At 44.1% G+C, this 288,358-nt stretch overlaps 1 protein-coding gene across 2 annotated transcripts; it reads left to right on the top strand.

Annotated features, from left to right (window-relative positions):
* The first annotated feature begins 119,187 nt into the window (after positions 1–119,187).
* LOC146789259 (tachykinin-like peptide) lies at positions 119,188–279,475 on the top strand. 2 transcript variants are annotated; one of them, XM_085630873.1, is made up of 6 exons: positions 119,188–119,279; positions 119,535–119,794; positions 197,822–197,921; positions 248,782–248,805; positions 265,146–265,199; positions 278,838–279,475. In XM_085630873.1, the coding sequence occupies exons 2-6, from the start codon at positions 119,684–119,686 to the stop codon at positions 278,885–278,887; spliced, it is 339 nt and encodes a 112-aa protein (XP_085486999.1). In that variant the 5' UTR covers positions 119,188–119,279; positions 119,535–119,683; the 3' UTR covers positions 278,888–279,475. The 2 variants fall into 2 exon arrangements, with proteins under 2 accessions (XP_085486999.1, XP_085487000.1); XM_085630874.1 differs by lacking the exon at positions 265,146–265,199.
* Positions 279,476–288,358: the final 8,883 nt, after the last annotated feature.

Genomic DNA, 288,358 nt, shown 5'->3' with positions numbered 1-288,358 from the left:
CAATGATGCGTGGTTCAGGTGGGCAGCACTGGTACCAATGTCTTTTGTATAATGAATTCTGCCTTAATAAGGCTATGTAGGGATGACTTGTGGTGCAGTGAGTTAGTGGCACCTGAAGCACTCAGCGTGTGTGCACCCTGTGATGATGCGTCGTCCGGGCGGGCTGCACTTGTAGCAATGTCTTTTGTCTAATGAATTCCACCTTAATAAGGCCTCGTGGCATTGACTTGTGGTGCACTGAGTTAGTGGTACCTCTGGCGCTCAGTGTGTGCGCAGCCTGCGATGATGCGTGGTCTGGGCGGGCCACACTGGGAGCAATGTGTCTTGCCTACTGGACTGCGTCATCTGCAATCGCCACTCCATCTGAACTGTGAGCGCTGCCATCCGCAGTGTTGATCGAAGGCAGTAGTCTGTACAGACATAAGTCTGTGGTGCTGTGCCGCTGTGTTCGCAGGGGGCCTGTGCTGAGGAGGCCGGCTGACATAGCGGCAGCCACGTGGCAGGGTGAGGGCCGCTGCTCTGGCTGATGCGTTGGCCTTCACATAAGTGAACCACGCCCAGAGCCCCGGCCTATTTATTCACACTTCTACGCTGGAGTGTCGTACGTTGGACATGACCGAGATCTTCCCCACTGCCTGAGGTAACATGGTTGCGTCCACTGTCCACAACACAACAAGCACCAGCAGTATATGTACATATGGAGAAGTTTGTGCTCTGCATAGTGAGGTCTGTCCAGCACATCACCGCTACACTTGGTATTGTGTGCCTTATTATTGGTGGGTGACTTGCGCCCTTCACACATGTTTGGTTGCTACATCTCCCAACATTCAGCTATTGTGTAGCTGAGGGGCCATGCCGTTTTTGGAAAGTCCGATGTCCTGTTGTGCGCTGCCTTGGTGGTAGTGGGGGGGTGGTCCGGGGGGAAGTTCTGAGGGTGGTGGCAGTGGGTTTTGTGGCCTTCTTGGGGGTCGGAGGTGCATGATCAGTAGCTCTATGACATGGGTTGGTCTTCAGATGTGATTCTGGGCTGGGCTCCTTTTCACACTGTAGGTAGTTGTCCTACTTTACACTAGTAAATGGCAGATGTTACATTCCTACTGCTAACACAGCTTATCGCCCGTTTTTGGATCGCACCGCAGATTTGGCTGCTCGTTGAAAATATCGGGAAGTGGTGTTTTTGTGTTATTTTTGCACAGGAACGCCTACTGTGCATATTATTAGCGTTAGTTGTTCCTGTCATTTGTGGCGATTTTTTTTTGCGGAAGATATTGCTGGAAAACTGGCGATGTCGTCTGTTTTCACCAGGTTGAGAATGGAATGATAATTTAATCTCTGAAAAAAACTATAGGTTTAAGGAACATTATAATTAGAAATTAGCATTTAAAAACCTTTGAATTCACAGAAAAATCCATAGGTTTCAGGGACATTATAGTTAGAAATTAGCATTTAAAAAACCTTAGAAATTCACTGAAAAAAACATAGGTTTCAGGGACGTTATAGGTAGAAATTAACATTTAAAAAACCTTAGAAATTCACTGAAAAAACAATAGGTTTCAGGGACGTTAAAGTTAGTTGGACATTTCACTCATACAAAACCAGAGAAATTCGAACGTTATAGTTAGTAGAGCTAACTAAAACTCGCACCCCCGCAATGCACTGCTGATGATGTCACATATTACATCACTCCTGACATGGTCAGTGACATTACTGATGACATCACTGATGACATCTCAAATGTCACTCATCAATACAGCACTATTATATGTACTCATACACCTACACAAACACTCATACACCGTCACTCATCCATAGAGTTATTGATACACCTAGCTAGACATGTAAAGAATCAATAACACTGCCATTTACTCACCTATACAGTTATACATTCACTATCTAACCTATTCATACTCATCAATATAGTCACTGAAATATGCCCTCATATACCTGTACAGATACTCACACACCACCACTCTCCCATAGAGTTACTCACACTAGTCAGTCTTGCAAAAAATCAATCACACTCCCATTTACTCACCTATGCAGTTATACACGCACCACCTCACTTATTCATACAGATATTAACACATACTTATTCTCTTATACAATCACTGACCCAAGCACACACTCATCCATACAGCCACTCTCACAATCACTCACTCTCACATATAGTAATTTATATAGTCCAACACTCACATATACTGCCTTTCACATATGTAGTTATTCACACATGCACTCTTGAACCCGTACATCCAGTGAATCACCCACTCACACATCTATGCACAGAGTCACACACCCCCACCCACCTACACAGACACTCAGGCACCCATACTCAGACATTCAATCAATAACCCATATAGACGCTCATATAGCTACTCACCAACTCATGCAGTCGCTTACACACCAACTGACAGACTGATACAGACATTCACACAGTTTAGTCACTAACCCATGCATTTAGTAAGACACGTTTAATTACTCACTTATACAGTCAGTCAAGCACCTACTAAGTCATCCATTCAGACACTCATACACCCACTCATTCTTCAATACACCTTGGCATATATATATATATAAAAAACATATTTATACTTTAAAGAAACACACAGTCACTGGATGATGTCATCAGTGATGTCATCAGTAATGTTATTTGAGATGTCATCAGTGATGTCATGAGTAATGTCCCTGACCATGTCATGAGTGATGTAATATATGACGTCATCAGCAGTGCATTGTGGGGGCGCGAACTAACTATAACGGCTGAATTTCTCTGGTTTTGTATGGGTGAAATGTCCAACTAACTATAACGTTCCTGCAACCTGTGGTTTTTTTCAGTGAATTTCTGAGGCTTTTTAAATGCTAATTTCTAACTATATCGTCCCTGAAGCCTCTGTTTTTTCAGTGAATACATATATATATATATATATATATATATATATATATATATATATATATATATATATATTACCTACTGGCGGTCGCCAGTAGGTAGTTATAGTTAGGACCACGTTTCCATAGGAAATCCGCAACATTCTATTTTGAATAACTTTGGCGCCGGTCGACGAATCCTCGCGAAGTTTTCAAAATAGGTGGGGCGCTACGCTCCGCTCCTACCCTGAAAGTCTCGGGGGGATTCGTCAAGCGGGGGCTGAGATAAAAGGGGGGTCCCAAAATGTGTTTTTCCCATGCTTTTTTCCATAGGACCTTTAGACAGGGCTACAGCCCGAACGGCTGAACAGAATTACTAGAAATTTGGCAGAGAGGTAGTCCTCAGGTCAAGGAAGTGCCTTTAGTAGGTTTGGTGTAAATCTGTTCAGTAGATTCTGAGAAAATAGCCTTTAAATCAATATATATATCTGAGCCAGCTTACGGTGCGCTTACGGTACGCTTACCGTACGCGTACGGTGGCGTGCGCGAGCGCGATTCTGATTGGCTCTTAGATCTTAGTAAACATTCGAATCGGCCGAAACCAGGAAGCGGCGGCCGCCATTTTCTCTCTCGCACTGAGAGTGATTTCTAAAATATAAAGCCCAAAAACATGTAAAGGGGCTGTTTAGACAGCTCCCACACACATAGCCATGTTGAGGGAGTCCCCAAAGATTCCCCAAGGCCAAAAACGGGATTTTTATTTTTTCGGTAATTTCGCCGATTACGCTTACCGTACGCGTACGGTAAAAATAAAAAAATAAAAAAGAAATTATCCACACTCTCTCCACCCCGTGTGCAATAGGTGCCCGCAGGGCACCAATTGTGCATGGCTAATTAGAGATGAGATAAACTAAAATATTTAAAAAAAAAATAATAAAAAAAAAAATTATCCACACTCTCTCCACCCCGTGTGCAAATGGTGCCGAAGGGCACCATTTGTGCATGGCTTATAAAATATACGAAAAATTAAAATATTACCTTTCAAAACGAAGTGCATCATATGTCCTCCATGTGCGCATGGTGCGCGAAGCGCATCGTGCGTACATGGCCCATCTAGCGTAACATGGGCACGCGGCGCGCGTAGCGCACCGCGTGCCCACCGTGCGTGCACGGCACTAACTGCGTAAAGTGGGCGCGCGGTGCGCGAAGCGCACCGCGTGCTCACTGTGCGCGCACGGTGCGCTTCGCGCACCGTGCGTGCACGGAACGAACTGCGTTAAGTGGGCGCGCACGCCACGAATGGCGTAAAGTAACTTAGCATTTAAAAAAACGTACAAATTCACTGAAAAAACCATAGGTTTCACACACGTTATAGTTAGGAATTAGCATTTAAAAAACCTTGCAAATTCACTGAAAAAACCATAGGTTTCACACATGTTATAGTTAGCGGAAATTTTACTGATAAAAAACCAATGAAATTCCCCCGTTATAGTTAGTGCAGGCAACTATAACTCACGCGACCGCAATCTTCTGCTGATGACATATGTGTCTTTATGAAAAAAAAATATTTGTAATATATGTATAGCTAAAAATGTATGGAAGAAGACATGGGCAAATAAGTGTCTAAATACAGTATTAGCATCAGCAGAAGATTGCGGTCGCGTGAGTTATAGTTGCCTGCACTAACTATAACGGGGGAATTTCATTGGTTTTTTATCAGTAAAATTTCCGCTAACTATAACATGTGTGAAACCTATGGTTTTTTCAGTGAATATATATATATATATATATATATATTTCATCAAAACTTGCCCTGTTGCAAGGACGAACTCAGCAGCAGAGTGGTCAAAAACACCATTTATTCATAAAACCGGCAGTAACACTCTGAAAATATCTCTCTCCTGACGCGTTTCGGGGCTGGCAAAAGCTCCTTAATCATAGGAAAAACCATCTGGAAATGGCGCTGAAAAGCTCAATTAGGCACCATTATTGCATGCTCATTTAAATATTCTCCAGTGGGCCTTTCGAGTGAGTCACGCTATCAAGTGTTACTGCCGGTTTTATGAATAAATGGTGTTTTTGACCACTCTGCTGCTGAGTTCGTCCTTGCAACAGGGCAAGTTTTGATGAAATATATATATATATATATATGCGCCAGGGTGTATTTTAAGGATGAGTGAGTGAATGAGTGTCTGAATGGATGATTTAGTAGGTGCGTGATTGACTGTATTGTGATTAGGTGTCTCTGTGAATGTATCGGTGAGTGACTAGGTTGTGAAAATGTTTGTATCAGTCTGCCAGTTGGTATTTAAGTGGTTGTATGCGTTGGTGAGTTGGTAGTTGAGTGGCTGTAAGGCTGACTGATTGGTTGTCTGAGTACCTGTATGAGTGTCTGTGTGAGTAGGTAAGGGTGTGTGTGAGTCATTGGCTGTATGGGTCAGTGAGTGCATCTGTGAGGAGTTGTATGGGTGACTGAGCATGTATATGGCTGTGTTGCTGAGTGAAGGGATGTGTCAGTGACATATAGGTGAGTAACTGCATATGTGAAAGGCAGTATAGGTGAGTGTTAGGAGTCTATGAGTGACTGTATATGTGACTAAGTGATTGCGAGAGTGGCCGTATGGGTGAGTGTGTGCTTGTGTCAGTGACTGCATAGGTGAGTGAGTATTTGTTAGTATCTGTTTGAATATGTGAGTGGATGTGTTTATAACTGTATGGGTGAGAAAGTGGCTGTGTAATTGACTCTATGGGTGAGGGACCATAGGGCATATTATCAAGCTAAAACGGCAATAATGGGCTTGATAATATGCTCTATGGAATTCCAATTGAAGCCCATGTTAGAGGTGAAGGACATCTAACATGGGCTTCAATTGGAATTCCATAGAGCATATTATCAAGCCCATTATCGCCGTTTTAGCGGCAGTTTTCTGCCGCTAAAGCGGCGATAATTTTATCGCCTGGCTTGAAAATATGCCCCTAGGTGTGTGAGTAGCTCTATGGGTGACTGACAGTGTGTGAGTGGGTGTATGGTTGGATATATTATTGGCTGTATTGGTCAGTGAGTTGGGTATGAGTGGCTGTATAGGTTAGTGTGTGCTTGTGTCACTGACTGTATAGGTGAATATGTGTTAGTGTCTGTATAAATTAGTGGGTGTGTGTATAACTTTATAAGTGAGTACGTGGCTGTGTGATTGACTTCATAGGTGAGTGAGTAGGTGTGAGTAGCTCTATTGGTCACTGACTGTGTGAGTGGCTGCATGGGTGTATGAGTGAATATATCAGTGGCTGTATTAGTGAGTGACTTGGTATATGTGTGGGTTACTGAGTGGCTGTGTGTGTAGTGCTATGAATCCTCAGGGGGAATAAGAGTCAGCTCCAGAGAGAACTGAGTCTCAAGAGCTGGAGCCTAATCAGGCTGAGATTTTGGGTCCATGGGACAATCTAGGAAAGATCTGTGTCAGGGGCAGAGGTCCTGTCCCACTCTAGAAAGCCTGTGACAGCAAACTGCTGCAAATGAAACAGGTATAGTCAGTGGTTCCCACAGGACCTATTGGGAGAAAAAATCATTGAAACTGAGGCCAAAGATCTCTAACCTGGTGCCACTGGGCGAGTGTTAGTGCCTCAGGCATTTAGGAAATCCATCCTCGCTTTTACCCATGACATCCACATAGCTGGACACCTTGGCCAGACCAAAAACGTAGGCTTGTCAACCACTTCTACTGGCCAGGGATGCACCAGAAGGTAAAGGAGTTCTGTAACTCCTGTGCCACCTGTCAAGCTAGAGGCAAGACAGGTGGCTACCCAAAGGCCTCCTTAATTCCACTTTCTGTGATTGGGGGATCCCTTTCAAAGGATAGGGGCTGACATTGTTGGTCCCCTTGACCCTCCTACAGCCTCAGGGAACATATATATTCTGGTGGTAGTGTATCATGCCACCAGGTATCCAGAAGCTATTTCCTTAAGGACTTCCACTGCTCCTGAAGTGGCTAGGGCCCTCAATTGGATTTTTACCACAGTGGGCTTCCCTAAGGGGGTAATATCAGACAGAGGTGCAAACATCATGTCTGGTTACCTGAAACACATGTGAAAGGAGTGTGGAGTGACCTACAGTTTCACTACTCTCTACAATCTGCAGTGTAATGACCTTGTTGAAAGATTTAATAAGGCCATGAAAGGTATGAATAGTGAACTCCCTGAAAAACTCAGAAGCAGATGGGATGTCTTACTTCAATGCCTGCTTTTTGCCTACCGAGAAGTGCCACAGAAGGGAGTGTGGTTCTCCCCATTTGAACCTCTATTTGGGAATCATGTTAGAGGACCATTGTACCTTATGTAGGAGGATTGGGAGAAACCTCTTGTTGAACCTAAACAGGACATAGTGGACTTTGTACTTGGCCTCCACTCCAGGATGCCTGAAAACATGGAGAAAGCAAATAAAAACCTTGAGGACAGCCAGGAGCTCCAGAGCAATGGTATGACCAAAAGGCTGCTATGGTTGATTTCCAACCAGGGGGCTCCTAGGGCTCTCCAAGATAAGTAGAGTGGGCCCTCCCCTATCCTAGAAAGAAAAGGGGCAGTCTATCTGGTGAGCCTTGGCTCTTGCAGGAACCCCAAGAGGGTCATCCATGTGAACCACCTCAAACCCTATCATGACAGGGCAGATATGACTATGCTCATGGTTACAGATGAGGATCAGGAAGAAGAGAGTGCACGTCTCCTGACCTCCTGTCCATCAATCCAAAAGTTGGGTTAGCAGAAGGAGTGGTCTTATCAGACACCCTAAGTGCCTAGCAGCGGACTGATTGCAGGCAATTCCTAAATCAGTTTGCTGAGCTCTTCTCTTTGATCCCTGGTCAGACTAGCTAGTGTACACATGATGTGAACACTGGTGAACGCCCACCTGCCAAAAATAAAAAGTATAGGCAGTCTAACCATGTGAAAAAGAGTATCAACACTGAAGTTAGTAAGATACTGGAATTGGGAGTCATAGAGCCATCTGAGAACCCCTGCACCAGCTCAGTTGTGTTAGTACCCAATCCTCAAACCAAGGGTGGCAAAAAAGAGATGGGGTTCTGTGTGGACTATTGGGGTCTCAATGCTGTGACCTAAACCAATGTACACATAATTCCTAGGGCAGATGAACTGATTGACCGTTGTGAGCAGTTGAATATCTGAGTACCTTTGATCTCTCATCAGGTTACTGGCAGATAGTTCTGTCTCCAGGAGTAAAAAACAAGATCTGTATTTTCAACCCTGATAGGCATTATCAGTTTACTCTGAAAAATGCACCTGCCACTTTTCAAAGGTTGGTGAACAAAGTCCTGGCTTGATTGGAATTCTATAGTTCAGCTTTTATAGATGGTATTGCTATCCATGTTGTGATACCTGCCCTTCTGAGAGGTACACTTAGGGTTTCTTTTAAATATAATGATGGCGGCCATTTAGGACGTGTTTTGCTGCTCCTCTGGCTCTGCTAAGACAATCACCTTGTAACCGCCTGCTCTGAAACCGCATCCTTGTCAGGGAGACTGAGCATCGGCCCCTGGAACATGACCGGAGCCTGGGGAGGTGCCTGACAACAAGTACCGGCGTTCTAGAGTGGCAGTGACCGGCGTCAGGTGAGGGGGCGCAGACGGCAAGCCAGGGACTCTAGATGAGAGATCCCCAGCGTCTTAGCGGAGGGCTCTCGGGGCGTCCACTCCCAGGCTCTGACTATCCCATCTGCAGCTCTCAGTGGTCCGGAGAGCCTGGAGGACCCTTGTGCTGAGGGCTGGGGGCGAGCGGCCCAAGGCGAGAGCGATGCTGTGGGAAGGCCTACCTCGACGGTGCAGCCGCTGAGGGGTGAAGGGCGAGTGCAGGCCCCAGCCAACCGCACTGCACGAGAAGACAGAGCCTGGGGCGCCTGGTCAGATTTCACCTGATTATAAAGCACTGACCTGTGAGTGTTGCAGACGACAGGCTCCACAGGAGGAGCGAGAAAAGCGCAGTTGTATACCCCGGAGCCACATGGTGTTACGGCCTTGGCGGGCTGATGAAGTGGAGGCCTGCAGATCCGGGGCTCAGGGTGGACACCAACCAGATCACCAGCTGGGGCCCTAGTGGGCGTTAGCGCCTGGTCTCGGCAGCCTCTTTGCGCACAGAAGCCTAAGCGGAGATAATCAGTGGAGCACAAAGACTGGAGGACCCTCAGCCGCTGACCTACCAGCCATGTGAGAGGGTGCTGTGGCACGCGTGAGCTGACGGAGGAGAGCGGGCGGCTGGGGGTGCCACAACTTCGCTGCAGGACTCCTCACGCCTATCAACAGGAGGCCTCGGGACACCAGAAGAAGGGCCTGGGGCCCGACAATTGCTGTTCCCACAACTCAGGAGCAGCAGGAGAAGTTGGGTGGCAACGACGAGTGTTCAGAGGAGACCAGCCAGAAGCGTCACTGTATAGAGGAGCACAGAGGCCGGCTGGTAAGGGCAGGTCTCGTTCTTAGGCCCCTGGGGGCAGTGTCTGGCACAGCTAACAGTAGATCCCTGTGGAGCGAGGATGTGAGCAGGGTGATTAAGATAAAGTGCATGGTATAGGTGAAGAGGCCCACTTAATGATCTGCCCGCGATACTAAAAATGAACACATGGCTTTGGCGCATTTATAGCGCACAGGGCCACCTGGCCAGCGCTGAATGCTTAAGCAAGCTGTGGATGGAGTGCCTCGGGTGCAGATGAGGATATGAAGTAGCCACTGTAGAAATGCCTGACCCCCTGCAAACCAACGCATTGCATAGCCCCATACCTGGTGGTATGGAGGTGCGGCTTGTTGGGAGGCCTGGGGGGGGGCATGGACCTGACTTACCTGGCACATGAGGCCCAAGGTCTGGGGCAAGTAATCGCAGCCGGTGGAAAGGTCCTGGCCCTGGTCAACGGATATCACTGCGAAGCCAGCGCTTAATTATTGACTGTGCGGAAGAATGTCACGCCTCATTGGGCATCCCGAGCAGCGAGGATGGCCAGTTCACGTCTGAAGAAGGAGTGCTCCATCAAAGAGATGCTCCTAAAGCAGCCCACCCAAGGGACAACTGACGGCACAAGCCAAGAGATGGAGGTGTCGCCGGGGAGTCATGAGGGGGTGGATGCTCCGGTCACGAATGCCTTCATGACGGAACTGTTTACATCACTAAGAGCCGATCTACAGGAACTCAAAGAGCAAACAGCAGCCGACTTCAAAGAAGTGAAATGCAACATGGAAGACATCGGGGAGCGAGTGGCGACTCTTGAGGAGCCCGAAACCAGACAAGATGAGGAAATTGAGATGATGCAGCAAGAGCTCCTACGCCTTAAAGAGCAACATATCGAACTGCAAGGTCAAGCGGGGGATCTGGAAAAATGCTCCTGTCGCAATAACGTATGCATCAGAGGAGCATCATCCGGCAGGGAAGGGGAGGACATCAGAGATTTTGTGATGGCCCTATGTAAACAGTTGTTGGGAGACGAACACACGGCTGAAATCCAGATTGATAGAGCTCATAGAGTAGGCCTACCTAGGGGCGGGAAGGCACCACCGCCAGACATTCTCATTTGTATCCATAATTTTCAATTGAAAGAACTGATTATAAAGAAAGGTAGAGCGGCACACCCTCTGCACTTCCGGGGAGTCTCCCCAACACTCTTCCAAGACCTATCGGCTGTCACCTTAGGTATATGCAGTGATTTTTGGCCGGTTACAACGCACTTGAAAGAACTGGGGATTGCCTACTCCTGGGGCCATCCTTTTTTAATTATCTTCAAGTACGAGGGCAAACTGCGGCAGATTCGCTCTCTCCAAGAGGCAAGACAAGTACTGGGAAGGGCAAGGTCAGAGTCCCCAGAGACAAAACGCAAACCCACCAAAGGTTCGAACCAAGCACATCAATGTTGGCAAACAGTGGGGAAAACCTAGTCACCACATAAACCAGACGCAGCAACTATTTTTAAAGAATGAGAAGCGGTCATCTCTCCCCTCTCCTATGTCCCTGATTAGTCAGCTCCCTGCTGAATGCGCTGCCAGACAGCATCATTGAGCGCAGCCTAGAGGTGGAGCCGGAGGCTGGGCTCTCTTTTCCTTGTGGTCTTGCCTAGGTCACGGACCCCTTGTTTATTGCTGACGACCTTTGGTCATTATGCACTATTGTTTTATGCCATCCGGTTTGATGGTCGAGTATTTGATTTTCCTTGTTCCGGGTTTTATTTTTCTTTGGGTATACTGCACTGGGGCTAAGACCACCAGCCTCAAGATGGGGTGCTTGAGCACACATGGTTCCGTACCGCTCAGGCCTCCCCAAGCTGATCGTGACTTACAGCCCTTTTCCCCAGTAGGTACAGGTATAGGGTAAAGATCTTAAGGTCATCTCCCTCAATGTTCGGGGGCTTAACCACCCCGTAACGCGCTCGGCTATTCTCTCATTGCTAGAAAATGCAGAGGGGGACCTTTGCATGCTACAAGAAACCCACTTACTTTCCAAAGATATGCCTCGCATGCACACATGCAGATTTCCACACCAATATTGGTCTGATAGTACCTTGAAAACCTGTGGGGTAGCTATACTGCTTAGTGCGAAATTTGAAGGTAAAGTCCTCTCCCCGCTCTATGAAGTGCAGGAGAGGGTTCTTGCTCTGAGGGTGCAATGGGACACTACTCTTCTCACTCTCCTCAACATTTACTCACCTAACGTGAACCAGGAATCCTTTCTCCTTAAGACTCTCACAGACGGGCTGGTATCCTCTAACGCAGCAATTTTGGTAGGAGGTGATTTTAACTTAGTGATGGATAGTGACTGGGATCCATGCTGCCAGCGGCAAGTACAGACAGGGGCGATTTCCCCTGTGGGAAAGGGATGGCTTGCAGAATGCGGGCTGCATGATATTTGGCGCCTTCATCATACAGACACACAATATTACACATACTATTCAGCTGCGCATAAGTCCTAGGCGTGCCTAGATCACTTCCTAGCATTGACAGTGCTCTTGCCTAACATATGGGAGACCTCGATAGAGCCTCACTCACTATCTAATCATGTGCTAATCAGTTACACTACATACGAGTGGAGTCACTCCCACTCCGACACGATAGCGCTTGCGAGAGGGGATATTACAATCACCGGCAACAGTGAAAGAGATTCGGGGGAAAATTGTGGAATATATCAAACATAATGATAGAGCCGATACACCGCTCGCTGCAATTTGTGAAGCCCTGAGATTGGTATACGGGGGGAGCTCATGGCCATATCCTCTGCCAAAAATAGAAAATGCAGGGAAACCAGACAGAGCATTACACAAGAGGTGAGGGAGTTGGAGGTGATCCATAAACGCACAGGAGCGCCAAGGTTATGGCGGGAGTTGGAAAGAAAGGGACTCCTACTAAAGCATCTTGACTTGGATAGGGCAGAGTATGCGCTACTGCGCTTACAACATAAGTTTTACTTAAGCAGCGATAAGTGTGGGAGGATGCTGGCTCAGCAGTTGAGGGCTCGGACTCTAGCAATACCCATGATAAAGACGCTATCGGGGAGGAGGTTTATGCAGACAGTCAGATAGCAGACACATTTAAACAATTTTATCAATCGCTGTACAATGAAGAGGATGCAGGGCAGCTAGCCACAGGTGAATACCTCGCAACGTGCAATATCACACCCCTTCCCAAGGAGCAGGCAGGTCAACTGGACAAGCCCATCCGACCGGAAGAATTCATAGTGGCCATAGCTTGGTTGAAGGTAAACAAGGCCCCGGGCCCTTACGGGTACCCAGCCTTGTTTTACAAGACCTTCTGTATAGAACTAGCCCCTCTACTTATGAGACTCTTTAACTCCTTCTTAGACAGTGACATGATCACTGACTCCATGATGGAGGCAGCGATCTCAGTGATCCTTAAGCCGCATAAAATTCCTGGTCAATGTGGGTCGTACCGCCCAATCTCCCTCCTTAACGTGGACGCAAAACTTTTTACGGGGGTGCTAGCTGCACATTTAGGCCCGATGATGGTGGGGCTGATAGACCCAGACCAGGCAGGGTTCAACCCCACTAGGCAAGGTGGAGATAATACAAAGCATCTCCTACATCTAATGGACAGAGTGCACCGGTCTGGGAGGGAAGCCCTATTCCTGTCAGTGGATGCAGAAAAAGCATTCGACAGGGTACAGTGGGACTACCTGTTCGATACTCTGTGTCACTTCGGTTTTGGAGAACGATTCATGACATGGATCCGCTGTATATACCAGACGCCTCGTACATTTTTTAGAGTCAATGGGACGTCCTCCACATCCTTTCGAATAGAGCAGGGCACAAGGCAGGGGTGTCCGCTCTCGCCCCTCCTATTTGCCCTATATATGGAGCCCCTGGCCCAGCGGATTAGCGACCATCCACTAATAAAAGGGTTGCGCTTTGGAGGGGACATCCATAAAATAAGCCTTTACACAGACGATGTGATTCTGTCGCTAGCGGAGCCACTCACCTCTCTGCCAGTTCTCCTGGAGGAGATGGACACTTTCGGGTCCTTGTCAGAGTTTAAATTCAATCTGAGCAAATCTCAAGTGCTCAACCTCACTATCCTACCACAGCAAGAGGAGTCCCTACAGGAGAGATTCCCCCTGCAATGGGCTTCACAGCCAATAACTTATCTAGGTATTTTACAAGCCCCAACGATCTTGAAGACGCTGGAGTTGAACTATTCCGCTCTGCTAGAGCAGACAACGAAAGCCCGAGCTGGATGGGAGCAGCTTAAATTAGCCTGGTTCGGTCGCATCGCAGCAGTAAAAATTACTGTGCTTCCGCGAATCCTATATATTTTCCAGCTGCTGCCGTTGGTTCCCCCACCAAAGGTACTACACTCCCTCCAATTGGCCAGTAATAAATTTGTTTGCGGGGGGAAGAAGACACGCCTACCCTTTGCTCAACTGTCAAAACCCAAGCAGGGGGGGGGTGCAGCCCTCCCTGTGATATAGAGATACCTACAGGCCTTCCATCTCTGATATATTGTGGAGTGGAATGGACCACTTTCTGAAAAGCACTGGACCTTCATGGACCAGGCGGTGGTCGGGGTTAACATCTGGAGAGAGGCCTGGCTGCCATGCAAATTGAGAGCATGGGGTCTCTACTCATCACCAGTCACAGCAACCACGATGAAGAAATGGGACGCAGTGGCGCTTAAAAGGGGTCTGGCGACTTTCCCATCCCCAATGTCCCCCATAGTCGACAATCCGGACTTCCCTCCGGGTTGTAAATCTGAGGTTTTTCAAAGATGGAGAGAAGCAGGGTGTAAACAGATTGGTTTGCTATTTGATACCCAGGGTATCCTTCCGTATGAGCAATTGAGACAAGACTATGATTTGCCCAAAGCTGATGAATTCCACTATCTCCAACTCCAACAATGGGTTACCTCCCCATCATACATAGCGCAGGCTTTCAGACGGCTTACTTTGTTTGAGAAATAGTTGGTAAGCAAAACGGTTGATAAACACCTTATCTCAGACCTGTACACTATGTTGGTCACTGGGCAGAGCAGAGAGAGGGAAGGACAAAAGGACAGCTCCGATGGGAGGAGGAACTGGGTAGGGCTTTAACAGCTAAGGAATGGGAGAACATACATTATCAAGCTCACCACACAGCTCACAGTATGACTGGCACCGAATCAGCTTTCAAAGTCACATCTTACTGGTATCTAACACCGGCACGTATTCATAGATGGGACAAGAATCACACGGAGGAGTGTTGGTGGGGTTGTGGTCTCACTGGTTCTCTAGCACACTTGCTGTGGTATTGCCAGTGCCTGGAACGCTTCTGGGAGGAAGTGTTAAATGACATTGACAAAGCCTTTGACACGGACATCCCGCAATTTTCGGCGTATACTTTACTGGGTCTCCCAAAAGCACTAACATTTCCTCTACGTTCATTGAGTGATAGCCAAATTGCGCTGGCGTTACTGGCAGCCCACTAGATGCTCTTGGCACAGTGGGGCACCGCAAATGTCCCAGACCACACTGCATGGCTACATATGCTCTGGGTAACCCTTGCCGTGAAACACCTCTCATTGATCCAGTTAAAATCTGGCAGGGCCAATCCCCCTTTAGCATGCCTGCGTTAAAGTTTTTTCCATGCCAACCTTGCACCCTTAATAGCTCATATGAAGCTTACGGTCTTCCCCTGAATTTTATAGATGTCTGATTTGGGAAAACCAAGGGGGATACCATTGAAAAGGTAAGTTAATTTGGGAAGTATAACCATTTTTATTAGAATATGGTTAAGGAGAGATTTTTCCATCTAGTGAATAGACGGTCTATTTCTCTTGCTACTCTTTGTAGATTAAGCTGCAGAATTGTATCGATCTCATCTACTATTATGATTCCCAGATATTTAAAATTAAGGCTAACTTTCCTGTCCAATCCTTAATATTCCAGCATATCACCTCAGTTTTCGAGGTATTGACTGAATGTCCAGATAGGAACCTAAACTCCTCTAATAGATGTCCCACCCTCGGGAAAGAAATAGCAGGATCAGCTGTATAAAGTAATAGAATCATCAGCATAGAGCGCAGCCTTATTGCTATTGGACTGAGATATAAAAGGGATTACGGAGACATCAGATCTCAACAGTTGGGTCAATGGCTCTATATATATATATATTCAGTGAAAAAACCATAGGTTTCACACACGTTATAGTTAGGAATTAGCATTTAAAAAACCTTAGAAATTCAGTGAAAAAACCATAGGTTTCACACATGTTATAGTTAGCTGGACATTTTACTCGTAAAAAACCAATGAAATTGCCCCGTTATAGTTAGTTCAGCTAACTATAACTCGCGCGCCCGCAATGCACTGCTGATGACGTCACATATTACATCACTCATGACATGGTCAGTGACATCACTCATGACATCACTGATGACATCTCAAATGACATCACTGATGACATCACTGATGACATCATCCAGTGAATGTGTGTTATTCTGAAAATTACATATGTTTTATATATGTATATCTCAAGGTCGATGGAAGAATAAATGGGTATATAAGTGTCTAAATGGATGATTTGTTTTTGAAAAATTGATTGTGTAACTGACTGATTAAGTGTATCTCTCACTTTGTGTATAAGTGGCTGCATGGGTTGGTGAGTAGCTACATGGGTGTCTATATAGGTTATTAGTTGTTTTTTTGAGTATCAGTCTGAGTGTCTGTATGGTACGGTGGGGGGTATTACGTAGTGCATAGATGCATGAATGAGTGACTCACTGTTTGTATGTGTTGAAGACAGCATGTGTGCAGGACTGTATGGGTGGATGAGTGTGTGTATGGGTGTGTTAGTGAGTGAATGACTGTCTCAATAGTGTCTTCAGGAGTAACTACATATGTTTTAAACTAGTATATGTGAGTATTGGTGTATATATGTGAGTATATATGAGAGGGAGAGATTGAAAGAGTTCCTGTATGAATAAGTATGTGTATCTATAAGTGATTGTTTAAAAGACTAAGTATGTGTTAGTTTCCGTAGAAGTAAGTATGGTGGTGTGTGTATTACTGTATATGCAAGTAAATGTATGTTTTATTCTTTATTAGCATGAGTGACTATGTGTGTGAGTAACTCTATGGATGAGTGGCATTGTGTAACAGGATGTATAGATGTATGAGTACATATGATGAGTGAGTACATGTATGAGTGACTGTATAGGACTGTTGGTGAATGAGTGGATGAGTATGTGGATCTTAGAATTACTGAAGAGGTTGTTGTAACTGGTATTGGTATGTCCATTGTTTTGAAATTTTTAGTCTCTATTTTTGAATGTGTGTATCAAAGCTTATATTAAGGTGAGAGGAGGTCTGCCACTCTATCACAAGGATGATGTCATCAGTGATGTCATCAGTGATGTCATTTGAGATGTCATCAGTGATGTCATGAGTGATGTCACTGACCATGTCATGAGTGATGTAATATGTGACGTCATCAGCAGTGCATTGCGGGCGCGCGAGTTATAGTTAGCTGAACTAACTATAACGGGGCAATTTCATTGGTTTTTTACGAGTAAAATGTCCAGCTAACTATAACATGTGTGAAACCTATGGTTTTTTCACTGAATTTCTAAGGTTTTTTAAATGCTAATTCCTAACTATAACGTGTGTGAAACCTATGGTTTTTTCACTGAATTTCTAAGGTTTTTTAAATGCTAATTCCTAACTATAACGTGTGTGAAACCTATGGTTTTTTCAGTGAATTTCTAAGGTTTTTTAAATGCTAATTCCTAACTAGAACGTGTGTGAAACCCATGTTTTTTTCAGTGAATTTGCAAGGTTTTTTAAATGCTATTTTTTGTTTTTTTTCTTCATTTTTTTCAAACATATTTTTAATTTAATTTTTTACCTTTTTTAAAGACTATGTTTTTTTTTTTATATTTATTAAATATTTATTTTATATAAATTTTTTAAAATAAACAAGTGACATTTATTTCCAGATTTTTTTTTTTTTTTTTTTTTTTTTTATAGTACGCGTACCGTAAGCTCACGGTAAGCGTACGGTTTACGCACCGTCCGTAATCTATCTACGCTGCTTGCGTATAGTTACGTACTTTGCGTAGCGCGCGTACTGCGCGTGGGACGCGTGCGCGCTTACGCAACACGCGCACGTTACGCGGAAGTGCCGGAAATGACTGTTATGCGCATGCGCGCAAGCGCGTGTCTTTTTTACGCGCACGCGTACTTTTTGCCGTAAGCGTACCGTAAGCGTACCGTAAGCGTACGGTAGGTCATGTGATCTTGAAACACAACTTTTGATTGGTTGAAACTACTTTCAGTTCTAGAACTCTCCTACACCACACCCATTCCCCTCATTTCTGCTTGTGATCCCTTGGGAGAAGGAGCTGGTTTGTCTTTGGGATACGATGGCAGAACAGCAGAGCTCTTCTGAGAGTGAGGCTAGCACCAGCAGCACTGTCTTGAGGCAGAGAGCGAGGAAAGTAAAACCTTCTTATGTTTGGGATTATTTTACTTTTCCAGAAGGCCAGCAAAAGGTGAATGCACCCTTAGTTACTTGCAAGCTGTGTCAGCGTGTACTTTCTAGAGGTAATCCTGACAGGAAGTATTCCTTTGGGAATCACACCATGATGAGGCACCTCAAGGATGTACACAAAAGGACACATGCTCAACTTTTTGGAGGTAACTCTTCAGAAAGACGAGCCAGTACATCCACAGCAGCTCAGCCTGGACCATCACCTGCAGAGCTTACTCCTTCTTCTGCAGCTCAGGTGAGCCCTTCATCTGTGGGGGGAGAATCTCCTTTTGCTGGCCCTCTGGAAATGAACCCTCGATTTCGGAAGGTTGATATTCATTGCACATTTTGTAAAGCTCTAATTTGTTATAGGGAGACCAGTGTTTCCCTAGTGAATAACAAAATAGATCAGCACATTTGTAGCTTTGAATGATTTTCCCATGGTTCCTTTCCTCTGTCCCTGCATGAACACAACGGTTCTTTTAAGAGCCAACCTTATCTTTCATCTTTTTTTTACATTTTTTTTAAAAAACTTTTTTTTTTTTTTTTTACCGTACGCGTACGGTAAGCGTGCCTTTTTTTTTATTTTTTTAAAAAAACACTAAAAATCATTTTTCACATTACAAGGTCCTTGAAAGACTACAATTATTACTATTGACTTACCATACTCACTGAAAAAAATATTTATTCATTTGTTTTTTTAAAAAATAGTTTTTAAAATGGTTGTAGTTTACGAAAATTTTCTATATCGATCTGAAAAAAAAGAAAAAAGTATTAATATCTTTAAACCATTTTATAATACAGTACACATATTTACATTTTTTACCAAAAAATATTTTTGCCTTATTTTTGCTGTTTTCAGAATATATTGCATTTCACTATAAATTGTGAAAGCAATTGCATTCATCATTTTACAGCGGGCAAAAAAAAATAACAATCTCAAAGATTGTATTAAAAAAGCCCAGAATCTCTTCTCACTTAAACTTATCATTACAGAAATGCATATTATTCTTAAAAAATATCATCTAAAAACAATACTTTTTTCTTTAAAATACCGTCTGATATTTTTGTTTCAGGAGTATAATCACAATATTATATCTCAAATAACTCCAAAATACATCTGATTTTATTTCCTTTAGGCCAAATTGTATTTTTTTTTTCCCTGGAATAAATTTCCAAGGGAAAACCATTAAAATTCTAAAGTTTAATCTGTCCAGATCTCACCGATTCTCTGTAACATTTTGGTTCACACAAATTTTTTGAATAATTTATTTAGTCCACAATAGAATTGCTTACTTTTCCACATGGCCAAATAGTAATTTTTTAAATCATTTTTGTAAAAATTTCCAATGGCAGTCCAATAGCATTCCAAAATTTAAAATGTGCAGAAGTTACCGTTTATCTCTAAATTATTGGTTTTTCAAAATTGCATGAAAAATTTAAAAAGTCCACATTACAATTGGTTATCTTTCCTTTAGGCCAAATGATAATTTTAAAAAATATTTTTTCTACAAAATTGCAATGGTAATCCAGTAAAATGGTAAAATTATTTTGTCCACATCTTGCCAAGTCTCTCTAAAATTTAGGTTTCAGAAAGATTAGATAGGAATTTGCTAAATCAAAAGGCAAACGTTGTTTGAAAATCAATTGGGAATCATTACACAGTGTCCAGCCTTTTTCACATTTAAGATAAACTGTGTAATGTCCAGAAGTAACAGTAGGTCCATCATGGAAAATTATTGCAACAGTTACAAAAGTTTTTCCTGAAATTGATAATTGCTGTCCTGTAAACTTCTTTATTAAAGTATCCAATTTTGAACCATCAGCTCTACATCGTTGCATCATTAAAATTACATACTGTCCGTATTCCCTTAAAATTAATGTTGAAAACATGTCAGAATTACACTCACCACATTTCATGCTATGATTAGCATCTTTAACTAATTTTGCAAAAGTGACTGTTTTACTCTCTGGCAATGTCAAATAAATAAACCTTTCATTATCAACAATAGAGCCACATATATTATAACAATTTTCACAACTATGTTCCCATTTATAAGAGAGACCAAAAAAAATGTCAATGGGAACTCCTTCTTCTTCCACTACCTGAAGAAAAAACAACAAGAATTCCTGTGCGTCTTGCTGTACATTTTGAGAAAACTGTGTTCGTCCTGAACATACATCTAAAAGTTTTCTAATGTCAGTAGCACTTTCTATTTGAGTTTTATCTTTACTCAGCTTTTGAAAAAGGAGACTGAGCTCTGAACAGAATCTTTTTCCCTGATTTACTATTATCTGCTCTTGCAAACTTTCCAGATAAAATACAACATTCAGCACTACATTAGCGTAGCAGTTGACACCAGAGCTATTTTCAAAATGACATCCTACAACCTGTTCTTCATTGTCCTTTTTCTTTTTGCTTGCAATTACATCACTCCTCTTTTTTTTCCTCTTCTCTACATCTTCATTACAGATATTCTCATTTCTCCTTTTACGAGAAACTACACGTTTCTCCAACACAGGATACTGACCTAAATGAGGAGCATAGGTTCTTCTTAATCTATTATACTCCTTTACACAGTTTGTATCAGCACTAACTTTTGAATCATCAAAGTCAATCATGAATAAACCTGATAATGTTTTGACTCGTGACAAAGCTACATATGCCATACCTTCTTTGAACACAGTTGAACCAATGTTCACAAATGCACAATCTACAGTCAATCCTTGAGACTTGTGGATAGTTACAGCATATGCTAGTGAAAACGGAAACTGCTTCCTACGTACATATAAGTCTTTCACAAGCATGAAACGAACTGAACAACGACAAATGTCTTTAACTTCCTCTATCTGATCAAATTTTATTTTTAAACATTCAATTCCATCTTTTTTCTGATAATTAATAAAACCCACAACTCTTCCCATCGCTCCATTCACTAAGCCTTTTTCAACATCCAAATTTCTCCTTAAAAACACTCTACAGTTCATGCAAACATATAGATTTTTTTCTAATCCTGCTGTTTTGGAGATATTCTTCTCTAGTGAGTCCAATTTATTTTTCAGTTTGCCTGTTACTGTGACAGTAATTCTTCCATCCTCAATTTTGTCCACTGCTTCCAATTTCATGATGTCTTCATTTTCCAATTTCAAAAGCTCCTCATTAAATATTGAGCATTCACGTAGAGTTGGCATTAAGCAGATGACACTTTTGTTTTCTGCAATATTCTTGTATATTTTCTCTGCAACTATTTCTTCCTTTGGAAATAAGTTATGTAGCAGCCGACTCTGTAATGCTTTTTTGCCAACTTCTGTGAGTAGTCCAATTCTGATATCTTTCAGAATACTTCCATATTCTTCATCGTTTGCTTGCCTCATATTAGTTGTAAGTTCCTTGTACTCAAAGAAGGACCAAATATTTGTATTTCCAATGCTTCCCAATGACTTCTTCGTGTCTTCATGTGTCACAGTATTAAACACTGGTTGTCCTTTAACTGGAGTAAGTTGCAAAAGATCCCCAAAAACTATGACGTGTTTTCCACCAAATAACACGTCATAGTCTGTCTTCAAAATTTGCTGCATTCTTAAATGCACAAAGGCAAGCATTAAGTTTGATACCATGCTCACCTCATCAATAATGAGAACTTGCATCTTCTTCAATACTCGTGAAACTTCCAAGGATGCTTCTCCAGTTAGCTTGTTGAATTGTATTTTGTTCTCATGCTCCACTGGTAACATTAGCAAACGATGTAAGGTGATTCCTTTTATGTTATATGCTGCTAACCCAGTTGGAGCAGTAACCACACAAGACAAAGTAGAATCCGTTTTTTGCTTTAGGTAGCTTCTGATGACTTTTATTAGGAAACTTTTTCCAGTTCCAGCTTGTCCGCTTACATACATCCTGATTGGATGAAATGATGTGCATGAGCACTCTTTTTTTTCATGTAGAAATCCGTGATCAATTTTGTTTTTGATCTCTTCATAAATTTGTTGCTGCTCTTGATTCAGTTGTCTTTCCAAATTTTCTAAGTCTATAAATTCTTCTTGAGCTTGATTCATAGCCGTTTCCACTTCATTCATGGCTATTGATGCTTCATTTTCAACGATTGGTTGTCCTAGGGGATCTTGACTGTGTGTTCCTGAACTTTGGCTGTCCTGAGAACTGTCTCTAGCTATTTCTGCTGCAATTGTAGTTTCCTGTTCAATTTCTTCATTTAACATTTGCAGATAAGTTGAGAATGTACTGCATTGTATGCTGTCTTTGCAAGCATTAAAAGAATCTTCATAGCTCTGGAATTCTCCCAGTAGTTCATCCTCTGTACGCCATGGTTTAAACAACTGTAAAAGAGCCAAGTAGTAAAATTCTTTCTTGTCGGTAGTGTCGCAACTCAGCTTCCGGTGATTTATCAAACTTCCTTTGGTTTGCTTCACCAAACATCCTTCTTCACCAACAACTTTATATTTTCCACTGTTGATGTCTTCTGCAGCTTTCCGTGAATAAATGTAGTTCTGTAGCACTTCATAGAGACACATGTTCTCCAGATGATGACTTCTCTTGGGATAATATGTGTCCAACATGTTTGTTTTCAATATGTCTGTACTTTCTGGGTCATTCTCGGCCAAATATTCAATTTCTCCAACAGATTTCAGTACCCGATTTCTCATTGCTGCAAGGCCTAAACTTGCCCAAATTATTCTTCTTGACTTCGAGTAGAGACTTGCAGAAGATAACCTATCTGAACATTCGTAGGATCCAATTTCTCGATGCGATAACATCTTCAAACTGAAACTGTACAGCTTCTTACTGACAGTCTTCTCGTGAGAAATCTCTTCCCACATTTCCTTCAATTCTGTTTTTTCTGATTTCGTAATGTAAGACGTTACATATCGAGCAACAGCAATGGAATTGTCAGCTACATACTGTATATCCATGTTAGCGTTCCACATGGATAAAATGACTGGGTTGTAGTCATTTATATTTTTTGATTCTTCTTTTCTTTTAAGGTTGTAGGTATTCTTAGGTGATTTTCTTGTGATAGTATGTCTCACAGCTGACATAAAACTGTTGACTCTTCCATTTGTAAGAACAGGTCTAGGAAATCCAAATCGACATTTAGTGTAGTATTTTTCTTTGCTCTTGTATTTCCGTCGACAGTATTTTCCACACCGATGACTTTGGAAACGTAGAACTTGCTCCTTTAACTTGTTCTCTTCTGTGTTTTTAGGTATAGCACATGTTGCATATTCTTCAATGTAAGATAACACTGCTTCATCAGTATCTGTTCCAAACTTTGGGGCATCCTTGATCCACAGCAGCATATGAATATGAGGAGCACCTCTTGCCTGGTACTCTTTTCTCCAAAAGAAATCCACTACTTCTCCAAGGGGTGGATTTTTTTTATTGCAGATGAAGGACATCATAGCCTCAAATCTATGATTGAAGTATCTGCAAACATTAACCGGATCCAATGAGCACAGTTCTCCTGCTGTCTTGTATTCGATGTTTTCAATGTTTGAATTGGCCTCTCGTAGAAAATCCAGTAAATCATCCCAAGCGTACTCGGCGCAGCTTAGGGTAAGGAACCATGTTGGTGTTCCTAAGTTGCGTAACATGCATTTTAGTTCACCATGGCGTCGGTACCAATATTCATTTGTCCCACGCTGACAAGCCATCAGATTGATCAGTTGTGTTTCCAAATGATCATCTCGGTGCTGCACTTTCTCCATAAAATCCTTAGCAGACACATTTTGTAAATGTACTCCACTTTTTAAAATGTGATTTACTGCATAAGACAGTGCAGACAAGTCGCTTTCAAATAAAAGATGGAACAAATAAGGGATACTTTGTCGAAATCTGGGATCTTCAGCATATAGTCTTGTAGTCCGATACTCAGAAGCTGGAATCTGTTCCGGACGTTCATCGTATCGTCCTCCTTTTCCTTTAGGAAACAGCTGGGGAAAACATCGAGCTTCCAAGCTCTCCTCCCATACACTCACAGGATTTCCTTTTGCTTTCTTCATCTGAAAGAGATCAATATTGTCTCCCATAACTTCTTTCGAATGGAGAGGATGTATGCTAAAATGTTCATAAATTTCTTCTTCCTTTGACTTGTCCACTTTTTCAATTTGTCCAGTTGGTGTTTCTGTGTCTCCTTGTAAATCTTCTTCTTCTTCTTCTTCTTCTATATAAATTGATTCATACCATTTGTTATTTTTTTTCAAATACAAATTTGCTCTTTGTACTTTCCGCACATCTACCAGCTCCTGCCAAATCTTCTTATTCTTTGTAGGGACACCATTAACCAGAATAATTAATGGTTCAGTTTCCAAAGTATCTGCATCAATAGTTTCCATATTTTTTTTCAAATCCAAGGGCAAATACACCACTCTACCTTTTAAACCTCTCAGTAAATCTGAAGGAGGTAATTTACCAGTTTTGGGCTCCATACGTACTATGGTCTGGAACGTGTGGTAAATAAAATAAATATTACCTGACTGAATTTCGTACGGAGTCTTAAAATAAAGTAAAATAGCTCAAAATAACAAGAGGCAGAATCCGTGGTATAAGAGGTTTTCTAATGGGCTTTATTCCATTCAAAATGGCCGACTCGAGTGGCGGCCTTCAGGTTCCGTCACCACGAGGGTTCAGGAAGTGAAGTACAATAATTTATTAACAGACATGTATTTTTATAATAAGTACATTACAATGAAACGAATGTAGAAGGCGTAACATTTGATAAGAAAAATGACGTGACAGTGACATAATCGAAACTAGGCGTAATAAGGAATAAAAGAAACATGATTGGTTAGAATTATCAGACATAGGTGGATCTATAAGATAATACTTGGCATAGATGCGCGCGCGGCAGCATGACGTGTAATTGACGTGCAACTAGGGGGTGAAGGGGACTTGACATTTAGCTCTACATGTGGAGACGAGAAGTCTGGGGTCAAGTCATCCTAATCCCAAATCATATCTAACATCCTATGTTTAAAGAACTATGTTATCCACAAGGAAGAGACTCTCGGACAGAATCTATTCTATACTGACTGTGTGCGTGTACAAGCGTCTAAGTGTCTATATGAGATGCGAGGGGCAGAAAACTTTCCATGGCAACAGGGCTATGAATCACTTGCAGGAGGACGGAAAGGCTGAGTCCTTTGCTTGTGAGCTAAAGGAAATGTTTACCTAAATCACTGGACAGGAATGCATCGGCTGAAGAGCAAAATAGATAATTCGAAGGTGAAATACAACTTCTTGGCAGACAGGCGAAAACTAGCCGAGGCAGGCACCGTTAGCTGCACAGGGAGTAGGACAAAGTTCATGGATACAGATGCGAGCTCAAGCTGAAGCTGTCAGAGACAGAGAGCAGGGAAAGGCTTTGAGGACAGAATCGGGCCTACTCGCCTGAACTGTAAAAATGGAGTAACTTAGCCATATAAAGTCGGTGGCCTTTCATACTTAGGAATCGAATATCCAGCCCATTGATGGCGGATCTGACAGAGAACATGTTGACGGTAGACACACATATGCTTGCGTCTTAGAAACTGGAACTGGAGGGAACATACATGTACTTGTAACATGCATATAGAACCGTTGGGGTCCAAGATAGGGGACATAACTGATCAGGAAAATCCACATTTCCACATTCCCTCCTTGTCCCCTTCTTGCCCTTCACGAGACATCAATCTTCATCATTCCATTGATTTGCTCATGGAGCATCATTTCTTCTTCTTTCTTCTTCCGGGATCTTGAGCCAAAACCTTGATGTGGAATACACGATGTGGCACACAGACCACAAATCGCTGGTCCACATTGCAGGCATAGACAACAACTGAAGAGCATAAGAAGGCCAATACCTAGGAAGGATAGAACTCTCCATCCCCAGGCTGATATCACACTCCAAAACCACCCGGACCACGTCCAAGTGCCTGAATTCTCGTGTATCTGGCTTACAATCTTATGAAGGCGTGTTATAGCTTTATATACAGATGGCGAATTTTCTGGTATGAATATGCAGCAGCTGGATCCGATGACCCTGCAAGCTCCGCCCCTATCGGCCAGGATGACGTCAAGGACAAGACGATTCTGGAGAACAACAATTCTCATCACTGATTGTTCCTCTGTCAGATTGCCTAGGGCGGCTATAGTCTCGTTTACTACAGCTTCAAGAGTCTTGGTGAGTCTGCGTATCAGCTTACTATTTGATATAGTACCTATATAGGGAAAGATACCTTTATTGAAATCTACATACTTGTCCCATGATGTCTCAGTATAATCGACAACTGGGAGATCTCTTTGCTCTCTATTGTGTACTAAATGAACATTTCGATAATAATCAGGGGGAGCTAGGAAAACAGGTGGCAAAAGGAATGCTATGTAACAGGTACCATCCCAATCTAGAGGCAGACGCATATATGCAGTCTGACCACATATGAAGTAGGAATGGCGAGAAGCTCTAAATGAAGATTTACCTTGATCACTATATTCTACTGTAGTAACGCATTGGCTATGGCCCATATGTATGGAACCAACTTTTCTTACACATAATTCACCCTTAACTGGAAATACTGACATAGTGGGCAGAATTAGTTCAACTTCGGATTTGACATTCAAAATCATAAGATTAGGTGTAAAATTACCTAATTTATACACTTCATTTTCTAGATCAGTTCCTGTTCTACTGAGGTGACCCTCCTTATTAGGGTGACAGACTTTGAATAAAACTAGATTCAGATTTCCCCATATCCAATGTTGTTGATAAACTGCTGTGTCTGGGTCTATGGAATTTAATAAACTAAACCATGCTCCACAGGAGCCATTGCGTGTGAACGGATGTGGAAAGAAAGGCAGAACTCCTTTGTTATTCTGATAGGGAGGAAGTCGGCCACACACCCAACAATTGGTCGCATTACTAGTCTGATGGGAATGATGTAACATACTAATGAATGTGTTATTGCGCAGCGCAAGTCTATAGGACAACTCATGTGGCGGTAGGTCACTAAAAGAATGTTCATCAGTTATATTGAGAACACGTTTAGAAACAGGATAATACATATGCAACAATATACTTGCAATAACTATTAAAAAACTCAAGGAAAACAAAATTAATAAAGTCACAATACAGTGGTTACGCAGTAATTTACAATAAGCATGTCATTTCATTATGATTCTGGACTCTACATCATTCAGACCTAAGGGATACATGTCGGGACAGATTCAACCGCTTCACCTTGGAGAGGACTTAAACAATCAAATCGTCCGACAGTTTAGATCTGGACCTGAGTTTCTGTTTATAGAGTTCGGTGCTACTGGCCTCAGCCAAAGGTAGCTTTGAGTCAATGGGGGAAGACACACGGGAAGTACTGTTTGTGTCAGGAGGAAGTCCATGAAATTTTTTTTTTATATGGGTGGAATGCACCCATCCTTTCCGTCCTTCGATCTTCACAGCTGTTCTGGTCGTCAGCAGGACCTGCTTAGGCAACTTCCACCTAGGATCCAATTGGCTTTTCCTATCAAAATTCCGAACCAGGACAAAGTCCCCGGGGACCACGTCATGGGGTTTCACCTCAGTGTTGTCAGGAAAAGCTGCGACCACCTGTGAACGAGAAGATTGTAGTGCAGACATCAAGGAAGCCAGGTAATCTGTCAGCATATTACAGTCAACATCAGTTATTTTACGGGGTATAGGCGTCCCCCACATATTCGGTGGTCTACCAAAGATCACCTCATACGGGGATAGCCCTGTTCGAGAGTGTGCTACCATTCTCATGTAGAATAGCGCAACTGGTAAGGCTACTATCCAGTCCACACCTTTTTCCTGACATATTTTAGACAATCTGATTTTTAAAAGTTGATTATGTCGTTCCACGAGACCTGCTGCCTCGGGGTGTCGGACACAGTGGAATTTCCACTGATATCCCAACAAAAGTGAGACATGTTTCATTAATTCGGATGAGAAAGGCTGGCCGTTGTCTGAATATACAACACGTGGTAAACCGTACCGTGGGAAGAATTCTCGAACTAGCTGCTTGGCAGTAGTCGGGGCAGTGTAATCTGATACGGGATACGCCTCTGTCCAACGGGAGAGAGCGCAGACAACTACGAGGACATATTTGAATCCTCGACAACGTTCCATCTGAATATAATCCATCTGGAGGACTTCAAAAGGATGGTCAGGAGGCTGAAATCCACCCTGCTCTACGGGAACACTCTTTCCTGGATTAAACTGACAACATATCATACAGGTACGAACTTTTTGTTTAGCTGCTGCTCGTAAATGTTTGTTGAACCAAATGTGCTGAATGCTGTCTAGCATAGCCTTCTCTCCTAAATGTGCTGGACTGTGAACTGTAGCTATAATGGCTTGAACCATGGAATCAGGGAGAAACCATACAGATTTCTCCTTCGTCATCCATCCTTGATCTGTCTGGATCCCTCCTAGTTCAGTCCACTTCTTTATTTCTTCTGCTGTGGCATGTGTCTGTATGTCAATTACGTCAAGTGCGGGATCCTTAATTGTCATACACTGTGTTGGTGTCTGAACTATTGGCTTTGTCATGTCTAATGTGCGATTCTGAGCAGTCTGTTTAGCTGTTCTGTCAGCTAAGTCATTGCCTTGAGAAATGGTATCAGTAACCTTCGTGTGTGCTTTACATTTCATAATTGATATAGCAGTGGGTAGATGTATTGCGTCTAACAAGGCATGAATGAGGGGTCCGTGCTGAATGTGGGCACCATGGGAAGTTAAATAACCTCTCTCTCGCCATAGTACGCCGAAGTCGTGTACAACTCCGAATGCATAACGTGAGTCAGTGTATACATTAACTTTCTTATTTGTGGCTTGAATACAGGCTTGTGTTAGAGCAATAAGTTCTGCTGCTTGGGCTGACAAAGTATCTATACAATTTGTCTCAATAACTTCAGTGTCTGTTGTGACTGCATACGCGGCCACTAAATCTCCTGTATTTGTTCTCATGCACGATCCGTCTACATACAACGTCAGGTCTGGATCTAACAATGGAACGTCTGTCAAGTCTTGTCTAGGTTTCGTCTTTATTTCAATGATTTCAACACAATCATGAGCTAGTGGGTCTGTTCCAATTACAGGTAATAGTGTAGCAGGATTCAATGTATTACACCGTCGGATCTCTATGTGTGGTTGAAACAATGTCAGTTCATAACCAGTAAGTCTTGCTATGGTCAAGTGTTGTGTTTGTGTTCGGTTCACAAGAACCTCTACTGCATGTGGTACTTGAACTGTCAATGGGTGTCCTAAAACTATGGCATCGCTTTGTCTGATTGCTAAAGCTGTCGCTGCCACTGATTTCAGGCATGCAGGCAAAGCCTGAGCTACGGGATCTAATGTACTGGAAAAATAAGCACATGGCTTGCGTGATCCTGCTTGATCCTGAGTGAGTACTGACAAGGCAGTACCTTCGCGTTCTGTAACAAAGAGTGTAAAATGTTTGCTATAACATGGTGTTGCTAAAACAGGTGCTTGACATAAGGCTTCTTTTAGGCTTTCAAAAGCTTGTGTATGTTCCTGAGTCCAAGGGAGAACAGTCGATGTGGCTGCCTCCTGTGTGGTTAACTGAATGAGTGGTTTTGCTAGAAATGCGTACTGAGGGATCCACTGTCTACAATATGAAGTGAGGCCTATGAAAGCCCGCACCTCCTTTTGTGTCTGGGGTATTGACATGTTAGCAATTAACTGGATGCGATCTGGTGTAAGCTGCCTTCCCTCCTTGGACAGCGAGTGACCAAGATAAATAACTCGCTGAACACAGAATTGCAGCTTAGAAGGGGACACCTTGTGCCCCTTGTCGGCTAGGAAATGTAAAACTGTCAGAGAAGCTTTTTCACATTCTGGCTCGCTTCTCGCGGTGATCAGCAGATCATCGACATATTGAAGCAGTGCAGTATTGACTGGCATGTGGATACTGTCAAGTTCTCGTTTCAGTGCTTGGCTGTAGATGCTGGGGCTTTCTGTAAATCCTTGAGGAGCGCGTGAGAATTTAAAGCTGCGCCCATTTAAACTGAATCCGAACAAGTATTGGCTTTCCGGATCTATTGGGACGCTGAAAAAGGCATTCTTGAGATCAATTACAGTAAAGAATGTTGCTTCGGAATCAATTGCTGTCAATAATGATGATATATCAGGGACCACAGGGAATTGTGGTACAATACACTTGTTTAGTTCACGCAAATCAATAACCAATCGGTACACTGGTGGGGCAGTAGGATCAGTTCGTTTAAGAATCGGAATTATCGGTGAATTACATACATTGGAGTCTGTTTCTACAACTACTCCCTGGGCAATTAGTTCATCAATGATTTTCAACAAAGCCACTACAGCATCATGCGGTAACTTGTATTGTCGCATTCGTGGTAGTACCACTCCTGCTTTCAATGTAACTCGATAGGGTGTAATGTTCATGCAGCCAACATCCGTAGGGCCTTGTGCCCATAGATGTACTGGTAAAATCTGTAGTCGGGGATCCATGTCTCTAGACACATAGTGACCTTTAAAATCACGCAAAAACAACCTTACTCCTTCCGGAGAACAACATATTATGGCTCCTAGTGCTTTCAGAGTTTTAATTCCTAACAAATTTTCTGGGCATGATTTAGTAAGCAATAAATCTGTAATTCGTGTCAAAGGTCCTATCGTAAGTGGTAGAGGCTGTGATACTTCATTAACAATAGGTTTTCCTGAAAAACCAAGGGAAACATTTTGAGAGCCTGAGAGGGGTGCCCCTGGAACTTCACTACGTTTTATGGTTGTTCGACTTGCCCCTGTATCGAGTAAGAATTTTCTATCTTGACCTAATAATTCACTATGTACATAAGGTCCTTCTTGATCTACCGGAATCTCGATAAGCGGTAAGTCAACTTCCCTCTCTAGGCTGGTTCATGCGTAACGCTGATACTCAGGGTATTCATACTGTGCAGTCTGATACATTTGTTGTGTTGTGGTTTGTGTGGCAGTAGCAGGCAACGGTGGTGCAGCTGGCACAAACTGTATGGGTTGCTGTGAGGCTGGCATAGACTGTTGCTGAACTGGCACGGACTGTCCATGCTGCATAGCTCCTTTTTCATTCTGATCTTGTCTAACTAATCGTGGTCTCTCTTTTGCAATACCTGTAGCTATATTTCGTTTCAGGACTTGACAATCATGTACATAATGGCCTAGTTGTTTACAGTAATTGCAGGTTCCCTTTACAGGAACTGCAGAATCACCAGAATGTGTCACACCCTTTTTGTGACCATCTGCTGGTACTGTCTGAGAAACTAGCATTTTCATTTTTGTATCCTTCATGCGTCTATGCTCGTGTTCTTGTTCATCCCTAATTCTATTGTGATGATACTGTAACATTTGTAGCATTTGCGACGGAGTGTTACTTTGCCAGGTACTCTCGAATTTCAATATTCTATTCTTCACTGGAGGCAATGCATTTTCCACTAATTTTGTCACAAATAAATGTGGATATGAGTCACTACTTGCTTTTATACCACTATTTATACCAAAACATTTTTCAAATCGAGCATAATAATCGCTTGTGTCTTCATCTTGCTTTTGTTTACAGGCTGTGATTGCACCCCAATCTTCCTTTTTTGTAGTTAATAAACGTGGCAGTACCTGTACTAGTAAACCTGGTAATAGTTTAACTTTATCCCCGAGCCCTGAACCTGCGGCTCGGCCCCTTTCTTCCTCTGCTAATGCTGTCCAGTCTATCTTTTGGTCTCCCACTTCCCACTCTTTTTCTTTCAGTTTTTCATATGTGCCAGCAGGCAGAAGCACCTTTAATATCGTCATAATATCAGGAAAGGTGTACTCTCCCATCAGTAACATGTCTTTAATTTCTCGGTGGAAACCCGCTGGGTCTTTGTCATGACTAGGTACTACTTTCTTCATTTCTAATAATTCCATTTTTGATATGGGTGTGTAAACAAATACACGGTGAAACTCATTATCTTCGCCTTTTATTGGGTGCACTTCCCGTAGGGGATTTTGTCTATCCATGTAGTACGGTGCTCTTTCTCTGGGGGGCAAGGAGAGAGAATCTGGACTTACAAAAAGGACGTACTGCTTACGTGACACTAATATCTCTTTAATTAGCTTGTTACTAGAACCTCTCCATCTGTACGTAAGTAGTTCCGTTAATATATCAGGTAAAGGACCAGGGTCAGCATGTTGGCTCTTATATAATATGAGGAGTTGCTGAATCATATAGATTCCAGCTAAACGTTGTTCATCTGTACTGAGGTTGAGAAACGTGTGTGCTACGGTCTCATCACCGTATTTTTCAGGACTAACAATCCAGTGAACGGCTGATCTGGCTAATTCTTGCTCATCCATGGAATCGAGGAGGTGATAACCTCTTCGTTCTCGTAGTATTTTATCTGCGGCTTGAAACGAATGTTCAGGAGATTTCAGATTTATTACAGGCGTCGGATACGTTCTGCTATTATTTGGACATACAGAGTGTATTGGATCAGAAAAACATCTAGTATTTTCACAAGATCTTCCTCTGCCTACATAGGCTATGGTCTCTGACTGTCTTGCAGAGTCCCCTGATTCGGACACTTCATCTTGCTCAAACTCGTCTGTTCCCAATCTCTCTTCATGAATACGCTCTATTTCTTTACGTATTTTTCGGCACATGGCTGTTATACAATTTTGCTTATCGTGTCTCCCTTCTGATATATTCTGACTCCATTTTGTAAGAGTAAGCATTGCATACGGGTCTACCCCCGGACGGTCTTGATTTCTGATTACACAGTTTATGAGGAAACGTAACAGTTCCCCCTGTATTTCTACTTTCTGGAATTTCATAGCTCTGTTAATACATTCTGGATCTCGTCCTGTTTGAACAAAATGATATATGTTATCTAGATGCGTAGTCATTCCTGGTAACCTTGCTAAATACTCTGCGGCTCGTCTGATACGTAATGATGCCAGGACCATTTCGTCCTCTTTACCAACCACGGGGTCATATCTACAATTTACAAGGAGTTCCTTAAGCGTACGTTCATTTACGAACTTAGGTGTACGTGAATGTGCTGACTCTTGAAAAACAAGTTTATTTATTCTAGGTGGTGTAAAAGTACTGCTAGCACCTCCCGTGGCCCCATCTGGGGCGTCGGGTGTGAAAGGATTCGTTGAACGTGACACGGCAACTATGGGTGTCGATACCCCTGTAGAGTCGACTGCGGAGACAGATGCGGAAACAGATGTGCTTGCCGAAGCTTGCGTCGGAACTTGCTGTTGCACGGGGACAGATACCTGATCCTGACGTTGAACCCCTCCGCCAGACGGTCTATGTGGTGTGGCGTTAGCATACTCGGGAGCTGCATCGTCTAGATATGAGGAAAGAAAAACATCTTCTGCGGTTCTGGGATGCCCCTTTGGATGTACCTTAATTGGAAATAATGGGGGTGGCAAGTCTTTTGGCACCTCCGTAACAGCCTTAGGTAGTCCTTCGGCTAGAAGGGGATACATACCATTCATAAGAGCATTTCTTTGTCTATTCACTTGTTCTGATTTCACTCGGATACCTTCCTCAATTAATAGATTTTCTTGAACTTTATTTGAACTTTCTTTACTCCTCTCTTCTTGTCTACGTGCTTTTTCTGTTCGTCTATGAGATTCTTTACGCCATAACTCGACAGCGTCTTTCTGTGACTGTCTGACCTTTCTTTTCCATAACTCTTCCTCCACTTTCATGATGCACTCTGCATCCCAGGTTCCCGCTGCGGGCCACCTTTGACTTTCTGGTAATCCCTTGGTATAATCTACCCATAGATCAAGAAACAATATGGCATCTATGCCATGTTTATGGTACATGAAATGTCCTGGAGTGTCTCTAGGAGGAATAGGAACTGCTTCTTCAAGCACCCCTTTTCTGGTGGTAATCTGTCTTAACTTCGAGAAGAGCGGCATATTAACAACTGATCTGATACTTACTCTTGAACTTACTTAATACGAGAAACACAATAATGAACAGTGAACAATGAACAGTCATTCATACCACAATATGCAAGACATTTTCTGAATACTTTAAACATTAAACATTAAACATTATAACAATGATCGACAATGATGACAGTCTGCTTAACTAATCACCACGCTGAATTCTTGACAATAACTGAATACTTCGGAATACTTGATATACTGCTAAACAGTACAGACCGGATTTGTGTACCCAAATCCGTCTTGACCGGCACAACCTATGTGCGCGTCAACACGCCTCCCCGGCGATGGTACTCACCGAGTAGCTCCTTGAAACGGAAGGCCTCAGAGAATGGACAGAACTCGATAACTGCGGACATCGGACCCTCTGGACGTCGGAATTTCGGAAAACCTGGTGGGCCTCTGTATACCTCGGATCTTGCTCTCTCAGCTAGGCTCTGGTCGGGATACTTCGCACTTCTCACCGCCTCGTCTGGGTTGATCGCAGCCTCAGTCGCCCCCGCTTGACCGGAGGGAGCTTACAGGAAATCCTGCTGGTACGCGTTTATGGTCCGTCCAGCTGTGGCAGGAGACCGGGCCTGCAACGCACCGCCGGCGCGTGAGATGAGAAAGTGTCCCTGTTCGGGCGCCATTATGTGGTAAATAAAATAAATATTACCTGACTGAATTTCGTACGGAGTCTTAAAATAAAGTAAAATAGCTCAAAATAACAAGAGGCAGAATCCGTGGTATAAGAGGTTTTCTAATGGGCTTTATTCCATTCAAAATGGCCGACTCGAGTGGCGGCCTTCAGGTTCCGTCACCACGAGGGTTCAGGAAGTGAAGTACAATAATTTATTAACAGACATGTATTTTTATAATAAGTACATTACAATGAAACGAATGTAGAAGGCGTAACATTTGATAAGAAAAATGACGTGACAGTGACATAATCGAAACTAGGCGTAATAAGGAATAAAAGAAACATGATTGGTTAGAATTATCAGACATAGGTGGATCTATAAGATAATACTTGGCATAGATGCGCGCGCGGCAGCATGACGTGTAATTGACGTGCAACTAGGGGGTGAAGGGGACTTGACATTTAGCTCTACATGTGGAGACGAGAAGTCTGGGGTCAAGTCATCCTAATCCCAAATCATATCTAACATCCTATGTTTAAAGAACTATGTTATCCACAAGGAAGAGACTCTCGGACAGAATCTATTCTATACTGACTGTGTGCGTGTACAAGCGTCTAAGTGTCTATATGAGATGCGAGGGGCAGAAAACTTTCCATGGCAACAGGGCTATGAATCACTTGCAGGAGGACGGAAAGGCTGAGTCCTTTGCTTGTGAGCTAAAGGAAATGTTTACCTAAATCACTGGACAGGAATGCATCGGCTGAAGAGCAAAATAGATAATTCGAAGGTGAAATACAACTTCTTGGCAGACAGGCGAAAACTAGCCGAGGCAGGCACCGTTAGCTGCACAGGGAGTAGGACAAAGTTCATGGATACAGATGCGAGCTCAAGCTGAAGCTGTCAGAGACAGAGAGCAGGGAAAGGCTTTGAGGACAGAATCGGGCCTACTCGCCTGAACTGTAAAAATGGAGTAACTTAGCCATATAAAGTCGGTGGCCTTTCATACTTAGGAATCGAATATCCAGCCCATTGATGGCGGATCTGACAGAGAACATGTTGACGGTAGACACACATATGCTTGCGTCTTAGAAACTGGAACTGGAGGGAACATACATGTACTTGTAACATGCATATAGAACCGTTGGGGTCCAAGATAGGGGACATAACTGATCAGGAAAATCCACATTTCCACAAACGGATGAACACATTGAATGAGTATAGACTCATATGTATTTAATTCAGAAAGTTCAGCAGGAATAGCATCCAATTCTAAATTATTATGTACAGCTCTGGTCGGCATTCTATTTTCCTCTAACTTGTTGTAGCAGTATTTGCAAATACGCTGATCTTCACCCAATTCAAAACAATTTTCAAGAAATATATATGTGGCAAAATCCATCCACTTATAATTATCTTCATTTTCACTCTTTCTGTAGAGATCAACATTCCTAGTTTGTTTTCTATAATGAGTTCTGCGGCAACAAATACAAGTAACATTTGGTCTTTCATTAGAGACTATTGCAAATTTTGTTATGTGATCATTAAATGTGTTACTTACAGAGGGTTCTACATTCTCTTCCACTTCTGCCTCATTTATTGTGTCCTTCTCTGCACTGTTTTGTTCAGGACCAAAGTAACAAAACTGAATTTCATCAACAACCTTCTCTACATCTGATACCGTTCCTCGGAACAGAGCCCTATTCAATTCATTTAACTTTATTGCTGGACTTTTGGCAAAATACAACCGTCTCACAAACTTTCTCATTTCAGTATGATGAACAGCCAGCATCCTAAAATGATGGAAAACACTATTGCACACTTTTCTAGATAGACAAGCAAGAGAATGACCCTGCAAACCAGTATTCTCTCTCACTCTGCATGGATCCAGACTTTGAAGCACCTTAATCTTTTGTTTTACACTTTTTTTACTATATTCTCTTAGAAACTCTCGAAATCTGTCAATAGATTCCTGACGCACAGTGCAAATACTACTACAATTCCAAGTGTACACTGGGGCTTTAGGACGTCTCCCCATTGCCTCATCTGCCATCACTTGTACCTCATCTCTTGGAACCATTATCTCCTTCTCCATTATGCAACCATTTTTTACTTCGTATGAACGACCTCTGGTGTCAACTGCATGCAGCAAACTATTACTTTGAAAATAGCTTTCTTCATTAAAAAAAGGTTCACTACTTGAACTATGCATCCACTTTCCTAAAAACACTTTACAAAAGTTTGTTCTGTTCACTACTCTTTTGCTTTTGCTTTGTGATTTCAGTACATTAACCATTTTATCTAATGTACGCATCCTATTCAAAATTAATATGAATAGTTTCCTTTTTAATTCTAATGCTTTTGCTGCAATGGCTTCAATTTCTTTTTTTCTCTTATAATATTTAGCCTTTTGCTTATATTTCTTTATATCCTTTATCAAATTGGACATAACTCTTCTCTGAAACATTTTTCTACGTATCTCTTTAAATGCTGTTTTTCTGTTTATGTTAAACTTTTCAATTGCAGAAGGTATATTTGCATTAACTAAATCCTCAATTTTTTGCTGTTCTGTAGGTTTTGTTACATTTTTCCGAGAACAGACATTTTGTACATTTTTGTTTGTTTTCAATATTTTGTTTAGGAATTGTCTTTTTTGCTTACCAGAAGATTTTTTCTTTTTCCCAACATCAGCATCTTCTACTAACTTTGGTCCTCCAGTTGTCCTCAAATATAGTTTTTTTTTTAGCGTTTTTTGAACTCGAGATTTTGTAGGCATCTTAAATTTTGTTCACTGTTCTTCAGCAATACCTGAAAAAAACTAAAAAAAAAATCCTTTATTGTATTTAAATATAGTACTACATTTCTTTTCACAATAGTCACAAAACGAAATTTCTTTGCCATTTTCAATGCACACAAACTGCTCTTTTTTTAAAATTTATTTAAATGCACATGTCCAAGCTTTTTTTTTTTTTCAGACCACCACCGTGTGTATTCTCTGTGACTGCCTACACTCCAGCAGGAGCAACCAGCCTTAGTGATGCTGAATGTATTTGCATTACAGACTTAAACCTGAAAACCCCACTCGCTTCTAATTACTGTGCATGACTATACATGGCAAGCACATGGGTGTGTGCTAAGCCTCTGCTTCTTCCCCCAAAAATTCGCACCTCTTTTCCTTCTACTGCAACTGTGAAATCACCAGAGCAAGACGCAATAAATTTCTGCCTATAATTCTTCTATGCACACAGAGTCATGTTTTCACATTAGTGCCAAAACGAAATTTCTTTGCCAATTTGAAAGCACACTTACTGCTCTTTTTTTTTCGGGCCAAGTAAAAATCTCTTTTTACACTTTGAAATCACTTTTAAAGACTGACACATTCTGAAACCTTTTTTTAAATTTATTTAAATGCACATGTCCAAGCTGTTTTTTTTTTCAGACCACCACCGTGTGTATTCTCTGTGACTGCCTACACTCCAGCAGGGGCAACCAGCCTTAGTGATGCTGAATGTATTTGCATTACAGACTTAAACCTGAAAACCCCACTCGCTTCTAATTACTGTGCATGACTATACATGGCAAGCACATGGGTGTGTGCTAAGCCTCTGCTTCTTCCCCCAAAAATTCGCTCCTCTTTTCCATCTACTGCAACTGTGAAATCACCAGAGCAAGACGCAATACATTTCTGCCTATAATTCTTCTATGCACACAGAGTCATGTTTTCACATAAGTGCCAAAACGAAATTTCTTTGCCAATTTGAAAGCACACTTACTGCTCTTTTTTTTTCGGGCCAAGTGAAAATCTCTTTTTACACTTTGAAATCACTTTTACAGACTGACACATTCTGAAACCTTTTTTTTAAATTTATTTAAATGCACATGTCCAAGCTGTTTTTTTTTCAGACCACCACCGTGTGTATTCTCTGTGACTGCCTACACTCCAGCAGGGGCAACCAGCCTTAGTGATGCTGAATGTATTTGCATTACAGACTTAAACCTGAAAACCCCACTCGCTTCTAATTACTGTGCATGACTATACATGGCAAGCACATGGGTGTGTGCTAAGCCTCTGCTTCTTCCCCCAAAAATTCGCTCCTCTTTTCCATCTACTGCAACTGTGAAATCACCAGAGCAAGACGCAATACATTTCTGCCTATAATTCTTCTATGCACACAGAGTCATGTTTTCACATAAGTGCCAAAACGAAATTTCTTTGCCAATTTGAAAGCACACTTACTGCTCTTTTTTTTTCGGGCCAAGTGAAAATCTCTTTTTACACTTTGAAATCACTTTTACAGACTGACACATTCTGAAACCTTTTTTTAAATTTATTTAAATGCACATGTCCAAGCTGTTTTTTTTTTCAGACCACCACCGTGTGTATTCTCTGTGACTGCCTACACTCCAGCAGGGGCAACCAGCCTTAGTGATGCTGAATGTATTTGCATTACAGACTTAAACCTGAAAACCCCACTCGCTTCTAATTACTGTGCATGACTATACATGGCAAGCACATGGGTGTGTGCTAAGCCTCTGCTTCTTCCCCCAAAAATTCGCTCCTCTTTTCCTTCTACTGCAACTGTGAAATCACCAGAGCAAGACGCAATAAATTTCTGCCTATAATTCTTCTATGCACACAGAGTCATGTTTTCACATTAGTGCCAAAACGAAATTTCTTTGCCAATTTGAAAGCACACTTACTGCTCTTTTTTTTTTGGGCCAAGTAAAAATCTCTTTTTACACTTTGAAATCACTTTTACAGACTGACACATTCTGAAACCTTTTTTTAAATTTATTTAAATGCACATGTCCAAGCTGTTTTTTTTTTCAGACCACCACCGTGTGTATTCTCTGTGACTGCCTACACTCCAGCAGGGGCAACCAGCCTTAGTGATGCTGAATGTATTTGCATTACAGACTTAAACCTGAAAACCCCACTCGCTTCTAATTACTGTGCATGACTATACATGGCAAGCACATGGGTGTGTGCTAAGCCTCTGCTTCTTCCCCCAAAAATTCGCTCCTCTTTTCCATCTACTGCAACTGTGAAATCACCAGAGCAAGACGCAATACATTTCTGCCTATAATTCTTCTATGCACACAGAGTCATGTTTTCACATAAGTGCCAAAACGAAATTTCTTTGCCAATTTGAAAGCACACTTACTGCTCTTTTTTTTTCGGGCCAAGTGAAAATCTCTTTTTACACTTTGAAATCACTTTTACAGACTGACACATTCTGAAACCTTTTTTTTAAATTTATTTAAATGCACATGTCCAAGCTGTTTTTTTTTCAGACCACCACCGTGTGTATTCTCTGTGACTGCCTACACTCCAGCAGGGGCAACCAGCCTTAGTGATGCTGAATGTATTTGCATTACAGACTTAAACCTGAAAACCCCACTCGCTTCTAATTACTGTGCATGACTATACATGGCAAGCACATGGGTGTGTGCTAAGCCTCTGCTTCTTCCCCCAAAAATTCGCTCCTCTTTTCCATCTACTGCAACTGTGAAATCACCAGAGCAAGACGCAATACATTTCTGCCTATAATTCTTCTATGCACACAGAGTCATGTTTTCACATAAGTGCCAAAACGAAATTTCTTTGCCAATTTGAAAGCACACTTACTGCTCTTTTTTTTTTGGGCCAAGTGAAAATCTCTTTTACAGACTGACACATTATGAATCCACCATGTGTAACTACAACAAAAACAATTCCCATTTCTATTATTCATTTCTTAAGTTACCACATACATCCCCTCTCAAACTGTAAACTCACCTTTAAATTTAGTTAGTTGTGGAAGAAATGTGTCACTCAAACAGCAGATTATCAGAGCCAGGATCTCTGTTCTGTACACCTCTCTTCTCTCAGCAGAACCAGATAATGGCAAACTTTCCCTCTATTTTTCCACACATATACATGTAAGTTTCAAATCTCAGTGCTTCCCCCTTTTTTTCAAATGTAATGACACATTTCTATTGGTTGAAAACCAACCCTTTTCCAAAAGTACCCTGCCCCCAACTTGACTTCTGCCTAGTACCCTTCCCCCAACTTGACTTCTGCCTGCTACCATAGCAACAGCTCATGGAACACTGCTGTGTGCAGTTAGGTCAGAAGTTCGACACACAATGTTTCAATTCCACAGAGCAAGAGTGCTTGACTTTTCAATCCTAACTGCAAATCCATAGTACTGTTCTTTGGTTACACATTTTTTTGTACCAATACAAAACATGCTTCTATTAATTTTCACATACAGCCTAGTTTTTATTCTAGAATGGTATGAAACAGCCAATCAGTTCTTTTTGTTTTGTAAAAAATATGTATGCCTCCATTTCCAAACTGTCTTTATTTTCATATTGCCATTCTACTGAAAGACACCTCCTGAGTGCATCCAGTTCTCCTTTGAAGATGTTCACAGTGTGGATTGTAGGGCACAGCTATGTCTTCTGGAGTGAAAAGTTTGCAGAGAAAACAGATATGGTGAGAGACCTTGCTTTGCCAAATGTAGACATTAAATGGATTGGTCAGAGAGGGTTAAAGTGGCACCAATTGATGCCATTGGTGAAATCCTTCATGCAAATCCAACACCCTGACCTCATAATAGTGCACTGTGGTGGCAATGACCTAGGCACTTTGACTGGGGTAGGTCTGGAAATGCTTATGAAGGACACCTTTGCACAACTGTTTACACTTTTCCCTAAAACTGCCTTTGTGTTTTCCAACATATGCCAAAGGCAAAAATGGAACTGGTCCAATCATTTCTGTCCACAGATTGACAAAGCAAGAAAGCACGTCAACAAATCTGTTTCTGCTTTCCTCCGTGACTATGGTATGGGTGCCATTTACCACAACAACTTGCGTTACGACATGCAAGACATTTATAGAGGAGATGGTGTGCACTTCAATGATGAAGGGAACAGAGTCTTCCTCTTGAACCTTAGACTCTGCATCGGTACTTACTTGTAAGTACCACTAAAAAAATGACTCCATAAACACAACAGCTCTTTTTAGAGCTCCCTAATTTCTAAACTCTTAAATCTGATTTTCATTTATTTATTTTTATTTTTTTTACCGTACGCTTACCGTGAGCTTACCGTACGCGTACCCCGTGATTTTTTTTAAAATCAATAAATGTTTTTTTTGTACTTTTCTGTCCTTCTTTGACCCCCTTACAATTGTTAGGGGGTCTGTAACTCTCCTCATTGCCCCCTTTCTTTGTTTTCACTCTTTTTTTTCAGAGTGAAATACACAAAATGGCGGCCGCCGCTTCCTGGTTTCGGCCGATTCGAATGTTTACTAAGATCTAAGAGCCAATCAGAATCGCGCTCGCGCACGCCACCGTACGCTTACCGTAAGCGTACGGTAAGCGTACCGTAAGCTGGCTCAGATATATATATTGATTTAAAGGCTATTTTCTCAGAATCTACTGAACAGATTTACACCAAACCTACAAAAGGCACTTCCTTGACCTAGGGACTACCTCTCTGCCAAATTTCTAGTAATTCTGTTCAGCCGTTCGGGCTGTAGGTCGTTCTAAAGGTCCTATGGAAAAATGCATGGGAAAAACGCGTTTTGGGACCCCCCTTTTATCTCAGCCCCCGCTTGACGGATCCCCCCGAGACTTTCAGGGTAGGAGCGGAGCGTAGCGCCCCACCTATTTTGAGAAATTCGCGAGGATTCGTCGACCGGCGCCAAAGTTATTCAAAATAGAATGTTGAGGTTTTCCTATGGAAACGTGGTCCTAACTATAACTACCTACTGGCGACCGCCAGTAGGTAATATATATATATATATATATATATATATCGAATATTAAGGTGAAAGGGGAAAACCCTGCCATGTCCCTCTTAATATACTATAACTGGGGGTCAGGACCCCATTTAATAGGATCCTAGCCGAAGCTCCCTCATAAATCATATATAAGAGGGTAGGACCAAAACCCATTGCTCTCATCGTCTCCCACAGGAACTCCCAGTGGAGTTTCTTTAGATAAATGCTGTTCACAGTGATTTGCAGTGCCAGGTGCTTCTCCGCACTGTGCAATCAGCGCGAACCACATCATGCACAGCACAAGCAGGTGCTGCTTCCTTTCTTCCGCTTGCGTAGATTTTTAATCAAATGGCAGCTTTCTCAACGTGAACAGATGGACGTGAGCATACGTGACCGCTCGTAATGAGAAATCTGACCGCCCGCGTTGAGAAATCTCGCCGGGAGGTTGATTTTCCATGCTAGCGCTTGCCAACTTGATGTTGACCATCGTGAAAGAGGAAAAATATCGCCGGAGGTGGATTTTCCTCACTCGCGCTCGCCAACTTGATGTTGATGAACGCGAGCGAGGGAAATAACTGCTCCACGGAGCAGAGTTTTTCAGAACTCTGCGATCTCTGCATATCTTCTACAGTGTGGGGGTGGCATTGCACACAGGGCTGTGTGCCATGTTGACTAATAGGAGTTCTATGCACCAAGACACCTAGCCTGCAATGGCAGAGTGCATGGTCTTGGTGAGGGGTCCCTTGGGTGGCACAATGAGTGCTGCAGGCCAAGAGGACCTCTTTAGTACCAATGCCCTTGATACCAGGGGTACCTTTTACTAGGGACTTACAGGGGTAAGTAAAGTTGTGCCAATTGGGGACAGTTTTTGGGAAAGAGATCTGGCACTAGGAACCTGGTTAAACAGGGACCCAGTGCACTTACGGTTTGAAATCACATCATGTATCAGGTAAAGATTTGGGGCTAACCATGTCAAAAGAGGCACTTCTCTACAGCGAGACGCTGTTGATTTAAAATCTGTGCAGTAGACGTCATGTTTTGGCCTGGCTAAGATAAAGGATTTAAATAGACCTAACATTGCCTCAATTGAACATTTTGTGAACTGGCAATGGTTCACAAATTACATAAAGGAAACATTAGACACCATGTTTCACAACTGCTCATACAATTCTTCAGGGACCAATTGGGGGGGAAGGTTATTGTGACCGTTAAATACTCACAGATGTCATGCACATTTCCTGGGTGACACCAAAGGGTTGAGGATCAGCAGGCATGAGCCACTTTATGCACAGACACAACACTTGGGGTAGTAAGAACTTACAGTTTTTGGAAGTTGTACCTTGATTGGCTAAACATCTCAACATTTTCCCAGGTTAAACAGCAAAACTTGTCCCTTCTTTCTGATGTAATGGAATTACAAGACTTTTTTACTAAGGTCCTCGAAAACCATGTAAAAAATGCTTCTTGTAAGCATTAGACAACGAAGTATGGAAAGTTTCCCAGCAGGAGGCTGCTGAGAGACTACGTAAGAGTGACAGGGCAAACTTAGAAAGGGCTCTAGTAGTAGTTGATAATGGTAGGACTACATTGTCCACTAGGATATACTCTCTGGGTAATATTATGTCATCTGTAATAGACATCATACAGAATGGCATGTCCTCTTTACAACATGGGCAGTCACAGCTTAGAGCAATTATGTTACTGAGCAGGACTCTTCAGACACTTTGTACCAGTTGCGTACCATGGCAACACCATAATGCCACTAGCTTGTTTTTACCTTACAATATAACAAAATAGCAAACTATTGTAGCAAGAAAGGACTTGACATACACTATGTTACACATAGAGAAGTTGGAGAAGTTACCATTCACTGTTGAACAACTACATTCTATGGATTAGACTTGCCGTTGCTTCTGAACACAATCTGCAAGTCCTCCTGAGATGCTTCTGCTCCTAGTGATCTAGATTTTGGCTCAGCTTTTTGAGGATCCTGCACTGTCTGCTACTTCTTTGGCATCTACTGAAGGAGATGGATGGGAGCATGCTTGCTCGATGGATCTGATCCAATGGGTGCGTCTGGGAACATTGTCTGCGGTTGCTGGGAACAGCAATGTTTCATCTACCTTTTGAGACACACTAACAATCCGGCAGTTTTGAGTTGTGAGACTTTTTTTTATTTGACTTTCTTTTAATGCAACATTGCTTTTAAATGTATTTTAATACAGCTTTTATATTTTAAATGATTTTTAAGTGGCTTTCACTTTGCTCTTTGCTATTATAGGAGCGTGATGCTTTTTTAGATTTTAGGAGGGTTTCTAAAGTTACTGACCTTTATATTTTAGCATTTGCCTAGCAATAGCTTTTATCGACTCATGTCCAAGGAGTCGGTGTCACATGGTCAGGATAGGCCCAGTAAGGAACACCACCATTTACATGCTCGTGTTTCTTAAGTTGCCTTCTCTTTTAGACACGATGACTTCCGACATATATTTGTGTGTGTGACAATGCAGGATAATATTCTCTGAATCAGTATTGCTTACCTTTCCACTTCGTAGGCACACTATCATGACACCTTGAACATTCAGTACAGGGGATAAAGTTCACTGTGCAAATGTCATGTTGTTATTGTCCGGTAGGTGACCAAGCTATCCGACTTGTATAAACAATGGTGGCCTGACAGGGGTTGCGACATGGCCATATGAGTGCTATTTATTATATATACAGAACCACTTCTTGTTGGGTTAGAGGAGCACTCATCTGACACTGCAAGGTCACTGCATACCGGGAGTCCACCTCAGCTGATTCCTGTTTACTAATACAAAGGATGTCCAGTTCTACACCAAGACGGAAAGCCTGATGACAGGTAATGGGGAGTTAGTCCATTCAGAAGGGATTTGGCAGATCACTCACCCTAGGCAAGACTAGGTTAGGAAGCGCTTGTTAGAGGTACACTATACTCAGTAATATATGCCTGCATATACTCACTTTTATAGAACAATGGTGGAATCGCTCATCCTTTTCGCTACTCTCATAATGCTACTTACATGATACCATTTAATTCTACTGATTATCACAGTGCACATATTTTCTACAAGAATCACGCTTCAATAAATATTGAAACGCCTTGTTGAGTATTTCATTGGGTATTCATGAGAGTCCAAACAAAAGGGTTCTAGATCTGTTACCATGATTTCATTGGGAGAACAGGGTTGTTATGTTCTGAGGTTGCACACACATTTGTTACCCTGTAAGTTTAGGGGTCCAGATGGTGCACAGGTAACTAGCAAGGATATAGGCCAACATATCCTGAGGGTATGCAAGGAATCAGTCTAGCACAATCCTAACATTTATGTTGTCCAACAAATGCAGAGTTTTACCGGAGAGGTACAAGCCGAATGACAATACAGTGGATGGCCCCATCAAAAGTAGTCACTACCTGGCCAGCTTATTGTGATGCATGGTACTAGATGAATGCAGATTTCATGGGACATCCGGTGCTTAGGATAAGGTTCTGATTTTACGAGTCAGCACTGCAGAGGGGCAGAAAACAGGCCTGGTGTTGTCCATGCAGAAAGCATACAGGACTGAGGGTTTTGAAGAGTAACCTAGTTGCTATTTAGAAAATGAGACCTGCGAATGAAGCATTTGCCTAAATTATTTTGATAAATGCAGTGTAAGTTAGTAATGTTACCCTGGAGATGTACAACTATATTTAGCTTCCTGGCGGTTAACAGGGTTACAGCTGATTTATTCTGCTTAGGATTGCGGTTCTCTATGGCCAGCCTTTTGATGGCGGTATTCACAGATGGTGCTACCACATTAGCCTGCAGCAATTGCCATTGGGGTGCAGTAGCAAACAATGTGGATGGCGCCGAGAAGGACCCCATCATTTCTAATATGGTATGTATTGTGTTTTGACAAACTCTAAATCCACCTATGTGAGACACCTCTCTGCGTGCAGTGCTCCCCATCAACCACAGGAACTTTAGGGCCTTCTCTGGGGCTAAAAAGTGCTGTATATGTGGAACTGCAATGTAGCACAATGCAGGGACATTGAATATGTCAGGTCTGGCAAAATAGTTATATAGGTGGCTACTCAGGCACAGTAGCGTAAAAAAAACTTGAGGGGGCCCGCCTGCAAAGTTCACAGAGGGGGCTCCTCACACTCCGGACCCAGTCAGGAGCATTAAGGCAAGGTGCCCCACCTGCCATGCACAGAGATGGACGGGGCCCACTGCAGCCCTGGGGCCACCTCAGAGCTATTGTTACACCACTGCTCGGGCATCCAGGAGTTAGTAGCCCTGAATATTCCATGCCCTTCTGAGAAAATTACAGCCCCTCCTCTCCAGGTAAACATTTTGTTAAACTCCCTCTTGCACCTCTCACCTGAGAGCCCTCTATCCCCTCTCATTCAAACTCTTCTTCCCAGCACAGAGGCGGTGCATGATTTTGAGTATCAAGGCCCTCTGTGCTGAAAGGCCTTAAATCACTTCTGCTTGTCATCACGGCCGGGTTCATTTGAATAATTTCTATGTTTTTTGTCATTACCGATGTCATGTGTTCTGTGCAGGGCCCAATGTAGTTTTCCCTGTGTTAGCCTAACTGTGCATGACACAGGCTGCATTAGCTTTCCACACATTACTATATAAACATGCTTGCTTTTGTGCCGCACTGTATTTTCACATAGAACCTGCAGTTGTTTTCTCATTCTGTTCTTTCCTGGGATCAAGTCTGAACAGCAGACATGGTCAAAGAAAAATGTGCCTTGTTATTTTGTTCTGTTCAGGCACTCACACCTAGACACAACACAGAAATGCAGCTGTGGTTTATGAACATGTAAACCTTGTCATATATGTATTCACAGCAATGTAACAGAGAGAGAGAGAGAGATTTTCTGAGAGAAAATCATGGCTGTATCTGAGATGTAGAAGGTCCATCTGTGTATGCTAAGGTACAGGGTCCACTACTAATCCCAAAGATATTTGTTGTATAATCAGTTTTCCTCCTTAGAAGGGGAGGTAGGCTAGGCTAATCTGTCTTAGAATATGACAGGGCTTTTCAAAATATACGGTTTATTGACTAGGTTGATGGTATTTTTCCTGATTGTGTGTACTGCATTCTTGAGCATGATAGTTCAAATAAACATTTAAATCTTCCTTTGTGTCTCTGTCATATCTTATTGTGGACAAGTACTTGTGTGTGAGCAAAAAAGTGTATCCTGTTACGGTGATCCCTGAGAGGGTCGAGAGTGTTGTGTTCTGGGGTGTCAATTCACTTGTCTCTCTGGATATGGGTAGGAGGGAAAGTGAGACACTATAGCTAGTTAGACTCTGGCTCATGGTACTGAGGTGGTGTGGTGACTCAGTCCCTATCTAATGGAGTTCTATGGTCCCAAGCATAGTTCTGTTCCTGAGCAGAAGCCCCGCAACATGGCTCCGCCAACACTTGGTCTGGTACTTATTTGTGGAAAGACTGAGTAGCGCTTGTGCTTGTCTCCAATACCCTTGCACCGTTCTACTGAGATGATGGTCGTGCTTGGGATTTCTCCTCTGCAGTTTTTAGGAATCACCTAGTTCTGTTTGTTTTTCAAGCTTGAAAGTTAAAAGGATTATACCCTCTTTTGTTCTGCCTTTTTTAATCCTTTGCTTATTGACTAAGGCCATTGCAATTCGTGGCTAATTGCTGCCTAGCAGTTACTTAGGCTTTTCTGTTTTCAGTTTCATTTTTGGTCAATTCTGGTGGGGTTTTTTACGTGATTTCAATGCCTTAAAAAAACAGTGGTTATCAGTGGATGCACATTTTTGAACCATTAAAAACAACAAAAAGTGTTTTTCTGGTGTTTATTGAAATTTTTACTTTTATTATTGCTAGCTTTCTGCACTGATAGTGCATGGTATATAGACAGTGTACGTACAGTGTATATGAGTTCCAAATATGTTATGTTATGTTAATGAGTACTTATAGAGCGCACAGCTACTCAGGAAGAGTGTCCCGGCTCTAAGGACCTCAAGACAGGACTGTTGCTTTAGCTGAGAAAAGGGAAGAATTGAGGTTGTTGTCAAAATAACCAGGTTTTCAGCTGTTTCCTAAAGGTGAGTAACTCAGACACCTGTCTGAGAGATATCTGTAGGAGGTTCCACACATTGGTAGCCTGAACTTGGAAGGAGCGGCCACTAGTGCGGGTACAAAAATAAATTAGGAGTATTTGTAAAAATAAATTTTTACAAATCAAACTTGTTGTAGTAGACCATACAATACTTCTTCAGTGAGTCTTTGGTCATGCATGCTCGCTCTTTCCTTCCAATGTAAATTTATATCTGTGTAAAGGCCCTCTCAACATTGGCACTTGAGATGGGTAACGCCAAAACAACCAGTACACAATTTGCTAACTCTGGCTACTGACATAGCTTCCAGTGACAATACTGGCGCACCTGAATATTACGATTCCCTTTGACAGGTTCAGCAACATATACGTGGAACTATGCACAATGTTTTCCATGCTGGTGCACTTAGAAACAGGTTGGCAAAAAAGAAAGGAAAAAACACTGTAGACTGCATTGACTGCTCCGTGACAAAGCTGCTAAAACACAACCCACATAGTGTCATTGTTCGCGACCGTCCTTGCTTACTGTTGAGAAAATAATGGGAAAGACAACACTTTCATAGTCTTCATGATTTTACCAAAGCTTGTTTTAGATAATAGCCAAATAAAAGTTCCACAACGGAATGTGACTTTATATGACGAATTGCAATTACTATATATATATATATATATATATATATATATATATATATTATCTACTGGCGGTCGCCAGTAGATAGTTATAGTTAGGACCGTGTTTCCATAGGAAATCTCAAAATTCTATTTTGAATAACTTTGGCGCCGGTTGACGAATCTTCGCGAAAGTTTCAAAACTAATGGGGCACTCTGCTCAGCTCCTACCCTGAAAGTCTTGGGGGGATTCGTCAAGCGGGGGCCGAGAAAAAAGGGGGGTCCCAAAACACGTTTTCCCCATGCATTTTCCCATACGACCTTTAGTCGAAGGTACAGCCCGAACGGCTGAACAGAAATACTTGAAATTTGGTAGAGAGGTAGTCCTCAGGTCAGGGATGTGCCTTTTGCATATATGGAGTCAATCTGTTCAGTAGTTTCAGAGAAAATTGCAGTAAAAAGCACATACATATCTATAGTCGCGCACCGTGCGTGCACCCTTACGCGCGCGAGCGTAATTCTGATTGGTTGTTACATGTCAGTCAACGTTCAAATCGGTCGAAATCAGGAAGTGTCGGCCGCCATTTTGTTTGTTTTCAGTGCGAGAGTGGAAAAGGAAGGTGGCGAACGTGAAAAGGAGGCAGGGTAGAGAGTTCCTGACCCCCTAGCCTTGGTAAGGGGGTCCCTGAAGGATCCCGAGGGCAGAAAAAAACATTTAATTGTTTTTTTTCTTAAATCGCGGGGGTGCGTGCACCGTGCGCGCACGGTGAAAAACCATTAAAAAAAAAATGTAATACGTAGTTTATTGAAAAATAAATATATAAAAATAATAATAATACATACATAACTTAGCATTTAAAAAACCATACAAATTCAGTGAAAAAACCATAGGTTTCACACTCGTTATAGTTAGGAATTAGCATTTAAAAAACCTTGCAAATTCACTTAAAAAACCATAGGTTTCACACATGTTATAGTTAGGTGGATATTTCACTCGTAAAAAAACAATGAAATTCCCCCGTTATAGTTAGTTGAGATAACTATAACTCGCGCGACCGCCACTCTATCACAAGGATGATGTCATCAGTGATGTCATGAGTGATGCCACTGACCATGTCATGAATGATGTAATATGTGACGTCATGAGCAAAGGATTGCGGGCGCGCGAGTAATAGTTATCTCAACTAACTATAACGGGGGAATTTCATTGGATTTTTACGAGTGAAATATCCACCTAACTATAACATGTGTGAAACCTATGTTTTTTTAAGTGAATATATTTATTTTATTTATTTATTTATTTAAACTTCTAGAGCGCACAGCTACCCGCAGTGGGTTTCCCGGCGCTTAGGGGCAGACTGGAGAAGAAGAGAAATGTCAAGCTGATTTTACTGGGCTACAAATTACTGCTGGAAGAGCCAAGTTTTAAGTCCCTTGCGGAAACAAAAAAGATTGGTTTCTGTATTTAGGGTCACAGGAAGAGCATTCCAAAATCTAGGACCTAAATAGGCAAAGGAGCGGCCCCCCATCTTTACTAGCCTAAATCTGGGAACAGAAAAATCACCATGTACTGAAGATCTTAGACTTCGACTGGGTTTATAGGCCTGAATAAGGCCCTGGAGGTATTTTGGGGCTGAGCCGTGTTTGATTTTAAAAATGTGACACAGGGCTTTGAATTTAATTCTGTTTGAAATTTTAAGCCAATGAAGGTCACGAAGTGCTGTGGAAGCAGAAGTTCTCCTAGGAACATTGCAGAGCAGACGGGCAGCAGCGTTCTGCACAACCTGAAGTTTTTTTATAGTTTTTAAGTCGGCTCCAAGGTATAGGACGTTGCCATAGTCCAGGCGGGAAACAACCAACGCCTGGACTACGGTTCTTTGTGTGTGGAGGGGCAACATCCACAAAATCTTCTGAAGCCATCTCAAGGTGGCAAAACAGATAGAGGCCACCTTTACAGCCTGCTGTCTCATTGTAAGTTTCTCATCAATGATAAACCCGAGATTGCGAACTGCAGTTACTGGTTGCTGGGTCGGTCCCATATCATTTGGCCAATGGTGGGGGCCACAGAGATTCTTGTTCTTACCTAGTATCACTACCTCGGTTTTGTCACCGTTGAGCTTCAAAAAATTACTCTTCATCCATTTAGAGACACGGATCAGACCTTCTTTCAGAGCAGAGGTGTTGTTACACTCTTTGTTGGAGAGAGAAAAAATGATCTGGGAGTCGTCGGCGTAGAAATACAGTGTGAGACCAGCTTCCTCCACAATAGTAGCTAGGGGTCTTACATAAATGTTGAATAATAAGGGGCTGAGTATCGACCCCTGGGGAACACCATACGCCGAGGGATAAATTGTAGAAGAAGCAGAAGAAGAAAACACCTGAAAAGTGCGATCTTTTAGAAAAGAGGCTATCCAGGCTAGAGCCGCACCCTCCACTCCCAGGGACCAGAGAGTCGCGAGAAGGATGGAATGAGACACAGTGTCGAACGCCGCACTAAGATCGAGAAGGATCAAGGCTGATGTTTCACCGCGATCGACACTGTGACGCAGACTCTCGGTGACTCCTAGGAGGGTGGTTTCAATTGAGTGATGCGCTCTAAAGCCTGATTGGGACGGATGTAAAAAGCCTGGGCTCTCCACAAAATGTGTCAATTGTGTATTTATATGCCTTTCCAAGATCTTTGATAGAATGGGGAGCAGTGAAATTGGTCTGAAGTTAGACAAGTTGGTGATATCCGCTCCAGCCTTTTTTAATAGGGGAATTATCATTGCATGCTTCCACTCCTGTGGAACATATGACTCAAGTAATGAAGAGTTAAGAAGTTACATTAGCACTTGACGTGGGCTAAGTTCAAGTAGTTTTAAGATCTTAGCGGGTATTGGATCCTGTGGGGAGCCAGATTTGATGCTCTTTAGGCAGTAGGAAAAAGAGGCATCATCAAAAGGTACCCAGTTTGCAAGTTTTGTCCTTAAGAGGAGTGAAATATCTGGAGTAGGAATAGGGTCAGGCAGAGGCGTATCATTAGATGTAGAAATACTTAATGAGTCATAGATGCGCTCTACTTTAGATATGAAAAAATTCGCAACAGAATTGCATTGAGCCTCATCCAGTACGGGAGGGGCTGGTACCGTATCTGCTCCAGTTAATTTCTTAATTATATATATGATTGAGACCGGTTGAGACCTGTGCAATGCCCCAGGCCTCCTTCCCCACCCCAAGCCATGTCCTTGTAATTATCCGGTCAACTCTGTGTGGATCCTTAAAGTGGAGCATGAATAACAATGCAGCTAACCTGCTGGGTCTGAACTACTGCTTTCCAAACGCAGAACCTTTAAACTGTTGTACAACACTTTCACTTTGTGAAATCGAGCCATTGATTTGTGGCGCTTATCTGGCAGTTGGGAGCAGAGGCTCAACTAGAGCCAAATTTCAAGAGGAGCTATGAAAAATTTCAGGGTGGAGGGCTAATTCTTCCAGCAATAGGCAGAGTGGAGATGAAGTTTGAAAAAACAACAAAGTCTCGTTAACACTTAAATGGTCTTTTAAAGACCTGTGAAGTGCTCAGGTGCTGCTGCGATAAGCTTCAAAAACTCTCTGTGTGTCAGCCCAGGAAGCTGGCTCAGCCCGGACTGACACACAGGGCGAGGGGGGGGGGCTGAAGCCCTTCGAGCCCGATGGGCGTTGCGCGCCTGGTTGGGAGGGGTCACCTTATTCCAAGTGTGGCATTAGTCAACAGCAGAGGCATGCTGGGATTTGAACTTTTATGTTCTCGGATCAAAGTATGGGTCTGCGAGTCCCAGTATGCAAATCGTTGATTAAAAAACTCAGGACACGTTGGCCGCTTAGCAATGTGGCACACAGTTAGATAAACACTCAAGACTGTTTGGAAGATGGTAGAGGTGAGGTGGTGTGATTAAGAGGCGGGACTGAAGGGGGGGGCGCACCTTTACTGCCTTCTTTCTGAGTTTCTGTGCACTGCTGAATTCAGAAAGGAAAGTTGAATGTGGCGCTGCTGGGCTGTTTCCGATAATACATGCAAGGCACAAGAAATAGATCTATTAAACAGCCATAATGTAGCATTTGGGGCAATAGCATAGCAAATAAAATAACTAATTTGCTCAGGATCACACACCCTGTGCAAGTTTGTATCGGGAATTTGATCTTTTGACTTGACAGCCAGCATCCAAGCTCTCATACAATGCGCCCATGCTAGGGAAACAAACAATGCAAATCCCACAGAGAGTGCCAGTGCCAGACAGCTGCGGAGTTTCTGTTGCCCAACAACACTTCCCAGAGTGACCCTTTCGTAACTGATGAAATCAACTGAATGTGGGGGTGCTTGCATAAAGTCTAAATGCAATTTGGAGTGGTTTTGTACTGCTTTAGCTCTCTCAACTGGCCACACACTGCAACATGTGAAAAATCAGTGTCACTTGGTTTAAACCGGGTCAGCTGATTTTCAGCCGGTAGTGTACTGTCGGGCACATTCAGGTTTAACCGATTTCCCCGACAGCCTACAGTTGCCCAACACTTACTTCAGCAAGCTGTCCGTAATTCTGGGACTCCTGTAGTATTTGTGATTGAGGTGGGCACAGGGTACCGCTTTTAAGTTTTTTCTTCCTCGGTCACCTTCCCAGCTGTTACGTGAATGATGTCCCTGGCATTGTTTGTATGGGCCCCTTGAGTATTGATGGGGCCACCTGGCCTGCTTTTGCAGGCTTTACACTGTACCTGAATTTAGCTGGTCTAAGTTTGGTGGAGACACATGCGTTATATATAATCAGGTTGTTCTTTTGTATAGACACTTTATACAATTTGTTTATAGTGCCTTTCTGGCTGGCCCTGCTAGAGCTGGTGTGCCTGCATAAACAGAACATACGGTAGGACTTGTTATTAGTCCGGTCATGGTACATTCGGTTGTGGGCAAATGCCCACTTAATGGTGAAGGCATTCACTTTTGGACTGCCCCGAAAATTGACCAACATAATGATGTGTTTCCCCTTAAAGGGCCACAAGAAAAGCAGAATAAAAAAAAGGTTTGCTGATGGTCTGGTTCCCCCTTTAGCTGACTGCAAAACCTGGGGACCGTGTTTGCCATAGTGTATACTCTCTCTTATGGCACTCGCTCGATGGGGGTTCTACCAAATGTCCTCAAACAAATACAGAATGAACATGAGGCAGGTCCTGCCCTCGATTTGGGGATGAAAATTGTTGGAAGTTTTCTGGTTGTCTCCAAAATGATTCTTTCTAATATTAAAAGTGAAGCAGCTTTTTTGGCTATATACCAGCGACTTGCCACCGTAGCTATTGCAGACTTTTAGCGCGTTTTGCATATTACAATTTCACAGGTGCATACGTCCTTAGGATGTCATGGTTTGGGGACCAGACCTTCTGTTTCAACCCTTGTAAACCCAGCTTCTGACAAACATGTTTGCCATGCCCGTGATTTTCCAAAGAAAACATGGGATACATCTAAAGAAGTAGAACAAAAAGAAAGACCTTGTGGTGGTACGCCGCCCCCGAATACTCTGAACAGCGTTAGGATTTTCATGACCACTCTAATATTAAAACTTCTGAATGATTTCAGGTTCCTGATTTCTGTTCTCCTCATTTGTTTCAGAACTCGTCTGATCATCAATATGACAGAGGAGGACGATTCGATTGTAGACAAGGAGAGTATGTGCAACCTAAATGGGACACACAACACTCTTTTAAAGTGAAGATCAAGAAGGAGGATCAACCACCTCCTTATACGCCCACTTTTGAGAAAAAGAAAGTTGCAGCCTTAACAGATAATACCCCAGATGGTGAGAACCCTTCTCTTGGACAGGAGTCGAGCGGTGACTCTCCTCATCAGCGTGGCAGAAGTCCCCATAGTCCACGAGAGACCGTGGACACCCTGACAGACTCTATCACTTGGATATTAAGATTAAAGGTGACGTTAAATGCACCATTAAGACTATCTTTTAGGACAATTTTACTTCTTTGTATGATATTCTATTGGTGGAGGTTAATTAGCCTCCTCCTTTTATTCTTGCTTTGATTAATAATATTGTTTGTCAAAAATTTAAAACCATGCTTGATATTGCCAATGGTTTTTTCAGTCAAATTGTGTTCATTCTCCATGAGATTGACCCTGATGCTTTGTCCTGTGTGCGATGACATCTACTTAGCAGATGATGGATTGAATCCTCATTTAGCTAGAGTGGTTCGCATCATTTCACGGTTTGCTGAACTTGCATAAAAGTTCAATTTTCATCATTTAATGATAAATAGCATTGTTGCCGACAAAATGTTGCACAAATCAAGCATAAAATGCTTTGGGTTAAGGTGGCACATATAATTCATACATTGGGCTGTCAACATGTGGGAGCACATGCTGTAGGGAGTTCTTTGACTGATGAGGCAGTCCAATCTGCAGTATTCACATCTAAAATATCACCTAAAACTCGTATGGATAATGACATTTTGGCTGCCATACATTCTTTTAAGGCAGGTACCACCTTACCTAAAGGTTTTCCTAAAAATTATTCTTATTTTCTGAATAACCAAAAAGTTCCCTTTGTGACATTTCCTGGGGTTGGTGATCACTGTATCCCCAACTTTGACCGCAGACAGTCTTTAATAGCTGCTGTGCATGATGGTGTAGCTTCAGCACATGCGGGAGTGGTTGCCACTATTTCCCTTTTACAACAACGTTATTAGTGGAAAGGTTTATACCACCAAACCAGAAAATATTTTTATATTTTGACTATCGTCAACAGATTAAAAGTTCCACTGTGTCTCGTCCACCACTGACGCATTTGTTTATGTTAAATCAGCCTTTTGGCTGTGTTTATCTCTAGATCATTGCAATTTCCAACACTGCATTCATGTTTATTTTGGTTGCAGTTGATTCTTGTTCCAGGTTCCTCTGGGTATGATCACAGTTCTCGGCGGACTCTCGAACTGTTATTAAAGATTTGCAAGTCTTTTTCAGTACTTATGTCTATTGCGCATTCCACTCTGACCAAGGTCTGGCTTTCGTCTCTCAAACGTACCATGATTCATTGAAGTCCATGGGTGTGCAAGTGCATTTTTCTTCTCCATATAGGCCAAGGGCAATTCTGTTGTGAAGAGAATGAACCGTGACTTAAAGCAATCCGTAACGGTTAGAGTATTAGGTACAGGGCGTGGTTGGCTGAATCATCTCTATGGGGTTCAACAAGCATTAAATAATCTCCCTAAAAGATCTCTGGGTAGGTGGACCCCGTATGAAATGCTCTTTGGCATCAAGATGTATGTTTCAGATCTTGATGGTCCAGATGCTGTGGCAGAAGCCGCAACCTTTGACGTAGATAACCACTGTGCTGTCTTGCAGGATCTACAAAAGTACCATGACACTCTGGCTTGCACATATTTACATCCAGCTCTATAATTGAGTGTTGATACTCAAATTCCAGTTTCTTGTTGGTTTCCCAAGGTTGGAGGCAGCGTTCATTAAAAATCGGCCCTCAAAATTAATTTGGACCAATGTACCATGCTCCTATTCCAGTCCTTGGTATCCAGAGTACACAAACTGGGATTTTGCCACCACTTTCAGGACATAAAGATAGTCTCTTTGTTTCATTTGAAAATGTCAAGCTACACTATATGGCCAATACTCCATAGTATGCCCAGGAGTGGTCCCTCATAAGACTTTCATTTGCAGCCAGTGAGCTCCACTATTGCTGCTTCTCCACAGATGCTGGGGGGTAGTCGAGACCTCCGTTGACTTGATACCTGTTTCTAATTTTCCATCTTCTTTAATGGATGTCGTTTATAATGATCTGCCTTTGGATACCCCTTCTGAGTTAGATTTTTCAAATCCTACTGCTGACTCGCAGTCTCCTCTTTTCTATTTGAGTTCCTACGTGTACAATATGGATCAAGACTGTTTCTAATCTGACATATCTTCTGTGTCTTCAGATCTACATTTACCTCCAGTGTGGATTTGTTTTTATTTCTTGGTTTAAACACACTTATCTAGTACCTCCTTGGATATACATTTGGATCATCTTTTATTTGGTTCTTTTAGTAATGTGGATTGGATTTGTGACTGTTCTTTTCTCTTCTAATTAACGGCCATTATCTTCCAGAATGTTCTGCAATGGAACTGGTTGACGGGGTGCTGGCTCCACATTCTTCTTCGCATAAAATGAAACTAGACTTATCCCTTTTTAACATTTCAGCCATTCCGGTGACTGATGGAATTGTTTGGGATAAAGTTTCTTTAGCTATATTTGGTCCTACAGAGACCCTGCAGATTCCATATGTGTTCAAAGTTTCTATGGGAGATGTAATAGTACCAGGGTTACAATCACATGATTGGAATTCTACCACTGTGAATTAAATGCTTTCTGAATTAGAATATTCCACTGTGTTTGAATCGGATGATTTATACCATAATTCCGCCAATTACACTGAGATATTCTGCTACCATCATTATGGACATGATTTTTTACAGAAGGCAGGTGGGCAGTGTCCCCATTATAAGTATACTCAGTAGGAACATCGTTTAACTCTGCCACAGGGATGTTCACAAACACAGACAGATAAATACACTTATTTTACAAGTTATGATATTTCAGGCCCAATGTCATACTATTTTAAATTGGCTCCAACCAGTCGAAAAAGGATATGCTTACTCAGACCATGCTGACCCTTAAGGGTTATGATTATTGAAAAGACAAAATTGACCTGAAATCAATTTGGGGTACAAAATCCTGGCAGGTCCAGGGCACAGAAACTTTATGTCGACCCTGTCTGATTCCCACACAAATTATCTTCCTAAACTAAATGGTCCAACAAACTACTTGTCTGGTAATCGTTAAAATTAAAGAACTGAATGCCCCGACAATTCCTTCAATTGCCTGCTTTGATATTTGGCAATCTTACACAAATTATACAGAAGGTCAGTTAAATAGTATGATACAAAATGATACATTTAATTAGTCATTTTTTTTATCCTGGTAGGTGGTTCTTTTGACCAGTAGACACGAGTGGTTGTCATGCTTGTTTTCTTAACTCCGCCCCTGGTTTTAAATCAAGTAGAACAGATCCACTGTACTCACAGTCAACCCTTTCTAACATTTTTACCATCTATTCTGGTGGGAAGGTTATGCCAGCAATGGTTGGAACATTCTACATTGTCTGCAGTGAAACAATATCTTTCTCTTCTGTCCGAAGACATGATTCTTTCAGATTTCTTTGTTAGGTCCCAAGTCCGCTCGTTCTAAAAGATTCCTATATGCAGCTCACCATGAAATATGGAAATTATCACAAATTGAAGCTGCTATGCGTTTGAGACAGATTGATCAAGATAATTTAGATAAAGTAATTGCTGTAGTAGACAATAGTATCAATACATTCTCATCCCGTATTTATAATTTGAACAGCATTGTGTCATCTGTCATTGTTTTTTTTTTTTTTTTTTTTTTTTTTTGAAACCGTTTATTGCATCCATAAAAAGGTTACAGGTATGGGCCTACAACCGCACGGCCGGCCGCTAAAGCATCACAAATATAGTACATACAGACAGTAAAGGTCTCTCAGCGGTGTACAGTAGAAACACAGGAGTAATCAACGGTGCAGGCCTCACGGCGTCCTGCCACAGAGTACGGTTTCATTTTAAGGACTAACAACATCAACAAAAAACCACAACCGCAAGGCAACCCGAGATTCAAGATGACAACACTTGCTCCATAGTGGGGGATCCAGACTGGCAGGAAAGATCTGAAGAGGGGGATGGGAGGAGATCAAGGACTGGGGGGCCGCGTGCCCGCGGCCGAGCAAGAGGGTCCAGCTAGGGAGACGGAGCAGGCGAGGCAGCCGGCAGCTGTGGTGGCTCACAAATGCCCCCACGGTAGGCGTTCCAGGGGCCCCAGATTTTCACCCACGCCCCAGGCTTACCCCTCGCCACATACACCACCCTTTCACGGAACATACACCAATCCATGTGCTCTTTCCAGGCCGACACCGCAGGGGGCCTCTGGGATCCCCACAATTGAGCAATATCACGTTTCGCTATCATGTATCCCAGAGTCACCCACCGCGTCTGCGGAACCGAGTAGTCATTCGGTTCCCATACATTCAACAAGCACCTCCTCGCTTCGGGCAGCAGCGCTACACGCGTGACCACACGCAGGACCTCATGCACACCACGCCAGAATCGCTCCACCTTCGGGCACTCCCACAGTATATGCATAAAAGTCGCCAACGCACCGCATCCACGCTTACACAGTCCGTCCATGGCAAAACCCATACGTAGAAGCCTCGGCCCCGTCACGTAGACCCGGTGAAGAATCTTGAGCTGGACGAAACGAAGGCGAGCCGGGATGGCCACCTCTTTCGGAGAGGCCACCGCGGACATCCAATCCTCGTCGTCCAGCTCCAGCCCGTCGGCCACCCAAGCCTCGCGTAGACTAGTTAACAGGCACGATCTATCATTAATCAGCTTCTTGTATATGAGGGAGATCGTGCTGTCCGGGACATGGCCATCCAGCACTCTGTCCTCCAGGGGGGAAGACTCCGGAATGGATGCAACATCCGGGAAGACGGAGCCCAGCGCATGGCGGACCTGCAGGTACCGAAAGTACTCACTGCCCTGCAGCTGGAACTCCGCCTGCAGCGTCTCAAAAGTTTTGAATCCCCCCCTCGTCCAAAGATCCCCCACTGTGCTGATTCCGATCGTGTCCCACTTCTCGAAGCCCTTCGATGTCCACAGGGAGCCCAGTCTCTCAGAGGCATACAGTGGAGACGCCCGGGTCAAACGGTCCTTCCACCCCATAGCTGCATTAGCCGCGTGCCAAACCCGCACCATTACACGCGTCGGTCCCGTCAGACGGGAGTCAGGCGCACCAGAGTACAGCGCTCGATTGTAATCGCCACCGGGCAGGAGCATCTTGTCCATCTCGAATGCCGGGTTCAGGGCGGGCCCGTAAAGGCCATGATTAATTGCAGCTAGCTGGGAGGCCCAGTAATACCGTTTAATGTCCGGGAGGGCGACCCCTCCATCGTACCACGGGAGCGTCAGTTTAGCCAGAGCAATACGCGGCCTCCCGTCCCAGAACAGGCGCCGCTGAAGGCCCTCCACCTCACGAAAGTAGCGTGCCGGGACCATATCCATAGTGTTCTGGAGGGCGTAGAGGAAGCGCGGCAAGGACATCATTTTAAACAAGGCCGCTCGACCGAGCGGCGAGAGCGGGAGACGCCGCCAGCGCACCACATCCTCCTTCAAACGCTGGAGAGGGGGCAGCAGATTCCGCTCATAGCGGGCCTCCGGGTCAAGAGTGATATATATACCCAAGTACCGGAAACCCTGGGAGGCAATCTGGATCGGGCAGTCCCGCGGCAGGACCGGAGCCTCCCCGGAAAGCACGTAGACGCAGGATTTCGCCCAGTTAATGACTAGGCCTGAGTTGCGACCGAAGGAGCGCAGAACATCAACTAGGACGATCAGGGACTTGCGCGGGGAGGCGAGATACAAAAGGATATCGTCCGCGTAGAGGGACACGCGGTCCTCGTGCTCGGGGGTCCAGCGGAGACCACGGATGGAAGGGTGCCACCGCAGCCACTCCGCCAGGGGCTCCAGGGCCAGGGCGAACAGAAGAGGCGACAGGGGACAACCCTGTCGCGTGCCCCGCCCCAGCGCGAACGGGGTCGACACACGCCCGTTCACCACCACCTGCGCCATCGGGCCCGAATATAGTAATTTGACCCAGCTGATGAAACCTGGGCCGAACCCAAACTTCGCGAGCATCGCCCAGAGATATGGCCATTCGAGCGTATCAAACGCCATGGTGGCGTCCAAGGACGCCAAGATGGCTGGCTCCCGCACAAATGGGACACGCGCGAGCACGCCGTGCAAGCGCCGTAGATTAAGAGCCGTATTGCGGTGTGGGATAAAGCCCGATTGGTCTTGATGGACCAAATCGCCCACCACGCCAACCAACCGGTTAGCCAACACCTTGGCGAGGATTTTGGGCTCCGCGTTCAAAAGCGAAATCGGCCGATAGGATGTGACCCGTTCACGGGGCTTCCCCTCCTTGTGGATTACCACAATTGTGGCCAGACGCTGGTCCGGCGGGAGGGAGCCCTGCGAGTGGGCCGCGAGGAACATCGCTCGCAGGTGGGGTGCCAGCACATCCGGGCGTAACTTATATAGCTCAATGGGAATGCCATTGGGGCCCATGGCCTTGCCGGATGAAATCGAGCGAATAGCCGAGGCAATTTCGTCCGAGGTGGGAGGGACGTCTAGCGAATCTCTATCTTCCGCCGTAAGGGAGGGGAGTGCAATATCCCGAAGCAGGGCACGGGAGTCCGCCTCCGAACAGGGAGAAGCAGGGGAGTAGACTCCGCGGAAATAATCCGCGAAACAGGAGACAATGGCTTCCGGCTCCGTGGCACACGCACCATCCACACTCTCAATCAAAGGCACCACTCGGCTCGCTCTCTCTCTCCTATCCAACCACGCAATCAATTTACCGGCCTTATCACCCACATCATACAAGCGCCCCTGCTGCTCTCTACCAAGGCCCCTGGCCGCCTCCGTGACGAGGGCCCGGTAGGCCGCCTGCTTTAACTGCAGAACATGTAACTTGGCGTCTGTTACCCCGTTCCCCAGGTCACCCTCCAATTCCGCAATCTCGGCCTCCAACCGGGTCACCTCCTCCCGCTCACGCCGCCGGGCACTGGCAATAAAGGAGAGGGCCTCCCCTCTAAGAACCACTTTGAAAGCCTCCCATAGGGAGATGGCAGATGGGACCGACCCCACATTCTCCTCAAAATAGCGCTGCAAGGATGTGACCAAGTCGGCACGAATGGTGGGGTCGCGCAGATACCAGGCGTTAATCGGGGCCACCCTGCCATCCCCCCTCGGGAAGACATCGAAATGCAACAACAATGGGGAGTGGTCTGAAATACCCCGTGCCAGATGGCGCACCTCTCCCACCCTCCCCGCATGGGCCGCTGGGACAAGGATGTAATCAAGCCGCGAAAGACTACCATGGGCCCCCGAGTGGAAGGTGTATTGTTGCAATACGGGATGCTTTAAGCGCCAACAATCCACCAGGCCCAGTGTGTCTAAAAGGCCAGGCAGCCACGCCTGTGCCCGGGGGAGGTCCCTAGGGGGATAGCGATCCATAGATCCAGAAACAACCGCATTAAAGTCCCCTCCAACCACCAATAGGCCACTCGGAAGTTCCAGAAGGAGGCGCCCCAGGTCCGCAAATGTAGTGGCCTGTAGCCCAGGCGGGACGTACACCGACACAAAACTGAACACTCTACCCTCCATACGTCCCGCCAGAGCAGTGTAACGTCCCCTCTCATCGTGGTGCACCTCATCAATCTCCAACGGGAGCGAGTTCCTAACCATAATACCCACCCCCCGCGAGCCTGAGGTGAAGCCAGAGTGGGCCGCCAAACGATATCCCCTCCGATTCATTGCATGAAAGGTGTTACCTATAAGGTGCGTCTCTTGCAGAAAGACAACATCTGGGGAAATACGTTTTAAATACTGCAGGACCACACCACGCTTAATCCTATCCCCCAGGCCGTTAACATTCCATGACAACACAGTCAAGTCCCTACCCCCCATCGTACGTCGAAACAATCGGTCGTCCCCCACCGAGCAGTCTAAAGACAACAAAACAGTCGCAGGATTGCCTTGCGGTACAAACAAACAACACACCCCCCCCACCCCCCGGTCCCAACAAAACTCCCCCCTCCCTGCACCCCTGCATGAGCCCAGACAGCCCCCCCAAAGTGCAGTGTGCCTGTCGCCCCATAGCTAAATACTAATTAGTCCCCCAGAGGAGGAGGGAAGCCCCCAGCAGACCCCACATGACCTCCATGGGAGGGGAACCTACAGAAGCAGTATGTGGTGAAGGAACAATGTCCCGAGTAAGGCAATACAGTCACCCCTCAATTCTGAACCAGCGGGCCCCCCTCGCCAGCTGCGCTCCCCCCACCCCCTCGGCCCCGATCCCCAGGCAAGGTGTCCAACCAGTCCCCAGCCGCCTCGGGCCGGTCGAAGAAGTGCGTGCGACCATCCACCTCCACCCGCAGCTTAGCCGGGAAGAGCATTGAGTACTTAAGATTTAGGTCCCTTAAACGACGTTTGATGCCAATAAAGCTCTGCCGCTGCTTCTGGACTGCCGGGGTAAAGTCTGGGTAGAAGTTTACGTCCATGTTGTCCAACCTGACCGGTCCCTGTTGCCTGGAGGTCTGGAGGATGGCATCTCGGTCCCGAAAATTAAAGATTCGGGCAATAAGGGGCCGCGGCGGGGCACCGGTCTTAGGGCGGCCCCCGGGGACCCGGTGGGCACGTTCCACCGCAAAAAACTTACTCAGCCCCCGGGGCTGGAGATGGGTCAGGATCAAGTCTTCCACGAAGAGATCCGCCGCCTCCGCCTCACGTCCCTCCGGCACACCAATAATGCGGATATTATTCCTCCGGGCGCGACCCTCGGAATCCTCCAGTCGCCGGTCCATCAGGGCGCTCGCCTGGCCAAGCCGGCGCACCTCCTTCTGGAGGGCCACCACGTCAGTCGTGAGGCTCGTTGTGGTGTGGGTCAGGGAATCGACTCGGTCGTTCGTCTTTGACAAGTCCGCCCTCACAAGGCCCACATCCACCAGGACCGAGTCAATTTTTTGCGACAAGGTATCAAAACGCTGGTCCACTGAGGCCTTCAGTTCAGCGATGGCGCCCATGACGTCCCGGAGGGTTAGATCCACTGGATGGGCAGGTGTCTCCGTCGGTCCCACCGGGGATGACCGCGTTGTCTCCGGAGAACCCCTTTGGAGCGTGTAGCGGTCCATACTATTGGCCTGGTGCGCCGTGCCACGGCGGGTCGTCTTCACCTTCGCCCGGTCGCCATCTTGTTTGGTGGCCATGCTGGCCCTTCCACCGTCGCGCCAAGATCTCCAAACGGGCCGTCACACCAGATCACGGGTGTCAAGGGGGCGACCACAGAGCCGCGGGTCGACCCACCGCCGGCGGGCCAGCTGGGTACCTGGACAAGGCCACACCACCGCACCCCGCTCCGCAGCCCGACCTCGCCAGAGAGCAAGGAGGGCGCAAAAGCGAAAGTGAAAGTGCGGGGTGCGCGAGTCGCCCAGCCCCGCTCGCCGCTGTTATTCACCTTGTCCCCGGATCGCGCCACTACTCCAATCCGGGGGGCCGGCGAGGAGAAGGCCGCAACCTTCAGTCGATGTTCCCACCGGTGTTCGGGGTCCGATTCGAGCCCAAAAAACGGGTAGTGCCTCAGCTCGGGTTCCCCGACACAGTCCCCTTAACAAGGACAGGATATTTCCAGGATTTATTCAGGAGGTCGCGGAGGTCCTCGGGAGCCTCGCACCTACGCGGCCATCTTGGTTGCGCGCTAGGCTCCTCCCCTCATCTGTCATTGTTATTGTACAGAATGATAAGTCGACATTGTATCATAGTCAGAGTCAGCTCACATCCATTATGCAATTTAGTTGGACTCTTCCAACACTCAAAAATGGATGCGTTCCTTGTCATTAACTGAACTGTACTGCTTTGTTTCTACCTTTCAATTTTACACACAAACAGCGATCAATGGCAGTGAAAGATGCAACAGATACCATGCTACATTTATAGAAATTTTAAAAAAATCCCAGTCACTGTAGCTGAAACGCCTTCAGCGATGTGATTAATACACAAGGTTATCTCATTGCCCAAATTTACATTTCAGTTTAAAGCTTGAATGAAACATTTTCCGATAGGTAGCTATGAACCCCATGGAAACAGCTACATCCATGAGTTATGGTCCCTGCTATTTACCCATTGCTGTGAATGTGCTGATAGAGAAGTTTTTCTTATGGGAGAGGAGTGTGACTCCACAGCCGGTCATTCACTTGTTTGTCACACTTTAAAATCTACTGCGCTTGTAATGCTTTGGCGTCTAATTTGGCTTGTTATTTAAAAGGAACTCCAGTTCCAGCACTGCTTCCCTTCCCTAGATTACTGTATTTTCAAATGGAAGCTATCTCATGCTTATCAATCAAGACTGTTGCGATGGGAGTCCCCTATATTGTGTCTGTTCCCAGTTAGTCACTTGTTGCAACAGAGGCCTATTTCCCCCTACAAATGCGACAGTAGATAGCTCATTTTAGCCTTCCATTCCAACTTTGCAAGCAGATCTCAACAAGCTAAACAGACTCATTATTGTTCCAACAAGAGGTGGCTCTTACATCTGCCGGCGAGACCTTTGTATTGCAGGTGACTAGAACTACTGTTGAAATACATTCCTTGTTGAATGCAAATATTACACTGCATTTCAGTGAATTGATACAGCAAATATTTAATGCCTCTGATACCGTGGGTGTAGCCCATTTTTTTTAACTTGTAGGCTCTGTCCTCGTCAGTTCTTTCCAAACTATCTTTGGATTAATTCCGGCTTTTATACACTCTATTTTCCCCAGCGTTTTCAGTGGGTTCCCGGTACATCTGTTTCTCACTTGTGGCATTCTCATCCTGTTGCTGCTGCTCTATAATGGATGTTCCTTTTTCAGCCACCCCGGACATAGCATCTCTCCAGCGCTACCGTGGGAGTATGCTTCAGCTCTTTGGCATGATTCCACGGCAGCCGTTGGATGTGGATTGGTGTTTAACCTTCCGCCATGCTTACTTCACCTGTGTGCAACCTGTATTCCACTGTATCTGGTGCCCCTTTTAATGGGCACTAGACATATGCCTGGCTCTACAGACACCCACTGCCCTAGATCTTGAACTGTTGATGAGTTCCTTAGTGGCACATTATCAGGACTGTTCCTCAGGTTTGCGCCCTCTACTGAATCCGAGTCTGGAGCAAATGGCCAACGGGAGCTCCTGTGCATCGGCACCGCGATTGCTAGGTCAGAGTTTCGTTGAAGGCAACACAGGTTGCCCCGTGACAGTATCTGCATCTGTGGGAGCTAAAGATCATGCCTTTTCTTTGTAACTTATGAACTGGACCGCAGACCTGTCTATCTAAATGGAGTCTGACCCAATTATGGAGTCCTTTGCTTCTACAATGGCTTATTACATACTGGATTCCTCCACCGCACGCTATTTGGATATTTTTTTCTCTTTTTCCAAATTGTCATTTGTTGGATCCTCAAAATTGTTGAATTCTTAGTGATGGCTTAGAGTATGTTTCTCTTCATTTTTCTGTTATCCTTTTGCGTGCTTCCTTCCTGACCAAGGGGAGGATGTCATGTGTTTTGTACAGGGCCCATTGTAGTTTTCCCAATGTTACCCTAACTTTGCACGCTTTTGTGCCACATTATATTTTCACCCAGAACCTGCAGTTGGTATCTCATTATGTTCTTTCCTGGGATTTCGTCTGAACAGCAGACATGGTCAAACAACAATGTCCCTTGTTATTTTGTTCTGGTCAGGCACAAGCAGCTAGACATAACAGAGAAAAACAGCTGTTGTTTATGAACAAGTAAACCTTGTCATATAGATATGCACAGCAATGTAACAGAAAGAGAGAGATTTTCTAAGAGAAGATCACAGCTGTATCTGAGATGTAGAATGTTCATCTGTGTATGCTAAGGTATGGGGTCCGCTACTAATCCCAGATATCTTTGCTGTATAATCAGTTTGCTTCGATAGAAGAAGAGGAGGGGTTAGGCTAATATGACAGCGCTTTTCATAATATACGGTTTACTGACTATGCTGATGGTATTTATGCTAGGCAGTTGTTTTCTGATTGTGGCACATATACTGCTTTCTAGAGCACAATAGTTTAAATAAACATTTAAAACTTCCTTCATGTCTCTGTCATGTCTGATTGTGGAAAGGTATGAGTGTATGAGTGAAAAGGTGGATCCTGTTACCGTGATCCCTGAAAGGGTTGAGAGGTTTGTGTTATGGGGTTTCAATTCACTTGTCTGTCTGGATATGGGTAGGAGGGCAAGTGAGACATTATAGCTAGTTGAACTCGGGCTCATGGTACTGATTTCAAACCGTGGACCTAGATAAAGCTCGCTCACAATCTTTTTCCCTGCCATGTGGAGTACCACAGGGGTCTTCCCTCAGTCCCACGCTTTTTAATGTCTATGTGACACCCTTGGCTGCACTAATCAGATCTTTTGGATTCCAGCTGACATCCTGCGCAGACGACATGCAAATAGTGATGTCACTACGACCTGGACAAGAGGCTGAGAAAGGGAAAAAGTTCCATGACTGCATGAAAGCGATCAGGTTGTGGATGACCATAAACTGTTTGAAGCTTAATTCAAGCAAAACTGAGGTCCTCTTTTTTGGAAGCAATGCCAAATTTTGAACACCAGATTGGTGGCCAGAAGAACTAGGGATGCTCCCGGAGCCAACTAGGAAAGTAAAAAACCTAGGAGTCTTAATTGACAACAAATTGACATTCGAAGACCAGGTAAATGAGGTTACCTCTACAAGTTTCCATCTTCTTAGAATGATAAGGAAAATTATGTCCTTCTTACCGACAGACAGCCACAAGGTAGTGATAACATCCTTGATCTTATCGCGTGTGGACTATTGCAATAGTCTATACCTAAACATCCATAAGAAACATCTGAAAAGGCTTCAACTTGTGCAAAAAGCAGCAGCAAGACTTTTGACTGGAACACCATATTTGTCTGAGTCAAAAAAGGAATAAAACAGCTGCATTGGCTCCCAGTCAAACAGAGGATTCAATTCAAATCCTTATGCACATTCTTAAAGGCCCTCCATGGAGGGCCTTGAAGACTCCAAAACACCTAAAACAGTGTTTTAAATGGTATGTTCCAAGGAGAGCACTCGGATTGGCCGGAGTAAGATATATGGTCGTACACCCTTTTAAAAAAGCCAACTTGGGGGTAGAAGTTTCACTACATGCGCCGCCAGGGCCTGGAATGAGCTTCCATTCCACCTTAGGAACACCACAGAGCTGATGACATTCAGGAAGGAACTTAATACCTGGCTCTTTATTTCTTAGGTCAACACACACCTTGTCAACCGGAAGGCAGCACTCAGCGCCAGGACACCTTCGGGTGAACTGTCGCGCTCAAGAACTACAATTAACATAACGCGGTATAGTGACTCAGTCCCTATCTACTGATGTCGTACGAGCCCTGCAAGCCAGCGTCAGCACAAGTCGTGCTCAGCCCGCAAAGGAGGCGAGACGTTAACGGTGGCAAGGCAAAGCCGAAATACGGACACACTTTAAGGTAACAAAAACCTTGAGATATTGCTAGCTATCATATTTATGAAGACAGTTGAATTCCAAATTTTAGAACTGGGAATCACCAGCTCTCACTACGACTAGGTCCTGAAGAATGCCCCACGACCCCCTCCTGGGGCACTAGATGGGCAGAAACATGTCGACCTTTTTTGATATGGACACATAATGTGCTTTGGTTACATTATTTAACCTATAGCACCACTTTTTCTTATTTTTAATAGTCTCCCCACACACCCAACAGATTAAATATTGTTCTTTGAGGGCAGTGTGGGAAAGACACTTTTAACGCCACTATCACTATTTTGCACCAATATTACTGATCACTACTAAGAAGTAGTGGTTCCCTCCAGGTGGAGGCGGCATTGAACACAAGACACCCAATGATAATGCTGACACGTATTCTGAAGGCGGAGAATCAAGATAAACCGCCCACACCACCTTAAAATACGTGATTGAGGGTTCTCATAATACCTATTCAGGTGTTAAAGGTTCAAACAAAGTTTTTAGAACCCCTACTTCTAGTTACAAGTGATCCATTCCCCTTTTTGATTCATGAGATAAGCTAAGGAAGAAGAATGGATGACTATTTCTTCTAGCTCCCTCTCTTGATTGGATGATATTCAAAACTTTTACATTTCTCCCGAAAGATGTCACTCATGCATTCCAAACTGATTGCTTGCCACAAACGTGCATGCCATTGTGTCATGGCCGGAGCCTCTTTCTTCTTCCAAGCAGCGGGTGTTGCCGTTTTAGCCAACCCTAGACAGTGCGACATAATGGCTTGGTCGGCTGTTGTTTGGTATTTCAAGCAAGGGTCTCGGAGGCCAAGGAGGATAAAATCAGGGGTGTCTGGAATAGAGTACCCCAGTATCTCCTTAATTTGGCCTAGGATTTCTGACCAGAAGGTCCGGATTGTTGGACAGTCTCACCATGTGTGGAGAAAGTCTCCCAAAAAGCCACACCCTCTCCAGCATAGATCTGATGTGTTAGGGAATATCTTGTTTAGTTTGGTAGGGTATAGGTCCCAGTCATAGAGTATCTTATAGTGGGCTTCACGCTGCTCTAGGGAGTAATTATGTCACATAATGTCTTTCCATAAGGCCTTCCATTGTGTGTCTGTAATATCATGTCCTAGTGAGCATTCCCAGAATTCGAGGTGACGTGGGTGCCTCAAGGGTAGTGTGTGCAACAGGAGAGAATAGAGGAAGGAAATGGCTCCTTTTACGGACCGGGCCACCTTCACGTAGTGTTCTAGTGTCGTAAGATCATGTGTCGCCCCCTCTCTAATCTCCATTTGCAGGACCCAGTGACGTAATTGGAGAAAGTGTAAATATTCTGCGTTTGGAAGGTGGAAATCTCTTTGGCAGTGTTCAAAAGTTAATATATCCCAATTGTGGAAAATGTCAGATAGTGTGAGGCATCCCCCAAACTTCCATGCGTCAAAGGGCCCCGGCTGTAGTGCTGGTGGGAAAGCTCAGTTGTGGTTTATGGGGGTAAATGGTGAGGAAAACACCGTCCATTCCATCTGTTGCAGCACATCATCCCAAGTTTAAAGGGTGGTTCTAGTTGGGATGCTTATGTAAGCATTAACGGGTCTGTCTGCCTTCGGTTTCCACAGTACATCCTATATCACTCTTCCTGTGATTGCCTGGTCCATATGTAGCCAATGTTTACCTGAGTCATGTTGGGACTATTTTACTATTCTCAAAGTTGTGCCACCCTATATTAGAGAGTCAGGTCAGGCAGTGCCAATCCCCATTCATCAGAGGGTTTTCGTAAGAGGTTGGAAGGGAGCCTCAGTCTTTTATTTTGCCAAATAAATTTCTTGAGGAGTGTGTGGACTCCCTTTAAATAATCTCTGTCCAAGTTGATGGGTAAACTCTGAAAGAGGTGCACAAACTTCGGGGGAACTACCATCTTAATGGCATGTATTCTGCCAATCCAGGACAAGTATAGTGATGCCCAATGTTTAAGAACAGCTTGCAGCTGGCGTAAGAGAGGAGGGTAGTTAGCTGCAAATAGCCCTGAGATTCTGGGGGTTGATATTGTATCTAGATATGTTAATTCTTTCTTGGCCCACTGGAATGGGGTTGTATCCACTAGGACGCCCATGTCTGCTTCCACTAAAGTCAATTTAAGGAGCAAGAATTTGGGTAGGTTAATGTGGAGCCCAGCCACTTCTCCAAAGCGTCTCAGCTCCTCCTGAAGTGTTGTCAGGGTTCATTGTGGATCGGAAAGTGTCAATAGGATGACATCAGTGAACAGAGAGATCTTGTGCTCGTTGGGTCCAAAATCAATACCCCTGATCATCGGGCTCTTTGCAGCTGGGGTTCAATGCTAAGCGCAAAGAGGATTGGGGATAATGGGCATCCCTGTCTCGTCCCCCTCCCCAGTAAGAATGGATCCGAGCTTACCCTGTTAACTAGAATTCTGGCGCTTGGGGCCGCAAAGTTAACCGTTATCATGTTTATAAATGTTTCACAGAAACCAAACCTCTGGAGGGCGTTAAAGAGGAAGGACCAATCGACACGATCAAACGCCTTATAGGTGCCTAAGCAGAGCAGCACTGCAGGGATCTGCTTTTTAGTCGTTTTTTCCATTAAGTGTATTACTCTGCGCACATTATCATGTGTTAGCCTGCCTTTGAAGAAGCCGGATTGGTCCGGGTGTATCAGTCTCGGCATCAGATTCTCTAAACGTGTGGCCAGAATTTCGAAGTACAGCTTGGCGTCTAGGTTGAGAAGTGCTATGGGGCGATAAGAACTGCGTTGCTGTGGATCCCTGGTTTGGCGATCACTGTGATGAGTGCCTCCCACATGGTGTGTGTCATCCGCAATGTGATTAAAAAGGCTGGTCAGTTGGGAGGGTTCATTCTGCGAGGAAAGTTTTGTAGAATTGGGTTGCCAGGCTTCTTGGCCCAGAGTTTTGTGCAGCTTTAGACCCCCGAGTGCCTGATGTACCTCCTCTTCTGTTATGGGTTCTCCCATTTGTTCGTTCTGAGTTGGGGTGACTTATGAAAGCTCTACAGCGCTAAAGTAATCTGATTGCGCCTGTGCGTTGGGTTGGTCAGCTGGATATAATGTGCTGTAGAAGGAGAAACCAATACTGGCGGGAATTAATTTCCCTGCCCCTACTGATCCTATACCTATTTTCAACTTATCTCATACCCCTATTGACAAACAGGCTCTTGATGTACTATCAGGAGGATTATCCTTCGTACCTAGCACTGGGCTGAATAAATTCGAGCTTCATCGGGATGTGCAGTCATTCTTCAGGAAGATCCGACTTAAAAAATTCTTTGAACACCACAGTCCTCCTCAAATCATTAATAGGTCTGGACTACATGCAGACTCTATTTTCACTCCCACACTTGATGAGGTAGGTCCTGAAGTTGGATCTTTGAAAGAATTGTCACGTCTAAAATTAACGACATGATTAAGTTTGTGCCCAAACCGACACTTAAGAACCTCTCAACTAATAAGGCGATTACCATTAAACCTTGTGACAAAGGTGGGGGCATAGTAGCTCTCAATAGCTCCGACTATAGAGAACAAATTGAAAACATGCTCAGTGTCCCTGAACACTACTTAAAGATTTGTTCTTATCCCAGTAAAAGAATCAAAGAAGATATTCTATGCATTACGCTGGGAGCCCTGGATAGAGGCTTTATCTGCCAATATGAATTTGACTATCTGAATCGACCATACTTTAGCATCCCTATGCTATATGGGGTACCTAAAACACACAAAAGTACCACACAACCACCCTTTAGACGTATAGTTTCCACCATAGGATCTATTACTTGTCCAAATATGTGGACAAGTTCCTTATGCCTGTGGCTAGTGGGCTCCGGGGATATATCAAAGACACTGGCCATCTTATCAATTTGATTGAAGGATTATCGTTCAACATCCACACAGACATCTTGGTCTCCATGGATGTGGAGGCATTATATACTCCGTCTGTGAACTTGGCTGGTGCTGCTGCCCATTGGAGGGATTCCTTGGATTTTCATCCCAGCTTTTTTGAAATCAACACCGCGCCTCGCGGCCCCCGCTTCGCGGGAGCCGCTCGAGGGACCGGGACTCTGCTGCTGTCACTTGGGGCATTGTTGGTGTGCTGACCCTGCAAGAACCGGCGTATTCAGGACTGCGAGGACCAGGGTGCTGTGCACGAAGCAGATCAGCCGCACCTGGTCCTCTTCCTGTCTCCTCCCCCAACACCGTTGCCCTCCATTATATGTACGTCTCCCTCCCTACACGCGCTAGCGGGACGCGCGCGGGTCTCAGCACGGGGCTAAGACCGGGCAAAGAGCGGGCCGTTTGAGGCCGTTCGAGGTCAGCGAGGTCAGGTCGGGGCTACTCTCTCTTCATATTTATTACAACAGTTCTGTCGTACCTTAATTGTTAATCAGTCATTATTTTATATCCCCAGATTAGCCAGGGGGTTGCTGTTGTTGTGGTTGCCAAGCCATGTCTACAAGGCGAACACGGAGTAAGGCCGCAAATAGCGGTTCCTCAATCAATGGTCCTATGGACGATTTTATTACTCGTACTAACACAGCTATAGACCATGAGATTTCTAAACTCCAGACTCGTGTTTCCCTGGAACTGGCATCCGCTAGGAGATTGTCCCAGGTAATCGATTTGTCAAAAAAATCTTCCCTGGGCCATATAGCCACCGCGGTTACCCCGGTGCGTTCAGCTATCCCCCATTGTGTAGTTACACAGGTTGACGTTCATCACACCCCGGTTCTCCCTACACTACCCCCCACCTTAGAGCCATTGACTCAGGATAGTACAATGAATCTTCGCAATACGCCTTTCAAGCAGGATGCTAGTTCTAACAATTCTATCCCTGCAATGTTTCCACCTAGGCGCTCTATTAGTAAAAATTATCAACCCAAAAAAAGATGCACCTCTCGGTCTGCTTACTGTCGCAAGAAGGCTAAAATTGTAGTTGCACAACACCCGAATTTGACTAGTGCTCTGGTTTTAAATTCTATAGAAGGGTGTGTGTCCAGGGAACAATCACATCATGTGGGAGTTAAAGAGGGTCCAGTTTCTGCCCCCTTGACTGCCCCTACGGTCATGGAGTCAGAGGTTGAGGGCATACATGTAGAGAATGGGGAAAGGAATGAAGGAGAATTTATAGGTTTAGTTTGGGAAACCCTCAAGAAACTTCTTACCCCTCTCGATCTTAGACTCTCACGCATTGGAGGGATTCCTTGGATTTTCATCCCAGCTTTTTTTAAATCAACACCGCGCCTCGCGGCCCCCGCTTCGCGGGAGCCGCTCGAGGGACCGGGACTCTGCTGCTGTCACTTGGGGCATTGTTGGTGTGCTGACCCTGCAAGAACCGGCGTATTCAGGACTGCGAGGACCAGGGTGCTGTGCACGAAGCAGATCAGCCGCACCTGGTCCTCTTCCTGACTCCTCCCCCAACACCTTAAACAAGCGGTGCAGCCCCCGCATTGTGGGCTCCGTCTGTGAACTTGGCTGGTGCTGCTGCCCATTGGAGGGATTCCTTGGATTTTCATCCCAGCTTTTTTGAAATCAACACCGCGCCTCGCGGCCCCCGCTTCGCGGGAGCCGCTCGAGGGACCGGGACTCTGCTGCTGTCACTTGGGGCATTGTTGGTGTGCTGACCCTGCAAGAACTGGCATATTCAGGACTGCGAGGACCAGGGTGCTGTGCACGAAGCAGATCAGCCGCACCTGGTCCTCTTCCTGACTCCTCCCCCAACACCTTAAACAAGCGGTGCAGCCCCCGCATTGTGGGCTCTGTCTGTGAACTTGGCTGGTGCTGCTGCCCATTGGAGGGATTCCTTGGATTTTCATCCCAGCTTTTTTGAAATCAACACCGCGCCTCGCGGCCCCCGCTTCGCGGGGGCCGCTCGAGGGACCGGGACTCTGCTGCTGTCACTTGGGGCATTGTTGGTGTGCTGACCCTGCAAGAACCGGCGTATTCAGGACTGCGAGGACCAGGGTGCTGTGCACGAAGCAGATCAGCCGCACCTGGTCCTCTTCCTGACTCCTCCCCCAACACCTTAAACAAGCGGTGCAGCCCCCGCATTGTGGGCTCCGTCTGTGAACTTGGCTGGTGCTGCTGCCCATTGGAGGGATTCCTTGGATTTTCATCCCAGCTTTTTTGAAATCAACACCGCGCCTCGCGGCCCCCGCTTCGCGTGTGCCGCTCGAGGGACCGGGACTCTGCTGCTGTCACTTGGGGCATTGTTGGTGTGCTGACCCTGCAAGAACCGGCGTATTCAGGACTGCGAGGACCAGGGTGCTGTGCACGAAGCAGATCAGCCGCACCTGGTCCTCTTCCTGACTCCTCCCCCAACACCTTAAACAAGCGGTGCAGCCCCCGCATTGTGGGCTCCGTCTGTGAACTTGGCTGGTGCTGCTGCCCATTGGAGGGATTCCTTGGATTTTCATCCCAGCTTTTTTTAAATCAACACCGCGCCTCGCGGCCCCCGCTTTGCGGTGCGCCGCTCGAGGGACCGGGACTCTGCTGCTGTCACTTGGGGCATTGTTGGTGTGCTGACCCTGCAAGAACCGGCGTATTCAGGACTGCGAGGACCAGGGTGCTGTGCATGAAGCAGATCAGCCGCACCTGGTCCTCTTCCTGACTCCTCCCCCAACACCTTAAACAAGCGGTGCAGCCCCCGCATTGTGGGCTCCGTCTGTGAACTTGGCTGGTGCTGCTGCCCATTGGAGGGATTCCTTGGATTTTCATCCCAGCTTTTTTGAAATCAACACCGCGCCTCGCGGCCCCCGCTTCGCGGGAGCCGCTCGAGGGACCGGGACTCTGCTGCTGTCACTTGGGGCATTGTTGGTGTGCTGACCCTGCAAGAACCGGCGTATTCAGGACTGCGAGGACCAGGGTGCTGTGCACGAAGCAGATCAGCCGCACCTGGTCCTCTTCCTGACTCCTCCCCCAACACCTTAAACAAGCGGTGCAGCCCCCGCATTGTGGGCTCCGTCTGTGAACTTGGCTGGTGCTGCTGCCCATTGGAGGGATTCCTTGGATTTTCATCCCAGCTTTTTTGAAATCAACACCGCGCCTCGCGGCCCCCGCTTCGCGGGAGCCGCTCGAGGGACCGGGACTCTGCTGCTGTCACTTGGGGCATTGTTGGTGTGCTGACCCTGCAAGAACCGGCGTATTCAGGACTGCGAGGACCAGGGTGCTGTGCACGAAGCAGATCAGCCGCACCTGGTCCTCTTCCTGTCTCCTCCCCCAACACCGTTGCCCTCCATTATATGTACGTCTCCCTCCCTACACGCGCTAGCGGGACGCGCGCGGGTCTCAGCACGGGGCTAAGACCGGGCAAAGAGCGGGCCGTTTGAGGCCGTTCGAGGTCAGCGAGGTCAGGTCGGGGCTACTCTCTCTTCATATTTATTACAACAGTTCTGTCGTACCTTAATTGTTAATCAGTCATTATTTTATATCCCCAGATTAGCCAGGGGGTTGCTGTTGTTGTGGTTGCCAAGCCATGTCTACAAGGCGAACACGGAGTAAGGCCGCAAATAGCGGTTCCTCAATCAATGGTCCTATGGACGATTTTATTACTCGTACTAACACAGCTATAGACCATGAGATTTCTAAACTCCAGACTCGTGTTTCCCTGGAACTGGCATCCGCTAGGAGATTGTCCCAGGTAATCGATTTGTCAAAAAAATCTTCCCTGGGCCATATAGCCACCGCGGTTACCCCGGTGCGTTCAGCTATCCCCCATTGTGTAGTTACACAGGTTGACGTTCATCACACCCCGGTTCTCCCTACACTACCCCCCACCTTAGAGCCATTGACTCAGGATAGTACAATGAATCTTCGCAATACGCCTTTCAAGCAGGATGCTAGTTCTAACAATTCTATCCCTGCAATGTTTCCACCTAGGCGCTCTATTAGTAAAAATTATCAACCCAAAAAAAGATGCACCTCTCGGTCTGCTTACTGTCGCAAGAAGGCTAAAATTGTAGTTGCACAACACCCGAATTTGACTAGTGCTCTGGTTTTAAATTCTATAGAAGGGTGTGTGTCCAGGGAACAATCACATCATGTGGGAGTTAAAGAGGGTCCAGTTTCTGCCCCCTTGACTGCCCCTACGGTCATGGAGTCAGAGGTTGAGGGCATACATGTAGAGAATGGGGAAAGGAATGAAGGAGAATTTATAGGTTTAGTTTGGGAAACCCTCAAGAAACTTCTTACCCCTCTCGATCTTAGACTCTCACGCATTGAGAATAATCTGCTCGAGATGGAAAAGAGCATTATTGCTCTGGCCACTCTCGGCCTGAGAAGTCTAGAAAATCAGGGTTTTCCTGTCGTTGAGCCACCTCCTCATGGTTTAACCCCTCAAGTCCCGCAAACCTCCCCTCCTGTCCCAGCCATTGCACGTTTGATTCCTACATCAGGGACTGTGGGTGTGGATCATAGTAATACCGCCTCCATACCTAAGGCTCCAAAGCGCCCTATCCCCCAACCATCATCTAAACCCAATGTAGGTGCACCGCATAGTCCCCCTCTTAGTGGAGTGGCGCTACATCCATCTAAGAGCCCTCCTGCTAAGAACAACTTTAGAGGGGGTTACATTGATCTCCCTCCAGAGGCCAATGATCATGTGGTTGTGCTGACGGGTGTCCCCGAGTTAGGAAGCGGCCATTATGAGAACTATGAGTCTCTGAAGAACAAGACAATCCATTGGCTTAACGTGAATAGACCAATCCCTATTGGACAGAGAAGTAGAATTTTGATGGTACGCAGAACCCCCTGGGTGGGCCCTTCAAAGAAATCTAGTCCCGGGGACTGTATAGTGGTGACTTTTGAGGACCCCCACACGGCACATTACATCTGCTCCTGGCCTACTGGTGAAGGTTCTCTTGTTACACCAAGGCCATTGCCCTTTTTTTACCCACCGTGTCCTAGATATACACGGGAAGAGGACTGGTCTTTAGTACACCACCATAACTGGAGGAGCCATCCCAAAAAATTTCAAGATCCCTGTATAAACTGGAATGGCTTCTCCACCTCGAATCGATTTGCTGGGCTTGAGGAGGTAGATTGACTCGTATGCCAACCTGTTCCCCAAGTCCTTTTACCACAGGTTTTGGGGCACAATGGGTCTTTTCTTGTGGTGACTGATCCTTCGGTTGTTAGCCCCCCAAGTCTAGAGGGAACGTTTTCTGTTTTACCTATAGAGGCGAGTTTGTATATACCATGCATTTCTGACCCCGAAGTAGTAACGGACCAACTGAATCCATCTTGTATGATCCCCGTGCCTCCAATTCAAAATGTTTCGCCAATCCAAAATGTTTCATCAATCAGGAGATTGACTGATGTAGCAATAGCTCCCTATTACCATCAGTTTGAGCCACTGCCTAGGCTAAATAGATCTACTGTGGAGGGGGTAGGACCTGCGTCCATTCTGGCCACAGTAGATAACTCTCCGAGGCAGATTATCCCAGACGTCCCCTTGTTAAAGATTATAAATTGGAATGTAGCAGGGCTTGCCCGTAATTTTGAAATCCCTGAATGGAATGCCTTTTTGGACCCTTATAACATCTGTCTTTTGCAGGAAACGTGGTGCCTTGAACCTAAGCACCGAGTGGGCTTTACGACCTACTTTGTTCCAGCTTCCCATCAATATGGATGTAAAGGTCGCCCGTCGGGTGGCCTTCTTATATGGGTTAATATTGCTTTAGGTTTAAATGTAACCGAAAAGCCTACGCATTCTCCTGATCTCCAGAGGATAACCATCCTATGCCCAGGGGGCAGGAAGCTGGAAGTCTTTAACCTCTATTTAAGGGGGGCCAGGGGCGGGTCTTCCACTCTATCCTCCACAGGATTAAGCAACAATTTAGCCGCCTGCTGTATTGATTCTTACATTCTTCTCGCAGGCGACTTTAATTGCTGTTTTGAGCCATTGGCCAGGGAGGATATTTTGGATACTTGGGATGAGGATATAAGGAGAGGAATCCCCACCCTGACCCTAGACCCGATCCCTAAATGGTCCCAGAGTGCGGTAGACATCAATGCACTCTGTATGGAATATGACTTAAGACCAACCAATGGTCGATCTAAATCGGATCCCTTGGGTAAGCACACCTATAACAGGATGGGACACACTTCTAGAATAGATTATGTTGTGTTGAATTATAATCTGTGGTCACTCCATTATGATATGGAGGTTATTGCGTCTTGCGATAGCGACCACAATCCCCTCTCCTTAACATTGTTTGCCCCTTGGCAGGCTGGGAACCCAGTTAAGATCCCCCATAAGTGGAAAACCTCCCATGAGCTTGCTCCTTCGCGCTGTGGCAGGCGCCTAAAGTGGGCTAAAGTAGCAGCGGACGAGGAAAGGATGGCACTGGCAGGAACCACTATGGCAGCATTGGGCCCGCGCCTTGAAGCCCTGGGTACCACCAGCCAATCTGTTTCACCATTATTCACAGAAACCATTGCGTTGTTAAGTGATTTGTTTATTATACCCCAATCCAGCGTGAATGTTTCTGCGAAAGGTGCTCCTAGGGCAAGAAACAAGTGGTATTCCTCTAAATGTCGGGTTGCAAAGGGGGAACTTATTTCCGCAGTGAAAAGTAAGGATACAGGCAACATTAGATGGGCGAGGAAACTTTATAAAAAAGTTGTGGCAGAGGCAAAGGAGGCCCATGATTATAGTTTCTGGTGGGATCTAGTGGAGGCAAGCACCAGGAAAGACTCCAAGGGGCTCTGGGAGCTGTTGAGAGCTAGGGACAAACCTCTTGATTCCCAGTTTACTTGTAATATTCCTGGTGATCTTTGGTTTGCCCACTTTTCTAAACTGTACTCTGTCCAAAGTGGGGTACCCCATCCTAACATGGGCCCCCTCGCCAGCTTAACAGCCGAGATCTCCATTAATGCCTGCCCCTTCAGCACTGAGGAAGTTGCAAGGGCAATTAGTTGTATTGTATCTAACAAGGCTGCCGGACCGGACGGAATCCCGGGTGACTTGCTGAAGAAATATCCATTACCCTGGAGTAGGTTAATTGCCTCACTTTTGAATGAGGTTGTGTCGGGAGGTTCTCTCCCTGACTCATGGAGGGGTGCTGAGGTCGTCCCTATTTTTAAAAAAGGCTGTCGGGACGACCCAGCTAATTATCGCCCTATTAGCCTCCTTGATTCAACACAAAAGGTTGCGGGCAAAGTGGTACTAGGTAGGATCCTGCAGTGGGTCGAAGAAAATCAGGTTCTGTCAGACTTTCAGGCAGGTTTTAGATCAGGGATGGGTACCATCGAGCAGACGTTTCGCCTTTTAATGATATATTGGAAAGTGGTTGTGCTGGGTGGGGGCAGCTTGTATTTAGTCTTTATAGACTTGCGAACTGCCTTCGACCTGGTCCCACGAGTCCAATTGTGGAATGTCTTAGGCAAGTTGGGTTTACCTCCCTACTTGTTGGCCTTGCTTATAAAGTTCCACGAAAGCAACTTTGCCCAGATTAGGTGGGGTACCCAGGGGGAGAAAACATCTCGTATCTCCGTAGATAGGGGCGTCCGCCAGGGATGTGTGCTTGCCCCCACTCTGTTTTCTCTTTATGTTAACGGAGTGGTGGAGCATCTGCTTCAACAGCCGTCAGACGCACCATCCCTGGCTGGCAGAAAAGTACCTACGCTCCTTTTCGCGGATGATACCCTCCTAATTTCAAAGTCACCAGTAGGTATCCAAAAGTTGCTTTCTAGTTTTAAGGCCTTTTGTGATACCAAGGGCCTGTCCATAAACATAAGCAAGACCAAATTCCTTGTTCTTAACCCTCCCAGGAAAGCGGCTGTTCCTCCTTCCTTGGACTCTGTTCCCCTTGATAGAGTTAACGAATTTGACTACCTAGGTATCCGTCTGTGTGCCAATATGAGCTGGAAGGCGCACCACCAAAAGGTGTTTTTGACCCATAAGAGGGTCACAGGGGCCCTGCTCAAGGAACAACGTGCCTCAGTTTTAAAACCTATTGGGGCACTTCTTGATATTTATAGGGCAAGGGTGGTGAGTGCAGCACTGTATGGTGCGGAACTATGGGGTATACAAAGAGTTGATATTTTGACACACCTCGAAAATAATTTTCATAAAGATCTTATGAAGTTACCCCACAGTACCCCTTCAATTCCCCTCCTGCTAGATGCAGGCACACGCTCAATCAGTGAGCAAGCTAGGCTACGTCCCCTTTTGTTATGGGCCAGGATATGGAATGTCCCTGAATTGAGTAGTTATGCAGATGCTCTCAGCGAAATCTTATCCTCATCCGGCTGGTATAAAGTAATCTGGCTTAGGGAGGTTAAGCGACTTCTCTATGACCTGGGTTTAGGAGACGCTGTGGTCAATAGAACAGCACCCTCAAAACAAATGCTCAAGAAGATCTATTGGCTCTGGGTGGATAATGAGAGGTTGTGTAACCCTAGTCATTGTAAATCTGTCGCCCAGTTTTTGTTAGTTAAGGAGATCCCTTTTAGAGAACCTTATTTGGATGCAATCTTCAACCCAGGTGATAGAGCATTATACTTTAAATTCAGGGTGGGTGTTCTTCCCCTAGGATTCTTTACGTCTACCTGGAAACCTCCATACCAAACTGTCCCTTACTGTCCCTTTTGTAATCTAAGGGTCGAGTCCATAGCTCATCTGTTGTTTGAGTGCCATGCTTATTCTGTGCCTAGGTCGAGATGGCTGAAGCCTTTATGTAGGAGCCTAGGTACAAGATCATACTTGGAAGCTCTACGCATATTGCGCTCAGACGCTCGTCCCTTCTTTGCCTGTTGTATAGCTAAATTTTTGGGTTGGGCTTGGAGGATAAGAACTGCAAGGAAACAGCTGTTACAGTAATATCCTTTTTTAATAATTTTTAGATATTCGACAGAAATGGAATTTAATAATTATTTTATCGTGTAACTGTATTGTATTATGTCTTATTTATTGTGCGTTATGTGTTGTATTGTTGTGCTTTTATGACAAACTGTCGAAATAAAGCTTTTGAACAGAACTAATATCCCCCAAAAGGGTGCCCTTGAAGCTGTAAAAAAGTCTTTGGAAATCAACAACAGTATTGATGACAAACTATTCATTCTTGAATGTGTCAATATTGTACTCCAAGATAATTACTTTGAATTCAATAAAAATACTTTTAAACAAATCCAGGGTGTCAGTATGGGCGCAGCCTGTGCCCCAAATGTAGCTAACATTTATATGGGCCAGTTTGAATCTCGCTTTGTTTTCAATGAGGTTGCTCCATTTGCCAAAAATATACATCATTGGCATCGCTTCATAGATGACATATTTTTTATATGGAGCGGACCAGAAGAACAACTTGTCTAATTCATTCTATGGCTCAATTTATGTGATCCTAATCTTAAATTTAGCCCGAATACCAGCAAATATAAGATCGAATTCCTGGATATTTGGATTGAAGTGGTTGAAGAAATTATTGAGGTATCACTATACACAAAACATACGGCCAGGAATACCTTGCTTCAATATCAAAGTTTCCACCCCCGTAGCCAAAAAGACAGTATTCCATTCAGCCAATTTCTTAGGCTGCGGAGAAATTGTACTGACATCAGAAATTGTGAGATCCATGCAGAGAAGCTTCGTAGTAAATTGATCAACCGTGGATACCCATACAGGCTCGTGAGGGATTCCTATAAAAGGGCGAAGTATTACAATAGGGATGCTCTTCTCCAAGAGAAACAAACTGAGGACAATAACAAACTAATTTGTGTTACACGACACTCTACCCTCAATAATAAATTACGCCAAGTGATATGTTCACAATGGCACATTCTTAACTCTGGACAACAGTCTAATTTGTTGCCCAAACCGATGTTTGCGTTCCGTAGAAATAGGAATTTACGCAACATCTTGGTTAAGTCTAAAACAGTTGATGCGAAACATTCTAGCCAGAGATCTATCATGGGTACTGTACCAGTCAAGGGCAACCACAAATGTGGGAACTGCCATGCCTGTAGTACAGCCATGGTATCAACGGAACTGATATGGGGAAAGCACAAATTCCAACTCAAAGAAATGACGACCTGTAGATCTGCCAATGTCATTTATTTAATCCTGTGCCCTTGCAATCAGGGATACGTGGGAGAAACCAGCAGAGAATTCAGAACCAGTTTCAGTGAGCATAAGTCAGCCATCAAAAATAAACGAAGAGGGGCTCCTCTGGTACAACATTGGCTTGATAGTCAACATTCTGACTCTGACTTTAGATGGACAATTTTAGAAAAAGTCCTCAACCCCATGGACAGCAACATCAATGGCCTCAGGGGCAAAAGAGAAGTATTTTGGATATATACACTGCGTACTTCGGTTACAGGACTTAACGAATATTGTCCCTGGCAAAATGCTTTACTATATGCTTTTCCCTTTAGCTGATCATCTTCCCTGCAATTTTTTGATTGTATTGTCGGCTGAGCTATGTTACTCTCATGGACCCATTACTTTCGTTAGGGTCCAATGGACTCCACATTAGGAATTTTGCATGTCATTCGTTTTCAGTATTGTATTATTTTTATTTATATTTTTTCTTATCTCTATCACATTTTGGCTAGTTATACTCTGTCTTTCTATGACCTGTATGCATTCCCTTAAACGCATACGTTTTGATCATCAGGACTTACTCCTCTGGTTTAATTATAATACTTTATGCTTCATTATATTGGAACTTCTTGGTGCAGTCTGTGTTACCTCCTTTCTCTTTCATCCACTCTGCACTCATATTGTGGGAATTTTTTATTCCGCCGGTTGGCTGTTCTCCTTATTGGTCGTCTGTCTTTTATTTCCATTCTTGAGCCCACCAGAGTGTCTTTAGCTAGATTTCCAGTCCTTATTTTTATTTTTTGTGATCGTTCTCCCTCCAGGTATATTTACGATCATTAACATAAGGAGGCGGACACTAGATCTTTATTCGTTATTTTCCGGAAGTCCCACCTGTGCCTATTTGTTTTCTAATACTCTCAAGATGGCGCTTAGGTGTTAGCAGACTAGTATTCTACGTTCCTGGTGAATACGTCACACAGGTGTTTTCTATCGAGTTGCGTATTTATGTACGGCTACGCGGCGTGTTGGCAGTGGGTGCCCTGACGAATTAATGGAACTCGTGTACCGGACATTCGTAAACTTATCAGGTAATAGAGAACGGCCATATTATTTATCATAAAAACAATATATTATTCCCGAGCAGTAACAAATGAACGTAGGATGAATAATCTTAATATTCCAAACCACAATCAGTCCATATATTCAAAGAACATGTTTCTTCTTTTATTTTCTTATCCATTCCTTAGGATCTCTCCATATGGTCATAACACAATAGTTCATGAAAGCAGGAAAACATAGAATGTTTTCCTGCTTTCATGAACTATTGTGTTATGACCATATGGAGAGATCCTAAGGAATGGATAAGAAAATAAAAGAAGAAACATGTTCTTTGAATATATGGACTGATTGTGGTTTGGAATATTAAGATTATTCATCCTACGTTCATTTGTTACTGCTCGGGAATAATATATTGTTTTTCTGTTCATTCTCGGTGTGCCTTGGTGCCGGAGGAATATTGGGACGAGGGTGGCCGTTTCCCATTTTATTCCCTTGAGCAACTTTCCTGCATTGTCAATACAATTATTGATTGTGTGCAAAGTTAACCTAGCCACGCTTCGAAGTTGTACATATTATTTATCATACTCGATAAAAATATATATCGATTCTTAAGTATTTACCCCCATGTATATGGGTTTTACTTGTTTCTAGCCGCTATTTATTGGATTGGGTCCAAGACGTCCATTAAATTCCCATAACGCTTGAGTACGAACTTAGCGAGGACCTTGCTGTACACGCCCATATAGCTCACTTCTACGTTGTAAGTACTATGTAGCACCAGTGTTTCTTTTTCAGTTTCACTTGCGCTGACTATAGTTGGCTTTAGACGTCTAGCCATCATCTATTGATTTAGAATTTATGACGTAGTTCCGGACATGGATTTTTAACTCTGTCTGTTATATCTTAGAGCAACTCCGCATTGCTAAATTAAGGATCTCCACTTCAAGATATCTATTTCCGGATATTAGCTTGTGTTGATGACCCACAGATTCATAGCAAGCTGATTTTCGCATTATCTAAATACCTTGAGTCATCAGTATCTTTAGCTCTGTGTGTATTGTTTGTTCTTGTGATACTTATATCATGTCATTCCATAGGTAGCCCGTACGTCCTGACACTGTACATCAGACCGTTCGCTAACTATTGGCTTGCCCAGACTAGCCACCTAAGAAGTAAGTATTCATATAGGCTCACTTTTGTTTCTTTTTCATCTATACACATTATGCCTCTTATTTCAGCACGTTTTTTTCAATATTCTATGGATAATCCTAAATATTAGGAATTTTTGGTTAATTCTTTCTATTCCTTCACAATTCTCTTTATCTCATTATTTTTTCCTCTCTCTGGTTTTCATTCTATTTCATCTTTTTCTTTTGTGGGTCCTTCCATTGAGGCAGTTTAGTCCACGCTGAACTATATATATTTCTATATTGCACTTGGGTAGTACGTTGACTACTTTCTCTGACTCCACAACTCCGCTATTTTTTCTTTGGTTTTGGTCAGCTCTGAGTGATGTAAATTTGACATTGTTTTTAATCTTTATATATTTTCATTATTGTCCACAGATTATATATGGTTAATGATTATATTATTAAGGAGCCCCTCCATCTCGCTTCTTGCATATAACAAATCTAAAGAAACTTTGGATGGAATATTGCCCACCTGAACAAATGTATTTCCTGAGCCCTGACGAAGGAACTGCTGGACTTGAGGTCCATTTCCGAAACGCGCGTCGGCGCTTTGTTTTGTTATATACTGGATATAGAAGGTCTCATTTGATATTTGTAGCCTCTTATGTGTTATTAGAGTTCCATTGTGACCTTTGTCATTATTGCTTATCTGATGTGTTTTTTGCTTTTTTGTCTTTTCTATGTATGTGTTGTTGGTATGTGTGCTAGCTGTATATGTATTTTGAATTTGTGATTCTTTGTGTTGTATATACACTTTCGATTTTGAAGGGGTTGCCCAGATTATCTCTACATGCAAAGAGATTTAGAATTGTTGAAATGGAATATATATTTATAGTTTGTTTCTACATATTTTTCTCTTAAAAATAAATCAATATGAAAATATTTTCTGTGGGACAATGATGTTTTTAAATACTTGTGGACATATTGCCTATTAAGAATTGCCTTGGGAGAGGTTCTGTTTTTTGCTCGAAGTCTCTAAAGACCCCAGCATTCCCTGAGTCTTCCCGTGTTTGAGTTCCTGAGGGCTCTCTAATGTAATTCTTCTCTCTCTTGACTCTCAGCTGTCATGCTAAGTTTGTCCCCACTTTGTTGCCTTGTGCATATGATGTCTGCTTGAAGCGTAGTAGTGACAGTTCTGCCCTATTAGATTAAATCAGTTCAGTTCAAAAAGTATGTTTATTTAGACCATAGGTCTTTAAACAACATAGAACACAATAAAACAAAGCATTTGTTTAAAATTGTAAAAGAGCCGTCATTAAATAAAAAGAAAATAATTATTACAAATTCATTATCTCCTTACATCATAATAACCTACTTTTCCTAACATCAACCTTAATTTTGTTAAAACAATTCCATACACAATTTATGAACGCAATCTAAAACACATATATGATCCAAGCATTTTAAATTTCTATTAAAAAAATTAAAAATTACCCACTTTAAAATGTCTCTTTATCAATACATTGCCAACTCCTCCATTCCCTATTCCATAAATAACCTTTTAACAGCCTGAATAAACTTCGCCACTGCTATTGCAATATCAAGATACTGCATGTCCATAAGGAGCTCAAATAATTGCGTCCGTGACCCAATACCATAATTTAAAAAAACAGGACGTAGAAACAATTTTCGTTGGTCTAGCAATTTTTGGCAATTCATTAAAATGTGTAAACAATTGCATTTCATGCCCATCCCGCATGTACTTCTACCATCAGGGTCTGTCAGTATTCTTTTTATTTTATCATTGACTCGAGCGGGATTAATACCTACTCTCACTCTTAGTAATTCCATTCTGATCCATTTATTTGGTAGGGTGTCTAAGTAAGGATACCAATTTTCGTTCCTCCAGCTATTTATCATAAATTACACAGACTCTTTTTCTCTCAGATACTCCATATCAATTAGTCTAGACTTTTCCTTCCCTAGGGATTTGAGTACACATTTTGGTTCTTCAATAGACAAGGACTGGGGGTCGATTTTCACCTTCAGATTGTCACAGATGGAGTAGAGTTTCTTTCTTATTACTTTTGACCACTTTAGTTCACTCAGCTGAATCTCCTTCATACACCAACATGACACTTTCCCATCTTCCCCTGCCTCCAGTCGTTTCCAAAATCTAAGTAAACTCACTTGGACCTGGACATTCCATGATATCAAGTCTAGCTCTAGCCTAATGGCCTGAATAATTGATGAGCTAGGCAATGAAATCAATGCTTTTAAGCATTTCCTTTCCTCACTGTCCCAGGTACTTTTCCCTCGTAGACATAACATTTCTGTCCCATACTGCAATTGTGGAGGGATCATTGCATTGTAGGCCTTCAGCAAGGGTCTATGGGACATGGCGCCATAATCACGGCTTTGGCTTTCTGGGCCTCAAAGTGCGTGCTCCATTTTAACGACTTGTCAAACCATATTCCCAAGTATTTATATTCGTTGACAACTTCTAGTTGCGTTTGCCCCAAAAACCAATTCCATTTGGGATTTCTCTTCCCAAAGCACAGTATTTTTGTTTTATCCATGTTCACTGTGAGGCGTTTTGATGCACAATATGCATCAAACGCATTTAGCTTCCTTTGCAGACCCAATTCTGTTTGGTCGAGAATTACCAAGTTGTCTGCGTACAGTAGACAGGACACATGCTTCCCATTTACTTTTGGGCTTGCACTTCTCTCCGTCATAGATTAAATCGCATTCAGTTTCCCTTTCAGGCTGTGACCTTTCTTTGTGGTCCTAGGGTGGGGTTAGCCTTATGGGTGTGTTCTAGCATTTTCGATTTCCCTTCCAAACGTATCCTTCCAGCGGGTCTCTGTTTGTTCAGGGCGGCCATCAGAGTCAGACATTGGCCCTGTACCACCGAATTGAACGCATCCCAATTGTTCGCCAAGGACGTATCTTGAGGGTTGTTTAATTGAAAAATTCCCTGATGGTCGTTCGTAATGCGCTAGTGCATTGGGGAAAAAACATCTTCTAAAGTTAGGTGCGGGGGAGTACCAATCCAGGGAGACGGAGATCGGTGTCTGGTCAGAGATATGAATGGGATTTCTGGTAGCGTCCCTGACTCATAAAAATATAGTCTAGTCTAGAGTAGGTGCTGTCATGTCCTATTGGCTAGTCATGTCATATATGCCCCCTTTTACAGACATTGGTCCATCCACACGACAATAACTGTTCTGAATGGTGACCTTTTACCTAGTAGTTTGCTCAGTCTCTTCGTGTACAGGCTCTTGGTATATTATCATAATCCTTGTACCTGACGTACATAAATATGTCCTCAGGCACTGCATATTTATTTCTGTTAATGGTCACCAATTTTTTTATCCTTGGCCAACAGGCCATGGGGCATGATTGCATTTGTTTTAGGAAAACATTTATGATTGTTTTCATAACACTTATGATTGTTTTCAAAACATATTGATTCTAGAAGAAACGCTGGAGTGACCTCTCTAGTATATAAGACCCCTATTCCCCCGTGCAAATTAGAGGAAAATTCCTTCCACACTACACGTGGTCCGGGCATGCTGAATCTTTGACACACAGTGGTCTGACATCCCTTGCGGAGCTGAGACGGGGTCCTTCATTCTCTACCATCAGGTGAGGGGGTTGGAGCTTCTTGGCTATATACATATATATACACATGCATACATGCTACACCTACATATCTAGGCTAGGCACATTTAGGCAAAGTACGTAGGGCGCGCACTATAGGAGTATGCATGTGCTACTGTCTTATCTTAACTGTATATGTTTATCCTCTTAGCACTATGGTAGAAATGTATCTACTGTTTAATATATTAATACTTGCGATTAATTTTGTATGCTTCTGTCTCCTAATTGTCGCAGCAAATATGTTTTACACATGACTGTCACTGGACCAATAAATACTTATTGAAACGTCTTAATCGCCATCCTGTGTATTTTCTGAGAATAAGTTAGCACGACTGACTGAGCGAAAAGTACTGTACTGTTTTCCACGATCCCTGAGGAATCAGGGTTGTCATGGTCAGTGGCTTCCAGAAACTACCTACACCACTGTAAGATACAGGGGGTGGTAGTGGCACTGTAGAGCTAGCTGGTCTAATGACTGATGTATCCTGTGGGGGGCCCAGAGTCGGTTTGGACACCAAGCCCTCAGTTTAGGTGATCCAAAATGAGCAGGTCCTGGGGATTCTCAGGAACTATACGACATGGTGCCCAACGTCGGTTTGGTTCTTATATTAACAGTTATAATCTGAGTAGTTCCGTTGTGCTTTTTCAGAAAGTCCTACTCACACTTTTCAGAGACGTCTGAAGTGGGAAGGGAGAACCGCCTTAGCTGAGCAGATATACCCTGTGTATTGGCTGAAGGTTTTAAGGATACAAGGTTCCCACACTGTACAAGCCCCTAGCTCTTACTCTTTTTTTCTCTTCTCCTTTAAAAATGACTGACCCTGCGAGTAGCAGTAGAGGTTCAGGGGAAGACGAATTTGTAAATGCTCTCCACATTACAGAAAACTGCAGACATGCGGTAACTATAAAATTGTTAGAACACGGCGTACCCACAACAGATGGCTTTTTTACCTTCATGATTGAGGCACATGAGGTGTTTGGATCAGTGGTATTCTGTTCTTGGGTTCAGTCCGGCCTGCAGATCCACAGACTAAATTGTTTCACACATATATTGTGGTTGAACCACCGGAAGAATACATTCCATATGAAGACATTGAAGACCTGTTAACTTACCAGCAACATAGAAACTGGTTTAAAGGCACCTTCCCACACAAAACATCTATTGTAAGACTTGATCCGCTAAGCATAGAAGGAGCAACCTGGCTGGTCTTAGCGACATACACTCCACATCCTGAGATAGACACACTACCAGTGGATGAAGTCCACACAATATACAAAGACATAGTCCGGATATACAGACACATTGTTCAGTTTGTCATGCGAACATTAAAAGTCCAACCTGCGAGAAATGCTCCAGTCGGTCCACATTAGACCACACTTACAAGTAACCCACAAACACTAAAATCAGTAATGGGGAAGATCCCTTCCAAACAGGAGCAAATTCCGTTCTGGAAAGCACAAAATAATCGCACATCTGGTAGCAGTATTTCCCCATACGGGTCCGCAGGAAAAACAGAATGCTAACCATTTGCTTGCCAATGGGACTGGTTCCCTTGATTGAGGTTTGTGCCACTTGGGGAACAATCTTTGCTGCTGTGTACATCAGAATACATGGTATCCCTTCCATAGCAGTCATTCCGTAGGTATTGAAACAGATACAGAATGAGTAAGGGGCAGGACCGGCCCTGGACTTGGGGATGAAACTGATGGGTAATTTTACCCAAGTCTCTGCAATTATGCAGAGCAACATAAAAGGGGAGGCAGCAGCAGTGGCCATACACCACCGCCTAAGGGAAGTAGCTCCTATTAATAAGGAGCGAGAATTGCCAAAAATTATTGAAGAAACCTATGCTGCATTAGGTAGAGATAGTTTGGGAGCCAAACCAGAGAAACTGCAAGTGGCTGGTAGTCCCGACAAGGACAACTCGAAGCAAGCACCCTTTTCTTCTGAAAAGAAATGAGATAACAAACAATCTAAAAATAACAATACAGAAAAGTATTCCCAATCAAGGGGTTGGTCTCCCCAACAGGAGTCCTCTGAAAAAAGGTATAACCTTAGGAATCGTGATAACATTAGGAACCCTGACAGGTATCAGGATACTGATACACATTCCTTTCATTCCTTTCAGGGTTCATAAAAAAACTCAGGGACAGAGTTACAAGCCCCTTGCGACATCTTTATGACACAGGTATCAGGATACTGATACACGTTCCTTTTATTCCTTTCAGGGTTCATCAAAACACTCAAGGGCAGATTTACAAGCCCCTTGCGACATCTTTATGACACTGTTGCGTCATTTCTGTGATGCAGTGGCGTTGTAAACAATGCATCACTATGCGACATATTTACAATGTGACGCATCTAGTGAGATACGTCACGTTGTAAAGCCCTGCGCTACATCATACCTGCGTCAGGTATAATGTATGCAGGGTGGGAGTTCCGACGTAGGAAAACCTTGTAAAAGTGACAAAGTGAAATCTGCAAGTTTTCACGGAGTCACTTTTACTACGACACTGCGTCAAAACCTTACTCCTGCTTGAAGCAGGCGTAAGGAGTGACATAGCATGTTAGGAATAGGCATTCCTAACCATTGCTGGAGTTGCGTTGTGCTTGCGACACGACTCCAGCAATGCCCTGCCTTTACCTCAGAAGATGGTCACCCATTTTTCCATCCTTGCGCCACAGTTCGCCAAATTGTGTAAATGCGGCGCATCCATGGTGGTGCAAGGTTATTTTTCCGTGACGCACAATAACTGAAGCATCTCTGCTAATATGCAGAGATGCGCCAGGTCTTGTAAATCTGCCCCTAAGAGAGGGATGGGCGATCAGAACAAAAGACAGAAGACAAAAAGGGAAACACATCGTAATTCAGATTACATTATCAAACAAGAAGAAAGTAGCTGGCTTGAAAATTAGGTATGCCCAGGATACTGAGGACTCAGCTTCTGAATGGGGAATGGGCGCTGATGATGCTAGGCAGCATGGCAGAAGGAACAATAGCTCGCTAGAACCTGAAAGATTTTCTGGTGACACCAGTATTGAATGAACATATCACGGTGGAAACACCAGATAGAAGAGTTAGTGTCGTCCCACATTGACTGTACGAAAATACACTCTAAATTAAGGGGGACATCCCAAGAAAAGTTAAAGGTCTCTTTTGGGAGAACTTAATATTTGGATATGACATCCTGTTAGCACAAAAAGATTGGCCGCCAGAATTTTTGATGGATTGCCCAAAGGAGAAAGCGTAATTTTGCCTGCTTTCTCCGACCTTGCTCCAGAACCTTTAAAACATTTATACACGCAGGAGTGGGCGCTAGTCCTAGCTCTGGCATTATACCATAACCGTGTAGGGTAGGACGTTGAGTCTACTCACCATGAAATACCATTAAAATCTACTCCAATTTCACAGAGTCAGTACCCTATTAAAAACTATGCAAAAAGACATGTCAAAGAAATCTTCGACCAACTTGAGACCAAGGTGTGATTGAGACTTGCACCTCCCCAATGAACAATCCTTTGTTTCCCGTAATGAAACCTGACAATTCATATCGTCTAGTTTTAGACTACCAACATTTGAACACATGCACACGAACATTTGCAGTTCAAAACGCACATAGTGCTCCATTTATGAATAACATCTTCGACCCGTTTTAAAAAAGTTAGGGTTGAGACAATGTAGAGTGGCGTTGGTCAGATTACAAATGTTAGATGATGAATTTCTTATTTCTTCGGTCTCAATGTTCCTAAAAACCATTATTAGATTCAGGATCTCCATGAATTAGATTATTTTTAAAATGTTGATATTTTTAACCCTCAAAGTTTGCTTCTTTGAATGAAATGTAATATATGTGTGCTTTTATGGTTTTGTTTTTAAAATCGAATAAAGCTGTTTCTGATTCTGATTCTGATTCTGATTCTGAATAACATTGTGCCAGAAGAAATACAAAACGACATTAGAAATCTCTAATGGATTCTTCTGCCAAAATATATCTCCAGAAAGCAGATACTTGACAGCATTCTCTGCCCTCTGCACTCAGTGTCTCTACTGTCATTTGCCCTAGTGTATAGGAACAACCCATGGTTATTTTCGGTAAGAGTATCGGAATTATTACAAATATGCAATGAGGAGGCAGTGTCCTATGTAGATGACATCCATCTGATGGACGAGGAATTACTTGAACACTTGTCCAGGGTGAACAACATAATTGTGGGATTCGAATAATTGGGCAAAAAATGTAATTTCAAGAAATTGAAAATAGCCTATTTTGGGTGAAGGCAAAGGCCTGCCCCCCAACTTTTTAGAAAAGTGTGCACTGCTTTAACCTTCGAAGACTCTGAAGGGTTTGCAATCCATTTTCGGATTTCTAAATTTTGGCAGAACATACATTCTGGTTTACGCAGAAAGAGTAAAACATTTCTATGACTTAATCAGACTTAATTTCACAGCAGTGTTCCGTTCAGGCTAACATGATAGCAGCGAAATATTTGTACACATGTGTGAATTCCACCAACTTGGTGATCTGGGTGGTCCTGGGTTTATCAGGATATACATACATCACTTTTAATGAAGGTGAGACAGTCCCAATTGCATACAAATCACATTTATACGCAAATTCTGAAATGCGGTTTGCAGCCACAGAAAAAATACTGACAGCAGTACAGACTGCTGTAATGAGAGAAAGAGCACTAGCACAGGGGGAAACGCATAATCGTTGTAACCCAGGTACCCACTTTGGAAGCTGTTACCAAAGCTAGCATTCCAAATGCAAAAGCGCTGCATCCACGATGGATACAATGGGCTCATTCTCTCACTGCAACAGACGTAGATTACAAATATGATCCTACACTGAAAATACAAGCATTTCTGCAGTACAAGCAAGAATACCCTCTCCCGAATGAAATCTTGCCTCTAGACATAAATGAACACATCATTTACACTGAAGGTTCTGCTCAGCCTGCCATTGAAAGTAAACAACAGCATAGAGCAGCATGTGCTATAGTGAAGGACATATGCGGGACGGTAAATTCCATCCCAGCAATATAACTAAACAATCTCTAGGAGATTGCACAGCACAGCTGGCAGAACTAAAAGCCCTGATACTAGCACTTCAATATACAGATCGGGAATTTCCCACACTGATAGTGTGCGATTCGTTCTATGAGGAAACAGTCTTATGATGAATATCTTCATTACTTGAGCCAGAATGGGTGTAAAGATTCCAAGAGTTGCACAATAAAACATAAATTGTTATGATAACAAGTGGCTGAAAGAATGCCTTCCATAGGTTCAAGTTATTCACACCTGGAGTCATCAGCATGTTGGCATACACGTAGAAGGGAATTCACTGGCTGATAAAGCCGCAAAGGCGACAGTATGAACTGCTTCCGTTGCTTCAATCACTCGTTCTAGCACGTGGATTGACTGAGACATATTGATAGCTGTCTACGCCTCTAAGAACGGCTTTGCCATGCCACAAGGCTTTCCACTCAATTACTCCTACAAATTTGATGCGCAAAATACACCGCATGCTAAAATTCCAAGAGTGAGGGTTAGAGTTCTACAAACATGGATCGCAGATTAGGTTTTATTCAAGCTGCACACGATGGTCTGGGCTCCGCACACGCAGGAGTCACTGCAACAATTTCATTGTTGAAGCAACAATATTGGTGATCAGGTTTGTCTAAAGAGACCATGGGTTATGTCCTAAAGTGGGACATTTGACAGCAGATGAAAGGTTCGACCAGTGTACGGCCACCGCAAACATCACTACTCATTTCAGACAGACCTCTCACATGTGTCTATTTGGACCACTGCAACCCCCTCAATTCAGATGGTGCCTACAAGTACATCTTGGTGGCAGTGAATTCATGCTCTAGATTTCTATGGATCTGAACTCAGCATTCGGCTGACGCCTCAACTGTTATAAAGGATTTGCGAGTCTTCATCGGGACATATGCAATTGGAACGTTACAGTCCGACTGTGGCCCTGCAATTAGCTCACAGGCTTACAAGGAATCCATGGGAAGTCTGGGCGTGGCCTTGCAGCACTCCTCCCCCTACCATCTAGAGGGAAATAAGGTGGTGGAGAGGAAAAACTGGGACCTACAGCAATCCTTAGCAGCAAGGGTATTAGGTCGGGCAGTAGTTGGGTCAATCACCTAATGGGATCCAGAGGGCACTTAATAACATGCCAAGAAACTCCTTGGGAGGCCATAACCCCTATAAGATCCTGTTTGGGACAAGAATGTGGGTACCTGACCTTGATTGTGCCAGCACAGTGGTGGATGCAAATCCATTTGAATTGAATGATTGTTTGACTGTTTTACAGGAACTCAATGAATCCCGGGCATTACAAAGTAATGCTGGTAGAAATAGGATTTCTGGATGGCTAGGGTATACATCTAAGCCAGACAGAACCCACCACTCTAGTCAGGGTAAGGGAGTTACACACCCACGATAACCCCTGCTCACCCCCTTAGTAGCTTGGCAGAGCAGTCAGGCTTATCCCAGAGGCAATGTGTAAAGCGTTTGCACAACACACACGCACCAGTGACACACTAGGCACACCACATACGAGATTGCACACAAGGGTATATCAAAAATATCCTTTGTATTGTTTACACATAACACACATTAGACCATAAATCACTGCATAGCATGTAAAACACATTTAGAGTACATAACATAATTCACTGCGCCACTACGCGCTTGTCATAAAGATGCACATAACCCACATTCAACCATAATTGCATAACACACTTTGCCACTAGGCACTTGTCATAACAGATGTAGTTCATAGCCACTTTGCCCACTAGTCATTTATCATGGTATCTCATTTAGTGCACTAAAAATAAATCATTGTAAATCATTGTAGGTGGTACATGTCATAAAAACACCATGGAAACACCATTACTTCACTGGTAAGCGCATCTTCTGGAAAGTATACTTTTTATCTGGTCTTAGTAAGGCATTACATCTGTATTTCCAAATATCACTATACATGAAATCCCATAATCACCCATGGAGCCTCCTCTGCACTCCTAATACCAGGACTACGGTAATCACAAGAAGGTTTCCTTCCATGTGGCTGGTTTCCACGGGGGGTTATCCGTCGAGGATTCTCCCTGTGTTGCCCAAGTGAATGAAGCAATGTCCCCAAGATATGGCTAAGTCGGTGGGGAGGCATGGCTCAGCCCTCCCCAGGTGCTGAACTGGACTGCAGCAGTGCAACCAGCCACCACACTAAGGGGCTTCTGTTGTTGCAAGAGCGATCACTGCCTGTGGCGAGACCCCTATGGGTCTCGTGCAGGCATGCATCTCAGGGCCTGGACGTGCTGGCACTCACCTGCTCTCTGTTACGAGGTGGTCACTTACCCAGAGCTCTCAATGGGCTCTCGATATCATGACACTGCCGGTGGGCCTCTAGCCCCACCCCCACTGGGGCGGAGTTGTTAGGCTTCCTCCTCAGCCACTGCAGGCAGCCCTCCGCGCAGCTTCTCCTTGAGGGTAGGGCCCCGCCTACTACTGATGTGAGTGGAGGTCCCCTGGCCCTTCTCTCGCTGCCTTATGGGATTCCTCCAGGTCGATGGACCCAGCACTGCCTCACGCATCCCCTCTCCTTCACCGAGGGTGACGGAGGCACGGCAAGCTGGTGCGGCTGAGGCTGCGGGACCTTTGTGCCTTCCGGGGGCATGTCTGGACGGTGCCAGGGATCACGAGTTGCTCAAGCAATGCCCAGCGTTTCCTTCGCGCAAGCCGCGCAGTTGCTGGGTGATTCCTCTCTGCTCACGGTTCTGTTAGCAGTGGGTGGGGGCTCAGCCGAGAGATGGTCCCACAAACTTGGTGCCCACAGAGGTGTTGTTTAGGCAAAATACACAGAGCTTTCAGATATTAAAGCCCTACTGAATCCTCTCACCTAATATATGCTGGAACTTCTACTCAGCGAACCGCACAGGCGCTTCTCCAACAATAAAGCGGAGGGAGGCTTTTCTTTAGCCAATGGAAAGCCCACTCTAAACTTTGATGTCCCTGACTTTCCTAGAACAGGATGCCAGCACACACAGGCCCTTGGAGACTCTTCACAAGCAGGATACCACAGCAGGGCAAAAGGAATCAGTCTTTTTCCTCCACCATTGACAGAGCAGCAACTGCAGGCCAACCTCAGACAGCACACAGCAAAGGGGCAGTACTCCTCCTTACAGCTCTTTAGTTCTTCTTCTTGGTAGGGTCCTCTTGTTCCTTGAAGTAATCTATAGTCCTGGGGTTTTAGGTGTAATACTTATATCCCAAAATGTATTTGTTCTCTTTGTGGCAAGGGTCTCTGAACCCAGTCCAAGCCAGTTCTGCCCTCACTGGTGCAGCATGACCACAGGGGGCGGAGACAGCATTGTGCAAGGGAGACACAGCCTATTCAGGTGTAGGTACAACTCCTCCCACTACTCTAAATGCAGACCAGGTCTATTCAGGCCTGTGATGAGTCACCCAGGCAAGGCAGGGCACACCTCAACCCCCCAGTGACTGTCTAGAGTGAATGCACATCTCAGCTCTTGTCACTCACACACCAGACGCTGAATACACAAACAGCCAGAGGCACACAGAATAGTAAATTAAGAAAATGCCCACTTAGTGGCATTTTCAAACACAGGATTTAAAAACCACCTTCACCAAAAGGTGTGTTAATAAATTCTGAGTTCAGAGAGTTTAAACTTAAGTTTCCTATCTTGTCCCTATTGCAAGTTGCACATGGAAAAATGTTACAGTGCAACTCTATTGATAAGCATATAGGACAGATAGTCTTTCAACACTGACAAACTAATTACTCAGAATATCACTATCAGGACATGCCACACACACTAGTACATGTCCTACCTTTCACATACACTGCACCCTGCCCATGGGGTACCTTGGGCTTACCTTAGGGGTGCCTTACATGTCACAAAAGGGAAGGTTTGGGCCTGGCAAGTTGGTGCATTTGTCAGGACAACATGGCAGTACACAACGGCGCCCACAGACACTACAGTGGTATGTTTGAGATACATTTACAGGGCTACTCATGTGTGTGGCACAACCAGTTCTGCAAGCCCACTAGTAGCATTTGATTTACAGGCCTTGGCACACACCATGTACTTTACTAGGGACTTACCAATAAATCAAATGTGCAAATCATGGATAACCAATCATTGTCACAATTTATACAGAGAGCATATGCACTTTAGGACTGGTTAGCAGTGGTAATGGGCCCAGAATCATATAGCCAACAAAAAAGGGTAAAAAAATAGGAGGCAAAGGCAAAACATTTAGGGATAAACCTGTCAAAAAGGCCAGGTCTAACAAACGTCCAAGTAAAATGCATCACCACTGGGGGCGTGAAACCGGTTCTGGCAAGAAAGACCTGGGTCCCGAACATTGGGGACCTGGTCAGAGAAAAGATCGTGGACAAGAAGGAGTTTGGGCCATCTTACAGAGCATCTGTACCTGTCCTGGCTATCGAAGGAACAAGAACAGTACTTTTTCCGCTTCTTGCCGGCCAAAAAGAAAGAAGATTTGTCTCTGTTGATTTGATCAAACCACACGACGTGGCCGATTCTCAACAGTAGGCCTCATGTGGTCCTGAGCAACTGCAGATCTCCTCTCGCTACTACACAGCAAGTCCAGATGGAAAGACTAATAACGTTTCAAGACTCCCCTGCACAAAGTGCAGGAGTATCCAATGATGGAGTGCGAATAACACCAGTTGAAATTGAACAACATCGAAATGTAGCTGAAACTCAAATTGCAATGCGGCCCAATAATGATATCCACATCAATGTGCCTACACAAGAGACGCTTGCCAGTTCTACAAACACTACGGAGCTGCCAAAGATAGATCAAACTGTGTCTGGCTACTTCATCAACTTCAATGACTTTTCTTCAGATGCAAGTGAACCTGAGCGAACGCCATCTGTTTCCAAAAAAGAGAGACTTCGACATTTCTATTGCTGTCTGGAAAGGACTTACTTTGTGTTCCCTCGGTTGCATCTTTGGTTTGCATTAGGGATCATGTTCCTGATAATTTGGATTGATTTAGTAACAGGCTTTTTCCTACTACTGAATGGACATTACCTCCCATGCCGCTATACAGTACAATCTGTGAACTTGGACCTGAGACCACATATGTCATCCAACTGTAAACAGAGAGACCTGTCCCTAGGGAACATTACAGCAGATGGTATTGTTTGGGATAGGGTTTCATATGATGTACTTGGTCCTACTGAACATTTGAAAGATCTACATGGATTTAAAATTTTATTGAATGATTTCATTACCCCAAGTACACTCTCTGATGGTTGGGACATTGAAACTGTAAATACTATGCTCTCCGATCTAGAACAATCTGCTGCATTTTCTTACAAGGAATTGTATGAGGATACACCTGATTTTTATACTATGTATTGTTACCAGCATTATGGTTATCACTTTTTACACAAAGTAAGTATTCCGCACACTGTTAACACTTATCATCAATTGGAACATTGCTCAACACCACCAAAAAGTAGTTCTGTCACATTCGCACATAAATTTGCATACTTTTCAGGGTTCAATACATCAGAACCGGCATCATACTACTATAAGCTTGCACAAACTAATGCACCTGTGAAGAAAGTTATGCTGATAAACACAAGCTGATATATTCAGCACCTTTCATCTCCCAACTTTCTATACAGGGTTTCGACTATTGGAGGGATACGATAGACACAAAAACCATCTGGGGGACAAAAGAATGGCAGGTTCAGGGAACTGAGGCTTTATTCAGAGCTTGTCTCATACAATTACATATAATCTTCCAGAACAGTGCAACAGTCTACCTGCTATGGGTTTGCAAAAGTAAAAGACCTGAAAACACCAGAATCCCCCTGCCCACACCTATTGGTGGTCTATCAGATGATACACTGACAAGTGAGGAGGTGCTGGGTGCAATGATACAAAATGGTACATACAATTCATCAGCTCGCAACTGGAATATTTAGTATCCATAGGCCTGACCCACGCTATGAACACACAGACGACCCAGGGGTAGTGACTTCTTATAGTTTTGCCCAGAGTGGCTAAAGACCTCAACACTATTACAGGTGAAACAACACTTGTCCCTTCTGTCTGAGAACATGGATCTTAGGGATTTCTTGCTAGCTCCCAAGAGACTGCGTGAAAAGCGCTTCTTATATGCCATCTACAAGGAACTAAGGAAAGTCTCCCAACAGGAAGCTGCTGAGATATTACGTGAGATTGATAGAATTAACCTAGAAAAGGCCTTATATGTGGCAGACAATGGAGTGACCACACTTTCTTCACATATTTATTCACTGGGCAACATTGTGTCCTTGGCAGTGGACAAACTGGAACAAGATGTGTCTATTCTACAACATGGGCAATCTGAATTATGTTCCATTATGTTTTAAAGCTGGACGCTACAACCATTGCATTCTGGCCACGTGCCATGGAGGTACATTTACAACACAAGTCTGTTTTCAGCTTATGAACTTACCGACAGACAAAAGACCATGGCACGCAGAGATGTAAAGTACGCCATGCTGCTCATTGAAAAATTAGAGAAGTTACCTTTTACAGTAGCAGAGTCACCATCTACGGAATGATTAATTCATGACTATATCACGTTGCCAATTATGACATTCCATTTCCAATACTGCCTTAGATACCACCAGGTAGACAGGTATGAAGCATTGGGTGAAGGGTACATACTGGAAGCCTGGTAGTTGCCATACAGATATAGATGTAGAAATAAGGACACTGACGTTTTCTTAAGTGGTTCAGACTGTGAGAAGGCTTTAAATGGATATTTTGTGTGCAAAGTCTCACTTCACAGAGTATGTAATATTTCAGTAGTGAACTTATCTTGCTACTTGAAAGGCTCCCCAGCTCCAGTGATTCATCCAGTTTTCGAGTTACTCTTGAATGGAAGTTATTTAATGCTGAATGATCAAGCCTGTTGTAGGATGGCGCCAGGCATTGTGTATCTAGTCACAGTAAGCTCCAGGGTTGCTTGTTGTAAGCATGTATTGTTTCCCCCAGCTCGCACAATTAGGGAGGCACGACTGTGGCCTTCATTAAATGTTTTCAGTATAAGGTTTGATTCGCTAAGCAGATGGAAAGCCATGTTGTTTTGAACAAAATGTGGCCTTAACTTCAGCCCGAGAGACATTTGATCTCCAGGTTGCAAGGTCTTTGGCAGAGATACAGGCCCTGGTCCAGACGAACTTCCCGCTCCATTTTGCAGAAATGGTTCATCGTAACTTTAACTTGTCTGATACGAAGGGGATCGTACACTTATTTACGCGTAATGGATCAGGTCTATTAACCACCTTTTAGACCATCTTCGGAGTAATTCCAGCGTTCATACACTCCGTACTTGGAAGCGGTTTGGAGGGCTTCCTCTGGTCCTGCTATCAGCGACGGGCATCCTGATTTTTAATCCTATTGATTCACAATGGACGTCCCAATCCTTCAATACATGGAGAGTACACCGCTGGAACGGCGTTGTTGTGAGCGTCTCGTGTTCTAACTAGGTACACCTCCGCTTTGAGAGCTGAGTGAGCATTGGTTCCTGTCTTTTAGACTGGTCTGGCTAGACTGTGTTGTGCCTGTGTTCCGCTGCCTCTTCTGCGGCTTTGGCTGTGTGTTGGACCTGTGTCTGACACTTCAATCAGTTGCACCGCCAGACATAAACGTGCTCCTGGAGACCCACGTGTATAGTTGTCCACAGCGTATTCCCATGTTGATGACAGAATTCTTATACCCTCCAAGGGATGCTTCCGCTCCTGTTGGAAGGGAAATCAACTCTTCTCCAGAGGTACAGGCATCGGTTCCAGGTGTGCAGGCATCTAATTCTTCCCCGGTGGCTGCTGTGGGAACCAGAGATGACCATTCTTTGCTCACTCAACATAATATTGGAAGTGTTTGAGGGATGGCCACCTGCGGATGCACTGTTCAGCTATATTGAGTCTTCAGCACAGGATTCATAAACAATCTGCCCTTCCCTGTGCTGGGAGCGATTCTGCGATTTTTAAACATTTACCAAATTGAAGGTTGAAACTGACTGTGTTTATTTTTCTCTTTCTGTGCTCTAACTGAGCATAATGGCTTTCAAAAGGTGCTCAGTGTAATAATAACCACATATATCAGTTTAGAGAACCTTTTGAAAGTATTTAGGAAAAAGGGCTTTTTTGATTTTGAATTTATGTTTCTTTTATGTACATTTTAACAGTATATTAAAGTGCTTTTACTAGTTTAATTATAAATGATTTTTATGCTTTTGAATGGCCTTAACTGTTTATTACCTAGCTGACCCTTTTGACCTTTTGATGAGGAGTGGGTGTCATGTCCTTTAGGCTAGTCCTGTCATGTATGCCCCCTTTCACATACATTATCCCATCCACACAACAATAACGGATCTGAATGGTGACCTTTTACCTAGTAGTTTTCTCTGTCTCTCCGTGAACAGGCTCTTGGTATATTCTCATAATCCTTGTACCTGATGTACATAAACATGTCCTCAGGCACTGCATAATTATTCTATATAAGGGTCACCGCTTTTTTCATCCTTGGCCAACAGGCCCACGGGGCAAGATCGAAATTTGTTTTAGGAAAACATTTATGGTTGTTTTAATAACAATTATGATTGTTTTCAAAACATATCGATTCTAAAAGAAACCCTGGAGTGACCACTCTAGTATATAAGACCCTTATTCCCCCCTGCAAATTAGAGGAGTATTCCTTGCACGCTGACACGGGTCATGCATGCCGAATCTTCGGCACGCAGCAGTCTGACATTCCTTGTGCTGTGTCATCCTTGGAGCAGAGACGGGGTCCTTCATTCTCTATCATCATGTGAGGGGGTAGGAGCTTCCATAGGGAATTCTTGGCTATATACATACATATATGCATGCATACATTCTACACCTACATATCTTGCTAGGTACATTTAGGCAAAGTATGTAGGGCGTGTTATAGGAGTATGCAAGTGCAACTGTCTTATCTGAACCATATATGTTCATCCTCTTAGCACTAAGGAAGAAATGTATCTACCTACACCACTGTAGGATACAGCGGGGTGGTAGTGGCACTGTAAAGCTAGCTGGTTAACGGCTGATGAATCCTGTGGGGCTGCCCAGGGTCGGTTTGGACACCAAGCCCTCAGTTTAGGTTATCCAAAATACCCAGGTCCTGGGGATTCCTAGGAACTACACGACAGTGCTGGAATGTGGGAGAATAATGTGTAATCTTTGTCTTCTGGGTGCGCTTCCCTCCAGGTATCTCTGCTACCCATTTCGTGAATAGCGTTTTTCGGGATGCTCCCTTTGCGCCCTATATTTGGGTGCGTGTTATTGGTACCTGAGCACCAGGTGAGGTTGAAGTCCCTCATCAAAATTATATCTCCTACCGCAAATTTCCCCAAGATGGACATTGTGTTGTTTATGAACGTCGCCTGGTTAGTGTTGGGTGCATAAACTGAGGCTATTTTGCATTGCTTCCCCCGAATTCGGCCTTTCACTAGTACTACCCTCTTCTCCATTATGTTTTGTAGAAGAAGGGGATTTATAAATCAGCAGGTACGCCTTGTGTTTTAGCCTGTGTTCTCCGGATCTCTTGAGCTGGGTCTCTTGTAGTGCTACTACATTAAAGTGTTGGTCTGTGAGGTATTTCCAGATCTTCTGGCGTTTGGAGTGCGCATTCATACCTCTAACGTTCCATGAGAGTGCAGTGATCCTCATAATCGTAGTGTGTACCTATTTGCCCGCCCTTGTTTGTCACTGTCGTTTTGCTCGCTCACCCTCCCCCATGCCCCTCTGCGCCCGCTCACCCACTCCTGGCTCCATGAACCCACCTCTCCAGTGCTCGCAACTTGTCTTTGTTTCCCACGTGTCGTCACCATTACCCAGGCCCCTAGAAAAAAGGAATAGAAAATATACCATTAAACAGTTAACAATAGAACGTGTCCCCAGTTCAGTCCACCATTGTGCTATCTGTTACACATTGGAGGCGAATTGGACCAATGTCCGCTGCCGGGACTTCTGTTTAATGTCTAGATGAGAAGGTACTCTCATTTTTGCCAGATTGGGTCCTGTTGGCTCACTCCAATGAGAAGGTTCAGATTGCAGATCATAGTTTATACTAGAGCGTGCATGGACCGGGTCCTAAAGAGATGTGTTTCCTTGGGCCCTTTAAGATTTGTATTACCTTGCTGGTGTCTGTTGCCATATATATTTCTAAGGCTTTTGTGGCGATCACGCCCCAGCATGGTGGAGAGCTGTTGGTGTAGGGATTCTCAGGATACTCCGGGAGGTCCTTGTTTCCTCTGCGTTCTGGGAGAGTGACGGGTCTGCCATGCGTCTCCTTTCCCCACACCCGTGGGGGATCTGCCTGGTTGTTCTTGGTTGTCCAAGCCGGAGTCATCCTCCTGCATTGAGTGACCCAGTAGTGTGAGCGCCTCTTTGATGTTGGTGATGTGGCGTGCTTTATTCCTGAACTCGAAGCCCAATGCAAAGGGATTGGTCCAACTGTATTTAATGTTGTCATGCCTGAGTTTTTCTGTGACAGGCCTGAACTGTTGGCGTCGCATGAGAGTTGCTGGTGCTATGTCTTGGTACAAATCACATGTGAATCCCTGAAATTTCAGTGTCCATTTTCCTGGCGGCCTGCAGTATGGCCTCTTCGGTTTTAAATGAGTGAGTTTCACCAGGATGACTCATGGACGACATTTGTCTCCTTGGTTGGGCCTCCCCACCCTATGCACTTTTTCTAGCTTGACTTTGACAGACCTCAAACACAGGGTTTCAGAGAAGAGACACGATAAGAAGGCCTCAATGTCGGGGCCCTCTGCTCCTTCCTCTAGGTTCAGGATTCTGATCTTTTCACGTCTGGACCGGTTCTCCAAATCTTCATTTTTCAGAAGCATGGCTTGTAGCTGGGTTTGGAGTTTCCTCGTGGTGGTCGTAAGCTGGTCCGTTTGTTGCTCTAGGTCCAAAGTTTTGGTCTCTATGTCCATTGCTCTGGATTCCACTGAACCTACTGCCACTGTGGTCGACCTTCAGCGTTTCCAGGGATTTGGCCATGTCCGCCTTGAGTTCCTCCTGGAGCTCCTGTTCGAACTCCCGCAGCGAGGTAAGTAGGTCTTCTTTGGAGAACGAAATGTAATTCTCCCCTCCTTCCACACTACACGTGGTCCTGCATGCTGAATCTTTGACACACAGTGGTCTGACATCCCTTGCGGAGCTGAGACGGGGTCCTTCATTCTCTATCATCATGTGAGGGGGTAGGAGCTTCCATAGGGGATTCTTGGATAGATACATACATATACGCACGCATACATTCTACACCTACATATCTAGGCCAGGTACATTTAGGCAAAGTATGTAGGGCACGTTATAGGAGTATGCAAGTGCTACTGTCTTATCTGAACCATATATGTTCATCCTCTTAGCACTAAGGAAGAAATGTATCTACTGTTTACTATATTAGTACTTGTGATTTCTTCCGTATGCTTCTGTCTCCTAATTGTCGCAGCAAATATGTTTTACACAAGACTGACGCTGGACCAATGTTAGAATCCGGGTTCTCTGGTTGGCACAGGTAGGAACTTGTGACAAGCAGGGAACCTTTCCTTTAGTCAGGGTAAGGGGTTACACTCCTAAAATAACCCCTACTCACCCTCTAGGTAGCTTGGCGCGAGCAGACAAGGCTTATCTCAGAGCGTTATAGGTTGAGCATTTGTGAACACATACAGTAACCAAGTGACAACACTACAAATGGACACCACACAGGTATTTATATTAAAATAAGGATTCTTTATATAGAGTTACCACAAGACCATTAAACGACAAAAATACACAATACTGTTACTTTAGATGGTAGAAGCTTGCTTAGTTCTCTTAAATTCTTAAATGCGACACTTTAAGTCAATGTACCTTTAGATGCGACACGCAGGGCAACGAAAGTGTTGCAACGATGTGATGCGATGAAGTTCTTGGTGCAAAAGAAATAAAGACGGGATCTTCCAGATGCGTTACGCTTCTCCGATGTTGCAAGAAGACTCGACTCGATGCGTCAGCTACAGCGGCGTCACCCTTGACGAGATGCGACGACAGCGGCCTTGGCAGCGGCACTCTTCTACGACGTTTGCGAGACGCTTCCGCTCGATGCGATGCTGCAGCGGCGACACCCCTTTACGTGATGCGACGACAGCGGCTCCGACGGCGGCACGCTTCTCCGTGGATGTGAGGCGCTTGTCTTGATGCGGTGCAATGCGACAACTATGATGGCTGCGATGGCGACATGCTTCTTCCTCGAGGCGAGACTCTTCTCTTGATGCGGTGCAATGCGTCAGCTACGATGGCTGCGATGGCGACACGCTTCTTCGGCGTTGCGAGACACTTCCGGACTGATGCGAGACGCTTCCGCTCGATGCGATGCTGCAGCGGTGACACTTTCTGCGAGATGCGACGGCAACAGCTCCGACAGCGGCACGCTTCTCCTCCTTGAGTCGCGCTCCCAGCTCCTTGCGACAAGCAGTCCCTCAGAAGGCCCAACAACAGCAGCCGGCACTTCCAAAGAACTCTGGGGAGCTGGGGGGTGAAGTCCACTGGTCCTGGGACTTCGTTCAGGGGGCAAGCTCAGCACAAGCCCTTGGAGATCTTTTAAGCACAAGTTGAAATAAAGTCTTTGTAGTCTTTCTCCTCTCCTTTCAGCAGCAAGGCAACCACTGCAGGCCAATCCCCCAGGACAGGGACAGTACTCCTCCTTACAGCTTTCCCAGTTCCTTCTCCTCAGGCAGAGGTTCTTCTTGTCAAGCAGGATCTAATTTCTTGGGAGCAGGGTCCCAATACTTATACCCCTAATTCCTTTGTTCCTCTGGGGAAGAGGGGCCTTTGCCCAGTCCAAACCAGTTCTTGAGCACCCTGTTGACATGACTCTGCCTTTCTATTCAGGGTGCAGGGCAGAGACATCAGCCACTCCACAGGAGGTGGAGCCAGTATTGTGGTGGCAGAGCACAGCCCTATTCAGAGTCCAGGTGTGCTCCTCCCACCCATCTGGCTGTCAATCTCTCTATTCACCACCAGGCTACCTAGCCCTGCCCCTCTGGGTTTCCCCAGCCCTGTCACTCACACAAACCAGACAGGCAGATACACATCATAGCAGAGGCGGGCTGAAATGGTTAGGCAAGCAAATACCAACTTTCTAAAAGGGGTATTTGCAAACACAGAATATTAAAATAAACTTTACTAAAAGATGTATTTTATTATTCTGAGTTCAGGCATACTAAACTCGATTTTCTACCATGTTCCCTGGGTCTGTTAGGATCATAGGATGTAACAATTCTAACAGCCCATTCTGGCCTATGGAGAACAGGTAGCCTTACAATAGTGAAAAACGAAAATGGCTGTAATTCACTATTAGGACATGCCACACACATTAGGGCTTGTCCTACCTTATGCTTACAATGCACCCTGCCCTTGGGCCTACCATAGGGGTGACTAATATGAAGTTAAGGGAAGGTTTAGGGACTGGGAAGTGGGTTCACTTGCCCAGTCAGCATGACAGTACCAGACTGCACACAGGTTCTGCAATGGCAGACCTTAGACATATTTTACCAGGCCGCTTCAGTGGGTGGCGCAACCAGTGCTGCAAGCCCACCAGCGGCATTTGTATTTACACGCCCTGGCACTCCTGGTGCACTTTACTGGGGTCTGATAGTAAACCAAATAAGCCAATCATGGAATCCAACCAACATATACATTTTAAATAGGGAGCACTTGCACTGTGGCACTAGTTGGCAGTGGCACAGTGCTCTGAGCAGCTTACACCAGCAAAACACATGAGGCACAGCGACAAAAAGTGGAAGGGAGACTCACGCCAAGGTGCAAGGTCTAACAACCAATAAATACTTAATTGCAAAGTCCTAATCGCCATCCTGTGTATTTTCTCAGATTAAGTAAGCATGGGTGACTGAGCGAAAAGTAGTGTACTGTTTGAGGAATCAGGGTTGTCATGTTCAGTGGTTGCCAGAAACTACCTACACCACTGTAGGATACAGCGGGGTGGTAGTGGCACTGTAGAGCTAGCTGGTCTAACAGCTGATGTATCCTGTGGGGGTGCCCGGGGTCGGTTTGGACACCAAGCCCTCAGTTTATATGGGAGAAGAATGCGTAATCTTTGTCTTCTGGGTGCGCTTCCCTCCAGGTATCTCTGCTACCCATTTCGTAAATAGCGTGTTTCAGATTTTTCAGGATGCTCCCTTTGGGCCCTATATTTGGGTGCGTGTTATTGGTACCTGAGCGCCAGGTGAGGTTGAAGTCCCTCATCGAAATAATATCTCCTACCACAAATTGCCCCAAGATGGACATTGTGTTGTTTATGAACGTCGCCTGGTTAGTGTTGGGTGCATAAACTGAGGCTATTTTGCATTGCTTCCCCCGAATTCGGCCTTTCACTAGTTCTACCCTCCCCTCCTTATCAGTTTTATAGTCTTCAGGTTGGAACTTGAGAGAGGAATGAAAAAGGAGTGCCACTCCATTATGTTTTGTGGAAGAAGAGGATTTATAAATCAGCGGGTACGCCATGTGTTTTAGTCTGTGTTCTCTGGATCTCTTGAGCTGGGTCTCTTGTAGTGCTACTATATTAAAGTGTTGGTCTGTGAGGTATTTCCAGATCTTCTGGCGTTTGGAGTGGGCATTCATACCTCTAACGTTCCATGAGAGTGTAGTGATCCTCATAATCGTAGTGTGTACCTATTTGCCTGCCCTTGTTCGCCACTGTCGTTTTGCTCGCTCACCCTCCCCCATGCCCCTCTGCACCTGCTCACCCACTCCTGGCTCCATGAACCCACCTCTTCAGTGCTCGCAACTTGTCTTTGTTTCCCACATGTCGTCACCATTACCCAGGCCCCTAGAAAAAAGGAATAGAAAATATACCATTAAACAGTTAACGATAGAACGTGTCCCCAGTTCAGTCCACCATTGTGGTATCTGTTACACATTGGAGGTGAATTGGACCAATGTCCGCTGCCGGGACTTCTGTTTAATGTCTGGATGAGAAGATACTCTCATTTTTGCCAGATTGGGTCCTGTTGGCTCACTCCAATGAGAAGGTTCAGATTGCAGATCATAGTTTATACTAGAGCGTGCATGGACCGGGTCCTAAAGAGATGTGATTCCTTGGGCCCTTTGAGATTTGTATTACCTTGCTGGTGTCTGTTGCCATATATATTTCTAAGGCTTTTGTGGCGATCGCGCCCCAGCATGGTGGAGAGCTGTTGGTGTAGGAATTCTCAGGATACTCCGGGAGGTCCTTGTTTCCTCTGCGTTCTGGGAGAGTGATGGGTCTGCCATGCGTCTCCTTTCCCCACACCCGTAGGGGATCTGCCTGGTTGTTCTTGGTTGTCCAAGCCACAGTCATCCTTCTGCATCGAGTGACCCAGTAGTGTGAGCGCCTCTTTGATGTTGGTGATGTGGCGTGCTTTATTCCGGAACTCGAAGCCCAATGCAAAGGGATTGGTCCAACTGTATTTAATGTTGTCATGCCTGAGTTTTTCTGTGACAGACCTGAACTGTTGGCGTCGCATGAGAGTTGCTGGTGCTATGTCTTGGTACAAATCATATGATAATCCTTGAAATTTCAGTGTCCATTTTCCTGGAGGCCTGCAGTATGGCCTCTTTGGTTTTAAATGAGTGTAGTTTCACCAGGATGTCTCATGGACGACATTTGTCTCCTTGGTTGGGCCTCCCCACCCTATGCACTTTTTCTAGTTTGACTTTGACAGACCACAAACAAAGGATTTCAGAGAAGAGACACGGTAAGAAGGCCTCAATGTCGGGGCCCTCTGCTCCTTCCTCTAGGTTCAGGATTCTGATCTTTTCACGTCTGGACCGGTTCTCCAAATCTTCATTTTTCAGAAGCATGGCTTGTAGCTGGGTTTGGAGTTCCCTCTTGGTGGTCGTAAGCTGGTCCGTTTGTGGCTCTAGGTCCAAAGTTTTGGTCTCTATGTCCATCGCTCTGGATTCCACTGAACCTACGTCTTGTTGAAGTGTCATTAGCCTGCCACTGAGGTCGACCTTCAGCGTTTCCAGGGATTTGGCCATGTCCGCCTTGAGTTCCTCCTGGAGCTCCTGTTCGAACTCCCGCAGTGAGGTAAGTAGGTCTTCTTTGGAGAGTGAAATGTAATTCTCCCCTCCTATAGTTGGCTGTGTCTCTTTGGTGGCTGCGAAGGTGAAGTATGTGGAGACTCTGTTGCTCTACTGTTTTTTGGGCTGCATAGAGAAGCTCTCTATCTAACCCGCGTGCATTTGATAACGTTCTGGTTATGCCGGGACCTCAATGTTGGCGGGAAGAGTGGACACTCTCCAGTGCTAGTGCACAGCACTTCTCTGCCTTCTCTTGTGGGTATTGCGGCAGTTCACCGTGGGACCCTCTAGATAGTCCCTGAAGTAATACCTTAGATCTGTCCCTGTATGTCTCCCTCACTTTCAACTTGTTCCGCCGTCTCTCTTCTCCTTTGCCCGGTATTTATCCTCACTCCCGTGGGTCACCGCTACCCAGCACTTCAGCACCTGCATCCTGCTGTCCTCCTGCCCCACCCTGTGATTCAGAGAATTGTGTTGGCCTGGTACTTTCCCCAGAAGTAGAGTGCCGTCCAAAATGCATTTCTTTGTGTGAGGAGGTGCCCTTCGTTCCATTCTGCCTGTGCCCTGCTGAGTCGCAGTCTCTCTTGTTCATTAGCCCAGTTACAGGCTGACTCCTGCTCCCTGCGTGTCTCGAGTGGGCGCCATCTTAGGCAAGTTGTTTTTGCATGGCGGCCCATTCTATTTATTTTGCCAACATCTCTTGCTCTGAACCCGGTCCTCTCAGAGCCTCTGCTGATGTGTCGCTGCCCCCTGTGCTGCCCTCGAGTCCTCTGCTGCCTTCCCAGGGTCATTCCCCTACTGACACTCCTCTGGCCACCATCAGGCCCCCACCATGTGGTCTCCACTCACCGGGATAGATACTCGGTGCACCGGAAGTCTCTGCAGGAGTGAGAGACAACCACCATCACTCTGCGCCATTTGTAGCGCAGAAGACTTGCGGTGTCACAGTGTGCGGCCACCTTCGATCGGTCTCAGGCTGTCTCCCTTACTACACCTGCCTCTCGCTGGTTTGCCCCCGATCGATTGCCATCTGGGCATCGCACTCCTCTCACGGATGTCTCAATCGCTTCCTCTATGTTCACCAAAGATGCCGGAGTAGGAATCACCGGCCGGGCCAGTGACAGTGTCTCTTGACCTTCTGTTTTCTTAAATGCGGCATTGGAGCCGTCATGGATCACGTCCATCCGGCCATCTCGGCTGGCCACGCCCCCGTCATGTCTACTTTTTATTGAAGACTCTCTCTTGCTCTCTCTCTCTCTCTCTCTCTTTTTTTTCCATACGCTCTTTATTCATCCTACTCCGTCTCTTCCTTTATCTCTCTTTCTCTCTTATGTGCTCTCTTCGGAGCATTTTCTATCTCTTCCCACTCTCTCTCACTTCATTGACTCTCTCATTGACTGCTGCTCTATAGTCGATCTATCTATCCACTGATCTAATTGTCTTGTATTATATTACAACATTTATATAGCGCTTACTACCCTCATGTGGGGCACTGTGGCACTTGTTTTTTCTCTGACAACTATATTAAAACTAGGCCTGGGCGGTAAATTCCGTTCCGTTCGCGGAATTTGCGGAATTTGGGTAATTTCGCGTTCCGCGGAGAACGCGGAATTGCCCAAAAATCTGCGTTCCGTGACTTCGCGAAATTTTTTGTTTGTTCGCGTTCTCAATATATGTGTTCGCGAGATATTTCACCCCGAGCACGCAAACAGCGATCGCGAACAGGGAAAAAGTATCGCGAACAAGCAATTCCGCGTGTTCGCGGAATTTCTGCGTGTTCGCGGAGATTTTTTACCGTTTCGCGGAGATTTGCGTAACGCGATTACGCAAATTCCGCCCACCCCTAATTAAAACCTAATGCTTTTTCAAAGTGGAGTTGGCCAATTCATGTTTCTGCCTACAGAAGCATCAGTTTTAGCACTCTAATGTTAATTGGTCGAAGAAAATTTACAGCACTGGTATACTTTTATATTGCATGTTTTTATAGCGAATAATACTTTCATTTACGTAGCATCTGAAGAGCCTTCTGCAGATTTTTGGTTTTGGTTTCCGTAAGGTAGAACACCTGCTAACATTTATTGGGGGTAGGATCGGGTGCAGTTATCATTAGTACCAGTGTCAGTATTTAGTGTGCCTTATTCAGTTGTCATTGCGTGGTAGCGCCCCATAAATGGCTGGAGGTTGTCAATTTTTCTGTACTACCCTAACAAGGTTGTAAACGTTGATTCAAGTATTTCACTGGTAGCAAGGTAAAAATGTCTGGTCTTAATCTTAATGGTCGGTTGTGGGGTAGAACATTAACCTCAAACAGCACAGGCATTGTTCATAATAAAATCAGTGTTGAGGCGATGTTATCTTTTCTAACAGAAGATGAGACTTTGCTTTCTATTAAACATATTTTGCTTAGTAATACAGAGTATTGCCCTCATAAGCTAGAGTCTTATGCCAGGACCATCAGATACTATTTAGATCTACACTATACTCCCTACATTACACTCCACAGCACTGCACTCCACTCCATGACACGCCATACCACATAACTCTACTCTACGCCACTCTACGCCACTCGATAACACTACACTCTACTCCACTTTAGAACACTTCACTCCAAACCCCTTTGTACCAATGACTTTTAGCCATACTAAATAGCAGCCACACTACTGTACGGCATGGCTAAAACATTTTGGCCAAGCCATAGGCGAGACCTAGGCTTGTCTCACTTGCTCCGGGATAAAGTCTGATGCGTAGCACTAAGTGTTGGTTTCTGAAAGGTGGGCGCCACCTGCAACCCCCAGCTCACATTAAGAACTGATTAGGAGTAATACAGTATAACGTGTACACCATCCTTTACGGTAAAGTAACAACAGAAAATAAGTGGAGCCACTGGCGTAATGAAAATTGAGGGAGGTTCCCTGCACGGTATGTAGAGGGGCCCCCTCCGGGCTCAATCAGGAGCTCTCCTGCCAGAGTGCAGTGCTGAGGGGGCCCCCTGGAGCTCGGGCCCCCCGCACCGCGGGGGCTGTGGGGCCCTGTGTTACGCCCCTTCGTGGAGCTTCGAATACAGTCAGTAGGGTGACCAACCGTCCGTAAATTTCACAGACAGTCCGTAATTTCGGCCGTCTGTCCGTTGTCCGTGAAGGATTCTTTAACGGACGCCATTTGTCCGTAATTTTAACCGGGCACCGGTCACACCACCCTAAAGCCGGCATAGCGCCTTCCACCCACCTCCCTGCTTCACTCCGATGCTGTTGAGGCCGGGTGTAACAGACTCCGATGCAGTACCAAAGCTCAGATACCGAGCAGCATTGGAGAGCCACAGCGGGATGGCAGCCCTCACACCTTCAGCCCTTGATGAGCTGTTAAGAGGTGCTTGAAGGTGACTGAGAGGGAGGGGCTGCAGCTTCAGGAGCAGGGGCATCTATTCAGATGCAAACAGCCCTGAATGCCTCATGTCTCTGCAATTTAGAGGGGCCTCACACATTCCCTTTCTTCCCAGGGCTCCAAACATCCTAGAACCTGCCCTGATTACCCCGAGGCAGCACGTGGTTCTCTTCACAGAGCTTAATTACTGTCACTAAATTGTAAGCAAACCTTGGTTCTTCAAACATGCAGTCTATAACAGAGGTCTCCAACCTTTTGTGTAGTGAGAGCTACTTCTGGTCAGTGAAAATCGTCGTGAGCTACTAAACCCCAAGCAACTCGCACATTTTTCCGAGATACCCCCCCACGCCCAATTTCATTGATTTTAAGCCCAATTTCTACAGAGCCCATACTGTGGTTTGAACAAAATACTAAAGAGTTCCCGTCTAGATTGGTCTTGGGGCCTTCTAAGGTCTAGCATGGGAATGTGCTCCCTCAGTAGAGTGGTCTGGTGGACTGGTCATGAAGGCTGAACCCGGTTCCCCAGTTCCTAATTCGACAGCTCTGGTCATAGTGCCACATCCTCTCCCCCACTGAACACCATACTTCCCCACTGAGAGAAACTTGCACTGCCTTCAGCTATAACCTAATTGTGCCAGCTATAAACACTTGGATGTCGCTCAATTCAAATTATGCACTTGAAAAGAGTAATATGCTGCCTAAAAAAAAAAGTTAAAGCAACCACTCATAGGGAATGCAAGATTAAGTAAACAAAGCATGTGAAATGTAAGCAGAAACAACATGGTTACCTTAACGATCTCTCACTCACTATTCAGAAATAAGCGAGTGGTTTTACCTGAAAAGTTAAGGATATGACTAGAGGGCCCTAATGGGAACCGTTTCAATGTCCATTGCTTATATCCTTACAAAACGTAAGCAGTATGGTTTAAAGACCACATCCATAAACACAGAGCCATGGTACACATTGTGTTTTCCAATCCACCCATCAACCAGGTATGTCAGAACCTCCAGGAATGGTACACGTTCCCACCTGGGGACAACAATGCTGTTCAAACAAAGACGAGAAAACAAAAGTAGCGCTTCACTGGCAAACTCTGTAAAGTGATGCTGATGTATTTGGATGTAAATAAAACCAATCTGGCCACTTTGCAACCCCTCTGTCTTGCTTTATTTAGTTATGTATTTATTTTTCATATTTAAAACCTTCTATTTCTCTCCATCCCGCTGCACTTTGGAATAGAAAAATGTCAGAAAAAGGGCATTTCTCGCAAGAGTGTTTTTCTTTTTTGGATCCATTTCACAGGGAAGCAACTAACTTTAAAGACCACATCCATAAACACAGAGCCATGGTACACATTGTGTTTTCCAATCCACCCATCAACCAGGTATTGCAGTACCTCCAGGAATGGTACACGTTCCCACCTGGGGACAACAATGCTGTTCAAAGAAAGACGAGAAAACAAAAGTAGCGCTTCACTGGCAAACACTGTAAAGTGATGCTGATGTATTTGGATGTAAATAAAACCAATCTGGCCACTTTGCAACCCCTCTGTCTTGCTTTATTTAGTTATGTATTTATTTTTCATATTTAAAACCTTCTATTTCTCTCCATCCCGCTGCACTTTGGAATAAAAAAATTTCAGAAAAAGGGCATTTCTCGCAAGAGTGTTTTTCTTTTTTTGGATCCATTTCACAGGGAAGCAACTAAATGAAAGAAGGAAAGAGAGGTTGTGAACCGTTTCTTCAAGTCACTGTTTTCAGTAAGTGAGAAGCAAGACAGAAAGAGAGGGAATAATAGGAAGAGAGGGGGGGGGCAGCTGCCAGCACGAAAAAGAAGAGGACATTGCCCGAGTCCTATTCCTTCTCTGCCCGTCCCCGAACGTCCACGTAAGCAAGCCAAGCCTTATCTGAATGCCTTTGTCCGCCCCCAAAATAGTACCGCCTGGGGCGGACCGCTCCACCCTAGCTACGCCATTGAATATCGGCCCAGCCCCAGTCAGTGCCTGAAAGGACTTTTTAATCTTAAACGTTGCCTGCCACTGCGCTTTTTTACTGAAGGCAGATCTAAAGTGCAGTGGCAGACAACGCTAAAATCAAAAGGCCTTGCAAGCACTGAGTGCTTTTACCCGGCGACTCGGCTCTAGCAGGGTCAGGGGCCCCTCTTAGCTCAGAGCTGCACCGGGAGGCCCAAGTGAAGTCAGTGGAGTGGAAGATGATGGGAAGCGCGGTGCCAGCCTGGAAAAGGCAGGTGGCGCGTTAGTAGGAGGAAAAACGTCACGGTCATCAGCCCGCCCCACCCCAGCTAAGCTCACTACAGCCAATCAGAGCAGCTGGTTTGTGTGAGTGCGGGCAAGGCCTGTTTAGTTGTGGAAAAGGGCTGAAAGTTGTGAAAGAAAATGACGGGATACAAAATAAAATTGTAAATGACGTCTCAAAAATTAAATAGCAGCGCAAGCTACTCTCAGAGGGTCGGCGAGCTACCGGTAGCTCGCGATCGACCTGTTGGAGACCCCTGGTCTATAATGTAATAAAATAAGGAAATGGCACAATCGCACCCACACTGATTAACAAAGTATGGAGGACAATCAGTTAAATCAGTTCTCTTGGAGTATCTCCTTTAAGTACTGTACATCACAGTGGGGGATGGCAAAACTAACATTTTGGAAAGAGAGCCTGTCTTCTCGTTGTCTTGTCCAGGAGGGGGTGAGGAGCCCACCCCATCCTGGAAGAGACCAAGATGATACTAGAATACTGCATGCCCACCCCTGTGCCCACCCTGGTGGATCCTGTTCCCCCTCATGTGATGGCTCCTGCCCCCCCCCCCAGTGATCCAGTGATGGCTCCTGTCCCCCCCATGTGGTGGCTCCTGCCCCCCCCCCCCGCCTGTGATGGCTCCTGTCCCCCCTGTGGTGGATCCTGTCTCCACCCTGGGTGGCTTCTGTCCCAGTCCTGGAATGGCTCCTGCAGCGAGGGTGAAGTTCTTGATGGGCCTCTTCTCAAAAAGGCTCAGCTCAAATTTAATATGAAAAGGTGGGCGAGTGAGTAAGTGAAGGGATGGGTGGATGGCTGGATGAAATAGTGAAAGGGTGAATGGATGAATGAAAGATTATATAGTTGGATAATGAGAGAGGATGGATGGATGGATTGATGAGTGAGTGGAAGGATTGATGAGAGAAAAGGTAAATAGCTGGATGTATGGGTGGAAGGGTAGCTGGGTGGGTAAAAGGGTGGATGGATGAGTGAAAGGATGGATGAGTGAAAAGGTGGATTATGAGTGAGTGGGTGGATGGATGAGTGAAATGATGGATGGATTGGTGAATTATTAAGTGCAAGGGTGAATGGATGGATGGATGAGTGAAAGGGTGGATGTAAGGATGGATGAGTGAGTGAAAAAGAGGGTAGATGGACAAAAGGATGAATAGATGAGTGAAGGAGTGAAAGGATAAATGGATGAGAGAAAGGATGGATGAGTGATAGGGTCAATGGATGGATTCATGAGTGGATGAGTAGATGGATGGGTGGGTGGATGGAAGGAAGGATGGCTAAGTGAAAGGGTCGATGGAGAGAGAAAGGGAGGATAGATGGATGACTGAAAGGGTGGAAGGATGAGTGACTGGGTGGATGGATGGATGAGTAAGTGAATGGATGGGTGAAAGGGTAAATGACTGGATGGATGAGTGAATGGATGGATGGATGGGTAGAAGAGTGGATGGATGAGTGTACAGATGGATAGTGTGAAAGGGTGGATGGATGGGTAATGGATAGATGAGTGAATGGATGGATGAAGGGATGGATGAGTGAAATGATAGAAGGATACATGATGGATAGGTTTGCAAATGGTTGAATATGTTTGGATATGGCTGTGCTTACTTATATACTATTGTGCGACCTCCTCTGATGTGTCTGTAAAGTTTACCTATTGTCCTGAAGTTTTGTCCTGAATTTTGACCTCCTGTCCTGAATTTGTGTCCTGAATTTTGACCCTTTGTCCTGAATTTTTACACTCACCGTCCTGAATATGCACCAATGCCAGTTGGTCACCCTAACAGTCAGTGGCTTAAATATATAAGGTAGAGACACAAACAACAACCTCTCAACTGCTTACGATCTGAAAGGCAATGCGGGGAGTGAAAGAGGGGACAGAGGGTGGACGGGCATGTGTAAAGATAGGAAGATGAGAGAGGGGGTAGTCGGGGTGAATGAGAAAAAGAGGAAAGAGAAATGTCAGATTCATAGTCTGTAAGAAGGTGTTGGGGTTAAAAAGACCAAGGGCTTTATTGCAAGTCTGCGGTCTTTGACCGCCAGACTTGGGATGTCGCAGCGGTGGTGCAGCAGTGGCGGTCTGAGGCTGCGGTATTATGAGGTGGCCATTCAGACCACCACCACTGCGCTGGCATTCCCTGGTGGTGGCAAAGCGGACAGGGGTATACAACATGCAAGGCTGGACCGCCGCATTCTGCAGAGCATATTAGGGGTTTCCCCATCGCCAGCCTTTTCATGACGATGAGCTCGCCATGAAAAGGCTGGCGGTGGGGAAACAAAGGGGTCCCTACAGGGCCCACATGCCCCCATAGCCATGAGAATTCATTCAGGAGGGATCAACATGTACTCCTCTGTTTTCATGCACCCAAATTTCCAGCACGGCATGGACTTCATAGTTCTGTACTGGAACTGCTTTTGCATTCCCATTGCTATGCCTGTGTTCTGGGAACCGCCATGGGAACGGCAAAAGGAAAGCCTGCCAGACACGAGTTGAACTCGTAATCTGGCACGCGGACCATGCACAGTTTAAACGGTGCTGTGCCGGAGCAAAACTAGCGCACCACTGCCAAAGTCGTAATCGGGCCCTAAGATTGGCAGGTAATGTGGGATGCAAGAAGAGGGGTTAATAATAGACAGGTCAGCTGTGTGAGGTGCAGCAAAAAGTATAACACGAGTGAGCTACTGAAGATGGTAGTTCTGAAAAAAGAGGGTGAGTTGTACTTCCCTCATGTCTGTCAGCCTGCCCTCCCTGCCTTCCACTGAGCTAACACTGATGAAGCCGGGAGTCTATGGGGTCGCAGTGCAGAAACCGCAAGTGCATCGGAGGGATGAGGGATGTGGGATGAGAAAGGGGCAGCAGCGAGATGAAATCACGGGGAATCTTGGAAAGGCTAAGGGAGCTGTGAATAGGAAAGGAGACTTGTGCGCTTAGAGAGAACGCGGCTGAAAAAATACTAGGGGCACTTGTCTGTGGCGTAACAAAGGCCTGGTGGGGGAGGGAGATGAGGGGGGCGAGCTTCAGGATGCCCCCTCAGCACAGTACCCTGGCCTGAGAGCTCCTGGGTGAGAACGGAGGGGGACCCTCCGTGTATTTTGGGGGAGGGAGGGCGGCTCAAGTTTCGTTATACAGTGGCACTTGTATGAAGGTGTTACCCCCCCCAAAACAAATATGTACTTGGGTACGGAATCATATTTTCCTTCTTCGTGCAGCCCCGTGAGGAACACCGTCCCCTTCTCGTTAAAAACTACGCACTGCTGAAGCGGGAGTGAGCAGGAAACCAGGACAGATTCATAGAATAGGGAAATATGCTTTGGTCAAGTGAGTCCAAAGTGTACACGCACTTGCAATGACTGCTACCGGATAAGCAGCCGTGCCCTGGCACCTGTAAGGATATCCGACGTGGCCTTCTACTTCAGGCAAATCGCTTCCCCTACCAGACCCGCAACACTGTTGGTAGTCTAGCGAGGCGTGATAGGAGGGTAGCCCAACAAGCATTTCAGAAATGGACCCTGCTCAGCTTATTAAATTGTTTTTTTAAAGCTTTAAACAAGCACTACAAGTGCGCAAATATTTGGTAAAGGATACGTTTGATTAAAGGCCACGTCACTGGTCTTCCTTCCCTGGTCTTTAATAAGGAAACTAAAACAAAGGCTTTATTTATGCTTTATTTCCAAAACCCAATCATAAACTGATAAGGTGAGACGGATACATATGGGATACAATCAAGTCTCCATTGCGTGCGTCCACTGCGCGTCATAAAACCTCGCTCTCTGTCGTCAAAGTTAGGCAATATCTCACTGAAATGAGCGAGCCTCCTCGGCACGAAAAAAGCCCATTTTGTTTCCAATAGCCGCAGTTCATTAATGATCAAATCAGTGCTGACGTCGAGTGAACCGCCCAAAAACATTCGCAAATTCTGACAGTGAGTCACTTCTTCTGACATCATTTTTAATGTTTCAATAGAATGAAAACCACAACCCCCAACCGTAACTGTTTCATCTTTGTCGAAAATCATGCTCCAAACTTTTATCGTTTTCCCTGCGTCACCTGAGCCTCACTTTGCAGCCCGCCTGTCACGGGTCGCCCCCGAGTAAGTCCCCCATGGGGAGATGGCGGAGGAGGAGGAGGGGGGTGTGGATGAGAGGGTGACAGGGAGGTATCCGGCAGACTGGCATTGAATATTGATCAGGGTCCCGTGGGGAAACACGTCACGCGGCCGCCTGTGTCACAAGACAGGCAGAGCGCGTGCAATAATTAGATTTGGGAGCACCGCGGCCCTGCCCACCTCTAGGTATATAAGGTGCGCGCTCTCTCTGCGCGTAGTCACGCATGCTGAGGGTGTCAGAGGCAGGGAGTGGCGCAGCCTTTCAAGCAGACAAGCAGGACTGTAAGTGCGCGTTAGACAGCGAGAGGGGTCCTAAACTGCTCCAGGGTGACTTTGTGTGTGCTCGAGTGCGCTTTATACCCAGCCCACAGACAGCCATTGAGAAGTACCCTGTGTGCGCGCGTGTTTTTGCGAGTGTAGCCTTCATGGGCTGCTTTGTATTGTATTTCCAACTAACTGGAACAGCTGGATTCCCGCCCCACCCTTCACACTCCCGACTGTTAGAAGTCTAAGCAATCCTTTCCCCTTGTGTTTCAGTGAGAAGTTCTGAGGCTCCGGCTGCAGCAAGGACACTGCAGCAGCGTTAGTACGCCTGCTCTCTGCAGCGGCTGCACCTGCCAGGGACAGAGCTCCCCCGACCTGCCCGGTGAAAGGCGCCTCCTTGCTGCCGGGGACAAGGCTGCACCATGAGGGTCCTCGTCGCCTTCGCTGTCCTCCTGCTGCTCTCCGCACAAGTGCTCGCGGGCGAAATGGGACTCAGCGAAGAAAGTGACTGGCCTTACAACGACCAACTGCAGGTGAGGGGGCAAGGTGCAGGGCTGGCCGTAGCGGCATCCATGGCGAGGGACCGGCGCAGGGCTGTCCCGTGGCAACTTCCTGAGAGGATACAGCTTAGGTGTGGCAGCAACCTGAAGCCAGGGGGGCAGGACAAAACTAGTTGGTGGCAGCATCCTTAGGCGAGGAACCCGTCGCAGGGCTGTTATGTGGCAGCATCCCGAGGTGAGGGAGACACATTGCATAGATGTTGAGTGGCAGCATACTGGTGTAAGGGGTACCCAGGTGAGGGCGACATATTGCATAGATGTCCAGTGGCAGCATACTGGTGTAAGGGGTACCCAGGTGAGGGCGACATATTGCATAGATGTCCAGTGGCAGCATACTGGTGTAAGGGGTGCATAGGTGAGGGTGACTCGTTGCATAGATATCCAGTGGCAGCCTACTGGTGTGAGGGGTGCCCAGGTGAGGGAGACACATTGCATAGATGTCTAGTGGCAGCATAGTGGTGTGAGGAGGGCTCGAGTGAGGGAGACACATTGCATAGATACCCGTGGCAGCATACTGGTGTGAGGGCTGATCAGTAACAGCATGCCTAGTTTAAAAAATCCACTGAAGTGCTGTTTAGTGGTCCTGTTAGGAACACAGCCAGAGCTGTTCAGTACTATCCTGCATTGCGCTGTTTAGTGGTAACATGCAGAGGTGAGGAGACCTTGTGAAGGACTTTTTAGTGGCGTCACGCACAGGTGTAGAGACCTAATGAAGTGCTGTTTAGTGGCAGCATGCAATGGTGTAGAAACCAAATTAAGTGCTGTCTAGTGGCAGCAGTACGCAGTGGCTTAGAGACCAAATTAAGTGCTGTTTAGTGGCAGCATGCAGTGGTGTAGAGACCAAATGAAGAGCTGTTTAGTGGTAGCATGCACAGATGTAGAGACCCAACGAAATTCCGTTTAGTGGCAGCATGCAATGGTGTAGAGACCACATTAAGTGCTGTTTAGTGGCAGCATTCACAGATGTAGAGACCCAACGATGTGCAGTTTAGTGGCAACATGCAGTGATGTAGAGAGTAGACCCAATGAAGCGCTATTAAGTGGCAGCATGCACATGTGTAAAGACCCAACGAGGTACTGTTTCGTGGCAGCATGCGAACGGTGTAGAGACCAAATAAAATGCTGATTAGTGGCAGTGTGTAGGGGTGTAAAGAGCCAATGAAGTGCTGTTTGGTGGCAGCATGTAACGTTGAGGAGACCCACTGGAGCGCCGTTAAGTGGCAGCACGTGCAGGTATAGAGACCCAATAAAGTGATGTTTAGTGGCAGCACGCGCAGGTGTAGAGACCCACTGGAGTGCCGTTTAGTGGCAGCATGTGCAGGTATAGAGACCCAATAAAGTGATGTTTAGTGGCAGCACGTGCAGGTATAGAGACCCAATAAAGTGATGCTGCTGAGGTGAGAAGACCCTGTGCAGGGGTGTTTAGTAGGGCAGTTTAGTAGCAGTATGCTGAGGTGAGAAGACCCTGTGCAGGGGTGTTTAGTAGGGCAGTTTAGTAGGGCTGTTTAGTAGCAGTATGCTGCTGCGGTGAGAACACCCTTTGCAGGGGTATTTAGTAGGACAGTTTAGTATGGCTGTTTAGAAGCAGTATGCTGCTGAGGTGAGAAGACCCTGTGCAGGGATGTTTAGTATGGCAGTTCAGTAGCAGTATGCTGAGGTGAGAAGACCCTGTGCAGGGGTGTTTAGTATGGCAGTTCAGTAGCAGTATGCTGAGGTGAGAAGACCCTGTGCAGGGGTATTTAGTATGGCAGTTCAGTAGCAGTATGCTGAGGTGAGAAGACCCTGTGCAGGGGTGTTTAGTATGGCAGTTCAGTAGCAGTATGCTGAGGTGAGAAGACCCTGTGCAGGGGTGTTTAGTATGGCAGTTCAGTAGCAGTATGCTGAGGTGAGAAGACCCTGTGCAGGGGTGTTTAGTATGGCAGTTCAGTAGCAGTATGCTGAGGTGAGAAGACCCTGTGCAGGGGTGTTTAGTAGGGCAGTTTAGTAGCAGTATGCTGAGGTGAGAAGACCCTGTGCAGGGGTGTTTAGTAGGGCAGTTTAGTAGCAGTATGCTGAGGTGAGAAGACCCTGTGCAGGGGTGTTTAGTAGGGCAGTTTAGTAGCAGTATGCTGAGGTGAGGAGTCCCAGTGCAGGGCTCTTTAGTGGCACGTGCAGAAGCTAGGAGCCTCACTGCAGTGTTGTGTAGTGGCAGCATGCACGGGTAGGTAACTACCAACTGCAGTGCCGTTTAGTGGCTGCATCCTGTGTGAAAGGAACACTGCCGAGGTGCTCAGTGACAGCATGCATAGTCGAGGAAGTCACTGGAGTGATGTTCAGTGGCAGCATGCGGAGGGGATCACACATTTCAATGCAATTGGGAACCGAGGCAGAGCTGTCCAGCAGCGGCGCCCTGAAGTGCATTGCTTTGTGGCACGGCGCGGAGGTGTGGACACTCACAGCAGGGCTGCTCAGTGTCAGCATCCTGGGGTGAGGCCAGGGCGACCCCCAGCAGGGCTGCTCAGTGTCAGCATCCTGGGGTGAGGCCAGGGCGACCCACAGCAGGGCTGCTCAGTGTCAGCATCCTGGGGTGAGGGAGACCCCCACAGCATGGCTGCTCAGTAGCAGCATTCTGGGGCGAGGGAGACCCAGACCAGGACTGCTCGGTATCAGCATTCTGGGGTGAGGCCAGGGCGACCCACAGCAGGGCTGCTCAGTGTCAGCATCCTGGGGTGAGGGAGACCCACAGCAGGGCTGCTCAGTGTCAGCATCCTGGGGTGAGGCTAGGGCGACCTACAGCTGGGCTGCTCACTGTCAGCATTCTGGGGTGAGGGAGACCCACAGCAGGGCTGCTCGGTGTCAGCATCCTGGGGTGAGGCCAGGGCGACCCACAGCAGGGCTGCTCAGTGTCAGCATTCTGGGGTGAGGGAGACACACAGCAGGGCTGCTCAGTGTCAGCATCCTGGGGTGAGGCCAGGGCGACCCACAGCAGGGCTGCTCAGTGTCAGCATTCTGGGGTGAGGGAGACCCACAGCAGGGCTGCTCAGTGTCAGCATTCTGGGGTGAGGGAGACCCACAGCAGGGCGCCTTGGTGTCAGCATTCTGGGTTGAAGGAACCCCACAGCAGAGCTGTTTCAGTAGCAGCATCCTGGGGTGAGGGGGTCCAACAGCAGGGCTGCTCAGTGTCAGCATCCTGGGGTGAGGGAACCCCACAGCAGGGCTGTTTCAGTAGCAGCATCCTGGGGTGAAGGGGTCCCACAGCAGGGCTGTTTCAGTAGCAGCATCCTGGGGTGAGGGGTCCCACAGCAGGGCTGTTTCAGTGTCAGCATCCTGGGGTGAGGGGGTCCCACAGCAGGGCTGTTTCAGTAGCAGCATCCTATGGTGAGGGGTCCCACAGCAGGGCTGTTTCAGTGTCAGCATCCTGGGGTGAGGGGGTCCCACAGCAGGGCTGTTTCAGTGTCAGCATCCTGGGGTGAGGGGGTCCCACAGCAGGGCTGTTTCAGTAGCAGCATTCTGGGGTGAGGGGGTCCAACAGCAGGGCTGCTCAGTGTCAGCATCCTGGGGTGAGGGAGACCCACAGCAGGGCTGTTTCAGTAGCAGCATCCTGGGGTGAGGGAGACCCACAGCAGGGCTGTTTCAGTAGCAGCATCCTGGGGTGAGGGAGACCCACAGCAGGGCTGTTTCAGTAGCAGCATCCTGGGGTGAGGGGGTCCCACAGCAGGGCTGTTTCAGTAGCAGCATCCTGGGGTGAGGGAGACCCACAGCAGGGCTGTTTCAGTAGCAGCATCCTGGGGTGAGGGAGACCCACAGCAGGGCTGTTTCAGTAGCAGCATCCTGGGGTGAGGGGGTCCCACAGCAGGGCTGTTTCAGTAGCAGCATCCTGGGGTGAGGGAGACCCACAGCAGGGCTGTTTCAGTAGCAGCATCCTGGGGTGAGGGGGTCCCACAGCAGGGCTGTTTCAGTAGCAGCATCCTGGGGCGAGGGAGACCCACAGCAGGGCTGTTTCAGTAGCAGCATCCTGGGGTGAGGGGGTCCCACAGCAGGGCTGTTTCAGTAGCAGCATGCTGAAGTGAGCAGACCTCGTGCGGTGCTGCCTAGTGGCCGCAGACAGGTTAGGAGCCCCAACGCAGTGGTGTTTAGTAGCAGGTTCAGGGTTGGTAAGTGGCAGCATGCTGCTGACAGAAGACCCATATCAGGGCTTGTTAGCGGCAGCATTCTGAGGCGAATGGCACCCTGAGGAGTGATGGGCAGTTGGGATAAACGGACAGATCGTAGGGCTGTTGAGTGCATCACCCGGAAGTGAGAGTGCGCTGTCCAGCAGCAGCACTGACGGGACGAAAATGCCTGCAGGTGCGTTCAGCGGCATTTTTCTGCACTACACACTGCTCCGAGAACCTGTTATTACACATTTACTGTAAATTAAGAGGTACTGGAAGGAACACAGTCGAGGCTGTAGTTCTGTGATCTGCTAATGTCACCATTGCTCAAGCAAAATGTTTTGACGGACCTTCTGCTAAGTGATATGAAGATGCAATAATACAATGCGATGCACTCTGTGTGCGCTTTGCTGTTAATAAGCAATATATGTTTACAATTTCTGAAACTGATATCGAATCAAATACCTTCTCCAGAAATTGTTGTTTCTAACATATCAAAAACTGGGCGCGGTCAGTGGGGAAACCTTCTCGTTGAAAGCACAGACATCGTGTGTATGTTTCCTGTCGATTTCCCCATGAAGCGCCTTGAAGCAAATGTACCCCCTTCAGACCGCCACCACGCAAATAAGCACTTCATATGCAATCGTTTTTGTAGGCAGAGGGCTTAGGACCTGCGTGGTTGCAAATCTGCAAGGTTTAAAGGGGGAAACAGAGGCACGTGGTAAACGCCACGAAGAGGGGTGGGGGGCATACCTTGAAAAGCTAAGAAACAACAAACTATTTGAACACATCAGCGGCTAGGAAGTGGCTTGGAGTGTTCATTATTGAAATACATGGTCACAAACGTCAAATCGGCAAAACAAAACAAGCATTGGCGTGGCCAATAGGTCTCGCCTTTGGGACCTTATAAGTGTTTAGCCATGCAACAGTTGCATAACTAAACACTTATAAGGTCCCTAAAGCGAGACCTATTGGCTATGCCAAGGGGCCGCAAAAGTGAAAGTGATCGCGATCAAACATCAAAGCGGCCGTGTGGCCGCTAAAGTGAAAGTAATCGCGGTAAAAGTGGCGCGCGCGCCCAGCACATGCACTGTAGCTCTAGGCTAGCCTGGTAGCACTTTTTGGAGCCCTCTCAATAAGTCTCGCCAGACCAGCGCATGCGCTGGGTCAGGCGAGACCTACACATCTAAACAGATGAAGGTGATAGTGAAACTGAAAGAGATTGGGTTTGGGACTTTAGGCGCTATTAGGAGAAGATATATAGCAACCGGCGCACCACTGCAGGATACAGTACATGTTCGAACACTGGGTAGACATTGGTGGGTGATTTTTGTATGTTCTTTTTCTTCGTTTTTTTTTAGTTCGATCTCAAAATGTAAACATCGCCTTAAAATTGGGACTTCGGCAGGTATCCTTGAGTCAGGTAACAATAAACATCCATTATTGTTACCCAATAGCGCCAAGAGCCCGCCCCCTCGCCACCGGTGTGAAGTGTGCTCTAAAATAGGTCTGTACATTTGTATTTTGATTATAGTCGATTTCAAGAGTGGCGGATCAGCAGATGGTTTCTGTCCGTTTGCCAGCTGTGTCACTGCCAGTGTAACGCGAGGCATGGGCGAAGCCGCGAACAAGTGTGGTTTAAACAGACCGATAGGCGTTGTTCTTCGGTACGAGCGCGCGCTCCCTCCGAGGTGCACTTATTGCTTTAATGCTCCGGGGGCTCGCGCCAGCCTCTGTTGCCGGATGCCCGTGGTGCGCTGCCGAGTGATCTCGGTAATTACCTCTCCGCGGCCAGCGGTGAGCACCTCTTTCAGAGCCGCGGCCTTAATGCTCCGCAGTCCCCCCCCCCCCCCCCCCCCCGGTGCACCCACTAATCCCGGGGGCGCAGCAGCTGCTCAGGAACTAGAACAAAGCGCGAGCAGACTTCCTTGCTATCTCAGGAGGTTTTCAGTGCCAGCAGGATCAACTCTAAAGGCGGGCTGCCTTGACGTGACTCCTGATCCAGAGGTGTGTCTGACGTTAGCAAGCCCTGGCATCCCTTTTCTGCTGCTCGTTTCTTCTTTCAGGCAATAAGATGCTAACAAGCGCCCAGAAGCTTAGAATGTCACTTGCTAAATCTGTAACACCCACGCCTGCTACGAAATATATACTCCTAATTTACAGAAGCTGAATAAAAATGCAGCAAGGAGTAAAAAGAGACGACGATTCAATCTGCTGCCAGCTACGTGTAAAAACAGCGCTTTGCATATACAGCTGGGCAGTCGGTGAGCTACAATCCTCTGAAACATTGAAAGAATGCGATGCCTTCGCCTTGACTAGGGCAATAGCCCCACGATTTGTGTCCTACTCTGCTAATTACCTTTCTCGATTCCCTACTCCATTATATATGAAGTGAAGCCACACGAGGTCTGCGAACCCTTTTAAGCAAATGGAATTCTGGAGTGATTGCTGTGTCCCTTTCAAGGATAGATGATTTGTTTAGTTTAATACGCCCACCCTCACAGCCCCATTCAATAACCTGCGCTAATCTCTCCCCGGCAAGGCACTCTCCAGCCAGGTGCAGGTTTGTATAACGTAGACGAATCCAGGACTAAAGAAATGCGTCAACAAGATGCTTTCTTGTTAAGCCCAAGTTTGAAATGGGTCCCTGCAGCCCGCTTTCAGAGCTGGATGTTGTTTCAAGCACGAGAAGGCCACTGGTCTCCTCTGGCGAACTATGGCAGAGCCCTGCAAGTAAACACATGTACACATAGATATAGTGGTGTCTGCTGTCTTTGTTTGGGGCTGACTGTAAAGTTTCAGAGAAAGGGCCACACAAAAGCAATCCCAAGAGAGGTCTTCCTTTTTAGTGTAAGTGTAAATGGCAAATTATAGTGTGCTTGTAAAATAGGCACACAGTCTAGATGTAGCCACAGTCCGGGTACCACAGTGGAGCATCAGGTAAAGAGGGTGCAGAACGGCTCCTTCAATGAGCGGTGGAGGTGAAAAGGGTTAAAAGGAACAAAGCCATGACCGGGCATCACGTACAAAGACTTCTTTTACTTTGCAAATATCTGTTGCTTCAGCAGACCTTGAAACTTCCAAGCATTTTTCGCTGCCTGGGTGGTGGGGGCTGGGCCTTGGGGGGCAGGCTTTGTGCCGAGCACTGCTTAAGAGGAACTTTTACCCCATTGTCCCTGAAAAAAGACAGCAGCTTCTTTGTCTGCGCTGATGTCCTTGGGCGTTTTCACACCCACAAGGGGCATTGGTTGTGCAAAGGCTCCAAGCTTGAGCTGGAAACCCACTCCATGCAGGAGTTTCGAACCCATCTTTTGCCCCACTGAGTGCTATTAGCTCCTCACCGGGTCATCGTGTGAAGGGAGCTGATATCACGTGACACAGGGCGGCACCGTGCGTGTTAGGTCTGCTTCCGACACAGGAAGCGGAAGTGATTCACCTGTAATGGCCAAAGTCAGATTAGACCCCAGTTATTCAAGTTCCGCAGGTAGGGACAACCAGTGCACCTCACCTGCTCATCAAGCATGGCTGGAAACCCTTGGAGCAGAGTTCTGACAGCAACCGCTGCGCCCCTCGCTCTCGGCGGTAACAGGCTGCTTCCGTCAGCCCAGCTAAAGTAGGTAATGCAGGAGGTGACGTTGAAAATACCTTGGCAAAAGGGTGTCACTGAAGGAAATTCCAAGGTAGTAACTGTACATCATGCACTGCCAGATTATTAGCACGATGACCATTCCAGTGAACGTGGTATGTCATGCATAGTATATTTAATGTACACAGCACACATCTGTGACTCCTTAATGGGCGAATGTTATAACAGCATTATATCCGCTCTGGTTGTAACTCGGGCAGCAGGGATTTAACAAACGGTAATGCCCCCAGGGGCAGGCCTTGCTGGTCACATTTTAAGCCTTCTAATTGGCTGGCCCACCCCCGCATTCCACAGATGGTATGTACATGAATTAAACATATTGAGCCACAAGCACTGCTCATCCTTGTCTCCACATTAGCGGATTGGTAGCAATTTGGATATGACGAGCATTTGCAATTAACCAGACAGATGGATTAACCAAGCCTGTTAATCACTTCCAGCAGAACAAACGCAGAGGTTTGCTCTTGTGGCACGCCTGACTTCCTCTTGATTTCAAGGAGTACGCCAGATTTCAAGGAGTAAGCCATATTTAAAGGAGTAAGACATATTTAAAGGAGTAAGACATATTTAAAGGAGTACGCCAGATTTCAAGGAGTAAGCCATATTTAAAGGAGTAAGACATATTTAAAGGAGTAAGCCAGAAATAACAAGATCTTTGTGGCTCGGGCCCGTGTCTTTATGCCACCCTCTGGGTGTGTTTTTGCAGGAAGAGAGCTGTGTGAAAGTTTGGGAGAACCGTGCTGTTAGGGCGGATCCGGTCATCTACCAGGACAGCTCAGGCACACTTTCATAAACATGCCCTGGGAGGTAGGGGTTGGCGTGGGTAATTAGTTACCTGTGATTAGTAATATTTTCGATAGTTTCTTTTTTGCTTGATTCACTTTCCTTTTTGTTGAAAGGGACACCATCACTCCTAATTTACTGGTAATCTTGTTTTTTTTAATTAGACTGGTTATTAGGTCCTCCAAGGAGCTCCACTCTCCGCAACTAAAACACACGAAGACTTAATAGTTGTAATAGTTTTTTTGGGACATAGTAACAATGCCTGGCTGTAGGTGGGGCAGTCCCTTCGCTTTTAAAGCTGCACAGAAGTGTTAACGAAGAGTGTTTTGTCCTTAAACGTTTTTGACCTTACCATCGTGTCGGACTAGTATTTGGAAAACAAATTAAAATCTCCAAAATATAACCGTCTAAGTTTTGGACTGCACTCACCTGTCAATAGAACTCTCCATCACACCCCAAAACCTCAGACAGCAAGGTGTACAGTGTGGAATAACCTTCTAAAATGTTATGAGAGCAGTGAATGGGTACATCAGTGCTTGCTCTGTGGGAGTGCCTGTAGGGGGCGCTGCTTTCTCGTGTATGGTCGTGTGAGAAAAACGAATCCACAGTGCAGCCCCTCTCCAAGAATGACCTGTGTGCCACATCTCCTGCCATATTCGCTATAGATGACACCTGTGAGTTATCACCACACTTAGCACACAGACGATTCCGGCTTAAAAAGCCGTCTATGCATTTACAAAAAGACGTAGCGTGACCGCACCCTCTCAGGGCTATTTCTTGAAGCTGGTGCCTGAGACACAAAGGGTGCTTTCTCAGAAAGAAGGGATTAGAGTAACATATTCAGCAAATAGGGATCTCGGAACGGAACACATACCCAGACATGGAAGTAAACGTAGGAGCAGCCCCACGTGGGGGCATATTATCAAGGACGGCGTTAAAATTACCCGGTTTAGCGGCAGAAAACTGCCTCTAAAGCGGCGACAATGGGCTTGATAATATGCCGCAGAGAATTCCAATAGAAGCCCATGTTCACACCAGAACCTGGGCTTCTATTGGAATTCTCAAGGGCATATTATCAAGCCCATTATCGCCGCTTTAGAGGCAGTTTTCTGCCGCTAAACCGGCGATAATTTTTAACGCCGTCCTTGATAATATGCCCCTGAATTCGTAAAAGTGCCTTTTCAACAGTTTCCTGAACGTGTGATGTCTGGCCTGTGTTTGGTAGGGGTGAGAAGGGTGTTCCAGAAACCGGATGTGACACTAGTAAAGACACTCATTCCGCTGTGCTATTAAACATGTGACCTTCAAATTATATGGAAATGTTTCCATGAGGTGAATGAATTCACTTTTGTTTTCAGTCTTGTTCCAACCTATAGGTTACACGCAGATCACTGCAGTCGTATGTATCAGTCCGCTGCACTATCTTACTATTTGAAATGGAGACCCTGGCCAGCAGATTCTATATAGTTCTCTGCCGCAAGTGCATTAACCCACTGACGTATCTCACTCATATTTGAACCGACAGAGCCTGTCACCATCCTCCATCACGTATTTTTTCAGAATTGCACGTCCGCCCTCTGGCTGCCTGCCTTGCAGTTCACATATTCCGAGGGCAAAGACAGGTCCCGTGTCCAAATTGTGCCAAGTGGAGGAGTGCTGCTGTAATGGAATCCCGCGCTGTGCAATTATACGTGGCCAGTGTCCCCTCACACAGATTTCTCAGGCAGGACCTACTTTTACTGCCTGGAGCTGTGGCCAGTAATATTGCTTTTAAAAAAGGGCTTCATTGCCGGCCGAGCCAATTTCTCCGCATGATCCCCCACCCCCCACAGGCGACACCCTTCCCTTCCCCCTCCCACATCCCCTGCCTCGTCTTCCACCTCACCCTGCCGTCCCTGCAGACGTAGTCCACCTCCTCAGAGCAGTTAGTGCATGTGTACGTTAAACCTTATAGAATTGGGATTACCAGGCAGAAGAAACAGGTCTGCACAGTTATTATTCACACAGTGGCATTTAACCTGCAATCTCAGGAATTCCATATAGAGATTCCGGCTTGTATCAAAAATTCCATCCTTCCAGAAATTCGGCATAGAATCTCCTGTGTTCCACAGGCTGTAAGATGCTGACACATCAGTGGTTATAAAATAAGATTTGAGATGTACACATGGAATTATACTCACGCATTTGCAGAGTGCAACCCTCGCTGGAGAGCAATAAAGCACTGAACAAGGGAAGAAGGCCTGAGTTAAGGTTCAGGACCTTTTACAATGAAAGAGGCTGTTTCAGGATAGCGAATAACCAGGGGCGCAGCTTCGGGGGGTGTTTGGGGTATTACATCCCCCTTATATATTATTTAGTTGATAGTTGTGTACAGGAGCTTTCAGTCGGGTATGGTAAGGTGTCTGTCGGATTTCACCAGGAATCTAAAATACCCAGACACAAACACATGCACACCCGTCTGTTTAGAAGATCTTAAAACATGGGTGTTTGCAAAATGTGTTTTAAGTACCCCTCACAATCCACACTCCTTTCCCTTGGCCCGTAAGCCCCCCTCATGCACTGCTTCTCATAACATGAGATCCCAGCGTGATTGTCGGAACATCTGAAGCTCACACCCCCCCCCCTAATCTTACTGACCAAGCCTAACCCTTGTGAGTAACATTGCGTGGAGGTGCAGCCTTCTCTGAAGTGGTGGCTCTTCAGCTCCTTTTTGAACGGTGGAAGACATGAGGATGTTGTTCTCTGTTTTGAGAGCATAGATAGAGAAGGCTTGTCTCCTGGTTGTCTCTTGTTTGTAGTTTTCTGTTTCCAACCTTGGAATGGGTTGGTTTGACATTGTCCACCTGAGGTACTTAATTGATCTGCCAGTGTGGAGGGGTGCTCATTATGGTGGCTTCCTTTTATGGTGGCTTCCTTTTAAATTTACGTTAGCATGACGATGGTGCAAGTTGGTGGTTACAACAGAGTTGGAGTGATTTTCTCAAACTACTTTAGGTCTTTGATGAGACAATCTATTGCATGCAGGCTGCCCTCTGGGGAGTCAGGGTGGTGTCAGTGAGACTGAAAAGCAGGGCACTGCGTTGGTCTAGATGGTAAGAGGACTAAGGCTTTGGACTGTTGTTCTAAAGTGAGTTTCTGAGTGGCAGGGTTCCACTTTTCTTCCGGAGGGAGAGTTAGTTCCACGCTGTCATGGTTTCCTTGACACTGTATTCTTTGAAGGAGAGGTCACTCTCAAGGGTGAACCTAAGGGATCTTCTGTTCAGCGTCAGATGAGGAAGAACCCCCCCCCCCCCCCAAGTTGTTTTCAGAGAGCCATGGTTACATTTGTGATTGTTGGTTACTATTGGTGAAGAAGAGGAATGCTGTTCGAGTATGTGTTTCAAGTAAGCTTGGGACATCCACTTCTACATGAGATTGGGGCAGGTTTTGATTTGAGGAGTATTATGAGTAGTTGAGATTTTCAGGTTGAGATGTGTGTTGTCAGCGTATTGATGGATCTTGATGCTGCCCTCGGTCGGCTGAGTTCCTACTTCTTCTGTGTAGAGGTTGTAGATGATGAGCGATGGGATGGAGCCACACTGGACTCTAAAAGAAATGGGTCATTTCTGGGATATTGAGTTTCCCATCTGGAAAATGTTGTGGTGACTGGTGAGGTAGGACGTAATCCACAGCAGAACCCTCTCATGTGTGTTTGAAGCATGTGGCTAAGTGCGTGTTGGTCAAGTGTGTTGAAGGCTGCATAGAGATCTTGTAGGATCAAGAGACAGGATCATTCTTCTTGATCAAGAGGGCGTCATTGACTAGGTTCAGTGTAGCAGTCTTTGTGCTGCAGCCACATTTTAAATACGATTAGTAGTCCTGTAAGGACCACAAATCCTGCATTACTGATCGGATCTCATAATTGAACAGCGACTTTTCAATGATTCTGCAGATGACAGAAGATCGGTCATTGATGGGGCGGGAGCGGTCCATGCCATGTGGGTCCAGGGCTGTCTTTTTCAGCGAGGAAGAATTTGTCATATTTAAGAATTTCTCTGCATAAGAAACACTATGGATTTAACTTGACCTAAGAGGTAGTTTTTATTGTCTCATTCCCTGGATATGCATATCCTGGCTTTGTGTTCAACCTAAACATCAGCATCTATCAGTGACTGGTGTTTCGGCAGGGCTTTCCCTCGCACTTACAGTGATAAGGATCAGTAAGGGCTGTTTCCTTCCAAGACGTCTGCTTGTTCTATAGTTTCATTCCCCTGTTAACAGCCAGAAACAGATGTAAAACCATTACCAGAGCAGGCCTTACAGACAATAGAGTCTGTGTCTGCCAACTGTTATTGACCAAGTGGGAAGCACAGTCATGCCACTCTATGTGTCTTTGTTACAGGGTCCCATATGGTCCTTTTTTAGGTCTCGCCTGACCCAGCGCATGCGCTGGTCTAGCGAGACTTATTGAGAGGGCTCCAAAAAGTGCTACCAGGCCAGCCTAGAGCTACAGTGCATGTGCGCGGGCGCGCGCGCCGCGCTTTACCACGATTACTTTCACTTTCGCGGCCGCTTGGCATTGCCAATAGGTCTCGCTTGTCTATCCCTTGTGTCATGTTAAGTATTGTTTAGCTTCAAACTTGTTGGAAGTTGTTCAGAGAAATCACTCGGACTAGTCTTACCCCCGCAAGGCAGCCTATGCTACACCACACACTATAAAAACAGATTGAAAAAAGTATTAGGTGGAAAGATTTCAGCACTACTTGCACTGCTTAGATTGAAGAAACTAAGCCTATTCAGTGGCTCACCCTGGGCAGGCTAGGACCAGAACCTTGTACCTTAGACCCAGCCACCTGTTTGAGCCTCAGAGACTGGAGAAATAAGCCCACACATACGTGGGAGGAACATAGAGGTGAAGACTGAGAGACTTAGTCAGGTCTTGAGTTCCAGTCCATATTTACTTCCTTTCTCCCTGATTTTAAACGTTCAGGGGGAAAAGAGAAGGAAACATAGTTTCTGCTCTTTACACCTAGTGCTTCTCAGCAACAAAACTTTATCGAAGTTTTGCCTGACAATTGTTTGGAAGTGTGTTGGATTACTACAACATCTTGTGTTCTTGCTACTGCAGCTCTTGGACATTACTGTACATGTTTAGAAGGTACTGAGGAGGGGGCTATGGTTGGCCGGAGCCCAAGATGGCCTCAATCTTTGTGGCCTCCTACTGAAGCTTTGCTTTTCTACTTGACCAAGCGAAGCGGAGGTACCATGAGACACCCAGCTCCTCTGGCACACAGTTGGCAGCGATGTGGTGTCCCGAAGGTTTCTTGGGCTTTGTGATGTGAATTCGTTTGGGCTGTGTACCTGAGGTCCCTTCACCATTTATAGACCTCACAACAGCAAGTGTGCAACACATACTGGATGGACAGGGCTAGCAGCGGTGAGCTCTGCTGCCTTCCATGCAGATGTTCAGCAAGGGTAGTCTGGATATATTCAGCAACTCTGTGGGTACTGGATGAGTGAGCTGAAGTGTGATGGTTGCTGCAATGACTGAAACACACCTGGAGCCCTATGCAAACATGAAGCTGCATCAGAGAGGATTGCAAGGGTGGAAAGGCATGGAAGTTCACATTGTGACCATACATCACAAATTGCACTCCTACTGCGATTGAGGGTACACTGCATGCGAAAACCTGTTCTGGGGCTCTTCTTGCCCTTATTTCATGCCTTGTGACGAAGACACATACACGTGAAGACTGGCGCTGTGTGTAGAATCCTGACCCCTTTCTTCTTAAATCACGTGCTCTAGATAGATGTACACAGCCTCTATCGATATCTGAGCTGTACCTAATTATTATTTGACTGCATGAAAAATAATGGCTGACAAGAATGAGATATTTAATTAATTTGCCCCATTGATTAAGAAGGGATAGTAATACATAGCTGGGGACTTCCCTGAAGAGTCGGAGATGACAAAAATAGGGAGGATGCTGCTGGGATCTATCGATGCCTGTATGCCGGTCTCAATCATAAGACAAGTAAAGTTGATCTGTAGTGAGAATGGTGGAAGGAAAGGTGGAGGTTCTAGCCAATTGGGTGAAGAAAACAATGAGGTTTAGCACATTTAGCTGGGAAGGTGCAAACATTAGGGGCCTGGTGTCCAAAGAGTCTAAAGAAGCTCTGTAAAAGATAATGGACATGAAGAATTTTGTGGTCGAAAGCAAAGTCAGATTGTACTCGAGACTGGAAGTGTTGGACAACCTGCTAAGAAGTCCGCAACCGTGAATCCTGGGGACGCCATACAATTCCTGAGGAGTCACTAACTAATGAGATGGCAAATGCACTGAAAGAGCTTGAGCAACAGTTGCTGGAGGAGACATACAGACTGCTGTTGAGTGCTATAAAAGTGGCCTTTGAAAGGGTTGCAGTGTGATGGCTATTACGCTGTCTGATGATTGGCATGAAAAGTGCCGCAGTCGGCTTTTCAGTAAGCAGCTCGTGATGCTGGAGAATAGTCATCGCCTCTTGCTCCTTGTACTAAGTCCAGACACTCTTGCTAGGAAGAGTAACATGTTAGAAGAACAATGCTACAGGAACTTTACAACCTAATTATGAACTTTCTGCACCTGCACTTTGCATTCTGCACTTTGCATTGAGGGATACAAGCATGGGTCCTGGGAGCCGGAAGCAAGGTCTGAGGCGGCGGACAGTATCACAGACCAAAGTGCCAGAACTCCTGGATGCGGGTCCTGGTAGCCGTCGAATTTCTCCTGCAATACTCTTGCCTAGCCTGCAAAGAGCATTGTGTGCTGATGCAACACACCATTAGGGCTTCAGCAGGTACAATGGGCACACATTTTGCTAACTGTATCTTAAAGGGTGTTAGGGCATTTGTCTGGAAGACCTGTGCGTCTGTGGGAGCCAGCACTAAGGTACATTCAAAAAGACAGCTTTGTTTGTAGTCAAGGGCAAGAGTTTTCTAAGAATCAGGTGCAATCTGGCAATGTGCCCCCCTGCACGTTACCCTGTGAGGACCTGTTCAATGTACTGTGGCCTGCTCTGCTGCCTTATTTCTCTCCATCTGAGGAAACTGTGGATTTGAGACAGGAGATTGTTGGAGAACATGTTGATCTAATATTCCATGGTCCTATTATGTCCTCTAAGGAGAACGGAGTTCATGTTATGGATGTTGTGGCTGAATTAAATCTTCATTTAATTTGTGGCCTCTGTTTGGGGAAGCTAAGGCATTTAGGTAACATACTTCTTGAAATGACATAACCCGGAGCTAAATTACGCCTTAGTCAGGTTCATGGAGCAGGCCGACAAAAGAATAACGAAAGGGTCAAAAAATTGAAATCATCATCATGGACTTAGCTGGGTGGCTGTTCTTGAGGGGCGAGGTTAAATGAATTTGAAAGCACCCCACACCAAAACTTTGCAAAAAATTTTATTATAGAATTTTGAAAATGTTTTAGCAAGAGCGAAAGGAGAATGGACTCCGAACCTGAAAGGCTGCACTTTTAGTCACTTAATGCACTTTATTGATTGCACAGAATGTCATTTTAAGAATCAGTACAGTCTTATGGTAATATCGCAACCTCTTAAAGTAATTAATTAAATCATTTTTTTTTTTTTTTTACACAAAAAACGTTGCCAATCTATTTGGGCTTATGTTATTGTATAATGAAGTGGATTGCAAAGGTTATTTTAACTAAGCAATAAAGTATTATTATTATTACTTCTTGAAATGAAATAGGGGTAAAGTTTGTGTTGCCACTTCCGGGGGATACCAATATTGAGCTAACTGTGACCCTCTCCTGCTCATGCTTTTGGTTGGTTATGATGCAGACAGAGAGTAATGATAAGATTGAACCTAGTGTAATCCCCAGATTTATAGATCACATTTCATTTATTGATGCTGTGCTGGTATCTGCTGTGGACCATCACTCATCGATGTTGGAGGCTTTAAACTCGTCACTCGAACACTGACACATTAGATGTATTGTGCAAGGGGTTAATGTCAGAGGTGTGCTCAGCAATCACTATTAAAGCAAATAAGGGATCATAGCAAAATAATAGCCAGGTTCAGATATTCGAGAGTACCAACAGTAAAAGATGCCAGTGACAAAATAATGTAATGTGTTACCGGACAATGGGTTAGGGAGGTAACTAGTTACTGCCGATGAAAGTGGTGAAGGTGAGATTACTAATTCGGATGTTGGGAGTGGAAATTTGGACTCTAACGAGGGTCAGGATGTAAACGAAACTGAGAAAACACGAGGAAAAACTGAAGATATGTGTAAAGAGGTGGGAGAATCCCAGACATATGTGGAGGGTCCTGCTTATCGTGGAGATGGACTTCTAGTGCTTTCAGAGCTAAAAACAGAAAGGAGAAGCAGCTGGTACCTAGGAACTGGAGTCGCTTTGGTGGTCCAAAAATGGTCAAAGATCGTTAATGCACACACTTAAAATTCCGATGTACGTTGGTAATATGCTACCATCTACAATGCATAAAAAAGGTAAGGAGCATAAACCCTTGACAGAATTCACTCACCGCCTAGACAGGTGCACAAACGGTGAAATACTTTCTGTCCATAAGGTTTTGGCGTATTGTACAACCAACATGTGGTGGTATTTTGCGTACAAGATAGCGTGTAAAGTTGCCAACAGGAGACATAAAGGAGGCCTACCTTCCATGGCCAGTGTTGCATCTGGTCAAGAGGGAGAGCTGGTTGGAGATAAAACACACTCTTTGTTAATAACGAGAGCCTCTTAGCACCAAGGGTACCCCAGGAGTTTAACTTTATCATTTGCAATAATTACTCACCCTTCTTGTAGCTCTAAGGATGGACCTGCAAGATCTTCCATGGTACATTTGGGCCATGAAATGGAGGAGTTAAGTAACCACCCAGTTCTCTGGACTGGGTATTTCTATTGTAAATTGTTGGCATCTGCCTTAGAAATACATAATCTGGCAGTTTGTTAAGAACTTTGGGATGTCTCACCAGTGCTTGGAAATATTACTAAAAGGATTCTAAGAGGGCAACGATTAGGTGAATAATTTCCGGGAGGCCATTACCGATGGTTTTGGACCCAGAATTACTGATTCCACTTGTAATTCCTCATAGTTCATGCCTACCTGAGGTTCTCTTCTGTAATCCAGTTAACTCTGATGCATGTAATAACATTGCTTTCAGTAGAAATGTCAGTGCCCTTATTGAGTTAATTCGTTTTAAAGAATACCAGGCAATGTTTTACAGCTTGGAAATTTGTTGCGTTCTGCTCCACGCTTATTCTTTTGGCGGCCAACAATATTTAACGTGTTTCATACACCTTGTAACACAGCTGACATTTTTTTGAAAACTCTTGATAGATCATTATACTCTGTACCAGAGAACAATATTAGTTGGAAACTTCAGTTTTTAAAGTAATTATATTTTTGGATAAATGTTACCTAATTTTAGATTACGCGATTTTAGCTGAGCAGTGGTAAATGCATGTCTTACCTTTTGAATTTGAGAAGCTCACTTTTTTTACCCGTATATCTTAATTTCCTATTGGCTGTGAGATGCACTTTTATCGCATAACGATGCTATTGCGTACCAATGCAATTGTTTTAGTTTTGCAACCGAAACAATCAAACAATCGCATTGTTATGCAATAAAAGTACATCGTACATGATTACGTTGAAGACGTGCTCACGAAAGGCATGGTGGCCTACTTTGGCCAGAAAGGTGCAACGTGTGTTCTGTGTTCATGAAGTGTGAAGATTTCTTTCTAGGTTTGGAGGCTGCTGCTCCTCCAGCCCCCGTGGCTTGGCATAGGAATTCTACAGAGGAATGGGTGTGGACATGAAGCCGCTCTCTGCTGATGCCTGCTTCCCTTGCCCTTTGTCCTGCCTGGTTTAAACCTTGGCAGTCAAAGGCACCCATCTCCCTCCATCAAAGCCATGACCACCTGGCACTGGGGGAGACAGGGATGGCGCTATCCCCACCTCCACCCAGCCATGTCAGGATCTGGAGGTGACTTTCTCTTGATTGGGAGTGGAAGGATGGTACAGCGGTGGCAGTGGGCCCCGCCAGGGTGTATCTGGTGGTAGCCTCCCATCTCCCCCCAACAGAGCTGAGAAACTCCCAAGGGATTCCCACATCGCCCTAACGCACATGCACAGTAGGCGTGGTGATTCCTTAGGGATCCCCTCAGCCCCGGGTTGTGGCAGTCCACTCCTGTCACCCACGGACAGCCTGGCACAATGACAATCCAGAGGATTACCACTGCAGGGCATGCATTTCACAAACAGGATTCCCTGTGTGTATTATACATCTGTCATCAAGGGAATCCCTGGAATCGCCCCTCTGCCAGGGGCTGCACACAACCCTGTGAAGGTAATCCTTTGAATTGCCTCTGTTCTCCGGGAATGCTCTTTTCTGGCAAGGGAATCGCTGGAGATTCCCCAAGCTCAGCCCCCCCCCCCCCAAGACACAAATCCAGACAAACAGGGGAAACAGAGACTTCAGCGCGGCCATGCTGCCGCTCCCAAGCTGTTGCCTGCCTCTGCCCCGCCATCTCTGCACCAGAGCCACGCGCTCCTTTTGTAATGGTCCGCCACTGACGGCGGCCAAGGAGGTTGATTGGTGGGGTGGTGGCGGCAATTGGTCAGAGATGGTGCCTCCTCCCGGGTCTACAAGAGACCTTATGGAGCTTCTGATGAGCCAGTTATCTTGGGTTGTGATTTGCTGCCCTGTTCAGTTCATTATCATCAGTGTCTCGGTGGCTGACTGGTGCCTGAACCTAATTTACAGGCTTCATCTAACTTTTGTAATTGCATCTCTTGTGGGTCTTTTCCTCATAAATACTGGTTTCATAAAATGGCTAAAGGGTGAGAAAATGTCTGGTAACCCGATTGCTTTTTAGTCTTTCCTTTCGGATCGTTACCACATGTTTGGAAGCGTTGGTTTATGATTGGGAGATATTATAAAGAGGGCACGAGAGAAGTGAGGTAAAGAGAGAGCGAAAATGGGAGAACGGGAAAGAAAGAGAAAAATGGAAACAGAGACAGGGGAAGCGAGTGAAAGCAAAGAACAAAAAAAGGAGAGAAAAGACAGTGAGATGGAAGAGACTACTATATGTGTTGAAAATAAAGAGTAAGCCGATTTTAAGAAGTTGTTCTGAGATTTAAAATGTGTTGGAACGACCCCTCAGGGTGCCCACCGTGTGCTGTTGGACACATTTATTTACGTGAAAACACAGAAAATGACATTTAGTTCATGACACGTAGACTAAGATTTAGCAAAATCATATAGTGTCTCTTAGAATACCATATAGTTCTAATGCAGGGGATTGACCTTTTGATTGTAAAAAAGTGTAATGAGTGATTTCGTTGGAAATAAAAGTAATGTTATTTAAAGTATAGTTGAAGATCCAAGTACTGATTACAGACCTTGTTTAAAGCTTGGTAGACAGGGTTCCTCATCACGAAGTGCGTTCTCCTAGCCTATTGCGCCAGAGCACTCACTACGTAAATGTAAAAACTCACGGAGATCACCTCCATCCCTGCCACACAATGAGAGTTCTAGGATAGTGGTCAGTGGCACTGCAACAAGGTCACTCTAAAGTTGTTTTTCAAGCAACTTTATCCATGCAAGCCCTTAATTGTACACCCCAAGGAAGATGACACATGGATGATATTGGAGGAAGTAGTGTCAAATGGCTAAGTCCTCTCAGTTACAAGCAAGACTTTTTGCAGATAGCATTGGCACTGGATTATGGTTTTCAAGGGTCATCTAATACTTGCTGTGCACACAGTTTTTTTAGAAGACTTCCAACCATGCCAGCCACAATGAGGCATTCAGCAACGTGCTGCCATTGTTGTTTTTTCAAGAAATTATCTGCCTACAATGGCACAGCAAGATATCATAAGCTAGCCACTGAGCCATAGACAGTGGAGCTATACAAAAAACTACTGTCATAATTTCTTGGTAATGAATGCTTAATGAAAAGACACAAAACCTTCTGTGCTTTCAGTTGTCATTCTTCAATCTTAGATTCAAGATCAAAGTAGCTACAATGCCGCACATAACTGTGGCTGATATTGTCCTAGAATGTTCCGCAGGAATTGCTAGCTGAGGAAGAAATTAAGGGCCAGATGTATGACCCTTTTTAGCGGTCGCAAATGGGAAATCGGCCCGTTTGGTTCAGCTAAAAAGTGTGTGGTATGTACAAACCCTATTTTGTGAGTCGGTAAACTATTAACGACTCGCAAAATACAGTTGGCGAGTCGCTATTAGGAAGGGCCATGAAAAGGGCACCCCTTCCTAAAAGGCAAGTGGCACTGGTATGCACGATTGTTTTGCGACCGCAAATGCATTCACAAAACAATCACAATTCCCATCTACTTCAAGTAGGTGGTAAGCCAGTCGCAAATGGGAAGGGGTCCCCAAGGCACCACTGCCTTCTCTTAAAAAAATGAAACCGGAACGTTTCATTTTTCTTTTTTAAATGCAGCACATTTCCTTTAAGGAAAATGGGCTGCCCAAAAAAAAAAAAAAAGAAAACTGCTTCATTTAAAAAGTAGTCACAGACATGTTGGTCTGTTGCCCCCAGCAGGCCACTATCCCTTTGAGTGCTGGCAATTGCCATTGGGTCGCACATTGCAGCTGTCCTCATGAATATTGATGAGGCAGGGCATTTGTAACCCCATTGGGAATTGCAAACCTTGTCTCAGACACTGTTGTACATTACATTTTGCGATTCGCAAATTGCGGGTTGCAAAAAACCGCGGTTTGCGTCTTTCATAATGGAATGGTCGTACATCTGGCTCCAACGTCTGTCCAGCCTCACAGTCAGTGTGACAGATGATTAACCTCTTTTTGTAGATCACTATTGTCAGCACGATCGACTCCTGCTCTTACTGCTGTCACACAAGTTTCAATATTGGGACGAGACATTGACTTTGGATTACTGAATTTTCCTTCTGAATTTGGAAGAAACTATATCAGAAGTGAGATGTGAATGTGAACAAATGATGCATACCTGCACAGTGGCGTCACTAGGGTTGGTGTCACCCGGTGCGGGTAACTCATGGTGTCCCCCCTCACGACTTACCGCATGGACCTCCTCCGGCCCGAGTCCACCAGTGGACACAGTTGGCAAATAACGGGACCATACAGAATCCTTAATAACGTTTGTAAATGTAGGTCCTATATTTACAAAATGTGCCTGTTAACAACAGTGTGATAATGACTCATTAATCAGGTTGTACAGTGGGCCACCTGCTAGTCAACAGTTTATTGGAATTTATAATATCATAGGTATGGTTCTTTTTACTGGTGTGGTGTTCCCACTATCCAGCAACACGATATACCAGTGGTCGAAGTGGGGGAAAAAAAGTAGGGGAACTGTGGACGGAGAATCAGAGGGCGGGAATAACCCAAGGATTGGATCAGTGGGCAGAGCCAGAGGCGTGGCCAGAATGCGCAAACATCCCAATTTTTTTGTATTTGTTTGGTTTCACTGCGCAGTTTTATCAACCAATGGATACACATGATTATTTACGGTTATAATGAGTTACTGACAGTAAAATGTGTTCACAAAGTGGGATATGCTTCTAATCACAGAATGTCCCCAAATACGATAAAATGTGGAAGCACAAGCCATTTGTCTCCGAGCCATGGAGTTTCTGTCATCAGCACTTCTCCCTTTTCCAAAACAGCAGTTCCAACATGAATGGCTAAAAATCCTAGTTTGCAAATGTTTTCTAAATAATAATGGCTCTGCCATATTTGCCTCATAATGCAAGATCTGCAGCATGATCTGACCATTTAAACTAATAAATTGTTTGTAGCTCAAACGTATCAAAAGTTAATAAAAAATGTGACTTGTGTTGCTGCGGAGTAGATGACAGTTAATAGCTCACTGTTCTATGTTAGGATTTTAACTTATAAACTGCAAGTAACAAAAGGATCTCTCTGACAAAAGCAGTAGCCCACTGGCCTATTTACATTATGTGCACTTTGTGATCTGCATGGTACATGTTCTTTGCAGCAGGTACATTAACCCTCTGAGCCACCTTTCCATGAATCAAATCTTCCATTAGACAAAATTCCGATCTCTCTCTAGGAAGAACATTAATCACCAGAGTCATCAGGACATTTTTATTGTTACCGAAAATTACTGGAGGCCAGGAAGGAGGCAGCAAGCGCTTTTAAAACCATAATATACTTGCAAAATGATGCCTCCACCTAAAGTGAGCACCTGGTGCGGTCACACCGGTTGCACCGCCCTAGAGCTGGCCCTTCTTAAGGGTCCGGTGATCTCAGTGACAGGGTCACTGTTCTAGGGTGTACTGCTTCATAGGCCTGCCCGCAAGACTGGAGGTGAACTTCAGTATGAATAGTGGTGGACAAGCCTTGAAGGTTAACCTACACTTGTCATGCTAGGGTCCACCTGCTGGTGCTACGACACCAGGGCTTCTACGGTCTTGCAAAGCCTTCTAAGGTCTAGCATGGGATTGTGCTCTTTCAGGAGAGTGGTCTGGCGGACTGGTTATTAAGGCTGAACCTGGTTCCCCAGTTCCAAATTCAGCAGCTCTAGCCATAGTGCCACATCCTCTCCCCCACTGAACACCATACTGCCCCACTGAGAAAAACTCAGATTGCCTTCAACTAAAACCCAATTGTTGCCAGCTATAAGCAACTGGATGCGGCTCAATTTAAATTACGCACTGGGCAAGAGCAATATGTGGCCTACAAAAAAAAGTGACAGCATCCTGGAACAAGCATTTACAATGCAACGGTCTCCGCATTGTTAAAGTTAGAGCTATTGGCATTGCTCATGACATTATTTTTGTTTATGTTTTTGTTGGGTGGGTCTCCCTTAGGGAATTTGAGTTACGGTTTCGCTTAGGCTCCGGTGTTCGAGCGCACTGAGGACGTTTTTACGGGCCTTTGTGAGATGAATCAGGCCGAGCAAGGGATTCAGGGGTATCAAAATCCCTACTATTTGGCACACGCCCCTTTCATCTGGACAGGGGGCGAGGAGCACAGTCCCAAAAGCCCTTCCATAACCAAAAATATTAATCTTGTTTTATGGTTTAATCCACGCCAGCGCTTTTCATCCAGCTGAACGGTGCGATTTTATAGGAAGCGTTTCAAGTTTGGCTTTGAATGCCCCGTGCAAATTCGGTCGGAAGATCCGTGAACGATTTTCAAGAGGTTGGCAGGGGATGGCTGGATGTCAGGATGAGAAGTGGCTCTCTGCAGACTGGGCGATGTTTTTATGGCGTTTGGCTTAACACGGGTGCTTCGTAGCGGTATTTGTAATGCCGGGCTCGGGGGAAGGACCGGAGGCGGCGCAGTGGACAAGGAGTAAGGAGGTCGATGGTGTCTGTACCTGCCGTTACCGGAAGTCCCAAGTTGTTGGAGCGATGACACCGTGTGTAGGGCACCGCCGCCGGCACTGGTCACCTCATCACCGGCGGAGGTCGCACGTCTGGCTGTCCTCAACTTCGGCCACCCTCGGCGAGCACCGCAAGCAGGTAAGCGGCCCCTGACCTCACAGCGGGCAGTAGCAAACGCAAATTTCCGTTCGAGGATGTTTTCCGTTGGACGGAGGTCTGGTCTGAGCTTCCACCGCAGTCTTGGAGGGAGACTCCGAGACTGCGCTGGAAGGGTATCCAATGGGGAGGCGGGGCTTAATTTAAGGCAGGATTCCCTTCACAGTGGAACCCACATACTGTGCCGCTGTGCAGAAAATGTCACGGGGGTTCACTCCAGCAATCCAGTTAGTTGTCCGCACCCCCCGCACCCGCATAGTGACGCAGCTGTACCTGCACATACGTCACTTGGGTAGGAATATAGACCGGGCACAGTGCTGGTTCAACAGGTTGTTTGTGCAAACAGTAGCACTGTGAGAAAGTGAATGATTAGATATGGTAGATGGTAGTCCATCACAAATAATGTCTCAATTCTTGTTAGCTCCAGTAAATATTTCAGTTATTTGAACCTGAGCTCAACTCCTGGTAGCTGTGGCACGGAGCAGAAAGATTTAACTAAAGAAAATGTGTAATGCATTTAGAAGTAGCAAACAGTTTAAAATTTAAAAACCCAACTCAATAAAGACCCCACTCCAATTTACAAAATTAGAGAATAATTTAACGACCAAAATCACTCCAAAATAACAAAAATGAATTAAGGTAAACTGGAGAGAGGAACATTTGAAGTTTTAAATAAAAATAGCACCAAAAAGCATTAGGCGCCAACCACGGTCATCTGATTGCACTTCATTGGTCCCCATTTGTGATTTAAGGCAGACCATGGTGGAATGCCGGCCAGATACAGAAAGCATGTTTGACCCGCTAAGAAGTTTTACCTTCAGACTTAGGGGCATGTTTATGAGAGGTTTGCGTCATGCTTGCACCACACAACGTGGTACATGCGTGACGCAAACCTCTATGTCAGATTCATAAAGCCACGCAAAGCCACTTTGCATGGCTTTGAATGGCTTCATAAATCTGGAGTAATGCAATGCAGCTCAAATCGCTGTGTTGCAATACTCTGTGCAAGGAAGGCATTCCGTGGGTGTTCCTACACAACTCTTATAGGTTTTGACGCATTCCCTGATTTACCAAACCTGGTAAACCTGGGATTGCGTCAAAAGATACCCCTCTCCAGGAGAGGCAAAATGAGGAGAAATATTGTTATTTCTTGTCATTTCTTCCTCTTTCTATGTGTGTGGTATTCTGTAGCACACATAGAAAGAGGAAAAAACCTCTCAGTATTGTTTTAGGGCAGTATGGTGCCTCCTCCTGCACAAAAATAATCCTGCCTACAACACAGGCAGGTGGTGCATGGTGCAAGGGAGCCTGCATTGGCTGCCAAAATATTCCAGCACAAGGAAAATGGACAGGAATGTTGCGTATTGGATAAATAAGGCACATTCCTGCCCTTTCCCTGTGAGGCAGGTTAGAGTAGCAAGGTGACTTGCTGTGCCGCCCTGTACCACAATGTTAATAAATATGCCCCTTAGTCTTCGAAATGGAAGTCATAAATTCTAAGCTGAGCATTGCAATATATGCTTTCGCCTTTGCCCCATGAAGTTTTCTACATTTGAACTTAGCCACCTATTTGGAGCTCGAATTCTTCCAGCGATGCAATTCTATAAGCTGTAGCCAAAAAAGGCTTCATGAGGCCATACACCCTCTCCAAGATGCCCCCCTGAAACTGATTTGCTGCCATGGAAAAGCTCCAAGAGGAATCAACCTGAATCTTTGGCCCAGATCAAAACACCTTCATTGGATTAACTTCATAGGTTTGTCCCTGTCCTCTGGAAGGCCATGGAGCCGAAAGGTTTTAAGTCCCAGAATTTTCAGGATGTTAAAAGGAGTACACTTCATCAAAACCAAGGATCCGAGGACCTTAGGGACAGCACTTGAGTGTCGAGACCCACTCCTAGAGAAGAACCCACAAGCAGGGTACAAGGGAAGTCCAGTTGGTACTGGTCAGATGGACTCTTAAGGAGAAAAAGGTCTTCTTGCAGTTTATGTAGCCTTATAGCTTAATGGGACATCAGCCAACTGACCCTTAGAGTCCACTGCTTTGTCCTGTGTACAAGTGGAAGCAGGTTCAGCTCTTCAGGCCCACTCACAGGTCTTAACAGCAGGTACAGTCCATCTGTCTCCCACAGGTCCAGTAGTGTTCTGGAGAGGGTGGCCCAGGGTGCTGTGTTTATGCGTAGCACTAGCATGTGGATGGGGGGTGACTCCTGGCTTTTCCTTGCCTAATAGGGAAAAAGTTTCCAGGGGTAACTCTATCCACTTTTGCAGTGTTGTATGTTTGCCCTACTGCAAACAACACCACAGTGCCCCTCTTTGCCCAAATCCAAGATGGTGAAACCCTTCTCCCCTTGTGCAGAGCCTGTGTGCGCTCCCAGAAGTGTCCAAGGGAATGCGCAACCACTCCTCTGTGGTCATTCAGAACATGTCTGGGGGCAGCTCTTCCCCCACTGGGATTGGTGCCTTTCTGACTTGGAGAACATAGAAGAGCCCTGCCCGGGTGTCAGCTGGCATTGGCCCATGATAGGGTGGGCCTCTTTGAAGTTAATCAAGTTGCTTTTCACAGCCCAGATGGTCATTCTTCTAGAGGAAGAGAAACACATCCTCACACCCAAGGACTTTGTCATGCTCCGGGAGCAGTTTTCACATCCACACCTCATTAAGGTCAGTATTCAGCTGCTAGGTGACTGGTGGAGCTCATGCACTTTAAAAAAGTACCTTTCACCTAGTACATATCCCAAATTAGATTGTACTATTAAATTGGATTTATAATAACTATTAAAAGAGTCTTCCAATTATATGTCTAGCCTGGGATTGGGGGTGATTCCTGGCTTTTCCTTAACTAATCGGGAACAAGTTCCAAGGGGTAACCCACCCCAACTTTACAGTGGTTCATGAGTTCCCTACTGCAGAATATCCCACAGTGCCCCTCTCTAGCCACATCCAAGATGGTGAAAGCCTTCTCCCCTTGTGCAGAGCCTATGTGCCCTCCCACTTATTCACCTTATCTTGATAGTGACTGATACTACCTATAAACCTAAAAATATCCTCAATGTTTCTACATGTTAAGAACATGGGGTAAAGTATTGTGGCCAAGGAAATGAGAAGCCCCTCATCTGTGGGCACTTCAAACCACTTTTGGGGGCAGCTCCTCCCCCACTAGGACTGGTGCCTTCCTGACTTTGGGAACAAAGAAGGGCCCTGCCCAGCAAGGCCTCACTGCCCATACCGGGCATCAGGGATTTCCCCAAGAGGCTGGAAGGGTGAGGGGCCGCTTTTGTTACTGACGGCCAGATTTGTAACAGTGCAGCATTTTAAAACCACTGCAGAGTTCCTTGTATATCCAACAGTTTTCAGGCAACAATAAAAGTGCCTTGATTACTCTGGTGATTAATGTACATACTGGAGAGAGATCTGAGTTTTGTCTAGTGGCAGTTTGACTTATCTAACGTAACACTGAGGGTTAATATGCCTGCTGCAAAGAGCATGTACTATGCAGATCACAGAACAATATTTTATGTGCATAGCTCAGGGGGTTACTGCTTATTTCAGAGAGCTCCCTTTGTTACTTTGCAGTTCATAAGTTGCAATTGTTATCAAGGTTAGAAAATTATGTTTTTTTCCAGTCTTTCATTATCCTAATTTTGCTAATAAGGGTTTCTTTGGACAGAAATAAATTCTTATTAGGAAAGTCAACCGTAACCACTGTTTTACATTCTGAAACCTGAGTTTGTGCTTCACCACACCAAGGACTTTCAAAAAATGCCTAACAACATGGATCATATGTTAATCTTATACCTTGTAGTCCCCTTTTTCTTAGGTAACATTGTCTATGCATTGATTTACCCACGTATGATTCATTGTCTCTGTTCGTATGTGTGATGTAAACTGCTCCGACACCCTACACTGGTATCAGAGGCACTGTAAAACAAATTAAATGCATTTGAGAGAGGGGCTATGGAGAGGTGAGAGGCACTGTTGGAGGGTGATAGAGAGGGAATCATTAAAGAGCCCCAATAAAGATTGCTGTATACAGGTGCACTCTAAGGTCATCATTTACAATGCTTTAAACACGAATACTATTGAATATATATTGAAAATGTGTTTTAGGACGCTACATTTTTTCCTAACTTTTCTTGGAGGAAGAATCCCCCTTGTAGTGTTCAGGCTTGCGTGCTCGCTATGCACCATATGGGGGTGGTCCGACAACATTTGCCAGGGTTGCTTTGCGTTCCCAGTCCTGCCCTACTGCTCAGGTCTCAGCTAGTATTTGCCTGTAATAGGGTAGGCCTCTTTGAAGTTAATAAAGTTGCTGGGCACAGCCCAGATGGCCATCCTGTGAGAGACAAAAACACCTCTCCACACCCAAGGACTTTGTTGTGCTCTGGGCAGTATTCAGCTGCTAGGTGACAGCTGGAGGTCAAGCAAATGTGCCCTTTCCCTAAATATATATATCAAATGTGATTGTACTATTAAATTGTATTTATAGTAATCATTAAAAGAGTCTTTGAAATATATTTCTAGCCGCTTCTTAACCGAAAATAGCATTATTAAATGTAATAATGTAATCCAGTGCTTTCCTTCCAACAGTTAAAATAGCTGCTTGGAGTTTGTCACTGTAAGGACATTTTTAAAATTGAATTTCTACATGTCCTACTTTTAAATACCATGCACCCTGTCACAGGGCTGAACAAGTCTACTTACTTATAATTAAAAGGAAGGTTTTGACTTGTCAATAGGGGTTATTTTGACAGGTAAAATTGCAGTTTTAAAACTGCCACAGTCAGGCTACAATTGTAGGTCTGCAGTCATGTTTGCACTGAGACTGTAGTGGGTGGTACAATAGGCACTGAAGTCCACCAGTGACATTTAGCTTGCAGGTCCTGGGTCCACTTTGTCTCATATACTAGGGACTTACAGGTAAGTTGAATATGCTAGTTAGGTGCATACCAATTCAACATGTGTTTTGACGTCAGAGCACATACATAGGACAGCAGTGTTCCAGATTGCTGAGTCCAAAAAACCAGCAATAAAATCTAGAAAAAATGAGGGTGACCATGCAAAGAGGGGCATTTTCTTGGATGGAAGCCTGCTGATGAAAAGTATGTTCTGGTTCTTAAAAATGTGCCATTGCCAACAACATGGAACTACTGGCATGACTTAAGCACTGGTTTGATGTTTACTTGCTGTAAATTCTGTTGTGTTAAATTTCTGAACTGAACATCAAGTGCACCTGCCCACCTGCCATAATTCCTATCAGTCTTTGTGCAGGTGTTCTCACTAGTTTGTTTTGTTTACATATGGGTCTCTGCTTGCAATTCCCACTTTGTGCTGTGTGTGTCTACACGTCTCTTCATATTCCATATGGATCAGTACATTTGTCACTCATTGGTATTGGTTTAAATGTGGCTTCTGTGATTCCATAAATACAGTCAGGTACTTTTTGTATTAGAGATTACACACTCACAAGAGCTATACTGACATTTGTAGCAATAAGCAACATTTTAGAAAAAACGTTTTATGTTGGTTTCAATACTATTTCTGAAATACCAACAAATTGAAACTGGTATCTTTAGGAAAGTATAGTTAAAAGTGTTATGAAGCAGCAGTCTTATTTGACATCTATTGGCATCAATTCTGTTGTGAATATAGCAAACTTCATGATATAATAGCTAAGACGTTTTTCATAGTACTGAAGTAAATATCTCTCTAAGTTTCCATCTAAGTCTCCAAAGGGACGTGTCCAACATGGTTAATCTTTCATTTAAGAAAAGGATGATTGACAGCTTGATGAATAATTTTAGATCATTTAAAGTCTTCTTTAATCTTCATCCATTATAAGTGTTTTAGCTCTTTGTATGTACTTTTGAAAATTTAAGCCTAGAATAGGGCCATTTGCAACTGCAAAAATGCTTTTTGTAATGTACAAACACTAAATTATGATTCAATAACTTGTTACTAAATCACAGTTTGAGTTTGCAAACAAAAATAGACTTGCTATTTGAAAGGGTATGTTCAGAGCATCACTTCCAAATGGGGAATCTGAATGGCACGTACTAATGTTTTGTCATCGAAATGCAGACGTTAAACATTTGCACTTTACCACCAATTAAAAGCTGATGGTAACCCAATTGCCAATAGGAAGTGGTCCCCTTGGGATTTGTTTCCACCAATTTAAGAGTGCTTGTGAGTGTTTCAAAATGCTAGTCAAGTGGAATACTTCCAAAGTCCAAAACACGCTCCAATAGGCAGAAAATGTTATTTGTGTACATATATGCATACACATGTATCTCTGTATATGGTGCACCGAAGGATAAAGTGTGAAATGGCGCAGTGCATGTCAGTAGTCCTGGGTTAAGATATGCAGGTAAATGTCTTCTCACCCAGGCAGGAGGGCAGCAGTCATTCAAAGCAGCAGTTCAGCAGAGTGCCAATCCTTTCAGCTGCACAGCAGTCATTCTTCCTGGCAGGGTGCACAGGTCCAGAATAGTACTGAAGAGTTGGGTATAAGGGTCCAATATTTATGCCTGGTGCCCATTTGGAAGTGGAGAAAGCTCCTAGAGGTTTCCACCCCACTTAGGTGGCGGGCATCTCTTTCCTCCCTGTCCAGGCCCCAGTTTGTCTGGGGTCAAGAAAGACTATTGACAAACCCTTTGTGAAAGTGCTCAGGCAAGCCTTAGTGATGTGCAAGTGTGGTAGGTGACAGCTCCTCCCCCTTATTAACTCAGAGTGGCCCATCCTGTCAACACCTGTCTTCCCTTTGTCTCACTGTCTGGGAGCAATACACAAAGACCAACTCCCAGCTAAACCTATTCATGTGACCCAGGATCAGGCTGCAGGCACCAAACAATGATGGATTCAACCCAGATCTAATAGTGACAGGGGGTGGGTGTCTGAAAAGTTTCAGCGCTCTATCCATTATCTCCTTGTGTTTGCAACTTTCTAAAGGGGGGACGCGCCTGCAAACCTGCCCGGTGGACTCTGCCTGTGTGGTGCTGGCGGACTGGGGACTACATTGTCCAGAATACCGGACTCCCAGGAGGGAGGAGAATCACCTGCTGACGCGCTCATAAGCGCGGGAGACCAACGCAGCGCGGGACGCGCCTGCAAACCTGCCCGGTGGACTCTGCCTGTGTGGTGCTGGCGGACTGGGGACTACATTGTCCAGAATACCGGACTCCCAGGAGGGAGGAGAATCACCTGCTGACGCGCTCATAAGCGCGGGAGACCAACGCAGCGCGGGACGCGCGCGGGCCGCGCCCGGGCGAAGCCCGGGCCAAGGGCGGGCCCGTCCTTGCCCGTCATCGCCCGGAGGAGACTGGACTGGGCCACCCCTCTGTCATTCCTGGCAATTCCTGGGACCCAAATAAGGTGAGCGAAAGGCACTAACGTAGTACTCTATACCTGTGTAGCGGTTTATCTAGCTTCGACAGCCCAAACAATGGGGAAACGAATTACTCCACCTGTTATGAAATCTGCCACTACAAGCATCGAGAATATGTTGGAAAGAGCTGTCAGTATTGTAAGCAACGAGATTGAACTCACAGAGAGACGCTTATCCCTTGGTTTAGGACAATCCTTGCTATCCTCTGCGCTGATCAATGATACCACTGATAATAATGCGCACAACGCCAACGCAAATGCCCCTGCTGTGGTTAGCGAAGAGGCAAGCGACACCATCATATCAGACCCGCCGGAACCAAATCTTGTAACACCCAACGTTCCGACTTCAGGGGCAAAACGCAAGAGGAAAATTGGGAAGCCTATTTGTGCGAAAAGAAAACAACCAACTCGCCCATGCTCCACTCGCACAACCCTAAATTCATGGATTCGTTCCTCCGTGAACCAAACATCCGTAGAGGCCCTAGTGCATGCTCCTTTGCCCACGCATGCCCCGCTGACTAAAATATGCTTACATTCAACTGGAACTCAGACTGAGACTGATTTTTTGATTCCAATTGTTACGGACAGTGAAAACCACCCTAGAGCTATTGACATGAATAACTTGCTTGGGTTGATAACTGATTGCATCAAACCTTTATTCAATAACTTTTTATCTACTGTGAAAGATTGTATTTCTGATGCTCAGTCCATTTCAAACCCTCGGTCGATAGTTCAGATCTCTGATGCTGTTCCCCCTGTTGCCCCTAACCCACCAACTCTGATAAATGTTACAGAGCTGGCTCAAAATGAGGCTACCATCAATTGTCAAAATATTGTTGCCCCTCCTATTCCAAATATGGAAACTAGTGACTGTATGACATGTAACAAAATCCGTTCATGTCTAGACAAGAAGGGAATCACGGAGGTAAAAAATACTGTTAACCAACCAAATAATTCGCAAATTCCCCCTAAGGTGCATATTCCCTCATATACCAGTGACGGTGCAGCTAACACTCAAGATAATACTGAGCATAATGCTGTCACGGATTCAATTCCCAAGACTTCTACCGAGGGAAATGATGTGCTACTTGATCTACCCCCACAGGCCTGCCCATATGTCGTGGTTCTAGCTGGTGTCCCCTTTTTAAGGAAGGACCAGAAAGAATCTTGGGAGCAACTACGATGCAAATGCGTTGATTGGCTCTCCAAGCACAAGCGATTTAGACCATCCTTGATTGAAAATATCATCATGGTACGCCGTGTGGGCTGGCTTGGAACATCTCCCAAATCCATTAAAGGGGACTGTATAGTTATTAATTTCCGTAGACACTCAGTGGCGAAAGCCATTCTAACACCGCAGAGGGAAGTGGTTAACCATGGTACTAGCATATGGGCATTACCCTTAGGTTATTTCTACAAACCAACATTTGAAATTACCTCTCCCAATCCCCATAATACTATCCCAACCCATAATAGATTCACTTTGCTGTCAAGCTTGGATTGTCAAGACTGACTGTCACCCCCATTAACAAGTGAAATATTGAGGGACGCACCAGCACTAGAACTGACTGATATATGCACCCAGGACAGTAGACAGGATGCACCGGCCACAATCAGAGCTGAATCGACACTTAAAATTCTAAGCTGGAATGTGGCCGGTCTGGCATCTAAGTTAAATATATCAGATTGGAGGAAGTTAATAAGCAGCCATGATATTGTAATGTTCCAGGAGACCTGGGCAACCCAGGAACTGTCTATGGAGGGTTTTGAATGTTTCAACACTCTGTCCCCAATCCCCACTTCAGGTAGGCCCGTTGGTGGCCTTTCCACTTGGATAAACATCAAGGCAGGCGGCCGTACCAGGACTGTGCCCTCACACAGCGATGTATTTCAAGCGTCCCTTTATACTCGGGGGGCTTCACTCTATATAATTAATTTTTATAATAACGATTTTAAAAATATTCCCAATGTGAACTTTTTAAAGTTGTTTGATTTTATTTCAAAACTGGAAAAAGAATATGGTGCCCTAAATAAAGGTATATGCCTAGGTGGTGATTTTAATGTTAGACTCCCCAGAGCCATTAATCAAGATACTCGATCAAATATTACCGGCCCGCTATGTAAAAGAGGCGAGCAGCTAATGAACCATTTAAATTCGCAAAATTTTTCAGACATCATGGAAACTGCAGCCACTGATGGACACACTATTCCCACCTACAGAAGTCGGGGCTCTAATTCCATTATTGATTATATTTTCGTGACTGCTCCCCTTACAAATTACGTGATAAAGGCGGAAGTAATTCCAACAATATATGGCGACCATAATCCAATCAGTACTACCCTAAGTTTTACATGCCGCCCAACGTACAAACGTACGCCGGGAGCCAGTGACCTAATGGTGTCAACTGATAACCTTCGACTTGTGTGGCGCGGTATTGATAACACTGAATTATTCCAAACCATGATCAAATCGCATCAGAATCTGGTCAACGTTTGCCTGTCACACAGAGACAGTGATACAGAGGTCGTTGATGCCTTTTCCGAACTCTGTTTTGGCATAAAAAAAATACTGTCCAAGCCAATTAAGAATATAAACCCAGATCCAAGGTGGTTTGACGCAGATTGTTCTGCGGCCAACAGAGCACTAAGAAAGGCACTTATAACTAAACCTAGAGACAGCCTTCTTGTGCCAATACTGAGAAACAATTACAAGAAGGCTATCACACGCAGGAAGGAAGCAATTACTAATGATCACTGGACCAAACTGTTGCGTGCAAATGAACTAAAAAATGGCAAGAACTTCTGGAAAGCAGTCAAAGATATCAAACTTGTGGGAAATACATCTACACCGATTAGCTGTAATATCTCTAGCGAGTCATGGGAGGCTCATTTCAGTAAAATTTATGCTGCCCCCATTATTCGGGATCCTAGGGAGTTTATATATAATGCAAATATTTCATTTGACCTATCTGAAGTCGAAGAAGCCATTAGTCAAAGTCTGGGAGGTAAAGCCCCCGGTCCAGACGGCCTCCCGATCGATCTTATTAAGAGCCACCCTGAATTTTGGGCACCATTACTCACGAATGTTTTTAATAATCTAACTAATTCATCCATCCCTGAAACCTGGTCCTGTAGCACTATCGTTCCAATCTTCAAGAAGGGCGATCGTTCTAACCCAAGTTGCTATAGGCCAATATCGTTGATCGACAACACCCTTAAAATTTTGGGAAGGGTGTTGTTTAACAAGATCAGTTCTTGGGCCGAGGACTCTAAAGTACTACATCCTTGTCAGCTGGGGTTCAGGAGTAAGGTCGGCACTGTGGAACAGTGCCTTAACCTTAACCTAATTATTGCCAAATATACCATAGCGAAAAAAGCCCCCATGTACCTGGCATTTATGGATCTTACGTCGGCCTTCGATTTTGTAAACAGATCACGATTGTGGCAAATTTTGTTGGATCTTGGGCTAGACGATTCTTTAGTTTCCTTTTTGGCCTATCTGCACAGAGACCTAAAAGCTAGGGTGCGCATTAGCATGAATGGTGAGATCTCTAAAGCTATCGAAATAGGTAGAGGGGTCAGACAAGGTTGTGTACTGGCCCCCCTCCTATTTATTTTATATATTAATGATCTAACAAAATCTCTGCTGATCTCTAATGTAGACGTCCCATTGATTGGTGGGCACAAGATTCCTGCATTGTTATATGCTGACGATGCAGTTTTAATGGGGCGCACTCCTAAAGCTTTACGCACCCTAGTCCATGATTTTGTAAAGTTTATGGCAAGTTTGGATTTGTGTACAAATTTTAAAAAATCTTTTTTAATGTCGTGTGGGTCTAAGAAATACTCCAACTTTACAATAGCAATACATTCTAACCAGTTATTGAGCACATGTACCTTCCCGTATCTTGGTCTGCTCTTCGCATCAAACGGATTATGGAATGATCACATTGCATATTGTAAACGAAAATTTATCAACTCTATTAATACCATACTTAGGTTACCAAAGCCAAAGAACATAGAGGTTGTGCCTTCCATCATCAAAATGTATAGACTGCAATGCACACCAACAGTAACATATGGGGCGGAGGTTTGGGGGCACACAATTAGTACGCCTATACAACGTGAAGAGAATAGATTCTGCCGCAAGATTTTAGGCGCACCTTTTTTCTCCCCAACATTTGCTACCCATAGAGAACTCCACTTACCATACGTTGAGGACTTTATTAAGGCTCGCCCTGTCTTGTTCTGGCTAAGAATCTGGAGAAATCCAGCTGCACATTTGACAAGGGAAATAATCAGTGACTGCCTAAAATGTGACAAAGGGATGGATATACCATGGTTAGCAGGGGTCCGGAAAAGTTTAAATAGCCTGAATATGGAACATCTCTTTTCAAACCCATTGCAGCATGATTCTGTCAACATCAAAAAACTGGAAAAGACTTTGTATAATCTTTTTAATGAAGTACGAGCATCATCTGAGTGTCGCAAAACCTCAGTTGCCAGATATATGCAAATAGAAATGTCCTCTGCGATGCCGAGATATCTTGTTAACCCCATCAATTGCTGGGAAAGAGGTCTATTTTTCAGGCTAAGGACGGACACCATGAAATATCTGTTGTCATTCCCCATCGGGTTCACACATAATTTTAATTCAGTACTGTGCCCCTGTGATAACATCCAAAAGCAATCAATGTTACATTTCTTGTTCTTTTGCAGTTACTACTCAGCCCCCACTAAAAAACTCTTGATCCCATATTTCAAATTTCGCCACATTACGGACTACAAGGTGGCTTACGAGAAGGTGTTAGCTATTGCCGATGATGAATTATGTTTTAGAGTTGGATTATTTTTAAAAACAGCGATGCGTATACGTAACTCTATGCACCCTGATTAACTGACCTTTTAATTGTGTAACAGTTCTCATGTTTTTTAGTAACTTTTGTACATTATTTTATGCTGTACTTTTATGGATATGTTGTTTTTATCCGAATAAAGTTCATATTGATTGATTGATTGATTGAACTTTCTAAAGGTGGCATTTTCAGAAATCTGATTTTACCATTGAAGAGGGCCTTTAATTACAATTCTTTAGATACCAAATTTGAACCGTCCACCTGTTCCTAACTGAAAGTTATCACTTATTAAATGTAATGCAGTAACCTAATGTTATCCTATGGGACAGGCAGGTCATGCAGTAGGGAAAAATAAATGCAAGATTTTTTCACTACCAGGACAGGTAAACTTAAAAGTACATGTCCAACATTTTAAATATGCTGCAGCCTGTACTCTGGTCTGTTCATGGCCTACCATAGGGGTAACTGTGATGTATTAAAAGGGAAGATTTTTGTCTGGCAAAAGGTTTATTTTGCCAGGTTGATATGGCAGTTTAAAACTACATACACAAGTTGCAATGGCAGGTCTGAGGCATCATTAAAGGACTACTTAAGTGGGTGGCACAATAAGTGCCTCCGGCCCACTAGTAGCATTTTAATTTACAAGCTGTGGGCAAAGTTTTCTAGGGGCTTACAAGTAAATTAAATATGCCAATTGGGTGAAAGTCAAATCAACCATGTTTAAAGGAGCGAGCACTAGCACTTTAGCACTGGTTAGTAGTGGTAAAGTGCGCAGTCCTAAAAGCTAAAAAAAACAGGTTCAGAAACAGGAGAGTGAAGACAAAAAGATTGGGAATGACCCACATCCAACAGAAGCAATGAAAGGCAAAGTGTAATGTATGATGATGATTATTATCATTTCTGTTTTATAACATTCACATCTTTCAAACTATTACCATATGTGTGTAGAAGAGCTCCCCGTCTCTAAAGCATGTTAAAAACTGTTCGGTTAACCAAAGTAATATAATATTAGAAAGACGACAGAAGGAAATATGTTTACACTTTTTTCTAGGAAGTCATTTTCGAAAATGAAATCTAAAAATCAATTTTCCTGAAGCAGGATGTCTTCCGTGAAAACTTTGTGAGCGAGAAATTCAATGACAAATACGTGACAAAGCCCCAAACACAAAAGCGTGCATACAATTTAGTTCCAGCCTCAGAGTACAGAAGCCCGAAGCAGTTGCAGTGACCTGGAGCATCTGTCTTCCGGCAGATTGCTGCTATACTTTACAGTCATTACATGACACTGAGGGCAATTGTAGCAAATACCTGAGGATAATTGACTGCCCACGGTTTTGTGCCCAAGTTGATTGGCAGTGGGAACAAAGAAGAGAAGGCAGATTATCTTGTAGACGGAATGAGGCTTTATACAATGAAACTATCAGCAAATGTACTCTTTAAAGATATTTTCTGAGACCTGCTCAAGGGCCAGATGTATGAGGGACAATGGGAAATGTTAATCTGATCCAACGGGGAAGGATTTTTTTATACTTATTATTCAAATGATGAGTCTCTCAACAGGAATGGAAAATATTCTTTTTGATACATGCAGTTAGGTTTGACCAAGCACTCCAAATGGAAGCCAATTTTTACACTCTTAATAAAGTTGTCCCTCCCCTAATCAATTTCTACCGAACAAGGTGGAACAGCACTTACAATGCAGGCCAGGAGCATGACAAATTTGGTTCAGATTTTTAAATGGATCAAAGGTTATTGGAATGGGGGGGGGGGGGAGAGAAGGCTCACAAACAACTACATTTGTCTCGGTGTTCCTGAGATGTTAGCAAAATTGTGACTATTGGTGCTATATATTTTCTAACATGTTTGTAATCTTCAAATACAATCTGATTATTCCATGGTGAACCACAAAAATGCCCAGTAAATGGGCAGTGGGCGCGTATATGTCCCTCCATGCAAATGTTTGAGTACAGTGTCAAAATAATTTTCAAATCACTGCAGTGCGCCAACACTGCAGTAAGCACATATGACTTGGTCTTGGTCCACCCCTTTATGCAGATATACCCGAGACAGATAAACAGGCTGGAAACAGATGTAAACCAAAAAGGGCATTCACCCCAATTTCGTCTGTTCCGTGAAGCCAGGTGAACAACATTCAACTTTACTGAGCCTTGGTCAGTAATTGGGGAGGAATATGGAGAACACGAGGAACACTCCAAAGGTACAGGGTTTGGATTTCTCCCCCTCCCCGACCTTCGCTAAATGCTAGAGAGAGGTAAATTCAGCATTCACCTCTCAATCCCCCCACATTGGACAAAAACAGGGGGACAATTGTTTATGCTACCCAACTCCTTGCCCAACGGTTTTGATGGAAAAAGATAATACACGGAGCAGCTTACAGTTGTCCCGTTGCTGTTCCCCCTCTGTGTCCAAATTTGCTGGGGCAATAATACACGTCCACCTTGCCTAATGTTGGGAGGAAATACATTGCTCCTTTCCCTCCACATTGTGAAGGGGGAATTCATTACAATACCCCGTCCCTTGACCAAAAGAGAGGGTTAAATATGTACCCCCCCTCCAAATTCCTTGCTCAAGGGCGAGGGGATCAAAACAAATGAAAAGCACGCCTGCTCCTTTATGCCTTATATGAACCACAGAGGAGCCAGACATACCACACCTGCCCCTGTGTCCACCTGAACAGGGCACTAGGTAGATGGTGGATGCCTCACCCCAATGCTCCATGACTCGTAGTATGTGTTTGGTGTAAATCTAATCAGTGTTTTTTGAAAAGTTGAAAAAAGAAAATTGACAAATATATTTATGTGGGTAGTGAAATAGCTCTTAAGCCCACATATTAAAGAACTTGTGTAATATGACAGCCTGTGACAATTTCTTCTCCTATTTAAATAGCTCATGAACTTGAGGGGACTCAAAGCCCTTCTCAAACAATAACCACAATCTTTGTCAGGGAGAACCACAAAAGTCACACAATTAATCTGTATTTAACTATCTGTAGCTTGGCATAAAAGCAATCAGGCTTAACTTAGATGCATTGTGTTAAGTGTTTATACAGCACACAAATACTAAAAAAGTAGAAACACAACTCAAGAAAAATACCATTGGAGTCTCAACACCGTACTTTGAGAAGGAAACATTTTCATTGAGACTAACCTGGTCTATGTATCTGGCCCATGCTCCAACATAGTCGGCCTAAACTTGTGATTTTCCCCAGTCTAGCTGGCCAGATGACCATGAGAGACACTTTGTGCCTTTAGGCACCATACTTACCTAAAACTTTGAAACTGCATAACTCTTGTTCTACGGATTGGATTGTTCTTATTCTGGCATCATTTTAGTTAATACATTTTACTCTATTTTCTTCTCAATTGGTGTACTATTTGTAATTTTGTTAAGTAAGAATTTTTGTTTCTTGGTATATTTTTTACATTCCTTTTACAAATCATGTATGACTGCTGTATGGAACAAATCTATAGTATTCTCTGCTGGTAGTTGTGGAGTATAGGAAGATTTGATATGCCTGTATCTTTGAGGGAAAGATGGAGAAGTTCTAGATCTGGGATGATCAATTCCAAGAATACACATGCCACATCATATATTCGGTTGGTACATTGACAACATTCTCTGTGTTTGGCAAGGTGACCAAGATACATTGAAGAAATATTTAGAGGTTATCAATAATAATAGGTGGAAGATCGAGACCACATCAAAATTCTCAACTTCCAGGATACATTTTTTAGACACCACCAAATAATATTTTAGATTGCAGAGGCGAGCTTGCCTGGCCCAAAGATGGGCCTGTGTTAGAGTAGCTCCACAAGACCAGTAGCCGATCCTCCACGATCCTGCTTCCCTAGGCATTAATCCCTACCTCTCACCCATCCTCGAGGTGCGCGAATACTCAGGGCATTGACCGATGCTTGAATTTCGAGCAAAAAACGACTGGGCTGAGGCCGGCGGAGAGAAACTTGCACATGAGCTGATCTGCGGCCTACAACAGGGTGCGCCCGGAGCTTGCGCTCGCTCTTCCAGTGGCCACGATACAGGTGCCGAGGAGCAGTGTAACACAACCCTGGCACACGCTGCAGATGAAGATTGGAGTGAAGCTCTCCCCCTAAAGGAGCTGCTGGCGGGACCGCGAGGACGCTGTCTTATGGCTTGAGGGACACTGCTGAGCTCTGAGGATAAACCGGGCGGCACATCGGAGATGCCAGATCGATCCGATTATCTGCGGCGTGGAGTCTTTAGGTTGGAGATGCAGATCGGCTGCAACTGTACGCCTTGTGTTTCCGGCTGAAGGGCCAGCTCACAAAGCCATACAGGGGAAACCCTTATTCATACGGTCCTGCCGCTAGTCAATAGGGCAGTCCCTGGGCTGATGCGAGCAGTAGGTGGCCCCAAGCATCCACACGGCACAGAAGAACCCTCCTTGTTCACTTTACAAAATCTGCCCCAACAGCACAAGACCATCTACCCGACTTGGGGTGGCCCGAAGAACATCAGGCACCCTCGTAAAGAAGATATCTCCCTAGGGCGGGGGGTGTGCCTGTTTCACACTGATGCTGGGCATAGGCCCAACTTGAAGCGGTGCCTGAAATGCCAAGACTCTCATAAACACACTGACAGGGCCCGATGTGTGCATGCAATGTGAACAGTAGGTGAAAGTGTCCCCCGGGTTTCACTGCACCCCGTTCACCAAAACTGAATTCTCAGGCGACTGTGAATCGCAGCTAATCACACATACCCAATTTGCAAGTGGGATGGCGAGCTGTCCCATATCAGAAGGCCTTACAATGTACTGAGCAGTTTATTAGCGGTGACGCGCTAAAGTAAATTGCGTGAATGTTTGCCACAAAAATCACAGCGCAGTTTCTACATAGACAAGACGACTAAGCCTGCCGAGAGTCATTATCGGTCACTTCAAAATTGGGACGGTGAGAGTGGAGCTGGAGCGTCTCTATTTTGGGGACCAAAGGATACAGACTAGTGATGCTTGTGGTATCTGCGGCCCAGCACAAACTCTATGATGGGGAGAAACAAGAAGTTCCAATCCAAGATCCAATTTGAACCGCGCAAGACCCCCAGGCAACTGAACGTGGAAAAAAACGATTTGGAATCAGGATCAGAGAAGGGGACACATCTGCGTATTTGGACTTAAAACACATTCTGTTGGCAGTGCAATGCAGTCTCACTAAGATCAGTCAGAAGATTGATACTTTCAGATTTCGTATGGACAGAATGTCTGAATGCCTGGACAAGCACACGGAACGCCTTGACACAGTCAAGAAAAGGGTTTCGGACACAGAAAATGCACTCAATACTAATTTGCTTGTGACCACGAAAATGGACAAAATCCTGCACAGTGTACAAGCCAAGGTGGAAGATTTTGAAGCGCGATCCAGAAGAAATATTATTCGCATAGTTGGTATTGCAGAGTCCACAAACATTTCAAATGTGGAGCTCTATTTTGAGAAATTACTGGTAACTTGACTGGGCAGGCACACTTTTTCCAACATTTTTATTGTGGAGCGTGCACATCGTTGATTAGCCCTCAGACCGGTGCCCCCCTCACCTCATTAGTGCTAGGGTACTCAACTACAGAGGCGCAGCCCTCTGAAAGGCTAGAGAACTGCAATCCCTCAGATATGAGAACATGGACATTTCTCTCTATCTAGATTTCACACAGCAAGTACAGGAAGCAAGACATCAATTCCTGTCAGTGAAACCTAAGCCTCGTGGCCTGAGTTTAGAAATACAACATGATGTATCCTGCGAAGCTGAAGATACATGCTGACGGAAAAGGGCATATCTTCACTGAACCAAAACAAGCGCTGCAATTCTTTTAAAAAAGAGAAATTGATAAGAACTGTAAAGGATCTTGAGTCCCAAACTTATGGATGATGATGCCCCAGATCTAGAGGAACAGTGAAAAATGTTTTTCACTTTACTCTGGGGGCCAAGTGTAAGAGACTCATAACTGACTCAGTGATTGAGTAGAAGAGAACCCGTTTATGATGTAAGGTGGGATCAAACTGCCTATATAGGCCAAGGTAACTGGTGTGTGCAAAAAAAGTAGGATAACTCTTTGCTTTATGATTCCACACTTTTCTTATTGGCAGGGCTTCCGGGAAACAAGTCATTGCTAGCCCTCGAGATTGCATATCTAGAGACATTGACAAATTAGTTTATGCAATGCATATTTACTTGGGAAACTAATTAGAATGACCATAACCCTGATCTCCCGACTATAGAATGTGCTATAGAAATATATGGCATGCTTGAGGTTTGCAGGAAGGAGGGATGGTATGGCAATGAGGAGGTATGCTAGTTCTGATATGACTGAGTGAGGGAAGCACACCTGCCACTTTATGAAAAGGGCCTAGCTGGCTATGAGCAGGATATAGTGCCTGATCAGCCCCCATGTGTTGCTCACACTGTCTTCTGGTTAATATTTGTTTTACTGCCCTTGGGGCGTGTTTGTTGCGCGAGGAGGGGGAGGGTGAATGGCCGACTGTGCTGAGTTGGGGATGGCATAGCATGGGCGGAGGTTGTTAGAGGGAAATGTTTTTATCAGCTGCTACAGGGTACATATTCACAAGATTACCATAGTATTACGCAACTCTCACAGGACAAGTGATTCGAATTTGCATATAGTAGGACCAAAGCGGTAGCTTCACTAAAAATAAATAGCAGGGTCAGGCTATTGACGTGGAATGTCCGTGGTCATAATGGCCATAGAAAACTATGTAAGTTGGTGGCATACCTAGAATGACATCAGATTGATGTGGCAATGATACAGGAAACCCACTTAGCTCCTAACAAATATATGTTAACCCCGAGACATTTGCAAGGGCAATCAGTTCTGCAGGCTTCACCTCCCATGTCAGAGGTGTCCTTACTAGGGTGAATCCCAAATCAGGCATCAAGTTACAGGAAATGGAGATTTACCCCAACGGTAGGTTTGTTATCACCAGATGTTATATAGAAGGGTTTAATGCAAGTCTAGTAAATATCTATGGCCCATAACACAATGACCCGCAGTTCTATCACTCATTGGCAACACATTTACTAAAAGTAAGAGACCTTCCAGAAATCTGGGGTGGAGACTTTAATTGCATATTAGATCCCACTTGAGACCGGTCTAAGGGCCCAGCTAGATGTCCTGCTATAGCAGCAGGAACTATAACAGATATCATGGATCTTTTGGGATTGATAGATGTCTGGCGACAGCGCTCAGATAACACCCAGGGTTTCAGCCATTATTCCACTGCATCTTGCAACCATACTAGGGTTGATTAATGGTTGATATCTAGAAGTTTCCTCCCTTGGGTCACCACTTGCAAGCCATTCCCAAGGACATAATCAGATCATTCTCCGGTTATTTTAGAGTTAGAATTGTGTGCAGACCGCCTGACCCCTTTCACATGGAGGATTCCCCCCTTTTCCTTTTCCCTACTGGACCCAGTGTTCCCCACAGAAGTAGCCACAATAATTGAAAATTACTTTGAAGAAAATATAGGGTCAAGCTCTATATTTTCAATAACTTGGTTCAAGGTATATATCAGGGGGGAGGTTATATTGATGCATGAGGGGCTATTACGCTCCATAAGGGACAGGCTCTCCAGACTACAGAAAGAAATAGCACAGTTGGAACAAGGACGCCTAAGGACCGGAGACACCAAGAGATTAGACAACATCCAACAAGCCCATAAGGAGTATCATGACACTTCAGACAGTGAGGTTAAACATTTAGGCAAATATGCTACCATGCGAGTATATGGAGAGGGGGAAGGCCCGGGGCCCTGCTTGCTAGCTTGCAGCGTCCAAAGAGAGAAACTAGCAAGGTAATAGAAATTACAGATGAGGGCAGCACCCTAATTCAAGACATGGTATAGCTAATAGATTTAGTAACTACTACGCCGACCTATATAGGTCTGGGATAACACACGATGACAAAGCATCGGAAGATTACTTGACACATATCCAGATGACATGACTAACTGACACACACAGAGAGCATCTCATGACCCCACTAGACCCCAGAGAAATTTTAGTAGCATTAAAGGCAATGAGAGCCGGGACTGCACCTGGCATTGATGGACTAACGGTCGCTTTCTACAAAGCTTACCAAGAGCTACTTATTCCGCACTTAATCACGCTATTTGAGGAGATGGTTGAAAACAAGATAATGCCCCCGTCGATGAGAGCTGCCATGATTGTCACTCTTCTTAAGCCAGTGAAGCCCCCAAATGAATGCTCGCCCTACAGACCCCTATCCCTCTTGAATGTAGACACAAAAGTCTTTGCCAAAATACTTGCCAACCGGCTGACTCACTTGGTTCCACTAGTAGTGTGCGCGGAACAGGCAGGCTTCGTCCCGGCCGCAACCCAACTTACAATTTCAGAACCGTTTTTGGCACTATACAAAACATAAATCCGGAAGTTAAGGTAGTAGCAGTCTTTCTAGATGCTGAAAAGCGTTTTATTCTGTAGAATGGTCATTCATTGCGACAGTGTTAAGACGTATCGGTGTGAGAGAGATTTATATCCAACTAGTGCAGGTGCCATAAAAGAACCCGGTAACCAGAATCAGATATTTACATAAATTATTTCCGCTTCTCAGGGTACCCGTCAGGGTTGCCCTCTGTCCCCATTGCTGCATGCATTGAAAGCGGAATCTCTGTTATGTGCCTTGAGGGAGTATGATGGGCACAGAGGAGTGTGATTTCCAGGCTATCTACTGCTAGCATCGGTCTACGCCGATGACATGCTCTCATATGTTAGGGACCCCGGGAAACACCTTACTCCTGTACTCACAGAAGTGGTCCACTTTGGACAGTTGTCTGATCTTTTTCCATTAACTCCAGATACAGTCCCAGTGAATATGGAATTCCCGCTTCAGAGGATCACGAATTCAGACTGATATATAGGGATTCAAGTTCATACAGACCCCGCAATAATACTCACAGACAATTATGGTAAGGCACTGGGTAAACTGGAAGAAGTCATAGCTAGATGGATCAGGCTCCTGCTCTCGCAGAATCTCATTAATGAAAATGATTATCCTCCCCAGATTCATATTTCTGTTTCAAAATGCTCCCATGCTCCTCCAGACACACATATTCACCACCATTAGATCACTTTGATTAAGCTAGCTTGGGCTGGTAAACAACCAAGAGTTAAGTGGTAAACACTTACTTTACCATACTCCATGGGGGGCCTTAATGCCCCAGACCTTGAATTATAATACAGGGCAGCCCAGAGCTCACATGCTCATTCATGGATACACATGCCACACTTTCTACTGCATTTATACATAGAGAAAGACGTAGCAGACCCGAACACACTACCACAGGTATTATTTAAAACTCCGACAAGAAAGCACAGCACCTTGGGGTCCCTCAATTCTACTATACCTGCCTGGTGGAACCTCTTGGATAGACAAGCAGGGACGCTTCTGTATGCCCCTTTGATTCACCTGGTTACCGGTGGGCAGAAAACAGGAAGTTTCCAAAGCTTTACAGAGGATAGGTGTTATGGAAGTTGGAGATTTTTTCCAGGATGGGGTACTTCGCAGTTGGGAAGACATACAGGCGGCGGGGCATGCACATTCAATACTTGACTAATATCAGTATTTTAGAGTCAGACACGCACTACTAGAAATATTAGGCAAAGTTTTACAAGAGCCAGCAGAGATGTGAGCACTTACTCACATTATCCGATCTCCCTCCTCATCTAAATTGGTTACTAGAATTTATAGCTTTACGCAAGATAACAGAATACCGTCATAACTGAAAGTGCGACAAGACTGGCACAAAGATTTAGCAAGTGCAATAGATGACGACAGTTGGCACTATTGCTGCGAGATGCAAGACGAATCTCACTTAATGGCAGGCACCACCTTTTCCATTTTAAATATATAAATAGGGTGCATTACACACCAGATAGGCTACATAGATATGGCATAAGAACCTCAGCTACCTGCTCTCGATGTTCACAGCTGGAAGACGGGTTTCTGCATGTTACCCGTCTGTGCCCCAAAATTTCAGAGTTCTGGGCTAAAGTATTTTGCACACTTAATGATATCACTGGCTTTTCACTTACTCCAAACCCGTTTCTAGCACTACTGGGATACGCTAAAAAATGTGTGAGAGTGCACGGCGGCTGATAGCAACGGGTGTGCTTCTAGCTAAGAGATGGGTGGCAATGCGGTGGGCTAAAGGCCCAATTCCCACAATAGAAGACTGGACCAAAGACATGATATACTGTAACACTCAGATGGACACATATAGCGAATTGCTTCCCCATGCAGAACCATCCCAAAGGCTTTTGGAGCCTATTTCAACAATATTTGATAGGCAAAAAAGAGACAAGGGAACCCAAGGGCACAAGCGATACTGATCAGGGAAGGAAACTTGGACATAACTGAATGAGAACTGTGTATAATGTAACTGCTTCATGAATTTATTAACAAAGAGTAAGCCTGCAGGAGATCACTGATATTATAATTACATATGTTCTTGATTTCTGTCTTCCTGTGTACTATATGACTAAGCCAATGTATCTCATACTTTACCCACAATTTGAATATGTATATAGGTATTTCTGTTATGTTAACTGAAAAGCAATACATTAAAAAAAGAATATTTTTGATATCACATTGAGAACAATCAAATACACATTACACTAGTCTGAAATGAAACAGCAGCAAAATCTATTTTGCAGCCAGACAATTGTCATCCTCCTTTCACCATAAGGAATATCCCTAAAGGAGAATTAGTCAGAGTTCATACAAATTGCTCACAGGAGAGTGAATTCAAGCTGAAAAGTGAAGAACTAACTCAGAGACTAACACAACGTGGCTACAAACAACATCACCTAGATCAAACAGTCAAGACCATCTCGTCAACCTCCAGAAATACTTTATTGCTTCAAAAGACACCAATGAATAACACGACTAAAATTAATTATTTGTGATTCATAACATAATTCCACAATGGTCACTTCTATATCAGGAGAGTATTGAAAAAACTTGGCATGGCATCTCCTGACCAATAATCCTTCCTTGAAAAATTCAATATCAGAACAATCTTAAATGGGGTTTTGATGACCTACAAACCTTAAACAAATTCTCTGCCACTCCAAATTTAGAGACAGACGAAGGATTAATACTGCCTTTCAGGCCCTACAACTGGGATTCTATACGTCATGATTGCTCGATGAGCAAATGTGGCAAAAACCAAACAAAATTATTTTCTCCAGAGACAAGGATTCAAATAAGAATCAAACAGTGGGTGAATTGTAATGGTACCTTTGTGGTCTATATCATCATGTGACCATGCACTAAAAACTACATGGGGAGCACAATCCGCCTTCTTAAACCAAGGATCCAGAAACATTACCACAAGACATATAAAACTGATACCACATTCACCCTAACAGAACATTTTCTCAAATTCCATTAAACATGAACCCTAGTGTACATATCCCTAAATGTGCAAGGGGTGGCAACAGCGAATTGAGAATGAAACAAAAAGAGAGTAGATACATACTCCTAATCAATACAGTTTGAAAAGCTCTAAATAAGGATGTGGAAATACATTGTTGATTGAACACCCATGTATTTGATATTTGTTTAATATGAGCACTTGAGATGGATCGCAATGATCTCAATGGATCGCAGTGGATTGCAATGGTCTTTATTGCTTTACATTACCACTTAAAATAATTGTACACCTGTGTGTTCAAGATATCACTAGAGTCAACTATATTTGTATATTATGATTATTTTTTGAGGGGCTGAACATGATGTTATCTTCCTATTATGAACTTTGCTCAAACATAGCTAATCTTGTCTATAAATGTGTACATGTTATAATAATCTTGCCCATCTCTTTGACCCTTTTTATCATCTTGACCTTAACACTGGATCTGTTTTCTTTCTTTAATACATATCACTTAGGTTGCTCACAGTTGGTCTATGGAAACATCCTATTAGCCGGGTAAAGTGGACTAATAGAACGGATTCCTAAGCTGATTTCACAACAAATTTTCGGTGTAATAAGAGGTCTCTTACATTAACCTGACTAGGGCCTAGGACATTTCTGATGAACTAATTCCCTCTTTTTTTTTATCCCATTCAGCTTTTAGCTACCGCTTCAAGATGGCTCTGGCTTCTATGTCGTACGCACACATACGAATTGGGTGACCCTATTCCATGAAAGTTGATCTCCCGTTCCCCCTTTTTTTGACTCAGACTAAACTTAGACAAACAGACAGTTCCCAACAGTCAAAAATGGTTACCATGCACTGAGACATTTGACCCCTAGTGTGCTTGGTCCGAGAGGGATTGACTTTGTTGTTGGTCAAGGTAAAACCAGTTTAAGATGGCCACGGACCACGTATCTTAAGGAATTTCTCTCCTTCTGGTTTTTCTCCCGGATATAATTCCACTGCGTTCACACAGTTCTTTGACTACAGCGTCCTCGACAACAAAAGACAAAGGGGCATATTTACAATTGAGTGGGGAAGCATGTTGTTAAGCCAAGAAGGTTAACGACATGCTTTGTAACTTTAGAAATGCAGGGCTGCACCATATTTACTAGAATATGGTGCAGCCCTGCGTTTCCCACTGCGCTGACGCTAAATTTAGCTTCCTAGCGCCAATGCAGGCACCCTTGCACCATAGTGCATGGGTGCCTGTGTTGAGGGGAAGATTGTTTATGTGCAGTAAGGTCCCCCTTCTTGCACATAAACAATCTTTAAATGCCGTTTTGGTAACTTATACTTATATGTGTGCTACTTAATGCAGCACACTTGGAAGTTGCAAAACAATATATTTTTTTTAATGGTTGTTTATGTGCTGGAAGGGGGACCTTTCTGCACATAAGCAATCATAGGCAATTCGCTCTTTCTATGTGTGCTGCACAAGGTAGCACACATGGAAACAGCAAAACAAGAAGAAATAAAGCAATTCTCCTCGTTTCGCCTGTTTGAGACCAGGTTTTCGCTGATCTTAATTTTGGCGGTGCCTCCCATTTATGTTGCCCTTGTAAATAGGGGGCAGCGTCAAAATCAATTGGTGTTTACGGTGGAACGCCCATCGCAACTCCCATTACCCTCCTCTTTCACACTAAATACAGCGTGAAAGGGTGCCTTACTTACAAGGCAGCATTAAGCCACATTAGGTGGCTTAACACTGCCTTGTAATTAAGGTGAGGCTCCCATCGCCATCATAACGTCACTGAAAGTGATGTTGTGGTGGCGATAGGGGCTTGTAAATTTGCCCCAAGATTTCTTTTTGACAGATGGACCTGAATGGAGACTACATTACACACATCTTAAGACTGCACAAGATACAATGATGTGACTTGTCTTTTATCTGCGCACACTGGACGTGTTAGTTGATCAATAGACACTGCATACACTTAATTTACCTTGCCTTGTTTTCCTAGGAATGGTGCATGACCTGATACCCTCCCAATGACGGGTCTGCCAGGTATTTATCTCTACTTACCCACACATCTCCCACTAACTCTCCTAGACTGCGAGGGGATCACTCAGCACCTTTTTGTTTTTATTCTCAACAGTCTTACCCTTGTGATTGCTATACTACTAGCCCTGAGCAACTTTTCGGCAAGGTAAAGAACTTGACCTTATACTTTTTGTGATTGCTTCATGAAGTTGTTTGTCGGGGGAAATTTTTTAACTTAACTTTCACTGACCATCTCTATGGTTTATCACGCCTGGAATAGTAAAAATGGGATTCTTCCCTCATTGATTCTTGACCCCTACTAATATATTCTTCAATTTTACTTTGAGACTCATGCTCATGTAGTGCAAAGCGAGACTATCATTTGTATGCGTTGGTGATAGAATATATTACAGTTAGTTACTTCTATTTATTTGGAGATATTTTAGGAAGACGTATTTCATGGATTCTGATGTATCGTCATGCCCATGATATTTTTCAGCCTTGAATTGTAAGATATCTATGTTGGACTCTATTTCCATGCCTTGATACATGTCAGATTAAAATTTAACTACTTGATTTGTGATGCTTTATCCCCTAGAACCTAAAAAACTGTTTTTAATATATAGTGAGGGGAATGGGTACTGTCCACATAGGATTACACACACACACACACACACACACAAAGAACTACCTGATTAAGCCATTATTTTGGGCATTATGTCCTTAAAACCCCTATCACAGTTGCCACAATTTTCTTCCCATAATCACTCCTACAGTCTGTCCTCAGTCTTTCATCTACTTTTTAACTTTGTTTCCTTAGTCTTTTCTCCTTTACACCATGTTCCCTCCTCACTTTCGACGTTCTCTGTAGCTTTCCATCATCTATCCCATAAGAGCAGTCATATTGTGAACTTTAAATCAAACATACTACTGATTAAATTGAACTCATTTTTGACAGATAATAGAATTCACTCCTTTTCCCTGAGCACTTTCATTTTTCAAGTTTATCTTGGGATTCCTTTAATATGCTGCACTAACTTCTAAAATTATTCTTGCACTTGACAATTTTCCATGACTGTTTTAGAGTTCATACTTCTAATAAAGATTTCCCAGTAGCCTTTCGTTTTGTTGGTTACTTCAGTGTCTTTGTTCCATTCTACTTTTATGGCCATAATGTGTATGGCAAGGAGGAGAATGACTTCAGAGGCATATATGTACATCCTAAATGAAGAATGACTCTCATATTTACTCTACACTTCAAACAAGAGTGAGAGGCAGTGGACCATTGTTATGTATTGGAATTGTTTTTATGGTTTTCATAATCTTTGAAACCTTGAAAAAAGACCGAAGGGAAATGTTCTATCCGCATTTTCTTCAATAATCGGTTCCCCATGGCTCTCGATAGAAAACCTAAAAACCTTGAAAAGACTGCTTTTATCTGCTTATTTATATATCTCCTAACGTTAATTTATTTTTCATCAGGTTTGTTTCTATTTGTACTTAGATGCTAGGGATATTACTCACTAATAATTTATGTCTTCTGCGTTCAAATGATTTTTTATTCTACTTTCATTTGCTTTTCCATTTGAATTGCATCAGCAACTTGAACATACTTAAAGCCCTCTGTCATGCTTTGACGTCTGATTCATGCTCCATCCAACTGATTTTAGCAAAAGTAATAAAAAAATCTGCCACAAATGCCCTCACTAAGATTATACATCCATAACGTTCACCACAGCCATACCATAAGCCTTATTATATTAAAGCAAAACCTTACAAATCAGTAATGTCATTTAATATGCCATTTGTGATATGATGTACATTTGTCTCTCAGGTTCTTTTTAACTGTAATTTTTTATTTTCCCCATCCCTTTTACACTGCACTATCTCTTTACATATCAAAAGGGTTGATAATTGTGTTATCTGATGATCCTAGACCGCTTTGTTTCATTCTATTATATCATTTCTACTCATATCTGATGTTACTTGATTTTGACAAACTGTACACTTCTACTGGTATTTGTATGCTCCAGTGGCGGCTGGCAGAGGGAGTGCTGCATGGCGGTGTGGAGGGGGAAGGGCGAGGTGGGGGAGTAGTGGAGTCCTACATACAATGGCCAGGAGTAAAGTAAGTAAATAAATAAATAAAACTATGGGGCATATTTACAAGGGCTTTATCTCCGCTTTTTTGGCTTTTAAAGCCAAAAAAGTGGAGATAAAACTATCGCCCTATTAACAAGACGGTGCAAACATGCATTAGCGCATGTTAGCACCCTTTTACCCATCGCCTTGGCGTCCCTGGGCAGTACAACCTTGCAAATATCGCTGATGTTCACATCGCGATATTTACAAGGCTGCCCCAGCATTTTAGCACACGTTAGTTTTAGGAGAAAACCGCTGTTTTCTCCAAAAACTAACGTCTGCTAAAAAGCAGACTTACCTATCCCTAACATTGGGGTGGCTGATATGACCCTGTGGCGATTTCCCCGCTATCTCTGGAATTTGTATCGCCCTGGATTAACGCGTTGTTAATAACGCGTTACCAGGGCGAGAAATTCCAGAGATAGACGGCGATAAATAACAAAGCGCGCTTTGCGTTTATGTATCGCCGTCATTGTAGATATGCCCCTTTTTACCTTGTGCTCGCTGCATCATCAACTCGGCGATGCAGAGAGTGCAAGGTAAATCGTTTTATTTATTTATTTACTTACTTCACTCCTGGCCGTCGTATGTCGGACTCCACTCCCCCCCACCATGCCCCTCCCCCGCCCCGCCTCACTGCGTCGCAGCTCTCCCTCTGCAAGCTGCCACTGGTATGCTCCTCTTTTTTACATTTTATTTGCACTACCTTTTGCATTTTTGGTTGATGGCTTTGCTTTTTTGATAGGCTAAAATATGCATAACCTGAGCATGAGGGCCCTCTCTATAAAACTCATGTTGAGTCAGTCAATATCAGCATTGAATTTTCGTCATTTGATAGGTTACTCCTAAAATGTTGTTTGTAACATGCCCTGTTACGCTGAACCCTGATTGCCATTATTTTGCTGTTAATTACTTTTATTCTACTTTCTTTTTCGATCTTCTTTTGTCTTACGTCTTCCCACTCTTAATGGATAATCATGGTACGATTATTCTCGTTTCTAGATTCCATTCACATTCATGCGTAAGTAGTTGCCGTACAGAAATCAGTTTATAATTTGGCAAGAAAACAAGAGGAAAAACACAACTCATATGTGATATACTGCATTTTTTTTACATTTCTTATGCTTCTACAGATGCACGATTGTTCTAGCAAAACAATCTTTTATTTGTATATTCAATTTTGTATGTACTCCTTTTCTAGTTAGATCGTTAATTCAGAAAAAAAATACCTAACTGTGTTGACATATTTTCTTAAAAATAAAACGCACTAAAAAGATTAGCTTGCCAACAGAACTACATGCTCCTCTAGTCACACTAAACCACACCAGTACCAAAGGTTTAGGTGTTTCATGAGAAGGATGTAGGGACCCAACATATGAAAGTGTTTTTAAATCATATATTTTTTTTCTAATTTGTCTAAAAGTGTGTTATATACTCAGGGCCACTGGAATTAGGTGGCAGCGGAGCTCCCAATTATGTGGCAGTGTTGACTAAAGTATTTGGTAAGAAAAGGGAAATCATGCAGCATAATGCTGCACATTTCTTTTTACTATTACATCATTATTTTTTAGTTTGTTCTCATGGTAATGCTGTCTGGGCAAAGATTTCACTTCATCAGAAACAGTTGAACAACCAAATACAGAAAAAAGCAACAACAGATGACTAGTTCATCTTCTCAAAGGGCCTCACACTGTGGCGAACCCACGTTGACACATTTTTAGTAACTTCTGATCCGTATGAGCTAGAAACATTTTTTTTAAAAATCTGCAGGTTATGCAGGAGATGATGGAATATTTGGCAAACGCAGCAAATCAATAATGATGCATAAAAATCCATGGCCGCGGAATCTCACAATTCCAGTGGCCTCGTTTATGTAACCCAGTGTGTCATGTACAGAAGTGCCCAGTAGTACCCAGTACAAACAGCTCACAGCCAGTTCCTCACAGATCCGCTGGCGGTGCTAGAGCAGTTCACAGATGGGCTCATGGTTCTGAACCCCAGCATGTTTATTTTGGGGATTCTGCTGCCCCCCCGCTCCCCTACTTCCAGCACCTACATCCCAGTCGGACATGCTCAGAATGAGGGTAGTGGTACCCCTACTGTAGACACCTCTTAGACGGCAGCCACCCTCAGGTCGCTGGGGGGCGCTAGAGCACATCATAAGGGGCTCACAGTTCTGAACCACAGAGTGTTTATTTTTGGAATGCTGCAGCCCCCTACCTCCCACACTGCACCCCTACTTCCAGCGCTTACAACCCAGTGTGTCATGCACAGGACTAGTGTAGTGATACTCCTGCTGCAGACACCTCACAAATGGCAGCTCCCCTCAGGCCCACTGGGGGGGTGCTAGAGCACTTCATGGGGGGCTCACGATTCTGAACCCCAGCATGTTTATTTCGAGGATGTTGCAGACCCCTGGCACCCCTACGTCCAGTGCCTGTAACCCAGTGTGTCATGTCGGAGTGCCCAGTGGTAACCAGTACAAACAGCTGACAGACAGGAAGCTCCCCACCGGTCTGCTGGGGGGGGGGGGGGCACTAGGGCATTTCACAGATGGACTCAGGGTGCTGAACCCCAGTATGTTTGTTCTGGGGATGCTGACGCCACCCTGGTCATCCCTACTTGCAGTGCCTATAATTTATACTGTTATACACACTAGACACTGTGGGTGAAGGGTAACTTTTACACATTAAAACAGTAATATAAAATGTATATATACAAATAAAATAGTGTGGGGCAGATTTACAGGAAACTGATGCATCTGTAGCGCTGCATCAGTTTCCCTGTGCCAGCCTGCGTTACCCTTGCGCCACCATGGGTGCGCCGTATTTACAATACATCACAACATGGCGCAAGGATTGACAGATGCACCAGAAATTCTGACGCATCTGTTGGCTCAACTCCAGCGATGTATTTTTAGGCCTATACTTACTGTACTGCATCACTCTTTACGTCTGCTTCAAGCAGGCGTAAGGTTTTGACGCAGTGGCGTCCTAAAAGTGGTGCAGTGAAATGTTGTAGATTTCACTGCATCACTTTTACGAGGCATTCCTGTGTGGGAATGCCCACCCTGCATACATTATAGCTGACGTAGGTATAATGTGACGCAGGACTTTACAACGTAACACATCTCCCTAGATCTGTCACGTAAATTGACTGCATTGTTTGCGCTGCCACTGCGTCAAAATATGTGATGCAACGACAGCGCAAGGAGGTGCAAGGGGCTTGTAACTCTCCCCTGCCAGTCTTTCTTTTCCCCACAAAAGTCCACTTTTGCTGATACCCTTCTATGTAATTCAAGTTAAAAAAACACTTATAACAATACACTCTCTATTGAGTGCTCCACTCACTCTAAAAGTGACCTCCCTCTCTCCATATAAGACAATGAAAAGGTAATGACCCTAAAAGCCCGCTCCCCTATCTTCCCACTCTAATGTCAATTTGTTCCTGAAATCTCCTCTTATATCTGTTCTCAGCACTATTCCAGATTTCCATTCTTCACATTTGGATTATTGCAACTGTCTAATGTCCTATGTCACCTCCCCTCTCTTTTTTTACTCTTCGCTGCCTATAAACGCTCCTACTGCTACTGAAACTCAAAGCGGTGATTTCTGTCCATTTACCTGGTTGACAGATCCCAGCAAGTAAGAATAAAATAGTCTTTCTCTATCATTACCTCATTGCGTCACACATTCCACAAGGCTCTGTTCTATTCCTATCATCAAATTAAAATGCAAATCTACCACTAGGTGAAATGGAACCCTGTTCAGCTACCACCTCGACTTCCTTACCATCAGCCTAAAAGGTCGTGAGATTTGTTGCAAAGTTCTTAGTGCATGATTTAACTAAGATTGTGATCATTTGCATGCATGAGTTTATTAGGCTTAGGAAATAATTTATGGTTTGAATCCAGGTAAATACAACCTGATTATGTTCACACCGGAATCTTCTGCTGTTTGTTGTGAGTCTCCTGGTGTCCTGGATGCTGCATATATGAGTCATTGACAGGGTCTAGTCCTGTAAACTCTACTGAGATAATGTGACCCTAGAGCCCTCCCTCACCGTGACCTAGTCCATAGAAAGTTGATTTCAGCAGGTTTCTAGGGATTTTTAGAACATTGGTTGCCACAATGACCACTTTGCAAAGCCTAATAATTTAATTTGTTGAGTTTTTATTGGTCAGTGCTGGAGTACATGCTAGGCATGTAGCAGTATTACTGCTCTTCTATGCTGTTGTCAAGCCTTAATTCTGTTCTCTCTGCCTCTTCATTAGGGATGCACTGCACCAGTTCCTAACCTATGCCCGCCCTGTGCCCCTGGCTTCAATAACTGCTGTTCACAACTTTTGCCCCTTCCCACTTTTTTATGGCTTACAAATCAACAGCCCACTTCTTTGATTTGAGTTACAATTATGGGTACCCCTAAATGTGAAAAGAGTTCCGGATCCTCCAGTTTATTAGTTGAAACTGATCCAGCTTTCTACAAGCACAAATTGTCAATTATTCTACTTCTCAAGGCAGTGCCTTGATCATAACCATTACCGTTTTGACACCATCGTGCTCACCTCAGCCCCTTAAAATATTTTGAAGTTGGCACTATAAATTAGAAAACTCAGCATGACTAACAAGCAAAGATTTTGAAATCTTGGCATCCGAACACATCTCCAACTAACAATCAGATAAATTGCCATATATCTATACATTTCTAATACATTGGTTTTGAGGATTTTTCAAAGGTAACGGCTATTTACCTGGCCACCCGGTAAATAGTAAAAATGTTTCTGCAATTTACTCAGCCACTGGCTAAATAGTAGAAATTATTTAGTATTTAGCCAGAGGCCTTGAAAATAGTAGAACAACATCACTATTTCCAGGCTGCTGGCTAAATAATAAAGATTCTGCACTGTTTGGTTGGCAGCTTTTAGAAAACGTCCCCCCACCCTGAGCCTGCCTACATTCTACCCTAAGGGGACCCGTTGCCCTTTGCAAATGATTTACAACCCCAGCTCAGAGATCGTTAGCTCATCAATGGTTTGCCTCAGTAATTGAAATTACAAACTATTGACATATTCCTTTCTAGATTGGAAAGGAGAGGGAGGGAATCCCTTTCATGAACCCCATATTTGCAATTTAGAAACAATTGCAAAAGTATTTTTACTTGTCTAAAGAAATTTCCGACTCATAAAAAGGGTTTTGTACATAATGATAAGTACTTTTTTTGGTCACAAACCTTGATATTTTGTGACACACGACCCTTAGTGCTAAAACTGGCTTTAGATATAGACACTAATTTATAGGTCTAAAGGTCTCAAATGTTTGAATCTTTCTAAGTTATTTTGGCAGACTTGGCACATAATGCCACTCCATCAAACCATGGGCCCAGACATAGTGACTTGGGTGACCCTTTATGAAGCTCTCTCATACCCTACATATTCTCCTACTTCTTTACCTTTACCTGCAGATGTGACTAAAGATAAAGATGATAAGAACCTTTGCAAGATGATTTAAAGCTGTTTACTCTTCTAAAGCTATATACTTGCTCTTACTAACAAAGCAACGGGAATGTACAAGGGCAAGATATAGGATTACCAAAAGGCTCCATGTAATTGGAGCACCTCTTTTTCTGAAGCAAATGAGTGCATTCTGGAATTATTAGTTCTGGTTCAGTTCATTTAAACAAATCCGCCTAATGCACCTGAAAACCCTGATCTGTAAGAGTGAAACCTAGAAATGGAAAAGTTGTATACCAGCAGCCTGCATGGAAAAGGAAAAAGTGCACAGGACTTGTTTGGGCGGCCCAAGAGGGTCGACCAAACAGTCTTTGCGCACTTAGGAGTGGGCACACCACTCCTTCCCTGCTCAGAGAGCAGAGCAGCCCCACCCGCCTACAACTCAAATATAAAATGGTAATAACTAAAAGTTATTACCATTTTATGTTTTTGCTTCTCACACTGAGAGAAAGGAATGGGACGATAATCCTCCGCCATAGCGGATGAGCCGCCCCTGGGTTTTACTCTAAATAGGGCCGATGGTATAAAGTCCTTCTTTGAACGGCACGTACTTTGTCGGACCATCAGAGGAAGTAGTCTGTTCAGAAGCTATAAGCAAAGGAATGTGACTCTAATTAATTGAACTGAATGTCATTGGAATATGACTGAAGTTTGCCATTAATCTGAGAAAGACACATATGCATCAAAGACACAGAAGAAAAGAAACTCACATTCATTTTTATTCATTGACTTTATTACAAATATTGTAAGATATACGACACTGAATGAACAGAGATATTTTGTTACCTCAATTCTTGTGACCAACGATCGATTATTTCACAGTTTCAATTTAATACTCATTTTCCAGATAGGGGATGTGGACAAACTTTTGAGATTTCAGAACTGATCTGGAGTGTTTCTCTTTCAAATATAATTATCTGGCTATTGCTCAGATGCAGCCTTTGTGCCAGATGATGGCTCTCACAGAGGCAGCAATAGTGCAGGCTCCAAGCAGAAGTATCCAAAACAAGGATACAATAAAGCATGAGATCCCAGCAGCTGGCTATCATCAGCCTTCCCGATTAGTCATCAGGCACGGACAAAAGGGTAGACCTGCTTAGAAACTTTGACATCTTTAACAAGAAAAACCTATGACCCACCCCTTACTTCTACAATCTACCCTCTGTTGTCACTCAGGAAGAACTAATCAGCGGTCCTTTGCTAAAAATGACCTCACAGAATTGGTTTGGTAGCATTTTCTCCATTCTCCCTCACTTGAGTTCTGAGTCTCCACGCTTTATCAATAGGGATGCAGTCAATACACTCTCACTGTGTAGATAAGCTGTATCTACTCTCCATCATGTCATGTAAAATGCATCCCACTGGTCCATGTACTAAGATTTTCATCACACTAGGAGTTTTACTACTATGCTCCTAGGTGCAGATTTACTAAGGACTTGTGTTGCCCCTGCATCAAGCATTGTGATGCAAGACAACCCAATCCCTTAAATGGGATTTACTAAGCCATGTGCAGCCTCCTTGAGTGGCTTTGCATGGCTTAGTATTTCAAGAGTAAGGCGAGGCAGTGCAAATCACTGCCTTGTGTTAGCCTGTGTTGAGATGGTGTTCCATGGGTGGAGCATGTGTGTTTTCATGCATCCACCCATGAACTTTGATGCAATCCCAGATGTGCCAGGGTGAGTAAACCTGGGACTGCGCCAAAATGGTACACCTTCCTGAATGAGGCGTAAAGAAGATAAATATCTGTATTGCTCCTCATCACTTCCTCTTTCAATGCGTGGTAAATTCTGTAGCACACATAGAAAGAGGAAGATGCCCATTCCTGCACAAACACAATTCTACTCATAATGTAAGCACCCTTGCACCATGGCGCAAGGGGATCTGTGTTGCCACCTCGCAGCACGCTGTGCACCAGTGCAGGGAGTGAGCAGAAATATGCCACATCTTTGTAGATATGACACATTTTTGCTCTCTCCCTGTCACACAATGCAGCACAGCAAGTTGTCTTGCTGCCTTGCATGACTTTTTATTAAACCTGCTCCTTGCTACATACCCACCTCACATACACACACATTTGGAATCTCTTTTTGGGCTATCTGAGATGATCGTCCGGAGCCTCCATCATCTCTCTTCTACTCATCAGAACCTTCTTATGATGTTGAGCTTCCCTTTGCTGATCGCCACATCCCTTTGTCCACTCTTTTAGCCATTAACCATTTTTTTTCATAACCCATCTGAATTTCTCAAATCCTTTCTGCCACCCTTCACTGACCACACTCATTTTCAAACAACCATCTTTAAACTCCTCTGCCAAGTTTCAGTCTCTATGCCCTCAGATCTACCCCCAGACTACTGTGCCAGCATCATACCACGTCTTTTACACTTAGAGGTCATTGCTTTTTATTCACTTTGCCTGTTCTGATTTTTGAGCAAATACTTACCAGTTCCATATGTGGGCTGAAGAGGTCGGGGTTTCTAGGGGTTGGTAGTATAAGAAGGATGAATAACAACCATTTATAAGAGGATTATCCTAATACATGTGACCTAGACTCACAGAGGTATCCTCCTACTCATTGTCTGTTTCCTTCACTTCCAGGTCCCTCTGTACCTTTAGGCAGTGGTCCTCCTCCAGGTCTTGTTCAAAGTCTTCCTTTTATGAGTTGCTTTGGTTTTACTGAACCTCATCCTGGCCTAACTAGTTCTGGTCTCCATTGTACTGATTTTCTGTATTGGGGATCCAGGTTGTAGTCCTTCCTTACCCTGGTCTTCCTTGCCCTGCTCCTGGCTCCCCCCTTGTATTAGCCCTTCCTGGGCCTCCTGATCCTGGTATTACTGATCCTCAGCCGGATCCTGCTGGTATGCTGGGTCCTTATCCACCTTGTCCTGTTTTCCTGGTTCTCCTATGGCTGGCACTCATAGGCTTCCTGGTTTGGGTCATTCTGATTGTCATTGCAGTTGTTCTTGTCCACTTGGTACTTCCTCCACTGTTCCTAGTCCTCCTTAATGGGTCCTCTTGGAATGGACCTGGTGATTTTGGTCCTGGCATGGCCTCATAGGTCCTTGTGAGTCTGGTTGTCCTGGTTTTGCAGATCCTCTCCATCCTGGTCCTAATACCTCAGTTCCTAGTCCTCCTGCTCCACTTGGCACTTCAGGTCCTGGATCCTTTGTTCTGACATCTCTGGTCCTTCTTGTCATGTTCCCTGTCCTTCTTATTTTGATGTTCACTTGATCCTTTTGTTTCTGGACCTCCTTGGTTGGGTCTAAAATGCCTAATCCTCTTATTTCTGGTCCTTCTAACCATCATGGTCCTGTCAGGCCCCCTTCTCCTAGCTCTTTCTTTTCTTTCCTGATCCCCTTGACCCTCTATTTAACCTGGTACATCTGTAAGCCATAGTTAACATGAGATTGGAGCTCAGGTCAGATACAGAGACCAGGTTCAACCCATTTGGAAATTTTAACTTTGGAGCTTGAAGTCAAAATCTTCAGTGGGGCAAGGCAGCAAGTAGCGAAGGAGGGCTCCACGAGGTCAGATAGCCGGTCAGATAACCATCGGATGAGGTCCTGGTGAAGCTGATGACTTTTGGTGGGAAAGCTCAGGGTGGGAGGAATTTGAATTTCACGCTAAAGGAAGGTCCGTCACTGGCCAGATACTATTGGCACCTTCACCCGGTCAAGATCTTTTTGTTTGCATTTAGTCAGATTCCTCCGGCAGGAAAAGGTGGCAGGCTGAAGCCGAGTGGAGCTCCATGAGGCCAGATACCTTCTCCATGAGGTCCATCTGAATTGAATTTGCTGCTGTGATACATCTATGAGGGAAAGAAGCCTGAATCTTCAGCCCAGTGACACGCTCCTTGGTAGAATTGGGTTGACAAGTTTGTCCTGGATCTGAGGAGGTCTTTGGAGCCAAAAAGATGCTAAGTCCCAAGACTCTCAGGATGTTTGGAGAAGTACATTTTGACACAGCCGCAGTCCCAGTACCTCAGGTATAGCACGTGGGGTCGAGACTCACTCCAGTGGAGAACAAAGAAGGTGCCTGTGCAGGTGTCATCTGACATCTGCCTAACAGGAGATGTCCCATTCAAAGTTGATTAATTTCCTGGGCACAACCCAAATTGTCAAGCACAGAAACACTTCCGCACACCCAGGGGGTTGTCTCTTTTCTGAGAGCAGTTTTCACACCTCTTTTAAGGCTAGAGCACTCAGAGGGCTGCTGGTGAAGACCAATACAAATTAGCCCCCAGAAGATTTAGACAGGGAAAAGGTAACTTTCTAAAAGTAGCTTTCCTTAATAATTATTAAACATCCAACTTCAGCAGTGAATTGGGATTTTAATAAATATTACAAAGAGTCCACAAATAACAATTCTAGGTGTTTACTATCAGAAGATATCATTATTAAGTTTTAATTTTGTATCCCAGTATTTCTTAATGGAACGTCCGACTTACTACAGCTTTTATGTGCTTATCCCTGTAAGGACATGTTTAACATGAAATTTATCATATCCAACTTTGACATACCATGCAATCTGCCTTATGGGCTGTAAGGCCTACTTTGGGGTGACATATTCATTTGTAAAAGGAAGGTTTAGACCTGTCAAAATGGTATAAAATGGTATATTTTGACACATACAATTACAGTTTTAAAAACTGCTTTTAGTTGGGCTGCCATGGTTGACCTGAAACTATATTTGCAACTTCACTTTAGTGGATACATAGGTGCTGCATTTACTTGTAGCATTTAACATACAGGCCCTGTGTACACCAGGTAACATATAGTAGGTCTTATAGGTAAGTTAAATATGCCAATTAGTGTTATGCCACTTTCAACCATGTTAACAAGGGATAGCACTGACACTTTACTGCTGGTTAGTAGGGGTAACGTGTGTACAGTTCTACAGCCAGCAAAAAGAGATAGGACAAAAATTTGGGGGTGTACCACGCAAAATATGGTCATCTCCCCACAGAAGGGCTGTTCTAGTTACAAATTGTGACTAACAGCACTAAAATCCGCAAGTGAAGGACTTTGCCATACACACCAATAATGACATCTTCCCTGTAACACATACAATTGCGCACTCTAATTATACCTGACTATTCTAACATGCGAAGGAATCTTCTGGGATTATTATATTGGTTTTGGTGAATATGACACCACTTCTTGAGCATTTGATATCACTTCAAGGGAATATTGCCACACATGGAACATGGTGGGTGTTAGAAACACGAAAGTAGTTAGTGGTAGGTAGCAGCTCTTTCTTGACTTGCTGTGCATCTCCGGGAAAGAATGGATTTTCATATGTGAAAACATGACAACTCTATAAGGATGTCTGTCAATAGAATTGAAGTGTTACATTCAGATAGAAACTGAGTGAGAATGTCTGTTGTCTTTCAATGAATGCTCTTTTCCGACGGCGTCACCGGCAGCCATCCTTAGCCTGGTCCTACCTGAAGCCTCCTTTTATCAGATAAGTCCTTTACTGTGTATGCTTATTGAGCTACATATTTGGAACACATATTTGGAACACTATCACATATCCAGTGCTTGTTCCAGTTTCTACATTGAATTTCTTCTATTGCAAGAGGCTTTCCAGAATATCATTTTACTGATTTTAACATTTAGTAGGACCAGGACGCATTTCCAATATACCCATACGAAGCTTGTTCGACAACCAGACATCAGACCCTTTTGTGAAACCGTTGATTTTAAAATTAATAAGACATCGTTGCACATCCGGTGCATTACATTTTAATCATTTTAATGTGGAGGAGTGTGGCTCAATGGTTAGAGCGGCAGACCCTGAAGCAGAGTTCTGGCCAGGGACCAGGGTTCGATTCCCGCCTCGGCGGGGCTCGGGCTCAATTTCCTCGGACCTGTCTATTCTCGCCTCGGTGCCTATTCTAATCATGGGCCCCACGCTGCAACTCTGGGCAATAGCTTGCTTAGCCTCCACACCGGCCCCAACAGCGCTAAGGATGCCTGGCTTCACCCTGCGGGTGCCCAGGAGTGGACACTTCACAGGGAAAGCCAGGAGGGGTTCCACAGCGGTATGAGTATCAGCGCCAGGAAACCGCAAAGGCGACACCGCAAGGTGGCCGTCTGGTGACAGTGCGCTCTATAAGTACCTTGACATTCACATTTACATTTACAATCAGCCATTTATTAGAATTAAAGACATCTACCATCTATGGAGTTGCAGGTTTTAATCACTAGGAACTCATCACATTGAAACAGGATCTATAATTGTGTGGCTTTCCTGAAGAAGGCGTTGTATACGCCGAAACGCGTCGAGTTAATAAAGATATTGCCACTTTTTAACATTTTATTTATACATATTGATTAAATGTAATGTGTTAAATATTGTGTTTCATTTTTAAAATGTTTTGTATAAATATCATTTGTTTAAATAATATGAGAAGAAATTATTAAAATAGTAACAACTTTGAACATATTTTTTCTGTTTTCCTTGGTCTTCTTATTGTCATAGATATTGAGTTATTTGTTTACTTTATTGACATTGCCTAGGAGTTTTTGTCATTACTAGTCTTTCAATGAAACTGCAGTCTACTGTTTTCATGTAATCTCTTTGAAGACATCTGTTAGATTTAAGTGGAATTGTTATTTTTTGTTTGCCATGTATGTCAGAACATCTGTAGGCTGTCACTGGAATTGAAAAAGAAACAATTGATGGACGGAATGCTGGATAATGCAAACATTCACTCCCAGTCACAAGGATCTGGGTTTAATCCATCATTATTTGCTCACCACACTACCGCAGTTTGGACGCAGCCTTATGCAAATCAGACTTGACCCTGTTCCTTGTGTGAACAGTCTAGCCCGAACTGCCAAGCCAGGTCCTCCCTGGACCGGAAACAAGCATCCTGGGACCTGTTTCAGGGTATCACCCTTCATCAGCCAGGCTAGCTTGAATCCAGTGGTGTAGTGAGCACGGAACCCACGTCTGGGCATACCCTTCCCACTTAGGGCGACATATGCAAAAGAAACAATTGATGGACGGAATGCTGGACAATGCACAAACATTTACCCCTAGTCACAAGGATCTGGGTTTAATCCATCATTCTTTTGCCCACCACACTATCGCAGTTTGGACCCAGCCATATGCAAATCAGTCTTGACCCTGTTCCTTGTGCGAACAGTCCAGCCCGAACTGCCAAGCCAGGTCCTCCCTGGACCGGAAACAAGCATCCTGGGACCGGGTGCAGGGCATCACCCTTCATCAGACAGGCTAGCTTGAATTCAGTGGTGTAGTGAGCAAGGGACCCACGTCTGGGCATACCCTTCCCATTTAGGGCGACATATGCAAAAGAAACAATTGATGGGCGGAATGCTGGACAATGCAAACATTCACCCCCAGTCACAAAGATCTGGGTTTAATCCATCATTCTTTTGTTCATCACACTACCGCAGTTTGGACGCAGCCATATGCAAATCAGTTTTGACCCTGTTCCTTGTGGGAACAGTCCAGCCAAACTGCCAAGCCAGGTCCTCCCTGGACCGGAAACAAGCATCCTGGGACCGGTTTCAAGGCATCACCCTTCATCAGCCAGGCTAGCTTAAATCTAGTGGTGTAGTGAGAACGGGACCCAGGTCTTGGCATACCCTTCCCACTTAGGGCGACATATGCAAAAGAAACAATTGATGGGCAGAATCCTGGACAATGCAAACATTCTCCCTCAGTCACAAGGATCTGGGTTTAATCAATCATTCTTTTGCTTACCACACTACCGCAGTTTGGACCCAGCCATATGAAAATCAGTCTTGACCCTGTTCCTTGTGTAAACAGTCCAGCCCGAAGTGCCAAGCCAGGTCCTCCCTGGACCGGAAACAAGCATCCGGGGACCGATTTCGGGGCTTCACCCCTCTTCAGCCAGGATAGCTTGATTCCAGTGGCATGGAGAGCACGGGACTCATGTCTGAGCATACCCGTCTCACTCGGGGTGACAAATGCAAAAAGAACTATTGATGGACAGAATGCAGAACAATGTCATACATTCACCCTAGTACAGAGATCTGGGCCTAAACCCATCATTTTTTTGCTCACCATGCCATTCAAGTTTGGACCCAGCCATATGCAAATCAGTCTTGACCCTGTGCCCAATGGGAACAGTCCAGCCCGAACTACCAGGCCAGGTCCTCCCTGAACTGAAACCAAGCATCCTAGGACCAGTTTCGGGCTTTCACCCCTCTTCAGCCAGGATAACTTGATTCCAGTGGCATGGAGAGCACGGGACTCACGTCTGAGCATACCCGTCTGACTCGGGGTGACAAATGCAAAAAGAACTATGGATGGACAGAATGCAGAACAATGTCATACATTCACCCCAGTACAGAGATCTGGGCCTAAATCCATCGTTTCTTTGCTCATCGTGTGCAAATCAGTCTTGACCCTGTGCCTAATGGAAACAGCCCAGCCCGAACTGCCAGGCCAGGTCATCCCTGTACTAGAAACAAGCATCCTAGGAACGGTTTCGGCGTCAATTGTGTGTCTTTTGCTTTCTCGCCCTAAGTGCACCAGGTATGCCCAGACGTGGGTCCTGGGCTCACTGTGCCACTGGAATCAAGTTATCCTGGCTGAAGAGGTGTGAAACCCCGAAACCGGTCCGAGGATGCATGTTTCCGGTCCTGGGAGGACCTGGCTTGGCAGTTCGGGCTGGACTATTCCCATGAGGCACCGGGTCAAAACTGATTTGCATATGGCCAGGTCTAAACTGGGGTGACATGGTGAGAAAAAGAATGATGGATTTAACCCAGCTCTCTTGACTGGGGGTGAATATTTTGATTTGTTCTGCATTCCATCAATCAATTGTGTGTCTTTTGCTTTCTCGCCCTAAGTGCGCCAGGTATGCCCAGACGTGGGTCCTGGGCTCACTGTGCCACTGGAATCAAGCGATCCTGGCTGAAGAGAGGTGAAACCCCGAAACCGGTCCTAGGATGCTTGTTTCCGGTCCAGGGAGGACCTGGCTTGGCAGTTCGGGCTGGACTGTTCCCATGAGGCACAGAGTCAAGACTGATTTGCATATGGCCAGGTCTAAACTGGGGTGGCTTGGTGAGCAAAAGAATGATGGATTTAACTCAGATCTCTTGACTTGGGGGTGAATGTTTTGATTTGTTCTGCATTCCGTCCATCAATTGTGTGTCTTTTGTTATTGCAGTGAGAGCATATTAAACATGGGAATCTACCTTTACATTTTATTGACAAGTAAGTTTGAGTAGATGTTTCCTCTGCTCTTATTAACAGGTCTTTCAAATGTTCTGGTACTCCAACAAATGATTTCCTTGTAATATTTTTTCCAACTTCATGTCTTCCTGAGTCAGCTGCCAAATTTGAGATTTTTATTTTTAACTATATTAATCTAATCAAGGGAGGAGAGTTCACACTGCTAGCAAGTCAGTGCATATTCTCTCATTAAATTAAGGTGGAGACAACGTTTTTTAAATACTCATAAGGAAGATGTTTGGCACCAGACTGAACACAGCAAGTGCTTGTATTTCTGGGCACGTGTTCATGCATTCTTGCCCATCTTCAGCAGAACGCAGCAAGTATATTTGGGGTTGCTGGAAATACTGCTTGTAGTATCTGAGGTAAAGTACCAATCCACAGCTGGAAGGTGCATCCCTTGGCTTACCAACCAATGACTTTCAAAAGGGGATAACACTCAAGGTGGCCACACTGCCATCATATCAGCACTACGTTTCCCATTGCAACATAGTAGGTGCAGTTCATTGTGTTTTTGAGTTACACAAATGTGGAAAAGTGTTTCCTGCTAGAGTGAAACCAGGCAGTGCTTGCATTTCACGCCGTTTCTTTCTGGAGTTTTGCCTATCTGCAGGCTTGAAATTAGGGGTGGGCGGAATTTGCGGAATTAACCTTCGCAAATTATCGCGAGAATGTTTAAAATTATCGCAAACAAGCAGAAATATCGCAAAGATGCGGAAGTTTTTTTCCGGCATGTTCGCGAGATTTTCTGCATGGTTGCGGGTCGCCAACTTACCCATGTGGTTGCTTGCGGGCGCGGCCATCTTGTTTTGAGTTGTTCTCTCGGTGCATGATCGCGAGAAGAAAGACGTGATCGCGCGACGCATGACGTCACTGCGGGCGCGAACTGTCGCGAGACAGCGCAAGTGGCTAAAAACAATACAACATCTCATGGAGAACGCGACCGGATCAAGAAAACTTGTCGGCGAACGCAGGGATTCAGGTAAGGCGATCGCGCGCGCGCGAGAATGTATCATTTTACAGCGCGAGCAAGAAACAAATTATCGCCAAGCTGCGGAAACCGGAATTTTTGACATTTTCGCGCTCTCCGCGGAACGCAAAAATGTCAAATTATCGCAATTTCCGCGAACGGAACGAAATTTTTGCCCAGGCCTACTTGAAATGCCATTGGTAGTAATGCATCTTATTCAGTAAATGTTAATTTTGTTGCTTTTTTATCTGTTAACCTATGCAGTCAGTCAAAATACGTTCTTTCGGCCAAAGACCATAAAAGAAACATATTCATAAAACTTTGTCAATAATACGAAATTCATTCTTACATAGCAATGCAGTTTTAGCTTTGGCACATGACTCGTGCGGTCAGCGACAGTTCTAATGGCACAGTAATATGTGTTTACATTAAAATCATATATAAAGTGCAGTGTGAAAAAAAAAATTCACATGTAAAAATCCGTATAGTGGTGTATAGAATTTTGGGAATAATAGCAATAAAAACCTTGACAAAATAGATAGCTGGCGCTATATCACAGCAATAAAGTTCTATAATGCCTGCCAACAGATTCCATGGTGTGTGCCATCTCCACTGCTGAAATTCTTGTCAATGTGCCCAGAATCGATCTATTAGCCAATGATACTGCAAGGGTTGAATAAAGTTAGATGCTAACTGGGTCATGCTCTTGGTTCTAGTAGGCTATATGGACTCAAGATATTTCGCAATAGAGAAGACTATGCACGGTTTTGTGTCAAATCTGCAAATTCTCAGGGCCGTCTGATGTGCGTGGGGTAAAAAACACAAAAGATGTTCTGCAGTTTCATCGGCCTCCCTGCATACGAGGCAGAGGGCACAACCCTCAGGAAATGCCTCCATTTATTGGTGAAGTTTGCTAGTGGTAATGTCCCTAGCCTGAATCTTCTATAAAGAAATCTAGTTAACCTATTCAGTCAGTCAGTCAGTCAGTCAAAACATAAATTTATTTAGACTATAAACAGAAGTTCTTAAAAAAACAAGTAGCAGATAAAATCCGGTGAGCGACACTCAATATAAAACACAATATATAATACAATTAAAACCGAGGGTACACCAGGATGTTCACCCCCCTTCCCCCGTTCTATCTCCCTGGAGGCATCTAGAAGGACAGGACCCAAGAGTAAGGAGCTACGAATTCTATCATGGAAATTAGCAGGATTAAAAAGCAGATTAGCTTGCCCAGACTGAGGAGCTTTTGTGGACAATCAGGACATTTGCCTATTCCAAGAGACCTAGGCCTGGGAAGAACATTATAGGGTCGGCTTTGCGGCATTTAACATTTTGGCTACCAAGGGGGGGAGGGGGCGCCCGTCTGGCGGACTCACCATCTGGGTAGGCACACATCTTGGGTGCAGAGCTGAGCAGTTGATAACTCCCACCAACGACATTCATTGCGTTCTGCTGTCATTTCCTGCTACGATGAAATTAGCCCTAATAAACGTCTACTCAAGACCTGTGGCCAACAGATAAGAATCCGCTACTAAAGATTACCTAGGGCACTTTATTCCAACCCTGGACCCAGCGTCCTTGCTGATTTAGGAGGTGATTTCAACTGTCAATTTGAGCCACTTACCCACCTAACCCAAGAGGCCTCCTCAGAAGAAGACCTATACTGGTCAATTCTAGTTCCACAGATCACCCCAATCAAACTATGGTCCCCCTTGGTCATGCAAGTCCACCCACTTCTGTTGTCCCACTCTTTGAGGGCTTGCAATGGGAGGACCAAGTCCGACACTCACGGTCAATTTACGTTTAATAGAGAAGGCCAGGCCTCGCTAATAGATTACATCTTGGTGGAAACAAGAACCTGGGAAAAAGTCCTGGATTTGATGGCAATTTTGAAGCCGGGGAATTTCGGTGGGTCCACCATTTGTCCTCTCCCATCAACCGGGTCGAGCACTTTAAAGCGGAGTGACAGCGAAGTGACAGCTTGCGCTTTATAAGAGATAACTTACATTACATTTACAAAGATCACTAATAATAGAAGGAAAGTTAGATGGAGCCACATCCAACGATCTCCCCTTAAACTGGCTAATGTTTATCAGTTAGTAACACCTATGATAGCCAGAATGTGGGAGGTTGGACAGGTGGAGGCAGTTGCAGAGGATAGAGACAAGATCCAGAAAATTCATGAGGTGCTAATTGCAAAATTGACCGATGTTTTCCATCCGGTGATTTCAAAGAGAGTAACTAACCGACCGAAACTCTCATGGTTCAACAACAAGTGGCGCACAGCAAAACGGGAGCTAGTGCATGCTGTGAAAGCTAAAGATAGGCCTAATATCAAACTAGCCAGACTCAGGTTCAGGAGGATTATACTGCAGGAAAAGAAAGGATGGGAAACAGAGAGGTGGGAAGCCCTCAGGTCTGCTTTGAGGGATAATGATTTGAAATTGTTTTGGGGGATAGTGCGTACTGGAGATGGGGAAGGACGTTCAGCTATAGAACCCAACATAGCGTCCGAAGTGTGGGAGTCTCACTTTGAGTCTCTGTATGACTGTGAAGATGATGGTTCCATCGGCCCAGATAGCCAGAGTTTAACTTCGGAGTTTTGCCAGGAGGGGGGCTGGGATATAACCATGCTGGAAGTTGGAAATGCTATTAACAGTCTGCACCCCAATAAAGCCCCAGGTCTAGATAAACTCCCGGGGGACCTCTTTCGGGAGGAACCTAGTATATGGGTCCCTTATCTGTGTGCTCTATTTAATGCTATCCTGAAGGGCACGAACCCCCTCGATACTTGAAATGGTGCTGAGATAGTACCTATATTTTAAAAAGGTTGCCCTCTGCTACCCTCTAACTACAGGCCCATCAGCCTAATCGACATCTCTCAAAAACTGATGGGCCGGGTCCTTTTGGCCCGGATACAGGGGTGGATTGAGGAAGAGGAGATTCTCAGTCCCTACCAGGCCGGCTTCAGATCAAATATGTCAACCGTGGACCAGATTTTCAGATTACAGCTAATATTCTCGAAAACGGTGAAGCTGGAGGGTGGCAGCCTCTATCTCATATTTGTTGATCTGAAGTCGGCCTTTGATCTCGTTTCCAGGAAGAAACTCTGGGAAGTGCTTAGCGATCTCGGAATCCCTCCTTATCTACTCAATGTGTTAGTGAGGTTACATACTGGCAACTACACACAGGTGAGATGCGGAAAACATGGGAAACTCTCTACACGCTTCCCTGTCAAAAAGGGGGTAAGACAAGGATACGTTCTAGCCCCCACCCTATTTTGTCTCTACATCAATGGGCTTATTGACTTTCTTAACAATATAAAAGACACTGATGCCCCAAAGTTAGCCACTGGGAAGATACCCGCACAGATGTTCGCGGACGATACTCTCTTATTGTCCAAGTCACCCCTTGGCATTCAACGTGTCCTGGATGGGTTTGCGCAGTTTTGCAACAAGAGAGGCTTGGAGATCAACTTAGCCAAGACCAAATTTATGGTCTTTAATCCCCCAACGAGCACGCACCCAAACCCCTCTCTCAATGGTACCCTCCTTGAAAAAGTGAGGATATTCGATTATCTGGGTATCACACTAACCAAGCAATTTGGGTGGGGCCCCCAGATGGCCAAAGCTAGACTTAGGCTAACTCAAACAGTGGGCGGGATTATGAAATTGTTTAAAACATCTGTACATAAGCCAGCAGCTCCTGTGGTGGAGATATTTAAGGCCCAAGCAAGGGGGGCTACACTATATGGGGCAGAGCTTTGGGGACACTGTTCTACCTCTGATCTCGTCAAGCTGGAAAATAATTTCATGAGACAGCTTATAGGCCTTCCACGCAGCACACCATTAGTTCCCCTCCATTTGGATTTGGGCATGAGGCCAATTGATAAAGAGATTGCCCTTAGGCCTCTGACCTTTTGGCACCGGGTATGGGTAACCCCAGAGTTGTCCTCCTACAGAGCCAAGCTAAAGGAGCTTCAGCCAAGATTAAATCCTTGTAAATTACCGTGGCTGGCCCACATTATGAACCTTTCCGCTAGGCTTGGTAGGCCAGAGCTATGGTCATCCCCAGAGTTTTCCTGTGCCTTGACATCTAGGTCGGACCTCGTAAAACAATGTAGGCAATTCACCCTATCGTCCCTACAAGAAAGTGCCAAAGAGGGCAGGCTGACAATGGAGTTCTTACAAATCAAGGAGGTATATAAAAAAGAACTCTTTTTGGATGTAATCTACCCCCCATTGGCTAGGAAATTGTACTTACAGTTTAGATTGGGGAATTTACCACTGGCAGTGCACACCAGCCTATGGGTCCCTGAGAACTTGAGTGTGTGTCCTGTATGTAAATCAACGGCTGAGACTGAAACACATGTACTGTTTTTCTTCCCTGCATACGTTTTGACCCCCAAACATTGGATTATCCAATTATGCAAAAACCTAGGGCTTGTCCGCTGTCAAGAGGCCCACAGAGGGCTAAAATATGATGCTGATCCTCCAATTGTATTTGCCGGATCGCGTTTTTTAAATGCTATGTGGCACATTAGGAGAGGGCATGTAAAGCAATCATAGGGGAGGATCAAATGGCCAAAATCATTACAAGCTATATTTTGTGTGTCTTCAAAATAACCTTTAACAAGTTTTGTAAAATTTGGTAAATGTGTTTTAATGACTGCTTTTATGAATTTTAAATCCCTGTGTAGTTGTCAGTCTTTTTATACAAATGCATGGGATGTAAATATTGACTAGCCTATGCAAATATTTGTGGTTTTGTATCTTTTAATGTACTTTTATGGCACGAGTGGCCGAAATAAAGTTCTTTGACTGACTGACAATTAAAATACAGCTCGTCCAATCACATAAAAATCCACCTCTCCAAACACAACATAGGGGATTAAAAAATGCTCCTCACAATTCTTTAAAAGTATATCAATTTGGCTGTAAAAATGTATCCAGAGACATGAAAAATCGCCCCATAGTGCAAGTCACATAAAAAAATCTCCTTTCGACCACTAATTACATCGCTTGCCCCCTATCCTTAATATCGCATTTTATAAAAAGAGGTTTTAATAAAGACTTCAGTTGAGCTAAAAACCACAGACAATCCACAACAGTGTGAATTATATCACCTTTCATGTTGAGGCCACATTTGCACATTTTTTCATCATCTAGCAAAATTCTCTGCCACATTAGAACTTGGTTTACCCCACATCTAAATCTCAAGAGACTTCGATGCATCTTGATATTAGGAAGTTTCGCCAGGCAGGGAACAGTCATGCCTCCTGTCTGTGAATGTATCAAGTGAGAGACAGCTTGTTTCTTCTTTAAATATGTGAGATATTCCTACCTGGAGACTTGTTTTATTATTCCTCTCAACTCCACCTTATTCACCCCGGTCTGGTCAATACCATCTACTATTTTTATTTTTAATTCTCTACTGCAATTTAGGATCTTCCCTCTAACTCCACAGGCCCATATTAACTCACTTTGCAATATCCCCCTTTTACATAGCAGAGACGTTTTTTGAAATGTCCTCACAATCTATTTGTAACTTTAAGGCACCTTCCTTCTTCAAGGTCCCAGCTCTTTTTGCCTCCTATGCCAACCACCTCAGCACCATACAGGACCTGAGGCCATATCACGGCCCTGATAGGCCGCCAGCACTAGCACTAGCTAGCCAGCAATAGTTAACCTTTTCAATTCTGCAAATTATGCCATATTTAGATATTTTTAAGAAATATTTCTATGGGGTCGTTGATGGATCGGCACCAAACTTGCACCAAATGTCCAGCTCAATAATGCTAAAAGTGCAAAGAGTGCTAATTGTATATGATATTCCCTGAATATTCCAATTTTATTGACATTTTGCATGTTTTTGGGTCCAATTCATAACAACATGTAAGATTACTTGAAAGAGTACTACAGGAGTACTGCTTTACATACCCCATAATGTTTTTGTGAATAGGCCCGATGGTGTATACTCGGGTAAACTGGAATAAAATATGATGACCAATTCAACAAAAGCACTTGTAATTGGTATCTGCTTAAATCAATGTATAACAATTGCTGTCTCTAAATCAATTACGAGGTGAGCATTTTATGCCAAATATTTCGAAGGCATTGCTATCCTTCATCCTCCAATAAAGACTAGTTAATGAGAACATAGAATATTGATGCATCTACTCGGACAAGTGAAAAAAACCATGCCAGCTAACACAAAGCATGTTATCAAATGGTGTTATATCAAAGCAGCTGGACACAGCCACTACAGGTAAGTGCAGTATATAGTAGCTCCACACAATTCTATTATTTTGAGGTGAAGGGCACAGTAAAGTGTGCTAAGACGGATTTTGTGTTTAAATAGGCACATTTGATACTTTGGTGAGACAGCTGTAATGTGTGCAAACGTTTGGTGTACCTGCACACAATTCAAATAGCAGATGTCATTGTGTAGCACTAGCAGATGCTTTCATAAACTACATCTATAAAAAAGTAACATAAGTGTAGCAGCAGGATGTAGTGTTGAATATAACAGAAAATGGAAAATTATGTTTGTAAATATACTGCCAGGTGTAATACCCTATTAAGTCAGCTATAAATGTGCTCTTAAAGTTCTGCTTAGAATATTAATCTGTTAAATTTGTCATGATTGTTTGAAGAAGGTTATGAGTCATCTTCCCAAACTGCAGCTGCCATTGTAGGGTGTGACTCCACTATTAGCCTGGTAAAATCATCATGCATTCTGAAAGTGAGGTCCCTGGGCAGTCTTTTAAAAAGAGCACGTGCAATAGCCAAATCTTGAATTAGCCAGCGACCACAGGCGTTCATGGGTGCTTAGGAATAGTGCGAAAGGTGAATATTGTATAGACATTTGATTTATGAATTGTCAGGAAGTCGTTTTAACTACTGGATTGATTTGGTGTGCTATGGAGATCCAAAAATGAGCTTAAACACTTAACTTTCTTCACCTGCTTTGTTACATCCTCTCTACCCACCAACTAGGAACATGTCCACAGTTAATGATTTTCTCAGTTGCAGACAGCTCCTCCTCTTCCCAGAATGTCTTGGAGAAAGGCACCCAGTAAGGTCACCTGCTTCAGTTCTTACATTGCCACTTGGGAGTCAAAGCTGCATATTGTGAACATAAGACTGCAGGCAGATGCCTTTAATGTTTATCAAATGCACTAATAATCCAGATAAGTATTGGAAGCAAACTGGTAACAGTGATGATCCCTGAAAAGAGAAACCATACAGTCAGGAATCCAACTGCCAGTGTGTGATCTCTACTCATCACGTTCCTTTGCCAACCAAAAGCCAAACAAGTCTAAAGCTTGCATTTCTATCCTTACCACAGTAACAAAGCTTGAATATCTGCATATTTTGATCTGCTGTGTCACAAGGAACAGACAGGTCCTTCAAAACCAAAAGTGTTTCATGGATGGACTTGTTCTGCAATTCTGAGAACAGTGGTCCTCTGCTCACAAGGCCAAAATAAACTGACCTCCCAAAGAGAAGGAAATAATGAATTGAGTGTGAACTAACAGTAGGGCCAACAATTACAAAGCCACCTCTTGCCCAAACCACCATATTGCAAGGCTTAAAATCTTCTCAGGCCCACAGCTTGGATCCTCAGCAACATATCATGTTTGTCGGAGCACAACACATTTCAGATCCTTAAGTCTAAACAGATAAGCTAGATAACAGAACAAATCCTGCATGGCACAGTAACAGTCATGGCAACCCCAACTTTTCATAATTCAGTCACACATGCTTCAAAACGAAAAAAGCACCATTACAGAACTGCAGATGAGCTAATACCATTTAGAGATTTCAAACAGTATAGTTCAAAACCACACCAGTCTAGCATTTCTCAGTGAATCCGAGCTAAACCATGCCTAAGAGGCAACCATGGAGGACATTCTTGCTCCAGGATATACCTTCATTAGAAAGGATCAAACTCGTATGTCGAGAGGAGGCCACCTAAATCCTATCAAGTACTTAACAAGTACTATGGTCTCTCCTGTTGCCTCCCTAAAGGCCCAGAACTGTTCTGCTGCCCAAACCTCCTCCCTTTCAATGGCAACGAAGGCTTATACAGGTTTGCCATTCCTTCCACTTTCCTTCCCCTCTTCCCAATCACTTTAAATTGTAGGTCAAACCTTTTTCTGCAGTAAGAGAGGACACATTGTGTGCTGTTGGCTAAGGATTTCAAGGTCATAAGACGCCCACCATGAGTCTGCTATTCTAAGGTGCCAGCCAGCATAACAGAGACAGAGGTAAAAACAGATTTTCAGGCTAAGCTCACTGCCCCAGAAGGCGCCACTTCATGCAACACCCCATGTAAATATATGGATAATATTTCAAGCTTTCATTGGAAGCCAGGTGCCTTGGTTCCCTCCTAGACGAGAACCTTCATTTCAAGAAGCATTTTCAAACCATTGCTATTTCAGTAAGTTTAAACTCCAGACAGTAAGTACCAAAAGCAAATACTTTCTGCGTAAACCCTAACATTATCAGCAGAAGCTCTGGTGATTTTCCACTCTGATTACAGCTTGGAACGCCTTACGGCTTTTCCCAAAAGCAGACTAGCTCAGCTGAGATCTGTCCACGTGCAGCTGCGAGATCTCTGACCAACACAAAACAAAACGTGAACATATCACTCCATCTCTTGCTTTCCTCAAATGAAACCACACGCACACTTTGCGAACTGCTTGCTTCAACTCTAAAGGATTTCCCCTCAACACTCACAGATTCCTCGTTGAAAACGTATCAATGTATTGAGGTTCAAGAAACCTACAATGCAAAACCAAAAGCTCTCTCTACATCCCACTTTCAAGAAGGCCTGCCTTCTGCAAATCATTTTAAGGCACTTCTCTCAGCGTCTGGAATGCTCTTCAAGTACAAATACAAAACACCCCCTCTTCTGCACTCAAGTACCTTCTAGAAAACATGCTAATTCAGGAACATCTTCACCTGACCAAATAGTCCTCTATGTTTTCTCTATATAGTGGTATTTGTTATTTTGTTCTATTAACCATGTCTTGATCTTCCTGATCGTGGGTATGCTCAGCTTCAGTCTGACTCACCCACTCTGATAACCCGGGATTAATTGCCATCTATCAGACACTTATCTTTTCCACCCCCGGGGATGCTCGGGTACCTTCAGTCATGTTTACCCTGGAGGGCACATGCTCACCCTCTGGCTTGTATTGTTCATACTCTTTACAGCAACTGCTCTCACTCTGTCTGCACTTACTTGCATGTGTATAATTGTGATAGTAATCTACCATTGAATAGAAATGATCAGGCAGATATCCCCGATTTTCTATATTTTTTTTAGTACTCCCTGTATGCTAATGTTACTCCTCTAATTGTTTTCATTCCAATAATTTTCGGGCTTCTGAGCACAACGTTGGACCTCGGTACATATACACAAGTTCAGCACTACCTTTGGCAGGTTTACAGGCATAAAATACCTATGTCCCAATGAATTTAATTCTTTGCCTTCAAAGCATGCCGTGGTGCTTCAAGCATTTTCTGAGAGTAGCCGGCACCTACAGTTTTCTAACCTTTTGAAGAGGTTGTGATTGGCAGCTAGACGTATTGAGTAAATTGCTGAGTCACAGGTTATTTTGGGGTGGAAGATGAGCTGGGATTTTAATCAACATAACACCCCTCTTTGGAAGAAGGCTCATGACCATTTAGATAATTTCAAGCCATAATAGTGTGTAAAATTGTCTTTATCCTACAAGCTCTGATAACATGTTCTTTCATCTGAATGGATGCAGAATGTTGTCAGCAAGTCACAGATAGCTCTTCAGAGAGAACTAATCTGGTGTATGTCTGTACATTAATCTGTGCTGTTCGCTGGTTTTCATCGTGTAGAGGACAGTGGCAGTATAGTTATTGTCTTTTATGACAGTGATAGGAGAGTGGAATAATTATAGGAATCGTCTTTGATATAATGGCACTGTAACTGATACACAGCTGCACAGAAATATCGCACAGGCCCATTCTACCAAACAGCTTCCTTATAACTGCAGGAGAGTGCTCCATAATTGGAAAGCAGGGTTATTTGGAAAGACTTATTTCTAAAACAGTTTATTCTAACAGCTCACACCGAGGGTTCATTTGAAATTGCTACTTGAAAGATATAATCGTGCCTTACAATATTAGATATAATAGCAGATGTGCATTTCCCGAAGGGCGAGGAGCTCTCTCAGAGAACTGTTGCACTGATGGGAAAATAGGACCGCTCAGGTCTCTAGGAATGAGTTGTCGACCAGCTATTCATGACACTAACACATGTTTTTCTTGTTTGTTTAGGATGAACTACAGGGGCCGCTGTTTGAAAACTTTCTCCAGCGAATTGCAAGAAAACCTAGACCAGATCAGTTCTATGGTTTAATGGGAAAACGCAACTCTGGTAAGTGGGGGCTGTTTTGTAATTTATTCGGTCTTGGACCTTGAGCACGAGTGCCAGAGCACGTATCGGAATTATGAGTTTGGAGGAAAAAAACACACCTCCTCATTTTCCTGACATAAGTATTGAAGTCCACACCTGCTGATTTATTGGGGGAAAAAGGCAACGAAAATAATGACATGAGGCTTTTGGTGTGGTGTGCACAAAAATCCATGTTATGCCCCATTTCGTGGGCCAAACATGTAATTGTCGATATTGATGGAATTGTAAGCTCCAATAATTACACTGGTGGACTATACTTATATCATGTAAATGTTGCTAATTTTTTAAAAGATGAAACTGAAGTAGTATATTTGTGGTCGTGCTCCAGGCAGCTTTAACTGCCTGTCACAGGCAGCAATGTAAGCAATACGCCTAATCCGCTTTGAGCTCAAAATTGTATGGCTTCTTTGTCTACTCCAATTTGCAAATTGATGGACTTCCTCCCTTTTGCTCCCTTTGTCCCTCCCCTGGAGCATTTAGGTTTCACTCTGAATTTTTGATTGATTGATTGTATCTTCCACTGCTGATGTCAGAGAACTATTTTTTCACATTGCAGGTTTCAATTTCATTTTTGTTTTGGGCACTCAGTAGGAGCGCATGGTGTTGCTTGCTCTCGCATTCCCATCTGTTCATACCTCCCGACACATCCCCAAACCCATTCTCTCTCTTCCTACTTTCCCCACTTGTTTGATGTACCCCAGCCCATTTCTTTTCTGCCCCTCTCGCCTCTTTCCCCGCTTCACTGTTTTTTATCTTTTTTTAGATTGTTTTTGGGTGGGCAGTGGCAGCTGGTGTGGCTCGCGGGTAGTGGGGCTGGCGCGGGGGGAGGGAAATTGTGCGGGAAGGGAAGTAGCGCAGGGTTGTGTGCAATGTGAAAAAAACTAAAAAAACAGACTTACCTTGCCGCCGGTTCCCGCTTCCCTGCTCCTGCTCTCCTGCGTCTGCCTTCAGGAACAGGAAGCACAGCCAGGCTTCCCTGACCTATCACAAAGCTGCAATGCAGCATTGTGATTGGTCTGAGCGCCGTGACACAGCACCCAGCCAGAGCCTGGAGGGGTGGGCATATTCTCCACACAGGCTGTTATGCAGCCTGCATGGAGAACAGGGAAAGTGCACATGACTGTTTTGGGCGGCACAGTCATTGCACACTTAGGAGTGGGCAAACCACTCCGCCCCTCCCCTGCTCCAAGAGCAGATCAGCCCGCCCACCCGCAAAGTAGCACGAAGCATAAAATGATAACTTAAAGTTATTATCATTTTATGTTTCATACTTTGCAGTGCTTAAAAGCAGTGGGGCGACTCTCCTCCGCCATAGCGGAGGAGCCGCCACTGTGTGAGGGCACAGCAGCTAGACACTGCTACTGGGCTGCTCAATTCGATTTATTTGTGTGACAACATATGCATTCTTTATTTCTCAATTTATCATTGAACAATGACTGTCGGCCATTTTGGAACAGTGAGTTGGTTGTAAAGTATAACAAACAATATTCCAAGATGGTCAGAAGTGTGTCAGCACGCATGCACACGCACAGATGTATTAGCACTTGTGTGTGCACTTGGATGAATGCACTGGAATGCTTTGTCTCATTGACAAAAAGCATTCAAAGATGGCACTCCTTGCATGCACATGTGTGCTCATGAACCGGCAATCACCTTGGAATGCTTTTTGTTATAAAGAAAAAAAAAAGTATTTCAAAGTGGCTGCTACCACATGGGCATGTATACTTCTTTGTGCTGACGCACCAGCAGCTACTTTGGATGTTCAACGTTTTAACGCTTTGAGTGAGGCCAAAGCACAGTAATATTGGCATAGCCAGTATTTGTTTAAATTTTTGACCACGATTCAGAATTCACTGTGCTCCTGCAAAAGATCAGAGTAATCCATGGTAAATCCAACAATCCTGTTGCTTTTTTTTAGCAATACCCAGAGCAAACCATTCTTTCTTTTTACACCTAACCATATTTATTAGCTTTTAAACAAATATATACTAATTAACTTGCCTTCGTTTACAATAATTGTTATGGTTCATATCATGCATGGTAACCTGTCTACCATACTGCAGTATAACATTAGGCTCACAGAACAAGTGGAAAATACTCTGACATAAAAGTAATATTATTTTTTTTCCTTCCACCCTCAATCTGTATCATATTGTACTATGTTACGAATTTTATGCATGATCTTTCATATGATACACAACAAATAGCTTAACAAGGCTCTCAACAAAAATCCCAACTGACAGCAAGTGTGATTGGGGCTTTCTTCTTTGTTCCTTTGTTCCTAATGGAGGGCCACTATGCAACCTAAACTGCTAAATGCTCTATGGGTAGATATTAAGTAGCAGTAACTTGAAGGAATCTAGGGCCTCATTTATGAGGGTTTGCCATGGGGCAGCACCATAGGCCTTCCTGCTGCGCTGCCCTACGGCAAAAGAAAAGGGTAGGAATGTGCTGTATCTACCAGATTCCTGTCCTTTTCTGCTGCGTCGGCGCAAATTGGGCCCGGCGCGCGCCAACGCAGGCACCTTTGCGTTGCAGGTATGATTATTTTTGTGCAGAAAGGGAAACCCTCCTGCATAAAAACAATCACAAGAGGCTTTTTTCTCTTTCTATGTGTGCTGCAGAATGCATCACACATAGTAAAAGGAAATATGAGGAGAATAAAGATATTTCTCCTAGTTGTTCCTCCCTTGCGCCTCCCCAGGGGAGGCGTACGTTTTTGGGCTGTCTCAGACTTACAATTTCTGGTAAATCTGGGGCAGTGTCCAAAAGCCATGGATGTTGCTGGGAATGCCTCCAGCAATACCCAATTGGATGCCACTTTGATGCAGAAAACTGTGTTAAAGGGAACAATATTTACGAGGCAGCACTAAGCCCAAAAAAGTGGCTTAGTGTTGCCTCATAAATATGGAGCAGGCTCCTGCACCACCGGAGTGTCACTAAAAGTAGCAAGGGGCCTCACAAATGGGTCCCCTACATTTATTGGACCTGTCATTCTCTTTCTTGTATTTAAATTTCATATGTGCAGGTACAAAATGTTCCTGGTTGGTAATTGCTGCTTTTTTTCAAAATGAATCACTTACAGGTTTCACAGTCAGTAATAATCTGGCCGTAAGTAGGTTGAGAGGGAATATGTCTAAGTGGACCTCCTAAATCTAGTAGTAATGGGCAATGTAGAAACTAGTCTCTCTTGCTATTTGGAATTGTCTCAAATTCCTATTTTTTATTTGTTCCTTTAACAAGTGCATATTCTGCTTTTTGGATGCATTGAAGTACTTTGGAGGTTTTGAAAGACATGGTTAAGTCTTATCATAGATTTTATGCTAAACTTCACTCTAGTGTTTGAGCAAATTATTACTACTTTACTTCTCTGAGTGTTGTCATAATATAATATTGAAATATTTAAGGGCATAGGACCTGAATAAAGAAATTAGCTGTTTAATCTTAAACCTTACTTTTAGGATTTCTCGACTACTCTTGCTTATAATTCCACAAGGGTCTGAATAATTTCATATTGCTGGTTCATATTCCAAAGACTACACAACATCCTGCACTCATTTCTCTGGCTTTGGGCTACCATCTGTTAATCATCGTAGCACAATTACTTTCCGTTTGATACCCATTAAAAGAATACAACTTTTTATGCTAGGAGAAGTAGATGAACATTGGTAGAAGAAAACTCAAATAAGAAAATCTGATTTGTGTTCTATTATCTCATTTAAAAGAAAGACACTGATCTATCTTGAATCTTGTCCAGCAATCACTTAGTACCAGTTGCACACACGACCATAAGACATGCACTTTCCAAGTGAGCCGTGGACAACTATGGCTATGCCCTCTGCTGTGAAGATAACCCGCAAGTAGTTTGTTATGCAATATCTTCCTTTGTAGTTAATGAGATGGTCCTTTAATAAATAATTATGTAGCCCAAAAAGCTGCAAACCGCTATTTAGATCACATTTACTAAGACATCGTACGATCTTAAATAGTCAGATTGACTATAGTTGATTAATCTACAATGAGGTAATCATGAAAAAGAAACATACTGATTATTGGTATGCATGTGTGTAAGTGTAAAATGGGCAGCGAGGTGCACTTTAACTTCCCTCATATGCATTACATGTGCCCAGATTTTTAAAAGCGCATTTTACCTCTCTAGAATTGGGTGTGTACATGTTGGGTTGGGACCTATCCTCAGATTTATTGATTATCCTATTAAAATCATCTGCTCAAAGGATGTTCTTTATAAATTAGTACGTCACACATCCAGCCATACCATATATTTCAGTAGAAAACTGGCCTCATTTGCTGTATATATGCACATGATGGTGTGGTAGCATCTATAACAAAATGTTGCCATGTTAATAATTAACCAGTATTTAAAAAAAGAATATTTTCATTGATGTGGGAAGCCATTATTTATCTGACACCATTCACTGAAGGAGTTGGAAACATGAAATGTACACCCCGAGGTATTAACATGCTTAACATTTCTTTTGAAAGTTAAGGTATTTATCATCACATGTTATTAGATTATCTGTTTCCATAAGAACTATAGCTGTCAGGTAGGTAGCAGCTAAAATGTGTAAATGTCTCTCCCAAACAGCACACAATGTTATTGCAACATCAAGAACATTTCTACCTCTCAGTGTGGCTCTCACACCATGATCCACATTAAACTAACATAAGATTGTAAAACCAAAGATGCATAATAACCTTTTTATCACTCTCATGCCCAATAACGACCTACTGTTATCATATGCCCCTTCCATTCACATTGTGGTACTAATTGATTGACCCTTCAAGAATCATACCACACCATGAGTTTCATTCAGTCTCAGTGCCTGTCTGTATTTAGAGGACAGTGATTCATGATCAATATATAGAGAATTCTTCTGCCTTGGATCGTGATTAGTGAAAAAAGGTCTATTGCGCTTTACTTACCTATTTTTACTTCGTGTATCATAGTTGCACCACTAGTCAGAGGAACAATAAAGCATTAATTGCAGTGCTCCTTGGTAAGTGTGTTCCTATCTAAGCTAGGCATTTCATTAGTCATAGTATATTTTTTACATGGAAAAATCACTTTAGTATTTGAGCAACTTGTTGCTGGTTCATTTGTCTAAGTATAGTTATAATATAATATTGAATTGATTGTAGGCATATGATCTGAGTAAAGAAATTGGTTGTCTGATCTCTATCCTTACTCTTAGGATTTTGTCACAATCTACTTGCTCTGTAGCTTGTATTTCCTCAAGGGTCTTAATAATTTCACATTGCTGGTTCGTATTCCAATGACTACACAACATGTTCATGACATTTTTCTGAATTCGGATTATCATTTGTTAACCATTGTACCACAATTAATATCCTTTTATTCCTTTTAACAGAATACATTTGTTTTGCAGGACAGTGAGACAGATGTTTGTAGGAGATAACTCAAATAAGTAAATCAGGTGTTCTTTTATCCCATTTTAATAAAAGGCACAATCTATCTTGAATCTTGCCCAGTATTTTCTTAGAACAAGTTGTACAGAACACCTTAAGACTTAAACTCCATATGGAAATATATAACATTTGTCCATATTGTTTGGAGCATTGATTGCTTTTTAAAGCAGTTGAGTTGAAGTCTTAGCTTGATGCATGCATCTTAGTTTAACCAAGCCAACCAATTTTTGACAATATGATTCACCATTGCAGAATGTGGTTGAATTAAGATGAGATGTGTACGGTTTGGCTTATTTTCGTGTAAAATTTTAATAATGTTGGTTTTGAAAACGAGTTAAGCTTTCTTAGTTTCCTGATTAAATTATGAGCAGAGTGGCAGATATCACATCATTTTAACATTGAATTTTTCAGTTTTATCCTATGTGGCCTTTTTTAAATTGATGCAAGTTTTCAGTATTCTGAGGTGTTCGAAAGAGACATGGATCACTCCAGATTAGACTTTATGAATGTTCACAAATGTATGTGTTTGTCAGTGTACACTAACTTGCAAGCCAAACCACACCTTGTAATGCCCATTTCCCACCCCTTGTGAAGGATTTCCTACTTTAGATTTATATCCATTCATGTTGAAGAAACCCACATTAGTAAATTTGTTTATGCCTGGCTGTAATCCCTTTATGAATTGTACATTTCTAGCCAAAAATACCTTTGAAGATCAAGCCTATTGGACTGCATTAGTGGAGAGCAGACATTACATTCTCTTATCACTGGAATGTGTCAATTATTGATCATTGCCATATAGCACAGGCAGAATTCTAGTGGGTCCCAGTAAGCACTTAACGTAGACTACATTCATGAAACGTATAAGATCCCAACTTGCCTATTTTATTAGTATATTTAGTAATAACACATTTTAGCCACCTGAACATAATATTGGTCTCTCAATCTAAAGAGATTACATCAGAAATATGGTTTAGTGAAGGATGTTAAAGTTAATTACATTTATTAACCCAATTGTGGACAATCAAAACATTGAGTTTTAATTTAGATTGTATTAGATTTGATTCAAGTTCTTTTCCATACAAAATGTATGTGATTTTATTGAATTTCTTATTATATTTTTATTATTAAGAAGTCAATTGTTTTAATAGCATTTGTTATTTTTATTTACTGTATTGAACACAAGTATATCAATTTCCTCTTTACAGAGATTTCTGATGTAATCCCACTCTCTTTAATCAATTTAACCAGGGTCACAGAATCCCTGGTAGAGCCAGTCCATCAATCAAAAAATTGCCTTCTTGTGATGAAGAGCGTGCTTTATGAGAAATATGACCACTTTTAATTCATCACTACAACTTCAGCTCCGGGTGAAAAATACAGAAACAAAGCAAAATAGACTCAAAGGACAGCTCAACATTGTTGTTGCTGAATTTGAATGAAGTAGAGAGAATTGTTCATGAACATGGCAGCTTACAGTACCACTACTAAGCTAGAATAACCCCCCACAGTTTTGTAAGGCAAGCCTATTTTCCTAATTATTGTAGAGAGTTTGTTGCCAAACAAATCAAATACATTGTCAGCACCAACTTCTAAAGTTGATATAAGGTAGCCATTGTCTGTGGCGATATCTAGGACAGTCAGTAAACTATGTACATATCACATCATGTATATTGGAATTAATGTTACACCCATGTTGTTGTACATCTCCTTGTCCGTTTCTTCACATATTTTGACACATGTATTTAGCCAAGAGGTAAAGAGATACATATGTTATCAATATGCCATTGGGATAACATTTTAACACTAAGCTGATGTCTTGACAGAAGAATCAAAGCTAAGGTAATTTCAGGATTTGAATTATATACTGCCTTATTTTTGCTTACGTTGCCATTTGTTGAGTTGATCCCACATGTTGGAAGGTAAGTCAAAAAGGGTTAGTACAATGTATTTTTCATCTTGCCGATGGTTCCTTCATTACCAGTTGGGAAATTGTGTGCCTCCTAAAGAGTATCTGAGTATCTGTTTAAGGCCATTGATCATGTTTATTTACTCATTATTTCTTAACTCTGCCGCAGAAAAAGTATTAGTGCACTTTACTGGTGGAGGCAAGTTACAATGTTTGTGATCCATGCTGGAAATATTTTAAATAGGTTATTTTGTGGGTTCAGAAAGTCCAAACACTTGCTGTTGAGTCAGTGGTTGCAATTGATTTGATCGTTCAAGATAAAGTTATGGCTCATTGTTCTGAATTGATGGTTTCTTATACTTGTCTGGGGACAGGTTATCTAAAAAATATGTCTAAGTGACACCTCTTTGTATGACACCCTGCATCCAGTAAGAAGAAAGAGTTGTCTTTGTGGTGTTTTCTGACAGTTAGTAGTCTCACCTGATTTCTAGTTAGAACTCGAGCTAAAAGGACTATTTCTTTTGAACTATTGAACTATCGGTTTCTTTTTTTAGCTTCAAGATGGAAGTATTTTTGGAGCTGCTGTGCAGGCATTTTAAAAGTGCAGGATTTGTCTGACCACTTAACTCTCTTCACTGAAGGCAAAATAGATTTTACCTTCTAAAGATGTTGTTATGAATTACCTATTCATTTGTACTCAAATATCGTACCTGATAAATACCAATATTGCCGAGTACACTTATTACGGAGGGTTCTGTTTGTGCATCATCTTAATGAGGCCATGATGATGCTTAAATTGTTGTGTTGGAGCAGGGCCGGTTTTAGCGCTGGTGGTGCCATGTGTGACAATGTTAGTTGGTGCCCCCAATGACCACCTCCACCACGGATTCTCTCACTAGCACCCTTTAACAGTGACCAAGTCTCCATAACCACCCTCTCTCAGATGCATTGAATTAGTAATATAGCTCCACTCATACCAGTGTAGGGTGTCAGAGCACTTTGCATCACACACACATTACACAGAAACAATCAATCATACATGTGTAAATCAGTGTATAGGGAATGTTACATAAGCCACAGGACTAAAAGTGTAGGAGTCACATGTCATCCATACTGAGGCAGTATAGTTTAAGAGTTCTTGGTGTGGAGAAGCACAAACTCATAGTCGAAAAAGAAACAGCATAGTTGGGAGTTCTCTTTAATAATAAGAATCGATTTCTAGCCAAATTTTTGCAGCATTAATCAATGTTCTAATGTATACTTAGCAGTGTGTATGCAGTTCTACGATGAAAGTTTATAGCTCACTGTTGAATATTAGGACTTTAAGTTATAAATTCGAAGTAACAAAAGGATGTCTCTTTTAAAAGCAGTAACCTGCTGATCTGTTTACATTATTTGCACTACTTGGTACACGTTCTTTGCAGCAGGCATATTAACCCTCTGCACTAACTTCACATAAGTCAAAACCTCAACTATAGGAAACGCTGATCTCTCTCCAGGAAGATAATTAATCACACGAGTAAGCTTGACATTTTTGTGATGCCTGGTAATTGCTGGAGGAGAGGAACGCTGCAGCAGGTGCTTTAAAAACATACTAAATTTGCAAACACGGCGCAGCACCCGGTGCGGTGGCACCGGTCGCACTGCCCTAGAGCCGGCCCTGTGTTGGAGCAATGTTCTAAATGGGAATATCCTTTAGGTGCACCAGTAGACTGCTAATATACCTCTTTCAGGCACGAGAAGGACAAGTTTGGAAGTCCCTGACTTCACTGAACTCATTTGAGATCTTAGACTGCATTTAGTCCACTTGAAGGATGATCATTGACTTGACCTATCCTGCTTTATGAATATAATTTAGGGCTAAGTTTAAAAAGTAAAAATGTAAACTCATTTTCAGTCAGAAATTATATTGCCACTCTGTCACCAGTTGTGGTAAACGTGGTTTGTGACATGACCTATGCACCCAGGCCTTACAACATCCTTAAGAAGGCAGGTAGACATTCTATCTTGGTGCAGAAATAAAGTGCTTAATCTTAACTAAAGCAGAGGATCACAGAATGTATAAATAGATTGGACTCCAGATGGACCATAAAGCGAAATATACATTTTCGCGAAAAGGAATGGGCTGGGAAATAAGAAGAACAATTGTTCAATTAATCTCAGCCATTTGGAATTACTCAGGGCTGCATCCTAATCTATCGTTATTTTGCACACCTTTCCACCTCAGTTTGAGCACAGCCAAATGCAAATCAGTCTTGACTCCACTTCAAAATGGACAGTCCAGTCTGTGCTGCCAGGGCAGGTCCTCCCTGAACCGTAACAAAGGCAACCAAAGATTGATTTTCCCTTCTTAGAGCTCATGATTTAGGTATAGCTTGGTTCTAGTGGCAACGTGTATACAGGACCCATGTCTGGGCATACCCTTCCCACTTATGTCGTTGCACTGAAATATACAGAAAAGTGATGGATGGAATGCTTGAATTAATCTCAGGCACTGGTAATTACTTAGGGCTACATCCCAGTTCGTCGTTATTTTGCATAGCATGCCACCATCAGTTTGGCCTCAGTATTGTAGCACGGTCCATATTGATTTGCATATGGCTGGGTGCAAACAGAGGTGGCATGGTGGGAAAATGAACAGTGGATTGGAGTGCTACCCCAATCAATTTCCAGTGGTTAGGCTTATTGCAAGCATTCCTTCCATCAGCTTTTGTGTGTTTGATGTTACTCTGCTAAAATAAGTGTTTTAAATGTACTTTTGTTCAAGATGGTAGCACCTTTTACCAGACCGGTCGAAAAAGAGCAGTTCTGATCTTATTTCTGTGGTTTCTCTTATTGAAACAGAATGGTAATGTGTCATGGACCTCAATTCATCAAAATGAAAGGGGTAGCAGTATTTACATCACACACCCTTTGACCTATGCTTTCACTCACACCCACATGCTCACACACACACACACATTCAGACATATGCACACTCTCAAAAATACACATTCTCATTCGCAAACATGCACTCAACATACATTTTCATTTTAAAACATGTTTTTTTGCCTACCTCAGCTTCCAGGAAAGGTTATATTCTAACAAATTGTTCTCCATGTTTGTTACACAAATAGTGAATAATATAATATTTTTCACTATTAGGGTAATAAACAATTGACAGAAAACAAGGAGAAGGAGCCTCAACCGACGTCCACCCACTGAATATGCCACCTCTGAGGCCAAGGATCGCAAATGCAGTGCCCAGGGTGTCACAAGGGGCAAGCCAGGGGTCACAGCTGCAACCCCTAAATGACATTACAGTGATAGGTGTAGCAGTCTTTAAGCTGTAAGTGAGCTCATTTTGATAACAATAGTTTTGTCTTCTTTAAATATTTTAAAGGAATAAACCAATCACTCAAAATGTTGCATAAAGAACACAGTAAAATAAGTGGTCACATATAATACTACTAGACCTAAGAATGTAGTGTCATTCTATTTTGCTGCTAGCAAACTACTTCATAATACTAAAGTATTTATATCTTTAACTCCCTTTCCTGGAAATGCATGTGCTGGTCATACAAATGTAAACACAATATGGTGTTTGTATTGTTAGCAATAAATGCAGCTATCATGGCATGATGTAATGTTTTATTTGTGTATAGTTCTGCAGTGAAAAATTACATCATGTTCCTTTGCGGTGGTAATAATGACTGTGTTGAGTAGGAACTTGGTGACATTAATATTGTTGCCTTCTGGGAGATGAAATTCCCACTCAAACAATAAAGACATTGGGCTTCTTAGTTGGAATCAGAACTTAATTCCAGTACTTTTGTGAAATACATCAATCTACAGACATAAGCATACTCCAGAACATCATTTTCATTGTGGTTTCTGCTCTTTTTGCCATTTATCTGTCTAAGATAAGATTTGATGGATGTACATTTTCCGTGCAGAGGGTCTGGCTGTTGCCCTCAATAGTGTCTTGTATGGGCATTTCTCCTACAAGATATGTTGTGCAAAACCCAGATCAGAGGTGATCTTTGATTTGTTACATGCCACTGCTTGGTGTTCTTTTCAATCTTACATTAAGTTAAACTAAGGGGCCAATTTATATTTGAGCAGTCTGCCAGTCCTCCGCCGGGTAACTGAGTAAATTACTCTGTTGTCCTGACAGAGGAGTTGACCCCCAAATCTTGAAATGTCCATCGACCAGGCGATGATTTCAAGCATTAACAGGAACTGCTGTTGTAACTTTGCTGGACAGCCCGTCAAACCTGATGAAGCTATACAACAAAGTTACATTGATTTTTATTTTCAAAATGAAAATATCAAAGTGGGATTTTCTTTTTGAAATAAAAAAAAAACAATGCCTTCCTCCTCATGGGAGGTTTCTCCCATGGCGAGGTGGCATTGAGCACATGTCAGTGCTCCTTGCCTCTAGGTTTTTCCAGGCAGTAACGGGCATTTATGGCCGCCCTTCTAAATTAGGTGGGTGGACATATAGCCAAATCTCCGACAGCCCAAAGTTTGACCATGGCACAGATGAAGTATTCAAACTGTGGTCCACTTTAATCAAAATCTTGAGGGCGGACCACAGTCATGGCGGAAAGGTAACTCCGTTGAGATTGCAACAGAGTTCCCTTATGTTTCTTCCCTGAAACACTAAAATAACTAAAACACTTACACTATTTTTCTGTTCCCTATCAGTAACACATTATAATATCAACCATAGAACCCTATTTTTCGGTTCACTATCAGTAACACATTATAATATCAACTATAGAACACTGCAACAGGAGAACAATACACATCATAAAGTACAGCACAGTACTGCCTGTGTTAATATTTTATTCCCCAAGCTTGTGGTGGTGCATTGACCAGTGCTGCAAGCTTGAGGAATACAAAACTGCAGTCCCCACAAGCTTTTGTAATAAAATCAGTGCACACACTTCAGAGGTACTGAAAAAGAGAGGTTGCACAGAGGATGGCATTAGTGCTTGCCTGTGTTTGCACGCTTTAACACATTAAAACCAGACCTGTTGGCTTTACCAATGCTTATTGTCAGTGTGTTTGAAATCTCTGAATTTTAATATTTTCATCTTCATTTAGCATGAAGAGATGTTAATGTCAGGATTTTCAAGGAATGAAGATGTGATCTGGCATCCAATCTGAAAGCTGTTAAGTTGTGAAAGTCAATATAAAATCAGATGAAGTGTATGGAAGGTGCAATATTGTAGTAGGTAGTTGTCCATAGGACGGATTTAAAAAAGTGGCGTGAGCATCTTTTGTATTTTTTCCTGAAGAGGTTGAACTCATCTAGGAAAAGATATTCACAAGAGTCAGTGAGCTGATTAGAGTTATATTCAGAAAAACCATGAATACAACTTCTTTTTGCTGCCAGGTGTTTTGTATAAGATGTTCTACCTATGCTGTTTAGGTGTCATGGTTATAATCTCCACAGTGAGGTATTTGAATGAGGAGTTTATTGCATTAATCAGTTTGCATTTAAGAAAACACTGATGTAAACCCCCTCCTGTTTTAGTCATTTCTGTTAGTGTGGATGGTGATGTATTCCTGTGGCAATATATTGGTATATAGGAGAATAGTGTCACCGTCCAAGTCTTGAAAGTCTTAGATAAATGCACAAATGGATGTTGATTAGAATCAGAAAACCTATGTGAAAAAAGTGCCTCTTTTTGAGTGGTCAGGCACTTATGCTGCTTGTTTCTGACCCCTGCACACTGCGTCGCTGCTGTCAAGTACTCAGTGTATGTGCTCTGATCTCGAAACACTCGCTAACACCTAACTGGAATAGTTAACTTCCCGTTAAGGCATATAGGGTGCAGGAAGTACACCATTGTAACTTAAAAGTGAAAAGTCACCTGTGGACTGCAGCACATTGTTTCACCAAATAGGCTGACAAAGCAAATATGGCTTTAGTCCTACCTGTGTAGCCAGACTCCTGCACCTTTCAAACCTTTAAATAAATCTGCCAAAATAACAACTTCTGGCAGGAAAGAATCCTGCTCTTACATATTAAATCAACCACCCCTCAGTAGGCCTTGCAGCCCACAGGGTTGGGCACCTAGTATTTGAAAGTGGTACAATCAAAAATTTAATGTTAGCATGTACCTACAGCAATTACCCCCCAAAATTAATTCTTAATGTAAATGGCTGTAGCTCTCCTATGAGAAAAACTAGAGCTCAAATTGATATCATAACCCTGCTGTCTCTGGTTTGGGAGAAACTACTGTAATGATTAAAACACTAGTTTTTATATTTATGAAACATTAAATCCGGTTATGAAGTCAGATTTTAGTAAATATTTAAGAAAAGTGACTTTTAAAAAGTTACACTTTACCTGTCTGATCCTCTAGTGGCCTAATTAGTCTGCACTCAGAGCAGGAACAATGGCTTAGACCTTTTCACAGGAAGACCAGGTATTAGGTACGTGACAGATACCAGTTCCCGAAGGAGAGCTGGAAGGGAGTCTAGGAACTTCATTAGCTTCAAAGATACCAGGATGAGCCCTCCACTTTCACGTTCAAGCGTAAAGGGAGGCCTGGGGAAGTGAAGCCTTTTGTTCCATTGGAACTCGTTGCCAGTTTGGTACCAGCACAGTAAGAGGTCGAGCATGTCCCAGAAACAGTTTGGTGTAGCTGAGGAGGAGGGAACTGCTTACTTCCTTAAACACATTATTGGCTGACAAAGAAGATCTCTTCATGGGAAGAAAGATTATGCCATGTTGGATTTGCTTTAGAATAGTGCACTTTTGGATAGTTTAGGGCAAGGCAAATGGGGCGTTCTGCAAAATTGGGAATCATGACCTTCAAATCTTTTTCTCATTAGTTAGGGAGTGCCCAGGAGCCCTCTCCACCCACCAGCTAGTGAAACCTACAAAGTTGGCACCTCACCAACAGCTCATCAGAACACTCTCTGGACCACTGGAAGAAAAGAAGAATGCCAGAGTTACTGTTTAGGACCTGTGTGGAGACCTTTAGTCTTGGACCCATTCCCACTTGTACCCAGAACTAAGGAGTGGACTCCAAGGGTCAATTTGCTCACATTCCGTGCCGCTACAGGGACTCAACAAGCTGCAATAAGTCTTTTTTTCTGAAGTTACCAGCTGACCAGTATCAAATTTAACTGGACATGACCCTTTTGGTGGATTTGGCTGAAATGAGTCTTGCCCCCTAAAAACTGACCTTGAAGTCCTTGGCGCTACTCCAGAAATGCTCACAAGCTGGGACTTAGAATAGTTTTGAACTTCCAAGAGCCCTGAAGCTTCAGCAGGACCTCACAGCAAAAGTGGGCAATTTTGAGAGGATGTCTTCAGAAACAGCTCCAGTCTTGCACTGCTGGAGGATTTGAGCTCATTAAAAAAGACCCAGGTCCCAATTTAATTCTTGGCAGAGAGGGAACTCCATCACAGTGGTAATGGAGTTTCCTCCCCGCCAAGAGTATGGTGCCCCTGCTCGCTTTAAATGTGGGCAGATCATAGTTTGACGATGGCGGGGACTAATTTGCCTCTGCTGTGGTCAAACTCCTCTAATGACCTGACAGAGTAAATGCCGCTGGATATTTGGCTACATGTCCATCTAATTGAAATGGGTGGACATACAGATGTTTTTTAATGCCGGTCACCCTCAGAAAAAACCTGGTGGTAATGGACACTGAGAAGAACTCCTATGGTGAGGGGGCATTGTTTTGTTTATTTTCAAAAAGAAAACCCCTTGTTCACAGGGCCATACGACAAAATTACAAGGCATTGACAGGAACCGCCATGATGGCAGTGCCTGTCAATGATTGAGATGTCGGCTGGTATGATGGCCATTTCATTACTTGGCCGGCAGCGACTCTGTCAGGTTGACAGAGTAATTTTCTCTGTTGCCCTGATGGAGCTTACTCATCCACCAAATTATGAATCAAGCCATAGGTCTGAAAGTAGAAATCTTGACTGGGCATGGGTGCAAATTATCTGCTCAAAAAGAGGACTTCAGCCCCTGTGAAATTTGAATTTCTCCTACTCTTGGCTTTTCCTACCAAAGCCAGCAACTGGCGCTGAACTTCATCCAGTGCCTATCGGGCTTCAATAGGAGTTCTGCAGTTACAGCTGGGAACCTTAATGGAGGATTTTTACTTCCATTTCAGAGAAGATTATATCTTTGACCAGGACAAACCTGCTTGGTGTATCTTACCCATGGTCAGTCACAGTCGGTGTGAAATCATATCTGGATCCCAGGCAACTGCAATTAGTGACTACGAATTTTCTGATTTTATTTTTCTTAGTGATTTTAGCCTTTACCACCTCATCCATCTAGTTCCTTTTATTTGAGTTTTGTGATTTGGGTTTTATTTTTCTCATTAAATGTTTCTCTGCATTTCTAAGTTGGTTATCAGATTTGTATTGTATTGTGCTTTCACTTTTAAACTTTTTTGTTACTGCTAAATTCTTTACACATTTTCCTAAATCATTACAAAATTATACCTCTAGTTCCCCTTATTGGAGTTTTGTGATTTTGGTGTTATTTTACTCATTATATTTGTTCTCTACATTTTTTAATTGGTTGTCAGATTTTTATTGTGTTGTGTGCTTTCACGTTCTAACTATTTTGTTACTGCTGAATACTTTAACCACATTCCTAAGTTAAGCCTGTCTTCTTTACCACAGCTACCAGTGGGTTGAACCCAGGTTTAAATTATTAAAACTGTGCTTCACCTTTACAGGTTTGGGGACTTATTCCTTGTGGGTGATTTCTAGCCACTCCAAGTAACAATCCACTTTCTTCCAACCTTCCGTCTAAGAGAGCAGGTTCGATGTGATCTCTAGATGGATCATTAATTGAGACAACATGATTTTTCCAAGTTTGTAGGATGTCTGGTTTTAGAACTGTAATGAAATATGAAGTGAGTAATTTAATTTCTCATGTGAATGATGTCTAAGGATGGAGAGTCAGTTTGTGTGAGGTTGTTTTGGTATGACTAGCCTGAACTGGAAGGTTGGTTAAAACAAGGAGGTTGTTTCAAGCAATGGTTCTGCCTACCGGGAGGGCTGTGAGCTTGGTTCTCACTAGTAATTTGGTCTGTCTCAGTATAGAAGTAGATTTCTTCCAGGTTAGTATCCAGACTAACTATATTGAAGTTGGCTTCAAGCTGTCTGATTTCATTCCCTGAGGGGTGTGTGGGTAATAGTGATGAGATGGGGGAGTGGGGTGAAGGGTGAGATATTTTATTGGTGGTCTAATCAGTAGAGATTGTAAGCATCATCCTAGTGTTAAAATCCTGTGTAATGGTAGAAGCTTTCAAAGGCTCTCAGGGCATCAAACACTGTGGTGAAGATTTGAAGGTTGATATTGAAGGAGTTGATAATAACCTTCCCGTTTTCATACAGGGTGATGCTAACCTACCAATATATTTTGTACAAAAAGGTATAGAATACTGTGTCTCAAGTAAGGGCCTTTCTTAGAGTTTGGCCGACCAGGTACTCAACCACAAATGTAGAGATGAAGCCTGTCCACCAAACTAAGGCTCTTCATGAGGATAGTACATAATGTTTTTGCAAGCAGAAATCTCAGACCATCTATCCTATTTAGAGAGTATTTTGTTTCCTGTTCATGACTGCCAAGAAAAGCCTTGCAGTCCTGAACCCAAAAAATATAACAAATATTGAGATACCTATTATTCACACAGGATCCAAAAAGAAATGTGTTAAAAGCGGGCAAACAGAGATATCTATCCTATATTTAAATACCCATTCTTTGCCTAAACATAAGCGTGATGTATTCCATCTTCTGGACTCAACTCAACCGGATGTCCTCTTTTTAACAGAAACGTGGCTATCACAAGAAACTACCCCTGACGTTTTGGCCGCGCTTCCCAACAACTATTATATCCTGCAGGCAAATTGCCCTACAGGAAAGATTGGTAGGGGAGTTGCTGCTATTATACGTCAGGAGCTGAAATTCACCTCATTAACCCCACTGTCTTTAACGTTAGTAGACAATATTGTTATCAAACTGGAGTCGCCCTTGGCTCCTCTAATATGTGAATTATTATATAGGCCTCCCCAGAATATGCCTCTGTACCACTACTCTCTGAGCGAACAGATAGCCCATTTTATTATGAATCATGCAAAAATATTGCTGAGTGGTGATTTTAACTATTGGGCTAACGACGCATTGAGTGGACCCCATTCTAGAGAATCGACTGATTTACTTAACAGTCTAAATTTCCATGAGCAGGTTACCTCTGCCACCCACATTAAGCGGCATTCCCTTGATCAGGTTTGAACAGCCAATCTCACATTGTCTGCACTGACAGTTTCCTCATGCATTTGGTACGACCACCATCTAATACAATTTGTCATGAGCAATATAACTATGGTCAATCCCACAGCTGTTAAAGGACTTATGGCTAGGAACTGGAACAATGTTGACAAAAATGTCTTGCTGAACACAATAATGAACACAGTCCCCGATGCCCAGAGATCTATTACCTCCAACGAGGAAGCCCTTGCAACTTGGCTAACAGCAGCCAGCAACAAACATGCACCTCTCGGGATGATAAGATATGCGAGACGCCACAAAGCCCAGCGATCGTTCTCCAGAGACTTAAAAATACAACAACTAGCCCTCTGTCAATCCGAAAGGAGATGGAGACGTAGCTTCTCCCCTGACAAAAAAGAGAGTTACACAGTCCAACTTAAACTATACAAAAAGTCGATCTCCACAGCCAAGGCCACTTATTTTTCTTAGAACATTTTAAATTCCTCCAACAGGTCAAAGGAAATATTTTCTATCATTAATGAACCATCCAACCCTGACAGAGGTACAGTAAAACCAACACCATCTCAAGCACTATGTAACTCTCTTAATACCTTTTTCATAGACAAAATCAGTGCCACCAAAACTAACATCTCTAAGTGCAATACCTTTAACACACACCCATTAACGATAGAAAATCCCTCTTCCCTTGACCAGTTTGTGGCTATAGACAGTCTCATGCTCTTGACCTCCTGTCTGAACTAAAATCTGGGCCTCCTAATGACAGTTGCCCTTATCACATCCTACGAGAAGTTTTTTCTTCTCTCCCAAGGCCTGCCCTCTCTCTGCTCAATGAGTCGCTGTTTCAGGGCTTCGTACCAAACGCCTTCAAAGTAGCGCTTATTGTTCCCCTTTTAGGGGCCGATCACCAGCCATTGACTAATCATCGCCCAATTTCTCTGCTTCCCTACCTGGCCAAGGTACTGGAATCTCACATGGCTAAATGCCTCTGTGAATTTATTGAGCAATCAGAATATCTCAACCCCATCATGCAGGATTTCGTCCAGCCCACTCTACAGTGGCAGTAATATTGACCGTGCTGGACACACTTCAAAAGGAAGCTGACAGAGGCTCTCACCAGGTCCTGGTGCTGTGGGATCTTTCTGCAGCAACTGACATGGTCGACCATTTTATCCTGATCAACCGTGTCCAGGATGCCGGCCTTCAGGGTCCAGCTCTTTGCTGGATAAGGTCGTTTCTGGAGGATTGTGTCCAGTCAGTCCGCCAAGCCCACTTCACGGCACCTAAAATGACTATAACTTGTGGAGTACCCCAGGGTTCATCATTGTCACCTTATTTGTTCAACCTATATCTCCTCCCACTGATTCGCTCGCTACAAGAAAGGAAGGTGTGCACGTACAACTATGCAGACGATCTGCAATGAATGTTTACCATCAACAACACTCCTGATTCTGTGGCTGAGTTTCAAGCTACCATGCTGTACATCTGTGATTGGATGAACAGCAAAGCACCTCTGGAGGGTCAGAGTATTTCCACTCTGCCCACTTTATATATTTTACACACTTATTCCCCTTGCTTCCTCAGCCTTGCTTCTACCGAGGCAGAAAATGGTTGCCAACAGTTCCTGCTTTCGAATGTAGACAGACACTCGACAGCCAATTAGCATCATGAGTGATGTAATATGTGACATCATCAGCAGTGCATTGCGGGGGCACGAGTTACAGTTAGCTGAACTAACTATAACGGGGGAATTTCTAAGGTTTTGTACGAGGGAAATGTCCAGCTAACTATAACGCCCCTGAAACCTATGGTTTCTTCAGTGAATTTCTAAGGTTTTTTAAATGCCAATTCCTAACTATAACGCCCCTGAAACCTTTGTTTTTTCAGTGAATATATATATATATTCACTGAAATAACCATAGGTTTCAGGCACGTTATAGTTAGAAATTAGCATTTAAAAAAACATAGAAACTAACTGAAAAAACCATAGGTTTCAGGAACGTTATAGTTAGTTGGACATTTCACTCGTTCAAAACCATAGAAATTCCCCCGTTATAGTTAGTTCAGCTAACTATAACTCGCGCCCCCGCAATGCACTGCTGATGACGTCACATATTACATTATTCATGACATGGTCAGTGACATCACTGATGACATCACTGATGACATCTCAAATGACATCACTGATAACATCACTGATGACATCATCCAGTGACTGTGTGTTTCTGTAAAGTTTAATTTTGTTTTATATAAATGCCAACCTGTTTTGAGGAATGAGTGGGCGTATAAGTGTCTGTATGGAGGATTTAGTAGGTACGTGACTGACTGTATAAGTGAGTGATTAAATGTGTCTTACTGAATGCATGGGTTAGTGACTAAACTGTGTGAAAGTCTGTATCAGTCTGTCTGTTGTGTAAGCTGCTGCATGGGTTTGTGAGTAGCTGTATGAGTGTCTATATGGATTATTGATTGCTTGCCTGAGTATTTGTATGGCTGCCTGAGTGTGTGTGTGGGTGGGTGGGAGGTGTGTGACTCTGTGCATAGATGTGTGAGTGGTTGATTCACTGAGTGTATGGGTTCAAGAGTGCATGAGGAAACAGCTGTATGGGTAGATGCGTGTATGTATGGGTGTGTTGGTGAGTGAATGGATGTCTCAGTGGTACATGTGCAAGTAACTACATATGTAAAAGGCAGTATATGTGAGTGATGGTGTATATAAATAACTATATGTGAGAGTCAGTAATTGTGAGAGTGGCTGCATGGATGAGTGTGTATTTGCATCAGTGATTCTATAAGAGAGTAATTATGTGTTAGTATCTGTATGAATAAGTGATATTGTGTCTGTATAACTGTATAGGTGAGTAAATGGAAGTATGATTGATTGTTTGCATGACTGACTAAGTGTGTGAGTAACTCTCAATATGTGGCAGTGTTTGTGTGTCTGTATAGGTGTATGAGTGCATATGATAGTGTTGTATTGATGAGTGACTGCATGTATGAGTGACTGTATGGATGAATGATTGGGTGTGTGTGTAGGCCTAGGAATCAGTCAGTGCCTATTTAGTAACTGGTATTGATGTGTCTATTTTTTCAAAAATGGTAGTCGGTATTTTAAAGTGGGTGTATCAAAGGTTATATTCAGGTGTGAGGAGGTGCATCAGATTTTCATGTGGATGATGTCATCAGTGATGTAATTTGAGCTGTCACTGACCATGTCATGAATGATGTGACGTCATCAGCAGTCCATTGCGGGGGCGCGAGTTATAGTTAGCTGAACTAACTATAACGCTGGAATTTCTATGGTTTTGTATGAGTGAAATGTCCAACTAACTATAACGTTCCTGGAACCTATGGTTTTTTCAGTTAATTTCTATGGTTTTTTAAATGCTAATTTCTAACTATAACATGCCTGAAAACTATGTTTTTTTTCAGTGAATTTCAATGGTTTTTTAAAATGCTAATTTCTAATTATAATGTGCCTGAAACCTATGGTTTTTCCAGTGAATTTCAAAAGTTTTTTAAATGAAAATTTGTAAGTCTAATGTACCTCAATCCTATGTTTTTTTTACTTGAGATATATATATATATATATATATTTATAAATATATATATATATTTATATATACATATATATATATATTTTTAAAATGAATAATTTTTAGTTAGGAAAACTATATTCATTCTTTTTAAAACAAATATATTTGGGGCGTGGCCAAGATGGCGGGGTGAGCGGATGCTTCCTCCCGTAGCTCCTCCGGCCCGGCCAAGCTTGAGCCCTTTTCTTATGCTTTTCTCCCCCCGCTGAGGCTCAGCGTGGAAGAGGAGCGTGGCGGAGCACCTGGTGCGCACGTTGTTGCCGTTTTGGTTCTGATCGCCTCGGGGGAAGCCCCCAAAAAGTCCGATCGAGCTCGAGGAGCGAAGGAGGGCCTGAGAGGCGGAGCGCATCGGAGTGCTGTCCGGGCGCCTCGGTTGGGCCTGGTGCTGAAAGTTGCGATCTGGAGGAAATCTGGCCCGTCGCTCGACGGAGGGTGAAGGAGCCCTGCGGGAGGGGACCCGACGGTGCGGAAGACTTCGGACGGGTGCTTTGGCACTCAGACCTGTGTCGGCGACACTTCGCGCTGTGTAGGCCCCTGTCCCTTGGCCGACGTACGGCGGACTCTCTGTTGGGGTCGGACCATCTGGGCCCCTGCGTGTGACGGACTGAAACCGGCGGTGGAACCCATTTGATTGCTGTGCTTTTTGGGGGCCCCGGTGGTGTCGCCGGGCCTGGTCGCTCTGCCCTGCCTCGCCCTGCCGCCATCTTGTCCCCGTGGGATCAGTGGTGTTGGCCTTCACCGGAGCCCTTGCTGGTGGATGTATGTGACCGCCGCTGCTGCCGGGCTGACTTTTTGGGGGATGTGCTGATGAGGAGCCCCCCACTGTAGCTTCCATTCCTGTCTCGGATGGGCACCCGCGGCTGGCGGTGACCGGGCTGGACCGCCATCTTGTCACCTGTGACGCAGCGACCCTGCTTGTGGGGGGACACCCACGTCGAGTGCTTGCCAGCAGCTGGGCGTCCCTGGGGCGGCTGGACCAGTGCCCGACCGCAGTGCTTGCGATGTCTGGAAGAGGAGGCTCGAAGAAGGGGGACCGCACCCTGCCGGACATGCTTGGCAGGGCCCAGCAACTGCGGGACAGAACGCAGCCTTCGCCGGGGACCTCCCGGGCCTCGGCGGACGTGACTGGGGGGGAGCCACCCGTCACGAGGACCTTTATGGAGGAACTGTTTAGCTCCCTCAGGGAGGACTTCCAGACACTGAAGCGGGAGGTGGCCAGCGAGGTCCGGGAAGTGCGCAGGGAAGTGGAGGGCCTTGGCGAGCGCGTTGAAACGGTGGAGACGGAGGCCCAACACCAGGAGGAGGAGATAGTCCATCTTCAACAGGACGTTCTCCGCCTCCGGGAGCAGTGTGTTGAGCTCCAGGCCCACTCTGAGGACCTTGAGAACAGATCACGGAGGAACAACATTCGAGTGCGTGGTGTGCCGACTGCAGACGAGGGGTCCGATCTGGGGAGCTACCTGCTGGACCTGTTCCGAGAGATGCTGGGGGAAGCTGCGGACTTCCCATTAGCATTGATAGGGCACATAGGGTTGGCCGGCAGCGCCAGTCATCGGCACCTCCACCGGACATTCTGGCCTTCCTGCCCGATTTCCCATTGAAGGAACGCATCATGACTGAGGCCCGCAGGAAACAGCCCCTGACTTTCCGGGAGCGGCCGGTGGCGCTTTACCAGGACCTCTCCGCCATCACGCTGCAGAAACGCAGGTCCTTCAGGATTGCCACTGACTTTTTGCGCGAACACGAGACGCCGTACTCTTGGGGTCATCCCTTCCGCCTGATCTTCCGATGGAACGGGGTGCTACACCAGCTACGCTCCTTGCAGGACATTTGTGGAGTCCTGGGGCTTACAGCGGCGGAGGAGGAAGGAGCTACACCGTCGTGGAGGGCCTCGGAGAGACGGAGCCGGCGGAGGTCAGCGAGGCGACGATCAGCGGCCAGCGCAGGGCGTCCTGATTCCCCTACCATCAGGGCGGACATGGCCGACGCTTTGAGGGCGGCGGCCAGGGACTCGGCCGGCTCCACCGGCGTGGCCTTGACGGCCTAACACTCACTCCGGGGGGAGATGCCTTTAGCTTCTTCAAATGATGGGTTCGGGGCGGGGGGGGTCGGGGGGGAGCGGCTGGAGGTGAGTGGCTGGACGTCCACTTCGTTTTTTTCTACGGACTTGCCCGTTTTGGGGCTTGACTGGGACAATGGGGTGTTTGAGTTTGCGTTTGGCTAGTTGCCAGGGTTGTGTTTTGGGTGGGTGTAGGGGTTGTTCTGGGGTTGGGGAGGTCCCGTCCGACGTTGTCCATGCCCACGCTTGGTCTGTTATGGCTTGTCCTGCGCGGCTGCCCCGCACGCCCCACCCGCTGAGCCCCTGCCCATTGCACGGCGCTCCCGATCCCCGAGAGGAATGTCGGCCCTAAAGGTAGTGACCCTTAATGTTCAGGGTCTGAACAACCCCGTGAAGCGCAGAGCGATCTTATCTTTGCTGGAGGGGACGCAGGCGGACATTTGCCTTTTACAGGAGACCCACTTATTGTCCCGGGATTGCCATAGGCTGCGCTCTGCTAAGTTCCCTACCCAGTTCTTCTCCTCGGCAGCGAACAAGACGGCGGGGGTAGCCATTCTTCTAGCGAGCTCCTTTAGGGGGGAGGTTTTGTATAAGTGTGCTGAACAGAAGGGGAGGCTTCTTGCGTATCGCATGCGCTTAGGAGGCATAGCGTTTACGGTTGGCTCCGTTTATAGCCCAAACGACCACCAAGAGCGTTTCCTAGACTCCGTGTTGGTGGATGTCACTGCTTCCCCCGACCGCCACGTCATTCTGGGGGGAGACCTTAATATTGTCTTCGATTCTGTGATGGACAGATCGGCGCAGCGCTTTCCGCAGACGGGGGAACTGTCCCAGGCTGTGAAGGCCCGGATTGCGGAAATGGACTTACACGACCTTTGGCGTTCCATGCACCCCACGGATAGGGACTACTCTTACTTTTCACACGCACACCGAACCTACTCACGGCTGGACTACCTTCTGGTGAGTGGACCGATGCATGCCGCTGCCACGGCGGCGGACATCGGGGTCCTGACCTTGTCTGACCATTCACCAGTCACCGGCGTTTTCCAGTGGCCGGCGGCCTCCCCCTCTCGGGGGGTGTGGCGCCTCCGGGATACCCTTTTACACAAAAAGTCTGTAGTGCAGCGCATTGGGGAGGTCATACAGGACTACCTAAGTCACAATAGCAACGCCGACACTTCGCAGGCGACACAGTGGGCGGCATTGAAGGCAGTCCTCCGGGGGGAATTTATCTCTATCTCCGCAGCCGGAAATAGGGAGCGGCAACGGAAGAGGGACGAGCTGACCGTTCAGGTCCGGGAGCTTGAGCAGGTCCACCGCCGTACGGGGGCGCCAAGGATGTGGAAGCAGTTGAAGGCTGCGAGGAAGCTCCTGTCGGCATTGGATCTTGATAGGGCGGAGTATGCCGCCTTGCGCTTGAAACACGCCTTCTACACTGGGGGGGACAAATGTGGCAAGCTCCTAGCACACCGGCTCCGGGTCACGCAGCAGCGTGGCGTCATGAGGGAACTGGCGGGCACGGACGGGGTGGTCGTCTCCGGGGACGCAGAGGTAGCGGAATCTTTCCGCGGCTTCTACGAGGCGCTGTATGCGGAGGACCCCTCCTCGCCACAGGACGCCGAAGGCTATTTGGAGTCGGTGACCCTTCCGGTGCTGGATCCGGCTCAGGCGGACCACCTGGAGCGGGATATCCATGTTGAGGAGGTGATTTCCGCTATCGCGCGGCTGAAGCATGGTAAGGCCCCGGGCCCGGACGGGTACACGTCTTTGTTTTTTAAGACTATTTGCACGGCTGTGGCCCCTGTCCTTACTCGGCTATTTAATTCCTTTTCCGAACCGGGAGCCATCCCACCGGATCTCCTGAGGGCGACGGTCGCGGTAATTCCGAAACCTGGGAAGGACCGGGCCCTCTGCGGTTCGTATCGACCCATCTCGCTCTTAAATGTCGACCTCAAGTTGTATACAGGGATTCTAGCGTCCAGGCTGGGTCCACACCTCCCCGGATTGGTGGAGGCGGACCAGGCTGGCTTTGTACCCGGCAGACAGACGGTTGACAATACCAAGCGGGTGGCGCATGTTCTGGAGAAGGCCTCGCGGATCCCGGGGGAGCGGATGTTGCTGTCCGTCGACGCGGAGAAGGCCTTCGACAGAGTTCACTGGCCGTATCTCGAGCTGGTTCTCAAGAAATTGGGAATCGGGGATAAGTTCCGCACCATGGTATTCAACTGTTATAAGCATCCTTCAGCCTCGGTGCGGGTCAACGGGTGTAGCTCCGGTGGATTTGCCATCGAACGCGGCACAAGGCAGGGCTGCCCCCTCTCGCCGCTCTTGTTTGCCCTCTACATGGAGCCGTTTGCTCAGAGGGTTCGCGATAACCCGGATGCGGTTGGGGTCCGGATGGGCCAGTATGTCCACACTGTCAGTCTCTACGCGGACGATGTCCTGTTGACCTTGGACGACCCTGGGAGGTCGCTGCCTGCTTGCCTCCAGGAACTAGACGCCTTTGCCTGTGTGGCCGGCTTCAAAATGAATATGAGCAAGTTGGTGGCGTTAGACGTGTCCCTGGCTGCGGACACCAGGAGGGACCTTCAGCGACTCTTCCCCATGCAGTGGTCCTCCTCCACGGTGCCATACCTGGGGATTCTGCTGGCGCCCACATTACCGGAGATGGTCACGGCTAACTATGCCTCCCTCAGCAGGAAGATCAAGGAGGAGCTTGGTCGCTGGAGCAAAGGTCTACTGTCCTGGCTGGGGCGAATCGCGGCGGTTAAGATGACGGTGTTGCCCCAGATACTGTATCTTTTCCGGGCCCTCCCTCTCCAGCCCCCGGTGGGCTGGATACGACAAATGCAGGCTGACATCTCCCGCTTTGTCTGGCAGGGCCGCAAGCCACGAATGAAGAGGGTCCTCTCCACGCTTGCTCCGGAGGCGGGGGGCCTTGGTATTCCGGACCTCCGTAAGTACTTTCAGGCGGCACAGCTGTGATATTTGGTGGAGTGGAGCAGGTGGGAGCCCGACAAACACTGGCTCTTTCAAGACCAGGCAGTGGCGGGCCGCACTTTACAAGAGGTTCCATTCTTGCGCCGCGCGCACCGCCCCCCTAACCTTTACGCTTCTTTTATTACGCGGGTCCCCCTGCGGGTGTGGGACGCAGTCTGTGAGGCTCGGGGCCTCACCACCTTCCCTTCGCCGTTCACACCCATAGCGGGCAACCCGGACTTCTCCCCAGGGATGGAGCCGGGAGTTTTCTCCCATTGGATGCAGGCGGGCTGCAGGGCGCTCTTCCAGATCTATGGCCCGGAGGGAGTGATTCCGTTTCAGCAACTCCGCCGGGAGTTCGGCCTGACGGAGCTGGACAGATTGCGCTACATGCAGGTTCGGCATTGGGCCCTCCAGCCCCAGGTGCGTGACACCGCTGCTCGTCAAATTACACCGTATGAGAGGTGGCTGGCTACCCGGACCTCCGACGCTAAGCTAATTACCGATCTGTACAAGTACCTACAACCCCCGCCGTTTCACTATTACAACCCGGGGAGGGAGCGCTGGCACAGGGAATTGGGTAGGACACTCAGCCACAAGGAATGGGACAAAATTGCGTATCGGGCGCGGCACTCTGCATATCACACGGGCCTTACGGAGACCTTCACTAAGGTGTCCACTTATTGGTATTACACCCCGGAGCGACTGTATGAAATGCATAAATACACTGACAAGGGGTGCTGGCGGGGCTGCGGGCAGGAGGGTACCCTCTCACACATTCTTTGGGATTGCCCCGTGCTGACCGCTTACTGGAAGGAAGTTTTGGACGAGGTGGATAAGCACTTTGAGATAGAGCTGCCGCGCTTCCCGGCGTATGTTCTGCTGGGCCTCCCCAATGACCTAATGTACCCACTGAAGTCCCGCAGGGGTAGGCAGATCGCGATTGCGCTGGGGTCTGCGGTCCAGAACATCCTTATCCACTGGCGCACCAACACTGTCCCCTCCATCACGGGTTGGTTGCATAGGCTTTGGCATGTGCTGGGAATGGAGAAGTTGTCGCTCACGGTGGCGGGGGAAATAGACCAATTTGAAGAGCTGTGGCAACCCTTTCTAGCGCTGCTGTCCACCGAATTCCGGGAGCTCACCTGTCCTAGGTATCTTAGGCTTCTCAGGCTGACGCCGCCGGTGATCCCGGCGGACTAGATCACATGTGAGACAGGGGCCTCCGGGGGGGGGGGTGCGGGGCTTCTTGGTGAGGACTAATCTGACGCGGGACCATAGGACGGGGGGGGTGGGGTATTGTTTTTTCTTCCTTCCTTTCTTTACTGGGGGGATGGGGGATGGGAGGGGTGGATTGTGCTTTGTCGAGTTGCTGCTGGCTTTCATTGCTCAGATTTGGGGTGTTGGATATGCACGCAGGGATTCCACAGTTTGCGTTTCTAGCCTTTCATTTACTGTGCCTTTCCCCTGGCCCATCGAGCTATCCATCGCCAACCCTCTTGAGTTGCACCTTTTTTCTTTGATTGTATTAAATGTACCTTAACCTCCTACCCCCCTCCCCCATGGTTTGTTTTGTTTCAATAAAAACGTTTTAAACATAAAAAACAAATATATTATACAGAAGTCGCACACCCTTTGCGCACCCTACACGATGGCTGCGCGCATTCCGGTAGCCATTTTGAAAAGTCGCGCTGGGGTCGCTACTTCAGCGTAATTTGTAAAGAATTAAATATCTTTAAATTAATTATAAATAAAAGTTTTCCTTTAAGTGTTTGTCTAAATTTATTAATAAAAGAATTTTTAAAGTATTATTTTCAATATAATTTCGATTAAAAATTATTTGATTATTATTGGATTCGGAGGTTAGGAGGGATGACCATTTTGCTCGATCTGTTTTGCAAGATTTTTTGGTCTAGTCAGGTGAACACCCTCCTCCGGGTGAGGTATGGCTTGAGGATTCTATTAAAAAAGTGAGGAATAAACAGGCAGAAGTATCCATCAGAAGAGCAAGTTATGTACCTTCGGTAATGCTTTTTCTGGTGGATACTGTATCTGCCTGTGGATTCCTCACTGTCCCACCCACCTCCCCGTTGTCCACCTGTTTTTACCAAAAAGATGCTTTTACTGTTTGGCATGAATGTTTTTAATATGTCTTAATCATGCTTATGTTTTAATAGTGAGAAATGCTTGATCTGTTGCTATTTCTTTATGCCTTTATTGGTTATGCATTTATATATATATATATATATATATATATATATATATATATATATATATATATATATCAATGCTCCAACTTCCTCCTGTCGCAAAGGAAATAGGCACTCACGGGAGACGCTTGGAAGATGTTTTATTCCGGTATAACAAACAGACGCGTTTCGGCGAATTGCCTTCCTCGGTGTTTGCTCGCACACCGGGAGGTCGCCATTTTAAATGCATGCATGGGCTGTCATAGCGATAAATCAACATAGAAAGCGGACTTGCACATTCAACAAATAAGCGTCCGCCATTGCTAAATTTGCAATAGTAACTTGTTCAGATAGTGAATACATGGCAAATCACAAATCCATCATTCTTAATGCCAATCTGAGTTATAAAACAGAACTGAAAACAAGTTATTTCCTATGTACACATTTGCACGCACTATGGCTATTTAACACAATTTACGCCATGTATTGGCTGCGGCATCCAGGTAACATCGCTACAAGCGGATTAATACATTGCTCCGAAAAAACCGCCATAAATAAACAGACAAGCCTACAGTTGTGGATCATTCCTTCGAACATGTTCATATTACATGACGGTACCTCACAACTTGAAGGCTCTGGGTCTCAATTCCGTATGGAAAACAAACACTCGGGCCACCCACGCGTTCTATCTAATGCGTGGCTTATAATATGTGCCACGATTTGGCCATGTATTGGCTTGTAGCACTTCCCCTACACTAAATAAGTGTATAGTATGCCTATGCTACAAGCCAATACATGGCCAAATCGTGGCACATATTATAAGCCACGCATTAGACAGAACGCGTGGGTGGCCCGAGTGTTTATTTTCCATACGGAATTGAGACCCAGAGCATTCAAGTTGTGAGGTACCGTCATGTAATATGAACATGTTCGAAGGAATGATCCACAACTGTAGGCTTGTCTGTTTATTTATGGCGGTTTTTTCGGAGCAATGTATTAATCCGCTTGTAGCGATGTTACCTTGATGCCGCAGCCAATACATGGCGTAAATTGTGTTAAATAGCCATAGTGCGTGCAAATGTGTACATAGGAAATAACTTGTTTTCAGTTCTGTTTTATAACTCAGATTGGCATTAAGAATGATGGATTTGTGATTTGCCATGTATTCACTATCTGAACAAGTTACTATTGCAAATTTAGCAATGGCGGACGCTTATTTGTTGAATGTGCAAGTCCGCTTTCTATGTTGATTTATCGCTATGACAGCCCATGCATGCATTTAAAATGGCGACCTCCCGGTGTGCAAGCAAACACCGAGGAAGGCAATTCGCCGAAACGCGTCTGTTTGTTATACCGGAATAAAACATCTTCCAAGCGTCTCCCGTGAGTGCCTATTTCCTTTGCGACAGGAGGAAGTTGGAGCGTTGATTATTTGTGGAGTGCATCGCCACATTGAGGGCACCCACCCGTGAGTGAATTCCTGATTTGAAAGGGTGCATTCGGAGTCACAGGTATTTCAAATAGGCAGTAGTTTAAACTATGCATATTACTGGCGGGTTGGTTACATAATATTGCCGGCTTTGGGCGTACCGGCACTTTGCACCAACTGACAACGTGCTCGGCCTCCTAACGACCCGCTTTAGGAACTGAATATATATATATATATTTTTTTTAGTATACTATGTATACTTGTGAAAATGTGTCGGTCCACCTGTTTACCTCGGTGGCATGGAAAAAATAAGTGGAACTGACGTCAGCACGCTGACGAGGTCCTCTTATGGCTCCTATGACGTCAAACAGTGTCGCGAGCGGAGCTGTGATATTATGACATTGTCATCGATGTGGCTGAGCTAGGGAAGAATTTCCGCGGAATGCTGGCACAGGGGATATTCACCTAAGTGTTCAGGCTAGTCCTTTGGGAGCAACTGTTTATGTTGCCACTCCAGAAACCGAAACCAGTGATCCGAGGGCAGAGGCCCTGCAGATGGCACATGAGGTGGGAAGCCCAGTCATGTGCACCGACGGGGCAGCGAAGTGACAAGCACCACTACCCACAGAAAAGGTAACAAGGGCACTGAATAACACAGGATCTTCTCTTTGTATCTGGCAGGAACAACAAGGTTAAAATTCCCTAGTTCCAAAATGTTGAATTAGTGCTACAACGGTCTTCAAGGGGACCTACGATGGATGCCGCTTCGGCCTTCCATACACTGGAGGCGGCACATGGGTCACACGGTACGGTCATACTAAGGTGGGACGCACACTCGTTGACCCCTCATGACACTGCTCCACACTTCGGGGACAACGCTTTCCATTAGCTGTGTTTTCTGATGACGTGTCGCGCCAGCCCCGTTTAACTGCAGAACCCCTTTAGATCCAAACAGACTCTTCCATTCTCTCACCGGAAGTGAAACCAGGCCACGCGGACACTTTCATAAAACAACAGCCGGGAATGCACTTTTCAGTAAAAAAAACACATTCGTTCCTCCTAATTTATCAAATAAATGACTCACTGAAGAACAGGGACCAGCTTCGATCTGTAAATAGCGGTTACAACGACCTTTTTACTTCGCGATACCATTACAACGCATGCATTACCACGCATGCGTTGTACATCGCAAAGTCATTACTAGGCATTTTTTTAGAACTCATGGTCATTTACCATGCATGCTTTTACAACAAATTTTGTTGTAAAGGTATGTATGGTAAATGACCATGAGGTAAAAAATAATGTAGACGATCCACGTCGTTGTAAGGAAACAGAGGCTGGTCCGTTTCCTCACAACGACGTGCACCGCTCCTCAGAGATGACATGAAGCAGGAACCACAAGGAGAGAGGAGCCACGAGGAGTGAGAGGTAAGGGGGATTGTGCATGGAGTGGTGGTTACTTTTCTAGGGTTTAGGGTATTGCAGTGGTGTTTGGGTAGTGTAGGGTGTCGTGCTGGGGGTGGTGTTTAAGGGTTTAGGGCAGTGCAGTGGTGTTCGGGCAGTGTAGGGGGTTGTGCTGGGGGTGGTGTTTCAGGGTTTAGGGCAGTGCAGTGGTGTTCGGGCAGTGTAGGGGGTCGTGCTGGGAGTGGTGTTTCAGGGTTTAGGGCAGAGCAGTGTTGTTCGGGCAGAGTAGGGGGTCGTGCTGGGGGAGGTGTTTCAGGGTTTAGGGCAGTGCAGTGGTGTTCGGGCAGTGTAGGGGGTCGTGCTAGGGTGGTGTTTCAGGGTTTAGGGCAGTGCAGTGGTGTTCGGGCAGTGTAGGGGGTCGTGCTGGGGTGGTGTTTCAGGATTTAGGGCAGTGCAGTGGTGTTCGGGCAGTGTAGAGGGTCGTGCTGGGGGTGGTGTTTTAGGGTTTAGGGCAGTGCAGTGGTGTTCGGGCAGTGTATAGTGTCATGCTGGGGGTGGTGTTTCAGGGTTTAGGACAGTGCAGTGGTGTTCGGGCAGTGTAGGGGGTCATACTGGGGCTGGGGTTTCAGGGTTTAGGGCAGAGCAGTGGTGTTCGGGCAGTGTAGGGGGTCATGCTGGGAGTGGTGTTTCAGGGTTTAGGGCAGAGCAGTGGTGTTCGGGCAGAGTAGGGGGTCGTGCTGGGGGTGGTGTTTCAGGGTTTAGGGCAGTGCAGTGGTGTTCGGGCAGTGTAGGGGTCGTGCTGGGGTGGTGTTTCAGTGTTTAGGTCAGTGCAGTGGTGTTCAGGCAGTGTAGGGGGTCATGCTGGGGGTGGTGTTTCAGGGTTTAGGGCAGTGCAGTGGTGTTCGGGCAGTGTGTAGTGTCGTGCTGGGGGTGGTGTTTCAGGGTTTAGGACAGTGCAGTGGTGTTCGGGCAGTGTAGGGGTCGTGCTGGGGTGGTGTTTCAATGTTTAGGGCAGTGCAGTGGTGTTCGGGCAGTGTAGGGGGTCGTGCTGGGAGTGGTGTTTCAGAGTTTAGGGCAGTGCAGTGGTGTTCGGGCAGTGTAGGGGGTCGTGCTGGTGGTGGTGTTTCAGGGTTTAGGGCAGTGCAGTGGTGTTCGGGCAGTGTCGGGGTCGTACTGGGGCTGGTGTGTCAGGGTTTAGGGCAGAGCAGTGGTGTTCGGGCAGTGTAGGGGGTCGTGCTGGGAGTGGTGTTTTAGGGTTTAGGGCAGAGCAGTGTTGTTCGGGCAGAGTAGGGGGTCGTGCTGGGTATGGTGTTTCAGGTTATAGGGCAGTGCAGTGGTGTTCGGGCAGTGTTGGGGGTCGTGCAGGGGGTGGTGTTTCAGGGTTTAGGGTAGTGGTGTTCGGGCAGTGTAGGGGGTCTTGCTGGGGCTGGTGTTTCAGGATTTAGGACAGTGCAGTGGTGTTCGGGCAGTGTAGGGGGTCTTGCAGGGTGTGGTGTTTCAGGGTTTAGGGCAGTGGTGTTCGGGCAGTGTGGGGGGTCTTGCTGGGGCGGGCATTTCAGGGTTTAGGAAAGTGCAGTGGTGTTCGGGCAGTGCAGGGGGTCATGCTGGGGGTCATGCTGGGTTTGGTGTTTCAGGGTTTAGGGCAGTACAGTGTTGTTCAGACAGTGTAGGGGTTGTGCTGGGGCTGGTGATTCAGGGTTTAGGGCAGAGCAGTGGTGTTCGGACAGTGTAGGGGGTCGTGCAGAGTGTGGTGTTTCAGGGTTTAGGGCAGAGCAGTGGTGTTCGGGCAGAGTAGGGGGTCGTGCTGGGGGTGGTGTTTCAGGGTTTAGGGTAGAGCAGTGGTGTTCGGGCAGTGTAAGGGGTCATGCTGGGGGTGGTGTTTCAGGGTATAGGGCAGTGCACTGGTGTTCGGACAGTGTAGGGGGTCATGCAGGGGTGGTGTTTCAGGGTTTTGGGCAGGGCAGTGGTGTTCGGGCAGTGTAGGGGGTCATGCTGGGGGTAGTGTTTTAGGGTTTAGGGCAGTGCAGTGGTGTTCGTGCAGTGTAGGGGGTCGTGCTGGGGTAGTGTTTTAGTGTTTAGGGAAGTGCAGTGGTGTTCGTGCAGTGTAGGGGGTCGTGCTGGGTAGTGTTTCAGGGTTTAGGGCAGTGCAGTGGTGTTTGTGTAGTGGGCAGCGCATGCACTGTGTCGCTAGGCGAGACCTAAAAAGCATTGCACCAAGATGGCTGCCAACACTTCCTGTATTGAAGTGTTGGCAGCCAATTAGAGCCAAGCTTGTGCTTGTGTAGTTAGGTCCCGCCCAGATATATGAAGGTTTTATTCCTTTAATATCTCTAAAACTACTGAACGGATTTACACCATTTAAAAAAAGGGCGCTTTCTGGACCAAGCACTACCTTTTTGCCAAATTTGGTGTAATTCCGTTCAGCAGTTTTGGCTGTAACCGTGTCTAAAGTTTCCTATGGGAAAAATGATTTTTCGACCTCTATTTTTTTAATTTCCCAGGAACTACTGAACGGATTTACACCATTTGAAAAAAGGTCTCTTTCTGAACCAAGGGCTACCTTCTTGCTAAATTTGGTGTAATTCCGTTCTGCATTTCGGGCTGTAGTCGTGTCTAAAATTTCCTATGAGAATTAACATTGAGAAAACATGTTTTTTTCTCGGCCCCCGCTTGGCAAATCACCCCGAAACATTCAGGATAGGAACTGACCGGAGCGGGACCAATGTTTTGAAAATTCTGCGAAGATTCGTCAACCAGCGACAAAGCTATTGGGAAAAGAAAAAACGCTTTTTGAATAGAAACAAGGTCCTAACTATAACTTTCTACTGGCGACCGCCAGTAGATAATATACACATATATGACAAAAATATATGCCTGGCAGGAGCGCCACAGTGCTCTGAGTAGACAGTGTGAAAACACTGCCACATATAAAGAAAAAGTACCTTTACCACATAAAAAAACCTACTTAATATGTTAATATTCCACCTTTTTCATCTCTAAACCTCATGTAAGCTCACCGGTGCTCAGGCCTAGATTTACTAAGCCTTTGCATAATCCTTCCATCACGTAAGGCAAAGCAGGGTAAAGCCAAGGCTTATTTGTGGATCATAAAGCCTTGCAAGGCCTGATTTGCATGGCGTTGAGTGACTTTGTAAAGAAATGTTGTATTACAGTTCTTAGTGGTATGCATTTCATAGATGGAGGATGGGTGCTCTTGTGCATCCACCCATGGACTTCATGCAATTACAGATTTTGTAAGGTTTGTAAAGCTGGAATTGCATGCGATCAGTACTCCTTCCACAGAGAAACGTAGCAGGTGAAATATGTGTACTTCTTACCACTTCCTCCTTCTTAACATGATGCCTTCTGCATTCTGCATCATGCATAGAATGAGAAATAGTCCTCTTTGTACTCTTTTGTTCAGAAAGGTATCCCTTCCTGTTCAAAGGATGGTCATCATTTGAGTAAAGGGCTTGACCCCAGAAGCTTTGTTAATAAACCTGATATTCGAAGCTGATCTGCCACAGTTAACAGGGCAGGTTGTCTAAGAATACCTTTGACTATATTGAGTAACATACTAAGATCACCTGAGAGGACTTGTGAGACAGGGAAGGTCTGAGATGTTTTCCTTTGAAGGGTATGAGATGGAAAATATGTAATTGACTTATTTCTTATAGGCTGTACAAGGAGTGCTGCAGGGTTCTGCACACGCCTCATTCCAGAACAGAGTTCCATTGCACACACTTGGGTTCAATGCTAGCAATAAGAATCATTGTGTGACAGTAGAATTCAATACTTTAAATGTGCCGATCACAATATCAGTGTCTCTGAGCCCACCACATCTATAATATGTTGCATTAATCAAGTTGCATCTTTACATATGTGCATACCAGCAAACACTTGCTTCTTCCATCTTGGCATTTCTGTGTACAGCCTCGCATTCTCTCCATCCATGGCCATGCTGGTCTCAACATCAGCTCCAGCAACTTCCTGCAGCAAGGCCGGACTGGCTGAACCTTGAATCCAGCATTTTCCCGGGAGGCTAGAAGGGCAGGGAGGCGGTTTTGTTACTGGGGTCCAGTTTTATGACCGGGGAGCAATGTTAAAAGCACCCACAGCAGAGTTTCTTGTATATCCAGCAGTATTCATGCAACAATAAAAGTGTCTAGATACCTCTGATGATTAATATACCTGCTGGCGAGAGTTTTTGTCTAGTGCCAGTTTTGACTCATCTAAGTAAGTGCAGGGGGCGTGCACCATGCAGCACACAGAACAGTATTTTTGTGCATAGCTCAGTGGGTTTATACTTTTGTCACAGAGATCCTTTTGTTACAGTGCAGTTCATAAATTACAATCGTAGTTTAGCACAGTGAACAATGAACTGCCATCAAAGAGCTGCACGTAGACTGCATGGTACAGGTTAGAAAGTTATGTTTTCCCCAGTCTTTCATCATCCGAATATTGATAAAAAGGGCTTGTTTGGGTAGAAATAAATTAGTATTAGTAAAGCCAACCCTATCCACTGCATTACTTTCTGAATCCTGAGTTTGTGCATCTCCAGACCAGAGACTCTTAAAAAATGCCTCTCAGTATGGTTGAAATGTGAATCCTACACCTTGTTGCAGCTTTGTGCTAGGTAACATTTTCTATACACCTATTTACACATGTATGATTTATTGTTTCTGAGTTTGTGATGTAAAGTAAACTGACACCCTACACTGGTACGAGAGGTGCTATAACACAAATGAAATACACTCCAGAGAAGAGATATGGAGCGGCACTGTTGCAGGGTTATAGTGAGGGAATCATTGAGGTGTCCCAGAAATACTGTTTTATCCTAGTGCACTGTAAGGTCAGCATTTACAGTGCGTTAAAAGCTTATACAATTAAATATATGATGAAAAATGTGTTGTAGAATGCAACATTTTTACCCATATTTTCGTAGGGTGATGGCCACCCCAAACTCCCTTGTAGTGGTCAGGCCACTCGCTCACGATGCACCTTACCGTGGCTGATTTGACAAACTGTGCCAGGGCTGCTTTGGGTTTCCATCCGGGCTCTGCCTTGCAGAGATTGGAACCCATAACAATGGATGTGAATCTGGCCTCTGTGATCCAAAACTGGTTATACTTAGTTCTCTCTGGACCTTTCACCTGGTCATGACAGGATTGATAAAACACGAGGCAAGATTTAGAGGAGGAAGAATGCTAGTGAATAATCTTCTGAAAGCCGTGATAACTTAATGTAACCCTTAGGAGTAATGTCTTCAGAGGTTTCTGGACAGAGGAATTACCATCACGACGCTACAACCAGAAAGTATTTTAATATTTTTTATATTTAAAAAAATATATATATATATACATACACATATATACAATGAAGATAAACTCGGTCCAAATAATGCTGTGGCACACTCTTCTGTTTGGCCAGCATAATTTGGAGGATCAATTCCAATAAAAACGATGTTTTAGATAAAGGCACGCGGCACTCAAAAAGCCAAAATGATCTGAATTTATTAATCCATCAAAAAGAGCTTGAGATGCTGAACAAGATTAAGTATTAATAATATAACAGGAATTAGCATATGTCCTTGGTTGCATACTCAAAGCCCAGAAGGCCAATGAGGCAACAATTAGTCAAATAGTCTCTCAAATAGTCAAATGCATCCCAAAAAACGAAAACATACATTTTCTCCCATTGGCCAAACAAAATTTACATATTTGGCAAAAATCACGAGTACTCTTGGGAAGCTGCAACAGTCATGGGTCTTAATTCATAAAGGCATCTTCATCCTAGATTCAATGTAGGTGTTAAAATGACATGATTTACAAGTGCAAAACTATGCATACCTTTCACAAAATGTAAACTTACTCTCATACATTGAGGTATTCAGATCACATATTACACCCTAAAGGCAGTAAATCTGCTCTCAGGACTGAGAGGGAACATTTCATGAAGGTAAATCTTGCAAAGTAGGTCACCACTCACAAACCTGTGCATTTGTATTTATTCACAAATGTTTACAAGCATAACCCCATACTAGATAAAGTCAGAGATTTACTCTTGTCAAGGACAGAAGCAATTCTGGTTCTATGTTGCAAAATGGCTGAGGATATAGAGGAGGAAAAACATTTATAAAGATTAGAAAGCATATTATATTAGTACTTCTGGACAAAGTTTATAATGCCCAAAAGTTAAAATTCTTCTGTTTTTAAATGTACACTTTCATGATCCCTCTGTTCAGAATTTAAATTCAATTCAAAAGTTGAGTCCATCCAAGATACCCACAGTATGTCACCAATCAAAACTATTGAGACATTTTTAATTGTGTTGCTTTCAGTGGCAGTATGGGACCCATATTCTCCCTTACACTACAATCATCGTCTCTAACTGTGGATAGTTGTCTAAATATGTGTGCATTTGCAAGTTTTTAAATTCTTATTTATTTATTTATAAAGTTTTATATAGCGCGACCAAGATCCAGTAAGGATATCAGAGCGTTTTACATAAGGAAAGGAAGGACAATAATGCAAAATCAAACATCAGGTAGGAATAAAACCAAGAATGATCGCAGATTACAAGACAAATGCAACATGGAAGGTTATAATAGACAATTGTACATGGGTAGCGAATGGGGGCATAGTAGCAAATGATGGTACCATGTTAGTAGGAAATGTCATAGAGCAGGAGAGCCTAGCCCACTTACGGTAGAAATGTATTCATCAGGAATCTTTTGACTTCCAGTTTGGACACCGTTATTAAGGAGATTCTGCGTACCTCCGGTGGTAGAGAGTTCCATATCTTTGGGGCAGTGCCAGAGAAGGCTCTGTGACAAGTTCTCTTTTTGCTAAGGATAAGTGGTTTCAAGAGGAAAGTAGAGGTGCTTCTTGAGGCTCTTACACCGCAAGATAGTTCACATTTTTGCACCAGGTACCTTGGAGTATTGAAGTGGATGGCTTTGTGCGTCATGACGGCAATCTTTAACTGAATTTGCGCTTCATAGGGGAGCCAATTAAGAGATTTTAGGACTGGGGATATGTGCTCATTGCGTTTGGTGCCGGTAACCAGTCTTGCAGCAGCATTCAGTGATGCCCTTAGAGGAGCCTGGGAAGGCCACAGATGGTAGCGCTGCCGTAATCTAGCATCGGCAGGACAATCGCTTGCACCACCTGCTTGAAATCATTCAGTAGAAGGAACGGTTTGATATTTCTGAGTGTCCTCATCAAGTGGTTTGCTCCCTTACATTTATTGCTGATATGATTTTTCATATTCGGGTGCTTGTCCATGGTGACTCCTAGATATTTGGCTGAGTCTATGATGAGAGGAGTGCAGTTGAAAGCAGTGAGGTGCCTCAACCAAAGGTCTAGCTTGGGGATGTGGTTCAGAGGGGAGATGAGCAGGAATTCCGATTTTGAGGTGTTGAGCAGGAGATGGTTCTTAGTCAACCAGTTTTGGGTAGACTTTAGGGTAGTGTTGAGTGAGATGATGTTTTCCGGGGATGCGATTTTCCAATAGAGTTACGTGTCGTAGGCATACATATGGAAAATAATACCCGTGGAGTTTAGTGAGTTAGCTAATGGTTCCAAGAAAAGGTTGAAGAGGATAGGAGAGAAGGCCGATCCTTGGGGGACCCTCATGAGTACTGGAGAGGGCTGGGAGAGAGAGTGATTTGCCCTGACTCTTTGAGATCTGTGGTGGAGGAAGGACGAGAACCATTGTAGCACCTGATCGGAAAAACCCATCCTGTTTTGCAGAATGGATAGGAGGTTGTCATGATTAACCGTGTCGAAAGCGGAGGATAGGTCAATGAGGATCAGGAGGCAGGATTCGTTTTGATCGAGCATTTTTGAAATGTCATCCATAACTTGAGTGAGAGCCGGGTCGGTGCAGTGCCCACTTCCTAAAGCCGGATTGATGCTGGTCTAGGAGTTGGTAGTTCTCTATGTGAGCACAGAGTTGGGATTGAACACATTTTTGAAGGAGTTTCTCTAGGGTGGGGATGTTGGAGATAGGTCGAAAATTATTGAGATCAGCTTTTGTCAGCGTTAGTTTTTTTTAGTATGGGTGATACCTGAGCTGCTTTTAGGCAGTCGGGGATCGTGCCTTGTGATAGAGAAGCATTTACCATCCTTGTCCAGGTGGGGATGAGTGCATCCTTGATTTTCTAGAAGATGGCCGGGGGTAACGAACGGGTCACTGAAGTGGTTGGATGGGTTAATATTCAGGAGGATCTTTTTGATGTCTTGTTCACTAAATGGGGTAAAGGTGCCCCAGGACTCATTTTTCTTGGTGATCTGGGTGGTTGAGTTGATCTTTTCTAAGAGGTCAAGGGGTGATGCTGCCCTGGAGGAGGGCAGTAAAGCCATCTTAGAGACGAGGTCAGTGGAGATGAGCCTTGATTTCTCAATGAAGACAGGAGCAAGTTCGTCGCAAGAGGGTGGGCTGCCTCCAGGTTCAGAGAGGATTGGACCTGCTACTGATTGCTGTTTGACCAATTCGAAAAGTTTCTTGGGACGGTTTGCCACTTGATCCAATTGGTGTCTGAAGTAGTTAGCCTTAGCGCGCTTGATTTGTTTGTAGTAGAGGCTCCTAACATCTCTCAGGAGTTTAAGTTGGTCCGAGGAGGGATTTGATCTCCAGGAACGTTCCAATGCCGTAAGGTTGCGACGTTCCGTGTTTAAGTTTTCATTATACCATGGTTTGGATATTTTTATTGAGGCATTTTTATGTTGGAGTGGAGCAATGTCATCCATGTTGTTGGAGATGGTCGAATTGAAGGAATCAGTGAGTAACTGCACCTCAATCAAGTCAGCTTGAGAGGAGAGGGCAGATTTACAATGGGCAGCTAGATCAACCGTGTTTATTGATTTGAGGTTCCTTTTCCATATCTTTGATTTAGTTGGTTGAGCCTTCCTCATCAGTACCTCCCTGTTAATATAAAAGAGAATGCAGTGGTGGTCTGACTAGTCACAAGGGGTAATGGAATCCAGGGTGACGGTCTGCACTTTCGCGATAATGAGGTCTAGAGTTTCTCCTTTATTATGGGTTGGTTGGTCACAGTGCTGAGTCAGATCTTGATCATTTAAAAAAGCTTTAAGGCAAGATACCGCAGGGTCTTTGGGGTTTGCCCAGTGAAGGTTAAAGTCACCAAGGAAGATTTGGGACACAGCTGAGTCAACATTGCCAGACATGATTTCCATTAATTGCTCAATGAAGGGGAGATTGTCTCCCAGGGGTGGTAGAAGGTGTGAAGTTTGCAAACCGGCAGCTTCTTACTTGAGATGCTGAGACAGAAGTATTCACAAGAGGAGGGCGCAGAAGACTCCACTTGAGAAATCGACAGTGTGTTCCTAGGCATACAGGCTAGGCCCCCACCCAATTTCGGAGCACTGTCTAACCTAATTATATCATGAGTGGGAGGTACTAGGAGGTCTAAAATAGGAGTGGAAGCGGGATTTCGCCAAGTTTCAGTGAGGATGATAATGTCTATGTCCTTGTGTTGGATGAGGTCGAAGATATCAGAGGCGTGTTTACTGGCTGACCTGCAATTTAGAAGTACACATTTAAGTCGCAGGGGATTCGAGGGGGAAGGATTCTGGGTGACGTTCACATGAGTGAGGTTGACCTTATTGCTGCTTCTAAGATTACAAGGAGGTTCTCTGTTTGGGTTAGAAAGGATGGATTGTATTTGTCTCTGCGGGCTCATGTTGCGGTTGGACCAAGTAGGGTAAGAGTTGTGCAGGTCCTGGAGATCTGTGGACGCAAGGTCAGTCTCAAATCTTCCAGGGCGAGAGGGGTCGTTGGACAGGGGAATGGATTTCAAGATGGAGGAGGCTAAAGGCTTGTTCATGGGATTTATATCGCTAGTTGGACCTTTGGATACATTTGCAACTGTAGATAAATCTCATCTAGTCGCGCAGCCAAATCTGAGTGTTTGGCGAGGGATGGAGGGTGTGAAAGGACCTTAATTACTTAATTACTTAATACCTTAATTTCTCAATTTACTGGTTTTCATTTGATTTATTTATGAACTCTTGTATCGCGTGTACAAGCTGAAGGGTGTCTGAGCGCTGTAAATATGGAAAAATGAAACATTTTCCTACAGGCATAAAGGGCAAGCAAAAAATGTGAAGCACCAAGTGATGGTTTTGAAAAGTTGGTACCAGTGGTGGCTGGCAACTATGGAGAGTGGCGTGGTGGGCAAATGGGTGCATGCATGCATGCTAAATATAAAGCGCTATGGTACACATGAATAAAATAAAAATTCACTTAACTTGCTTACTGCACAACACTTCCTCCTCACTCTGGTGTTCTTCTTCTCTCCTCTCCAGGCTCCAATGCAGGCCTCAGCTATTTCCCTTGCCCAATCCTGGAGCTGCTCTCATGCTGTTAACCAGCATGAGAGAAGCGCCAGGATTGGAGGGAGCAGCCTCCCTCAGTGCTCTCAAGGGCACAGGAAGCCTGTGCTTGCTCTCAACCCAGCTGTCTAACACAGCTGGGTTAGAGAGGTTAAAAGTGCTTATGTCTGGCTGTCCGTCGTAAGACAGACAGTCGAAGTGACATGCGCACATTAAACTTGAGTGCACAGGCAGCCCACCACTCCTCCCTCAGCATTCCCCCTCCTGTCCTGACTCTGAGTTCTGGAAAGGTTGTTGAAAAATAAAATGATAATAAATTAACTTTATTACCATGCTATTTTTAATCTCTGGGGCTTTTCTGGGGGCTATGTTAGTAGTGGGGCAACGCTCCTCCGCTCAAATGGAGGAGACACTTCTGGTGGGTACACGTTAAATCAAACTACACGCTATAAATAAATGCAGGATTCACATATGTAATAAGCTATGGTCATACATATGTGTGGGGAGGTTGTTGAAAAACTGTTGGAATGGGTGGGAGTAGGGGCAGAATGTCATATGTACAACATTTATAGAGGAAGAGCTTCAAATAGAAATAATTTTTAAAGCAGAATGAGTTGGTAGGGACTAAGGGGAACTACAGTGGTTGATGAGAAACAAATAGAACGGGATTTGTACATAGATGTAAAATATAAGAGGAAAAGAGAAGAGAGAGAAGAGTTAGGATTTGGGGAAAATACCTATGACTTCTTAATCACCAATACTTACTGATCCTCACTATCCCTATTAATCCTTAGTGTCTAATAATATTCATCACTCCTATTTAACAGAGATCCAATGTCCACTTTTTTTGGTAAAACTCAGAGTATCATCAGTAAGGATAAAACCTTCTATTCGGAGAATACAGAGCTATTCCATTTTTTTTAAAAAAAGGTGGTCCTCTTAAATATTCCAAGATCTTTTTTAAACTGTTTATTACCTGATAATTCATTTATATATTTACTTTTGCGAAAGTTACAAATGTAGTAAAAAAGGGAGATGCCCTTTGGTTGTCTTAAAATTTTAAAATGCCACCATTCAAGATTAGTGGTCCTCCCACATATGGTGAGCTTTATGGTGCCTTCAGCGAAATTCCTGTTGCTATCTGAAGACCCTTATTGCTGCAGAAGGGATGATTGATCCCAGAGCAAGAATCATTAGTCCTTTATGTTGTCATATCACTGAAATAACACTTCTGTTCTGTTATCACAGTTATGGGTCCGTCTTGACAGCAGGAAGCCAAGTACCTAAAAATTCAGAGCTCCACGGAGCCTTGAAATATTGGGTCTAAAGAGAGACAAATAAAATTTGGTAATAGTGTAAAGTAAAATAACGCTTCAATAAGGTTTAACACTTTGTTGTCCATTATCTAAAATCTGTATAGTGAAAAGAAACTTAAGAAAATATCACTAGGCAACAGGTAACAGGTGTAGCGTTGAGTAAGATAGCACTTTTTTACAATTTCACACATTAAACTATATATTCCTGATATCGTGCATGTGGTTAGAATAACATTAGTTACCAGTTTTCATGTTAGACTTTCTCAATTTAAGAAGACAGCCAAATCATATATTTAAAATTTCAATATCTTTTAGAAGATTCATTGAGAGCACATATATGCAGTTGGGATTTAAATATCTTTCCATATAATAGTAAACAGTTGTGCTGAGTCGCCAGGTGTCAAGGTAGGTTTTGGAAATGAACTTCCACTTTTTCAATATAGTTTTCTTTACTGAATTAGTACCCCATAATAACCAAATAACTTGTCCCTTCTCCAGATGTGATCAGCCTGGAATATTGTTGAAAAGAATATTGTTTATTGATTTCCCTTTCAAATTTTAGAGTATGTTTCATTGTGTTAAGACTGTAGGTAAATTCACAATAACTTTATGACGCTCTTTTAGATTTTTAAGCCAGTCTTTTTCTATTCCCGGGCAAGCCTTTCATGCCACATTTGCTGGATTTTAAAGTATTTGTTTTGGACCAACCTCCACAAACTATTGTCAAACCAATCATTCCAAAAGACCAATCTCTATATAAAGTGTCTTGTCATTACCCCAGGTCCCTCCTGTCCTTGTCCCATTCATTAACAAGTGAGAAAATCATATCTAACCTACAGAGAAAAAAGGAATGCTCCCCCAGGGAGTACATATACATACCTTAACCAGCATTCCCTCTGTTCCCTTAAGTGTAGCCTCAGGGGTAAGTACCGCATATTGGTTTTCTTATTCCTTTGTGCTAATGCCTATGTCCATGCTGCCCTGAAAATGCCTGGTCTTGTCTAATATCGGGAGATAAGCAGAGTGGGCCCTGGTTATTGCTTGGATTCCACATGTGCGACCGGTAGCTGTAGGCTGCCCAAATAGCAACCTTCCTTGCCTGTTCTCAGAAGTTAAGCAGGTCCTGACTTGGTTGGTTCCTGTTTTGGGACTCTGCTTTATGTTACCAGTCTGGTGGGGCAGGGATCCTGTGGATAAGAAGGTGGATATTTCCCTTCGGAAGGTTTTCTCAGGTTCCCACTTGGCTCTGCCGGCTGGCATTTATGGTACTTCTGAAGCGAGATCTCTTATTTCAGATATCAATGCTCTGTATCAGTCCCTGGACGATACGTCTGACTGTTCTGGGCTTTTGGAGCATATTAAGTGGCAAGTGGAATTCCTTTCCGATGTATTCTTTGACGTGGTGCGGGCCTGAGCCCTTTCTGGGGGGCTGGTGTGGCGGCTCACCACAACCTGGTTTCAAAGGATTGGAAGACTGATTCCGCTCAAAAGGCTTCTGCCCTACGTTTGCCTTTCCAGGGGACTATGATGTTTGGGGGAGAGTTGGAGGGTAAATTGCACAAACTTTTTGAAGAGAAGAAGCACTTTTCTTCTTTTAAGCAGTCCTCCGCTGCAACGGTTTCCTCTAAACCTAAAGGCTTCTTTTAACCGCCCTCTCAGAGGCAGTTTCTAGAGGTCATGGTAGGTTTATCTCTGACACGGGTCGGGACAGGAAAGTGAAGTTTTCCCTACAAAAACTTTGTTCCTCACTATATGGCAGCCGATTCAGGATTGTTGGTCTGTGGGCGGCTACATCTTTTTCTTCCAGCCTGGTTGCAGTTATGTTCTGAAGTGTGGGTGTTGGACATTGTTCAACTGGGGTGTCGCATCGAGTTTTCAGAGACTGTTCTGGATTCAGGGGTTCGTCCAACTCCTTGGCCGTTGTGTCAGACCAAGAGGGCCGAGCTGTCTCTGGGGGTCGAGTCCCTCTTGGCGAAGAGGGCGATTCAGGACGTGCCTCCTCTGGAGAATGAGCGGGGGTTTTAATCCCTAATTTTTCTGTTGCCCAAAGTGACAGGGGGGTTCCGTCTGGTACTGGACTTAAAGGGACTGCCAAGTTTTTACTTCATCTGCCCTTCAAGATGGAGATTCTTCAGAGGGTAATTCTAATGGTTCTCCCAGGCCATTTCCTGGGTACCCCAGATCTGCAGGACGCATAATATCATGTCCCGGTTCACTCCAGCTCTTGCAGGTTCCTGAGGTTATGCCTTTGGGGGTCGTCATTTTCAGTTTCGGATCCTACCCTTTGGCCTGTGGTCTGACCCAAGGGTGTTCATCAAGGTGGTGGCGCCGATGGTGGACTCATTCCATCTTCTGGGTATCCTCATCTACCCATACCTCGATGATTGGCTGATACATGCTCCATCTCAGGATCAGTTGTTGATAGATCGGGAGTTAGTGTGCTCTGTGTTGCGGGATCATGGGTTTCTGTTGAACCTTCGTAAGTGTCAACTGGAGTCCTCTCAGGACTTGACTTCCATCAGGGCTCACTTTCGCACCAATCTGAACAGGGTGTTCTTACCTGTCTCTCGGGCGGTGACCTTGGATTCCCTTGCCCTGGAGTTCTTGAGGGGGTTCTCCTTCCCGGTCCATCTCTGGTTTAGGCTTCTGGGTCTCAAGGCAGTGGTAGTGTTCATGGTGCCTTGGGCACAGTTTCATCTCAGGCCTCTGTCGGTGCATGTGTTGGCCCATTGGAATCCTTTGTCTCTGAATTTGGCCCTCATCGTTCCGGTGTCTCACTTCATCCTTCCTGCCCTGGTGGACGGTGTCAATCAATCTTTCCAGGGGTCTCCGGTTGCAGCCCTCTCCTCCGGCGGTCCTGACGATGGATTCCAGTGCTTTTGGGTGAGGGGCAACATTGGAATCCAGCTCGCTTCAGGGTCGTTGGTCCCTTCTGGAAGGCAGATGTTCCTCGAATTGAATGGAGTTGACGGTGGTGTCACGGCCTGTCATGGGCTTCAGCAGTCGGTTGTTGGGGTGCAGTGTGGGGGTGTGTTCGGACAACATGGTGATGGTGGACAACCTGAATCATCAAGTGGGGATCAGGTCCAAGTCTCTGAATGCTGTGGTGATTCCCTTGTTTTGCTGGACGGAGGGAATCTGTTGTCTCTGGCGGCTGTTCATATCCGGGAGTGGACAATGGGGTGGCAGATTCCCTCAGTCGTTATTACCCTGCCTCCCAGGAGTTGTCTCTGACTCCGGAGGCCTTTCGGCTTATGTGCAGGAGGTTTGGTCTTCCCTTTCTCAACCTATTTAATTCCCAGCACAATGCTCAGCTGCCTCAGTTCTACTCCTGTGTCCATCAGGAGGGAGTGTGGGGGTGGATGCTCTGACCATTCCTTGGCCATTGCACCTGTTGTATGCCTTTCCCCCCCTTGCGCTGATCCCCTGGTTTTTGGCTTGCCTGGTGCTAGAGTCCTGAGAGGTGGCTGTGGTGGTGCTGTTTTGGACTTGTCGGTCTTGGATCCCCACTCTGAGGCTGTTGGCAGTTCAGTGTCCCTGGTTGTTCCCATGCTTTCCGTCTCCCCTCGGGTCATCTCCAATGTTGTCTCTTCCATGGCTGAGGCTGTTGGTTTGGAGGTTGAGAGGCAAGGGTGGCAGCATTTGGGGTTTCCCCGAGCATTTAGCTTTTGCCCTGCAACAGCCTCGAAAACCTTCTACTCTCAGATCCTATGGGCGTCATTGGTGGAATTTCCATTGATGGTGTTGTGCTATGGAGTTGTCCCCCCTGGATTGCTCTCTGCCTGGTGTGCTGCAATTTCTCTAGGAGGGGTTTGAGAAGAGGTTGTCTGTTTCCACTTTGTGTGCTCAATGGGCTGTGATTAAGGCATTTATTTCCCCTTCGGGGAATTTGTCAGATGTGGATGACTTGATCTCCTGGTGCTGTAGAGTTTATATTTGGGCCGTCCTGTGGTGTGGCCGTCGGTTCCTTTTTGGGACCTTCCTCTGGTGTTGCGTTCTCTGGTGGCTTCTCCCTTTGAACCTTTGACTGAGGTGGACATCAAGGTTGTGACATTGAAGGTGTTTTTTGTATGCCCATTACTTCGGCCAGGCGCCTTGGGGAGTTTGGGGCTCTGATGGCTCAGGAACCCTTTTTGTCTTTTTGGAGGATGGAGTGGTCCTCCGCATGGATTCCTCTTTTGCCCCCAAGGTGCCTTCTCAGTTCCATTGTTCCCAGGAGATGGTGTTGCCTGCTTGGTGCACTGATCCGGTGTCTAACGGTGACCTTCCTTGGTCTTTGATTGATGGTTGCTGGGCTTTGCGTATCTATCTGGTTCGCATATCCTTTTCGGAAGTCCGACTCCCTGTTTGTGTCTTTCGGGGTTTCCTCTCGTGCGGTGAAGGCTTCTTCTTCCATTAGTCACTAGCTCAAGCAGGTCATTATGTTGGCTTACTCCCTGCGGGTTCCCCTCCTCTGGCGGGTGTGCATGGGCATCTACACAGGGGATGGTGGGCTCTTGTGCTGAGGTTCAGGGGGTTTCCCTGTCTGAGATCTGTAGGGCTGCTACTTGGGCGTCCTCTAATACTTTCGTGAAGGCATTATCGGATCCAGAATTTGCTGGGGGATTATGCTTATTTTGGGTTGGGTGTACTGCAGGCTGTGTGCTCCTGACATTGTTTTTCTGTGCTAATTAATAACTGGGTGTTGCTACCTGCCTTGTGTCCGGGTGGTTTGTTGTTGATGAATGCCGGTTGTTGCTTCGGTATTCCCACTTGTTTATGAATAGGACGAGGACAGGAGGGACCTAGGAGTAATTCCCTATTACTTACTGGTAATCTTCATTACACCTCCTCCCAATGTCAAAGACTACCCTTCCACCCTCCCGAATGTGCCGGCCGTCATCTGTGGCTTGTTAGTTCAGCGGCAATGCTGTGTAAGGTACATATATGTACTCCCGGTGGAAGGGGGTGGGGTAGAGCCAGCATTCCTTCATTCTTTTTTTCTGTTGGTGAGATAAGATGATCTCACTTGTTTATGAATAGAACGAGGACAACGGGACCGGGAGTAATGAAGATTACCAGTAAGTAATAGGGCATTTCTCTTTGCCTGGGCAATGTTGCATTGAGCTAACTCGAGCCATAAGGTGGACAAGATTAGCGTCTGCCTGAGCATCCTCAGGTCTTGGTGTATGCCTAATGTTGCCATATAAAATTTTAGATTTATTTAATTCTCAAGTACTGAAGACAGATTTGAGCCTACTGTGCCCCGGGGGGAAGGGGGGTGGTTGTATGCCACTATTTCGAGGTCAACAATATAAACCAACAAAATTATTAGTTCCATCCATTTGCCTAACACTGTATTATAAAGGAAGGTATTTATAGGTGAGTGATTTGCTATTTTTAATAACACATCTAATATTATTTATTTATGCATGTGTTTATTTATGTTAGATTTTATAGAACAGAAACAAGACCCCCACAGGTAACAAAGTGCTTGATATAGGAGCAGGGGAAGAACAAAAACGAGATCTTATAACTGTGCAGGATATCAAATAAGATCACCTTGCATGCTAATACATTTAGGGGAGCAAGGTTAGAATAAATGAGAACTAGTGATTAAAAAAGGGGAGGAAAAGAATGCACAGGGTAATCACCTGGTGATCTATATTGTAGAACATGTACAGTTAGAAAACGTTGAGGAGGAGTCTTGGGTCAGTACACAAAATAGATTTGTCTTTCTACCTACCAATACCAATGTGTGAAGTGAGGCCTGACATATTTGGTGATGATGTTGGAATAGAAGGTTCTTGAGATCCTTTCTGGAGTTTCTATAGAAGGTATTCATACTTATCGCCGGAGGAGGGAGTTCCATATCCTCAGCACATTCCCAGTGAAGCACTGTTTCAGGGTTCTTGAATTTTTGAAAGAAGAAGTTTCCAGAACGAGAGAGATGCCGAACTTTGGAGTGAGTTGGAACTACCTAAGATGACTAGATTGTGGTTTAGACAGCTTATAGCTCTTTTGTGAGGGGTTTTGTCGACAATCTTGGCAAGTTTGAAAATGCTTTAGACTTCAATATCTGGTTTTGGGGTGCCAGTTGCCACATTTAGGGCAGCCTTTAGCAGGACCAAGTGCAATTAAGGTAGTGCAATTTAGGCTTAGCAGATTGCAGGGAATTGCCATAATCAAGTCTAGAGTGTACAATGGATAGTACAACTGACTTGGGGACTTCTGTTTGCCAGAAAGTTTTGCTAGTGAGGTACGATTAACAGCACTGAATATAACCAAGAGGTTGAGAAGAAGAAGGAGACAATGTTCTCTATTATCTAGTATAGGTAGTGCATCATCTTTTATCAGCAGAGTCACCTTCTCTGTGCTACATTCTATTTAAAGCCGGATAGCAGCTTGTCAAATAGATTATTTTAATCTATGGAGACCTCTAGTTGAAATAAAGAGGAGATTTGACACTTGGTGGAGGTTGTTCAGGTCTTTAAGGTCTGTATTTATTTTCTAATGCAGGCAGGCAGGCATTCAGGAAAATCCCCTTTTACTAGAGAAATGCTTATAGCATTGGTTATGTAGGGTGCAAGAGATGAACTATGTATTTTATAATTTTTGCTGGTATTTTGTTAGACTAGCAAGGGGATGATATGAGATTCCTGATAGTGTTTACTGATATTGTGTTATAAAGTTCAATAATTACCATTCTGAATTGAGTTTTTGGGTCAAGGACCAAATCACTATGTCTAATAATGAATTTAAGATAGATAATTAGATTTTTTATAACTTTGTCTTTGAAGAATTATTGGAATTTTTCCAGTTCCAATTGAGATCCGCAATATCAGGAGAAGAGAGAGGGCAAGAGATATCCCTCACAATGTCAAAGACCTTCTTTAGTCAATTTTTTTGTCTGCTTGTTTTCAGATTTGATGAGACCTGTTTTAGCCGTGAAGATGTGTTTTGTTTGTATCCCTTGGATTTCTTTCTTAGTGATTCTAGATGATGTTTTGTTTGTGCCAAATCCATTCTGTGGTAGTAAAACTCTTACGAGTTTCTAATCATTCTTTTGTGAACTAGGTAGTCCATTTTTTTTTTGCCTTTTTATTTTTCTTGGTACAAGCTTAGCCGCTACTTCTGTCATGAATGGTTTGTTCTTGCCCATTATTGAGTTTGCTTCAGTTATAGTTTGGGGTGTTGTGAGCATTAACAGGACGCTCAACTTTATTGTATATTGTGACAATTTACTGGTGATAAATATTCTAGATGCAATAGTTTTGTGCTGAGATATATTGCATGTGATTTAGTGTCCCCCCAAGCCAAGAAGTCTTGCCTCTATTCACAACTCAATAGAGTCTGGAAAAAAAGGATACCATTTCCATTTTACAACTTAGACATAAGAGTCTTGATAAGAGTCTCATCACACAGAACCTGGATTGGTTGGTGTAGGCACTATGTAAATGCTAGAATTTTATGAGCTGCTAGGTGAGATGCATGGCCATCTTCCAGGAATGGACAGGGTTTTCCTTCCAATTTGTATCCTCAAGCATCCCTTTATCACATTCCATCTGTTTTGCCAGCTTATCCAATGCATCACTGAACATGTCTTCCACATCTTTGATACTGCACTGTCTGGCATTTTGTGCTTTATTTAGCTACTTGCACATTTCTTTTTCTGTAAATTGTTCAACTGTTGACTGAATAACTGTATATAAAAATACTATTTATAATTGTGCCCAGTGCAGATGTTTTTGAACTTAACTTCACGATATTTTCTAAAAATCAAATCTCAATAGTGTTTTATTCTCTGCTAAGAGGAAATTAAAATTCGAAAATAAAGTTTAAAATCCATGATGCATAACAACTTATTATTTTCTTTTGTTTTTCATTTAGGACTTGGTCAAATCTCTCGGAAACGTAAGTTCAGCTATCAGACCTTTGTCTATACTCTTATCCATGCACCCTACTGACACACATCATTTTAAAAGTCTTGTACAGAAATGCCCAACTTTTAAATGCCATTCACTCAGTGGTACTACATTATATGATTAATGTTTTTTTTCTATTTCCCAGAAATCTCATATTGCAGAGTGACCACTTGAGGAAAATAATACTATATTAATAACTGTATAAAATGTCAGGCTTGTAATTGTGACTGGGTAGTCCCTAAACATCACTGGAGAAGAGATTTAGGCCCCACAGTGCATTTGTCTTCTCCCTGCTCCACCCTCCTATGCCTGATGGGTTAGTTGTGGCCATTATTCACATATGTGTGATCCTTTCATTTCTTTCTCCTGCTGAGCCACATATATGGGCAGAAGACTTTAGATAGTAGCAGCCAACAAACCTCACAAAACATTTCCCCGGCCTCTGTGGTTTCTCTAGGAACCACATGAAGGCTAGTGAGGACATATATTGGGTTAGGATGCACAAGGCATCCTACATCATGTACAGTGCAAAGAACATTTTGGAAACCTAATTTGTTATATTAGGTCGTCTATTTGCGAGCTGTATTATTTGAATTAGGCGCCTTGACGCCCATTGGGCAAAGTTTGCGCATGACAAAACTCATTTCATTCATTCATATTGTAATATTGGCGGGAGGAGGGAGATAAATCTTTCAACTGCCTGCCTCCCAGTGCACAACTACAAGACAGGAAGGAGCAGTAATGTGCCAATTGTATGTTGCTACTCCTACCCCTGTCTCCCCCCACAGCATGCTAAACACTTATCACTTGAAAAACAAGTGGAATACCTGCCTTTCAATTTTCACAGGGCCTGGCAAGGTGGAGCTGGGTTGGGGCCTGAAAGGTCCTTCTTCCTCTCTCAGCACTCAAAGAGCTAGAGGGAATTCTTTGTATCCCGGAAAATGAGGCGGTGAAGAAAGATAGCTTCTGTTACTCCTCAGCAACTAGATCCATTGAAACCTTTAAATTACTGCATCTCTTCTAGACAAGAACCCCACCAGAAAAGGGAAATCTTGGGAATTCCCTCACCACCTGTGCATACAAGAGATTCACTAGAACCACAACTGTCCGTCCGGTATGATTTCCACCAGGCAGCTGTGCAGTGCAACCTGGTGTAAGAGTGATATCAGTGACATCAGTATAGCAATGTTATCACCACTCTGGTGATCCCAACTACTGCATGCCATTCTTTATCTAGCATCAAACATACTTGCAATTATTATAAATTACTGCTGTTAGCCTAGGTGAAAGAATACAGATCAGTCCTGTGTAGGGGCAGGAGCCTTCCCTCATTTCTAAATAAAAGCCTTAGCACTGATGCTTTGGTGGGACAAACCTTGCATATTTTTTTTTTAATTTGTTAAAAAACCAGATGAACAGATGTACAGATCAGAGTGCCAGACATGTCAAGAATTAGTGGATAGGGTGGGGCTTAGGCAGACAAGGTGGAGACAAGAATATTCAACCAATTTCAGCAGATAAGGGTTAATATGTGAAGTGGTTATCAAATTAAACTTTAATCATTTAGAATTTCAAAAATTCTATTTTTCGTTGAGGTTCTTGTAAACCCACCAAAACCTGTGTGAATCAGATGCATAATAAATGTCTATGATAACTGATGTGCTTTGGATAAAGGATAACAGACAAAATATCTTGCATTGGTTCCACTGAGGATTCCTTTGATTCTTTGGATAATTAGATGGCGTTGTTACAGAAAGCATTGCATTCACTGTTTTGTTAGATCTAGATAAGTGATACCTGAATAATTCAACAGCCTGTGTGTGCAGAATTACACATATTCTTCCTAATATGTATGAAGAACTGTCTTTATGATCTGAAGAGTTTAAATTTGTGGTGAGTTTAAGCAAATAAGAACCCATAAATGGCATTTGAAAGCCATGATTCATTCACATTTGCAAAAAATATCACTGATTACTCATGTGAAAAGGCGGAGACTGCAAGGCTTAGCCTGGGAAAAATCAACAGGTAAATGCATCAACCATTTTTGCGAGCCCAAATGGTGCGATTCGCAAAAATCGGCCGTTTGCGCCCGCAAAAAGGGATTCTGCGATGCATCAACCTGTCAGCCTCTCGCAATTTAAGAAATGGCACATTATTGAGATTTCTTAAATTGCGATTGCATTTAAGGAATTGCAAATTGTGATTCCTTAAATACAATGCATGATGGAATCGCAAATTGCGATTTTGCTAATAGGGGGCACAAATTACCATCAATTTGTACTTAATGGTAATTTGCAAAAACTTTGAAAAATGTACTAAAGTGCATTTTTCAAAGTTGTAGGTTACACACACACATGCCCTTGGGGCATGTGTGTGCGCAACATGTGTGTACAGATCAATTTCAGGGGTGCATCAGGGTGTCCTTTTGACACCCTTGCACCCTTGAAATTGCGCATTCAATCTCCCATTCATTCCTATGGGACTGTCGGCCCATAGGAATGAATGGGAAGGCATTCCTTAATCGCGACCCGCAATTTGCGAGTCGCAATTATGGAATGTTTGAGAATCGCTAAGTTTATAGCGATTCCTACATGCATAGGCTTTTGCAATTTCTTAATTGCGATTCCTTAATAATCGCAATTAAGGAATCGCAAAAGCCTACATTGCTGCATGTGCCTGCAAGTGTTTTGTAAGAAACAGACATAAAAACTCCAAGGCATTACAGGTTTAAAATTATGATAAGATTCATGTTTTGAAAATGTTATCCAAGTATGGCTTACTTTTAATTTTCCTACAGTGGTAAAGGTAGAATACTCTAGCACTAGAAACTTATTCCAGTAGGTAGATGTAGAATAATCTAGTACTTGAAACTTGAAAATTGTTCAAATGTGCAGTTTATGACTGTGGGTTTCTATGACCCTTAAAGGGAGTACATATTTGGCAACGTTTTACTTTGTTTTGCCCTCATAGAGACTCATGGTACACTAAATACTAAGGTCCAAGAAATGCCTCAGTGATCCATTTTAATCATGAAAGGGTATTTGGACCCTTGCCAGATCATTTTATTAACTCATTTAGAATTACCTACACCATCTGTGATCAGAATACATGTGCTTAGTTCCTTGTATGGCTGGATTACAGGCAGACTGTATATTTGGATCACTTTACAATCAGGAGTTTGCACAGAGATTGGAATTACAATGCACGTAATAATTATTCCACCCTTGCAAGCTTTTCTCTAATGTATTTGGCCCGGAAAATCCTGCAAAAATATATCAATGGGAAATGCCTGGAAAAGAGGCAAAATATGGCGCAATACTTATTGCATTGCCGTGTAATGCCTCATTCCAGGAGTAAAACATTTAATAAGAGGTAATTAACCCCAGCCAGTGAATTCCTACCCCTGTGTGCAGTAAATACCCCCCACAAATAAAAAATCTTGCCTAGCTCATATTCAAGCCTTTGTGATGGTCTGAAGAGTGAAGGTGAGCAAAGGGAGATGCCACTGGAAAAAACATGAAAGGAAAAATAAGAAATGTGAACAAAAGTAAACAGAACAAGACAATTATAACACATCTCCATTAACAAGTATTGCGCAAGATGTTCAATTTTGAGGATAGATAAGCATAAGTATATAATAACGTCTGAGTAATTAAAAACTAAAATAACAGATATAGGTGTCAGTTGACAACATTAATGTTTTTGGGGGGATATGCCTTTTACTGTCAGACTTGTAAGGAAGTCCTCTTACAACGGTACTTTGAGAAGGAAATACAGTAACATACAATTGTGTCAATTGCTTTAATTCTCTATACTCCAGGATTGACAACTCCATGATGCTACACATTTGCAATTTACAATGTTTGTGAGGATGGAGAACTTAGAAGCTTTGTCTATATATATTTCAGGATTTTGACAATATCAAACAAAATGACAGTTCTCTTTTTTACCTAATGCATTAATATAATATTAGGTTTGAATCACATTTCAAGATAGAACCGTTTTCAAGAGAAACTCAGATATCCAGTCCCATCCACTCTGGGATTCTCCTTTCGGCAGGATATTTTCACTTCAAAGAAACAAAAGGAGAAATTCTTGTAACTGAATGTAATGTGATACGATAACACCAATATACTCTTTAAGAGCCTTGGGGTTTGGTTTCCCAATTACCCATCGCTAGACACACATATATTAGTTTATAAAACTGTATTAATTATTTCCACCAACCCTTTGGCTGAAGGCAAATAGAAGGATTACTAGTACATTGTGCTTAATTCACACCGATTTGAATCTCACTTTCATCACCAATCTTGTAAAACAAACTTGAAATCGAATAAATATATGAAGAAAAGGCACACACCATCTCCTAGTGACAGGGCATGTTCACATCCATTTGCCATCTCAATTGGTGTGTGTTATAGGCCTTGCAAGTTATCGAATAGTTATCTTACTTGACTTCCCCATTTTGCCATTTTTGTGACATTTAACAGAATGTTACAATCTTCTCTTAACATTAGTTGCTTTTCTTGTCTCTAATTGATGAGTATTTAAAACAGCGGGGGGTGTTTTATTGGAAAGATATTTCAGGTCAACCGTAAATTTGGTTTCACCTTGCCTAATAGGCCTTGAGAGCAAGATAATGGTGGCAGTTTCCTTAGGCTGTAACTGACCCTTTGTAGTCTTTGAAAGATTTTGATGCTAAAGTCCTTAATCGGTTAAACTTTTTTTTATTGTAGTTATGGTATATTTTTTCATTTTACCTTCGAGCTAGTTTATGATGCAATGGCTGGTAGCAGTTTCTTCCTAATCTAGCAACTCATCTTTTGTTCATGTCCTTTGTAAAATAATACAATATTTATTTAGCACCTCCTTATGGCACAGGTGGTGGGGCAAGAATAGGTTTCCTCTTAAACCTCCATGCATGCTGAGATGAGACAAGCGGTTCAAGTAAATGGTGGCAAAAGTATTTTTTGATAGTATTCTTAAAGTGAAAGGAATTATATTATTATTCATAGTTTGAATGATTTCCTTTTTATTGGATCCACTCTATCAATTGGTTGGTGTACATGGTTTAATTCTGCTGTAAGACTTTCAGTAGGCAAATCTAAAATGTCTCTGTTTCTCCACTGAGGCACCTATTTGAATATTTTGTCTTATATCATTTATAATGTTCCTCTGGGGCAACTGATCCCTCCTGATACTGAAGTCTGCAATCTTCAGAAGTGAGTCTGTGTCTTGCTCTCTGTATCTTTCCCTTCTTTCTCTCTCTTTCTTCTGCTCTCACTCTCTTGATTATAAGTTTTCTTTCATTAGCTTTGTGGTGAGCACTTGTTCCTCACTGTGTGTTGGCATGTCAACAGATGTACATAGCTGTTTCCGCTTATCAGACCACTCCTCATTTCCACTGGATCCTTTGGTGTCAGTCTTAGACAGTTTGCAAGGAATCTCTTCTGTATTAGTTTGCTCTTTTTTTAGGACAGTCGGACAATAACCCCAGCAATTTGTAAATTACAATTCAAGATATATCTTATTCACCAGTAACCTTGTGTGTTGCACTAACCATTCAGGTATAGTCATTCACGTTCATATGCAGATGTCATTTTTCTGCCCCCCTCACTGCACACCACCACGCCTGCCAAAGTCCTGGACCTTTCTTAGGGAAAGCAAAATCAGACAATATTACAACCAGACTTCTAATGTCACTGATAGCTCTGTCCTTAAAGTAAGCCTGGCTATCCTTACTCACCTTCCAGATTCATTTATGTGGCTCCTGGAAATTTGGATTTGAGCAGCTTCATAGTCATCTCCTCCTCTCTCGAAATGCTCACAGTGACCTATGGTGCCTGCCTTCTTCCTCCCCAGCTTCTCCTTCCTCAAGACTCTCTTTCAACTTTTATGTTAGTCAATTCAATTCAATTCAATGTAAGCTTTATTCGATTATTAAAAACAATCATAAAAGCACAAGACAACAGATATAAAACTTACTAAACAAATTGGACCAAAAATAAAACAATTTGAGGGATTCACAGAACAGAATTTTAGAAAAATAATCAGCCGTCTGAACATAAAAGTAAAAAAAACATACTTTTTCTAGCAGCAATAGATTTTAAAATAAACGTGGCAGTAAAAAAACATATATCTATCTCATTTAAAGTAAGCAACAAATTCAAAGCGGATTTCAAAGTACGAGACCCGTATTTTTAAAAAAGTGGTTTCAGATAGATAATGCGCAAATGCATGTATAAATCACAAGTAAGGAGAAAATGTACAACACTCTGTTTAGTGACTCCATCACATGGACAAGGAGCAGTGGGATATTTTTTTATAGATGGAAAAGCCACCAAATGGTGGACGATACCTAATCTCAATCGGGTCAATACGAACCGATGCGAGACTCTGGTAACCTTGGAAAGGTATAATTTGAACCCTACAGTATGCTCCTGTGAATAATAAAAAGCCACAGTTGCCAGCTGCATGTTCTTACAATGGCGGCGTTGAACTTTTTCCCTCAGAAAAATTTGTTTAAATTGTGACTTAGAAAAATCAGACGCATAATTCGGATTTTCCAAAATATTCACCTTGAAAAAATCCTTAAAAGTAGATACCACATATTTTAACCAGGGGATTTGTAGGCAATTGTCCAGACAGAGACAATCCTTAATGATGCTTCTGTTGAACCCAGCCTCTTGCTTCATCCAAATCGATCTCCATAACATTAAGGATTTCAGCTCTATCAGATCAGTTAGATAATTCAACCCCACCTCGTTATGAATTAATACAGTGGGGGCTTATGAAGGCAGACATAATAACTTTTTTAGAAAAGCGTTTTCCTCCACCTGAAGCTCTCCATGAGGGCAATAGCCCCAAACCCCTGCACCATAAAGCACTACCGAAACACATTTATTTCTATAAATGTGTAACATATCAGATATGCGGCGATCCCCCAATTTGATTGCAAATTTAAAAACGCCATAAGCACATTTGGCCATTTTGGCCTTAACATTTAAAATCTCATCATACCACAGGCCGTTACTCGAAAACATGATGCCAAGGTAGCAAAACTTATTGACTAGAAGGATTTTATGGTTCTCAATATGGAAGGATCTCAAATTCCTTATTTTACGTCCGCACGGTAAAATAAAAGTCTTAGAATAATTGAGTTTTAGTTTCTTTTCCTTTATAAAATCAGAAAATCTATTCATTAATTTTTGTAGGCCAATTGGAGTTCTTGAGAGGAGTATCGTGTCATCAGCATAAAGCAGCACAGGTACCTCCTGTCCCTCAATTTGCGGAGCATCACATTTAACTTTTTTAAGGTCGGCTTCTATGGCATTGATAAAAAGAGAAAAAAGAAGGGGTGCCAGCACGCAACCTTGCCTAATGTCAAGGCTCACCATAATTTGGCTTGTACATTCTCCTGCTTGGCCATAGCGTATTTTTGCGGATAATTGAACATAGAGTCGTGCCAAAAAGAAAATAATAGCCTGGGGGGCACCTAGGTCCAAAAGGATTACCCATAGTAAACCATGATCTACCGGATCAAACGCGCTACTAAGATCAGCAAAGCAGAGAAAAAGAGATCCCTGCTTTGCGCGCGTATATTTCCCAATAATAAGATCTAGGTTTACACATTGCTCCAAGGTCCCCCGGCCTTTCCTAAACCCATATTGGGATTGAGCCAAAATCCCATTATCCTCCGCCCATTCTTCTAATCTAAACAATAAGACCCGACTCATAGTTTTTAATGATGAGTCTAAAAGGGACATTGGGCGATAATTCTTGGCTTCAGATCTAGGGCCCTTTTTTGTATATGGGAATTATTATGGACTCCCCACAAGTTGACGGAATCTTTTCCTCTACAGCTGCGTTAAAAACATTTGATAGAATGGGGCCCCATATTGTTATGTCAGCTTTATAAAGGTCGATTGGCACTCCATCCGGCCCAGGAGCTTTACCACCTTTACTACATCTCAATGCAAGTGTTACTTCAGATGGAGTAATATTAAGGGGGATAATAGGCCAGACAACAGTAGATAGACTAGGTGTACAAGAAATATCACTACAATTAAAAATAGAAGAAAAGTGGAGAACCCAACTTTCCTTACTAACTTGGGAGGTAATTGTCGGTGCCTCATCGTTCCTTAAAAAAGGACTATTGACGGTATCCCAGAAGAGATTACTGTTAGATAGCCCCGCCGCGACCGTCAATTTGTCCCACGCTTCGACCTGAAGTTCACGTTTCCTACGTTTAAGCTGTTCCTTGTAGGCTATTCTAAGATTAACAATACTAGACCTGTTCCGGGGACTGCACGAAAGAGCTTTCTTTAGCTTCTGTAGAGCCCTGGTACAAGCTTTATCGAACCATCCACTGTTCTGTTTATGTCGCTTGACATTAGGGTTGGTCAAAATTTTATTGATGTTGTCATTAATTTTATTAAAACAATGTAAGATACCTAAGTGACCAACACTAACATCAAGACACTTGCTTATCTCAGGTAGACAGAGAGTAACAATTTTGTTCAAATACGTGTCTGAGTTAGTGACAGTCCACTTAATCCTATGTCCATTAGGTCTACTTAAAACAACATCATTTACAATAGTTTCAAACACCTGTTTCTTGTGGCCACATAAGGACAGACATGAAATAATACAGTTATGATCACTAACAGAAGGTATTAATATTCACCGAGATGACTAAGTGATCAATTACTGTACCAACACCCCTACCAGTAAATGTAGGAATAGGATTACCCTGGTCATCTTTAACACACTGTAATACTTCTAAATCATATTTAGCCATGACAGAGTTTAACATCTCTCCATATTGATTATGTGGGAGGTGAACCTCCACCTCATCGCTGTCTGTAGTATACCCACAGGCCTCAATTAAGGATAGGGGGCAAAGAGGGGTATTGAAGTCTCCCACCCAAATAAAATCAAAATTAATAAAATTGTCGGAGCACAGTTTATCAAGGACACCCATTAATTCCAAGACCGCAATTGATCGCGTCTGGTTAAATACATTATTATAGTAATTAATAATCAGAACATTGCGGCCATTCTCGTGCTGTAACCATAACACTTGGGAGTGGTGTCCAATCGTTTCGTATACCTTAACAACCACGGGTAGTTTAATTGACAGTAATATTAATAGACCACCCTTTGCACGACCCGATGAGGATTCCTGGGCTGGTAGATTAAAGGAAACAAACCCATCAAAATTGATTTGTTCCTTGCACCAGGTCTCCTGCATACAGAATAAGTCACAACAACCAACAAATTCCCTCCAGCCCAGAGTATCCAGCTTACGTTGCCACCCGGCAATATTCCATGTGGCTAAATAATAGCCAGAGCCAGTGGAACCAAAACGATCATAATGTATCTGAGACAATAGTCCTGTGGGCATAAATACATGCTCAATGAAAGTGGGATCTATTGGCAAACTAGGGGCCATGTCTTCGACTACATCCGGTGGGAAAACCACCGCTCCCCGGGCGGGTAAATCAATATTAGTGACAACCTGCTCTAAAAAAGAGTCCGCTGCCAGCGTGGCAAATTTACCAACACACCCAACCGGGGACTTAGTATTATTCATGTCAATTAACTCTCCAGGAGGGGTTTCATCTAGCAAAACGGTGGACCGTCAATCACAGTCTTCCAGACCCGACAGACCTTCAAACCGGTTAAACAGGGGAATTCCTGCGCCCAACCTTTCAGCAAAAATACCAGGCACTAACGAGCGCGGGGGACTCTTATTATAACGCAAAGGTGGGTAAAAAAATGTGAGCAGTAAAGAATTAATGTGGGAGGCCAAGTTATATACAGGCCAAGCACAGATATGCTCCATGGCCCTTCTGTCTCTGAAATTTAAGACGACACAGTCTCCCTTCACCAATTTGGCTTGGGGACCTACCCAATTCACCCAACGTGCAAAAATGATTTCTGCTGAAACCGACACTGGTAACGGCCTGTGTTGATTTAACCAGTGAATGCACTTATATTTTAGGTCCAAAAACTCCTCCCGCTTCCCGTCAATTAATGATGGGACTCCCGTGAGAACAACGACATAAGGGGCTGATTCGGGCGGGAGATTTAAAAAAGGCCTTCGATCTACCGGGCCAGAGGGTTGGAGGCCCCGTTGTCCCGTAGATTTAATAGTAACAACATTACCTCCAAGCCCATTTCCATTCCCGTCCCTCTCTCCAGATAAGTTAGATTGCACCCTAGTAACCGATGGACTGGAAAGTACAACCGGGGGAATCGGAAGTACCTGTGGTATAGGGACTACCCCTACGTTAACCTGCGGTCCCTCATGATTATGAGATATTGATCTTGTGACACTCTTAATAGCACTACCCCGCAGATCATATCTAGTTTGAAAAGAGGCAAAAGCCAATTCAAGGCAAGAGAGCCTATTTTCAATGCAATCCAACCTATCATGGATCGGAGAAACAGATTTATTTAACATCGATTCTAGTCTAGGCCAAAAATCATCACCCAGTTTAGTGGGCATGATATCTGCCAGAGCCGAGGTGATAGGCAGGTCTTCATGTAGATCCTTCCCCTGACCTCAACTCACAGGGGCTGCTAAATTATTTTTATTTTTTGGGGGGGCCAATTTACGGCTTTTAGGCAACGTTCCTTTATCGTTTTCCTTCCCCCTTTTCCTTTTAGAACATACACCCTTCGGGACAGTGGCAGAGGGTAACTTAGACAAACCCTGCCTAATAACAGAAGTCGATCTTGTTCGAACTGGGGACAAAAAAATAGAAGGAACTGATGGACTTGAGCTATTAGGACGGTATGAGATCTTACTGCTATGCATGCCTTCTTCCTCTGAAATTGGATGATACCCTTGCCCAATTTCCAACATTCTCTCCAATGGGGGTGACAAACTCCTACTACCTAACATGATATCATCAGGAGGTCCAGGAATAGTTATAAGCGGAGGATTAGGAGATTTAGCGTGCATAATAGAACCCAATGAAGAGCGTTTATCAACAACTGTATCCAGCGACAATCTCCTTTCCGTTAATTCAATTTTATGAGCTAATAATGATGAGGCTCTTATTATAAATTTGTCCAACGTCCCAGCAACTGAACCCCTAAAGGGCGACTTGTGGCCAGAACGCCCCGAAGATGAATTCATAATTGCAAAACAATATAACAATTAAACCGATCACAGGGACTATAGGCGCAATGTATTACACAAGTATATTCCTCCGAGAAGCATATAATTAACAAAACGATAGGGACGGAGCCCGGCCCGACCTCTACCGTCCTCGAACGGCCACAAACGGTCCCGCCCTTGTCCCGGGCTTCTCCCGGCGTGCGACCGCGCTGCGGTTAAGTTAGTTAGTTAGGTACCAGCAGCAGGCAGCAGGGGCGGGAAGAGGACACAGCTGTTCGTGGTTACGGGGCTGCTCGTCCTCGCAGTCCCGTCCTTCAAATCCTCCCACTGTCAGCACACGATTTCCAAACTCTGCTCCAGGGCGTGTGCTCTCACGTAAATGAACAGCCAACGTTAACAACACACCAGTCTTCCTCTACGAACGGCGCCCGCGAAGCGGGGGCTGTGAGGAGTTATGTAGCCTCAAACAGCAGGCAGCAGGCAGCAGGCAGCAGGGGCGGGAAGAGGACACAGCTGTTCGCGGTTACGGGGCTGCTGGTCCTCGCAGTCCCGTCCTTCAAATCCTCCCACTGTCAGCACACGATTTCCAGACTCTGCTCCAGGGTGTGTGCTCTCACGTAAATGAACAGCCAAGGTTAACAACACACCAGTCTTCCTCTACGAACGGCTCCCGCGAAGCGGGGGCCGTGAGGAGTTATGTAGCCTCAAACAGCAGGCAGCAGGGGCGGGAAGAAGGCACAGCTGTTCGCGGTTACGGGGCTGCTGGTCCTCGCAGTCCCGTCCTTCAAATCCTCCCACTGTCAGCACACAATTTCCAGACTCTGCTCCAGGGCGTGTGCTCTTCTTTTATGTTAGTCAGATTTGTTTGCTGGTGTGAGTATGCACAACTTATTAAAGATGTTTTTACTGCATTTTGAAGCCTTTACCGTGATATACCTGTTTCCACCTTTACGTTGTGTTTTTTTCACTAATGATACAGGAGAATGCAACTACTATTCATACCCAAAGAGGAGTTCATAACCATGATCTTCTTTAACAAATATAACAGGAGCTTCAGACCCTTGAGTAATACTGACACAGTTTTGTGTCATCATTGACAGTTTCATTGGGAAGAATAAAATAGAGGACCTAATTTTGTTAAATCCTAATATCACATTCTAGTGTTAGGACTTTAGACGTACTGCGGCCTTAAGCTAGTTTCTGTAGGAACTGTTGTCCGTTCTTCGCGGTGAAGACTAGAAGAAAAATATTTCCATCTGATCTAGGCATGCAAACAATGCAACAGTTCAGCTGGGCGTCCTCAATTGCCGATATTTGAAGTAGAGACCAATCCTTTTCGTTCTTGTTTTTATAGAGATAGTACAGTGTCACCATTTATTGTTAGTAATCCAATGTTTTAGGACCTGCTGTATGTGTGGCTCTATCACTTGCACCCATAATTCTTGCACCTAACCCCTGCAAAACCTAATTACCGTACAACCTAGCAGGTTTTTTTTCTCTGCTCTTATGATATAGAATGGTATGCTGCCAAATGTTGAGGTCTAATTGAGTTTTGTGTTCTTCAGAAATCTTGTACGTTGTATGCATTTTGCACACTGCGTTGACGCCCTACTTTGTTTAGTGTAGTTAATGGTAGCATACCACATCAGTAAAAGTGTAGGCAGGTGCACAATGGGTGTAGGTGCACCGGATCACTGTCGCTCCTTCCACTGCCCGCTGGCATACCTAGGGCCGAACCTGTGGTTTGAAGGGTAATTCTGGCCTCTTAATTTATTATCCAGAGCTCCTACCACTACTGCATGGCACCTAGGGGCCAGTTCCTGGTTTTAGACTGAGATCGGTCACATTCCTGGCTGAAGCAAGGTTCAAGGCTCAGACAAGTTCTTTCACATTGCCAAATTCAGCTGGGCATTGTGGTATTTTGGGCATTGTTCAGATGATTTCCGATGTCTGCAAATCCACTTACATTTTTTTCTGAAACGTTGGCATAAATTCCACATTTATAAGTATGTTTTTAAGATCTACAATTATGCAAATCAAACCTCCAATTCAAAGACTCGGGATGATGATTGTTTTCTTTACTAGCCGAAATTCAATCTATGTCACAACTTGTTTGCGGATTCAGGCTTTTTGTCTATTTTATAGTTATTTTTCTACAATTGCAGGCATTCAGTGCACCTTTTTAGAGAATATTTCTACCAGTGCTGTAGAGACACTTCCCGCACCAACACTTTCAGGAGGTCCATGTGGCTGAATAAAATGGAGATCACTAATATAGTCAAGCGTACATTAGCATTTAAATATACTGTTGCTTCTATGATCGGATCCTTTTATCGTCCAGCTATTTTTCATTGCCATAAAAACATTTGATGAAGTGATAAATTGGTTGTGCCCTCTTTCGAAAACATTTGAGAAAATATATCTAAGTCCAACAGGAATGCCTGAAAATATTTGTATTTACTATTCCATTCGGGGTGGTATGCTCCGGCTCGAACGGCAGGGCTAAGCATTCTTTGAAATGGAATGAGCGCAAACCTTCTCTAATCTGCCTCACCAACCACACAAGGAGAATGCAATACAATTATAATTTTGAAGATGAACAGGAATGCTGCACATGATGCCTGGCTCTGATTGGCAGTAAATAATACAAATTGATAGAAACCCCTTATGTGATATCAGGGTCAGCTGCAGAGGAGCCATGGCGGTCACTGTGACCATCTGCCAATAGGGCATTTCAGTTGATTCAAAATGAATTTCTCTAATACTCTTAAAAGGATATCAAATTAGGGCAGATTGTCTTCCGTGTATTGTTCGTTGCACTCAGCTCCTCCAGCTGAGAGCTCTGTTTACTACAGACCTCCTCTGCAGCCCAATATCAGGCAATGGGGCTTGTGAGACTTTGTACTCCACTGTCTCCTGCAACAAGTGGCGGACTAGCAGTCGCCCTGCTCCTTATTTACAACTCAATGCTGTCTTCTTTCCAAGGCTAATCTTCATTACAGGGGTATCAACATTATTCTGATGTGTGCAGATTCACGCGCTGAGGTCTCTGCATCCATTTAGGATTCTAGGATGGGCCTATTTTCAGCCTCCTAATTCCATTGCTGAACAGATCCACAGGTTTAGTGGACAGGGACATTGATCTGGACTCTTATGTTGGACAAATTCCCTCTTCGAACATATTCATTATTTTGTATTTATTTTCGTATTTATTTAGCTAGAGCTTAGCTGAGTGGCATTATACATCAGAGCATGGCACAGTAGAAAAAGCAGTAAAAACAAAATGAGCAGGATGCGTCATATGTTGCTTTTAATGAATTCAGAGAGATTTAAACAGTATAACTAGTATAGCATGATCAAACATACAGGTATCAAATACAGTCAGTAGGTTTTCATAGCCAATGTACATCTTTGTATGATAGGGATATTATCATGCAAAACCTATGAACAGGTGTCCCAGTAGTGTGTTGTTACAATAAGTGAACAAGCACAGGTAGGAGTAGGAGTAGGAGTAGGAACGAATTTAGAAAGGACATCATGACAACTGTTGTGTCTCTAATATGAAGATGTGACAGATCAGTGACAGTTTTTCTATTTTTTTAAAGGTTGTGTTGGATTTAGTCAAATAGAGTGCAGGAGGGAGGGCCTTTCAAGTTATGGTGGTGCATCTTCGGAAGGGCTATAAGAAGGTGAATAGTTTCTTAAAGGCAGATGTCACAATAAATAGCATTTCTGTGCTTCAAATTGGCGTTCTCCTCTCGGGATAGTCAAAGTTTGATGTTTATGGGATTTGCACAAACAATAAACTATTAATTAAAATAAAATAAGTTATTAGAATTTTCAGCCAGGTTTTGAGGAGTACCTTCGTGGAGAAAGTTGAGTGCCAGACATGCAAACTGAAGATTCATATGCATTTGTTTGTAGGACCAACATAAGAGAGAGTCGGAAAGCACACAGTTTCAGAAAGATAGAAATGTTTTAGTCAATTGTTGTGCACAACAAAGTTATCTTGTCTTCCTGTCAATAGAAAACCCACCAGAAGCTGCAAACCGTTCAGAACTCGACAGCCAGAATCACTCTCAAGCTCCTGTGCCGCACTCACATCACGCCACACCTGAAGGAGCTCAACTTTCTTCCTATTCACAAATGAGCACAGTTTAAACACCTCTCCCACAATTTCAAAACACTACATAACACTGGCTCAGCATATCTAAAGAATTGCATATGATTTCTTAAACCTTCCACACTCCTACTTATACACATCCCACACAGACCTATAACCAGATCCAGCTGTCCAACCATTCTCCTACATCACTCCTAAAAGATAATGACCTGCCAATACACATAAAAGCCTCCTCCTCATGTCTTGAATTCTGCAAGAAGCTAAAGACCTGGCTTTTTGAGCAATCCCAAGGTGTTGCCAGGCTTACACCTGCTCAGCACCAGGATGCCCTCCTGAGTTATAGTGCTCTCTACTAAACTGCAAACATAACATACCAACATGCAGGTCTTTAATTGCTTTCGTGAATTACAAATTTGGTATTCAAAACAATACAGCGCATCTGACATACATTTTTAATTAGGCTCGTACTTGGGTTTTCTGAGTTTGCACAAACCTAGCTTGGGAGTAGCAGGGCACCATATAGATAGTAAGCACCAATTCAAGGTCATGTGTAACAGGATGCGCTAGTGTGGTTGTCTAACATACTGTAGGTTCTTGGGGCCTTATTTAGAGTCTGCTGGATGAGATACTTCATCACAAATGTGGTGGATATCATATTGCAAGTGCATTATAGACTACAACACTTGCAATATAGCAGACAGGATATCCATCATGTTTTGACAGAGTATCCGATCAGCAACCCTTTGATTAAGTCCCTTCATTGACACTGCAGATTCTTCTTGATGAGGTGAGTTTTTACTTCTTTACTGAAGTAGAGCAGCAAGGGGGTGCACCTAATGTGTGGTGAAATGGAGTTCACGATCCTGAGTTCATAGCTTGGAAGGTTTGTTTCCTTCTTTCTTTTGTTTCACTACTGATTGGTTAATCATAACACAGTAATGAGAGTGAAAGGGCTTTGTTTTAAGAAAAAACTATTGCAGGTGTCTTTTATGTTCTTTCATTTGTTTTTATATCTCAAAATTAATTATGTGCCTGTTTCAGTATATTAAAATACCACCCAAAATATATTTTGCAGGGCATAAAACAAATTCCTTTGTTGGACTTATGGGAAAAAGAGCTTTAATTTCTGGTATGTATCCTAACCGATGTAGGTAAATATGGTGTATCTTTAATGTGTTACTTCTTTTATTTCTGTATGAAATTGTCTAGGAAATGTGGCACAGTGCAATGACCCATACACACAGCACATGAATGCCGCACACTCTGCCCCTAGCACATTTTGAAAATTGCAAACGAGGAACACCTGAGTTGTATGCGGTAAAATTTAATTTGCGTACAATATTTGAAGTACCATATTTGTTTGAAACTTGTAGGTGCAATTTGTTGCAAGACTTGTCAGGTTCTCAGGTACCACAAACAAGAGATAGATTTGGAAAATCATTTATTTAACAAAGCACAAAGGTCCACTTTGAAAGACAGGCATGACAGTGCTTTGTAGGGAAACATATAAGCAGGATAGATTTTGAACATAAACCTAGTGTGAAATGCAACAGTAGGACAGTGCAATATGAGTTAGGCATTTCAGTGTTGTGTGAAGGAGCACAATTTGTTTTTCAGTTTTATATAGTGCAAACTAGACCCAAGGATAGCAGGTATCAGAGCGCTTTACATGAGCACCAATTTCGTTACAGATGGATACATTCATTTTTGTTAGGCACGGGGAGATTAAGTGATTAGCCCAGAATAGAATGTTGAACGTCGTTACCGAGACTCGACCCGGGTCTCTAGCTTCGAGGTTGACTACTGTAGCCATAAGGCTACATCCTCTCCCCAACATACTCTTTTGCAAATCATCCTCTAGCTTACATGCATAACCCAACAGTATTAATTTGATTCTGTACCACAAGCAATTATATATGCTTGGGCTTACTTGGGTTTACTGGTGCTTTACACATTTTCACAAACAATTATTGTTCTTGTTGCAATTGGTGCAAATCACAGATTTTTGCTCGGTATTACCAGAATTGTACACAGTACTATATGACAAGCAACCACAAGGTACCTAATGGGTGCAAGCACAAGCACTATAATTTCTATTAGTGAAACACCGCCTTTGCTGGAAACTCTATCAAAATGTACTTTCATTACAACTGCATCCAAACTTTATTGCAGACAGCCAAAACTCAACTGTCACAAGGTGATCACAATCTCTCACTGTTCAAAATGCAGAGAATGAGTCTTTTGTTGTCCATGCACAAATGTTAAGATCTTTTTAGGTGACGTGAGAATCAATTACGTTAATATGGAACACATTTAGATGTCTGAAGAACTTAGACAAAGGTTCTCCAGTAGTCCTTTAAGGATCATTGTATTGTGCAAATTAAAAGTTTTCAGTGACTTTAATAGAAATAACTTGGCTCTCCACATTCACTTTACAGTTTTATCAAAGACAATATATATGGTCATGATGACCAAATGTAGAACCCCATTCCAGACAGATCATCAAGCCTTCTCTGATACTTCTCACATTACTGAGTTCCCCCTTGCAGAAGAGTAGATATTAGTGGCTAGTCAAATGTCAATATTAGCGCTAACAAGAGCAGGAAAAGATGCTCAGGTGTACATATTTTAGCAACACAGAATGGGCAAATTGTTGTCATGACAGGACTCAAAATAATAAGGCCCTTCCCTGAATGAAATCCTAAAAAAGGCAAAGGTTTTGAAACAAGATGTAAATAGTCTTGTGTGTTCAAAGCACTTTGCTGCATCTCCGTCGAATGAAGACTACAATGTAACATCCTTTGTATTTTACAGATAGACTTCTGAGACCAGTGATACCTGCAACATCTGCACCTTCACTACGTCCTCACTCACAAACTCTAGACTAGTGAGCCACAAATCTTTTATAGAGATTAAAAAAGAAATGCAGTAGAACGTTGCTTAATATGTTGGAGTGCATTCCATGTAGCACCTTGGTTTACCTCTGAAAAATCAGAAATTAATAAACCAATAAACCAGGAGCCGGCAATGTTTGGTAGATGCTTTTGTTGATTTTTTGTGTAGCATGGACTTATCACAATTTGTTTTAAATCACATTCTATGGTAATAGACGCCAGGAATACTAAATGTTGGAACCCTTCAGCTAAGGGTCAGGTCTTATCCAGGATGGAAAACTTTTCCTACCTGGGCTTGCTCCTTAACTCAGGCCTTAGTTGGAAAACTCATCTAACTGAAAACAGGTGGTCCCATCAAAAGGTAATTGACGGGCAATAATATTTTTTTAGGCGTATTGTGCACAAGTCCCCAAACCTTTTACTTGATGTCTACAAGGCCAAATGTGTCCCAATGGCTAACTTTGGCAGCAACAGTTTGGGGGATTAATCATCGCATGCCAGAGGTTGTTTGACTGGAAAATGAATGGATTAATAGTTTCCTATATGGTAAGAATAAGGTGTTATGTGTGGCTTCAAGTGAAGTTATCTGACTTTGAGACTGAGTGCATGACACTATGGCTAATTGCATAGAGGTGTTACAGCAATGTATATTAAATGAAATGCTGCACATTCCTACATACCATGGTGAGCCATTTGGAAGGCTAGTTCTAGTGGGGCTAACTAAGGGGCTAATTTAGAATTTGAAGGGAGCTAAAAATTCTCCAATTCTTGAGAAAACTCTCTTACAAAGTAAAATCCACCAGTGAAATATCCTCGACCATAAGAATAAGGCAGTGGGGGAAATTCAACTGGTAGATTCTATGCCATATTTAGAATTTCCTCCAGAAATTAAATGATTTTCAATTCCCTCCAAACTTCTAATGAGGCACAAAGTTTTTCAGCGCTTAAAGATAGATAATGTTTGGGGGACACTAGGATTTTCCTTGAGAGTCTAGAAGCAAGCAATAAACTTTTGAAGGAGGTAAACTAGCCTGTTTGTATATTTCTCCAGAATGAGCAGTGGGATTGTATTACAGGGTTGCCAACATGAATATAATCCTTTAATTTACTATATCCAAACTGTGTAGACTACAATTGGTCTAGCTTGCTGCAGCATGACTAGTACTGAAGTGGCCCAGGTGGTCATCTGCATCAGCGGCGCTATATATACTCCACCGGCTGCCAATCCATAAACCCATCTTGTTGAAGGCTCTCATCATCATTTTAGGGCCTTCCATTCTTTGGGCCCTCAATATCTTCATACACGTTTCAAGCGTTACATTCCTTCCCGAAGTTTAAGATCAGCAAATGCCAATCTGTTAAAAATACCAGCAGTCAGATTGGCATCGAAGGGAGGAAAATCACTCACAGTGATAGGCTCAAAGGCGTGGAACAAACTTCCTCCACAGCTTCACCAGATCACATCCGACTCCCAGTCCAGGAAGGTCCTAAAAACCTGGATTTTCAGTGCATCGGATACTCTTTGCAAAACTTTGATCTGATTCCCTTTTCCAACTGTTAGCAGTCAACAGGCTTTAGTTTTCTAGTTCTGTGTTCCGTCTAGCGCCATGATGCTCCCCGGAGTGACAGTTTGCGCTCTACAAATGTGCCATTACATTACATTACATTGACTCAATCTAAAGATGGCTTATTCAGCAAATCGTGTCAAAGCTTGCAGTAGCCCATCATCTGTTGAGGAAAAACTGGTCCATTTACGTTCATGAACTCAGTAAGCGATGTTTATGGCTTTGAGGGACACTTGCCAGGTAGCTAGCATTCAGTGGAATAATTGTTAGGTACAAAAAAAACATGTGGCCGTAATAATGAAGATAAAAAATGAGTCTCACAGCTGAGTTCTGAGACTTCTGAAGTCTTGACAAAATTAATTCTATTGCAGTGGCATAGAAACTATTGACATAATCCTGGGAAGAGAGTACAAGTAATAAGGTGTCTTGCATATAATGTCAAGACTGCACATAAGGACAATTCTGAATCAGGAGTCTGAAAATGTGTGTGGAAGATTTAACTACTGAGATGACCTGTGGTGCCAAGGTGAGGTAAGTGTACAAAGGGACCCCTGTATTCCCCAAGGAGGTAGAAGGAGTAATGGGAGGACTCAGCTCTTTTATTTAATGAAGGTAGAGATAGGAGAGAGACCACAAGTCCTATATCAATGCTATTTTCTTATTGGCATTTAGGTTTAGATGGTTACTTGGCTTGCATTCAAGTCGTGTCAGAGAGGAAAATCCTGGTGCATGACATTCTGGTGTTTGAATCACAGAGAAATTCTTACTTCACAATTCACCATAACATCTGTGTTCTTTGAGTATGTGTAACATGTATGGCCAAATAGCTGGATCATGTTTGGAACAGGACTGAAGCAAATGATGCACCGTAGAATAGTAATAGATGAGCCCTTTGGATCTCTAAATGAAGAAGTGGGAAGGGTAGGTAAGTTGGAAAGAAAGATAATTTGGGTTTACTTTGAGAGAAAAGAGAAAATGAAGCTCAATTCTCCACCCTAAATTCCCTACATGTAGCGCTAGAAAAGAGATGCATGTTGTGTCATATAAAAAGGTGCAGATATATCTAACAGGATAAGTGTAACTGCACCATTCCAATCTACTTTTGTTTTGAGGTCAATAGTGGTAGCAATGAGATATAACTCTGTCCTGTAACAAAAACAAAAGTCAATTTATGATTTGGCAGGAAGGGTGTTGATCTCAATGAACTCCATAAGCTGCACTTTCAATGAGCGTTGCCTTGAATCGTTCAATTTACAATGGATATAGTTTTCAGACCTTCAGCTGAAAGTGACAAGATCATGGAATTTATTTGTAATATTAGAGCTGGTAGAATTAAATAGGGATTATCAGAGATGAGGATTTATAGATGAAGCTTTAGAATAAGGCGAGGGAGGACAGTAGCTGACAACTAATTGTCAACACTGTAAGTCTAAAAAATCTCAGGCCATTTCCTCAAAAAATGTGACTTAGAAGATACAGAGCTTTATTGATGGAACAATATTTTCAATTACTCCTCTATGTGTCTGAATTCAATTACAATAATGGAAGCTGGAGGTACAGTCATTTTTCTAACTTTCCACATTGTTACCATATATATCCTAAGGGAGCACTGCCAGCACTGGCTATCTAGTTTGTCTGTTTGATAAGATCGATTGCTCTATGTTGACTAATCCAGTTTGCACCTTTGTTGATAGCAAACTATTTGGTGATCATTTGAAAGATTTCAATTTTGTATAAGAGGGATGATTTTTAATAAAAGTGAAGGAGCTGAAGGCATATGAGATCCACTGATCACATTTAATAATGGTGCTGTTGGGTTAGATCTTCCAGAAGTGAAGTGCTAGATTGAGGGTCTTGTCCAAGAGATAATGCTTTTAGTTGGGTTGCTCTGGACAGAGATATTATTAATGAACAGGAAAGTGTAATGCCAATGTAATTTAATGTCAATGAAAGGAGGACATGGATAAGGTTTAGTAACATCTACTATCCCATGGAGTGTGAAAGTAGCATTAATAATACATATTGAACAATGATAGCTCCAATGACTTGCTGATATGGTTTCAATGCTTATAAGTCAAACAATAGGATCTTAATTTAAGCACGGATGGACCTATTTATTAAGATCAAGATATTGTCCAGTATAGTCAGCTAAGAGTGGTTGATGGAGGTGGTTGTAAATTGGAAGCAGAAGGATTCAGCAAAGTTAGTAATTTGTGGGGCACTGCAATATATGGTATGAAGAGAGTTTGAGATGAGAAAGTAAGCCTGTTTTCATTTATTATTCAGTGCCCAAAGCAAGAAGATCCCATGATTCCATGAGAAAATGCCATATTTTTTAAAGCACCGCTAGCTGGAGTGCTATGTTTTTCAGCTTAAGTGCAAGGCCCTCTTGTGGTTGTTTTTTATTGCTGCTTTTTGTGGGTTGAAAAATGTTCAAACAAATACTCAAAGATATATTTATATTCTTTTAAAATAAAATGTTATTACATTTTTTATGACAATCGCTTTTATTAAACATTGAACTGTTTGAAGGAATAAAATATGGATTTTATTATGAATATTGGTGATTTTTTTGACAATGAAAATAGGCCTGTTTTATATATGTTGATATGCTGATGCATTCATAAAGTCAATTGACTCACGTTTTATATTTAGGTGTTCGGACCCTTTGAAAACTCAGTAGGTCTTCCTAAATTAAAATGACACCCTTTATTTTGTAACATCACATCGTGAGCTGTGCGTGCCCCTAAAGGTTTCAACGCCAGGCCCTGTGTCCAACCCCCATTACACATGGGGTTTGGGAGCAGGGCATGCCATGTGAGGGATGGGGGGGTGGGTGCCAGGCCTTCTTTGCAAGGCGTGAAGTTGGCTGCCCTTGGGGAGTTGGATGCTGGCGCTGCCCATAACCGAAGGCCATACATGGTATGAGGTTGGCATCATGCATAATAATAAAATATTACTTTATGTTAAAGAAAACCCCTATGAATTCACTAAAAAATCAAAGGTTATGGTGATATTATAGTTAAGTATGGTAATAATATCTTATTTTGCATTAAAAAAAATATACCTTGGAAAGTCACTGAAAAAAACAAGGTAAAAAGACGTTATAGTTAGGTGAAAATGTCAGTAAAAACATACCATTTTAAATGCACAAGATTACTAAAATTCACTAGTTATAGTTATCTCAGGCAACTATAACTAATGCCCTGAAGTAGCTCTATCTCGTATCCTCGCCATGCACTTTTATGACCTCACGCATTACATCACTCATGACATGTTCTATGACATCATTGATAAAACACTCAACGTCTTAAATTACATCATTGATGATAACAATGTGCATAGCAAAGGTGAAAGTGACATTATTGATAGGTCTGGTAATAATATCATACATTACAGTTTAAAAAAACTAAGAAACCCACTGAAAAAAACCCAATAAACTGGCATTATAGTTTAGTGAAAATGTAGTCAAAATGGAATGTTCTCAAACTAAAAAGAACACTGAAAATCACAAGTTATATTTAACTGAAGTAATAATAACTTGCGCCCCTTCAACGCACTGCCTATGACCTCACATAGTACATCACTTGTGACATATTATCATTAATACCATCACTGATGATATCTGAAATTACATCATTGATGACAATACTGTGCACGGTGGGTGCGCAACCTATTGTTGCTTCAGTTAAATTTTCTAGTGAATTTCAGTGTTTTTTTGACTTTGTAACTGACATTGTTACCTAACTATAGTGCCAGATAAAACTATGTTTTCTCCAGTGAATAAATATGTATCAATATCTGGCATAATGTATGGGGTAGGTTTTAACACAAACACACACATATATACGTATATATATATGTGTGTGTGTGTGTGTGTGTGTATATATATATATATATATGTAAATTAACATTTGAAAAACACTTTTTTTGACCCCCCCCACTTTTCCTGGCCCCTGCATGATGGTTCACTCTTAAACTTTCTAAGCACAACAACAATCACTGGTGCACTTTTTGGGGGAAAATTTCATGAAGATTCCAGAAACGGCGCCAAAGATTTAGGCAAGTCAAAAAATGCTTTTCCTATTGAATCATGGTCCTAACTATAACTACTTACTGGTGACCACCAGTAGGTTATATATATAAAGAAAAAACAAAGGTTACAGGGACGTTATAGTTAGGCTGACATTTCACTCATACAAAACCAGAAAAAAATCAGCAGTTACAGTTAGCTGAGCTAACTATAACTCGTACCCTCGCAATGCACTGCTTATGACCTCACATATTATATCACTCATGATATGGTCAGTGACAACACTGATGACATCACTGATGACATCTCAAATGACATCACTGATGACATCATACAGTGACTAGGACTGTTTTTAAACAGTTTGTGAATATTAAATATTTATACCAAGGTGTATTGGTGACCCAGTGGAGTGTATGAGTGCCTATATGGATGATTTAGTGGTTGCGTGAGTGACTGTATATGTAAGGGATTAGGTTTCTTAGTAAATATATGGATGAGTGGCTGGTTGTGTGAATGTCTGTATCAGTATGTTAGTTGGTGTGTAAGTTGCAGAATGGGTGTGTGAGTGGATAAGTGAGTTACTGTATTTATGAGTGATTGGTTGTCTGTGTACCTGTATATGTGTCTGAGTGTCTATGTGGGTGGGCGAGGGTGTGTTTGACTGCCTGTTTGGATGAGTGATTGGGGAATCAGTGGCTGTAAGGGTTAGTGAGTGTTTCTATCAGGGGCTGTCTGGGTGATTGAGTGTGTGTATGGTTGTGTCAGTGACTAAGTGCATGTGTCAGTGGTATATGGGTGAGTAACTGCACATGTGAAAGACAGTATAAGTGAGTGCTGGTGTACATGGGTGACGGTATGTATGAGTGAGTGATTGTGAGAGTGTCTGTATGGGTGAGCATGTGCTTGTGTCAGTGACTGTATATGTATGTGAGTATGTGTTGGTATCTGTATGAATAAGTGAGTGGTTATGCATATAACTGTATAGGTGAGTAAGTGGCTGGTCGATTGACTCTATGGGTGAGTGAGTAGGTGTGTGAGTAGCTCTATGGGTGACTGACAGTGTGGGAGTGGCTGCATGGGTGTATGAGTAGAGATATCAGTGGCTGTATTAGTGAGTGTGTTGGATTAGGAGTGGCTGTATGGGTGACTGAATGGATCTGTGTGCAGCCCTATAAATCAGTGAGTGGGTGTGTATGTACTGGTAAGGGTGTGACATTGGTTTTGAGACTGGTAGTGTAGAAGTTGGAGTGGGTGTATGAAAGGTTATATTGGGGTGTGAGTGGGTGTGTCTAAGATTAATTGGATGATCTTATCAGTGATGTAATTTGAGATATCATCAGTGATGCTATCAGTGATGTCACTGACCATGTCATGAGTGGTGTAATATGTGAGGTCATAAGTAGTGCATTGTGGGGGCTTGGGACATAGTTAGCTCAGCTAACTATAACTGCTGAATTTCTCTAGTTTTGTACAAGTGTAATGGCAGCCTAACTATAATGTCCCCGTAACCTCTGGTTTTTCCAGTGAATTTCTAAGGTTTTTATTATTCTGTTTCCTAACTATAACGTCCCTTTAACCATTGTTTTTTTCACATATATATATTTTACCTACTGGTGGTCGCCAGTAGGTAGTTATTGTTAGGAGCATGTTTCTGTAGCAAACATGGCTATATAGCTGTGCGAGTGGGTATGTGATGGGCTGAATGGGTGAATAAGTGGGTTGAAAGTAGTTGTATGGGTGAATAAATAGGTGTGTGAGTAGCAGTCTTAGTGAGTGAGTGGCTGTGTTTGTGACTGACTGGGTGTGTGAGTGAATGGCTGTATGTGTGAGTGAGAAGCTGTGTGAGTGGCTGTGTCAATGAGTGACTGGGTGGGTGAGTGGCTGTGTGAGTGGCTGTATGAGTGAGTTGAGTGAGTGAATGTGTAGTTGCCTGTATGGGTGACTAAGTGGCTGTTTGAAATGGTGTTTGATTAACTGAGTGGGTGTGTGAGTGGCTGGATTGGAAAGTAAGTGTTTGTGTGAGTAGCTATATGGGTGCGTGAGTTGTCATCTGATTGCTTGTTGGGATGAGTGAATGGGTATATAAGTGTTTGTGAGAGTGTGTGAATAGTTGTATGGGTGTGTCAATATATCTATTGAGATGCTGTATGGGTGAATGACTGGCTATCTGAGTGATTGTATGATTGATTAAGTGGGTGTGTGAGTAGCTATATGGGTGATTGGATGGCTGTTTATGTTGTCGTATGGGTGAGTAAGTGGTTGTATGAGTAGCTGTGTGAGTGGTTGTGTGATTGGCTGTGTGGGGGAGTAAGTGGGTATGTGAGTGATTGCATGGATGAGTGAGTGAGTGTATGACAGGTTGTATGGATAGGTGAATGCTTGTGTGTTTGTATGAGTGAGGGTATGAGAGACTGTATAGGGCTGTGAGCAGGCCTATTAGTGGTTCTGTAGAATATGTCATCAGGGATATCATCAGTGATGTCATTTGTGATGTAATCAGTGAAGTCACTGACCTTGTCACGAGTGATGGATTATGTTAGGTCATAAGCAGTGCATTGCAGTGGCATAAGTAATAGTTAGATCAGGTAAGCATCTCTGCTAAAGTTCTATGGTTTTGTATGAGGGACGTCTGAGCCTAACTATAACATCCCTGTAACCTTTGTTCTTTTAGTGAATTTCTAAGGTTTTTTAATGTTTATTCCTAACTATAACATTTCTGTAACCTTTGCCTTTTTAGCGAAATTCAAAGTTAATTTTTTTTTAAATTCTTACCTGTAACCAGTAACCTTTGAGAGTGGGTGTGTGAATGTCTTTAAGGGTCTGTGAGTGGCTGTGTGAGTGGTTTTGTGGGTGTGAGTGGCTGTATGGGTCCGCGAGTGGGTGTTTGAGGGGCTGTATGGTCTGTGACTGGGTATGTGAGTTTCTAAGTGGTTCTGTGAGTTGGTGTGTGAGTGTCTAAGTGGGTGTCTGAGTGGGTGAGTAAGTGTATGAGTGGGTGTCTGAGTGAGTGCATGAGTGAGTGTCTTAGTGAATCTGTGAGTGGGTTAGAGAGTGTCTGAGTTGGTTTATGAGTGCCTCCATGAGTGTGTGAGTCTGTGAGCGGGTGCATGAGTCTCTGAGTGAGTCTGTGAGTCTGTGAGTGGGTGTGTGAGTCTCTGAGTGGGTCTGTGAGTGGATGAATGAGTCTCTGAAAGAATTTCTGAGTGGGTGTGTGAGCCTCTGAGTAGGTCTGTGAGTGGGTGTACATGTCTGAGTAGTCTGTGAGTGGGTGTATGAGTGTCTGACTGGGTCTATACATGGCTGTGAGAGTGTCTGAAGTGGTCTGTGAGTAGCTACATAAGTGTCTTGGTGGGTTGTGATTAATTGTGACAGTGTCTGAGTGGGTCTGTGAGTGGGTGCAAGAGTGTCTCAGTGGGTCTATGAGTGCATGTGAGAGTGTCTGAGTAGGTCTGTGAGTTGGTGTGTGAGTGGGTCTTTGAGTGGGTGTGTGAGGGTCTGACTGGGTCTGTGAGTGGGTGTATCGGTATCTGAGTGGGTCTGTCAGTGGGTGTGAGAGTGACTGAGTGTGTGATTGCATGTCTAAGTGTCTGTGTGTGTCAGTAGCTGTGTGAGCTACAGGGCCACAATGGAACCACACCTGCCCCTTTATCCAAAAAGAGTCCACAGTTTTGCGCACAATATCTACTCAAGTAGAGTACTTTCTTCTGGTTAATTAGAAACTGCTACCTCGTTGGGTAAATGTCCAGTGCATATTCTACACTTCCTCTATGTAATGGCCCACGAGGAAATGTCTATAGTGACCTTGTGTGCATTTCAGCAAAATGATTGTTCCTTGTGCAGCTTTATCCAGAAATATGTGATAGCATGAATCCTCCTATAGCGGGAACAATGAGACTACAAAGAGGTAAATATCCACTAAACAAGGGTACTTCCTCTTAGCTATATCCAGTAAGTGCTTATTTGTTTGGTGGAGATGTCCTCATATTCCTTGGCATGAAGAATGCATCACCAAACGCTGCAGGAAACACGCTGGGGTGCCTTTTGGTAATCTGTCCATCATCCCGGCAAAAGGCAGGAAAACCTTTGCATGCTACTAAAGTGGGTGTGGAAGCCTAAGCAATTATTAGAAGGGGAGGGGAAGCAGCGCTCCCTCCCCATGCAGATTTCAGCTCCGGGACCCCATCCCCGAGACCTGGCCTTGAAATACTGGGTGCCCTTGAGCCTACCCAGGACACCCAGTCAGCACCGTTGGGGACCGCGGAGGGGGCCTGAATGGGGCTGTAGTCCCTGCTGGCTCCCCACCTCCAGTGGGAGCCAGCATTGCTCCCACACACAAGGAGCTGCTAAACATGCAGTTCCATGTGTGTGAGAGCAATTGTTTCATCTGTTTCCGTTTGACAGAAAAACTGTACTCCCAGCAAGCAGGAGTACTTTGACCTCTTCCGCCTGCTGGGAGCGGTGATAGTGTTCGATCTGACATGGTGGGAGCTGACACAACTCCTGCCATGTCCAAGCAAACAGCTATGTCCTGGGGGTGGGCACCCCGGGACATAGCTGGAGCTGGCCCTGGAGGGCGGCAGTCCCCAGAGCCATCATTGGTGCCAGTAGTGGGACCTTGCAGCCCCTCCTTCTGTGTTCACCGGCTTGCCCCAGGGAGGTGGTGGTATCTGGGGCCATGTATGGCCCCAGAGATGGGGTACTATTTATTTTATAGGCCCCAAGGAGGTGGTGATGCCTGTGCTCCAGGGGCTCCGCGTGGTCACCCACAAGTTTTTGTTTATTGCCCTGACAAGATGGTGGTCCCTGGGGCTTCTAGGAAGGCCAGGAGGGGGTCTGTCAGCCTCGCTCCATTTTTATGATGAAAGCTTGGTGAGGTGGTTATCCCTGGGGCTCCAAGAGCCTTAGGAGGGGGGCCTGGGGCACCCCCTCCTTTTTTAAAAAAAATGCCCCTGGGACCTGGCCCACCTGGGGTCTCTTTTCAAAACATGAGTGGGAGTCTGTGCTTGGTTTTTTGGGGGGGGAATTTCAACACAGTCATGGGTCCGCCACGATTTTCAGCGAAAATGTAAAAAATAATTTCTTTTTAGCCATGACAGGGTCCCAGGGGGACCCCAGGTTCGGAGGTAGGGGGTCAGGTTATTCATACCTGCCCTCCTTTGCTTTTTTCTGAAAATGTTTTCTGGGACTTGCCTGAATCCGAGTCTTAAGATGGCTGCCAACACTTACTGGTTGAAGTGTTGGCAGCCAATCAGATTTTAGCACAGAAACTGTCACATCCTCTAAGGATCCGTGTCTCTAGATATACAAATTTTGCTTTCCATTTATATTTAAAAAATTATTGAATGGATTTGCACCAATTTACAAAAAGGTTGCTTTCTGGATCGAGAGCTACCTTTCTTCAAATTTGGTAAAATTCCGTTCAGCAGTTCAGGATGTAGTCATGTCTAAAATCCCTATGGGAATTTGCATGGGGAAAACATGTCTTGGGACCCCCCTATTTCTCTGCCCCTTTTGACGAAGCATCCCAAAACTTTCAAGACACCAGCTGAACTAACTGTCGTCATAATTTTGTAAAAATTTTTTAAGATTCATCAAATGGTGCTAAAGTTATTGGCAAAACAAAAAACACTTTTCCTATGAAAACCGTGTCCTTCCTATAACTACCTACTGGCAATTGCCAGGTGGTAATATAAACATACACACACACACATATAATATGCCATTAGAAAATGTAATTCCTGTTTCAACTACATGTCCTTTATGCATTGCAGATTTGTTTACCTCGAGCATTTTATTTTAAATGACAAAATAAAAATACAAAAACTATTTTTAAAGATTTAGGGTTGCAGACAATATTGACACATGCCCTGAATGTGGTTTCCTATGCAAAGGGGATTTATATATGGAACGTTTGTTTGTTTTCTGGTTGTTTTTGTTTTTTTAAGAAAGAGCTGATGTTATTTGACCACTAGAAAAATCAGTAATATTGTTACTAATCCGATGCACATGCAGCAATTAGCAAGCTTTCTTTGCTCAAACATTGTCTAGAAACAAAGCTTGGATTTAGAATTATGCATTCAGTAATTATTGCCGAAAAACTACTTTTTTTAAGTAAGCAATGTACTGACTGCAACGAGAGCGTTTGATTGTCTTTAAAGCTGTTTACTAAGAATGAAATGTTGCTGTTCTCCTTTCACTGCACGCGCACTCTTATAATTTGTATACTGCTTCTATCCCTGTATTGCTATTCACAACAATGTTCTTTTTTCTTTCAGGATCTTATGAAAGGAACACGATGCACAACTATGAAAGGAGACGCAAATAAATCATTTCAACCTACAAAATGTTAAACTTCATTTGTTTAACTTACAGATGGAGTGTACATTGAAATGCCCACTGTAACGACGAACTATTTATTTAATACTAAGAATTATTGTTGTTTTGCGTTGTACATTAAATAAAATGATTATTTTTCATATTGTGGCAGCGGTACATATTGTGTAAAGTGTCTCGTGGTTTGCAATTTATCATGGCTCCCCCATGAACTGCTGGTCGTTGGCCTCTCAGTGTAGCACATTCTATGATCTGACCTACAAAAATGGCCGATAGACTCACTAAATTGAAAAAGACAATACCTTGTGATTTCAAAGCATTTGCATCACCTTCGTGACCAATGCAAAGCAAACAGATGTACAGTTTAGTGCCTCAATTTGTTTTCCTGGTTCAAGTGTACTGTAATTATGTTATTGAACATATATTTATATCACTGCAGCATGTCCTCTGTTTTGTGACCATATATTTTTTTGAAAAAAGAAAGTTTAAATGTGGATCGAAGGTCTTCGTTTCATAGTCTGCAATTTTATGATAGTGACATTTTAAATAAAAAAAAATACTTTTTGGATTTTGCAACATACTCTCCTTTGGTGCAGAAATGAAATTATTTGACTCGGTAGCATGCCTAGATTTTAAGTTTGATTCAATGTAGTAGTCGAAAAGACAATGCACATGCAGCAACACAAACATGTGTCAGTGGAAGAGCTGGAGCAGAGTGTGGCAGTCGATTGATCAACAAAGAAACCTAAACTATATTCGATTTTGGAGTATATTAAAATACAATTTTTTTTATCCGAAGCAATAACATTACATTGTTAAGGGATTTTTCGTCCTTCAGCTGCTTTCCTTTTCTTAACAACAAGGAAGGCTTTTTAGTTTGAGTGTTGTGATTTTAGTTTTACATCATTTTAAAACTAAAAAATGTCCCTGTATATCCCTTAATGCAATTTATTGTAGGAAAAAAGCCAGGATTGTCTGAAGGCGCAACACATTGTATGGAGCCAGTAAGCAGCTATGAAACAGCAGTATTAAATCTAAAAAATCTGCAGTTCACTGGTTCGTAATTTTTCTTGTAATCCTCCACCATAGAAATACCTTAGATAATCTATCTTTTGGGTAAGGGTTTGCACTGTTCCCAACGGCTGCCATGCTCATAGTTTTATTACAATCATAGAATGAGATATGGTGTAGCTTGGAATATAACATGGCCCCTTTCAGTTCCTGCTTATCACCTACTGCTGCTTCTTAAGCAAGGTGATGCAGATGGTGGGTTATGAAAGTGACACAGCACTCTTGCACATGGTAGAAAATGTGCACACATTTTGAGGGGAGGTTAGGTTCTGACTAATTCATGATTCTCAATTCATTGTGTATGTGTGCAATAGTGCATTTGTTAACAGTGCTTAATTTGTAAAAGAACACATGCTGGTGCCCAAAGTTCCTCTCACATCTCCGCCGCCATCGCTGCTGAATGGACGGGATGCCGAATACCATGACTGCTTAGTCTTGATTCCCGCTTATGCCTTTTTCATCCGCTATCCTACTCTCCTTGCCCCTTTATCTCACTCTTGCAGGTTCTTTTTCCCTTCTCCCTCTCTCATCGTTTCCCTCACTTCCTCTTCCCTCTTTTATCCCTTTTTTGTGCCTTTCATTCTCCCCTTCTAAATCAATGGCTTATAATGAACAATTCGTTCTGGTGTCCACAAATGAGTGCAGGTGGGACCCACCTGCAAACACTGGCTCAAAGCACTGTTTGTTAGTTTCACATACATTGTATTATGAAGTGAAGAGCAAGGATCGTATAATTAATGGTGATATATTCGATTGAGTGCATAGTGGAGAGCATACTAAAAGGCTTAAGATCTCAACTTAATTCTTTCAAAAGGATGTATTAGCAATATTAATTTTATGAATATCAGAATGAGTAACAACACCAACAATTACAAATGATACCTCCAGCATGAAAGATCAGAAGGCATCGGTTAGCAGGAAAAAGTAGCATTTTTAATCATGTTTGTAATACATGGGAACTACTCATCAAAGAAAAAAATTGTAATTGACATAGGTTTTAGGGGACTCAGAGTGGAGGTGGACATTTATCACAAACCTGAAACATGGTGAAATCTTTGGGAACAAAGTCATGTGGTGACAGTTTTATAGTTTTGTGCAATAAAAGCCTGAAACATAATATATATACATGTTAAGTAATTTTTTTGCACCTTGGGCCTTAATATGTTGTCAGCTGAACCCTTCTATATTCAGCTCCAAAATTCTTCTAAAAGAAGAGGCAGCACTCATGGGAGAGTAAAATAAATACGTTTAGTTTAGTGAAATGAGTAACATGTATGGACGTGTTTCGGCTTACACCTTCGTCAACATTCAGTTTGGCTGAATGTTGACAAATAAATGGAAGGGGTGGTATGCACACCGTAATTTCTCTTAGTATACTCCGTATTTCCAAACTTTGCCAAGTTGCATGCGGAACTGGGCATATGCCTTGCCCGTGGCACCTCATAGTAAAAAATGCTGTGGGGAGCGTGATGACGCTCCACTCCCAGACGCAACTTGTCTTGGTTGGACTCAATGAATTGTAAATTAAAATCCTCTTTAATGGTAAAGTCAGATTTTAAATGCTTCTTTTAGAAAGTCAGTATTTTAGGAGTTTCCAGCTGCCTGGGCCAGTTAATTGCTCCCCTATCTGGAATGCATATTGGGCCCAGACAATGAACAATATGACCTGAGCAGGGAGAGGACCATACTGCCAATATGGGATGGCCGAAGATCTTTCCTGCCCAACTTACATTTTAAAGGAGCTGCCTCAGAACATTCACAAGGAACTTAACACCAGGTGTTTGTCCCCCCAGACATCTTGGGATCTGAGCAAGGAGGAAGGAAATTCAGGAACTATCTGGTGGTGGGGTTAGAAACTACAGAAGTTTCTTCCACATCAAAGCGGGCACCAGGCATAAATAGTGGACCCTTAGACCAAAGCTTCTTCTCACTTCTAGACCTGTGGATGACTAAAGATGGACTACCTTGTATTCTTGAGGACAGCCCTGAAGCTTGAGGGCTGCCTTGTTTCTTAGAGGACTGCCCAGCTGTTACCAGAGGGCTGTTCTGCTGCTTCAGGCCTACCTTTTTTGTCAGAGGATTGCACTGCTGCTACCGTAGAACTACCCTGCAGCTTGAGGCCTGTCTTGCTGCTTGAAGTAAAGAAGATCTTCTCCTAGAACCCTGGACTACCAGAGTGACTCCAAGGGTCAGTTGGCTGACCTCCTGTTCTGAGCTACAGCAACACAACAAGCTCTAGTGCCCTCCCTGCAAGTGCCCAGCCAACCTGCTGTAACTCTCTCTGCCTGGAGTTGCAACTGGACCTGCCTGGACCTGCAACTGGAACTTCCTGAGCCCTGCAGGCCTCTGCTGGAGTGTGTTCCTGATCCCCATGGGGTGCCTCCCCAAGTCCCTGACCATTGGCTGGCATTAGTTGACCTCCTCCTGTGAAATCCTGAAGTTTTTAAATCTGCGCGCCAGACTTTGAGAAGATAACTTGGAAACTCTGAATTACTATAAATACAGAGAAGAGGCCACCATTGTGTAATATATGTAAATGTAATACCTATACATAGCCTCTCTGCTACTTACTTCTCCAATTTGACCATTCTTCAGAGAGCATCCAGTCTGCCCGTCAGCTTTACGCCACTTCTCCCCCCTTCTACTGCCAGACTGCTCTTCATGTCTCAGTGCACCTGGCAGGCCTCTGAAGCTTCCTGCTAGCAAGACCTGATAGCCTTGCTAATGTAATGTTTAATTAGCCACAAGCAACTCTTTAGCAGGTGTGAATTTAGCATGGTGCTGCTTTTCTGTTAGTCCTCAAATAGGTTTAAACTATACGGCACCAACATAAAACATACAAACAGATTTAATTTTTTAACTGCAGCAGCTATTACAGGACTAAAAGTGGGCAACTTGTATTGGAATATGCTTTTTATAAAAAATAAAGATGTTGCCTAATCTGAATTAAGATGTTGAAAGGTTTGGGGCAGCCTTTGGCATCACTAGCAGTCCTAGCAGAAATCTGTGTGGCTAGAAGAAGCTCCACTCTGGTGTTAACTGAAGTTGTAGGCTGTGAGAGCAATTTTCTCTTAAATAAAATGTTTTTTTTTGCTGGGGGTCCATAGTGTACAGCATCACACAATGAATCAGTGGTAGCCAAGACAATAAAGCAGCTCCTGGAAATATGTGGCAGGGGAGGAGGACCAAATAATGCTGCAGAGTTAACTAAAATTATCCAGCAAGAAAGGACAAATTATGCGGCGTAATGCAGCACATTTTGCAATAATATTACTTTGTTATTTTATAATTTTTACACAGGCTAGGCATGGATTCCACCAGATTAGTACCAGTTTAACACCCAATTATAGCAACATGCAACAGGAAAGTGTCCAGTCAACCTTTGCAAATGGCCTTCCAAGGCACGCTAACACAAGTTGCTGCATTTAGTAACTTTTGAACCGTTTTAGCTAGAAACAATATTTTTGGGTAAAATCTGCAGTTCTGCAGGAAATGCCATAGCCACAAAGTGGATACTTCCAATGGCCCTCCTTATAGTCCAGCACACTTAACTATATCCCTCTTATATGCATCAGTCAGAGAGCCACATATATATTGCACTTTTCCGGTCACAAACTTTTGCGACCAGTAAAATGCATTTTGGTATGCATATATTCCAAATTGCTATTTGGTAACATGTCACGAATCACAATTTGGAATTGTGAATACATACCCATTTACTGCGGTATGTAGGAATGCTTTGTGACTGTAATGTGGTCGCAAAACATTTGCATTTTACCACCTCCTTCAAGTAGGTGGTAACCCATTATCAAATTCCTTTGACAAAGCTGACAAAAGTATTTTTTCGGAGCAGGCAGGGTTCCCACTTTTCTTTTTTAAACTCTACCTGTTTTCCTTTAAAGAAAAAGAGCCGCATTTAAAAATAGAAAAATGATTGCTTTATTTAAAAGCAATCACAGACATGCTGGTCTGCTGACCCCAGCAGACTGCCATCCTCGTGATTTTAGCGATTCCCAATGGGTCGCAAATTGTGACCTACCTCATTAATATTCAGGAGGTAGGTCGATTTTTGACCCAACAGGAATCGTTATTGGGTTTCATACATTAGGAATAGCGATTACATAATTGCAATTCGCAAAAAATCGCAATTAGTTCATCACTATTTCCAACTTTGATTCATGTGGCCTTGAATCCTGCTTCCTCTTTGGACATCAAAGCAAATCTTCCACAGCAGACGTACCTTCCCTTTCATACTCCCTACCATCGCACATGGATTGCACTAGCTAACCAGTCCATTGGCAAGTAGGTAACTGTCTATCTTAAACACTTCAATAAAATACCTGGCACGTCCTCTCCCCTCAACACATGTAGCCACACGCATAAAGTTACAGTTACAAAATACTAAACAACTTTAGTTATATGTGGGGCTTCCCGAAAGATGCTTTCCTAGGCCTGGGCTCTGTCGATGTGAAATGCAGGGCTGGTGTCTTTTTTCTGAAACCTCGGAGGCTATTGTGTTTCCTTAGGTTAAGTATTTGTATAAAAAATAAAAACCCAGGCAGCTACTGTACTTTGTGAGAACAGAATAAAAGGGATACCCCTGAGCCTGAGACAGCACAGGTTTTCCGACTGAGCGCCCTGCTCCCAATAAATAACACGCTTTGTTGTGGGTTTGCCCTTAAGAAAGAGTGCACTTTCTGACACTATAGCCTCTGAATTTCATTCCCAGGCTGACAATCGCCTCAGCTCAGTGGATGCTACTGCACACATGACTGTTCAGACCTCTTTTTTTCCTCTTTCCTAGATCAGTGCACATGAGCCAGCAACTACGGCTGTTTTGCAACTGTTTTTCTTTCCTCTCCATAACTCAGTGACCTGAGGCAAAATGATGGGTCCTCCTGCAGAATGTGAGAGGAGGTATAAACAACAGGTTGGGTTAAGAGCAGTGGTGATGAGAGAACACTGGAGAGAGGGATGAAGGTTAGAAAGAGAAATATGTTGTAGAGAAAAGAGGAAGTAGAGAGACACACGTGAACTATATTAAGAGAGGTGAGATGTATTCAGTGGTAGAGAATTGTGGGAAAGAAAAACAGGAGGAGATGATGAGGTAGGGAGTCCTATAAAGAAGGAGGTTGAAAGAGCTAGTTATAGGTGGAGAGGTTGAACTGAAAGGAGGATGGAGGTACAGAGAGATATATGTATTTGTGTGTGAGTTAAAGACAGAGAGAATGTGAAAGAGACAAAAGAGTTGATGATAGACAAAAAGAGGGAACAGTAGAGAAATAGAGGTTGGCAGAAGGGAGTACGATATTTAGAGAGTTGAAGGAAATGAACAGAGGTAGAACGAAAGAAAGAAGAGGTGGTGTTAGACCTGGCATCTTTGGCGTGGTTTTCCCTAACTTTTTGCCTCTACCTCCTGTGTTTTTGATGCTATGCTGGATATCGTTTTTGCTGGTTTAGATGCTTTGGGCACTTTGCCACTGCTGATCAGTGTCAAAGTGCAAGTGCTCCTTGGGTAAATTGTTATTGTGATTGGTTATCCATGATTGGCATATTTGTCTTACCAGTAGGTCCCTAGTATAGTGCACTAAGTGTGCCAGGGCTGGTAACTCAAATGCTACTAGTGGGCTTGCAGCACTGATTGTGCTACCCACATAAGTAGCCCTGAAAAGATGTCTCAGGCCTGCCACCGCAGTGCCTGTGTGCAGTTTGTTAACTGCCATGTTGACCTGGCCCATGCACCCACTTGCCAGGTCTTACTCTTCCCTTTTCCTACACATAGGATACCCCTATGGTAGACCCAGGGTATCCCCCTGGGCAGGGTGCAGTGTATGTGAAATATAGGCCATGTACTGGTGTGTGTAACATGTTCTGATAGTGAAATACTGCCAATTTTGTTTTTCAGTATTGAAAGGCTATCTTGCCCATAGGACAGAATGGGGAATGCTCTGTGACCTTTTAACAAGCATATCTTCCCATAGGAGTACGATAACAAATTACAGTCTGGTATCCCTGCACTCAGAATTTAATAACACATCTTTTAGAAAGGATGGTTTTTAAATTCTGTGTTTGAAAATAGCACTTTTAGAACATGGCTATTTTCTTGTCCAACCTTTCTGTGTGCCTCTGCCTGTTTGTGGATTGACTGTCTGGCTTGAGAGTGACAGGGGCTGGGGTGGCTCCAGGAGTCTGGGAGAGTCTGCACTAGGCTGAATAGGCCGATTTGCATTTGGAGTTGTGGGAGGAGTAGCACCTGGGCCTGAATAGGGCTGTGCCTGCCTTCCACAATGCTGGCTCCACCCCCTGTGGTGTATCTGATGACTCAGGCCCACACTAACAGAGGAAGAAGTTGTGCACTGGCAGAGAGCACCCAGAACTGGTTTGGACTGGGCTCAGAGCCCCTTGCACAAAGGGATCAAACTTTAGATCAATCCTAGAATTCAAGAGGAACCTTTGCCAAGGAGAAGAGCTGGAGAAACTGAAGAGAAGGACTGCCCTTGCTGTGTGTTCTGGGGCTAACCTGCAGTTGCTATTCTGCCAAGGAAAGGAGAAGGACTTTGCTGTGTGCTGTGTCCCCTGTTTTAAGAAGATCTCCAAGGGCCTGAGGAGAGCTGGCCTTCTGTGTTGAAGTCCCAGGAACAAAAGGACTTCCCCTCCCAGCTCCCCTGAACTCTGCTGTGTGAGTTCTGACCTTCCTAGAGTGCCTGACCCAGTTGCGGGGCCTCTGGAGGTTGTTGCTGCTGTTTGGGAGCTGGAAGAAGAAGAAGCGTGAAAAAGAACTGGAAAACCCGACGCACCGCTCTTCTTGCGGCACGTTTCACCGGCGCATCTCAACGGCACAAGAAGATTTCCATCGCATTGCCGTGCCGCTGCGAAGATCGTCGCAGCGCCTGTTACCGCTGCAAGAACCGACACATCGAGGGATTGCAGCTGTTGAGGACCGACTCTGCGCCGTGCAACGCCGCCGCATCGATCGCCGTCGCATCCCGAAGATCCACGCATCGTACCTGTGTGAGACGCTTTCCCGATGCATCACCTGCAAATCGGAACCGGCACGAAGGCTCGACGCATCACTCCTCCTACAGACCGGATGTAACCCGTCCGCTATGTGCAGCGGGGCTGTTGCATTGCCTCCCCAGGGTCTCAGGAGTGTCACAACTCTTTGTTTTCCAACGCTGTAGCTGTTTGGCTTGGGCACTTTTGTCGCATCTACAGGTACTTTGGTAAAAAGTCACGCATCCATAGATTTCTATGGTACAAGTTCTTGAACTCTTTTCAAAGTCATATTTTAAACTGTGTATGTTGGATTTTTGTCGTTTTGGTCTTGTGTAGTTTAGATAAAGATACTTTATTTTTCTAAACTGGTGTGGTATCCATTTGTGGTGTTTTCACTGTGTTACTGTGAGTGTTGCTACAAATACTTTACACATTGCCTTTGGGATAAGCCTGTCTGCTCGTGCCATGCTACCAAGAGGGTGAGCAGGGGGTATCTAAAGAGTGTATCCCCCTTACCCTGACTAAAAGCAAAGGTCCCTATTTGGACAAAGGTACCTACCTCTGCCACTAGAGACCCTCATTTCGAACAGGTGGAAACGTAAAGTAGTGAGCTAATGGTGAGGCAAATTGAAAGTTTGGGTAGTGAGGTATAGGGAGGTAAGACAGTGAGGGAGATGTGATATAGAGAGGGCAATGTGTAGAGAGGTAAAGTGGTGAGGTAGATAAAGGACTGAGAGAGAAGAAGTAAAGATAGGTAAGGTGGTAGAGACATGAAGCGAGAGATAGGTGAAGCAAATATAGAGATGAGGTTGGTGAGGAGTGAAGTAAATGGAGGGAAAATACAGGGAGGTCAGATAGAAAAAATACTGTGAGGTACAGAGAGAGGGGAAGGAGAGTGATAGATTTAGATATAGACACAGAGAGTGATCGAAAGTTTGGCAGAGTGGTGGAAGGCAGCACAAAGCTCTATTTGCGCTGAGAAAAGGGTACCTTTCCAGTGCTGGAATGCAAATACACTTGCAAGAGTTTTCACTGCTTTGCATCACATTGGGTGGCTTTGCCCTGGTGCAAACCCTTAGTATATGTGGCCCCAAGTTTTTTTTAAATATGCTCGGTTGTCAAATTAGGAAACAAAGCTGTTTTTGATGAACAACATTATCATGGCAAGAATTTCGACTGTCCCACTGGCTTTACCGGGGGGGGGGGGACTTGGAGTTGAAGCCCTGGGCAATTGCCCACTCTACCTATGCTTTAATACGTCTCTGGAGAAAGTTGAGGTAGATTGAGGGGATTGAGAGTGATAAATTTAGATATAGGCATAGAGAGTGATTGAAAGATTGGTAAGATCCTAAGAGAGAGCTAGAGATAAAGTCGAGTGAGTTATACTGAGACAGAG

This window comes from Triturus cristatus, chromosome 10 (genome assembly GCF_964204655.1).
Source record: "Triturus cristatus chromosome 10, aTriCri1.1, whole genome shotgun sequence".
Taxonomy (NCBI): domain Eukaryota; kingdom Metazoa; phylum Chordata; class Amphibia; order Caudata; family Salamandridae; genus Triturus; species Triturus cristatus.
This window is presented reverse-complemented; position numbering and strand designations above follow the sequence as displayed.

What these genes read in the sequence shown, in the direction of transcription:
- LOC146789259 (XM_085630873.1), top strand. Translation starts at nt 119,684, where the DNA reads ATGAGGGTCCTCGTCGCCTTCGCTGTCCTCCTGCTGCTCTCCGCACAA. An exon ending in CTTACAACGACCAACTGCAG is followed by an intron (nt 119,795 to 197,821) that starts GTGAGGGGGCAA and finishes TTGTTTGTTTAG; the next exon opens with GATGAACTACAGGGGCCGCT. An exon ending in AATGGGAAAACGCAACTCTG is followed by an intron (nt 197,922 to 248,781) that starts GTAAGTGGGGGC and finishes TTTTTCATTTAG; the next exon opens with GACTTGGTCAAATCTCTCGG.